Raw genomic sequence first — 288,358 nt, 5'->3', positions numbered from 1 at the left:
GAAAAAGTCTTCTAACAAAGAATATGAGGAAATAGAGCGGGGACTTTCTAGATGATTAGGAAGACCAGGAAAGCAAGAAGGATAGCCATCTCCCTAATGGACTTAAGGAACTGAATGGAGAGAAACCACCAGCAGAAAACTCGTTCATGAATTCTTTTACACACAGTTGCCCTGGAATCCCCAAATTACTGTTACATAAATGACCTGAAAGGTTGTTTTGGGCTGAAGTGATCTCCTAGATGTAGTGGAGCATTGTGGGAAAAGAAATGGCTTTGAATCCAGGCTGAACTGGGTTTCTGCTGTTGCCTGATCCTATATTGATAACCTTGTGCATATTATTTAACCTCTCTGAGATACAGCGTTTTGTTTTGTTTTGTTTTTAGTAGAAGGTAGGTAATAATAGCATCCTAAAATTATTATGGTTAAGAACAAATACAAACACATTTTATGTAGTTTATTGCGGAAAATACTCAGAAAAAAAAAATCTAACATCGAAGACTATTCCCTCCCTTATCTCTTCTACTGATTCATTTTTTCCTTCCTTTTTTAACAGGATTTTCTCCTCTTGCTCTTTCTTTTTTCTTTCTTTCTTTCTTTTTTTTTATTTATGATAGTCACAGATAGAGAGAGAGAGAGAGGCAGAGACATAGGCAGAGGGAGAAGCAGGCTCCATGCACCGGGACCCCGACGTGGGATTCGATCACCCCTGGGCCAAAGGCAGGTGCTAAACCGCTGCGCCACCCAGGGATCCCATCCTCCTGCTCTTTCATTGTCAATCTCAGTTAACATCAACTTATGCTATGTCTTCAATAATTAAATATGTTATGACGCCTCACTCAGAATGTTTTTCCTAAGCTCTGACTCTGCATGTAAACTGCTAACTAAATTTCCATCTCTACATGTATGTCCTGGAGACATATCAGATTCAACATGTCCCAAGGTAACAGCATCAGATTACCTCTTAATCTCTTTCTTCTCCTCCAATAATCACTAGCTCAATTAATGGCTATTTATTCTGAATGAGTGATCCAGAGTTTGGCTCCCTTACTTGTCATTTCCGATCTGGTTAAAGATTATATTCTTTTGAATATTTGGAACCTAGATCCATTGCCAATCATGGAATTTAAGTCTATATCATCACCTGTACTAATCTTTTAGAGACTTTTTCCTCCAAACCTCTTTCTTCTAATAAATTACCAAAATTTGTCCTGGGTTCTGTAGAAGTCAAACATTTTACAACTGGATACAATTAAGCTATGCAAAACAGAAAAATCAGTAGAAGAATCCAGGTAAACTAGAGTTAGAAAGAAATGGTATGTGATGAGAGTAGGTTGCAGTACAACCAGAACTACGTGTCGATTTTAAGTTCTTTTATCTCTTGTCAAGTAAGAAATATAATTATATATAAAGCATTTATAGTGGAACAAATATATGTGACATAATGAACAAAAATCAAGAAAAAAAATGTTCTGTTAACAATACTTACTCCCTCACATATCCTCCCTCTGTCAGCTTTGAAAGTCGTGAAGGAGCAGCTAGCCCATGCAGCTTGTGCTTCCTGAATACTGTCTCCTTTCATTCTGGCTTGTATTGCCACAACTTGTTAGAAAACACTTCTTTACAAAACGCTGTATTTAATATCATTACTGGTTTTAAATCCTTAAATCCATTTATCTTCTTGTATCAATTCTCACCTTACATAGATTTTCTGTGGCATTGGGCATTTTAGCATTTTTTTTTTTTTTTTAATGATAGTCACACAGAGAGAGAGAGAGAGGCAGAGACACAGGCAGAGGGAGAAGCAGGCTCCATGCAGGGAGCCCGATGCAGGACTTGATCCCGGATCTCCAGGATCGCGCCCTGGACCAAAGGCAGGCGCCAAACCGCTGCGCCACCCAGGGATCCCTTTAGCATATTTCTTAATATGTTAAAGTGTTATGAAGAATCCAACTTTTGTCTTGTGTTTTAAATTACTCTTTAAGAATAAGGGGATCCCTGGGTGGCGCAGCGGTTTAGCGCCTGCCTTTGGCCCAGAGCGCGATCCTGGAGACCCGGGATCGAATCCCACGTCGGGCTCCCGGTGCATGGAGCCTGCTTCTCCCTCTGCCTGTGTCTCTGCCTCTCTCTCTCTCTCTCTCTCTCTCTCTGTGTGACTATCATAAATTAAAAAAAAAAAAAGAATGTAAGAATAACATTATTGGGGGGATCCCTGAGTGGCTCAGCGGCGCCTGCCTTTGGCCCAGGGTGTGATCTTGGAGTCCCGAGATCGAGTCCCACGTCAGGCTCCTTGTGTGGAGCCTGCTTTTCCCGCCGCCTGTGTCTCTGCCTCTCTCTCTCTCTCATGAATAAATAAATAAATAAAATCTTTAGAGAAAAAAAAAAAAAGAATAACATTATTGGGACACCTGGATGGCTCAGTGGTTGAACATCTGCCTTCAGCTCAGATCATGATCCCAGGGTCCTGGAATCAAGGAACTTGATGCTCCCAACAGAGAGCCTGCTTCTCCCTCTGCCTATGTCTCTGGCTCTCTCTCTGTGTGCATGAAAAAATAAATAAAATCTTTTAAAAAAAAGAATAACATTATTATATCTAGAAAATGACTTTCACAAAGTGGAATGCTGATAAACATATATTATCCTAAAAGAATTCTTCAGTATTCATTTTTGATTGTTAATTAGAAGTACATCAGTGAGGTCATAGTTGGTGACTAGGTAATACACAGCTTGTGAGTAAATTCATATTTCTATGGTAACCGTTGTTTATAACCTTAACTGGGTCACTCATTATACCAAATGTGCTTTCCTTCAATAACGTATATAGTCTTATAAGACAAATGCCCTCAAAATTCTTAAAATTTTCATTATTGTCAAAAAATAACATGTGCTCCTTTAGTAAATAAACTTCCACTGAAATTTGATTTATGATAAGTTATAAAATAATTTGTAAGGCAACCACCAGAGACCCAAACTTGTACTAAGTAGAAGTGAGATCTTCTAAAAACTGTGAAGTTTCCCAAATGGGGAGACTCCCAAATGTCCGTTTTAGACATGGCCATGGAAGAAATGGAGGAGGACAGACAACGTAATTTATTCTAGAGGAAGAACTAAGAACCATGAAGACAATGAAAAGACGTATCTAGAGAACAGAATGGGGTGTTGCCATATTGGATGACTAATCTGACAAGCCAGATTCCTTCAAAACTTGTCGAACAAGATGATGTTTGTGTTACAGACCAGTGTGGTTTCCTTTTCAATTACTTTCTATTTTTTTTTAAGATTTTATTTATTTATTAATGAGAGACACAGAGAGAGAGAGAGAGAGAGGGAGGCAGAGACACAGGCAGAGGGAGAAGCAGGCTCCATGCAGGGAGCCTCACGTGGGACTCGATCCCGGGTCTCCAGGATCACACCCTGGGCTGAAGGCGGCGCTAAACCGCTGAGCCACCTGGGCTGCCCTTCAATTACTTTCTAAAACATAAAGTTGAATTATACCTTTTAAATTCTTTTACTGCTTTATAAACTGAATGTATATTTTATGTTTATTGTGTTGGATGAATCTAAATCTAATGTAAGCCAATATAAGTATTTCCCTAGTGACTACTTTTGTCCTAAAGGAGACACATGACTACATTGACTTAATCAGACTGAAGAGAAGGCTGGTCATCATGAGTTGGGAGAAAGGTTCTTTATCTTATGGAGGATGTGAACAGGGAAGTACTTTGGTGTGGATTTTGCTGACAGTCATCCTAAAACCACAAGGAAGAACTAATCTTAGAATGAGGCTGATACTGTAGACAGAACAAAAGAGAGAAGGAATTCAGAGCCTCAAACTATTGAGGTGATCCATCTACCAGTCTGCATGCTGTTACATGAGCTGATGGACTTCTTCTATATTCTGTAGACTGGGTCATGACTTCTACTACTTGTAAGAGATGATATAATTTAGACATGATTTTAGATCAATCCTTCAATATTCCCTCTTCTGACCAACTGTTTTTTTAAAGCTACTTCATTTCTTTTTATTGTACCTTTTTCCTCAGTAGTCTGGGCTAGAATCTCAGAGTAAGTCTTGGCTTGTCCCCTTCTTAAATCCTATTTTACTGAGTAAGGCCACCCAGCATTGCTTCCCCCTAAACATCCCTACAATGACTTTATCCAAAAGTAACACCTGTGGGGATGCCTGGGGGGCTCAGCGGTTGAGCATCTGTCTTGGGCTCAGGTCGTGATCCCGGGATTCTGGATCGAGTCCCATATCGGACTCCTTGCACAAAGCCTGCTTCTCCCTCTGCCTGTGTCTCTGCCTCTCTCTGTGTCTCTCATGAATAAATAAATAAAATATTTAATTTAAAAAAACAAAAGTAACCCCTGTTATTTAATATAGGATCCTTTGGTCGTGTGGAGATTACAGAAAATCTTAGATACGCAGCTTGTTTTATGTTTGTCCATCTTTAGGAGTAACATCATGCTGCCCAGATAATGTCGCCAGTCTGATCTTTTAACATCTCTAATATAATATCCTATTTACAGTTTCTATTTATTTCCAGCCACTTGACCAAGGCAGTGTTAGTGGAAATAGAGTTAATGAATCTTCAAATAAAATGTATCTTTACAGATGATGTGAAATAGCACAATCTTGAGAGTCAGTTATATTATAGGACCTAAGTTCCACTGAACAAAACTATTTATCCTGCTGCTACAATTCTTCCTGAATACTTCTATTTGTGGCAAATAATAAAGATTTTTCAATTTTTTTGTGATTGTTTACCTTTTGGCTATATAGTGGATTTCTAAAAGTTCAAACCATGTCCTATCTTTTTTTGCATTACTTATATAACACTAGTGCCCACATTACATATCAGTTGAATAATCAGAATATTGAATAATAATGAAGACTAAGAACAATCTATGTGTTAGTTTTCTTTGGCTGAGCAACAAATTGCCACAAATTTAGTAGTGTAAAATACCACTTATAATATCACATTTCCTGTTTTATAGAAGTCTAGCATGGTGTTTTTAAATTTTCTTCTAGGGGTTTCAGCTAAAATCAAGACATCAAGAGGCCAAGGCTGTTCTCTCAACTCTTGGGACCCCAGCCCCAAGGCTCTGGGTCCTTGTATCAGCGCAGTGTTTTGGGTAGAATGTATTTCCATCTCACACTTTGTACAAGGTCCCTTCTACCATCAAGTATATCTAATCTTTCCTTTGCTTCAAAAATCTACTTTCTCTTCTGCTTTTAAGGGCTTATGTGATTACACTGGGCCCACCAGGTTACCCAGGATAATTTATCTTACTCAACTGAATAATAACCATAGTTATATTTGTAGAATATCTTTTTCAGGTTTCATAACATATTCACTGACACAACATCGGAGGACAAATTTCATGGGGGCCAAGATTCTGACAATCATGGAAGATATAAGGCATATGTTTTCAAGCACAGGAGAAGATAAAATGTATTACACTGTGATTGCAAATGTGTTAACATATAAGTGGTCAGAATCAGGAAACATCATTCCAAAATACTAAAACTGATATTGATTAATTGTTTTTCTATTTATTAAGAAGTTCTTTACTCTTACATAATTTATATAATAAAATAGAAAAAATCAAAACCAACAGAAGTTTTCTAGGGTTAAATGCAAATACATTTTTATTAGGAGCAAAGCTTAAAATTCTAACACTATTATCAAAAGTTGAAATTTTTCTGTGATTCAGAAAAGCTTAGTGGGTTATTTTTTATGTTATTGGGTAATGATAAATAATCTATCTGTCAGAATGACCCAATAAATCAAATATCTAATTTGTATGGCTGAGGCAGAATTTTTTTAAAAAAACATTGCAGTGCTAATGGAAGGAATGCAGCCATATATTAACTCAGCATATGTATCCTAAAAAGAGGATGAGAAACATTGTGATATGTTCAAAGATGTCTATGAGTCAGAACAGGTGATTCTCATTATAAGTTTACCATTATGAACAAATTTTACAACAGAGCAAGAATTCATGTTGGGTAAAAGTTCTGTGTAACAACTATTGTGTAAAAACATTGACTTATTTTTATCAGCTTTCAACTCTCAGTTCTTTCAAATTTTAGTCTTGTTAGCTACTAATAACTTATGGACAATAATGGATAATAACCATTATGTCAACCCAGAAATTAATCTAAGAATCTTCAAGTAAAATATACCTTTAGAGATTATGTGAAATAGCACAGTAAAGCAGGGTAAAATACTAAATTGTTTTTGACATAGTATAGATTAACAGTTGTCCAAATGGAAGTACACTCGAAGGACTGCTTTCATTTTGCCTAGTAAATCATGAATTATTTTGAGGGTTATTAATTTAAGTTGGATCACACTCAATAAAAATGTAGCTGTTTCTTCACTGTAAATAAACTCTGAAAATACACATGAATAAGCAAACAGCCCTTGGGATGTGTGTGACAGTATGTATGTGAACAGATTTTTAAATAACTTATTTTTTAAACAAATTTAAATTTCTTCAACATTGTTTTCTCCTTTCCTCCCCACCTCTAAATATCCAAATACTCAGTGGTTTTGTGTAAAAACCCTCCTTTCCGGTGGCTAAGGATAAAAAGGCTGCATTGGATCATGGTCAATGGGATGAATTCCCCAAGCTGTTTGGAGCTGTGAGAAACTGAGAGATTTGACAGCGAGTGATAGTTTGTGATGAAACTAGAGATAATCAAAAGGTTTTTTACACATTATTTACACATTGTTTCTATCAATTCAATGGCACTCAAAAAAGCCTGTTTTATGACAATCCAGTTCTCTGATTCTACAAATAAAATTAAAAACAAACATATTTCTATGCAATGTAGAAAAAATTGTGCAAAATTCATTTTTGATTTTAATGTATCAAGATTTAAAATATTATAGAATACTCTTTATTTTTATTGTATTTCTAGGTGAATCACTTCCTGTTCTATATGAAATAATTGCTTGTTCCATTTTATAGAATGTTCATCTGTATTTTTAGAATAAAAATAGATAAAATAGGTAAAAATAGATAAAATTCATAAGAAAGAAACAAAATTGGTGTCACTCAGGTAGTATTTTAGTTTTTTAGCTGTAAGATTTATCTTTACGCAATTTATGTCTATCAACTTAATCTTTTCTCATTTTAAATCTCCAGTGGGGAGACTGGCAATATGAAAAGCCAATACTCAGGCTAAAAATGTGCTGTTGAGAGCTCATTTGAAGACACTGAAAGAAAAACAAGAAAGCATATGGGAAGTAAAAAATACTAGTTCTTTAGGCAGCAATGTGGTTAAATATTTGAATAATCACCTACAATTAAGAAAAATATTAAAATCAGGTAATGAGATAAAATAGAGAATAATGCCATCTTGTCAATAAGTTAAAGAAACATTTTTTACCAAGTAAAAGTAATAGTCACCTTTGTCATTATGTCTATTCTTCAGTTTTTCCATGTATTTCTTCTTCAGTTTTGGATCTATCTTTCCCTGGATACATATGCAGTTTATAACAGAAGAGTATACCGTTCATTTGTATCAACTTTTTCTTTTTCCTTGTCATCTTTATATAGATAGGTGGATAAACATGCACTAAAACCTTCCATATGCTAAATGCTGGAAATAGAGAGATCTGAAATCTAGTGGCCAAGTTGGAAACTGGAGTCCAACAAATAGTAAATATGTGAAGAAGTGGAAGTATGAAGATCACTTAGTTCATAGGGAGTTCATAGGGAGCCTCTTACTGCTTGGGATGGGTGGCAGCATGTGTGTGTCAAGAATAAATACATTAACTAATGTGACTAAATGTATAGATGAGGAAAAATATCAGACAATAAATACGTGATTCATTTGAGAATTCATGAACTGAAATATCTACAAAAGGTTTTAAGAATGACCCATTGGGTAGAAGGAATACACTTATAACTTAATCTTTTTTCTCACAAATGCGTATAATGTGCTATCTTGACCCAGACCATCATTTAATGTAGTTTAAGTGCTGACATAAAAATGACTGAGCACAAACAGTGTGTTATGTGTCCAGTTTCCTGCCCAAATAGGTAGCTCTAAATATATTTGTACACTGATGGAAGTCTTGCATCCTACCGCCTTTCCCAATTACGTTGTTAGATGAAGAGAGGGTAGAATGCTTAACTGTCTTTGAGTCAAGGGAAAGTAGTATGGACTACTTCTCACGGACTTCAGTATACTTAGGTTTCAGTTTACACTTTAAAATATAAAGTATAAAAAATAAATTCTTTGTAGATCCTAGAGTAACTAAGGACCAGTTCTTCTTGGGCTCTTGGTTAACAGTCTGGAAATCACAAATTTCTGAGAGCACACCAAGCAGCAGGCAAGGAGACATAAGAAAGGTAGAGTCTGCTTGGATCCATAGGAATAGGGCCAGGAAGCTACAATAAATAATACATTGAGGATTTAATAGCGGAAGTGAACAATTAAACACAGAGTAAATGTAAAACTAGAATGATGTGTTCTGGCGAAATGCATGTTAAGGGTCTTGCAACTATATTTCTGGACTGTGGCAAGACAATTAATGAGGGAGGCAGGAAAGTCGGCAAGTAATGCATTATAATTATCAATCAATAAGTGCAATGAATACATTGATCAAAGTCTAAACATCTCCTGAGTTAAGTAAGGGGCATAATGGAGCTATAATTACTAGTACAGGTGGAATCCCAGAACAATTTCTTCAAGGTCAATCATAACATTGAAACGAGAAAATCTTGGGCAAATGGCCCAATTAGAGACATTTATAAGTTTGAGATAAAGGAAGCTGAAAGACAGCTGAGTCAGTAAAAGATAAGAATTTTCCATGCTTAGTACTTACTGAGGTTCTGATTAGCCAATGTTTTAAATTGAGATTCAGAAACATCAAGGGGAAAAAGCCATACTGTTGTTTATTAAGGTAAAAATGTACCTCATATAGGAGTGTGTGTGTGTGTGTGTGTGTGTGTTTGCACATTTGTGTATGTGTGTTGAGGAATACACACACACACACATGATAAGTCATTTATCCCTTGAAGGGATCACTACCGACAAAACAATTTACTTGCTAAAATTGAAAGGAACATGAATGTATGCAAATATTACTTTAACTTTTATTTATCAGGAACTTAAAAAGAAAAATTATTATGCATTTTGAAATTTGTATTATCCCTTGTTTTAAGATTTTTCCTACATACATCTCTTTGGTGTGTCAGTATTATTGATTAGATTAGATTTGGTTTCCTTCAGGATGCCTCAAACCAATTTAGTTGGCTAGCCTTAAGTGTTCTAGCTGACAGATTACTCTTCTTCTTGTCAGTTAAAGGGAATTGCAATGATTTTTTTGAACTCCGTAAAAAGTGTCATTAAGGATTTCCTCCATGCTAGGCATGACTATTGCCTTCAACCCTGCTTTGACATTTCATTTATTCAAGGGTGTCCTTGTTGCCTTTCCCTCATCTAAACTCAATAATTATGGTGCCATGCTATTTAGCCTTGGAAATAAATTTCCAGAACAATTCCATGTAGTTCAAACCTCACTATACTGTCAATTCATTTGCTCCAATAGTAATAAAATCATTTATACTATAGAAAATGTATAGCCTTATGATCCCCAATATAATACTTTTACCAAAAAGTTAAAATATCCTCTCTTAAAAAAAAAAAACCTTCTAATTAAGCTTCTCAGAGTGACGCAGCTCTTGAAATTTTCCTGTCAGTATTTATTAAAAATACTTACTGGAAATGGGATACATGAGTGAGAATTTTAATTCTATATCAATACTGACAAACTGTGCAATAATCAGAAGTATTAAATATGGATTAACATATGTCCCTTAAACATTTCTGTTTCATTCTCCAAACACTATATATTTTGTTAAAGCTTATGACCTCAGATTATACTATTTTATTATTTATTTATTACTTTTAGATACCAAATCAACTATTTCTCCTCACACATTAAATGACTGGATTCCTTTCCACCACTTCTGGGATCATTCCTGAGAACTTCAACATCACAAGGGAAGCCTGATACAGGACTCGATCCCAGGACCCTGGGATCAGGACCTGAGCCAAAGGCAGATGCTCAACTACTGAGCCAACAAGGTACCCCTACTCTTTCTATACAATAGCCAGAATGGCCTTCTAATGTACAGCAGATCATGTAACTCTACTACATACAACTCTCCTGTGATCTTGTAAGCATTCCAAGTGAAATTCCATATCTTTATCATGGCTTACAAGCCTCTCATGACTTGGTCTTTTCTTTTACAACTATAACTACCCTGTCTCCTAAATATAATCCAGCCACGTTGGTCTTCTTTTTGTTTCCTGTTCTAGCCAAATTTGAGACACTCTACTTTTGAACAGATCTTTCTCAGTTCTGCCTTCTTAAGTCAAATGCCAATCAAATCAGGTAACTGTTTAAGAAGTAGATAGGGCTACATAAGCTAAGGTAACCAGGGATTGCTTCTGTGTCACTTAGTTTCATTGACTTGTACCTACCTGATATTGTCTTACTCACCAATTTACTTTCTCCCTGTCTCTTTCTTCCCAACTGGAATATATGCTTCAGGAGAAAAAGGCCATTGTCAATATTGCTGATTGCTGAAGCCTCATATAACTTAGAATACCTAGTACATAGGATGGGTACAGTATGTATTTAATCAATGAACCAAATAAATTAACATAATTGTGACTATTTTCTCATTCTAGGATCAAGTTAAGGTTTTGTTCTAGAGTTTCAAGACTTTTAACACCAATTTATCTTTATAATTTATTTTAATTTGATAAGCTCAATAGAAGTAAATGAATAGATCCAGATTCCTAGAATTTCCTAAAAAAAGCAACCAAGAAAATGCAGAAATACCAAATGATGAATGCCACGTCTACCAAGCTGACTCTTCTCATTCAAATTTCAGATATGGCTGATGTTTCCTGAATTTCTTAACAGTTGTGTATCTTTGTCCTTGCCAGAAGTACTCTATGGCATTAAGCCTCAGCATCTATTTGCCATGGTGGCCCTTATACCTTTTATCATAAATGGCAGTTCTTCTTCTAATATCTGGCTCTCCTTTCCTTACCTGGGGCTTCTCAACTCATTCAGCCTGTAGCTACTTTATCTTCTTTGAACTGACTCTAATGCTCAGTTTCTCATCCTAGCACCACTGACATGTAAGGTAGACAATCATCCCTTATGGGAGGGGCCTTTCCTCTGTATTCTAAAATGTTTAGCAGCATCTCTGGTCTCTTCCCATTAGATGCCAATAGCACCCTCCCCAGCTGGGGCAACTAAAAATGTTTCCAGTTATGTCTAACTTTCCTTGGGGCAAAATCACTACCCACACCCCCAAATGAGAGACATTGTTCTAGTGGACAACTCACACAAGGAGAATTTGTAGAAAATAACTCTTCCCTTGACTTCCGTGGACTGATTCTTTCTTATTTCCTATCTACCTGCCTGCCCCTTCTTTGTTTTCTAAGGGAAATGATGTCCTAGAGTTCCTCAGTGTTCAAACTTATGTTTTTCTCTTTTCATCCTATATAACTCCTAGGAAATCTGGTCATTCATAACTTCAATATTAACTTCAAAGCTGCTTTCTCAGGAAAGATCCCAAAAGCCCCAATACCCAGGGCGTGTGTCTTTGTTACACACTCTTAGAAGAGGCTGTTGCTTCCCTTCAGAGCACTTAACTCAAATTGTAAGTCTTATGTAATACAGTCATAACTGTAATACTATTTTTATTAATATATTTCTCTCACATAAGACTATAAGCTCCCTGAGTGCTGGAGCAATTATATATTTTGTTTGCCATGTATTTCAGGAGAGCTTAAAGATACTAAATTGAGACCTAAGAACAAGATGGGTTTCCCCATGTTAGACATAAAACATACTCTTAAGTAGTCATATTAACTAAGATTATTTCTGACAAAACTCAGTTATTTTCAGTAAACCCAGTGAGTTCCAAGTATGCACGGACAGATATTCAAGTATGCTAATGGCCGGCATTGTGAGCACAGCTCATACTCTGACAACATGCTTACCTACTGAGAAATATTTATTATGGCTCAAGCTGTATTACTTGAGCTTTTTACCTTATCTTAATATAAGCTGAATTCAGCACTGCACAGCCTCCAAATGAACTTGTAAGGTGAAAGCAAATCTAAAGGATAGTCCTGAACCTTCCTTAATGCCTTATCTTACTACAAAGAAACCAATATGCCTCAAATATAATTGCTAAACATGACAATTATTTTCATGTGAGGTGTTACTAGCTACATACCATTACCATCAGAAAGAAGAATGGAAATGAAACTTAACCAGAGATCAAAATTATTTCATCCATTTAATAAATACTAATTGAGGGCTGGTTATTTGTCAGGCACTCTATTAGGCTCTGGGATACAACAATGAGCAAATTTAAAAAATTAAAATTAAAAATATTTATTCTCAAGGACTGTCTCCACCAATAACTCATAGTGAAGTTATATAGCTGAGTGACCTTTTTTGTTGTTCTGTTCTTCAGTTTTCTCACTTATAACATAAACATTAATATTCCTAACTTGCATTGCTCTTGGAAATGCTGAATCTTATAAAAATTAAATATAAATTTTATGTAAAATTATATTTCATAATTGTAGTGCTCAGAAGAAAAGATGTATAAAATAGTAGTACTTTTTTCTTTGTTTAATTTTTGGATGATTTCTAAGTTCTGTTCCAAATCTACACTTGAGAATCTGAGCTATGTACTAAATGTGGGAAAATGCCATGATCCTAACTCTCTTCTGTACTATTACCATAAATAAATTTAGACTGAAAATATAAGACCTTCCTCAAAGTATTTGACATAATTATGATTTTATTCATATCTAATATAAACAAAAGTAATAATCGTTTTGCAACTAAAGATTTTATTTATTTGATTATTTTTAGAATAGTAAGATTTAAAATTCAGTCATAGGGATGGCTGCACTTCTGGTATAGAGGGGTAAACTTCTAAAAATGATTCTCTTACAACTATGTACAGGCATCTATCTCATAAAAGCAGCACTCACTCCAAGGTCTTGTAAGTACAGGGTTCTGCACTTGACAGCACCAAGATCTCCCCTAAATTTTGCAACCTCAGGTGTCTTGTTGTCCCATCTACTCTTTTTTTAAAAAGCTCTTTGATATACAATGTTATATTAGTATATACTAATTATGCTATATCCTATATTACCTAATCCACTCATTTATTTTACTCACTTTTATTTTTTGTTTTATTTTTCAAGTTTTTATTTAAATTCCAGTTAATGGGACGCATAGGTGTCTCAGCGGTTGCCTTTGCCTCAGGATGTGACCTCGGAGTCATGATCAAGTCCCACACTAGGCTCCCTACATGGAGCCTGCTTCTCCCTCTGCCTGTGTCTCTGCCTCTCTCTCTGTGTATCTCTCAGGAATAAGTAAATAAAATCTTTAAAAATAAAAATAAAAAATAAATTCCAGTTAGTGAAAACACAGTGTACTATTAGTTTCACGTGTAGAATTTAGTGATTCATCACTTGCATATAATACCCAGTGCTCATCACATGTGCCCTCCTTAATACCCATCAACCTTACTCTTAATATTTCTACTCAGCTTGGTGTTTATTAGTCCATGCAATCAAGCAGGAAGTACATGTGAAAGTCACAAAGATTGGAGAGGGAGAATAAAACTATTATTTGTCAATGATTAGTTATGTATGTATACATGCCTAAGAAATTATTAGAAATAATAAATGAATTATATAAGGTTGACAATTGCAAGGGCAACATAATAAATGGTTGTGCTTTTACCTAATAGCAGTAAGCTAATGAAAAATGTCATAAATGTATCATTTACATTGCCCTCACAAAATACAAAATGTATAACAAGTATGAGGCAGATACACTGAAGATGGGGAAACATTGCTGAGAGAAATTAAAGAAGACAAATAAATGGAAAATATGTCACCTTCATGACTACATGATTTAATGTTGTTAGGTTAGCAGTACTTTCTGAATTAATCTATAGTTTCAACAAAATTACAATCAAAATCTCAGCAGGAGTTTTTGAAAAAAAATAATGATCATATTCAAAAATTAATAGAAAAATAAAAAGGGCCTAAGTAGTGTAAATAATCTTTAAAAAGCTGAGTAAATTTGTAGGACTATATTACTTTATTTCAAGACTTTCTCAGAATATACAAAAATTGGGAGACCTATATATATGTAAAAATAGATAAATCAATGTGCTTTATACCTCAATAAACAAAAAAACAGAAAAACAATTAGAAAATAGGAAAAACAGCTGTCAGAATAAATACAAATTAAAAATAAGAGGCTTCATTTTCCCTGTTGTAAATTAAGGAAGAGATTTCTCACCGCTCTTTTTTCTTAGAGCATTCACTTTAGAAAACTTGTAATTATAACTTCTTTCTCAGTCTCTTTGAAATGTATGTAAATCATTTCAAAAGCTAAATAAGCCTCTCACCAGCTTAGCAACCTGGGAATATCTTCCTCAAAGACCTGGGAACCAACTCTTTGAAATGTCATCATCAAAGAAGATAACACCCTAGTTTCTGTGGGAGGAAGGAGCCTCACTAGGGCTAAGGCCTTGCGCCAAAAGTACCTTCTGTCTTAAAGATAGGAGATATGAAAGAAACAGGTGAATTATACTGATACTTTCATTAGGTCAAGAATTATTGCTCATACATGGCTGTAAACTGCAATTTACTGAGTTCTTCTACATGCACAGTGGTAAAATTTAAACTTCCTTCCAAATCCCACCTGTCTTAACCTCCATCCTTTCTGAAGTAAATTAATTATAGAATAGAGTATGTGAGGGTCTTTCAGGTGAGACTGTAAAACCAAGGTCTTGTCTGCCGTGTGTGGATATTAAACATCCCCTGGCACTCTTTTACAAAAATAGAGTTAATCCTGGTGTGACCTTGATCAAATGTCTTTTTTTCTCTTCCATTTGTGGATTGTAGCAGGATTTAATAGCAGGTCATTAAATTCCGTTATCATGCCACCGTTATTTTCACACAAGTTAGTAAGTCTTAAAGAAAATCTAGGTATCAATCACAATTAGAAAAATGAATACATTATACTGGTTTCTTATGCAGCATTTAATAAAGTGCTACAATGTTATATATATGCTATATATATGTTACATATGTACATATTTGTATATTTATACCCTATGTAATATATATGTATAATTATGATAGCTAGAGAGGTAAGAAATGTATCAAATACCCACTTAACTATAATCTCTCCATAAATGGAAGTTGTTCATTCAATAAATAGTTTTATATTTAATAAAAATAATAATTAGCTATGCAGATTCGATTTAGTCCAATATATAAGGTTAATACATATAATAGAATAATATCCATATTTTGAAGGAAGATGAAACACCACCCAACAAAGTAATTGAATATCCTTTTTGTGAGTTGGGAAGATAGAACATCTCAAATATTAAATGATCTACGATCAGCAAATCTGTGATTTTAGGCAATAGACAATTTTAATTTTCCCAAATTTCAAAAAATATAAGTAGAGACTATCTGCTTTAAACAGAACAATCAAATCTTAAAGTGTATGCCTCTGATGCATGAAAGATGATCTACAAAGCTACATTTTTTTAATGGTCAGTAAATCAATAAAGTTTTCAAGTTTTCAGGAGTTCATCCGTTCATTTGTCAAATCACATTACATTCTTACTTAATTTAGTAGACATGGTACTGTGCATAATTACAAACTGTATCCATAAAAGATAGAAAGTATAATTTGGAAATAATAGCATCGCTGAACCACATGGTTTTAGTTTTTATTTAAAGCCATCACTAGAAATTGGAAGTTTGCAACAACTTGATGAAGAATTACAAATTTTTTTTCATGAAGTTACTTCATTAGTATTTATTCTACAATGTTTATTGCACACTTTTTTGGATTAAAAAGTTTCAACTTGGTTATAAAATGTAAACACCCTCATGTTGATTAAGCATTCTTGTAGTATAGGCAATATATCATGCATTCAGTAGAATTTACTTTTTCTTACTTGAAATATTGTTATTCATTATTCTTAATTTCCTTACAATTTCCTTTTTCTCACTACAATTATAATAAGGTGTTCAAAAGAAGCATAGAGATGAGTTATGGATTTCCACTGGCAGTTTTACAAGGACCTTTGCAAGTGGTAATAGAGTGCAGACTCAAACTTTATTCTGTTAAAATCTTTATAATTTATATTAAAGATCAAACTGAAACTATTTTGTGTTAAATAAGTTGTTTAATAAATGACATTTGGTCAAAGGCAGCAAACCTCTGATCCAACCTTTTACGGTATGCTGAAGAGTCATATAATTATAGGCTCACGATTTGGGATTAGATAGAAAAAAAGAACGATGCATCATGGCTTTTGGCTTCCTATCACCTGCTGCATTCAGCTCAGCAAGTTTGCAGGAACTAAAATCTATGTTCCATTTTATAAAGAAACCTTTTCTATGTCTCACTAAAGTATCCTTTTTACACCAAATCTTCATATACATTATTATAAATTTTAGGGTGGCTTGAAAGAAAAGATACATATAGTAACTGCTTGGTGATTTCATTCAAGAAAGGAAAGCCTAGGTGATACAATAGGAGGTACATAACCTTTGAACTTTCTTCCCCCAGATACCCATGTAACCTGTTTCTGCCATCAAACTGTTGTTCCTAAACTACCATCATCCCTGTAAAGCTTTGTCTAATGTTTTTATTTAAATTCGGAGCACACCACCCACCAATTCATACTCTTTGTCCTGCCTTTTTCCCCTCATTTGTCACCATTTGATAAACTAAATGTTTTTAAATGTTCTTCTCCATTAAAATATATACTCCATGAAGGCAGGGTTTCACAGATACATGGTGGATGAGTCTATCCTCTTTCCTGCTTGATCTGTCATGACCAAAAGACTGGTTCTAGAGTCTCCAATTATAAATCACTATTATTATAATAATGATTTGTCTATTGCTTCTCGCAGCATCAATTAATTTTTGCTGCAACCTAACACACATGTGGTTAAGAATGTCTTCTTGGAGAATCAGCTCCTTCTATTATTATGTAAAGCCTCTATATATTCTGGACGCTTTTCCATTTTCTGCAGACTTCTTTGTCTGAAATTGTAATAGCTACTCAAACTATCCTTTGATTAGTGTGAACATGATATTTCTCTACCCTTTAACATATCTGGTCTTTATATTTAATGCAGGTTTCTTGTAGAAAACATAGTTAAAGTCTTTTTTTAATCAGTTCTGAAAATCTGTTTTTGAATCAGTATAGTTAGAGCCCTCAGATTTACAGCAATTATTGATCTAGTTGAATTAATATTTTATCCTTTTGGCAATGTTTTCCATTCATTGCATATATTGGTTATTTCGTTTTTCACTTCATTTCTGGTGGTCTTTTGGTTTAGTTGAGCTTTTAGTTTGATGCCATATTATCTCCTCTTTCAACACATCGATTGTACTTAATGACTGGACTCCCTATATCTTACAATATATATTTTTTACTAATCTGATCCCACTTTCTAATAACACTAGTCTGCTTCACATATAATATGGGTAGTTTATAAGGGAATATCCTCAATTTCTCACTTCCATACGTATGGCCTTGCTGTCACTCATTTCATTTATCCATTCAATACCATAATACATTGTTAATACAATTACTTTAAACTAATATCTATCCTTTAGATCAGTTAAGAAAAGGACAAATAAAAGATATTATTTTAGCTTGATTTATTCCTCCTCCACCACTCTTTCCTTATTTGATCTTAACTTCTTACCTATCATTATCCTCCCTAAATTCTTTTTTTTTTAAGACTTTATTCATGAGAGACAGAGATACACACACACACACACACACACACACGAGAGAGAGAGAGAGAGAGAGAGAGACAGGCAGAGGGAGAAGCAGGCTCCATGCAGGGAGCCTGATGTGGGACTCGATACCAGGTCTCCAGGATCACACCCTGGGCCGAAGGCAGGCGCTAAACCGCTGAGCCACTCAGAGATCCCCTAGATTCTTTTTTTTAAGTATGTCCTACGAAACGGTCTGCTGGCTGGCAATGAGTTCCCTCGGTTTTTGTTCATCTGCAAAATTCCTTACTTCTCTTTCACTTATGAAGAATAATTTTTCTAGATATAGAATCCTTGCTTGATAATTTTTCATTCAACATAGTAAATATGCACTACCTTATTTTCTCAACTGCAGTTTGTAAAGAGAAATCTACTGTAACTCTCATCCTTGTTATTTCATGGGGAAAATGCATTTTCCCCTCTGGCTTTGTTCAGGATATTTTTCTTTGCCTTTGTTTTTTCTGCAATCTTAATATGATATGCTTAGATACAATTATTTCAAATTATATTGTTGATTTTCCCTGTGAATTAAGTTCTTTAGCTTGAGAAGAATTGTTGATTTTAAGGTTGTTTTATTTTGTTTGCTTGTTACTTTCCTTGTTTTAAATATGGGAGTGACATCTATTAAGCTCTTTTCATTTCAGAGCTGAAATGTATCTTTTTTAATAGCCGTAAAGAGGGTGAATAGTATTATGTTCACATTTCCCATATCACAGAAACAAGAACTTACATCTCACTCACAGACCATGAGCATTCTACAATGAGGTAAACCTCACAATATAATATGCTACATTTTATTTTATTTTTTTTAGGATTTTTAATTTATTCATTAGAGAAAGAGAGAGAGAGAGAGAGAGCGTGCGCATGAACAGGGGTAATAGGAAGAGGGAGAAAAGAAGCAGACTCCCTGCTGAGCTGGGAGCCTGCTTTTGGGCTCAATCCCAGGAACTGGATATCATGACCTGAACCCAAGGCAGACGCTTACAACCTGAGCCACCTAGGCACCCCATGTGCAACACTTTAAATTGAGTACTTTTTTTTTAAAGAATACTAAAGTGTTCATTTAAATACTTTTTTATGGAGTTCATGGTATATTTTTATAGAAAAAAATAAAATATGCTGAAATGACAATTTTATAAGTAGATATATTTAGGATTCTATAAAAAATAGTATAATCCAGAAACATATACCTAAACACTGGGGGAAAATTCTACTTTGTATTTACTATTCATGTATCCATCCACATAACAACACTTATTGTACGGTGAACAAACATGTACTTTTGTACTCAAAACAATTTTGTATTATAAAACTAATTAAAATTCTGCCTGGTATCAGGCAATATTCTAGATACCGGTGATTCAAAGAAGTAGGGAAAACACTTTACCTCCTATTTTAAAAATATTTACAGCTTAGTAGGGAGGATATAAATAAGTAATTACATGGGTAATTATTTTTTAAAAGATTTTATTTATTTATTTGAGAGAGAAAGAGAGAGAGCATGAGCAGGAGGAAGGGCAGAGGCAGAGGGAGAAGTGGACTCCCCTGCTGAGCAGGGAGCCTGATTCAGGCCTCAATTCCAGGACCCTGAGATCATGACCTGAGAAGAAGACAGACACTTAACTGACTGAACCACCCAGATGCCTTTTAAGTAGATAATTTTAAGTAGATAATTTAAAAACAAAAACTCTCTGTGCCCCCCACTCTACCTCCAGGTAGCACACACTTAATAAATATTTGCTATTGTGGTGTTTAGTAATGACATTTATTCTAATAATTTGAATATAAAGCCAGTGCCTCTCCACATCTGCCTTCAGCTCAGGTCATGACCACACATTGGACTCCCTGCTCAGTGGGGAGTCTGCTTCTCCCTCTCTCCCTGCTTGTGCTCTCTCTCTCTCTTTCTAATAAATGAATACATTCTTTTTTAAAAAAGCCCAATGCCCCTCCATATTATTTAAAAGATCATCTCACTACCAATGTTATGAATATGCCAAGAAGTTGCAAGACATGAATTTGCCAAGGAACTTGCAAGCTACATGTGTCCCTGTAGGTTGATGGTCATGAACCACTTAGTGTTGTGGAGTGTGGCACCAAACAACTGCAGTTGCAGTTGCAACAAACAACTGAGTGTGTCTCATGCTTATGCTAAACCCTAGACTCATGCATACTGTGAAATTGTAGTTTGAAATGCAATCCAACAGATATTTATTGGGAACCAATTGTATTACTTTGAAATATTTGTTGATAATTTTAAATTAAAATGTAGGTATTTACTATGAAATATTAGAAACATTTTTAGACGTCTGGATAGGATCTGCTATTGAGTCACTGCTTCCATTAAATTACTCCTTTTCCACCCTCATAAGAGACACACTAACATAGACATAGATACACATTTTTACTCTACAATATGTGTGTTTGCATATTCTTATATGCTGTTTCATATATGGTAAAGTAAATCTTCACTAAGGTATTTATTATGTAAAATGGTACATTGCCAAAATTGAAAAGTGAAAATTGAATAAGATTGGTGTTCTTTCCAAAATCATCTCAAAATATTAGAAATAAAGTTTTGCTGAAATGGTAGTTTTATCTAATTAAGATAATCACATTTTACTTAATTAAAAATATCCAAAGGCTAATTTAGTGTTTCTGCTTTTTACTGAATTATACAAAGCTTTAATTTTGATTTCATTCACCAACATGTTCAGTGCTAGAAGAAATTTTAAACAAAACAATTTTCCAAGGGCTAACATCATTTTACCATTTGTAACTCTTTAATTTGATTTGGAAATGTGCAGTTTAAAATGTTAACACTCCAAAACACATACTATGTTTGCTATTTGGAGAAAGTCTGCAAGCTGAAAATGACCAATGACTGAAAATTAACCTTTTTTAAAAATTTTTCATTTTTTTAAATTTTGGAAACTGATGAAAGATTATAATTGTTGTTTTATAAATGATAGTCCATCATATTTCATAGCCATTTTTAGAGGTGAAGGAAGTCTTGTTTGGTTTATCTTCAGCAAGTATTTGCTAGACAAAACAAAAACAGAATCCTAGTTCTATGTCTTACTTATTCACCCCTGTGGTGCCTCTGGTATAAGCAGAATATCTCTCATAGGTGCTTAAAAAAATTAATAACTCCACCTTGTTACTCCCACAGAATAAAGTAGCTTTATTAATGCTTAAGATAAAGAAGATAGTAGTAATAAATTTTTCACTACTTTTGTAATTTTCTAGTACTCTTTCCAGATGCCCGGATATTCTTCTGCAAAAGGGACAGAGAGTCAAAACCTGGGGTGATAGGGTCAACTTCCTTAATAAAGAATTTGGGGTTTCTTTATATGCTTTGGTTTTCATTATTTTAATGAGTTATGGAATTTTGTAGCCCATTGGCATGATGGCAGAGTGGAAAAGTCATCTGTTGTTGGTGACAAAACAACTTCAGCTTGTAAAAGAAAAATATACCCTCAACGATGCAAAAAAGGCAATTTAAGAGCAAATAGTTTGCTGAGCTTTAATGGGAGGAGGAAAAGATGGTGCCCATATACATTTTAATTACACAGAGATGTTCTCTTCTAGATTACTGTTAAAAATATTAATACTTTGACTTGGCTGCAAGTACATGTTTTCAAACTAGGACAGATATTAAGAGGTATTTGGGTTAGAGATTAATAATCAGACATCAAATGGCAGTATATTTAGGATTGTTGAATTGCATGGAGTCCAAAGCATTTATTGCTGTAAAAGAAACAGTCTTTCAAGTGACCTTTTAATTATTTTATTTTCTGCCATAGGGAAACTGAAGGAGATAATAGTAAGTGGAAATTTACAGTCAGTTATTACCCAACAGAATTGATTCACACTTCTCCAAATGGTCCTATAGCCTAATAAGATATGGATTTGTAGGCAGGAGATTTTTCTACATGGAGAATGTTCAGATAAACCAAGCCATCATTAATCTGAGCTTCCTGTGAAACAGGACAACTTGGTGGATGCCCAGTCACAGCAGGTGTATCTGGAAATCAGACTGCCCCACAATAATCTGCCACCTGGGTGTCTTGGAGATGGTGCACATGAGGCTCTTGGTATAAAGCTTAGTAGAAACTGATCACAGAAGAGCTTAGCTGCTTTTTAAAAAAATCAAATGTTTGCTTTATGAACAAATATTGAAGTTTTAAGGTGAGATTTAATAGCTTGACAAAGAATGAAACACATCCAAATGATACCATAGGAATGAGAAAAAAAAATTCATTCTCCTGTGGTTTTGTTTTTTTGTTTTTTTGTTTTTTGGGGTTTTTTGCCTCAAACTCCTAACATATTTGTGTAGGAAGCATATATTCTTTGTGGCCTATCATCCTCTAATATCTGAGGACAAAGTAACTTCTATATATACAAATTAGACAATGTGGGAGAATATAACAATAGTGTCAGGCACTGATTGACAGGGACTAAATAATTCAGAAATGAGTTTCTTTTCTTTAGTCTCCTTATAAAGTGCTTTTGGCATGTGATTGATAGATATTGTGTTCTATCTAAGGTAAAAGTTCCAGTTAAAACTTGCATGTAAACTCTTATCTTTTGCTTCATATCCAAAACATACACAAAAAGAGAAGCAAATGAAGTCTCAAGGTTATAGTGGTTCAGACACAAAAGGACAGATTCAGTATCCTACAAGGTGCGTACGCCTTAAACCCAATTCAAGCATGTTCATTGTGTGAAAGACAAGAAGGCTATAGAATGTTTTGTTTTGTTTTGTTTTTAACTGTAAGTCGTGCTAAGGCTGTTTGGAATTGCATGCGAAAGTCAGAATCCTGGTTGAGTTTAAAGTTTTAAAAACCATTTATATTTCACCCATGAACATTTTCACTTTGCTTAATTGGGGTCTGATTGCCGTTGCTAAGATTAGAAATACTATATCACTGGTACTTACTGGCATATACCATGAACTTTCAAGTAGTCCCTATTTGTGTTACTTACAAACCTTCATCTTAATCTTTTTTGGGGCCTCTTTTACACCATATCACATCCATGTATATTCAGTAAACAATATTACTTAATAATAATGTAATTGCTCATCTAGAATTAAAATATTGTTATTATCTATGTGTTCTGCATTGGTAGGTAACATTATCATAAAAAGTAGGAAAGTGTTACCTGATAGAGTGTATAAGTGCTATTTAAAATTTTTTCAAAAAATAAAAAATAAAAATAAAATAATAAAATAAATAAAATAAAATAAAATAAAATAAAATAAAATAAAATAAAATAAAATAAATAAAATAAAATTTTTTCAACTAACTCTAGGAAGTGAACAAAGGGTTGCAGAAGGGGACGTGGGCCCCTGGGTTGGGGTAACTGGGTGACAGGCACTGAGGAGTACACTTGATGGGATGAACACTGGGTGTTATACTATATGTTGGGAAATCAAGTTTCAATAAAAACAAATTAAAAAAAAAAAGGAGTTCCTGGCTTTGATCTTTTAAAAATGATAATAATAAAAAAAAGTTTTTCAAATCTCTAAGAATGAACACACAGATGATATCCTGCAGACAATTAATTCTAATTATTATTATATACTTCATATTATTATTTTTAATATTATATTGCATAAAATAATTGCTATCAAAACTATTAAATTCTTCCAAATAATGGCTGAGCTCCTCTTTTTTTCTTTAAAAATTATTTATTTATGTGAGCGAGAGAGAGAGAGTGCAAGCTAGGTAAGATAGGGGGGCAAGGAGAAGAAGGGGGAAAGAATCTCAGCAGACTGCCTGCTTAGCTCAGAGCCAGATGCTGGGCTCAACTTCATGACCCTGAGATCATGACCTGAGCTAAAACCAAGAGTCAGTCATTTAACTGACAGAGCCAGCCAAGTGCCTGTGAACTCCACTTTAAGCAGGATATGAAATATACAAATGATGATACTGCTGGGTATTAATATGAATGCACATGATTAAGTCATAACTTTTTTCTACCTGGATCTTTTACCTACATGTTATAGCCGTGCCACTCATTTAACTTTATACTATATATATATAAATTAAAAATAATCTTTCTTTCTTTGCTTGTGACTACCTTTCTGCTCACCTCTATCTTTCATATTGAAGTTGCTTCCCAATCTCTGATGATTATTAGGTAATAAATTAATGACTAATCACTAGTTATAGAATGTATGTATTATTACCAACAAGACCTTAATTTATATTTTTAAAAAATTTATATATTTTTTATATTTTTAAATTTTTATTTTTATTTTTTAAAAAATTATATTTTTAAATTTATATTTTTAAATATATTTTTAATTTCTATTTTTTATAAATTTATATTTTTTAATTTATATTTTTTAGAAAACTGAAGGAAATTCATAAACATGTGTACATGAGTTCTGGCTTATGTATGGCATATCTCAGTGCATTTGGCTTGCTTTATGGTGGGAACAACCCTTGCAAAGGCTTCTTCTGTTACCGGTATCTTTGGGATAGGACTCTGATGTCTCCATCAGGGCTATACCCCCACACCTCACTTCCATTTTAGGGTCTTCTATTTCTACTGAAATTCTAGGCTGCCACCGTCCTCACTCAGTGGACTTACACTAAAGGAGACAAGAAATGGTGGAGAAACTCTTCTGCTTTTCTAAACACCAAAAGGATTCAGAAGCCTGCAACACTGGTACGTTTAGTGTGAAAATTGAAGCTTTTTGAACATCTTCTCTAAATTAAAAGATAAGATGTTACTCCTCACATCCCTACCTGAGGAAGAAGTATGGCACTTGGTGGGACCCACTGATTACAAAAGTAGCATGGAAATACTGCTTAAGTTGTTTGTAAGTCATTTAGAGGGTGTATTGATTAATTTTATGTGTCAACTTGATTGGTCACTGGGGCCCATGTTAAATTTATTTCTGGGTGTGTCTGTGAGGGTGTTTCTAGATAAGTTTAGAATTTAAATCAATGGACTCAGTAAAGAAAATCTACCAATATGGGTAAGGATCAGTCCATTGAGGGCCTAAATAGAACAGCAGAAAGAAGGAATTCAACTCTTTTTTCCCCTGCCTCCATGCTCAAAATGGGATGTCCCACCTCATCTTTTCCAGCTCTCAGACTGAGATTTTACACCATTGTATACCCTGGTTCTCAGGACTTTGGATCCTGACTGAATCCCACCACTGACTTTTCCTGGATCTCCAGCTTGCATATGTCAAATCATGGGACTTGATGACATTGAGCCATTTCCTCATAATAAATCTCCATATATATTGTTCTGTTTCTCTGGAGAACTTCAAATAATACACAAGGTGACTAATTCTTAATGTTGCTCAGAGAAAGAAGGTGCTCTACCATAGGTCTGAGTTACAATGTAAGTTGTTCTACTTCTTAGACCCTATTACCAAATCCAAATAATTCTAGAGATACCGCCATTGTTAAAGATCTCTGATAAGCACCTATAAGAAAGTTACAGACCAGACACGTAAGGTTGTGAAGTTTGGCCATGCTACTCAGTGTCAAAGGAATACCCCACCTTTAGCACACATATACCTCTTACTGTGCTATTTCATGAAGACTGAATTCTCAAGCACAGAACTTCAGATGATTATTCATGATGATCTGTGCATTATCAGATTTTCAGATCCACCAAGCATAATGTCAAACAAACACACTGGTATTCCACTGTTACATGGAAATGGTTTATTTGGAATGGATCAGGAAAAATTGAGAAAACTTATGTAAATTGCATGAGCAGGTGGCTCACATATTTGTTACTCCTGTCATCAGGTCTGTTATACTAGTGCTTCTCCCTCTATTCACATTTATGGCCAACTGACAGAAGAGAAAATAAGCAAATAATTTGGATCTGTTTCACACGGTGGTTGGTATGTTATGTTGGTGGTAGTCAGCATTGGATGCCTATCAATTTACAGTCCTCTCAAAAGTAACTAACAGTTGTGGAGGGAAATTCTCCCTGTGGGAAGAGCTGCAAGTAGTACACAGGTTTCTCCGTTGATAGCAATGAAGAATCAGTCAGAGTATGGATGTGCATTAATTTCTGTGCAGTAGAGGATGGTTTGGCTGATGGTAAGAGGGCTGGAAGAAAAAGGACTGGGGAATTGAGAACAAAGTAGTATGAGAAGGAGCCCTGTGCACATCCCTATGAAGGAGGATACGAAGTATATAGAACTTTTATAAATAACCACCAGAGAGCATCCAACCAAGAGGAGGCCTTCAACTATTTGGTGGGTAGGATGACTTGATTTTGGATATTACCCAGCCTCAGCCCTTGGCCATTATCCACTGCTTGATTCCATATAAGGTGGCATGGTAACAGCTCTGCATGGGTCCAATATGATGGCTCTACTTCATCAGGGCCAATATAACTATTGGTAGTCCTGGACAGCAGCAGAGAACAAATCTGACTCCTCAATGTGGCATCATTTCTTCATGAAACCTATCTAATATGCATCAACTATTTGATGGAAATTCAGTTAAATTGGTCCCGGTCTACTTGTTCTTGTGGGGGAGGCAGCAATTTTTCGTTACTAGAATTAATACTTGTTCTGAATACAGAGTCGCTTCTCTGTTCACAGAATGGCAGCTCTAGGAACCTAATATTCCACATATATCACCTCAGAACAAGAAACTCTATGGAAGATGGCAATGGGATTCACTGGTCTTATGTGCATTATTAGCCACACATAGTCAATCTGAAGTCTCAGCTAAAACTGCCAACACAGGAGAAATAGTTTGTGGGTTTGGAACACTATCCTCCATCATGAGGTGTATGCACTTATGTAATGACTGATTTAAAGTACTATTTCCCCAATTTCTCCAATATATTGATATGGGAACCAAAGGGAACCAAAGACATAGATCTGACCCCTATCACTTCACATTCTGGAATTTAATTGTGGAATTTATGCTTCTCAGTCCATAAATTTAAATTCTGTCAGTTAGAAGTTCTGGTTTCCATGGACAGAAAGCTTCTTTCTGTTGGGTTCCACTGAACTGAGAGCCATGACTACCATCTGATAACTTTAGCACCTCCTTGGCAAAGGACCAGAAGGTAGGTAAAGGAGTTACAAAACTGCCAGGGATAACCGATTGTGATCACCATGACCCTCCAGGGTTGCTGCCACACAGGAATAGAAAGGAATGTGTCTGTAACCAAATGCATTTACTGATGCTTCTGTGCCTGGTGACAGCCATCGTGTATCTTAGCAACTATGCCCCAACTAGGATAAGACCGATAAGGACACAAATCCCTCAGAGTTTATGATTTTGATTACACAACCAGACAAGCAAGCCAGACCAGCTAAAGTGCTGTCCGGGTTGAAGGAAATTGAATTTTGGAGGCTGAAGAGGGACATACTGCTCATCACTGATAGCCTAGGAGCAGGTGTGTGGCACTTCTTAGTTCTTTTTAGGAGATGGCAGTTTGCTACCATCTTGAGGGACTTTAGTCCCCACCCTCATACCCTACTTCGGGGGTGAGGGGGAAGAAACATTTTTATTCTAGGAAAGATCTAGGTATTATAAGATAGTGCAAACTGGTTTGAGTGGCCCACAGGTAGACTATATTAAATTAAAAGATCTCTGAAATTCCCTTGATTTGAGGGTGGGGATTCTCTGGAAAAATTTGCTGTTGTTTCCATACTTTTGTTGCCACTGCTGCTATAAGAAGTCAAGAGTTAAAGAGGTGGGGGGGAGGCCAGATAAAGCCAATGGGGCAGTGGCTGCTGATCCCTCAGGTGGCTCACAGGCAGGTACTAACAGGGTCCTAAGTCCTGCCATGCCACATAACGGTTGGTGGATTTCTTCTCCCTTTCTCCTGCTACAGGTTTGGTTCAGTGAAGCAGTAGCTTTATAGAGCCTCAATGAGACCAACTAGTAAGCCTGAGCAATCAGCTTATCAAAAATCACTCTTCCGCTTTCCTGGGAGCACACTCTACCACAGAGCATTAACACCTGAGCTTTCGCCTCAGGCTCTGATTTCTAAGAGCTCTTGGCCATGAAAGTCTTCCCTCATTCTCACCCTGCCCTTCAGATTTGTTCAAAGATCGGTATTATCATCACCTTTGTGAGAGCCTGTAATTGAGATTTGGAGACACTGAAGCAAAGGGAGAGTTTATTTTTAAAAACCTGTGTTAGCTCATGGGTTTAATTGTATACACAGAGGGTGAGAATATAACAGGTAAATACTTTTGCTAATTTTCTTACCTGAAAATTGTCAATTAATTAGAAATACAGTCTGATGGATATTCCATATAACCCTAATAGGGATAGTTTAACATTTTTTGTTTTCTCAACTCATTATGCTTTTTAAGAACCTGATTGTGTGGTCTACTTATCCACTAATTTTATTTTTCTCTAATTTTAAAAATAAATACTAAGTATCTATATTATGGACATATGGTTCTGAACCTCATAGGCAGGATTATAAAACATACAGTCTATGGAGAAAAATATAAATTTATAACTAAGTTAAAAGAAAAATAAATAGGGAATACAATGATAGGGGAGGGATGTGGATAAAATGATAGGGGGTGAAAATGTGACCCAAACAGTTTTAACATTCCCCCAGCATCAGTAAATTTTAGACAGCCTTCTTTCTGAGTCCAAATTCTTACCTTTTCTGTTCTTTCCTTTCCTTTTTTATTTTTTCTTTTTGCCTTTCTTTCTTTTCTTTCCTTTTCTCCATTTTTCTTTTTCTTTTTCACAAAATATAAGTCCATAATATTTAATAAACTTTATTTTTTAGAGAAATTTTAGATTCATAGCAATACTGAGAGGAAGGTAAAAAGATTCATCGTATCTGACCTGTCCTTGTGCATGCACAGCTGCCCCCATGTCAGCATCCCCCACCAGAGTGCTGCATTTGTTACAACGGGTGAACCTACATTGATACATCATTCTCACCCAATTTCCACAGTTTACACCTGGGTTTACTGGCAATGTTGTACATTCTATGAATTTGGACAAATGTATAATGACATGTATCCATCAATATGTTCTCACACTATCACTGCCCTAAAAATTCCTCTGTGCTCCACCTATTCACCCCTTCCTTCTACCTATCCTCTGACTATCATTTACCTTTTCACTCTCTCTATACTTTTGCCTTTTTTAGAATATCTTATGGTTGGAATCAAACAGTATATAACCTTTTCACATCGGTACTAAGTTCTTAGTATTATGCATTTAAGTTTCCTGTATGTCTTTTTATGACTTAACGGTTCATTTCTCTTTAGTACAGAATAGTATTCTATTGTCCAGATGTGCCAATTTATTGATCCATGCACCTACTGAAGGCCATCTTGATTATCTCCATATTTTGGCAATTATGAACAAACCTTCTATCACCATGTGTGTGCAGAATTTTGTGGAGACGTAAGTTTTCAGCTCTTATGGGCAAATGCCAAGGAGTACAATTGCTGGATTATATGGTAAGGGCATGTTTAGTTTTGAAAAATAAAGAAGGAAATAAACAGCCAAAGTTTCTTCCAAAGTAATTTACCATTTTGCATTTCCATCAACAATGAATGAAAAGTTTTTGTTGCTCCACACCCTCACCAGAATTTGTTGTTTTCAGTGCTCTGGATTTTGGCCATTCTAATAGGTATGTGATGGCATCTTATTGTTGTTTTGACTTACGTTTCTCTGATGGTATATATCTTTTCATGTATGTATTTGCTGTGTATCTTCCCTGGTGAAGTATCTGTTAAAGTCTGGCTTATTTTTCAATCGAGTTGCTTGTTTTCTTATTGTTGAGTTTTAAGAATTCTTTGCACATTTTAGATCACAGTCCTTTAATAGATGTCTTTTTGCATACACATTTCCCCAGTCTGTGGGTTTTCTTCTCATTGTCTTGATACTTCTTTTAATTTTAATGAAATCTAGTTTATTTCTTTCATGGATCATGCCTTTGGTGCTGTATCGGTAAAGTTATTGTCATACTCAAGGTCATCTTGGTTTTCTCCTACATTATCTTCTAAGAGTTTTTCTTTTTCTTCTAAGAGTTTTATAGTTTTGCATTTTACATTTATTTTTGTGACTCATTCTGAGTTAATTTTTGTGAAATTATGTATGTTTCTAGATTCATCTTTTTGCATGTGTATGTTGGTTGTTCCAGCGCCATTCATAGAAGAGACTATCTTTGCTCCATTTATTGTATTTGATTCTTTTTTAAAGATCAGTTGACCATATTTGTGAGACTCTCTTCCTGGACTCTTTATTCTGTTCCATTGATCTATTTGTCTTTCTTTTACCAATACCTCACGGTCTTCATTTCTTTAGTTTTTAGTAAGTCTTAGGGTTAGGTAGTGGCAGTCCTCTAACTTTGTACATCTTCAGTTTGTGTTGGCTCTTATGGTTTTTTGCATTTCTATATAAGTTTTAGAGTCAATTGTCAGTGTCCACAAAGTAATTTGTCAGGATTTTGGTTGGAACTGCATTGAACTTATAGATACAATTGGAAATAATTGACATATTAACAATATTGAATCTTCCCACTCATAAACTTGGAATATCTTATTTACTGAGGTTTTTTTTTTATTTTGTTCTTCAGAGTTTTGTAGTTTTTCTCATTTAGATATTGTACATATTTTTTTATTTATGCCTATGTATTTCAGTTTTGCGTATTCTGTGTTTTTAATTTCAAATTCTACTTGTTCATTGCAAGTATATAGGGAAGTGGCTGACTTCTTTTTTTTTTGAACATTTACTTTAGAAAACTTGTAATCGGGCAGCCCCGGTGGCGCAGAGGTTTAGCGCCGCCTGCAGCCCAGGGCGTGATCCTGGAGACCCTGGATCGAGTCCCGTGTCAGGCTCTCTGCATGGAGCCTGCTTCTCTCTCTGCCTGTGTCTCTGCCTCTCTTTCTCTCCCTGCATCTCTATGAATAAATAAGTAAATAAAATCTTCAAAAATAAAAAAAGAAAAAAAAGAAAACTTGTAATCATAAATGCTTTCTTTGCCCCTTTAGCATATAAATCCTTTTAAAGCCTCTCCAGTTTTACAGTCAATGGATTTATTTGTCAGGAACCTGAGAGCCATCCCTTTAACATGTCATCAGAGGAAGATAGGGCTGGAGCCTAATTTAGGTAGGATCTTGCTTCAAGTTATAAAATTACTTCCTGTCATGAAGATATGAAAAGTTTATTTTTCCCTTGGAGAAAGCCAGTTAATAATCACAAATGGCCTAAGATTTGCCTCACTTTCTCCAACTCTTACAAACTTTTCCTTTTGTTTCAGTGAAGTAGAATTCAGACTCAGTTATGGTCTTTCTCCCCTATATCAATATCTTTAAATATGGTCTTTGTTGCCTGCCTAGGCAGGTCTTCACTGCCTGCCTTTATTATTATTATTATTTGAAAGAAATCATACTGTTTAGGGTGAAGTTGTCAGGAAAACTTTTCCTGAGAAGGTGACATTTGATTAGAGGCATAAATAATGTGAAGGACTGACACTATAAAATATCAGGCAGTGTATTCTAGGTAGAGGGGAAAGCACATGTTCTCTGAGGCAAGAATGGATGTGGTATGTTTTAGGAACAACATAAATTCAGTGTAGCTAAAATAGGCTGAAAGAGGAATATTAAGTGAGGTGTAAAAGACCCAGGTTGTGGAGGACCTTGTAGGCCATTTAAAACACTTGACTACTCTTTATGAGATGAGCAGTCTTTTTCACTAGGGGAGTGACATGCTCTGATCTGTTTATAAAAGATCATTCTGGATGCTAAATGGAGAACAAACTGAAGGAAGGTCAAGAACATAAGCATACCGACCATCCAGGAAGTAGTCTGACCAATGTCACATGACAAAGGCTTGGGCCAGAATATTATTAGCAGCGAATGTGAAGAGATGTGGCCAAATTAGGCTACAGTTTAAATGTAAATGTAACAAGACTGAAAGACAGGATGTTAGATGAAAATACTAATAAACATTTGTAATATGTTTAAGAATAATGATTTAGAATTTCTATTAAGAAATCCTTAATTCATTTTTGAAAAAAATATTAATTTAAATCTGATTTCCAACCGTGGTGTATTTTGTTTATTTTGACTGGTAGTCTTCCTAACCAGATTCTACTAGGAGGAATAAAGTATGAAAAATTACATATTTTTATTTTGCTTTAAATATTATTTATGCTAACTAAAGTACTATAATAAATCTGCTAAGAGTGTAGATCTTAAAAGTATTCATCACTAGGAAAACATGGACATTAACTAGACTTTTGTGATCATTTTGTTAATATTTACACATATGGAATCATTACATTATACGTCTGAAGCTAATATAATGTTACATGTCAATTATACCTCAATAGAACAAAAACACCAAAAATATGCATTTGCCTGCATACCGCAAAATGAATTCCCTCACATAAACTTCCTGCCTAGCATACTTATTTGATAGAAATCTCAAGCTACAATGTCAGTGTGCTGTTAATATCTTCTCAGAAAAGCCTTAAGTAAATGTGACAGTTGATAGTGATTATTAACCTAGCATTGAACCAGTAATTAAACGATGAAGTCTGTGTGTGAAGGGGGGTGCACCACAAGCTTGCCTACTCTTGCGTGGTGATCCTTCTGATTCTGTGTTCCCTAATCTGACATTATTTAAGCTCATTATTATTCCCTGTCAGAGCTCAAGATTTAAATCATTACATAGAACATTTCTTTATACTCTATGTACCCATTTTGTTCCCAAGTCGATTTGTTGTATACCTCAGCTCTGATGTAAATGGATGGATGGATGGATGGGTGAATGAATGAATTAAAAAAAAAAAAGTAAAACAGGGGGACCTGGACGGCTCAGTCAGTTAGGCATCTGACTCTTGATTTCAACTCAGGTCATGATCTCATGGTTGTCAGATTGAGCACTCCATGCTCGGTATGGAACCTGCTTGAGATTCTCTCTCTCCCTCTAGTTCTTTCTGCCCTTCTCCCCCTCTCCCGCTCTCTCTGTCTCTCTCTCTCTCTCAAAAAAAACGAGTAAAACAAAAATCAAATTTAATTCAAGTCTCAACTACCTTTATTTATATGGTTTGCCTAATTCTCTAAATGGATTGGAAATGTAAAAGAAAACGTGATTTTTGCTTTTGAGGTCTTCCATGATTATTAAAGGCTTCCTATTTTCACCATGATCAATATGTTTTGTCTTGGCTAATTTAAAGTATGCATGTGATGAGGAGCGAGGGAAGACTCAAGAGGAGATTCATTAAGTACATTCTACATACCATGTGCTCTCACTACTTTATTCTCATCAGCCTATTTGGTCCTCACACCAATCCTACTCACTTGTCTTTTAATGAAAAACAACAGAGGCACAAAATATTCATGTTGCTCTATCAAAATTACAAGGTTTTGTATTTTATGATTCTGTCTCAGAAGTGACTTTAAATGATGAGTGACTTCTCTACTAAATGGTGCATGAGAAGGCCAGCATTTTCTGCATAAGGAGAAATTGGACACAGATTATAAGATTACTATGAATAGTTTTGATATCAGCTCATTAAAAAGGATACCTATCTAAAAGTACAGCAAGTGTATCTTTCTAAATAATCATAAGTGATTAAGTAACTAAGAAACATTGTACTCCTGATTTACATCATTAACTTCTTCTGAAAACCTACAAGAATAAAAATTATCACTTAATGACCCAGTAAAGATTTATGGAGTATCTCCAAAGGCCAGACCTGACCTTGGAACTTAAGGATTTATTATGCCCCTCACAGGTAAAGTTGTTACATTTTGCAAATAAAAATATAGGATGCTGGTGAAATTTGAATTCCAGATAAGGATCATATATGTATTTTTTATCTGATGTTCAAATTTAACTGGACATCTTATATTTTGTCTGGTCCTACTCCTACAACCTAAGGTAGAATTGAGAAAAATAGAATATAATGAAATGAACATAAAATCCAAAAGGTGAGAAAGAGTTCAGTACACAAAGGTGGAAAAGAAAGGCCTTCTGGGAAGAAGTAAAATCATGAACAATGACACTGTGACAGGAGGCATAGAGTCTAAAAGCACTGAATGAAATCCAGGGGCAGATGTGGAGGGGGTATGGGGTGTGTTTTACAATGAAGGTATGGAGCAGAGTCAGGGCCTGACTGTGGAAATCTATGGGAAACAGTGCAGTAGGGAACCTCCCAAAGATTCCTGCCTCTTGGTATTCACAACATTGAGTTGTTCTCTTTTAATTTAATTTAATCAATTTAATTCTCTTTTAATAAACAAAATACGTGAAAGTGATAGCATGTCACTTCTGAGATTAGGCTACAAAAAATTGACTTCTACCTCTTTGGGTCTCTCTCTTCTCCCCCACATTTAGCAAATAAAAATAGGGGATGCCCATCTATGAATTATTCAATTTAGTATCTCAGAATTTTAACATAGTTACTAGCACTGGCCATAGAGACTAAATCAAAAATATTTTCAGTGATACACAATGAAAATTTTAAAGTGAGTTTTTAAGATTTTTGCCTATTTAAAAACTTGTACTTTCCATGTTACTTTATTATATACTGTTTCTGCTATCAGAATTTAACTGTTAAATTGTGATATAAAAATCTAAGATAGTATCCTTTTAATTCACCCTATCAGTCTTCAAAAGAGTGTCCTGATGGTATAAAGAGATGTTTCTCACCATTATCTTTTCAATTCTTTATTCTCCCCGTCTTCCTTTGCTGGGACTCCATTTATGCAGCTGTTGACTGTTGACTATTTGCCATGTCACAGGTGTGAGGATTCGTACTTGAACATATCCTGTAGGGTATATAGTTCAATACACTCTAGTTGGATATTGTGTAGAGTGTTTTTGAAAATTCTGATTACATTATTTCCTCTAGAGTGAGTATAGTCTATTTTGTTTTGAACAGGAATAGATAGAACAGGAACTGAGCTCACTTAAAGTTAAGTACAGTTTTTCTAAGATTCTTGCTCTGAATGATCCCTATAGTTACATTTATCCTATCAAATTTTCTCACTGCGAACTAGGATATTCTAGATTCTTTTTTGGGGGATGGGGAGGGGAGGAAGATTCTATTTCTAATTTTTTGTCTTCCCAGCACTATAAGATTGATGAAAACTCTTTGTGTTTTAGAAACTTTTTACCTATTTGTTCTCTCTTAGCCCTCTGCAGCTTAAGAAATTGGCATATGCATCCAGGGGAAAGCTGGAATGTCAGATTTACTTTTCTACATCTCCATTCTCTAAGGGATTTTGGACCTCTAAGTTTGGAGCTTCTTGGCATCTCCAAATTCAAAATTTTGTTTCTGTAGCATTGTGAGAGTGCCAGAAACTCTGACAGCTCGTCTGCTCTGTGCTGTGATCTTCTGACATGTTTCCAAGAGCCCTATCTTATGCCATGCCATGTGGATCAGAGACAAACTAAGCAACTGGCCATTTCCTAAATCCCTTAGAAAATCTTGAAAACAAAATCTGAAAATCAAATAAAGTCAATTTTAAACCACTAGATTCTGTGATGGTTTGTTACAGAATAGTAAAAATAAATAAATGAATGAATGAAAGAATGAATGAATGAACAAATAAACAGAACAAAACAAAAAGTATGACAGTGTTAATTCACTCAACATCTATTACCAACATTCTTCTGGCTTCCTTTTTCCTACTGAAGTTAGTAAAATAAATACTAACAACATCCCTTCCAACTAGGGGATTTGCAATATATAACAATTTCCCATGAGATACAGGTGCAAGTCTTCAAATATGCAGCATCTTCCCAGTAAGAGGAAGGAGGAAAAGAAGGAAAGAAGGAAAGAAGGAAGGAAGGAAGGAAGGAAGGAAGCAAGAAAAGAAAGGGAAAAGAAAAAGAAAAAAAGAAAGAAAGAAAGAAAGAAAGAAAGAAAGAAAGAAAGAAAGAGAAAGAAAGAAAGAAGAAAGAAAGAAAGAAAGAAAGAAAGAAAGAAAGAAAGAAAGAAAGAAAGAAAGAAAGAAGAGGAAGAGGATGAAAAGGAGAAAGAGAAAAGTCTTATCATGAAGAAACTTTCTTTTTTCCTCTTAAATGTATTTTCTTCCTTCCTGGAACATGCACATGAATAGCAGAACTCTTGCTTCCATTAACTGTGAAACATAGTGGTAGAAGTCTACCTACTGTGGGTGACAGAAACAGAGAGAGCTTGATCACTGAGGCCATAGCTGAACAGCAGCATCACCTCTGTGCACCAGACCAAAAATATAGATGTAAGATAGATATATTCTAAATGAAACTAAAACTGTCCTAAGATATCATTACATCACTATTTTCATATAATTAATTTGTATAATATATATAGGTATATATTTGTATATTTGTGTATATATATAATGTATATGTATGTATATGTATATGTATATATATGTATAATATATATAGGTATATATTTGTATATTTGTATAATTTGTATAATATATATAGGTATATATATACCTATATATATACCACCTTCTGGAAATGGTAATTTTATAGATGCCTACAACCTTTTAGAAGCTTATTAAAATGAATCATTGCAAACGTGTTTCAAATATTAAAGTTTTTCTTCAAAGAGTTGTGCATGTTTTCTTCACATAAGGAGTAACCCAAAATAAAAACACTGGTTGACAATTTGTAAATACTGTATTTAAAATTATACACTGGCAACGTATCCTGTGCCTTGTAGGCTATAGATACTCTTTCAGAAACCTAATATGTAACTATTTGAACTTAATAGCCTTATGAAGTAGTAACCTAATTTACTCTCTGAAACCATAACACTCAATCTTAAAGAATTTTGAGGCACAAATAGTCATCGTTAAATTCCTTTAGGCAACATAAATACTACTATGAAACAGGAAGAGGAAATCAATTTCTAAGATTAGAATCAGAGATTCATTGAAATATTCATTATGTACATGAGATATTCTTGTGGTCCACAAGAGTACCAGATTGAATGATAGAGAAGATACTGAGGCCAAAAACATGCTACACTGGGAACATGATTTTGTAAGTGGCAAATCCCTGTACTTAAAATCAACCTCTGTCTAACATCAGGTCACATGCCAGAAAACCCCTGTCATAACATTTTCTTTTTCCAGAACTTTTTAATGTAATCTTATATTCGTGGGAAAATTACCGTGTATCCCATGGACTGGTAAAATCATCTTTATATTATCTATCAATAATTTATAGTAAATTTGCTGAATATGCATAATCCACCAACTAGGAGATGTGTATATAGTATAAAATGGGACAAAACATTTCTATCATATTCTCTGTAGTAGTGATAAAATTATTTCTTAAATAATTTTTTGTTTATTAAATTTTATTCCATTTAGCATGCCTAGAATAGAAATGAAATTAACATTATAAAGAGATAGAACTGAGAAGACAGACCTCAGTGCAATATAATTTATAATTTCCTTCCTCTAGAACTAAAAGAAAGAAAGAAAGAAGAAAGAAAGAAAGAGAAAGAAAGAAAGAAAGAAAAAAGAAAGAAAGAAAGAAAGAAAGAAAAAGAAAGAAAGGAAAGAAAGAGAGAGAGAAAGAAAGAGAGAAAGAAAGAGAGAAAGAGAAAGAAAGAAAAAAGAAAGAAAGAAGAAAGAAAGAAGAAAGAAAGAAAGAAAGAAAGAAAGAAAGAAAGAAAGAAAGAAAGAAAGAAAGAAAGAAAAAATTACTGTGCTGGATCTTGACCAGGCCCAATATAATAAAGGAAGTGCTTTGTCTTTTTCTTGATGAAAGTTGGTGGAAACATGCATATAAAATAAAAGAAAGAAAAAAATTATAGGTGTTTTTAACAAATGATGCTGGAACAACTAGCTGTCCAAATGCAAAAAAAAAAAAAATATATATATATATATATATATATATATATATATATATATATGCAGACCTTATACTCTAAAAATTAATTCAAAATGGATCAGAAACCCAAAAATAAAATGTAAAACTATAAAACTCCCAGAAGGTAACATAGGAGAAAAATCTACATAATTTTGGGTGTGGCAATGGTATTTTGGATGCAACACCAAAGGTATGATCCAAGAAATAAATAATTGATAAGCTGGACTTCATTAAAATTAAAATTTCGGCTCTGAAAAAGACCATGTCAAGAATATTAAGAAGTATAAGACAATATTTCTCCACTGACTGGGAGAAAATATTTGCAAAAAGACACATCTGATAAAAAGATTATCATCCAAAATATACAAAGACTTTTGAATTTCAACAATAAGAAAACAGCCCCATTAAAAAGGAGCCAGAGATCTTAATAGACACCTCACCAAAGAAGTTATGCAGATGGAAAATATGCACATGAAGAGATTTTCCATATTATATGTCATTAGGGAAACACAAATTAAAATGAGATACAACTGCACAACTATTAGAATGGCCAAAAGGCAGAACATGGACAATGTCAAATACAGACGAGGAGGTGGAACAACAGAAGCTATCATTGCTGGTGTGAATGCCAAGTAATACAGACACTTTGCAAGATAGGCTGGAAGTTTCTTACAAAATAAACATGCATTATATGATCCGGCAACTAGACTCCTTAATATTTACCCAAATGAATTAAAAAGTATATCCACCCAAAAGCCTGCACACAACTATTTATAACAGATTTATTCATAATTGCCAAAACTTGGAAATAACCAAGAGGCCCCTCAGTAGGTGAATGGATAAACTGTGGTCCATCCAGACAATAGAATATTATCCCCTACTAAAGAGAAAGGAGATATCAAGCTGTGCAAAGATATGGAGGAAACTTGAATGCATAGTACTAAGTGAAAGAAACAATGAGGTTTGCTGGAGAGAGCAGCTTTGTTGAATAATAATGAAAATAATTGAGTTCACACAAAGTAGACCATCTATTTTGAATAATTGTTTAATTTTCAGGTCCTCATTTATGCAAGAAACAAATTTGAAAATTATATATATATATATGTATATATATGTGCATGATTACAACTATATGACAATATGGAAATGACAAAACTATGGCAACAGCATAAACATCTGTGGTTGTAGAGAAGAGTAGTGGGATGAATGGCAGATCACAGGGGATTTCTAGGGCAGTGAAAATACTCTGCATGATACTAAAATTAAGGATACTTGTCATTTATATGTTTGTCCAAAAGCTCACAGAATGTACAACATCAATAATGAGCCTTAATGTAAACTATGGACTTTGGATGATAAATTGTACGTCAAGGGAGATTCATCACTAGTCACAAGTGTACCACTCTGGTGGGGAGTGTCGGTAACAGGGGAGCCTGGGCATGGGTGGGGGCAAGGGGTGTATGGGAAATCTCTGTACCTTCCTCTGAATTTTGCTATGAAGCTAAAACAGTTCTAAAAAACTAAACTTAATAAAAATCAAATTTTAAAGACTCCCTATTGTAACTGAGTCTCTAAACTATGGGTCAGAAGTGTGTTTTCTTCAATACAGGTAATTTTTATTAAAAGTTTTATACTAATTATCAGTCAAGGTTCAAGCAGAAAAGCAGAACCTAAGAGAAGAAAGGGAAAAAGAGAGAGGGAGACAGAGAGAGACAAAGAGAGACAGACAGGTAAAGAGGGAGAGAGAGAAATAAAGACAGAGACAGAGATTGATTACAAAGAATTGGCTGACACATTTGTAGAGTCTGGCTCAGCAAGTCCTAAATCCATATCCTTAGTCCACAAAGCAAACAAGAAGGGAAGATTGCCAGCGGCCTGAATGGAACCCACAAGCATGGACTGGAGATATCATCCAGAGGCTGAAGGGTATCAATGAATTCCTCTCTCTCTCTCTTTTTTTTTTTTTTTTTTTTTTTTGAAGATTTTATTTACTTATTCATGAGAGACACACAGAGAGAGGAGAGAAAGAGAGAGGCAGAGACACAGGCAGAGGGAAAAGCAGGCTCCATGAGGGAGCCCGATGTGGGACTTGATCCTGGGACTCCAGAATCATGCCCTGGGCTGAAGGCAGGTGCTAAACCTCTAAGCCACCCCCTCCCCCACATCTCTTTTAAGTCTTTCTGACTAATTGTATTCCATCCACGATAATATCTTTCAAGTCTTTAATTATATCTACACAGTATGTAAAACTTGGGGGAATGTAGGTTAGCCTAGAGACATTTACACAGCTAACACAACCAAAAACATATGCTGCTTTTATATGTATATATATATTTCAGAGTAATCAGTTATCTAAATTTTTAATTAATTTAAGTACCGGCATTAATGATGAAGTTGGAAAACAATTCAGAGAGAAAAAAAAAAAACCTGACAGAGATTCACAGTTGGGAAAACAGGTATGCAAAATAAGGAGCCTGGAGGTCCATGAATTTTAAATTTGGCCATATTGTCACAGTACATAGGAGTAATGAAGATTGCTATGGCTATGTCTGAACTTTTTTCCTTAGTATGTTTTGTACTTCATACAGGTGTTAAAAATTCTAATTTTCTCTCCAAGGCAGATAATTATATTTCAAATTGGCAAAGAAATAAATTTTGCTAAGTGCACAGCAGAGGATACTAAAGGGGACGTCTGGAATGATTAGTGTTACATAGGTGATATCATTATGGAGGAATGAGAATAAAAGACATACAAATGTACATACGCATCTTTTGAATACAAAACACAAGAAAATATCTTTTAGTCTTCACACATGCTTACCTTCATCTTCTCCCAATTTCCCCTGTCAAATGCAACCCAACAAGGCCTGGAGAATTTGGGAGCTCTACTCTATTTTCCATATTCATAAAGCAACATGCAAGAGCAAGCAGGAGCAGATGTTTTGTTTTTTGGGTTTTTTTTTCTCAAGGAAGGACCAAAATGCATAAAATTTTAGTCTATAATACTAATTTTTCAGGTATATGAGCCTTAGTTGACAGTGTTCATGGTTATTATCACATAGCTGGGTCTCTGCTTTTCCTATTACTGAGAGCAATGAGAGTTCAGCATTAAACATCAGCTTGGTCTCAGTTTGACGAAGGGTACATTGCAAAGAGTGATTCCAGGAAACAGCTATGCTTACTCTTAACAAAGCTTTTTAGACTGCTCCTCTTTCTTTTTTTAATTATATTTTTGCTTTTGAAAGTAACATCCATATTTAGTGAAGTTCAGAAATGCTATCAATATGTATTTCTTGCATAAATGAGGACCTGAAAATTAAACAACTATTCAAAATAGATGGTCTACTTTGTGTGAATTCAATTATTTTCCATAATAATGAAAATAATAGTCAACAAAACTACTCTCCCCAGCAAACACCATTTCGTTTGATTTGGCCTGTGATTTTTATCCTAATTTTGTTGACTGAGTTCCCAAAATATGTTTCTGGATCCATCGAACATCACCTAAATGTCTGAGTACTTGGATATAAGCAAATAGACCATAAATGATAATGTTTGGTTGAACTCTACTCAGATTAGAGGGATGATTAGAAATGTATGAGTATTAAATAAAGAAGAAGAAAATAGAATAATAATGTCTAGGGGCTCCTGAGGGGCTCAGTCAGTTAAGCAGACACTTCTGGCTCAGGTCATGATCTCAGGGTCCTAGGATCAGTCCCCTGTCAGGCTCCCTGCTCATCAGGGAGTCTGCTTCTCCCTTTCTGCCCTGCCCACTGTGCTCTCTCTATCAAATAAATAAAATCTTCAAAAAGAATAATAGTGACTCTTTTCCACATAAAATTTTAATTATTTCCTACAAACAAAAGAGATAGCAGTTTAAAGTTTTAATTTATTTCCATTTACTCAGTTATTTGATGTCTGATACTTTAATATATTAATTCAGAGAGATGTGATTTCTACAAAATATGATTTCTAAAACATCTACTTAATATCAGTTATGTTTCAATTATACGTAAATATTATTTTTAGCTGATACGTGGGGAGATATTGTTGAAATTGAGGAAGGAAAGATAAGAGATAAAAAAAATAAAAGTATATACAGGGCAGCCTGGGTGGCTCAGTGGTTTAGCGCAAGCTTTGGCCCAGGGCGTGAACCTGGAGACTCAGAATCGAGTCCCATGTCAGGCTCCCTGCATGGAGCCTGCTTCTGTCTCTGCCCCTCTCTCTCTCTCTGACTCTCATGAATAAACAAATAAAATGTCTTTTTAAAAAAATAAATAAAAAAAATAAAAGTACATATACAGAGTAATTTGAACCAATACCTCTGCAGAGACATATAGAAAAGTTATTTAATATATTTTTCAATGTCTGCTTAATGTCACCAGAAAGATACAAAGATTATGAATACTTATTGGATCCAAAACTAGACAAAAAACAGACACCTAGAGGGATGTGTCTAATAGGCAGGGGTCTTTTTTTTTTTTTCAGTGTATTTGTTTGATCTGGAAAATTTTGTGTGAGTCTAAGACTTACGTGCATATTTGAAAATTTGTGGGATGGGGTAAATAAATCAGAGACCAGGCTCATCAACACAGACAGTGTCTGTAATAACACCCACTTACACACTGGGTTGAGAACACAAAGGCACACATTTTAAAAGTGAGAGTGAATTTAAAGAGTGCTGGTCCTTGTAGAAATGAAGTTTCAGCTTCAAATCATCTTAATATTTGAAATTGAATTAAAATTATCCCAAAGTCTATCATCTCAGCCACTTTCCAAATGAAAATGAAAATTCTCTCTGGAGGTGATAATGTAACAATAAACCTCAAATTATTTCACTGATTTTGCATAAATAATGTACAGGATTCACTCAAAATTAATTAGGCATGAAAAGAGACAGACTGCTTGAAGAAAGAACCACAAAGAGAACATGAGAGACAAACACACACACACACAGAGATAATAATTTAAAAAACAAAACAAGGGATACCTGGGTACCTCAGAAGTTGAGCATCTGCCTTTGGCTTAGGGCATGATTCCAGTCCCCAGATCGAGTCCCACAATGGGTTCCCCACAGGCAGCCTGCTTCTCCCTCTGCCAGTGTCTCTGCCTTTCTCTCTGTGTGTCTCTCATGAACAAATAAATAAATGAAAACCTTTTATTAAAAAATCCAGGTAAAAATAAATAAAAACAATAAAAAACAAAACAAAACAGACCTATAGGATTCCACATATTGTAGTCCATATCTGAAGCCCAGACTTTAAGTTAAATATCCTTAATATACTTAAAAAAATAAAATATGGGGGTGCTCAGTTGGTTAAGCATCTGACTTGATTTGGGCTCAGGTCATGTCCTCGGGATTGTAAGATGGAGACCCACATCAGACTCTGTGCTCAGTGGGGAGTCTGCTTGAGATCTTCCCTCTCTTTCCTTCTGCGCCTCCCCCCATGCACTCTCTCTCTCTCTTTAAAATAAATAAATCTTTAAAAATTAAATAAAAGACAAGACTTCAAAATGTGGTAGAATATAAGAGTCATAAAAAAGAAACAAAAAATATAGAACTTAAAGACACAATAATCAAAGTCAAGACCACAGTGTATGGTTCTGACAGATGACTAAACACAGCTAAAGAGAGAATCAATAAACTGGAAGATAATATCGGGGGGGGCGGAATCCAAACTGAACCCCAGAGAGATGAAAAGGGTGGATAATACAAAAGACAAATGAAGGGATTGTGGCATTTTGAGTGAAGATTTGTAGGTGGATGAGGGGTTCATCTATGTAAGTATATGGAAGAAGGATTTTTCAAGCAGAAGGAAAAGCAAATGAAAATTTCCTGAGATAATACTCAGGAGAAAGCCACAAAACGATCAGCCTGGATGAGTTTGGTGATGGAGTGTGCTTGTATTGAAACATGATTGAGAAAGTGGAGTCGTGTATATGTCCAATGCAAAGGAGTCAGGGAACTGAGGAGTTACAGAAGGAAAGGAGGTACAGAGAAAGGAGACAGAGATGTAAAGGCCAAAGAAGTAAAAGAACAACCAGGAGATTTCCATGTCCTGAGACCATGTAAGAAAGGTTTAAAGAGAAGGGAATGTTAAACTGATGTGTTAAGCTTTAGACATGACCATCGGCTTCCGGAATGTGGAGGTGATTTGTGGTGGTGACAATGACTGTTTGACAAGTGTGTAAGCCCTTTGGGAGTTTTTATGGGAGAATGAGAGAAGAGCACAGAGATACTGAAGATACATTTATGTGGCATTTTACTAGAAAGAACAGGAGAGAATTGGGTGGTGGCTGAAAGTAATAATGAAGTCAATAGATTTTTAAGGCAATATAAATACAATTGCATGCATATTCCTATAGGAAATATCCAGTAGAGTGGAAAATAATTTATTTGAAAAAGGGAGGGGTGCCTCAGTGGCTCAGTTGGTTAAGCATCTGCCTACACCTTAGGTCATGATCCCAGGTCCTAGGATGGAGCCTAGCATAAGGCTCCCTGCTCAGCAGAGAGTCTGCTTCTCCCTCTCCCTTTCCCCCTCTCACCTCCCCCACCCCACTCCTGCTCTTGTTCTCTCTCTCTCTCCCTCAAATAAATAAAATCTTTTAAAAAAAGAAATAAAAAGGGAAAAATTGCTTGACTAAAATCCTCAAGTACCTGAAAAGGGATAGAATCAATGACACAGAAGGGTGTATTGGCCTTGCTAGAAGTGAATTTTTTCAGGAGAAAATATAAATCATATTAGCACAATTGCAAGGAAGTGGGTAGATAATGTTGTTATGGGGTTTACGGAGGTTGTACTCCAATTGCTCCATTTTTCTCAATGAAATAGAAAGCTAAGTAATCAATGGAGGAAAAGATGAGGGGAGGGAGTTTTGGAGATTTAAAGAGAAAGGACACACCAGGGAGTAGTTTTCTCATATGAGTCTGAATAAACCAGGAAGACATTGTGTGATTGTCAGGGACACTGAAGACTGAATTGAAAATCAGGAGGATCCTGAGTTAAATAGGAACAGTCAGTTAATTGTGTCTCCTTTTGTTGCATTCAGCCACATAGTTTCTGGTGTTGATGCAGAGTGGGTGGACTTGGATCTGACTGGAGTCAAGGGTTAACCAAACAAAGACAAAACTAGTGATAGGATAAGAGAGGTGAGGTGGATATGCAAGAAAAATGCTTATTATAATTGGACTTTACGCTTCCTAAGGGAAGACATAGAGCACTGAAGACGGTGAGGAATACAAAATCAAGTCTATAAATTCTAACTTCTGGTGGGACCTATTTATTTATATCAGAACAAGGGAAAAGTTCTGAAGCGGAGTCTGATGGTGATTAGAAACAGGATGCCCTTGCAGTTACTGATAATAACAAGGTCTAAAACATGATTTGGGGTTGAGAGGTTGAGGCATGAGGAAGAACAGGATCGTTGAAGGAGAGTTTACATGCAAGAGAAGCCACAGAGTGTTGGAAGGGTCATACATGTTATGTGTAGGTCACCAAGAACCACAGCAGTAGTGTTGCAATAAGATAGTAAATTTCAGCTAGTGCACTTCACTGAAATTCATTTTTAATAGACGATACAGAGCTTATCATTATTTTATTTATCATTATATTTAAGATTAACTCCATTGTATTTCATTTCCTCTAAACCTTTAAATACAACCGAAGGAAAAGAAAGAGAAGGGAAGTGAAGGGAAAGGAAGGGAAGAGAAAGGAAAGGGAGCGGGGGGGGGGGGGGTCATAATTAAGTGGTAGCCTGATTGTCATGTTTTACCAAATCTGTTTATCAGTAGATGATATATTTTCATTTATTGGAGTTGTCTAAAACAGGTAAAAAACTAGAAAATTTCATATTAAAAAAAACAGTTAAAGTAATAATAATAGTAGTAGCAATTACTTGCAAAGATCTTCATTACTTGTTTACAATAAATTTATGAGGTAAATGTTGTAATTGTTTCAGTGTTGGGAAACTGAGGTACAGGGAGTTTAAATGGTTAATCAAGGCTAAAGAGCTAGTGAGTAAAAGAGCATATGTACTGACTCCTGAGATCTTATTCTGTACCCCATGACCAGTACAAAGTGCATATTAATAGACTTTACACAGACTATTATTCTCCTAGTGTGCTTTTCCATTTCAAATGTCTTTGATTTTTCAAATTCATTACATTCTTTCAAATGGTATCCTTTATTTGTCTGTCCTTAAATGAAATCATTTTATAGAATATATTATCAATTATGAAGGTGATGAATTGCTGCATTACTTTTCAAAGAGCTGTTTCAGCAAGCTGTCAAGTATAAAATTTCTTCAAAAAGCACTAAGGTCACGATTTGTCTTGTCACAGCCCTAACAAGGACTCTTCCTTTGCTAGTGATGCAATTAGTTGTCAGTTCTCATCAAATGTTGTTTCTTCATAATTAATTCAAGGCAAATACTGGGTTGCATGGAAGCTCATTTTAAACAGGATTCCAAGGGTCTTTTGAGACATATTAATTGAAGCGTAGATGGTCAAAAACTGTTCACTAGGTATTCTTCAACATATTTAAGTATCATCCACGAAGAATACTGTATTAGGGGAAGCATTTTAAAAATCTGTATAATTAGAGCCAAATATACTTACCAAAATAGTTGTTAATTGTGTTAAGAAGTAAGCACAAAACTTAAAGCACCCACATATTATCATTGGTTTTGTATTTATATTTTCCTGTGCATGAATTATTTCCGGGCATTTTTTTCATGTCTGCTTCCTTCTCATCATTTAGATATAGTGTTTAGTTCTCATTCTTAGGAAGATTTTCTTGCCTGCTTATCTAAAAGAGCATTCCTTTCTCCCATTATGTTTTATTGCAGGGCTGTGTTAATTTCATTCATCATGGACTCTTTCATTCGTTCTGAATGTTTGTGTTCCCCCCAAATTCATATGTTGAAATCCTAGTATTAGGAAGTAGGGCCTTTGGAAGGTGATTAGATTGTAGGAGCGGGGCCCTCATGGGTGAGATTATTGCCCTTAGAAGAAGAGATCCCAGAGAACTCCCTCACCTTTTCCACAATGAACCAGGGGGTGGGAGCAGGCTCTAAGCAGATACTGAATTTGTCAATGCCTTGAACATGGACTTTCCAGACTCTGGAATTGTAAGAAATAAATGTTTGTTGTTTAGGCCACCCAGACTATATTATTTTTTATGGGAGCCTGAAAGACATGTACAGTCAAAAATTATTCTTTTATATTCTTCCCAGGCCCCACTGAAAGAGGAAATTAGAAGGTATCATTGGGCATTATAGTTAAAAGTACTGAAGAGTGTCTAGCACAGCGTAGCTATTACAGAAACTGTGAACAACCCTTGGTTTGCTACATATTCCTATTTCATATTCCTATGAAATAATTAAAAAAAAATTCCCTGCTTTATGGTCTTTTGCAAAGAAAACTATTTTACAAATTTCAAGAACTGGCCAGTAGAAAATTCATTTTGAGTTCAGTCAGTATTGCTTTGTGAAATCTCCTGTTTGAAAACATCTCATATGGTTTAAAGAAAAATGTTTTCTTTTGCAAATTGATATATTCTGACTGCATTCTTCGTCTTGTTTTTAATATGCTTAGCTAAGCTTGAAAAATAGGCAAAGACAAATGCAGAGCCAGTTTTGTGAGCACTGAAGCTTATATCAATTCAGGGGTAAGGAGACTCTTAATAAAAAGCATAGAAAATTATAAGGGCAAAAACAGTGGTAAAATGAATAGATTGTGAAAGTAAATAACAACAAATTAAAATCAAAAGCTAGCAAATATTAAGCATCATAAAACTGAGAAAAAATGTGTTTTTGCTAATCAATCCATGGCACATTTCTATTACACTTTTCTTCTAATTGTTTTGGCTGAATATTCCTTGAACGACTCCTCATGTGACAATTTTGTAATATTTTCTACAGAGAGAATAGAAAGGTAATTAAATATTTTCTCTAGAAGATTTTAGAAAGTTTTTGTTATTATTTATAATTTCTAACTATTTCCCATTATTTATACATTCAAGTATATTTTAGAATTTTTGTCAAATTTGAGAAAACTGCTATCAGTGTCTTTTGCATGTAAGATGTAGGACATCAAGACATTTCACATTTTCCTCTATAGTTCTTAGTCTTAAACACTGTTTGAATTGATAAAAACCATTAACTCATTTGTCACTGATGTCTTGGCTTTAGTGTTCTATTGGGATTCTTCTGTTATCCTGGTCCATATCAGTATTTCATGTTGCATCGGCAAGAAATGTAAATATTTTTCCAACATGTTTATATGATTTATGTCACTTCATTAATTGGACTATCAAACAATGCAAAAGCCTATTAATTACTTGTATTCAAAACTTATCTCTTCCCTTATATGAGTTACTACTTTTGGTGTGATCTGAAATCATTTTTCATTCTAATTAGCTCCTCTGTGTCAGAATTATTTCAATTTATTATTATTGTTGTTTTGCATTGCATTAATTTTATCTACATTTTCTCACAAGTCTTTACTAAGTAAATTTAATATTCATGTGTATTTTCAATTCTGGAGTTTGTAGTTTCTTAATTATGTTATTGAAACTTTCCCAATGAGGTTTGTTCAAATTGTAGGTTTCTCAGACTATTTCCCTTTCTATGATGCTGGGTCCACTCCAGTGCATACCAAATAAGGAAGGGTATTCTGGAGAAGCATCATTATGCAAAGAGGCAGTAATCCTGACTAATTTTGGTTGAAGTATATAATTTTTATTTTTTAATTAAACAAAATGCATATGGCCACTTGAATACATTGACAGGGTCCCTTTGAGGGCATTGGAATTGAAAGGCCTGCGGGCTTAGAAGCTTCATCACCTCCATGGTCTATCTGCCTTGGGTCAAAAATAAAACTAAAAATATCATCTCCCTTAGTAAGTCTGTTTAATGAAAGGTGTTGGCTACTTTGATTTATCCTCTTTCCTGGATAAAATCCCCCCATTCTGCTTGTCACATTGTTTTTGCTTTAAATTTATTTATTTAAGCTAATAAAATCAATTAAGTTCATACCAGGTACTAGAAATATAGTAACTATTTTCTTTTACAAAATGATTTTCACTATCTATTCTAATTTGTTATGAACAAAAGCTCCCCTTATTAAAATTGTTTCTGTTATCCATATGCTATGGAGAATCTAACCATTTGAATTTATAGCTAAACACCAAAGACAATTAAGCTAGGAAAAATCTGGATGATGGTAATGAGAAGAGGGCCATCCAGATAGAACTGTTGTTGATACCAGAACACCTGCTAGAGCTGCTCTAATACAGCCCCAATGACAGCTTGCAGACTTTCTCCATCCTCCACACCCACACGCACATATAGCAGTGTTTTAGGCTTCCAGCCCCATCTCTTCACCCTTTTCCAAACTTAGGGCTTACAGGTGTGCTGAGCACTGAACTGTGGTCCAATCACAATATTCAGACTCGGGCCAAACCCTTTTGGACAGACAACTGGGGAGACAAAGGTGGAGATTAAAAGGCATAGGTCTTAAGTGCAATGATGGGAAGATCTCATATCCATGAAAGCTGAAGTTGGCCCAGCTGAACAGAGGCCTTAGTGTCCAGTGTTCTGGGACCTCACTCAATGCCTAGGGCATCTCTTGATCCACTGACCCATTGTTTCTCAGGCAACGCCCCTTAACCCAACCCTACCCTGATCTGACCTATGATTCCTAATTTTAAACTTTTTCATCCAAACACAAAACATGGGAGTGGGGGCAATGCTAATCTCCCTATATTTAACAAGGGAGATTGTTAAATATTGAAGGCCTAGAGACCAAAATCATTAGTGACTAAAACCCTGGATCCTCTAAAACAATAACAAAAACAAACAAACAAACAAAACCTGGATCCTCTTTCCTTGAGAGAAATGGGGTCTCTGTCTTTAAAAATGATTTATGAGGGCAGCCCCGGTGGCGCAGGGTTTAGCCCCGCCTGCAGCCCCGGGTGTGATCCTGGAGATCCAGGATCGAGAGTCCCACATCAGGCTTCCTGCATGGAGCCTGCTTCTCCCTCTGCCTGTGTGTCTGCCTCTCTCTTCGCTCTGAATGAATAAATAAATAAATCTTAAAAAAAATGATTTATGAGCAAGAGGAAACAATTCCACTCATTTTGGAATTTGGGGCACCACAGACCTATGGAGAAGGCTGAATTCTTTCAATGATAGAAATAGAACACTAATGAGAAAGAGTTGTTTCCATATTAACTGAGACTGAATGTTCTTACACAGTTATCCATTATATATATATATAAATATATGTATATTACATATGTGTGTATAGTATTTTATATATAAATATGATATACATATGTATGTTTATGAGTTCCAGGTGTCAAAAGTGAGTTATACACATCATATTAGAGACCAGAATTAAATAGAATATTACTCTTGCTTTCTAGTGGTTAATGTACCAGTGGAGACATAAATTTAAACAGAAAGAAGTCCAAATTCCAGAAAAGAAAAATCAATAATATCCAATGTCACAAAGATGTCAAAAAATAGGACTTAAAATTATCTAGGAAGTTCCACTTCAAAAGGTCAATAGGATTTCCCTGTATGATGGTGTGACTAAAGTCACAGTGCAATGGATAGAAAACTTAATGGCGGGTGTGTGTGAAATTTTGGAGATGAGAATTATAGCATAATACTCTCAGGAAGTTACTTCTGAAAGGAAAGAAAAGAATAGAGCTAACAGCGGGATAGGACAACAATGAATGTCTGAGGAAGACGCTATTAAGGTTGGAGTTGTTGAAGCAAGAAGGAAAGATAAATTAGAGATAAACATAAAGATTACAATTAATGGAACAAAGTGACAGGCAGTAAGTGGACTGGATCCAGAAGATGATGAGGCGATTAGTTTTAGATAGAGTTATGAGTTACTCTTCCTCTGGGAAAAAGGGAAAAAGAAAGAGGTATGGCTGAGTTGAGGTGCAGGTGAATGATCTGCACACAGAGAAGTACTTCAAACAAGAGGCTTGCATTGCCTATGTGTGCAAGCCTCTTTACTTCTTTTGTACTTTACTTCTTTTGCTACTACCCTCACCTCTCACCAAGGTTATTGCAATGGTCTCATGATCATTTTGCCTCATTTAACCTCATTTCCCTTCCCTCTTTTCTCAATGCTGTATCCAGAGTGATGTGACAATTAAGCCTGCCCACATTACTCCTCTGGACACAACTCTCCAAGTACTTGACATAAAAGCCAAAGTCTAAATAGTGACCTATTTGATCTGCCTATATTCTGCTCTGTACCAACGCCCTCACTTCCAAACTCTCTGAGCCATCTACTCTCTTCCCTGGGCTTTGTTACTCCAGTCACAGTGGCCTTTCTGAGGCCTGGTTGAAGCCACCAGGTAGGTGCTATCCACCATTACCCAGAATTTTGCCCTTAATTTTCCCTCTCCTTGGAAGGCTCTTCCCCAAGAATCACAGCTCAACTTCCTTATTCCTTCAGATGCCATATCTCACTGAGACCTCGTCAGGGTACTATTTCTAAAAAAATCTAAAGCATTCCTCCATTAACACTTTCTATGCTGGAATCATATTTTCAGTTTAGACTAGCCACTCCAATTATATAACATACTTGATTGCCTTGATTTCTTATGTGCCTTGCTTTCTCTCTGACTCCACCATGAGAGTAGGGATTTTTACTCCTTGTCCACTGCTCCATTCTCAGCTCCTAAATTGGTGACTGGCCTAGTAGGCATTCAATGCCTATTTGCTGCAACAAGTGTGATATATAATGGAGGACTTGAGCTCCTTGGGGACAAGTTAAAGGCTGTCCAAGAAGTAGTGATGGTCATTTTAGGGGCAGCCCCGGTGGCTCAGCGGTTTAGCGTCGCCTGCAGCTCAGGGCATGATCCTGGAGACCTGGGATCGAGTCCCACGTCAGGCTCCCTGCATGGAGCCTGCTTCTCCCTCTGCCTGTGTCTCTGCCTCTCTCTCTCTCTCTCTCCTCTCTGTGTATTCTCATGAATAAATAAATAAAATCTTTTAAAAAAAAAGAAGTAGTGATGGTCATTTTAGGCTAGAGATAGACATATTTTGGTTATAAATATGTATATTTGTATGATTTCTTTTCACCAAATTCAATATTCAGGAGTTGATAGTGAAGAACATACACACCTTGACAAATGTATATCAGAACTGTTCAACAGAAATATTTGCAAACCACAGATGTAAACCATATATCTAATGTTCTTTTTCTCTGGCTTTATTGAATGTGTTTGACAAAAAGTCTATATATATATATATATATATATATAAGGTGTAAAATATGATGATTTGATATATATATGCATTGTGAATTGATTACCACAACCAAATTAAGTAATGAGATTTTATATTCTTTTTTCATACTAAATGAGTGAACTCTGGTGCCTATTTCACACATCTAATGTATTTCAATCTAAATTAGTCACATTTCACATGACAATATGGCTAGCGGTTGCCATATTATACAGTATAAATCTAGTTAAAAATAGAGTTGGTAATAGCTTGGTTCTAATTGGAAGATTTGGAGGTAATTGAGTGTAAAAATAAGACACTTGTTGAAATTACATAACATAAAGTTGCATCCATATGAGAAAAAGTGGAAGATAAGTGGATTATGAATGGAATTTTGAATTATGTCAAAGAACAAATTCAGTGGGATTAAAATATAGAAGTCTGTGATCACAGATTATCTGAAGCATGAGTTGGAAACAGAAGTGGTTATGGACAGAAAGTACAACTGGGTAGCAACAGTGGGACAGGCAAATGAGAGGTGTTGTGAGCAAGAAGACTGTTGCCAAAATCCTCAAAGAATGTAGGTGGAGTTGAGTGACTCTCAGGTCAAAGAGGAGAGCAGCAGATTCCAGAGGATGACTGCTGGAATCCATGACACTCAAAATCGCAGACGTTAGCACAGGGTGAAATGATTAATCTTTTACAAGTGTTAATGTGAGGTTCTAGAGATGAGTAAGAAAATTCATCAATATGACAAGCAAGAGTCAAGAGAAAGAAAAGTGTGATAATGAGAAAAATAGAATAGAATAGAAGGCATCTGGAATAGTCAGGATAAGTCCTTGTTTTCCAATTAGAAAGGTAAAGCATATCTGTTCAATTAGAAGATGGGGCTCCTCAATTATATGTCAATAAGGATATTTCCTGGCTAGATGTGAAGGAGAATATTTCCTCAAATAAACGGGCATTGACACCTTACCTTAATCTTTTAACATCATATGGTTCTTCCCAAGAGCAGAGTGACTCTTGGGTAATGACTCAGATAGCCAAGATGAACTACTTATGTCTGACAAGCTTTATCGAGGCAATGCTTTCCTAGAATCCACAGTATTATTTATTATATTCGATGTCACTTTTCATATTACCTACTTCAGAAGTGTCTTTAAAGGGATAAAGGAGAAAATAAAGGAGACCCCAGCTGAGTCATGGGTCTCAAAACAGTGCATCTGAGGCTTTATAAGAGAATATTAATTTTTAAAACTTCTTAAATTTTTAAAAAAGAAAGGAGAGAAGTCAGTATTTAGGTTGGGATATTTTATTTTGCCTAACAAATACTGAACTAGTTTCAAAAATAATCTTAAATTATTCATTCAATCTGGTCATTATTCAATATTAGTGTATTTTAGCTGTTTCTCACGCACATTGCAAAGTTCTTTAGACAGTGATAAAAAAAGATGAAATTTCTCATGAGTCTCAAGTTAAAGCAGGATGCTGACAATTAACTAGGGAATTAAAATAGACTGTGGAGGAACTTTCCTGGCCTCCCCATCCCTGACTTATATCTGAGAGATTGGTAGAGATATAACATCATCCCAGCCAACCTCTTGCCATTATCTGAGTAACCAGGACTTCATAAAATTGACCAAATATGAGAACATAGAAGAGAACCATGTGACACATCGATCAGCAAAACTGCCTAATGTTACCTTCCAACAGGTTTTATTTTTTTCTAAAAAATTCACTTCCTGTGGTAATCCTCACATCATTATCTCTCAAAAATTTCAGATTCTCTCCTCTCTTTTCCATATACTTTTTTCAAAGTCCGGTAGTGCTCACATTCCTCTCTGCAAGAAAATTATAAGAGAAGTAGTTCCAAACTTGGCTGCACATTTGAATCACCTGGGAAGTTTTTAAAATGTCCTTTGCAAATAAATAAATAAATAAATAAATAAATAAATAAATAAATAAATGTAAAAAATATAAATATAAATATAAATAATAAAATAAAATAAAATGCCCAAGACAAACCCCAGACCAATCCATTCAGAACCTCGGGGTGGGTGGCATTCAGGCATCAGTTTTGTTTTGTTTATTTTTACAGCTCCCCAGTTGCTTCCAATGTGCAGGCAAGGTTGAGAGCCACTACCTTAGAGCATTCAACAAACCCAAACCTGGTCGTAATTCAAACCATGAGTTCCTGTGCCTCAAGTATGACTTCTATAAAGAGCTTAAATTCATAGCTCCCCCAAACAATCCAAGTCAAACGTGGTGGTGGAGTTCTGAATGCAAGTAAGTAAGGAAGACAGTCTTAACAGATTTGAGACCAGGTGGAATCAAAGTTGGTCTAATGGTTTGTGGTCTGGGCAGGTAGTGGAGAATGTAAGTGTAGTTAATCACATATAACCTGTATATGTTTGTGATAACTAAAGGCCACTGGAGTGTTTAACATGGATGTAACTGGGTAATTTTAGAAACTTATTTTTTAATAAGAATGCAATTAATTATACTATTTTTGAAATGAAAGCAATCAAAATCCATGTGATGCTGAGATAATCATTAACTCTGAGAAGTTTTCTAAATGATGATATTCAAATTAAGAGAATATCACATGATAATATGCTCTATTTGGGGAGAGATTACGAGTAGACCATGGAATAGAGAAGTCGTGCTCTTTTTTAACAGATACGTCTGTCTTGCAGTAGATTCTACATTCTTCTCACCATTGAATCTTCAAATCTCAGTAGTGTTCTGAATAGAATAATGTTTTTCTCAAAAGCATATTTGTGTGGGAGTTGTAATCAAAGGAAAATAAAAGTAATTATTATTATATAATTGACGAGGCCTGAGTGAGTACCTACCCTTCCATCAGTGTCTTACCAGAATTCAATAACACAAAACATTTTCCTCAAATTTCCTCACACTGTAATTTTATGTACTTTTCTTTATAATTCCTCAAGATGTCTTAGAATTTCCACCATTTTTTACATACCCTTTATGCCATTCTTACCAGTAGAATCGTAAAATAAAGGCATTCTTAAGCCTCTATCCATTGAGGATTTCCTCATCTGGGGCATAAATATAGTGCTATGAGTTTGGTTTTAACAAACAATGTATGTGTCATAACTTATAATTCTTTCTTGGCTTTGGTTTGACATAAAAAGAGAGGAAAAAGCACACTCAGAGCTCTTTTACTTTTTGTACCAGGCATGCAATGTTCTCCAAGAAGACAAATGACTGGATTACATTTTGGTTATTAAAGTGAGGTTTATTATGCTGTTCAACAAAAGTGCATTTAATAGCATTTTCATTATATTCAAATCATTTCCAGAGTTACACACTTAAAAAGTAAATGAAGTGTAGTTCTGTAGAGAATTACTCCTGTGTGAATTCAGGCAAAGTAAGAATAGTATATTATTCTTAATGGAAAATCCCAAATACATATTTGAGCTATAAATACATGTAAAGATGAATGATATGTTTTCCAAGCGTATTTTACTGTGAAGTTAAAGGTGGTTAAGGCAAAAATTCTTGAAGAAGTTTTAAAATCTCTTATGGAAAATGGGCACATGTTATTCAATCTCTGCAGCCTTATTGCAACCCATCGCTCAAGTGACAACCTTTGCTCCACGGAACATCAGATTTTTGTGTGTCTTCATGTCCATGTGCTGAGTAATCATATTTTTTCTGCTTCCCTTGGAAGACATGAGTCCTTTCTGCTACCAGAAAAAGCCCCAAATACATTTGTATGCATAATTTTTTTTTCTCATACCACCTGCCCTTATTCTCTTGGGTTAGGTGAAAGCTTTTTAAATAACTATATCCTAACAAGCCTGGCAACCAAACAATGTACAGAGTAGAGAGAAATAATGAGAAAGGTAATTATATTTGTTCTACTGCTTGCATAATATAAATTATGATATTTATCATTTAAAGGTGGTAATGATATGAGAGAGGAGTTAATCATGTATCCTGAAATAAAGGAATGATCAAAAGTTAATCTGAGGTTAACAAACTGCTTATATTCTTCCAGTTTTACAATTTAAAAATCATTTCATAATTAAGTAAAAGGACTACTGAGATAACTTTACTTTTTTATTTAATACCCACGGACAGAATTGTTGCTCTACAATATGTCAGTACCTTTTGCTTTGAATTAGAGCAGCACATTTTGTAAATAAATGTAAATTTATGGAATTATTTGATAATTTCCATTCTAGTTTTCTGCATTAGACGTGTAAACCTGTATTGATTTATAATCTGAAATAAATTAGGTCAGGCTAAATAGAAGTAAGCTTGTTGGTCAGAAAACAAACTAAAACAAATATTAAAAACATGACCTGCAGCACTATTCTATCAACAATGCCTCTACGATCAGTTGTTTAGAACTGTGAAACTGGCAAGCCTATTGAAAATATGTTTTCATGTGTGTCTCTTAAGATATCTCATTGCATTCTTTTATTTTGAAAAGAGACTCTATTATAGAATTGAGCTTATTGTATTTTGTGATAAATGCATATTTGGTCAAAGAATATTTATGATAGTACCTAAGTATTGGAATCCAGTATTTAATAAGCCCACTAGAATTAAATTGTATTTAAAAGTTCTCAGTCAAAAATGTACCAAATACATTGCTGAAATTAACTTCAGCTTTATGTTATTTTTTCTTTAATTCTTAAACCAATTTTAAAAATTTAATCAAATGTGCATATAAAAACTATATATTATATGGTATGAATTTTAAGTGATTGTAACTTAGGCCTACTTAAAAGCATATCTTTATCTTAGTATTCTTTAATAATATCAGTGTTACTTATCACTTACGTTTTATCCTTACAATTTTCTATATAGCAGTTTGATCGTATATAATTTGAACAATATGAGCAGCTACAATTTCAAATTAGCCATCATTCTAACCTAGTGAAAAACACCAATGAACTTTAACTTCTTTAAAAATAAATTTTAGTTTTATAGTAAAAGTATCAATATAATTTTAGATAACATTACTAATAAATTAGGTTTTAAGACTAGTATTTTATTTATTTCTGAGGAGAATGACGCTGGTAATATTGAAGACTTCTCCAGATTCAAATATGCTGAAATATGAATGCCTCATATGTGGTAATCTTATTATATTATAAATTTAAAAATTATTTTTTAAGATTAATTAGAGAGGCACCTGGGTGGCTCAACAGGTTAAGCCTGTGAATCTGGATTTTGGCTCAGGTCATGATCTCAGGGTCATGAGATTGAGCCCCACCCTCCATACCCCTCACCTGTTGGGCTCCCTGCTGGGTATGGAGTCTGCTTGGGATTCACTCTCTACTCTTCCCTCCACCTCAAGTAAATAAAGTCTTAAAAAAAAAAAAAAGATAGAAACGAGAAGAACTAAAGTTTCGAGTCCAGTTCTAAAGGTTTCAATGGAAAATACACTGAGAAATACCTTTCTAGGAAAGAAGTTTTATTGAGGTCCTTTTAAAAAGTCAGTCACTAAATATCTTATATTTTTATGACATTACAATTTTATATTATATAAAATGGAGCAATATCAAATTTCTGTTGCATATATAGCAGTCATGAAAGGAAAAAATCTCTAAAACAATAATTTATCCAAATATCTTGTAAATTTTTAAAAAAGGTTTACTATTAAAAAGATGTGGTGGAGTGTCTGGGTGGCTCAGTCAGTTAAGCGTCTCCCTTTGACTCAGGTCATGATCTTGGGGTCCTGGGATCCAGCCCCATGTTGGGCTCCCCACTCAGCAGGAAGTTTACTTCTCACTCTCCTCTGGCATCCCCCCTGCTCTTTCTCTCTCTCTCCCTCTCTCTCTTTCTCTCAAGTAAATTAACAAAATCTTAATAAATAATAAAAATAAAAAGATATGGCATATAAATGAAACTGATATCACACTATATGATAACTGATATACAAATAAAACCTTTAAATTTTTTTAAAAGATGTGCCAGCATATTAATACAAGATAAATATAATTACTGAAAAACGTAATGTGTAACAGTAGTTACATTTGCATTTTGAGAGCATCGGTCTTCTTCTCATTGTCCAGGGCAAAAAAACTCAGCATTGAAATCAGGAAATCAATGCCAATTTTTCCATCTCCATTCTCCCAATGCCCAATTTAGTCAATGGAACAAATATGGTACTTTTAAAAAGTGCAGCAACACTCCTAATTCGCCAGGGCTTAATACATCAACTGTGAAGCGCAGCACACCATTCCCTGATGGCATGAAAAACTTAACGCTCTTTAAAAAGTCCTGAACACTCATGGGAGGAATTTATGTACTTGGAATATTGAGTCGAATAAGATTTTAGTTATAGCATTTTATTGAGCTATGGCTTTTTTGGGTTTCATAACTGCAAGAACTAGAAAATAGGGGTGAGTTTTTCATGGTATCTCATTTAATGTTAAGAACCATGTTCATAACTATGGATCCTTTTCACATTTCATACTGTGCCCTGTGGGAGATGGAGTACAATTTTGTTTCAGTGAGTCAGTTGAAACTTCCCATGGAAAAATCTTCAACTCAGTAAAATGAAAGACTGAACAATTAACTCTCAAGTAAATATATAATATATGTGTGTATGTAATATATATGTATATGTGTATATATGTATGTATATATCTGAATCATTCTCTAATTAGAAGCCATGTGAGGCTCACTAATAGTGTAGGTAAAAATTCAACTCCATTTTTTTTCCTTTCTTTTCCTCTATTGGCCCTGGAGTCCCCACTCCCACCCCAGTTTCTGTTTTGAGATCCATCTTCTCTAGCAAGTAAGAATTAGTCTACTGTATTAATAGATGGAATTAAGCTTCTTTTCACTAAACCAGAATGTGTGGCCATCTACTTTATTGTTCAAATTAGTGTCCTTGGAAATTTAAAGCACCTAATATACTTGGCCAAGATCGTCTTAATCTTTACACTTCCGTCATGGTTATCAGTGGCCGCCTAATATTTCCTTAATATTTAGCTTGACTAAACTGGAGACAAGTTTCTAGCTGACTATAGGCCTCCTGACTTCCTTAGAACTTTTACTTTAGAAAACTTGTGATGTAGATTCTTTCTCTGCCGTTTTTAGACGTAAATCATCTACAACCTGGGAATTATCCCTTTGAAATGTAACATCTAAGAAGATAGGGTGCCTCCCTCCCCAGTCTGTGAGAGGGCAAAAACCGAACTTCCATAGTGACAATTAGCAAACACAGATGGCCTGATCACATTGAACATCTTCCCCACTACTGTCCTCCCATTAGCTACTTTCCCATTAGCTAAATTCAGCACTTTAAAACCCTTCTTTTCATCAAGTTGAGTTGAATCTCTCTTCCATTATAGTCTCTCCTCTATCTAGTCTTGACACTTTGTCTTGAATGAAGTCTTCCCTGACACTTTTAACATGTGTCCAGTGCAATTTTGCTTTTACATCAGTTATTAAGTTTTCCTTTCTCTATTTCTGTACTACCTACAAGTATATCAATCCCTAGATCTCTTAGTCTATTTCAATAGTTTGAGAAGCTTTGAACTAATAAGAACCATGATATGTAAATGAATGAATGAATGAATAGAAATGAAATGAAATGAAATAAAGGGAAAGGACAATTTTGCTCCAATATGTTTTTTGCAAAGCATGCAATATGTAAATAAGAAGTTCGTTAAGTTATGAGTACTAATTTAAAATTCTCACAGTCGAAAGGAGAGGTTAGAAGTTGTATGAGAGTGGCCCCCCAGGGCGAAATTTATTTGACATGCTCAAGCTGTTAAAAATCAGGATATTTCATTTAAGTTTTCGCATTTCTAGCATCTTAAGCAAACTGCATGATCTCTCAAACCTAGGTATCTATTCCCGCATGACAGAGGAAGTGGGATAATAACAGCCTTCATTTAGAGGTAACGACACTTCTTAAAAGATGTGCCTCAAACTTATTTTTCTTTATTCTGGAAGCTGCATTAAGCATATATGTTCAGTTCTGCCAAAGACTTAAAGTGCTAGCTGGATTCTGACAAAATATTTTGAGTTTCTGGTTCCTAACAAACTTGCACTTTATGTTCCCTGCTTTTATAATTTGTCAACAAAACTGATAGACCACTCAAATTTAATATAGAAATTAGAGTGGTTTTCCATTTTTTTACATTTTCCTCATATAACAAAGCATATTTACTAGCACAGTTTGGAACTATCTTATTAGTATAAAGAAACTTATGTTTTGTACATTTCAATTATTCTTTTATTGTTTTGAGATAAAAGTGATAAAGTCTGATTCTGGGCTTAATATCCATTGTAAAATGAGTAATAAACAATTGATAAACAAGATTAGTTACAACTGTTATGTGTGTGTATTTTGTTTCATTTTAATGAGAGAGGACATAAACGAGCATGATTTCAGCTGACTTTCGTTTCGTTCTGTTTTCACAGAACACTAGCTTTGAGTCAATGTTCCTCTCATCACTAGTTGAGTAAATTTAGACAAATCACTTTAGTCAATTCAGACCTGTTTCCTCATAGTAAAATAAAGAGGTGGAAGGACACACTTTCTAAACTCCTTCAAACTCTATAATTATGTGATGTGAGGATAATTGCTATGGCGCATGTTTATGTATTATGTCAAGCATGAGTAGTAATGGGAGGCAAAAACTAGGTTCACTGCCTGCTGTACTTCTAGAATTTCAGTATGAAATGTGATGCTTACTGTAGATTGTTTTTAATCATAGAATTTCTATTTATAGATTTCTGTCGAGTTAAAGAAGTTTCCTTTTTTGACGTGTAATTGATATATAATATCACATTGCATGAATTATTTCTTTTATAACTGGGAGTTTATACATTCTGAACCCTTCATTCATTTTTTCCACCCCCCACCTCTGGCAATCACCAATCTATTCTCTATATCTGTGTTTTTTGTTTTCATTTTTTATGTTCCACAGAAGAGTGATATCATTCAATATTTGTCTTTCTTAGCTGACTTACTTCACTTAGCATAATGTCCTCAACATCCATCCATGCCATGTATGGTGAGATTTCATTCTTTTTAATGGCTGAATAATATTCCATTGTAAATATATACCATATTTTCTCTGTCCATTCATCTGTAAATGAACATTTAGGTTGTTTCCATATTTGGGTGTTTAAATAATGCTGGAATGAACATAGAGGTGCATATGTTTTTTGAGTTAGTGTTATTTTCTTCTTTCCCATAAGTGGGATTAGTAGATCATTTGAGGGAACTCCATACTGGTTTTCATACTGGCTGCACCAATTTACATCCCCACCAACAATGCACAAGGGTTCCTCTTTTCTCCATATCCTTGCCAACATTTGTCACTTCCTGTCTTTTTGATAATAGCCATTCTGCCAAATATAAGGCAATATCCCCTTGTGTTTTTGATCTGCATTTCCCTCACGATCAGGGATGTTGAGCATCTTTTCGTGTGCAGTTGTTCATCTGTATGTCTTCTTTGGAAAGATGCCTAGTCAGATCCTCTGCCCATTTTCAAGTTGGATTGCTTGTTGTTAGTGTTTTTATACGAAGTTATAGGAGTTCTTTATATATTTTGGATACTTATGCCTTATTAGATATATGCTTTGCAAACATTTTCTCATTCAGTAGTTTTCTTTTTCATGCTGTTAATGATTTCCCTTGCTGTGCAGAAGCTTTTTAGTCTGATATGGTCTCATTTGTTTATTTTGGCTTTTGTTGCTTTTACGTTTGGTGCCAAATCTAAAAAATTCATCAAAAAACCTGATGTCCAGGAACTTACCATCTATGTTTTCTCTAGGAGTTTTAGATTTTAGGTCTTCCATTCAAGTCTTTCATCTATTTTGAATTAATTTTTGTGTATGGTATAAGATAGTGGGCCAGTTTTATTTTCTATGTGGCTGTCCAGTGGTCCCAACACTATTTATTGAAGAGACTGTTTTTTCCCCATTGTATAGTCTTGGCTTCTTTGTTATACATTAATTAAAAATATAAGTGTGGGTTTATTTCTGGGCTCTCTATTCTGTTCCACTGATCTATGTGTCTGTTTTTATACCAATACCATACTGTTTTGATTACTATATCTTTGTGATGTAGTTTGAAATCAGGGAGCATGATGCCTACAGCTTTGTTTTTCTTTCTCAAGATTGTTTTGGCCCTTCAGGCTCTTCAGTGGTTCATAAAATTTTAGGATTATTTGTTGCATTTCCATGAGGAAATGCCATTGGAATTTTCATAGGGGTTATATTGGATCTACAGAGAAATTTCTATTTCATATTTCCAAGTGTTTATTACGAACATATATTCAGTATTATTAAATGATTTTTGCATTAATCAGGATAATACATTATTCTGTTAATGTGGCAAAAATACATATTTCCTAATGTCAAATAATTCTTAGATGCTTTAACTGGGATGAGTCCTTTGTGATCAGATTTTACAAACACAATATGCTGAATTAATTTTGTTAATATTCTATTTATAATTTTTATACTTATGTGTCTTATTGACCATAGAATATAATTTTTCTTTTACCAAGTGTCTTTGGCATAAAAGTTATACAAGATCTATAAGGTAGGTTGTAAATATGTATATATTTCTGTGTGTGTGTTTGTGTGTGTGTGTGTGTTTGTGTGTATTCATAACCTTGGGATCAATGGTTACAAGATTACATGTTGATCACATGTCCTTTGAAAGTCCAAATCATTCATTTTGTTGATAGAATTTGAATGATTTATTTGACTTACCCAATTTTTTCAATGATTATAAACCTATGTAGTTTTTTTATTCATTTCTGAATTAGTTTGTATACTTTTAATATTGTCATTAGAAAATTGTCTATTGCCCATAGTATTAAAGTTTTTACAGAACATTCTCATAAATTTAAAAATATTTGCTGATGTGTATTCTTATATCATCTTTTATTTGCATTTTTAATGCTCTACTTATAGTTTATTTAATATTTCACTGATTTCTATCATTGTGCATTGCTCAATTTCTTTTTTTTTTTTTTTTTTTCATTCTTTCTAGAAAGCAAGCTTCTTGCAGGGAAGGTCTTCTTCCCTGCTAGTCTAGACCATAGTTGTTCAGGGCTTCCTGTGCCTGTGTATCATGGCAGATCTCCTATTTGCAGAGAGGATCAGTAAAGCTCAGATACCTCAAAGATCATAAGTGCGCTGAATCTTTCTTCTCACATTTCTCAATAGTCTACCAACCATTTACTGGAGTAGTTATGAACTGGGAAAATACAAATGCACATATTATTGGAGGATTATTTGACTTGATTATGCATCTGAAACAACATTAACTTGGGACCAAAAATAACTCATTGATTCACCTGTCAGAATGGAAGCCAATTTTGATGTTGGGAATGAAATGGTGCTTTTACGTCATATGATTAGCGGTATTCCTAGGGGAACCACAATTTCACTGCATTAGCTCCTTAGTTCCTGAGCTTTCCAAAGGCTCTCCCTAGCAAAGAAATTGTATATCCATGGGGCATCAGAGATCTTAATCTTATTATAAGGATTAAAATGATCCCAAAGTAGTCACATTTTCTATCACATTTCCATTTTAACTGTCCATTTTTGTAAGTGCAAAAGATGGCAAGAGGTTAGAGAACAACCAAATTTCTAAACTTAATTAACTGGTGACTCCAACTGAAGTTATTGCTCCAGTTGCTATTTTACTAAAGCAAATAAACAGCTTTTGGTATCTGTTATGGCCAGTGATCTGGTGAATGTTTATTTCCCTCCCTCTTGATTAATAACCAAACACAATAGAAGTTGCTTGAGGTTTATACATGGCAAGTACAGCAATACACTTCTATTCATTGTGCTATCTCAGGCTTGCATCAACCTATGACTCTGTCTACAATTTAGTCCAAAAGAAACTTAATTGTCCTCTTCATCAGAATAACATCAAGCAAATTATTCTTTTGATGATAGCATGTTAATAGAAATTAGAGAACAGAAAGCATCAGGGCTTAGAAAACAGAAATGAATCCCGTGAAAATACTGGGGCTTGATAAACTTTCTGTGCAGAAAAGAGGTCTACAATAGTCTGGAATGTATCTGGATATTATGCTTACATCTTAAAGAAAGACATTGTACTATGTGACACTACTGCTTTATCTATCATCTTTCTTTCTTCTTTCTTTCTTTCACTTTCTTTACTTTGTTTCAAGTTTTTATTTAAATTCTAGTTAGTTGAGATACCTGGGTGGCTCAGTGGTTGAGCATCTTCCTTTGGCTCAGGGCGTGATCCTGGGGTCCTGGGATCGAGTCCCACATTGGGCTCCTCGCATGGAGCCTGCTTCTCCCTCTGCCTATGTCTCTGCCTTTCTCTCTCTGTGTATCTCATGAATAAATAAATAAAAATCTTAAAAAATAAATTCTAGTTAGTTAAATATATGGTAATATTACTTTCAGGAGTAGAGTTTAGTGATTTATCACTTCCATATAATATCCAGTGTTCATCACAACAAATGACACTACTCCTTTAAAAAGCAGGCTTATCTTGTTAGAGCTCTTTGGATTTAGGAAGAAACATACTTTAAAATTATTCAACATTATATTTATAAGTAGTGCAAAAAGCTATATTTTTAAATATTTTATTTATTTATTATTTGAGAGAGAAAGAAATTTCAAGCAGGGTGAGGAACAGAGGGAGATGGAGCAAGAGAGGGAAAGAATCTCAAGCAGACTCCTCACTGAATGCAGAGCTCAATGCGGGGCTCAATCCCATGACCCTCAGATTATGACTTGAGCTAAACTAAGAGTTGGATACTCAACTGACTGAGCCACCCAGGCACCCAGAAAGCTGTATTTTAATTGGAAGGCAGAACAAGAAAAATAATAAAAGCTCCTGGTTGGTTCAGACTAGAATATAAGCAGGTATAACATTTGGCCCTTATAATCAAATCAATAGAATTGGTTGTTGTGTGTATCAATGGACAGGATATTTTATGCAAATTTGATCGGGCATATGTATCTGAACCCCAGTGGCTGCACATAAAGTTTTAGAGCACAGCCATATCTATTCTCCAAAGAACTACTCTACTTTTGAGAAACATTGCTTGCTTTGCTATTAAATTCCCAAAATGATTAAATGCCAAATTATGAAACTCCAGGTGTCCTTGCAAACAAACCTGCTCAGCATCAATTGGTTGTCATTTGATTCACTTAGATACAAATTTGGGTGTGTGGAGGAGCATTCCTGCCTGATCCTGGTCCCTTAGAAATAGCTTCTATAGCATAAATTATACGTAAATTTTAAAGCTAAATAAGTTTGTACTAGAACTCCCATCTTGCCTCCTTCTGCCTCAATACTACAATCTTTGAATCTCCAGAGGGCTTCCTGTGACTCATTTACTATAGTGGAAAATATGTGAAACCCTGGTTTTAGAGAAAGCCCTGTCTCATAGAGGGTACCAGCTTCAGGATGACACTAACAGTGTAACTACCTCATTGAGGCTCAGCCTTGACTAACACATCTAGTTACTCACTTTGCCTGGAAAGAGAGATGACCTAAGCATGAACCAAAAAGTGGCTTAAGATTTTGACTGGATGTTCAGGAACTTGAAACAAGATTACATTACTGGTAACAAGGAGTCTTGGGAGGGAGGAATGTCAAGGCACTCAGATATATGAGATTACATATCCACTGTGGATGCTCTCCAAAGGTCCCTACATGCCGGCCAGGCACTTCATAATCAGCCAGACAACATGACCAGATCTGTGGATGTTAGGCTTGTTCTTCAAATATCCCAAGTTTTAACTTCCCCTCACCATGTAGGGAGTGCAAATTCTCATTTCAAACCTGACAGAAGATGGATCGGTGGTTGTCAGCGTCTCAAGAGAATGTTACTGTATTTTACTCTTTGGGACTTAGACACAGGACTTAGTCAAGCTTTCTTACTTTGCCTCTAGTAGATGGATGTGCTCATCTTTTCTTTGTAAGGTATGGAGCCTTTCCTTCTGAGTCCCAGGTTTTGCAGAGGTTTTGGTTCTAACTCCCCATCTTGCAACCTAGAATCCCTGTCCATTTTCTTTACACTGTTTTGAGTTTTGAACCCCAGTAATCACTTCTGTATCTATCACCTGACACTTCTCCCCCCAAATCAGGATAACCTACGCGCCCTCATCAGCTTGATAGCCCACCCTTTTTGCTATCAGTAACGTTTTCTTGGCTGGTATGTCTAACTTCTCTTTCTTTCTAGTAAGCATAGCCATGCATAACAATATATGTTATTATATCTGCTTCATATTTCATTAGCATTCTTAGGAGTTTTACAGAATTGTTTGAATGCTGCCCTGTTGAGCTGTGAAATGACTCCTGCCTTTCCATTATAGCAGGATTTTTAATACTCATTTATATTTTATTTGCATTACTAAAGTTTACCTGTAGAATACATATAGCTACCTGGTAATGATGTATCTAGACCTAAGGTATAGTACATCTAATCATGGTGATTTTAATACAGAATTTAATGTGGTTTAATAATAAATTTTAAATTGTCAATTTGAATACATTTCCAAATCAGAAAACACTTTATTGTCAAATCTTATGACTATTAAAAAACAAAATGAAACGTGATTGCCTAGTTATATATTCTTTAAAATGGAATTGTCGATACTGGTTGGTATTTATGTAGAATTTGAGAAGTACTGGTCAGTGCATCTAACCTAGAATAACATTGTTATCTTGTCATATCACTGATACAAATTTTTCTTATAATTTCTTATAGTAGACTCACAGCTTTATTTACTATACTATAACTGCTGTGTAAAATCTGTACTACTCAAGAACATAAAATAGATGTAAACAAACACATATTAGGAAGACTAAATGAATGTCCCTGAGAGATTTTTTTCTTAAAATGCTGTTTCCTTGAACTATCTTGAAAACAAGATTCTTAACACATTAACCATGATCGGGTAGTTAAAAAGCACTAATAGCAAAGGGCAAATAAAGTGACTTTTCTTTTCTAACTAAATATTAAGTTAGCTCAACTTCAACATTGCTTGAGTTGCAACATGCATTATAGAATACAGAGCTAATTGCTTTAGTGTTTCAACCCTCCAAGCAGTGCAGATGTTATGCAAATGGTTTAGTGCTCATTTTCAGAAAGTAAACAATTGTGGTAAATTTTGCAAGGGTATTTTCTTTTTTTTTTTTTGCATTAGCATTAAACTTTCCAAAATTGTTGTTAGCTGCAATGTTAGTGCTCAGATAAATTGAAATTTTTTGTGGGGCAAAAACCTGTCAGATGTGAAAGTGTAATGGATTTTTTTCCTATATATATATAACTCTATTGCATTAGAAAGCAATGTGGAGTTAAATAGAACAATTAGTATTAAGTTGGTCCCATAATTTGATGAAACATAATTGCTATCCATGGACAATAATAATTTGTCAGGTGTGTCTATAAAAGAAAAATAAGTTAATTTCTCAGATGAAATCTATACTTAGGGTTTAATTTTTTCATAATTCTATACTGATTTTGTGTCAACAAAGATAAATTTATAAAACATCATTAATAATAAATTATTGTAAAGATGACTTTGAAATTCAGTAGCTAATTAATTTATAAGTATATCATCACTGTAGCATAGAAATCTGAGTTTTAACAATTTGTAAGATTCTTAATATTTGAAGGTAGAGTGTAGAAACTTCATTGTGAATTTGAGAAAGAATATGTATTTGTTTCCTACTGCTGCTATAACAAATTACCATAAATTTAAAGGCTTAAATTCATACAAAGTCCTAAATTTAAAATGTTAATAGGACAATGTTCCTTCTGAAAGCTCTAGGAGAGACTCTGTGCCTTCTCTTCTCCAGCTTTTACAAGCTGTCTGCTTTCCTTGGCTCCCAGCCCATCCCTCTGTCTTCAAAGCCAGCAGTACAACATCTTCAGGTCTATCTCTGTCACTCTCTCTCTGTCTCTTTCTTTCATTTTTGTTTCCATTGCCATATCTCTCTTTCTGACGTTGATTCTCCTGCCTCCCCTTTTCCCTTATAGGGATCTTTGTGATTACGTTGGTCCCATCCAGATAATCCAGAATAATTTCCCTATCTCAAGTGCTTTGACTTAATCACACTGCAAAGTCGCCTTTGCCATGTTTAGCCTCCAAAAGATATGTTCACCTGAACTTCAGAATTTGGCTTTATTTAAATTAAAAAAACCATTGTCACTGTAACTAAAGTTAAAAAAAAATGAGATCACCCTGGATTAGGCCCAATTAAGATTAAGTCCATAAACGTGACAGAAAAAAAAGTGACAGAAAAGATTTAAACATAGAGATACAGAGTAGAAGGCGATGGGGATAGGTTCTTTCTCACTTTCTCAGAGCCTTCAGAAGGAATCAATCTTTCCAACATCTTGGTTTCAACTTCTGGACTCCGTAACAATGACAGAATAAATTTCTGTTTAGTGATAATTGTTTATGGCAGCTGTGTGAAACAAATATACTACTTAAACTAACGTGATTACAGGAACTAAGGATTATACGATATGGGCATCCTGTAGGGGCATTATTCTATCTACCATGAAGTATAAATATCCTACTGATTTTGAGAAATTGTCCTCAAATTCTGACATTTTGTTTCTGTAGCATCACTGTCACAAGATGCTTGAAACAATGTCTTAATATACCTCTTTATGGGTGATAATGATGTGCTTGCTAGATATCCAAGCACAGAATGTTTATGTAAAATGTAAAAGTGTAAAAATGTTATTCCCAATGGAACAGCTTGCTAAAAGGCTGCTGATGAAAGAAGTTTGGTAAGGTTACATAAAGAGAGACATACTCTGAAAACTTGATATACAAGCCTATAAATTAGAAATATTTGCTATTCTAATTGTATTGTTCATTAATTGCAAGACCAATAAAATTCATAGAAAGTAGGTTATCAACTGAAATTCTCTGGAAGAAAAGACAAGCCTCAGAACAATCTCAGTGCTTTCCCTGTGAACTCAGATTGATTGAAACAGAGATCATACTTATTTAACTATTTCTCCTTTATTTGTTTTCCAGAAGATAATAGCTGCATCTAAAAGACCCCAAGTTTAATTTGGCAGTGAGTTATAGTTGAATCTCTCGAACGACTCCTCAGTGTTAGATTTTTGTTGTTGTTGTTGTTCACAATTACATTTTACTAATGATTTATTGTAATTATAAATTCCTGTTTAATCTCTGCATAAACCTGTTCCATACTAGACAAAGGTAGTTTTTAGTAGGTCAGATAGAATTGATTTGATCTACCATCAGTAAGAAAACTGCAGTTGTTATTTTATGCATTGAATTTGAATAACCCCAAATCAATGATGAAAAAATATAGAAATCCTTTGTGAAAAATGCTTATAGATTTATCCAGTTTGCTGACAGTTCGCCAAGGGTATTCCAAATTTAATCAGATATCTTTTTGCAACTGCCAGTTAAGTCTCTTTGTTGGATTTTAGAAATGATAACTGAAAGCTGGCTATTCCTATAGCTATCCATGTCCCTAGACTTACTTCTTCAAGCAGTAATGAAATACATACAAGCAAAATAAGGTATGTTTTCTCACTGTTTGCTATCATACAATGCAGGTAATTCAAATGAATAAATATGTTAGCACATTTAGGTATAAATATCATAGACAGACGTAGTCTGGGAATTAAGTGTTTAATATATCTTACTATAATCTCTTACTGCCTTAAATTTCCTTTCAGAAGAGACATGAATTATGTAGTTTTCTATGGATTCTATTTCTAGTTGCCTTTTAAAGGAATTTATGGGATTATGTTATAACTAATTGAACTTAATTGAATTATAAGAGGCTCACGATTTCTGAAAAATGCTATTATTTTTTGGTCAAGTGGTGATATATAACAAGCAAGAGAGTGAGAGAGTCTTCTGAGAACACTATATGATGTCTATACTTCAAACTACTTTTTGGAAGAGAAGTTATCATGAGTTGTAGAGCAAAATTGTAGGATATAAGAGTACTTTTAGAAATGAATAACCGAGACATTATTATTTTTCTGTGATTTACTACAGAAGTTTACCAGAGGTAAAGAGCTATTTAAGGTACTTTCAACTACCACTGGATATTGCAACACTTTATTAAAAATCACATAAAACAGATAACATTCATATTACTAGACTACAGTAACTATCTGCTAATGTTCTGACATGTTCATAAAAATAGTGAACTTCTAAGTAACCACAGCAATACATAATAATTGCTGTTAAATATCTTATAGAATCTGCATTATTATTCTAATACATGATGGCATAATTTTCCTTGATTGGGATTTAGTTTCTAATTACATACCAATTTCTTAAAAACACATCTAGATGTATACATCTTTTAAGCTAATGAAAGTAATCATCAAAAAAGTTTATCCATGCATAAGTTTATAGGATTTTATCCAATAAAATCAATAATGATGTGACAGTAGGTATGAATAACACACCTGGTGCATTTCTTTTCGGATGTAAAGTAAGAAAAGTGAGTTTTAATAAAATTTCTTATTTTATGGACACTTTTTTTAGAAACTTCCTTTTGATTGTCACAAATCTGGAAAATATGGAGAGTAAAAGAAATAGGGGAAAAGAAAGAGAAGAATAGAAAGAAGGAAAGATGAAGGATATAGAGTGATTAATAAGAAAAGCAAGAAAAAAATTATGTAATTCCTAAATTAAGAGTGAGTGGAGACTCCAATATATCCCATAGTATCCTCCATTATATGAACAAAAACAAACAACACAATCTGATCTCTCAGAAAGTACTCCTGGCTGCCATTGTATTTTCTATTCCTAGTTCCCTTTCCTTAAACTGATATTCCCAGTGTTGTTTAGAATTAGCAGCTTTGCATTGCCATCTTATACCAACTGAACAAGAAACTATGGAAGTAGGGCCCAGAATTATGTTTTTTCTTTCTTTTTCCCTTTTTTTTTTCTTCTTAGCACACCATCAAGGAGAGTCTCATGTACACTAAAAATCTAATCCAAACCATCTAATCTATGTCTTCCTTAACCTCTTTATATTCATCAGTTTCCATTTAAAGAATCCAAACACCTTAGAAGGCTGAATGGGACATGAGTAATATGTGTTTGTTCCCTCTCTCCTTCTCTTCTCTACAATAGGGCAAGTCATTACTGAACACATGACAAAATTAGAGTGCATTCCTATATTTGACATTCAACAAATTTAAGAATAAAAGCAAGTAAGCAAACATTAATGAAATGAAAAAATTCCCCGACTACATTTTCATATATTTAGTAATCCCAAAGTCGGGAATTCTGGGACTTCTTTCCAGTCTGTCCTCCCTTCACTACAATTCTATCTAAAGGACCAGGAATATTATCTTCCTTAAAACTAGGTCTAAAAAAGTCAGCATATGGAAGTCTCCTGTGTGTTTAAAAAATAAATATAAATGATTTGGGACTTTTCAAATCTCCCTTTTTAAATCTTTCCTACCAACTACCAACTTTCCCCAACCTTAACTCTCTAAACTTTCCAGCTCATTATTCCCCATGTGACTTTGCATTGTCCTGTCAATACCTTCCTCTTGCTGCATTTATACCCATGCATGATCCTATTCCCATTTGAACCTATAAAACTTCTACTCATTTTAAGTTCAATTTCACGATGTCCTCTTTGGTAATAAAATGTAACTACTATGTCCCATCTTTATTTTTGGTATCCTATTTTAGCCATGTCTTTCCTTCTGTGTTCTCTTTGATCATTTGCTCATCTTTATAATAAAGCCTTGAATATTTCATGTAATTTATTGAATACCACACTGAAAGTGAAGAACAGAATGGTTGTATGGGTACAGATGGTTGTCAGTGAATCAGTTGTTTACTCTCACGATTGCATGACTGACTGGAACTTGCAGCTTGCTGCCACTGCCCTGCAAGATGCGAGAGCATTGTACCTCATATCACTAGGCTAGAAAAAGATTAAAATGCCAAATTTAAAGTATGGTTTCAACTGAATAAGTATTGCTTCTACACCATTGTAAAAGTAAAAAAATCAACGTCGAATCATCATAAGTTAGAGACCATCTGTATACAAATATTGCTTTATTTTCTGTATTAATTTGCTAGGGCTATTCCAACAAAGTGCAAAAAAATAAATAAAAAATAAAAAACTGACGGGCTTACAACAAGGGAAATTAATTTTCTCTTAACCCTTGAGACTAGATGCCCAAGATCAAAATGTTGCCAATGTTGGTTTCTTCTGAGGGCTGTGAGGGAATGATCTGTTCAAGGGCTCTCCTCAGCTTACAGATGGCCACCTTCTTCCTCTGTCTTCACATATTCTCTGTATACGTGTCTATGTCCAAATTTGCTCTTCTTTTTTTTTTAATATATTTTTTAAATTTATTTATTCATGATAGTCACACGGAGAGAGAGAGAGAGGCAGAGAGAGACACAGGCAGAGGGAGAAGCAGGCTCCATGCACCGGGAGCCCGATGTGGGATTCGATCCCGGGTCTCCAGGATCGCGCCCTGGGCCAAAGGCTGGCGCCAAACTGCTGCGCCACCCAGGGATCCCCAAATTTGCTCTTCTTATAAGGACACTAGATATATTGGTTTAGGGCCCAGTCTAATGACTTCATTTTAACTTAATACCTTTTAAAGACCTTATCACTGAATAAGCTCGCATTCTGAGATACTGAGGATTAGTACTTCAAAATATGAATTTTAGGAGAGACGCAATTTAGTTCATATACTGTTCCTTCAATCATGGAGAATGATATAATACATAATAATATGTAAAGTGTAATATAGAGAGTAAGACCAATTATTTGGAGAGTTTAAGCGGTGGGGGGGGGGGCTTAATGGTTAAATCAAGGTCATAATATTTAACTTGCATGGTCTAAGTCAGTTGAAAACATCATATAGTTCTTTTTTTCTTTAATCATTTCCCTCTCTTCCAGTTCTCTCTATTGGCATAGTTTGAAGCCACAGGAAATGCATAGAATAACATCAAGTTTACACATTTGTTGTTAAATAAAATGCCTTCTTAAGAGCCACACTAGACCTTTAGTAAATTATTGCTGAGCTGTTGCACTGCAGGCACTGAGAAAAATTCAATCAATTTCTGCTATATTCAATTGCAAAAAACTAAAATATCATTCCTGAATAAGCTTGGTTGAAAGAAATCCCATCATATTTAATAGTGTTATTGTTTGGCATTATTTCCTACAGAGAATTGGTTTGGATAGAGATAATCTGAACAGAATTGTGAAGATTTTTCAGTCATATTCCTTGTCATCAGTTATTAAATGATCCGCCTTATGCTATGTTGTTTATGAAATACTAATAGCATTTAAATAATACCTAATACCTTTAAATAACTATCCATTCTCTAGATAGAAGACAGAATAGCATGGCATATTTTAACTACTAAGAGTGACTCATCCTAACAGATTCATGTAGAACATCTCTAACAAATGTAAAATAAACAGAAAACAGCAGGTGTTCTTTTGTCATTGAGAAATAAGACAAATCTTCAGCCTTAGTATAAATTTTTTATCTTCTGCATTATATGATATAAAACTTTCATCTTATAAAACTTTTTAAAATCATAAAAATAATCAGTTAATTAAACAAATTGACATAATCATTGAATTTTCAATTTAGGGAGATTATATTGTTGGAAAAAAATTCTACATCTTTTTCAAATTTAGAAACCAAGGATTGTAGAATTTGATTCCCTGTTCACTAATGAGATAGGTACTATGAAAAATCTAAAGAATTTTATATAATTCATCTTCCTTACAAGTTCATAACCTATGCAGAAAGGAAGATAAGTAGGTTACAAATTAAATAAGGCAAATATAATCATGGCAAAGTGAATAAATGCCATAAATAAAATATTTTAAATAATACACATTTGATTTGTAAGAACATGAATGACAAATGTAGGCAAAATTTTTGCTAAACAAACTTAAATCATTTCTATACTAATCTCCCAATTAAGGCATTAGGGTTAGTATATGGGAGAGTGTTTTTTGTTTTTTGTTTTTTTTTAAGATTTTACTTATTTATTCATGAGAGACACAGAGAGACAGGCAGAGACATAGGCAGAGGGAGAAGTAGGCTTCCTGCAGGGAGCCCAATGAGGGACTTGATCCCAGGACAGGGATCAGGCCCTGAGCCTAAGGCAGACGCTCAACCACTGAGCCAACCAGGAATCCAGAGAGAGTGTTTTTATATGCTGCCTGGGCTACAAAAAAAGAAAAGAAAAACCAAACGGGGAAATGTCAGGGATTTTGAAGTCTAATCTGATCTCACAGTTTAAAGTTATCAGATTATATGGCTTGTCAAAGATCAAAAGTTACTGTTTTGAGAACTCTCAGGATTGGAAGATATCATCCAGGTCATCTAGTTACGCCCATCTAGTTGCTAACAAGCTTCTCAGTGGCGAAACTAAAAATGGACCTTTTGGCTCCTAATTGAGCATTTGTGTTCATTTTTGTTTTTGTTTGGTGATATGGATATGGGTTACAAATAGTTGCTTCAATTTGGGGAGGACCAGATTGACTTCATCTAAAGTGCCTTTCATCTTTGTTTTAGAATTTATTTAAAAACCCCTGGAGAAAAAAAAAGACATAGGAACCCCTCACTGTCCTCTTTCGGTTGCCATAACAACTTGTTAAATTCATCCATAACTCAATCTCTGCTACAACAAATCTGCAAGCTCATACAAGGGCAAACATTTAAGTTGTGTAAATCCAAGAAAGAGGTTGTAAGGTGAGTTACAGTCATATCTCAGCTGTACTTCTGAAAGAATTGCATTTTTTAGTTGTGTTTGTACATTAGCATTTTCATAGGCACCTAATTTTTAAATAAAAATTTTAAAAAGTCAGGCTGCCTGGGTGGCTCAGTCAGTTAAGTGTCTGACTCTTAATGTAAGCTCAGGTCTTGATCTCAGGGTTGTAAGTTTATTCAAGCTTCACATTGGGCTCCATAAATAAACAAATAAGTAAAGTAATATGAAGTGAAAATCCTGAGAATAAAATGGCATAGAAAAACTAATAAAATAGAAAATTTAGTAAAGAAACTTACTGAGATAAAACTAGAGTAATATTGTGTGTCAACTATAATTTAAAAAAGAAATTTATTGAAGCAGTGTGTATCTAGAAAAAGTTTAACCATTCACAAGTTTTCATGAAAGTTTTGTTGGTTCTGAATGTTCTCAGTAGGATACTTGAACATTTTGTAATATTTTTGAAGTACCAGATAAACCTTGTTACAGAAGATTGAAAAGCCATAGGGCAGTGTGGGTACCATTGAACATCTTGTTGATAAAGTGGAAGGTGTTGGAAAGACTTTGTAGAGCTGAAGTGGGGGGGAGAAAAGGATAGAACAAAGAAAGAATTGAAAGACTGAATTTCAAAGCAACTTTGTGATGGTTTAGCAACTTATATAGAAAGGCTACCCTATGCTTTCCAATTAGTATAAATTGACTACACTGCAAAGCAGATATTCTAATTTGTTAAGATAGGGGACTTTGGAAATAAATGACATCTTTTCTGGTCATCTCAGAAGATGAAAAGAAAAAGCTACTGACACTTTCAGTGCCCAAAGATAGGCTCACCCTGTTGTTGGGTAGAGATTGTGTAGATGGAGGTCAACCTTTGTCATCATATGACTCCAAAAGCTGCAAGGCCCTTTAAATAATGTTGTAGAGTTCACAACCTGCTATATAGCATGCATGTTATAAAGCCTAAATGAGAAAGGAGGTCATTCAACATAGAAGAAATTTATAACATGAGAAGGAAAATCTTAAAGCTGTGTTCCTTGATAATAGCACCTCCAGAACGTATCGATTTAAAAATGATTTATTGATTTATCAGGATAATACTGAAGTGAATTTTTGGCCTCCTAATTCATGATTATTGCAACTTTCTGGACCAAATTGTCTTCACCACCTTTACAGAATTTTCTAAGTGGTTTTGGTCCAGGGTACAATGGGGATAATATTGATTCAATGAAGAAGTTACAAAAAAGTTTTGGCATCGAGGAGACACTTTAGGAAATAAAAGTATCAAAGTAAAGATCAGAGAATGAGAGAAACTATTTTTTTTCTTGTTTCTTAGTTTTCAAGTGTTGATGAACTATCTGACCACCCTACTCTGAGAAGTGAAATAGTAGGCATCTATATACATTTCATTTAAATAGGAAATGTGAATGTATATTTCCAATCTATACAAAACCTCAAAATTTTCCACAAACTGTTAGCATAAAATAATGAAGAATTTAGTCCTGATTATATTTAATTTGAAATTTATCATTGCTTGGAAGAAGAGGAAGATGGATAGCCATGAATACTGGATGACAATAATTTAGCTGAAATTTTAGGTAATGAATTAAAATCTCAATGAGAATAATCAGCATGAGAAGATGCATCACATTAAACAATCTGTAATGACAAAAAAAATTCTGTAATGACAAGTTGGTCTTAAGCTATTAGGATTCTTGGAATTATCAAGAATCTTGAGAAATACAGGTTTCTTGGATTTGGTAATTGATGAATTTCTGACTCTTATTGTTGCTCCTTTACTGGTGCTCACTGTGATCTGCCACCCATATGCATGGTGACTGATTTGACTCTCTTTTATCATCACCAAACCTCACTTAAGCAATTCAACCATCATTAAGTAGTAATTTTGCTTAGTGTTATTTGAATTCCTTATGTATCTTTATCATATCATTTTGATTTTTAATAACAGTAGAATTGGATGACTATCCATCACAGTTTAACTATTGTCCTAGTACAATTTTAATCACATCACATAAAACTGGTGTGATCTGTTATTAAGTGACAAAGTCATAGTATTTATAGCATATATTGTAGTTTTAAAAAAGTGAATATATTTTTTATAATATATACAGTATCATGCTATACAAAAAAATACCAGTTATTTAATTGATAAGTAATTGGGTAATTTGTATTTTACAACTCTTCTGTGGGTTTTGCACAACTATTTTACAGTGTTTTTAAGATCTGTGAAAAACTTTGAGGTTTTGCAAAGATTGAAAATATATTATCACATTTCCTATGTAAATGAATGGTATATGGATGCCCACTATCTAAAAATTCATTATCCAGTCAATTTTCAGGAACTGATTAATTCTGATAAGCGAGGAATACTTGAGCTACCAGTTGATCAAGAGTGAATTACAGATTTATAAAAGGAACAGTACTCATTGATCCTTATATATTGTAGTAGAGCAGTATTGAGTTTATTTATTCATGGATAGAAAGTCCAAACCTTGCCCAGTATCTCTGCCTCAGTCAGCAAATAGAGGTAAAATTATTGATCAGCATCCTTAGTGAAATTGAGAGATGAATTGTATTTATATATAATTGAATTAAATCAGTAGTTGTTTTTGTCTGATTTGTGTTACATTCTATTTTCTCTCTTTTTTTTTCTCTCTCTTTTAATTACAAAACTAGTAAGGGCAAATTTATTAATCTTCTTGGAAAGAAAAGTTATTTTGTTTTTTTTTTAATGTGGCATGGATTAACAAGTCCACTTACATGTCTAACAGAAAGAAAGATAATTGTTATAAAAATATAATAGGTTATCAAGATTAGTATTATTGAACTACCATCATACGCTGACACAGCTTTCATTTAAGTGCACAGAATAAATGAATAGATCTCTTCTGTAACTGAGATTCAGCTGGGCTTTTATTTGATCATCTCATTGCCTGTAATAAACTAGGGCTTATTCAAACGGAGTGAGCTAGCTCTTCTCTTTTTAAATCTGAATTAGGAAGCATTTTAATGGGTGAAATCATGGAGATTGCATCTAGGATGCGCTGGTTCCATTGGTGGGGAAAAAAAAATCTGATGCCAGTTGAGGACATAGATGAAGAGGAGCTGGATGACTTTGACAAATTAGCAATACCTTTTCCTTTTATTAAAAAATAGAAATTTGCATTTGCATCATAAAAACATTCATATTTAAAAATGATTCAGCCTTCACATAAATATTGATTTTTCAAATTTCATAATTATTTTATTAAAGAAGTAATAAAGAAACATACGAATCACAGTAAGCAAGAATACAGGTGATGCTTTATTAGGGCCAAGCCTCAAGAAATTATGGCCAATTTGTGATCCATTTATCATTCAACTCTTTACACTTAGTGGAGATGTCTATCTGTATCTATATCTATATCCATATCTGTATCTATCTATCTATCTATCTATCTATCTATCTATCTATCTATCTATTTATCTATTAAGCTAGCTAGCTAAATAAAATTGGTAATCATGAATGAGTAGCATTTCTTGCCAGAAATTTAACTTGTCCCAATAGGTGAATTGGTGACCACTGTCAAAGAAAAAAAAACAATATGCAGACCAGATATAGCAGAAAATTATCTTTAAAACTTAAAGATAAAATATCAACTGTATTCCTAAAGCATAGCCAACACCAGGTCTATATACTTATTTGTTTCATTGACAGGTCTCACTGATTCACTTACTGAGACAGTCAAATTCTGACAGGAAGTGCGACTCATACATGATTACCAATTTACAAATAATCACCGAATAATATCAGTGATAATACATTTAAAATTTCCAATTGAAATTTGTTGGACAAGTAATTCATTATAGAGTACAAATAATAATATCAATAACCTTTTCTTCTATTGTTCCTCATAGCCATTTTCCCTTAGCCAATAAAACTATTTGGGAAAAAAATTGTTAGTTCACAAATAAATAACTGAATTTATTTATTTATTTTTATTTTATTTTATTTTATTTTTTTATTTTTTTTTATTGAGAGGGAGAAGGAGGTTGGGGAGGAGTAGAAGGAGAGAGAGAATCCCAAGCAGGCTTCATGGCCAGCATGGAGCCCAATGAGAGGCTCAATCTCACAACCCTAAAATCATGATATTGATCAATATCAGAAGTCAGATTCTTAACTGACTAACCCGTCCGGGTGCCCCAAATAACCAATTTTAAAAAGGCCTAAAGATATTATCACATCTGTTGATATATAAAATGAGGAAGAAAAAATATTATTAGTTCTATATATGTATATGTTAATTCACTTATTTAATTATTCTTTCAATCATCCATTTGCATTTTCTGTCAGGGAATATTTGAGAAACTATACCATGTGTTATCCATTGTGCTATGTATTGTGATATAGTATATAATTATGCCATATACCTAAACTTTTAGAATTCCCAGACTTGGGCAACATATGTAAATAGACAATTTCAATATAAGTGCTAATATTGAGGTAAAGTCAGTGAAGAATCTACTCCATCTCTGTAGGTCATAAGTTTGACTTGAGTCCCACAGAGTTAAAATCAACGTGTAGTGGGCTGTGTTCCTCTCTGGAGGCTCTAGAATAGGATCTATTTTCTTGTTTATTCTTGTTGTTGGCAGTGAGGTCCCCAGTTCCTTGGTAACTGACATAATTTCTCAGCTTCTAGAAGCCAGCCACATTCCTTTGCTCATGGCTTTCTTCATATCAAAACCAACAGCAGAGTTCTTCTCATTGCCCATCTCATGCTTCTTCTAGCATCAGCACATCTCTCTGACCAACCATCTGTCTTTCTCCTACTTTTCTGGGCCATTGTGGTTACAATATTCGTAGATTATAGAGATTAGAGCATAGATGTCTTCTCTTAACTATGATTCTGACCATCATACTATTCCTGTGCATTTTCACTATGTATGCTTGTAGGAAGACATACTTCATCTACTAGTGTTCTAGTATAAAATCACACATTCTTCTAAAGGTTGAAAAACTTCTTATATTCAAATATTCTCTCATAAATTCATTGCAGATTATCTTCTCCTTAATATATGAAGTGATTCTGCTTCATTAATTATTTTGTGATTGCTTTTGTATTTTACGATTGCTTTCTCGGGTTCCCTCTCTATTTACCTCAAAGATTGATTGAGTTATATTTTAGAAATATAATCCTCAATTACTTTGCAAACTGTTCATATAAACTTTTATTTTTGCATTCTCTTAGAGTGAATTAGTTCATATAACCCAAATTAATACATATGTATTTTCCTCATCTACTTTTATAATTTCAGATTTTTTTGTTTTTTTCTTTTTTATCACTATTTTTGTTTTTATTAGCATTTGTGCAACATTGTGTAGATCCTGCCAAACAGAATGAAAATAATACTTCTTATCAACTATCAGCATTCTTTCAACTATACAACTATTTTATATTTTTAATGTGCAAGTTCTAGAAAATTACCCAAAAGCTATTCTTATGAAAGAAACATTTTGACAGCATTTAATCAATGCAATAATATAGCTAAACCATGTTTTCAGAATCTTTGCCACTTGGGGAAGGAATAATATGGTCACATCTGCAGGCTTGGAGACTTGAAAGCATATTATTAAGATGGTCCAGCTGAAAAGTAAGAAGGTCCCAGACACAAGAGCACAGAGAAAGAATCATATAATGTTTTAGAGATCAAAGCAGATGAGTCAGTGATTTAATTAATGAACCAAGAAGAAGAAAGGAGTCAAAGATGACTCTCCTGTTAGTGTCTGGCTAACTGATGGTGACTTCTCAAAAACAGGGTCAGAGGAAGGGCAGGCTTTTTTGGATTACATAAATTGAGTTTGGGACATATTCAGATTGTGGTGCTAATGAGAAACTCCAATTGAGATATGGATTTTAGAATTATTATAAATTCAATATATAAAAGCAATTAAGATTCTATTGGGAGAGTAAGCATAGGGTTAAGAGAGAACTTAGGGAATGCTAATATTTAAAGAATGGATAGAAAAAAGGAAAAAAAATAAAGAATGGACAGAAAAAAAGGGAATGCAGAATGGTATATGCAGAACAAACTCAGGGTGGTATGTTACATCGTAGGCAAAAGTATGAATAAATACCAATAGACAGTAACTTCTATCAAAAATTTCAGATAAGCCAAGTAATTTGAAAACTAGAATGTAACTATGGATGTTGATAAAGCTCAGGATCTATTAGGTTTTTATAATCCTGGGTAGATGGACTTAGAAAGCTTAAGTAACATGCCTGCAGTTATAGCACAATAAATCAGAGAACATAATTTTAGCCAAAGTTAATTTAACTGCTTGATCTTAAACATTATAGAAAAAAAAAAAACCTCAAGTGAATAAAAAGCTAAGGTAAAGGAATAGCAAATATTTATTGGTTCCTGTGGTGGAAAGATTTTTTTAAATTTGGTAGCTTTTGAAGGAAACTAAATTAGAGAAAAAACTTTTAATAAAAATGGGTAACGTATATAAAACAATAATAGCAACCTAAGAGGAAAACATAATACTTATAAATGATATACCTGTAAGTTTTAATTTAAAATGTTCCAAACTTCTACCAACTTTTAAAATCACCTAAAGTGACTCAAACACTAAATCTCATAAGAATACTGAAAACTATAAAACATTACAATAATCTAAAAGGAAGTACAAGACCTTTGGGGCTGAATTGAGAATTGCAATTGGCAGCTGACATGAGCCTTGCCAATTGGAGCAGATGGTATAGATATGATTTGGTTCTGTGCCACAATCTCCCCCTGGTAAGAGACTGGAATTTATGCCAACAGAAAACTTGGAAGCTGCCCTCCCACTGCATAGATATAAGATTTTCAGGGGACCAAAGCATACTTGCTCTTCTGTTGCTACCCTACTGCAAGTACCTCTCATTTATGCATAATGTAAAATTGTAAAAGCTAGAATAAAGGCAGAAACCCTGGGATTGATAAAGTATATCCTGTGAAGTGTTTATACAATATATTAAATTTTGTGGGAAAGATCAATAAATATGTCACTCTTAGTATCTGCTGAAGACTAAAGTTTTTTTCTGAAGTCTTTAGCATAGTAACAGAAAAAGATACCCTTTTTAGCATAGTAACAGAAAAAGATACCCTGGCTTATCGAGACTAGATACCCCAGTCAAGGAGAACTAAGGTACCTAAATATTTTTAGCACAGGAAATAGGCCTATGAATTCTGTCATTAATCTAACATAAACGAACCAAGAAGCATAGCCTTGCTTGCTTTTTTCCTCTCTACCGGGTTGGTGCTTGAGCTTTCTATTCAGAAAACAAATGCTATAAAGTCACTTATGTTAAAATGGTCTCCCTTACTCCATTGGCTTGAAGCACACAAAACCTTGCCAAATTGAAGCTTGAATAGGAAAACATAAGGCGTCAGTCCAGCAATGCTTTCTGATGCTATCTGAGAAGTATACCCAATGGACAGTGAGAAAACACAGGATAAGACATAACACTTTTTCTCTTTTTTTTTTTCTCTTGGAAACAGTGAATGTGCTAGGCAACTCTTCATTCTAATGTAAGTAAACCAAAGTTCCACATGAGACTTGAAGTGGGGAGCGGGGAATAAGGTGCAGGGCAATGAATAAGGAATAAAGTAGCTTTAAGATTCAGAGAAAGATTTTGCGTATAAAGATTAATTTTTTGAAGTCATATAATCAAACATCCTCTACACACAACATGATTCAGATCTTCCAACTGTTCTGCAACATTTTCATCTTTACTCCTGATTTTCATCATTATTGAGATCTCCAAATCCTAAATTCCTCTTCCTTCCTCTAATTTATTTTTTCCTCATTATTTCCTACATACTTCAGATTCCAGGGCCTCTTCCTTGACATTACTTTTGTGAATAATCTCAACTTTTCTTTCTCACTAGTTATAGCCACCTGGACTAAGCTCAGAGTTGAATAGACCCAATATCTGCATTCCCTAAGCCTATACTAGGTCTGCTGAGCTGTGCTAAAAAAACCTATATGATTGCAAAGAGTATAGCCTCCTCCCTAAACTGATGGACCTTTGATTTTATAGATATAGACATATATATATAAATATATATCTGATTAAATATATATCATTATAAATTATATATGCATATATAGAGTATAAAAATAAATCATATGCATCTATTTATAAATATATATTTATTATGTATATCATATATAAGTATGTAACCTTATGGATATGTTATATCTATGTATATACTTATTTTCCTAGTCTTTTTGTTATTGTCTTTGAAAAGGTACATTTATTTTTTTATTTAAATTCAATTTGCCAACATATAACACCCAATGCTCATCCCATCAAGTGCCATCCTTAGTGCCCATCACCTAGTTACCCCATCCCCCCACTCACCTCCTCTTCCGCAACCCTTTGTTTGTTTCCCAGAGTTAGGAATCTCTCATGGTTTGTCTCCCTCTCTAATTTTTCCCACTCGATTCATCCTTTCCCTTATTTCCTACTCTATTATACTCTTGCTTCTTCCACGGAGTGGAGTGTTTGGTTATATTTTCTCAACTCTCTTCAAACTTATCCTAATTTCCCTCACTCTCATCACAGGACCTTGCTTTGCAGATTAACCAGTGCTCATCAGATGAGAACATATTCCAGTCTTTAATCACCAAAATTGAAAACTATGTTGTCATTAGTCTTTATTTCTTCATGTTGTAGAGGAAAAAAAAATGTCTTTCCTGGCTAAACAGGGACACACAATAGAAGCAGCACCATATCTAAAAGGGGTTGGACATAGAGGGAGGCTATTAGTTGTCATGGCTGATGGATGAATGTTGCTGGCATCCACTGGGTAGAAATCAGTGGAAGAAGTTCTAAAATGTGGAACGAAGTCCTTTCATTGAAATGTCCCATCTCCTGCCATGACTTTCAAATATCTCTCTGGAGCTCAATAAGTGAAAAATTCACTTATAATATGAGTATAGAACATAACTCTGATTGAGAGATATCCCACCATTTTTGTGGGTGTATTACATACTGAGAGTTCCAGAAGTGCAGTTATGATAAACATGAAGAGAAATTTTGTTTTGTTCAAAATTGTACCAAAAATTATTTACCAGCTTGTCCTTTTGGAGGTGACATTCTGTTCTTAGAATACATATGGAGTATGTGGGAAAGTGATAAAGGCTATAGAAAAAATTAAATAAGGAGAGTATGGAATCCTAGAAATTTGACATTTAAGTGGGAGTCAGAATAGGCCTAAAAGAAAGTGACTTTTGAGCCAATATTTGAGGAGATGATGGAGTTATCTATTTATTAATTAAGGAATGCACAAGAAAGAATAGCCGCTAGTAGGAACCTCACACACTCACGACCTTGAATGCCTCAGGATTGATAGCTATAAAAGCTCTTGTTACTGGTACTGTTAATAGAATAACCTTGGTGTGAAAATAATGCATGTCCTAAAAAGAATCTTTACATTTAGATCATTCATCACAAGAAATTTGATTTCTCTGCAGATACTAAAATGCTTAGTCCGAGTATTGCAAGAAAATATAATAATGAAAAGTTAAAAATAACTAAATGTCCATTAAAAATAAAAAATTATGGAGTAATTACAGTGTTGTTTAATATACTTTAAAGAAATAAAATATAAATTTTACTTCTTTTATGGTTAACAGAAGTTGTTGGCTTACTGCAAAGAACATTAATAAAATATCTCTGTATAGGCTTTAAAGTGTAAATGATAAAGTAAAAATAACACCTTTTATTTATTTTTATTTATTTTTTTAGAGAGAGAGAGAGAGTAAGTGAGGGGAAGGGGCAAAGGGAGAGAATCCTAAACAGATCCCTGCCCAGTGTGAGCCCCATGAAGGGCTCTATCTCATGACCCTGAGATCATGACCATAGCCAAAATCAAGAGTCAGATGCTTAAATGACCAAATCATTCAGGCACCCCTAAGTATTCCTTTCATTTTAAGTGATTATATTTAATTGGGTATTTATAATTTGTATATTTGGTTTAACTTTATGTTTTATTTAATATAAGCTTAATATGTTAATGATATTTTTAAATATCATTAATGTATTTCAGTTCTTAAGTATGTAAGGCCTACAAATATCTGAGACCAAATATTTGCAGACATACTGTTGAAGTTTTCTTTAACTACTGAGATTATTCCTATTGTACCATTTTTTTTTAATTTTTTTTTTAATTTTTATTTATTTATGATAGTCACAGAGAGAGAGAGAGAGAGGCAGAGACACAGGCAGAGGGAGAAGCAGGCTCCATGCACCGGGAGCCTGATGTGGGATTCGATCCTGGGTCTCCAGGATCGCGCCCTGGGCCAAAGGCAGGCGCCAAACCGCTGCGCCACCCAGGGATCCCCCTATTGTACCATTTTTATTAAAAAATAAATGGATACCTACTCATACATTAAACAGCAAACTATTTGCAAATTACAGACATTGAGACTACCTAATACCTGTCACATTTATAAAGATTGCATTTCATTAATTTTGTTGAACTTTAATTAAATATATAATGATTCAATTTCATATTAGAGTTTTATATTTTTAATTGACCTTGAGTAGTGACATAAAAGAATGGGGAAAAGGAACCTCACTATAAAGTATTAGAAACAAGAAGTAGGAGTTCCATCTGCTTTGGAAAAGATTGCTTCTTACCCATTAGTTGAATGTTTGTAAGCATTGTGAAAATTTCTCAAAGGATGTCTGTATTCCTTAAAGTAGATGTCATTTGTGAAATCAAATATAAATATTCATAAATTAGTGTGTGGGTATATACAATATTGATTTTTTAACAAGGTCTCAAAGTAGAGCATTGTTAAAAGAATAGCAAAATGCAAAAGGAAGAAATGTTTCATTGTCTATTATCTAATGGCACAAAAAGAGAAGTCACCAATTTGAATACTCTTTTATTGCAGCTAAAGAATTTTTTTAGTAAAAAATAAATAAATAAGCTAAAAAGCTTCTGTGAATCTTAATAGCGACTCAAGGAGAAATTGTACATGTTGCCCAACAATCTTATATAAAGATGCTCCTTTAAATAAAAAAAAAATATATAGGAAGTTTATTTGTGATTGAGATGAAGCTGATTGCTCATTCAAATCAAAATTAATTTATTTCAGGATGAAAACACACCTTTCATTTATAGTAAGTGATAATTCTATTAAAATTGTTGGTAGAATACTAAATTGCTAAATAAAATGTCTCAATCTAGTGGTTTGGCCTCTTATAAACAAAGCTATGGACACAATTGATTAAATTGTTCAATTTTTACTTAAATATTTTACCATTAACTAAAATCACTCTAAGTTGGTAAGTTATATGTGCTATATCCTGTTGCATACATTTTCTTTAAAGTGGATTTTGAATTTTTTTGTTTCCAAAATATTTATATTTTTCCAAAGTTTTCCAACATCATATTTTACTTGCTTATGTACAGTATATACACAGTGTATATGTGTAGTGCCACTTAAACACTCACTTTTTGCAATAGTGCACTATACTTAAGAAAATTATAACTAGATAGGTTTTGTGTTAATTATTTTATTTTGGCACCTTACTATACCTTTTTAATCATCCATTTTTGCTTGAATACAATGAATTTAGTTATTTGTTTACTTAATCATTTTATTTATTTAGTGTATTATTTTGGTCAAAAACTTCTAGATATAAGAATAATTGATGGCATTTGATCATGTTATCTCCAAAAGTCAAGTGGCTTCAAAATGAAGGGAACCCTTGCGAGGACACTGGAGACAGTGTCTGAGTAATAGCGTAGTTCAAGCTTAACAGAACTGCTTGCTAAATTTAATGAATGTGTTGTCCCCATGTCAATAATAAGAAATCTAAGACATTGTGTATTTCCACAATGGTTCATTTGTGTTAGCTGAAACTGAGTTAAACAATGGTTAATTCACACTTGCTCTGACTTACTTCTCAATCATTATTTTTCACTGACTTAACTGGCTATTTATTTTAGCTGTAATTGAAGAATTAGTTGTCTAACTGACTAAACCCATTAAGAGTAGTACTTTTTTTTAAGCACGTAAATTTATTTATTTTCCCCCTTTTTAATTAACTTTATTTTAATTCCAGTATAGTTAGCATAAAGTGTTATATTAGTTTCAAGTGTACAATATAGTGATTCAACGCTTCTATACATCACCGTTCTTATCATGTAGGTGTATGCACTCTTAATCCCATTCACCTATTTCATCATCTCCCCACCCCCACTCCTCAGACCTCCCCTGGTAACCATCTGTTTGTTCTCTGTAGCTAAGAGTCTGTTTCTTGGTCTCTCTCTCTCTCTTTTTTTCTTTGCTCATTTGTTTTGTTTCTTAAATTCCACATATGAGTGAAATCATGTGATAATTGTCTTTTCTGACTTACTTATTTAGCTTAGCATTGTACTCTCTAGGTCATCCATGTTGTTGTAAATGGAAAGCTTTCATTATTTTTATGCCTTAATAATATTTTGTTATATAGCATATATATAGAGAAAGTGCATCTATATAAAGAAGATGCAATATATATATATATATATATATATATATATATATATATAGTTCTTTGTCCTCTTTATTTTTTAAGTTTTATTTTAATAAAAATATGTATATATTTAGATTTTGGTAATGACGTTCAGAAATTTAAAAGACATTTTGATGAATTCTAGTAATTTTAGATATAGTAAATGAATGTCAATTTGTAGAAGTTGCTTAAAGATATATATTCCAGCTCTGACGACCTGTTGAGAATATTTTGAAAAAAAGTTTTGATAAATTCTAATTATTTTGTAAATAACAAGTGAATATTTATATGTGGAAATGGTTTAAAAGTATATATTCAGTTCTCTGTAGCTATAATGCACTTAGTTTACAAATAAGACAGTACTCATATATTAATATTTACATATAATGTATGAAGTTTTATGTGAATTAATAAAATTTGATACTTCTGTAAAAATGCAATATGATTTTAGCTGCAATACAGAATTTGGAAATGAGGTTAGTATAAAATGATGAATTTTTTATTGACTATTCATGAAATAAATATCAATATCTTATATTATAAAAATGTAGTCCTAATAAACATTTTATCTAATCACTTCCTATTTGCACTACAGAGGATCTCTCTTTTGGATTATTTTCACAAATCAGTTGTAAAATGTTACACCCCTTCCGATGTAACCTTCTAAAGGAAAATATTCATTAATAGGAGCAAAGAGAATTTTATGAATAGATGCTAAAAGAAAGTTGCTTCAAAAGTAAAGCAGAATGCTAAAGGCCATAGAATGTCATTCAAGTATATTGTTAAATTTGCTTAATTCCAAAGAATTGATCAGAGTTGTATTTGTTTTGTAGATTCGTTATAGCACCCATGAATGGTTAAATAAAAGGAGGGGAAATCAGTGACATACTAATTTGGCACTACTTCATTCTGAAACAGAAAACTTTTGATAATTCAGTAAACTACCTTGATAATCTGCCATATTGTACACAATTGTTATGTCAATCTTAATTAAAAATGGACATAAGTCCTGCCAGAAGTGGTAGGTTCAAAATGATTATAGTATTTAAATGTTTTGAAGATGCATAATTGTAAGATGCTAACATAAAAACAGAATAGAGAAAAGAAAACAATAGAGAGCTCAGAAATAAAAGTACAAATATATATGGTTAAATAATCTTCAACAACAATGCCAAGAACACATTACAGAGAAAGGATAGTCTCTCCATAAAAAGATGTTGGAAAACTGGATATACATAAGCAAAAGAATGAATATGGAACAGTATCTAACACCATACACCAAAACAAACTCAAAGTAGATTAAAAACTTAAACATAAGACCTAAAAGCATAAAACTCCCATAAGAAAACAAGAGAAAAGCTTCATCACATTGATCTTGGCAACAATTTCCTAGATATGACACCTTAAAAGCACAGCAATAAAAGCAAAAGTAGACAAGTGGGATGACATCAAACTGAAAAGCTTCTGAACAGCAAAAGAAACAGTTGGCAAAGTGAAAAAGGTATGTACAGAGTGGGAGAAAGTATTTGCAAACTATGTATCTCACAATGGGTTAATATCTAAAATATATAAGGAACTCATACAACTCAATAGCAAAAACAAACTAAAAACAAATAACTTGATTAAAAAATGAGCAAAGGGCTTGACTAGATATTCTCCAAAGAAGACATACAAATAGCCAACAGGTATATGAAAAAATGCTCAACAACACTAATTATCAGGGAAATGCAAATCAAAAGCACAATGAAATATCATCTCATCTTGTCAGAATGTCTGTTATCAAAAAGCCAAAAGATAGCACTTTGGTGAAGATGTGGAGAAAAGGGGACCCTTGTGTGCTATTGGTAGGAATGTAAACTGCTAGAATTTCTATGGAAAACATTATAGAGTTTCCTCAAAAAATTGAGAAATAGAACTACCATATGATCCAGTAACTCCAATTCTGAGTATATATCCAAACAATTGAAATTATGATCTTGGAGAGATATCTGCACTCCTATATTTATTGTAGCATTGATCACAATAGTCAAGACGTGGAAACAACCAAAGTGTTCATCGATAGGTGAATAAATGAATAAAATGGGATATATATACAAATGTGATTGTTAGTTGTAGGGGCTAGGAGATGCAGAAAATGGGAGTTGCTTTTCAATATGTGTATATATTCTATTTCACAACTAGTAACTGTATAAACATGTGTTTCCAGAACAAATTATTTGGTAATATGCCATAAAGTTTAGAGCTTCAATTCAGTAGTTAAACTACTAGGAAGTTATCATAGCAATAAGTGATATGAAATGATATATGCACATGACTAATTATTACAGAATTATTTTTAATAATGAAAACCACAAGGTATAATTTCCACTAGAAAATTGTCAATTTGAGCTTGTAGAAGATTTAATGTAATGGAGAAATACAGTAGGAGATTATTTAAATAAATTAAATTAGAATATGTCCATTTTTTGATAAAAAGTTAAAATCTAACTTGCTTATCCCAATGCCTAGCACATAGTAGAACCTAATAATATCAAATAAGGTAAAAAGCCAGGCAAATAGGCAAATATTCATTTTTAATTAAATAATTGACATACAGTATTATATTAGTTTGAGGTGTACAATATAGTGATTTGACATGATTGCCATTTGGGACAAATGGATAGATCTAGACTTCCATTTGATTTGATACATTATGGAATGACCACCAGAATAAGTCTAGTTACCGTCTGTCATCATACAAAGTTGTTATAGTATCATTGACTATATTCCATATGCTATATATTACATTATCATGTCTTATTTATTTCATAACCAGATTGTACCTCTTAATTAAATCCTTCACCTATTTTAGCCCATTCCCTACCCAACTCCCCTCAAGTAATCATCAGTTTCTTTTTTTTTTATGTATCTATGAGTCTGCTTCTATTTTGTTTGTTTGTTTTTGGATTCCTTATGTAAGTAAAACCATACTGTGCTTTGTCTTTCTCTACCTGATTTATTTTATTAAGCATAATACCTTCTAGGTCCATCCATGTTGTCCTAAATGACAAGATTTCATTCTTTTTTATGGCTGAGTAATATTCCATCATATATATCTATCATGAATACTTTTGTATTTTCATATCTTTGCTATTATAAATAATGCTGCAATGAATATATGGCTTCATCTATCTTTTCAAATTAGTACTTTCATTTTTTTGATAAATACCCAGTATTGGAATTATTGAGTTAGATGGTAATTCTATTTTTAATTTTTTGAGGAAACTATACTATTTTCCACAAGGGCTGCACCAATTACATTCCCAGCAACAATGCAAGAGGATTCATTTTTTTCTATATCCTCAGCAACATTTGTTTCTTGTTTTTTTGATAATAGACATTCTGACAGGTGTGAAGTGATATATAACTGTAGTTTGATTTGCATTTCTCTGATGATTAGTCATATTAGTCACCTATTCATTTGCCTATTGACCATCTATATGTCTTCTTTAGAAAAGTGTATATTTAACTGCTCTGAGCATTTTTTAATTGGTCTTATTTACGTTCTTTGTATATTTTGGATATTTACCCTTTACCAGATATGTTATTTGAAAATACATTCTCCCATTCGATATTTGCCTTTTGTTTTGTTGATAATTTCTTTTGCTGTGCAAAAGCTTTTTATTTTGATGTAGTCTCAATGGTTTATTTTTGCTTTTGTTGCCTTGCCTGATAGGACATAGCTAGATTAATGTTTTTACACTTAATACCATAGAAATTACTGCCTATGTTTTCTTCTAGGAGTTTTATAGTTTCAGGTCTCACATTTAGATCTTTAATCCACTTTGAGCTTATTTTTGTATGTAGGGTAAGAAAGTGATCTAGTTTCATTTTTTCCCCATGTCACTGTCTCATTTTCCCAACACTGCTTCCTGAAGGAACTATCTTTTTCCTGTTGCATATTCTTGCCTCCTTTGTCACAGATTAATTGACCATATAAGCCCAAGTTTATTTCTGGGCTGTATTCTGTCGATTGATGTGTGTGTGTGTGTGTGTGTGTGTGTGTGTGTGTGTGTGTTTACAGTTCCATAATCTTTAATTACTATAGCTTTGTAATAGAATTTGAAATCTGAGTGTATGATACCTTCAGTTTGCTTCTTCTTTCTTAACATTGCTTTGGCTATTTAGGATCTTTTATGATTCTAGGCAAATTTTAGGATTATTTGTTCTAAAATGTAAAAAATGCTATTGACATTTTGATAGGGGTTGCATTAAATCTGTAGATTTCTTTGGATAGTATGGACATTTTAACAATTTTAACAATATTAATTCTTCCAATATATGAGCACAATATATTTTGTGTCATCTTCAATTTCTTTCATCAATGTTACTGGGTTAAATAAATTTTGGAGTACACATTTTTTTAGTGCCTTATAAGTTTATTTCTAGGTAAATTATTATTTCTGGTGGAATTGTAAATTGAATTGTTTTCTTAATTCCTCTCTCTAAGAGTTCATTATTAGTGTATGAAAATGCAACAGATTTCCACATGTGGATTTTGTATCCTGAAACTTTACTGAATTCACTTATTAGCTCTAACAGTTTTTTGGTGGAGATGAAAGAGCTTTCTATACATAGCATCATGTCACCTGCAAATAGTGACAATGTTACTCCTTCCTTTCCAGTTTGGATGCCCTTTTCTTTTTCTTGCCTAATTGCTTTGGCTACATTCTCCAATACTATGTTGAATAAAAGTGGTGAGACTGGACATCCTTGTCTTATTCTTGATCTTTATGAAAGTCTTTCAGTTTAACTGTTGAGTATGATGTTAGCTGTAGGTTTGTCAGATATGGCCTTTATTATGTTGAGGTATGTTTCCTTTCTACCCATTTTGTTGGAAGTTTTTATCATTAATGGATGTTAGATTTTGTCTGATGTTCTCTCTGCATTTATTGAAATGATCATATAGTTTTTATCTTTTCTTAATGTAGTCTAGCATGTTGAGTTGACTGAGCCTATGTTTGTTGACAGACTTAAAGGAATTGACTGTAACTTAAAAAAGTTACAGACATAGGAAAGGAGAAGCCAGTAGATGAATGTACTAGCTAAGAGTGTGTTGCATTATGGTCCTAAAACTCATGGGAACCCACCTATTTTAAATATTGCCTTAGGCTTTAAAAACTTTTAGAGAGTACCTTCAGTATTAGAAACCAAAAAGGATTTATATAATAAAACTGATGCCAGATAAGTACTTAATTTTTTTTGGTTTATAAATATGTTCTAATATCAATTGTCATACAATAATAATATCCAAACTTCATTAAAATGTTACATATATCAGAGAATTTTAGAATAAAAGAATTATCTTAGTGTATAAATGGTGCTATTTTTCCCTTTAAATAGGTATCCATTATAATTACTAATTTGAATCTGGAGAAAGTAAAACATAAAACACTCATTCAGAGTCAGTGATATAATTATCAATGGTGTCATAATAGCACCATTCTTGTTTTAATCTTATCAATTTAACAACTTACAAAAATAAGTTAAAGTTACTTTTGTATAAAATGGAAAATTATTATTTGATAATATTTAGATTTTCATAGTGCTTGATAATTCAGTTCACTTGTCTGTGTATAATAAGGTGATATTGAAGGTGGGTGTGAAATTATAGTTAATAGACAATAAACTGAGAAGAGAACATTTCATGACCAATTCAGTTTTAAGACCTGATTGTATAAAAAAATGACAAGGCAATTAGCATTATAGATTTAGTTCACAGTAAGAAATCCTGAATGGCTAATTCTTCTCACAATACTGAACAGTGTTGTAAAAATTAGATTACAGAAATTATAAGACACTCTATTGCCAGTATAAGTAAGATATAAGTAAGAAAAAAATTCTACAGGATTTAAAAGTTAACTGAGCTGGGATGCCTGGGTGGCTCAGTGGTTGAGCATCTGCCTTTGGCTCAAGTTGTGATCCTGGGTCCTGGGATTAAGTCCCACATCAGGCTTCCTGCAAGGAGCCCACTTGTCTCTCTGTCTATGTCTCTGCCCTCTTCCTGTGTCTCTCATGAATAAATAAATAAAATCTTAAAAAAGAAATAAAATAAAAGATAAATGAACAAAAAATCATAAAGTTATGCTATTTGACATATAACATATAAAGGAATACCTTGTAATAACAATATAAAGGAGAGCAGTAAGTCAAAGCTTATAGATAGGTCCATGGATTCTGTATACTTATTAAAGTTTAGTTGGTATCTATTTGAATTGGACTTATTAAATTTGGATGTTAAATGCAATCCCATTGAAGATCACAACATAATATTTTAAAAATATACACAGAAGGAATTTAGAAGCGAATCAAGAATTTGTTTAAAAAATTAAACACCCCAAAAAAATTAAACACAAAAGGAGGCATTAATAAAAAAGGCATTATTAGATGAAATGAGGGACCCCAAAAAACAACTATAAAATATGAAGAAAACAAATAGCAATTGGCAGAAATCAATTCTCCCTTATCAGTGATTGCTTAATGAAAATGGATTAAACTCTCCAACCAAAAGATAGTAACAAGAGAAAGGATATTAGATGATAGATAGATAGATAGATAGATAGATAGATAGATAGATAGATAGATAAAAGCATTGTTTTATCAAGACAATATAAAAATTAAAAACACATACACAAGATGGTTCTGGAAGGTAGGAAGCTGCAGGAATTTTCTCCCAACTAGATAACAATTGCACTAGCAGAATCTATCTGATGTAACTTTTTTGGAACTCTGGAGTGTATTGAAGGTTTGCAACTTTCAGGGGAAGGCTTGGAGGAAAAATTGCATTTCATTTCAGTCAATTTTAGCTCTGAGCACAGTTGTAGCTACCAATCCCCCATCCTGCAGCCTCCTGGCAGGCAACCATGCATGTGTTCCTGGATCAGCTTCACACACTTTGCAGGAGACAGGGTAGGTCAAAAGGACCCTGTCTTAAAACTGGTGAGTCTGTGTTTTCATTGGTGATTGCTGCTTCTGATCACAGAAATAAAAACGGAGGATAAAAAACAAAGAATAAGTAGCCATTTTTTTGCACCTGCCCCATTGTTACAAGCCCCTCCCCCTTCTGTTGAAGTGACTTCTAGGAAATTCAAAGGGTCAGTACTCAGTATCTGCCCTTTCATTTTTTTCCTTTTTCCCTTTTGAAAGCTAGATTTTAATGACTAGCACATTCAGAACAACTACATACACAGAAAAAATTAGAAAATGATTGCATGTGACCAGAGAAAACTATAGGCTCAGGAGAACCTGAGAATACCTACTGTTTAAACTCAGGCTGACTCTCAGCACAGAGACAGCCTATAATAACAAAATAAACAAATGTAAATTTTTAAAAATAACACAAAACTGCAGAGACAATGTGATTTCCAGAGAAACAACATTATTAGATTCAAATATCTAATGTTCAAAATATAATCCAAGAAATAAAATAAAACAGGAAAGTGTGACCCATTTAAAGGAAAAAATTAATTAACAAAAGAAATCCTTGAGAAAGACCTAATGGAAGATTTATTAGATAAAGTGCTCTCTTAAAGATGCTGAAAGAATTAAAGGAAGATGCAGAAAAAGTTAAGAAAATGATGTATAAATAGAACAGAAATATCAAGAAAGACATACAAAACCTAGGAAAAAAAGAATTTCTGGTGCTTAAAATATAGTAAGTGAAATGAAAATTCCAGTAGAGGGATTCAAAGGCAGATGTGAACAAGCAGAATAAAGAACCAGAGAACTTGAAGATAGGCAATAGAAATGATCAAGTCTGAAGGATAGAAAAAAGACAGATTGAAAAAAAGTAAATAGAACTAAAGGTAATTTTGGGATAGCATTAAACCAACCAACATATACGTTGTGGGAGTCCCAGAAAGAGAAGAAGCAGAGAAAGGGGCAGACAGGATGTTTGAAAAAAAAAATGGCTGAAAACTTCTCAAATTTGATGAAAGACAATAATAGAAATATCCAAGAGCTCAACCACTAAAATAAAATCAATATAAATACCCAAGAAGCTCAAAGAACTGCAGGTAAGATGAACTAAAAGGGACTCACATCAAGAAACATTGTAAATCAAATTTTGAAAGACAAAAACAAAAAGAGAAAGTTACCGGTAATAATAAAAAATAGTACAGTTGCCAAAGAAAACGATTTGGTAATGCCTCAAAAGCTGAAGATAGAATTACCACATTACCTTTCCATTCCACTATTAGAGATTTACAAAAATAAATAAATAAATAAAATAAAATTAGAATAGTCACAAATGTTTTGTATTTACAATGTTCACTTAATGATTTTTCAACCTTACAATGATACAAAATTGATACACACTCACTAGAAACTGTACTTTTAATGTTGAGTTTGGATCTTTTTGCAGGCTAGTAACATGTGGTCCATACTTTTTCATGATTTTGGGCAGTGGCAGGGAGCTGCAGCTCCCAATCACTCATGCAATCACAAAGGTAAGCAATTGATATAATTATAATTGTTCTGTACCCAGACAACATTTTTTTTTCAGTACGGTATAGTACGGTATTAAGCAAGTTACACAAGACATTCGACACTTTATTATAAAATAGGCTTTATGTTAGGTGATTTTGCCCAACTGTAGGCTAATTTAAGTATCCTGAGAATGTTTAAGGTAGGCATGGCTAAGCTATGATGTTTGGTAGGGTAGGTGTATTAAATGCATTTTTTACTTACAATAATTTTAACTTATGATGGGCTTATTTGGACATAACCCCATTGTAAATCAAAGATCTTTACTAGTACAATTTTAATTACACAATTATTTATAATTAAAAGGTAGAAACAATCTAAGTGTTTATCAGCAAATAATGGATAAACAAAACATGGCATATACATATAATTGAAAATAATGAGCCTGAAAAAAATAATGAAATTCTGACACATGCTACAACATGAATAGATGTTGAAACAATATGTTAAGCAAAATAAACAGATACTAAAGGAAAAATATTGTATGACTCCACTATATGAAATATCTATGCAAATCCACATTGACAATTAGAGCTTATCAGGTGCTGGGGGGAAGGATAGACAATAATTTTATAATGGCCATAGAATTTTTGTTTGGGTTGTTGATAGAGCTTAAAAGTAGTAATGTTTGGGATGCCTGAGTGGCTCAGCAGTTGAGTGCCTGCCTTTGACTCAGGGCGTGATCCCGGATTCCGAAGTTCGAGTCCCACGTCGAGCTGTTTGCATGGAGCCTGCTTCTCCCTCTGCCTATGTCTCTGCCTCTCTCCATGTGTCTCCAATGAATAAATAAATAAAATCTTAAAAAAAAAAGAAATAGTGATGTTTGTACAACATTGTGGATATGTATGATGATGCTGAATTGTATACTTAAAATGGTTAAAATGACAGATTTTGTGTTATATGGTTATATATTTTTGTGCCAATAAAAAAACGAAGTCTCCCAATCCACCAAAATATAAAATAAGCAAACAGAACAATAATAACAATAGACATGCTAATCAGGAATTAGATTTTTTAGAAAATTTTGACTCATAGAGATGAATTTATAAGAAGTTAATTAACAACAAAAAAGTAGTTAAGTTATTTCATCAAATGTAGTGTTTCATGTGAAACAAAAACAAAAATGATATTCTTTGAAATTCTGATTTTTCTGAAATGTGACTTTTAAAAGCATTAAAAATATAAAGTCATATAACTGATTAAATAATTTTATTAGATAATGAGCTCCTAAATGCAGGAATAATTTCATATTTTAAACACTATTAAGGACCTTAAGAACTTTCATTAATGTGTGTTATACTTATTGATATTTACTATATCATAAAAATAAATAAGTATTTTAAAAATATGGATTCATAAGCTAATTTTTAAAAATAGACATGTCAACATAAGCACTTTATGTAAAAATATTATTTGGATAAGTATATGTACATTATTATTTTACATGTGTGAAAATCTGTTCAATATCTGGCTTTAAAAAAAAGACACAGATTCTCTTCTTTGCCTTCTGCATTCTATTTGATAAGATACATTATTTTGCTTTAAAAATATGAAGGAAATCCAACCTCACACAGATATGTAGCCAGACAGGATCTAACTAATCCCTGAAAAAGTCTAAGAGACCCCAGGGCACTTCTACCCACACTTCAGAACCATAAATCTATCTGTAAACCAAGTTACCAAAAGATCCTCATCGTTTATATGACAGTTATATATGATGTTAACTATATAGATCCTAGTTAGAGTTATATTCGTTCTCCAGAGCTTAATATGAATGACACATTTGTTAGGAAACAATCTCAAATATACATATTTTAGGATAGCTAAGACTTTTCTGTTTTCCCACAAAACCTAGCTTATCTTTATCCTTACTATATCATAATCAATTTTACTTACTATTCTTCTCACTTATTAGACTACCAGCTCTTATGGGGCATCAGAAATGCTGTCCTTTCACTAGTTAGGGCCAAGTCACAAGCTAAGCCTACAATGAATAACTCTTTAATGAATGCATGAATGAAATGGAAGGAGTGGATGAAGGAAAATATTTGAAATTCTGTTAAAAGGGAATATAATATCTTCTTATAAGACTTGAAGACAATAGAAGTGTCCGTGTTCTGAGAGGATTTGAAAGGAGAAGAAGTGAGAAAATTGTATTCACTTACAGTGGTGAGTAATTTGACATCTTACAGACCTCTGGCTGTTATCCCAGACAGTTAAAAAACAGCGTTTTTTTTTCCCCCGCCCCCCCTTTTTTTTTTCAGTTTGCTAATGTCATTTTAATGATAGCATTGCTTTTATATTAATCTTAGTATTTAGGATCTGCAAAAACATTTTATAGAAACAATCTAACTTATTTAAAAACAACTCCCTAAATTGAGATACTATGGTAGAAGAAATAAGAAAGAAAAGAAAATGCCCACAACTGAATAATAAAAAAAATACACTCTCTAGCCACACAGACTAGTATGACTTCTTATACCTCCATCAAACCCCTGACAGGTTGATTCTATCGTTGCATTTTATTTATTTATTTATTTTTAATTTTCCTGTGGTTTTATGTTGATCTTAAAATTAGGTCTCTGAGTTTATGCCTACATGCCCGCATATAAGGGACATAGAAAAATGACATGTGGCCTGCAGAATACAGATACAGAATCTTGCCATTTCTGTTGAAGTTTTGCCTTTCTCCAGTTGATGTACTGTACCTAGAATTTGTCATTTCTCTCCCTACAGTACTGTATGAGGAAGGAAAACATAACCATCCGTGTTTTAAAAAATACAGAAATGGGGGTTAAATGAGTTATCCATATTCAGTCAGCTAACATAGAGGAAAAACTTCTGCATCTGGAGTCTTTTTCACTTCATTGCCCTCCTCTTTCCTCTTCCTCTCACCAACCCAACTTTATTAACCTGGATGTGTGTCTCCTCATCCCTATCATAGTTTGGATGAATGCATAGCTGACTTTGTGGATCTTCTTACATGATGAAGCATCTGGTGGTGGCCCTGGAGCTTCTGGCACTCTGGTGAGTTTGCCCCACAGCTCAGTGCAGATGGCCGAATTATTGATGGAAATGATGGCCTCCTGCGTGAATGGCTGCCACAGGGACAGCTTCTGCCCTTGTGTTTCTAGTACCAAGCCCCACTCTCTTACTCAGGGAGGAAGAGTGGCTATTTATGAGGCAGCCACTGGATGGGGCAACAGTGCATACTTTGTAAGAGGACATCGACTTAATTGCCAAATATAATAGAGATAAATTAAAAGTGTTTCCCCTAGTTCATATTTTGAAGCAAATTGCAAGGTTCAAATTCAGATTCTAAGTTAAGGTCTGAGTTTTCATTAACTAGCATACCTTCTCTACAATTTGTATTAATTGCATATACCTCTCTATTCACTTTAAACAGCATGCGTCACACACACACTACACAGTCCAAGGGCTAAACGTAATAATTAATTCATATAATAGGAAGTAGAATACCAAGTTATCATTGTCATTTATGATAAAAATCCTCTTTCTAATAGATCTTATTTGTTGGGCATTTCTGGTCTGAGTATGTATATGATCATTTTGCTTCAATGTGGCAATTTGAAAAAAAATGATAGTTTATGGCATTTTTCTCCTTGTTTCTGTTGCTTTGTGATTGTTGGAGTTACATTCATCAAACAGCACATTCATATGCAGCAACATAATTGTGGCCGTTTCGTGTCTATAATCACTTAAAGAGAATGAGTGGGGATTAGCCCTTAGCTGGAGTGTTTAAAGAGGGAAAGAGGGAGCTTTAGTGTTTAAAAACAGATGAGCCATTTTCTACCTCCAGATTTCTTGCAGGATTTGTGCCTAGTCTGATTTTCTTTAGATTGAGGAAAATGCTTCTATCTATGAAGAATTTAAATGAGTACATTATACAAATGTTATATTCAGGTGGAATGTAGTATTATATAGTAGTCTATTTAAGGGATTCAATGCCTGGAAATCCAGCACAATGAAAAGTTCCATTCCCTCAGACTTTTTTGTTTTATAGACAATGTGAAAAGATTGCTCTAAAAATGAATTCTACATATAAGAGGAGGCTCCCCCTTTTCAGGTATGTTTGTAAATATGCGGAAATAAGTGAAAATGATAATACCACAAACACGTCAGCATCGGATTTTAATTAGACGATGTTCTAATGAAGAAACATCAGTTAGTGATATTTCTCAATTTTTTTATTCTGTGTGTGTTTTTTTTTCTTTCATTAGAGAGGCAAGACTCTACTCTCTTTTCAATGTGAGGAGTGGGGCACACAGATATCAGAGTATCTAATTTGGAAAAAAAGAAGACGTCAATGTTGAATGATATTTTTTCCTTTTCTTTTTAAATTGTCCTTCTCACATGCTTATTGTCAAAAATGTCAGCTTTAAGATGAGGTATTTCAGGAGAAAATCCCTCTGCTTTCTGTTTTAAATTCTTTTTTTATGGTATAGGATTTATCAATGACAATATGCATAGTGAGCAAACAAGATATTCAGCTTTTCCATATATATCTCATTTTGCTCAAGTGTGTTATAAAAAGTGTTGGGAAAGAGGTGAAAATTGCATTCAGCAATCAAATGCTGTATTCAATGTGTCCACTATTCTACTATGACTGACTGGGTAAAGGAATGTCCTACCTGGTTCTTCATCTGCCTCATTTATGGCCACTGAGTAATTCTACAGGATGGCTCAGTAATAGCTTTGTGAGTCAAGATACTGCATTTCTAAAATAGGAACAAAATGACCCATCCAAATACATCACGGAAATTCGATGGGTATCAGGACATGAAGAGGGAAAACCAGAGAACTAAAGAGGTTTTAGGTAAATAATAATAATAATCATCATCACCATCATCATCATCATCATCATCCTATTTATATGTTGAATTATGTTCCCAGTCCTATACTAAAAGATTCATATCCCTTAACTTTACTCCCCATAATTCTGCAATAAAGGTTTATTTTTTTCAGCAGAGTGAGGAAATACAGCTTGCCTAAGATTACCCTGAAATAGGGGAGGGTCCAGAGTGCATTTATTATGACTATGAAATTGAATGTAAGGAAAGGTAGATATTTGATATTTGTTTATTACCCTAAAGTTTACCGAATGCCATCATACTACCATTTGATCCTTTCAGGAGCTCTATGATATACAAGTATTATTACCCCAGTTGTACAGATGAATATGTAAATATTTAAAACAACAATAATCACAAGCCTAATAAGGCACCAAGCCTAATGTAGGAAAGAGTTTAGTGTTCTACCAAGTCCAACCAGTTGGCTTGGAGCACTGATTGAACATAAAGAATATAGATATATAAGGAGAAGAAAGATATATATTCTGGAGGCCAATTCAGATGAGGATTCATGGATTTTTATATTTATTCTTGTTCTACAGGTTACTGGAAGAAATGTGCCTGGAGGGGAACATGGGAAGAAAAAAATATTTGAGGAAATAAAGGTGGCTTACAAAGGCTTTGTGTGTTGGCAGAGTTCCGGAAGAGCTAAATCCACCCACAGTTAAAAGAGGCTGAGAGTTTATGAGGAAAAGAGCCCTGGACCTGAAGGCAGCTGCTGTGGGTGTCAGGCCAGGCTCAGACACTCACAAGCTGAAGGATCTTGGGGGTCACATAACTTCTTGGGGACTTATTTTCCTCACTTGTAAAATGAGAGTGTTGAGTTATACAATGTCTAATGGACTTACCGACTAAAAAGTTTTGACCCTAGAGTTTAATTATATTTCAAGCCTCATTAGGAAGCTATTACCAATAGGGAGACAGCTCAATGGGCTCTCCAGAGAAGGAAGAAGCCCAGAATATCTCCTTTCTGCTCTCATGGTGCCTCCACCTGGACACCAACATCAACACAGGCAGGAATCATACTTGCCTGCTACTTTGTCCCTACCTGTCTTCCTTGCAATCCATTCAGGTAAAAAAAAAAAAAAGAAAAGAAAAAAAGAAAAAAGGAAAATTCTGAGGAAATAGGAAGATCAGAAAAAAAAGAAAAGAAAAGAAAAAATACAATGCAGAAGACTCTGATTTTGTAACTCCCAGTTAGAGGATCATCTGCAGGACTGCTTTAATACTAGACCATAGGTTTGAAGAAAGAAATAAGCAATGGCATATTCTTAAGGCAAATGAGCCACATTTTGGACACTCTGTGTTCTTCCCTAATTTTCGGATTATGCTAACTCCAGGAGACTTCCCAGCTCTCTATTCAATGTTGATCAGCTACCTCTGTGCTCTTAAATACAACAAAGAGAGCACACTCTGCTTCTGAGACTAGTTGTTAGTCACTTTGTTTCTTCTGAATATATCACAAAAAGCCAGGGGTAGCTTGTCTGGATCCCCCAAAAAAGACAATCCCTCTCCCCTTCCAAGATGCATCTAAATCCATCATTTTCCACGTAGACACTGTGGACATTGGTAGGGGAAATTTTGCCTCACCCCAACTATTTACATATTGAAATAGACATTATTTTAGCATAAATTGCTTTTTATGTCTCATTTATTTTTTTGTTGGAACATAATATTGATTTTTGTTTTTTAGTTTCTCTAAGTGTACAGGTGGGTTTACTTCTGTGAATTTCATTTCAGGGTATTAAATGACCATTACAAAGGACTTATTCTGGAAGAAATCACTGGGTCTTGTAGGAGTCAAGCTCACTGGTATAAAATAACTCAACATTATTAACTGGGTGGAAGGGACCCAGGCTGGGCAAGGGACCCCTACCATAGCTCTCAGTGTACCTCTCACAGCCTTGATTAGCCAGCTTCCTAGTTTCTATAGTTTCTAAGTTTAGCAGGTCATCTCATTTTTTTTTTTTTTTATTGTTCGTATACGGAATAGGAGCACATGGGTGAAAAAGTCTCAAATCAGTGTTGCTATCTCTCCAAACCCTGTAATAATCAGCTCAGCTAATATTTACTGAAAACATATATTGTGAGAAGCTAAATGCTCGATAGATACACATGATCACTATCTCAAGTATTAGAAAACAAATAACATGCTATAGAATTGCAGGAGAAACCATTCTTTTTTTAAAGATTGTATTTATTTATTCATCAGAGACACAGAGAGAGAGAGGCAGAAACACAGGCAGAGGGAGAAGCAGCCTCCATGCAGGGAGCCTGATGTGAGACTGGATCCTTGCGACTTGATCCTTGGGACGCCAGGATCATGCCCTGGGTTGAAGGCAGGCGCTAAACCGCTGAGCCACCCAGGGATCCCCAAGGAGAAACAATTCTTAACAGCAGTATTCAGAGTAGGTTTTATGAAAGAAATAACATTTAAATAGAGGCTTAAGGGTCAAATGAGGTTTTGATATAGTAGGAAAGCAAACAGTCTGAACAAAGTTAATTGCCATAAAAATGTGGCCATGTTCAGGGAATAATAAGCAGTTGATATGAGCACTGAAGTGTGCCTCCAGGTGGAGCTGACAGGCAGGATTGGTCATTCCTTGGGACATTTTGGATGCCATACTTAGGAATTTTAACCCATCCCCTTGGGCAATAAGGATATTCTTCAAGTTTTGGGGAGAAGGTGTTGGCATCATCCAGATTAGTTCAGGAAAATGACTAGCAGTAGTGTAAGGAATAAAAAAGGGGGGCAAACAAAAAAAGGGTGGGCAGGGAGACTCATGAAAAGTTTCTTCCATAATCCAGTGGAGAGTTGACATGGCTGGAATGAAGCCAGGCACTGATGCAAGAATGAGAAGGAGGACAGTGGATAGGAGAGAAAAGGGTAGTTCCTAACTATGGGTGTTGGGGACAAGGAAAATCTAGGAGAAGATGACTCCAGCCTCCTCATAGGGAGGAGGAGGATATTAATACCATCATAGGGATGGTATTAATAAGTAAAGGAGAGGGGTGCCTGGGTGGCTCATTTGGTTAAGGGTCCAACTCTTGATTTCAGCTCAGGTCATGATCTCAGGGTCTTGGGATCAAGTTCAGCATCGTGCTCCACTCTGGGGTATGGCATCTGCTTCAGATTCTCTCTCTCCCTCTGCCCTGCCCCTGTCTGGTCTCCAAAATAAATAGATAAATCTTTAAAACAAATAGGGAAAAGAGAGAACTTCACTCTGGAGGACTGAATGTTTTGAGAGAGGACAATGAATTTGGTTTGGAACACACTGAGTATCTCCCAAAGAAGCTTTAGTCTCAATTGAAGTGATATCAGCATTAAAAGCACATCTCCCTCCCCCACCCAGTCAATACTAACTTGTTTTTATGGCACAATCCTGGCTGGTATAAAAAGCCATTAAAAATATAAAGGAGGTTCTGTTGTGATTTACAGAAGAGGTAATTGGATCATAGAGGCATCAGTATTATCAGTGGACTTTATTAGCAAACGTAAAAAAAAAAGTTCTTGAATGAATGCTACCATTGAAAACATGTACTGTGTACATCATCTGCCAATAAAACACAGCTGTTCACAATACTTCATGTGTGATAGGACGTGACAGGATATGATACCATACAGGGCAATAAAATGAAGTTCACATCAGTAGAGCAGATACTAATATGCAGGCACATTCCCACATCACTTTTAAGAAGCCACTTAATGTACCCACTCCAATGATAACAATCTGGCATAAGGTCTTTGAGCAAGTGTTAATATCTGCCTTTTTTGCTGCTGTTCCTCAGAAGCAAACAGGTGCCCCTTACGCTGACAACCAAGACTTGTTTCTATGTGATAGCCTATTTTGAAATTCCATTAATTTGGGGGCTTTTATAAAACAAATGACCTCTCATCTCTTGATTGCACGGTCACTGGGAAATGTTCTGGCACTGTTCTGGGTATAGATAGTAGGGAAAGAAGGACCTCAGAACTGGAGAGACTCCCCTCCCCAGCATCCCATTCAATCAATTTGGATTGAATTAAACATCGGTGAAGCATTTTAAAGAAAAGATAAGGACATCCAGGTAAGACAGGACTTGGGAAAACCAAACAAAACTGATCACTATTTCTAGAGAAGGAAAGTGTTAATAAGAAAAAGAAGTTAACTGTAATAAATAATAAGCTATTGGGGTAGATGTGCATGAGTCTATTTTAGCCAGACATCTTTACACTTTTAAAAAAAGTTTTCAAAGAGGTCTCTCTTAAAAAGTCCGTGGTATATGGCCACCCTACTCACCTCAGATTGCTAGACCAATCTTGAGGTTGAACTTGAAATTTTCATTATGATTCCTTTATGAACCTGTAATGGACCAGTGCCAATAAAATACAGTTTTTTCTCTATCATCCAAGTATAGAACCCTCCCAGAACTTCCTGGGACAGCTCCCTTGGGAGTTCTGCACTTGGCATGTCATAGCACAAGCAAACTTTATCCTTTAGGATGACCTCCAGACCTGGTGACCTCAGTTGTGCATAGATCATTCTGTATCTGCTGTTTTTGGGCTGAGGAAATCTATTCCCTAGGGAGAAAAAATGAAGTTTAGGTCTGCACAGAACTGTCAAAGATTCTTTGGAGAGACGGCATGGAAATCAAAAGGAAGGAGAAATATTTACTTTTTACTTATACTTTTTGTACTATTTGAATTTTCTTGAATTCATTTGACTTTTAATGGTAGTCTTTTTTTTAAGTCACCTTACGCCTTCTAAAATTGTTACAGACTTGTGCACCTGCTCAGTGAAGACCCCCTACTGGAGGCCTATATGTTTCTGAGGAAAGCAGAAATATTATATATTTTTGAGTATCACAGGGGGTTACACAAGGTTCTAGTAGAGAAAAAATGTTTTAGAAAATAATATAATATGTACAACATACTACTAATACATGTTATATACATTATTTTATTCATTTTATTAACTTATTTAATTATGGAATATATATATGTTTTGTCTGTATCTATTATATCTAATATGCAATATATATATATGTATGCACATACATAATCAGAGTTCCTACTTCCTACTGCGTAATTTCTACACTGGATTTCCCTTTCTCTCCTGGTTGTCTTTCGTTTGGGTTTATCACTGAGAACAGTCATGCTGAAGTAAGTCCCCATGGTATGTAAAGTGAGATGTCTGAGTACAGACTTCATTTGCTGGAAAAGATTCCTTTGAGCACACGTTACAGATAAAGACAGCTGCTATAAATCATGTAGAATTAAGTAGTACATTTTAAATTTCTTAAAATGAAATTAATTAAAATTAAAACATATAGACATGTGAGTGAATAAATATAGAAAAACAATTTAAAACTCAACATCAAATTTTTATTGCTTAAAATCAGCTCCATGTTTAAGGTTGCTTTCGGTTACATTATCAATGATTGTACAAAATACATTATTAAGATTGAATCCAAAGAGCAAAGCTCCAGTATAAATGACTCCAATAATGTAAATCATAGAGATCACAGCCAAGAAATAAACTGCATACCCGTCTTCTTGGCTTCTGATATGAATCCTACAATTTTGGTGAAATAAATGGTCTTCCAAGTTTATTGACTTTCGATATATGCCCAATCATAGACAGTTTGTGATGAGATGAAGAGCACCTCAGTCTAGCATTAGCAAAAGAAGGGGAAGGATTTTAAAAGAAAAGTACAGAAACAAATTGAGTAGGATTTATTTAAATTGAATAAGTTGCATGTATTTAATACATTTTTAAATATTACATCAAGCAAGTAAATAATTGCACTTGTACTCTACCTACAGTTATTTAGAGATTCTGAATTCTTATGTCAGAAACACAGAACAGGTGAAAATAAAAATTGTTAAGGCATTAAGGTAGGCAAACTGATGATGGAGAGCACCCAAAAGCCATGGATCAAAAAGATAGAAGGCTATTTGTCTTTCAGGTAATGTTTAGATAAGCAGGTTCCGAGCAACAAAACCAGCCAGTGACACAGGCCAACAACGGCTCAGCCATATTTTCCACACAGCTTCCAATGCCACTCTGGACAGTCCTTTCAGACAACGGGAAGGGGAATAACAGAAGAGTAGAGGAAGGGATTTCCTCATATGCAGGACAGATGGACATTGCACAAGTAAGTCCTACTCACATTCCATGGAGAACTTGGGCTCCTGACTTTGTGCAATTCAAGGCAGGCTGAGAAATGTACCCTTTTCACATACTTACTACAAGAGAAAGATTAGTATTGATGGGGAGTTGCCAGTCTTAGCCACATAGGCACAGTGGATGTTTTCCATCTTTTCTCTGTATTATTATTATTTATTCAATAAAGATAAATAAACATTCAGTAATAATTGGGGACTATTTCCAAAATAACCCACCATGTGTTCCTTCGGATGTTGCCCGGAAACTCAAAATTCTTTAGGAGTTGAAGAGTTGGTTGTGACATGAAAGGAAATATCATATGACTTCAGTTGACACAAGCAATCCTTGTGTGAGAAAAAATATGAGTTACCATCCTGAGCAGACAGAGGGTGCATCTCATCTGGTGGCCAATACCAGATGTTTCACTAAGAGGAATAAACCTCCCATCATATACTTAATTTCACAATATTATACCATGGGGGGGAATATCTTCCTGACCCATCTGGTGAGCAGTTTCTGCCCTCAAGCATGAAGATTGATAGCTGGTGTAATTCTATCCTAGCTAGTGTACTGTAACTGCAGATGCCACTCTTCCTCATATGACTCTCTAATTATCTTTAGGATCATTTTCTCTCATTCACATCCGGTTGCCTAGAGTTATGCAGGTTAAAAATGTTGTTAATCCTTGAGTGTTATTCTATAAAAAACCTACTTATGAATGTTTAATGCATTGTCCTGTCTTGTTTCACTAGCTACAGGTCATCTGCTTTTTTGAAAAATAATGTTCTATTTATATTTTATACTGCCCCCAGGGATTTGAGAGGTGCATTGATAAAGTAATTTTTCTCAAAGTACATCATTGCCTCCATTTCTCCTATGCCAAATGTCTTTGTTTATTTTCCATGACAATTTATAGTCATGAACTAACTTCCTTGCTGCTAATTTCACTGTAAATTTCATTGTGTTACCAGATACCCTCTGGACTCAACTCTAACAGATCAATACACTGAATTTATATTTGGTACGGAGCTATTAGCACCAGTATCAGCAGGGTAATTAACTTCCTAAACAGAGATATCATTCCCCATCTTCATTATTAATAGTGTGTATATCTTGAAGAAATACTTCTATTTGCATCTAACACACATCAAAAGAACTTGTGGCTAAATTCCAATGTCCATGTGAATTCTAGACTTTAAGGACATAATTTCCTGGTAGGGGATAGTTTTTTAAGATCTATTAGGAAAGGAGTAAGTTGAAGAATATGGAAATTGCCAATCATGAAATGAGCTACACAGAGAAACAAAATATAGAAGTCATATGGAAGAAAGAGCTCAATATTAAATACTAAGTATTTGGATCATCCTTTCAGAAATAATGGAGTTAGTCCCTATTTAAATGACCATGAAATTCATTTGAAGGTCAGCGTTCACTTTAGTAAAGCAAAGGCCAATGACTTCCCACTGATGAAAATAATTTGTCCCTCATAATTTAAGAGGTAAGGAACTACCTTAGTTGAAAAATATGTTATATATAGCTTAATGACCATTGGAAAAATGTGCAATGTCTTTCATATATCTGCATTTGTTTATTTTTATGATGCTATTATATCTTAAAGTAGTTTAATATTTAGACGTAATTCCTTTACTGTCTGAGTAGCAAATGAACAGGCAATATTACCCATCCTCAATAACTGCAATTCTACTGGAGATAGGAAGAACAATATTCTAAAACAAAAGTTCTAACATATAAATATTTCGCCATTATCTATAGATGGGAGATCTGGGATTGAATAGGGCTCATAGAATAATTACCCTGAACTTTTAACACAATAATAAATGTTGGGAACTGAAAAGTGTGCAGTTGACAATATTAATTTAAGGAATACAATTCCATCCAAAAAGAAAAGAATCTCACTTATTCTTAGATAATATATGCCTAATGAATGGATCAGGGACATTTTATTTTAATAGTAAATATGAGGTCTTTGAAAAACATCCTCTTAAAATTCCTTTTAAAAAAAAACATTTCAGAAGCCCTGATTTAAAATGATAGTGCCATTTAAATCACTTTATGCTGACTTTATATAATTAATTCTGTTATTATTTGGCAATACTTTACTCTCTGTTTTTGGAATACATCCATCTTGTTAAACTGCTTATATATTCTTTTACTTAAATTGGGAGACAATCCATCCAACTTTGCCTAACCTTCACTTTGTTTAAAATCACTTCCTGCTTAATGGATTTTATTTTTCTTTATAAATGTCTTCAGCACATGTGTCACGTGCACCTAAAGAGATTGTTATCTGTCTAGTGACAGTGAGAATTCCTCAGGTGTCATGAAGACACAGAAATATAAGGCATTTAATAATTAGGTGTAACTTGATAAATGTGCAAGTCCTGTTTTTTTCTTATTGTCATTCGTATAACTATCTTGTAGTTTCTTATGTCATTATGGCCTACTTTTCAATATGACCATGTCTTAATATCCAGTGTGTCAAATCTAATCCTACGGTTTATTGTGGACAACCCCGGTTGGTCTGTTCTGTGCTTTTCCCTCCCTTCTGAGTGAATGGGAGTTATACTTATGCCCTGCTGGTGGCTTGAATCACCTCAATTTGTTCTGGCAATCAGAGGCAGCTGCTTCCTGTGAAAGGCGTGAGGACCACTGAACACCACATTAGGACTGACCTCAAGCTGAATGTAAAAGGCCCAGTCCTTTCTGCCGGGCCAGCAAAGCATGTGCAAACAGATTTGCTCAAGTGCAAAATGGTCCAATGATTTAAAGCAAGGGATGGTCTCTTTTCTCTGTCTCATTCTCTCTCTCTCTCTCTCTCTCTCTCAATTTCTTCATTTAAAAACGAAATAGGATAGTAGACAGGCTGGTATTATCTTAGCAACATCTGTTGCCTTTCACAAGGGTCTTAGCTAAGGACAACAAGTTTCAAAAGGGGACTGAATTCCTGTGGACAGGGGTAAAATAAAAGCTCTCCACTAATGGGAGTGTGGACATGTTTCCCCACACAGTTGAGGCCTTTTGTGCCTTCTATCCCAATAGGTGTGGAGAAACTTTTCTTCCATTTTTTTTTTCCTGATGAAACTGCCAGAAAAAAAATCTTTCCCAATTAGTGCTTAATGGACTTAAAGAACTGTAGAAAAGTTACATTTTCCCCTCCTTGTTTTTATTCTCAACACTCAAGCTCAGTTAATCAGAAGTGTGAAGGAATTTATGCTTTTCATTCTTTCACATCTGTTACTTCTGAGCTTTCTTATTAATTTTTATACCAAGTCCAGAAAGTTTAGAAAGCAATTATTAAGCTCTTTATTTTATTTTTATTTTTTGGCCAAAATGAGTATTTCACACTGATTACTTTTTCCTTTGAATTTGATGTGTTCATCTTACTCCGATTATCTTATGTTGGGCACTGAATTTAAATAATTTACATAAAAACAGCAACCTGATTTTTTTTTTTTTTGCAAGCTGTGTTTCACAAGCAAATTTGTTCACTCCAACCATGGCATCCTTTCATATAAATGAGATATGATACAACTGATAGATGTATAACTCCTGCAGATGTCTATTCCTTAAAACAAATAAACAAAGCAAACAGACAAAAGTCAATTCCAATATCTATACTTTTATTGACCTGGTATATGTTCTGGAACCCTTCATATTAATTTTGAAAAAAAATAGATATAGAAAGTCCTCAAGTTCAATTACACTTTATAATATAAAATTGCAGCCTAACTTGGTCAGAATTTTGGTATATAGAAGAGAAGTCAGAAACATGCATGCATAATCTTCCAATAACAAATACTGGAAGGTACATAAACAAATAAAACAAAAAAAAAAACTCTACATGGGCCAAACTTGTGTGGAGGCTGGGTATAATCAGAGGAGCACTTAGTTGGTACACCTTGGTTAAACAAATTAAAACATTATTGGTCTTGCTCTTTTTTGTATTAAGTCAGACAGGAGATAGGCAAATTTTCAAGGTCAGTTCAGGAACTGTTTTCCAGAAATTTAGAAATCTATATTTTGTTTTAATCTATAGAGGAATATTTGAATGGTTAAAGGTATCTAATAATTTTCTAAAAAGTCATGGAGCTATCGTTATTCATAAATATATTTAAAATAAGCTTACTTAGTTTTTTAATTAGCTCTTAGGTGGAAACTATTAGATATCTCATAGGATAAAGGAACTGAATTATCAATCAATATGGATTCTAACAGCAAATGGCTTGCTTGGCATGAGCTAGTCCACTGTCTTTTTAGAGCTCCAAAATATAGGCATTTTACCTAAAGCAAGTGACTCATTCAAATCTTATTCTCCTAAGAAAATGAGAATTGTGATTTATATTAGTATTTCAAGAAAATTTTAAGGTGTGATGGAGATTCATGTCAACAGACTTGTATAAAAAGACATTCAATACATATATAAATACATATATGTTATATAAAATATATATTTAATACAATATACAAAAATATGTATTTATATGTAATATATAATCAACAGAATTGTTTATAGTATACATTCAATTGAATATATTTATATATATAATTAAATTGAATATATTTACATATATTCAATTGACTATATTAAGTTGAATATGTTTAAATATTCAATATATATTAATATATATAAGTATATGCTTATGTACTTATATATATTAATATATAAGCATATACTTAATTATAAAAATTGAATGTATATTATTCTAAGTAAATATATATTAAATATAAATGTTTATATATAATGTACAATAATATACATTCAATTTTTATAATTAAAGTCAATACTGTCTGACCTATAAAAAATATCACATTAAGGGGCCCCTGGATCACTCAATTAGATAAGCCAACAACTCTGATTTTAGCTCAGGCCATTGTCCCAGGGTCATGAGATCCAGCCCTGCTCAGCAGGGAGTCTGCTTGAGATTCTCTCCCTCTCCCTCTGCCCCTCACCCTGCTTGTGCACTTTCTCTCGCTCTCAAATAAATTAAAAAACCCTTTTTAAAAATATCTTATTAAAAATGAGAAAGGCTACAACCAAATTATTTTTCCATTGCTTAGAAAAGCTATGAAATTTAAGCAAAAAAAAAAAATCCTTGGTATTTGAAATGCAAAATATCAAATAATTAAGTCTGACTATCTAGGATCTTTAAGAATCCTGCTTTGGATATTGCAGTATGGACCAATCAGCATGCTTTTATTACTGGGTTTTGATTCTTATTCCCATACCTGAAATGTATCATAAGAATATGAACCAATCTCTTTCCCTTTCTGAATTTCAGTTTCATCATTGATAAAATAAGGGAATATGCTTAAATGTCTTCAAAGGTGTCTTATGTAGGTCATTTCATGCATAAGGTATTGAGTCCAATTATCCTCAGTGACTAATGGTAATTTAGTGGCTTGCTAAGGCTCATTAACCCTTTCAGACCAGTATTTGCATCCACAGATATATTTGCAAGGAAGTCTTTAAGTTACTAAAACATTTTTTGTCACTATTAAATGTGAAAAGCGCTAGCTAATAAACATGGCATAATGAGTACACATTTCAACCACAACTTTTCTCACACGAACACATGAATGCATTAGGAAATGGTGTGCCTTAATTTGTCCACAAAATCTGTTTGTTTATGTTGGTCCTAATATAATTGTGTCAGTCTGAATCAAGCCTGTTCTTTTTTTGATCTTTTGCAGTAAGGGGCCCTCCCTTAATTCGGACTTTAGAGTGACCATTTTGTCAGTTGGGAATGAAATAAAGGAGAGATGCTTGTTCTATCCATTTTTAATCACTCAGACCTAAATGTGGAAAGTGGAACCATTTGCAGTTCACAAAGACAGTGACTGCTGCAGATTTCACCTTTGAGCATGAAGTAGTTGAAGTTCATAAAAAGACTATTGCTCTTCTTAACCATGAGAATCTTCTAGGGTGGTGGTTCTTCAATACTTATTAAGCATGCTTGCCTTCTTCAAAATTCACCTTTGAAGAAACTGGCTCATTTCATCTAATCTTTCTTCCTATAGTATATAATCTCTCATATTTTCTTCTCCTGGATTTTCCTTCTGACTGTGAGTTCAGCCTCAAAGTCACATAGCTCCATGCAGCTGCTAGAAGTAGGGTCATTCCTACATGCACATTTTATGTGTGTTAAGAGAGTACTAAATATAATTGAGTGGCACCAGCTATAAAGCCTACAGAACCCAGAGCACGCCAGCTCTCCAGATCTCCATGCAGGGAACAATCAGGTTAGTGTTGCTCAGAGGAGCTCAGTGGGCATGGATGGAGGAATAGTGTCCCAAATACAAGGGGAACAACTGAATGCATGCTTAGGGAGCCCTTTTTCTGTCTAGGTGAGCAGAGAAAATCAAATTTTATCTGAAAAAAAAAATCCCCCATTAAATCCCTTTGCTCTTTGGAGATTATATAAAGTTCTGTGACTATTCTCCTGATTTTCCTGCTGTATCCTACTGTCTTCATACTCATCATATCCTAGACTCAAGTGAAATGTCACACTGGTTTATGCTTTTAGGACTTTCCAATAGCAACTATTATCTTCCTTCTTCAAATCTGGTGCCTCACTGTGCACTGTTCTTTTACAGAGTTTAGTCTCTTCTCTCCCCTTTAATAATTATGTGCCTGGAATATTCTGTGGGGTCGTGGCCTTACTCCCCCTTGTGGTGTCTGCAATTTGTGGCATTAGACTTGGAGTGTAGCTAGCACTCAGTAAATATTTTTGAAATGAATTTATTGAGAAAATCCACAGTTTTCAAAAGATTCTATAGCTTGTCACTGAGTGATAGTGCAACGTTTAGCAGAAATTTGCATTGTTGCTTTTCCTCTAAAGGTTTTAGAAGGCTTTTATAGAACAACTGTAATTCAAGAGACAGCACAGGCCTAGCTATATTATTTCTGACAATTTTGATTGAGCTGCTTTTTAAAAAGTAATTTGTGTTCCAACTATTCTGAACCCAGAGATACAATTGCACATCAGTAGTATCATACACTATTTAAATAAGTAAGTGTTCCCTTGCTTTGGAATTTAATACCAAAACCAAATCAGTTGTTTATCTGTTTGAGTTTGTTCTTCAGAAAGAAAATGCAGAGACAGGTAGCAGGAAAAGTTCTATTTATACTTTCAAATAATAACCACTGACCCACAACAGCACAGGTATTCTCTCTCTCTCTCTCTTTTTTTCTTTTTCTTTTAGCACAAGTATTCTCAAGCCCTGAGAAGCCCCAATACCTGAAGAAAACTGGAAATAATAGCCAGGATTACCTCTTTTGCTTAGATAGGGGGAAACCTGAATTCCTCACTTTTGGGTTCCAGTTACACTATGTCATTTTGTTCTCATTTCCTTTCTGTGGGTTTCTTCTAAATGGTTTGCATGGGGAGTTACCTACTTGCAATCTCAAAGCCAATGCACAATCTTTGCAGTGCAAACTGAGAGTCTTAGAGAAATCTTCCCTGTAGATTTTCACTTGGTTCTCTCTGGACCTCAGATCACTGAGCATCCTGCACTCGAAAGGCTTCTGCAAGGCCTTCTGCAAGGCCTGATGCCCTCCTCTTCACATGGAGAAGCTTTTAAGGAATGACTTCCTTAGATCCCAATAGATATCTTTGCGTTTTCTAAATAATTCTGCGCTGATATAGTAGCTCTCTTGTCTCTGAATATCTTCAGGGCCCTTCAGCTGAATGATATACTGGGTGGCTCAGTGGTTGAGCATCTGCCTTTGGCTTAGGTCAAGATCCCAGGGTCCTGGGATGGTGTCCCACATCAGGCTCCCCGCCGGGAGCCTGCTTCTCCCTCTGCCTATGTCTCTGCCTCTCTCTCTGTGTCCCTTATGAATAAATAGATATAATTAAAAAAAAAAGTCTGAGTAATATACTCTGAAAGTATTCATTTGAACAGACAGGCTTTCTGGATAATGAGAAGGGAGGCAGGGCGAACACCCTAAGCAACAAAATTATTATATTAGCTCAGACTTTTGATTCTTCCAGTCCAGTATTCTGTGAGGGATACAGTCATCAGTTGGATGTGGTTGGGGGGTGATTCTATGATGCTAATTGTAGGCACACATTCCTTTTATTAGTTTTCATTTATGCTTCTTTGCTGATAACTGATGTCAAGAAATCTTTAAAGATGATTAGATAGATAGATAGATAGATAGATAGATAGATAGATAGATAGATAGAAATAGGTTTTCTAATTACATTCAAGAGATTTTCATACATTAGTGGCACAAATAGAGTTCAGGACAAGATATTTATCTCGATTTCTCGAACAATTTCCTAAACATTTTCTCATTTCCAGTCCAAGAAATGGCTTAAAAAGCCTGCCAAGCCTCCTTCTTCTACTGAAATTATGATAATGATTCTCCTTCATAAAATTCCATAAAATTCCTTACAATGCCCCATTGCCCTCATGGTACATTCCAAACATTTTCTCTCCCCATTCAAGACTTTGTCATGTGGCCACTTTTTTTGTGATCCCACACTTGACATTTATGCATACTTCATCACCATGTTTATCAAGGTATATGGAGATGCATGCACCTCCTTATTTTCACCATAGGTTGGAAGGTTCCTATGGTTAGGAAATACATCCTAAATTCATCTTTGTATCCCATCATCCAGAAGGTTGTCAGTTGATATTTAACTAATTAGCAAATGAGTATATTGAGCTAGAATCTCTCCTATTAAGATCTTTATTTTCTAGAAGATGGAAGCATACTTAATTAGATAAAATAAACTGAAGAACATAGACATCCGCAGGAAATGCTTAGCATTACAAAATTAAAAAATATTTTAGGGACACCTGGGTGGTCCAGTTGGTTAAGTGTCTGCCTTCAGCTCAGGTCATAATCTTTAGGTCCTGGGATTGAGCCCTGCATTGGGCTCCCTGCTCCCGCAAGGAGTCTGCTTCTCTTTCTCCCTTTGCCTGCTGTTCCCTTGCTTGTGCTTTCTTTCTCTCCAGAAAAAAAAAAACAAAAAAAAAAACACCTTTAAAAAATATAGTACCCATAAACTTATGGTAGAAAAAAAAGTAAATGGCCCACTTTTTGAGTTTGCCTTACATAGGTGCTTCTTATCTCCTGTCACTTCTGTTTTCCTACCATGACCCCTGAATTTCTAGAACTACTTAGTTCTCAATGGTTAGCTCTCTTCTGCTCTTAGCTGCAAGTCTTTGAGACTCACCTTTGGCTTTAGAGTAAGTTCAGGATGGAATGAATATGAATCTAACCTAATTAGCAATTGTATCAGAACTTTCTTATTTGTACCCAATCTGGTTTGAGAGCTAAAACATGTAGGGAAATACCATCCATACTGGTAAAAAGCATGACTGAGTTCTCCTACATTCTCTGATATTTCCTTTTCTAAAGCATAGTTCTCATACAGCTGATTAAAGGAGTTTTTATTTATTTATTTTTTTTAAGATTCATTTATTTTTTTGAGGGAGAGAGACAGAGACAGAGAGAGAGAGAATGGGGGGAGGAGGAGAGGAAGAGAGGAGCAGACTCCCTGCTGAGTGCAGAGCCCAACACAGGGCTGGATCCCAGGACCCCGGAGATCATGATCAGAGCCAAAATCAAGAATCAAATGCTTAGTCGACAGAGCCACCCAGGTACCCCAGGAGGGTTTTTCTTTAATAGAGAAGAATAAAGGATATTTATCAAATTTGTGCACAGCATTATATGACACTGAAGAAATAAAACCTTTGACTGAGGGGATTTGAAAAAATATTATTATATATAAGACTAGACATATTAGAACATAAATTTGAAAATTATATGGAAACATTATGAAATTTCATAAGTAAGCATATGCTATTATGACTTACATTTGTATTTCATGGAATCTTAAACATTTGGCAGCACCTTAGGATTTATCTAGTACAGTACATTTTTATTTGTGTTTCTCAGGAAACTAGGTTTTCTAATCAGCCAGAGTTTTAGGAAAAGAAGGGGAGAACAGAAAAATCTAAAAAAACAGTCTTGTCTCTAGACTTGACCATAGCCTAAATCTGTGGCACTCTTGTTTATGTCATTCCTAATGTTGGGCTTCATCCTGAGAATTAAAAAACACCTCTCAGGCACCTAGATGGCCCTGCAGATTTGTCCCTGGTCCATCACGCCAACTTAATCCATCTTGACTTTCCTCTTCCTACAGTACTCTAGGTTTCTCAAACACACCCAACTCCTGCCTTCTGCAGAGATTTCTCTTTGTGTATTCTGACCGGATTATTTTCCCTTCAGATCGTCACAAATGCAACTCATTGTCATCATCAGCTCTCAGCTTAAGGGCCATCTCTGCAGAGGTCATCTCTGATGTCCTAGGTAAGGGGGGGGGGTGCGTAGTTCTCATCTGAATCACTCCATTCTTAATCTTGTCCTCCAAAGAGGCACACATCCTAGAGGATGAATGTCTTGTGACTGTGAAAACCAGAATCAGTCTTCTGATTAATTGAACTCATTTTAGCCCCCTCTAGAATCCCTGTAAAGGTTATGATTTAAGGAAATTTTTTAAAAAGAAGGCAAATCATATAGAAACATGTGGTTCAAGATGGAAGCCAAATTTGTGATCAATATTTATAGGGAAGCACATGATAAGAAAAGGATAAATTGTGTGGGGGGGAAAAAAAAAACCCTTAAAAAATGGTCTCCAGAATTTTTTTTTCCCTTTCCTTCCTTTGATTAAAACAAATATGGTGCAGTACTTGTTTCCTCATACTAGCGCACAGATGAAGGAGCCAGGCAATCTCCTGAGCAGTTTACAAACAGCATGGTGTCCCCAGAGTTGTGTTAATTGCTGGATAAGAAACAAACATTGGCTTCTTCATTTAACAGATATTTACTATGGCCCAAATATGTGCCGTCTTGATCACACCGAATATCAATCCTTGTCTTCCTGAAGCTTTTAGCGCAGAACAATGCTAAGAATTGGTCCCATCCCAGCGATGCGTTCATTAGACAAAGCAAGGCGAATGCATGTAAGGCTATCAGAAAAATGTGAAGTTCTAGAATGTATGATATTAGCCAGAATAATTAATGATTTTATTTTATTTTATTTTTTTAAGATTTTATTTCTTTATTTGAGAGAGAGCCCTCGTCCCAAAGAGCAGGAGCAGGGGATGCAGGGCAGAGGCAGAAGGAGAACCCATGTGGGGCTGGATCCCTGGACCCTGAGGTCATGACCAGATCCCAAGGCAGATGCTTAACTGACTGGGCCACCCAGACGCCCCAATTAAGGATTTAATGCAGAAAAAACATGTCAAAGGCCTCCAAGATGAAGCCAAGTTTTAACGTCTGGGTACCTGGAGAATGATAGTGTCCCTGACAGAGCAGAGATGCCTGCGGAAACCCAAGGTGACATCCAAGAAGAAATAGGTCTGTTCTGGACATCCTGAGTTCGGGCAACGGCTTGACACTCGAGTGCAAGTGGCCTATGCTAGGCCATCCAAGCAGGCCTGGACTTGGGGAGATCTGGGGTCGGAGACAGACCTTTAAAAACGAAGCAACGTTAAATAAACAGCATGGCTAGGTATCTGGAACTTAACAGGAGCTCCCAAATTTCTTTTTGCTGTTAGCATTCTGAGCATGGCACGCAGTTGTAAATACTAACTACGTGAGAGGAAAAATCGCGAGCTAAAGGGGCAGGATGGCCTGGAGGGGAGGGAGCAAGTGTGTGCGCGAAAGGACAGGGGAGCAGAGATGCCGACGGGGACGAGCCCCCCCTCCCCCGCCCCCCGGACGTGGGACACTGGGAGTCGCTGCTAAGGATGCACCAGGGAAGCAGGGCAAGTTCCGCGGGCACAATCAGGAAAATGAAAACGAACGCACTTGGAGACGATCCGTTCGCCTCCGTACCCCTCGCGACACAGCGCCCGAGCAGCAGGTTCAATCCGGGGCCTGAGCACAGGAGAGGACCCTCCGCGCTGGGCGCGCTCTCGCCGAGCCGATCCCCTGCCCCGGCCCGCCCGGCGCCCCCGCCGCCCCCGCCCGCCCCGCGGCGCCCAACTTGTGCCCCCGCGAGCCCCGCGCGGGGAACGTGCCCCGCAAGCGCGGGAAGTAGGACTAGGGCGGTCCGCGGAGGCTGAGGGGGCACAACTAGCACGCAGGGAAGCGGTAAGTTCTGATTAGTTTTATGACTTTGCCTTCAAGCCTCAGGAGCTCCGCTGATCACGGTTCTGCGACAGGTCGGGGGGGGGGGGAGGGGAGGGCGCTGGGAAAGGCAAAAGAAAAAAAAAAAAAGATTCTCGAAACTCTCCCGCAGCTCCGCGCTTTCAGATGCAAATACCTGGCGGAGAGATGCGCGGGCTGCGGCCCCGCCCGCCGTCCGCGCTCCCCTCGGCTTCGCCGCCCTGGGCTCGGGCTGCGCGGATCCGTCAGGAGGGCGCGGGGGGCGGGGTGCGCGGGGGGCGGGGCGCGCGCGCGGGGGTGCGGGCGGGGGTGCGCGCGGGGGTGCGCGAGGCGGCGGAGCGCCCGGCCTCCCGGTAGCCCGCCCGGGTCCGCAGGAGGGGCCCGAGGCTCGGCGGCTGCCGGCCGCGCTCAGCGCCTCCGCGCCCCGCGCCCGCCCCGCGCCCGCCCGCCCTCGCGCCCTCCGTCCGGACGCGCGCCCCCGCTCGCTCGGGACCCGGCGCCTGAGCCGCGCGGGCGAGCCGGCCGGGCCCTCGGAGCGGGCGGAGGCGGCGGAGGCGGCGGAGGCGGCGGGCGGCGGCGGGGCCCGGGGCGCCCGCGGCCCGCGGCGAGGCCGTGCCTGGGGCGCGGAGCCCTCCCGGCCGGGCCGCCCGGGGCCTGAGCGCGCGCCCTCTCGGACGCCGAGGCCGGGTCGCGGGTCGCGGGCCGCGGGCGCCGGACGCCGCCGGGAGCGCAGCGAGGCCCCAGGTGAGCGCGCCCGGCCTCGGGAGCCGCGGGCGGGCGGGCGGGCGGGGGCTGCGCGCGGAGTTTGCCGGGGCGTCCCCAAGTTCCCGCCGCGGGGCCGGACAGACGGACGCGCGCGCCGGGTCGGGGGAGCGGGTCCCGGGCTGCGCGGGGGCAGGACCCCGCCCGCACCGCCCGGTCCGAGCCCGCGAGGGGGCTGCGCCTGCGGCTCCTGCACCTGTCGGGAAGGTGCGGCTCCCCGAGGGGCTTCGCTCCCCGCCCCCCCCGCCCCCCCCCCCCCCCCGCCCCCCGCAGTTGGTCTCGCGCCGCCGCGGTGCGTCCGGCTCGGCGCCCGCCCCCTCCGCCTGGCTTGCACCTGCCCCGGGCGGGTTCGCGTCGGGGAAGGGCGCCCGGTTCGGTTCCCGCGAGTGCGAGGGGGACGCGTCCGGGGCACCTGCTACGCGGCGGCTCGCGGTGTGCAGCCTCCGGGCGTGGATTCCCGAGGAAGGACCTGCTGCCGAATTGCCCTCGCGTTGTAGACCCTTAAACCCTCCGGATCTCTTAGCCGTGAGTTCGGGTGAGTAAAGATCGGCGGGGACTTGCCCCAGCGGAGGGCACTGGGGCCCCCGTGAAGACATCGTCGAGGACCGGGCGTCTCGAGGCTTTGGGGATCTGCAAACGGAACCGTGAATATGCTTAAAACGCTTTTTTTTTTTTTTAATGTTGCCGGGGATTATCTTCTGTTTATTAGATCATCGGAGTGAAATATCTCTAAGTAGGACTCGTCCTCCCTAATTCCTATAAGCAGACAGGTGTTCGGGTCATTTTCCATATTGAAGTAGATCAGCAGAACTTTATGGGAGAAAAATAGAAAAATGTGAGTGTACGGCCGGTACTAAGTGACAAGTATACATTAAAAAAAAAATCAGGCTCATATTTTAAAAGAGTTTAGGGACAGTAGCACCCCCCCCCTTTTTTTTTTAAAAGGAAAGTTCGCATTGATACACGGCCAGCAACATCTAAATAGTTTTAAGTGTCTTTATAAAGACAGGTCAGTTGTGGGTAGGGGGGTGCTAAGGAAAGAAGTGATTACATTGGAAGCTTTCAGTAACTCACCAGATATTACTTTCCCCCCCCCAAAAAATAGCTAGACTTTCTGTTTACCCAAGCTCTTGTTACTAGATGAAAAAGGAAAATACATTAAGAGTCCTTTTCTCCGTTTGGGGGGCTATCTGAAATAGTATGAATGAAAATGCAGAAGAATTGAGGCAAGTAGTGAAAGTGACAACTTTGTGAAGTCTGGCTTCTATGTTAGTGTTCAGTATGGGGTGGAGTGGCTGGAACAATTAGGTAGCATTCCGTGTTAATAGTCTTATCTGGTAAAGTCTGGATAGAACAATAAAATAATAATCAGTAGTGCGGACCATCACCCTGCTAGAAGCTATTAGGGTTTGCAGCTTTAATAAAAGGGCATTGTGAGCTTACAACGTGAGATACTATTGTGATTAAGGGCTGCAGTAGGTCATTAGAATTGTGTTAACAATCAGCTGACAGACTCACAACTCTTAAGTCTTTGTATATAATAGCAGAGAGTTTTTCCCTCTTTTTCTAATAGAAGGGTAATTGTTAAGCATCTGTATTACTGCAGTTTACCCTTGAATTGACTCTAGTTTTTAGTGTCCAATGAAAAGGAGAGGGTGGGAAGCATACTGAGTTTTGGCTACCGTTCAGCCTTCCTAGATCTAAAAATCAACCCACTGTGTCTCCTCAGGCGTGATTTCTTTGCCGGTCTACCCATCATCCAGCCTTTTAGTTGTTTTGATGGCAAAGCAGTTATAAACTTCTCAGAAGGTATACTGATATGAGGAAGTGAATACATCTTTGTATAGAGTCAAATACTTTCTTGTCAAATCTTTTAGAAATCTTTTATGAAGTACTAAGCACATAAATTGCTCAGTGTTGTGAATATTTATGCTTGAGGGATCTTAACCTTCCTTGATTTTATAAAGGCTTTGGATTTATTGTGTTAGTGGTTTGTAGCATATCAGCATATCGCGGTTCTCTCTCACACATTTTTTTTTTTTTTTAACTTGGCTGGAAGTCTTCAAAGCCTTAGTTTAAAACGGGAGTTTCAGAAACTTCTAAAATAACGCACATTAGCGTCTTTGCAAAGGGATTGTGATGGAAGCTTTTCTCCTTGGCATGAAGGAATCAGTTGCTTCTAAATGGGGTGCAAAGGGGAGCTGAGGACAAGGAAAAAAAGACATGTGATCAGAGTCCTGTGTGTGACCATCTCCTCAGCCTCTGACAAGCAGAGCAGATCTAGCTGTAACCAGCAATACTCGAGTGCCTCCTCTGGGGATTTGCTGGTTTTGCAGAAAGCTACCCCTGCAAACATTTCCCCCTTGCCGTTCTGCAAGATTCCTCACTGACAAAATTATCAGTGCAAATGACTATGCAGACATCTGTCCATATATTCATCTCAGATTATACTCTAGATTGTCATTCTGCTTGGAATTTCTTTTAGGTTCTTCTGCAGAATGTCTATTGAAACATAATTCCTTTTATTGAAGTCACATGAATCATACCAAGCTCAATGTAAAAGTGAAGGTAAATTAAAAATTAAAATTGACATAGCGGAGATATGTTGCAGAAGTACAAAGGTAAACCACCTCACATATTATTTTACTGTTATAATTGTACATACGTATGTATAGTACATGTATTATTTATAATACTATGTACGATACTGTGCAAATGGCTCAGATGGTTGTGGTTTGTCATTTTTGTTTTTAATTCACACCGGCTTCTTCTCATTAAGTATCAACTCTTGCTCCCCTTTCTTTTTCATTCCTTTTACTCGTGACAGAAGTTATTTGTGCTTAGTTGAAATTGGCTCTGTAATCCACGTAGAGAAGTTCTCCATTCCATGTCTGATAGCCAGATGCACACTACAGGCTGTGTGATTCATTTCCAGGGCCCCTGCCTGAATATTTAGGCCAGTTAACGGTAGGAGGTTGTGGTCTGTGGTTGTAATGTTATCTGGCCCGGGGAGCTAATGGATTTGATCACAGTTTCTTTACGTGAGAAGTCACACATCCGCAGAGGGTCCCCAGCCTCACTAATTAAAATGTAAAAAATTATGCCTTTTAACTAAAAGAGAAGAGGGCTGTTCGATCAGTATTAACATTACTGAAGCTACTACTAAACTTTCAATGGTATGTGGATAAAAGAGGTTAAATGGTAGTGTGTTTCATAGTAGAAGCTAAAGATGGCAATATTAAATCTAGAATGATTATAAGAAGTTAGGAGCAGACAGTCCTTTACAAATACAGGATTTGTAGCAACAACCACCACCACCACATAACCATACCTATACATCCTTATATCCTAGGATATTTCTTGAATTGGTGCCCTGTTTCTAAAACAATGAGCTATGGATTACATTCAGTGGAAATAGTTACTATTTATTAACTATTAACTATTACTATTTATTAATACTATTAAATATTACTATTTATTTTTAATTTTTTGCAGAGAGAGGTGATTTTAAAGCTGGATCCTCCTCTCAGTGCTTTTTGTGTGACATATAAATTACAATCGTAAACCACGGACCCCTTTACCCCCATCCTGACTGGGTGCTCCTGACCCCTTCTGGATAGGAATCCTGATGATCTACATGGAGAATTCAAACTCATGGTCATATAGAAATTTGAATAGGATTAAATTTACTTTCCTCGGCATTTGGAGAATATGATACATTCCAAAAATGATAGATTGAAATAAAGATCTTTAGTGTCCGAGTGAGAAATGTTTAACAGACATTTTAAGTTTTCTGTTGTAACCAGTCATGCCCAGGGCCATCCATAACTTGCTGTGTGACCTTGGGCATTTCACTGGAATTCTGTAGATTTGGGTTTTCTTAGCAAAGGAAGACTAGACTGCCTTACCTTGGGGTTTTCTAATGTCTGCTACAGTTCTGTGTTCCCACCACTCAAGGAATCTTCAAACATCAGGAGCAGCGGGTTTAGGGACTTCTTTACATTTCTTTTTGTTGTTGTTTTTTCTTTTTTCCAACATGAGCCCTCAGAAGTACCAAGTGATTACCTTCTTCAGCACTGACGTGACATTCTGTCCCATAAACTTTATCCTTAAAAGCTCTGCTCGTATGTGGTGGTTGGAAAAAAAAGAAAAAAAACAGTGTGGCCGCAGCTCTTGAAATACTCTTTGTCCTGGATTACTTTCTTTCTATTTGTGGAGTTATGACATCTGTTCATTCATGAATGGGAGATTAGAATACCTTTTCTCTCTTTTGCATTCCCCAGATGTATTAAGTGGTTCTACTTTAAAAATAAGTAAAAGTAACAATGGGTAGGTATTATCCTTGTTACAAAGCAGACTACTCTAACTTTGTGTACAGAGATAAATCACAGTGAGGACCTGAGTGGTGACAGGTGGCTGCTGTCCTGGGGAAAACAAGGACAAATGAAAGTCTTTAAAAAAAGGCATTGGATGAATCAGGAGGAGTCTTTTTGTTGAACTTAAATAATGCTATTAAATACTCAAGGAATATTTTTAAAAGGCATCCTTTGTCAGACTGTACAAAAGAACTAATATATAGAAGGTTGTTTTAGAGCCATGGTAATATTGTCATCGTGCCCTCTAACCACTGCTGTGAAATGGTATCATTTCCACTTTTGAACATGTATATTGTTCTCCTTTCATAAGGATCCATTAAAAATATGTTTCTTGTCAAAATGTAGTTCAACTTTAAAGCAGTCTTGGAAATGGCAGTTTCTTCCCAAAAGGCCAACAGCAAGAGTTTTGTTTGTTTGTTTTGTTTTTTTACTGTTACAACTGTGATTTTTTTTTTTTGTACTTTTATGTTTTATAGGTTAGTGAGCAAAACATCTTAGGGAATATCAGTTAGATTTAGAGATGTTTGGCCCTCATCCATTATGGATTTTTCAATTCTCATTGATTATATTCTGTCAAATATACTGGCTCCTCAAATGTCATTCTTACAATTGTTTTTCTAGAAAATGCAAATAACTGAATGTATTTTGGGGATATCATGTTCCACATTATTGTGAATTATACCTGTTTTTTAACGAGAGGCACAACTTCTTCAAATCTTTCAATTACCACTAGACAATAAACCATGTGTTAGTGTGGTATACATAAAGTATATTTCAAAACAGTCTCAGACCTGCATCTGATGCAACTCCAGACACAGAGAGCATAAGCATTTGTCCCTTGCCTGTCATTTAGAGAAACTGTGTTGAGAGTCTTTACCTGAGACAAGCCATCGGTTACTTATACTGGACTGCAAAGAATATATTCCACTTTAACTTTGCCACAAGATCTAAAATAGCAATATATTTCCTTTTAACATAATTGATCATCATATTTTATAGCTCAAGTTATTTCTAGAAGGCATTTAAAGAAGCAGTTTAGCATATATAAATTATTGGATAATTAGGCATGTGTTTAAAACTACTCATGGTTCTATATTAATGGAACTGGCTGAGTATGATACATTTCATGCTCCTGGTCATGTGCTTAGCATGTTGCTTTTAATTTAAATGGAACAGGCTCTACAACATTTATGCTCATACTGGTTAGCAGTTGACATGCTGATGCATAAAAAAATATTTTTTTGTTACTAAGGGATTTTTAGCCATTGTTTTTAGGTATGATCAAAACACTGTATTAAGAGTATGGTAGTCACTTGATCTGATTTTTAAAAGTGGTTTCACAGAGATGTGAAGTGGAGCAGAAAATCAAGAAAATTTTATAATAATGAATTTGTTGGGGTAAAATAATATCAGCTATTAAGGTTAAATGAATAATAGACTCTACTTGGAAATAATTCTTTGCCACTTAGCTGAACAAAAATAATTGGAACAAAAAAGTAGCATGGTAAAGTGATCTCAGGTCACATAAATGATGTTGATTTAGTAAATACTGTTTGATTTTCACCACCACCCGTTTCCTTTCCATTTTAAATTTCTTTTTTGAGGATTCATTCTGTATCCTCTTGATTAAGGTGTGTTGTGATCATGGTATTAGTTGTGGTTTTCATTTATCTTTAGTCTGGCAAAAAAAAAGGTTAAAAAATACAAGTTTTATTTTTTGATAGGGATTGCATTAAATGTGTAGATTGCTAGGGCAGTATAGACATTTTAATAATATCTGTTCTAATGCATGAGCTTGGAATATTTTTCCATTTCTTTTCGTCATCTTCAATTTCTTTCATCAGTGTTTTATAGTTTTCAGAATATAGGTCTTTCACTTCTTTGGTTAGTTTTATTTCAACTTGCTGATGGTTTTTGGTTCAGTTGTAAATGGGATTGATTCCTTACAAGTATTAACATTAAAATATCAGAGAACAATTTAAATCTTACTCAGATATATAATGTATATATCTTTAATTTTAGGTTATTAACCCAGTAGCAGTTGGTTATTAGCCCACTGTCTTTCAGACATCTGGTTGGCCACTATTCAGTTTTCTCCTCAGATAGAACCTATTGCTGTTTTTCTCCTCAAAGCTATAATGCTACACATTTGTAACTGTCTGGAAGTTGACATAGATCTGTAGAAGTTACCTAACCTGTGTACCAACACATCACATCATTGCTCTGCAGTGTCTTTTTTTTCTGAGCCAGCAACAGTGAACAGGTCAGTTCTCCAGACCTCCAGTGGGTCGCACTCTTCAGCTTTCCCACAGAGGATGCAATGACACATGACGCTGCTTGGATGCAGGGGTCTCTGCTTATTTCTGATGTGACTTTCCCCTTATTAATGCCTGCATGTAAAACTCAAGAGGCAGAAGGAAGGGAGAAGATAAACAGTATGGGAGCCTAGCAGGGAAGGTTGCAGGGCTTGGCTTCGGGGCACAGATGTGAGAGTCAGTATTTAACCCATTGTGAAAAAAAATGACATGTGTGATGGGTTGTGCTCAAATTCATTTATATGCAAAAAAAGTTGCTGTGCTGCCTTTATATGTGTGGATATTTGTGGGAAGATAGAAAGCCTACTTGCGTAGGAAATCTCAAGTTCCAAGTTCACATTTTGATTACTTCCTCTTTGAAGACCACAAATAACTAAAGGTTTTTTGTAATGCTTCAGGGCCCTTCATTTCTTTTATGATGCCTCAGTGTAGGTCAGGATGAGTTGGGTTGAACTGTTGTACTGGCCTTTACCTTGAAAACCAGATATTATGAAGGAAAGCATGGATTTGGGGAAGCCTGATGAAGGAGCACCTGCCCTGGGACTTTGCCCCTGCCATATCAGGTGTTCATTCCTGGCACAGTCAGTCACTGTCACAACTGTTGTTGAACACATATAAAAATCCCCTACGCCAATCACCGTCATTCACATGTGAGTTTTTGATTTTCTAAGAGCATTCTACAAAGGGTATAATACAATCTTTTATTTGCTACATAAAAGATAATTTTATCCTCCAATAATGTACACGAAGTCAGTTAAAGTATCCTTGTGCACTCTTAACCAGAACTTCAGGAAAGGCAAGGAAAATTTGACTCAAAAGCCTGGCAGGTACTTCAAATACTGCAGAGAAATATGATGGATTTTTTTTTCAAAGTGATTGTGACCCATAAACATGGAAGAGCTACCAAGGAATTTGTATAGGGGCTTACATGATTCATTTACCATATTAAAAAAAAAGTAATAAGCATAATGAAAGGAAACATTCTATAAATGTGTACCAAGAGTCAATTGTGTGTCTGCTTCTGTTCTAGATACTATGATACAAAGGGTGGACATTTCTGTCCATCAAGGTATATATTGATAATAGGTCTTTTAAAACCCTTGATTTAAATAGGAAAGTACAGAACTCTCTGGTTTCTTTCACAAATATTAACTCAGTGACTATAAAGTGACCCATTGCATGTTCTGTGTCTCACAATTTTTATATGTTCTGGCTGGTTTGATAACTTCACAATCTTGTGTGGAAGAGAAATGATCTTCAAGAGGCAAGAGTAATTTAAACGTCTCATGTTAATATTCATGCTAAATTTCATAAATGTGAAAAATGCTTCTTTTACATTCCTGTGACTTTCTTAAATCTCTCTACCCTTTAATTATTAACAATGTGCACCTTTTCACAGCTTAAAAAAGCCAACAAAACCAATTGTATATAATTGTCAAAAGCAGACAAGTTACATCTGTAAAAAAAAATAAGATTTTATAACTTAGCTCATCTCCCTCATTTTGCAAATGTGGAAAACAAAATCCCAGAACGATCCAAGGTCATACAGCAAATGGAGGAAGTTTTAGAGCAAACACCTCAGTGATCCTATTCCTGGTCCAGATTATTTTTCTTTTTCTTATTAGTAAACATTTTGAGTGAACTCAGATCTCTCCAATTCTGATGCCAGTCTTTGACTTAAAAAAATCACAAGAGGACATGCCTTTAGGAAAGAAAGTATTACATTTTTTTAAAGTAATTTGCTGCCATTGTTTATATTCATCTAGAATTTTGGGTTCATGATCCATATAGTTCTCTGGCACTGAGACTAGAGCTATCTAGAATGTTTTCATTCATTGCAAGAGTTGTCTAAGACATTTTCCTATAAATGACGTTAAAATGAGAACATCACAAACTTTCACATCACTAGTATCAAACTAAAAAATATAATATTCCCAACAGCTTTTTTTTTTTAATTAGGGCTTTTAGTTGTGTCAGGCACCATCCTTAATTTTTCCTGATTTGCTTATTTAATCCTACAAAGTAGAAGCAATTACCATCTTTATTTTGTATGTTAGAGGTTTAAGGCTTCATCTCTGGAATTATTCTTAGAATGTAAATCATGTGTCCAAGAATGCATGGCTAAGGACAGAGTCAGCATTTGAATCTTTATCTGATGCAGGTGCTTACAGTTTTTTTTCAGTGTATACTTTTGATAACTTCCCAAATTTTGAATTCCAGAAGTTCATTTGCTACTTAGTGTCTTAAAAGTTGGATGCATTTCATCATGTAACAATGTTATCAAGTCCACTGGAACCATAAAGTAGCTTAAGTAATATAATTTAACTATATCACATTTAAGAGAATCATCTTCAGGACCAAAGTATTTATCTCCTTGTTCTTATGAGAAAACACATTCTCTCGTGAGGAAGTAGAGCAGTGGAACTGAAATGCTCTTCGGCTACAGGTCTCACCTGCTAGACAGTCCTGTCACCACGACTCTAAGCCATCCATCTCCATCCACCAGAACTTGGTTTGCCACTGGTGTGAAGGGAACTTCATGATCTTGGCCCTCTGCATGCTAACAGCCATTCCTACAAAGGTCATCCACTGTGAGTTCTTGGCCATGATTCCTGGCTCATCATAGACTAGTCCATCCCAGTCTCTGTTTCCCAGTCTAAGCACCTACTTACCTTCTTTAACTACAGATAACCTGTCTTCTCAGATGGGTTAGCTGAGACCTCCCTGCAATGAACTTGCAACTAATGCAGGGGGACCTACATTGAAATACAAAGATATGACCCCAAGTTACTTCTTGTTTATAATTCTAAGTCTTAGAATAACTAAGCCTTCCAGAGTGCTATCTAAATGGACCAAATTCATTTTAGATGCTTAGATGAGAGGTTTAGATTTTAGCAGAAGGTGTTCATTGCACAGACAGCAGTAATATGCTCCAATAATAGTTTACTATTTTGGTGGTTCTCAGCATACATCAATTAGCTGTACATTGGATTCTTCTGGAATGCCCTTTAGAATTTCAGAACTTGATAGGGATATTTTTAACACGAATATGTTCATTTGAATAGAGCTCAAAGTCAATGCAACCCATTTCTTAATGGTCATTTTAACATATAGAATATGTTTCATTTTTCTTCTATTAGATAAGGCATTTTCCATAAGCAACTTTACTGTCAGAAATCATCTCATGAGTAACAGACACTCTTGTTATAGGACAGACAGGTAGAAGATGGGAAAGCTGATAATATAGAGACTGTATTTTCTACTTTGATAAGAAACTGTCTTTTGATTTCATATCCTTTGAACTGTTTTTTTCCTCCTCTCTCTCTCAAAAAATGCAAATGTTAACCCTCACCTTAATTATCGAATTGTTGATTTATTTGTAGGTAGTCAAGTGAATTTATAAACCAAAGTACAGCCTGGTGACTTAAGCAAGCCTTTTGCCATATTCCCATTCCTCTGTGTTTTGGGGTATGTTGGGAAGTTTGTCTTGTAACTGATTTTGTATCTCTTACATAATCAAGAATTCTGTATCTGAAATAAGTAGACTTTAGAATAAAAGTTGTTTTGCTTTTGTGCTTCTATTGAAGCATTCTGGATGCACGCTCACTGCGAACCAGTCTTATAAATACAGTGGGGTTTTCTTACCTCTCTAATGATCTGTTCAAGTCCATAAATATTTAGGGAAGAAGGCCCTACTATGCACAAGCCATGCTGTAAGACGTTCAATAAATATTTGTGCTATAACGTAACTGAACATGCTGCACAGCAGACATGACAATAGGTTTGAAGGGTGGAAAATGGAAACTACTGAGCTTGGCAGCTGATCACAATCAAATCAGAACACATCAAAACAGCTGGTGTTCTGTGACTCAGAATCAATCAACCAGTTTTGAATCACCTCATACTTCTTTATTTCTCTTTACAGTTTCACAGAAGAGATTTAAACCAGCATATGTCCTTCCCATTTGTTTAAATCCCTGCTTTGAGTTGCTTTGCTTTCATATTCTAATACCAATGAATGAGACTGACTGTAATATAAAAGAAAAAAAATAAAAGCTAGCATTAAAACGATTTTTAAAATGATGTTCCATTTGTATTAAGTAAACCCTATGTTCAAATAAAATGCCTAGAAGAAACACAAAATTTTAAGATTGTGTTAGGGAATGAGGATAATTCTGCATCAGTGGCATTTATGGGATTTATAAATGGGGCAACAGTTACTGTAAATGTGTAAGTTTCTAATTAATATTTTAATGATTATGCAAATAATGGCATCTTGGGAAAATCAATAGTAAGTTAGTAAATGAAAGTTAAAAGTTATTATGTGTTTTGGTTTCTGACACTGGCTCTTCTTTTTGTTCTGCTAGGTACCTATTACACCATTCTTTGGCGAAGGTTATTCAGCAGTGGTGACCCCTTGCAATCGAACACTCTACAAATTATTATCTCTGGACTCCCAGCTGACACCCTGCCGGAGGCAAGAGCTACTAAGCCAACTGGAACTGTGCCTTTTCTCTTGTCAAGGTTTTTTTCTTACACAGGAAAAAGAAAGAAAAAAAAAAAGATGAAGTTGGGCAAAGTGGAGTTCTGCCATTTTTTGCAGCTAATAGCGCTTTTCCTGTGTTTCTCTGGGATGAGTCAAGCAGAGCTCTCCAGGTCCAGATCAAAGCCCTATTTCCAATCAGGGAGGTCCCGGACCAAGCGCAGCTGGGTGTGGAATCAGTTCTTTGTGCTGGAGGAATACATGGGTTCAGACCCTCTCTATGTAGGAAAGGTAGGGCATTTGGCCTTTCAAAGTCACAAATGATGATTGTGAATGTCTGTGGTTGGATGGAGAGCTGCTATTTTTGCTTTGGGGATGGAAAGCATAAACTGTTACTCCGATGAAATAGACCATGAAGGTTTTGGCATTAGCCACTCTGAAATTAGAGTCCAGATTGTTATCCAGATGTTGAATCCATAACTTAGGGAGTGATGCTCCACTCTAGAAACAGAGGAGGAGTCTACAGATACAAGTTTATCATGATTGTGGCCTACTAATAAAACTTTTATTTCCACAATTAGAACAAGGTTATTCACTAATAAATGAAGAGTAGTAGGTGTGTATAACGCAGTTAATTCTTTTAAGCTTCTTTTTTGCGGGGGAGGGGAGAGTACTGTATAAATGATATACATACTAACTTCATGCTTATATATATCCTTTTTTGATACTTGCAGTTTTTAAACTGCAAAGTGAAATTATTGAGCCTGTTGTCCATCAATTATGAGCGGTTCTAACCCACTTTTCTAAGCGGTGGTCTTGTTTTGATGGATCTGTTGTTTTGTTTTTTAGATCTTCCTTTAAGTTAAAAAAAAAAATGAATGGGAACAGAAGTCAGTTTCTAATTGATATCAGACCACAAGTGGCCAGTTTGTGGCGCATGTTTGGTAGCCTAGGGGTAGCCAAATCGGGATTTTTTTTTTTTCACAGCTTCTTTCTGTCTAAATATTTGGGCAGGGGCTTTCCAGTCAAGTGCTTTCTGAACTGAAGGGCCCTTCAAGAGAGCATGTCCCTACCATCCTCATATCTTTAGAGACTGTTTCCAGTCTCTAATCTACTGGCAGGTTTGATTATGGTCATTTATTAGTAAAGATTTCCTGAATTTCTCAGTTTGGTGCTGAGTGCTGGTAAAGAGTTTCTAAGTAGTGCGTGCCGGCAGGATATCTATACATCTGCACTTCTGCTCTTCACTTTGCCAGTTTTATGCGTCTATTCCTGATAAAAATGAAGGACAGCAAACTGATGAATTTATCCATGAGTGAAATTTTCAACTTTGAATGACTGAGGAAGAATGTTTGCTATTTAAACCATGGGTCATTGTTTCATTTGAACACATCTTAAGTAAGTGAAAAATCTGTTTTTGTTGATGGGTATCTACATGAGTCAAGGTAAACTTTATTATTATTTTCCTTTGATGCTTCTATATTTTACAAATACTGACTGATACTGTATTATAAACAAAGAGGACTTGAACAAGTTAAGAGTTTCTGGGGATGTGGGTTAGGATTTTTTTGTGGCCCAGTGGTAGCATTTTTGTGCCTTAAGAGAGGACACGTAAGTACACAGGTACACAAGGAGTTTTTTCATATATGTTTTATGGCCATTCTTCCTTTATCAGTAGTACCATCTCTCTCTCAATCTGTCTCATTCATTTCCTTGTAAACAAAGTGAGAACGATAATCATCATGCAGTGTTATTGACGGAATTTGGCCCTTAATTTCATTCATTTCAATGCGTATTTAACAGATTCATCAAACTTTTTTCAGCAGATAGGTATGTAATATTCAGCTAACTCATAAAGAATCAGTAGTTATGAGGTGAAATCACACTTTTATGGGAATGTAAAGTTTTCTAAAGGCAACTGAAATATTCCCATTAATTTAGTCATAAATGGAGTTGCTGCAATGAGGTTGACATTTCAAAGTGAGCGTCATTTAAAATTTTAAAAACTGGGATGTCTGGGTGGCTCTGTGGTTGAGCATCTGCCTTTGGCTCGGGGCGTGATCCTGGGACCCTGAGATCAAGTTCCACACAGAGCTCCCCATGGGGAGCCTGCTTCTTCCTCTGCCTATGTCTCTGCCTCTCTCTCTGTGTGTTTCTCATGAATAAATAAATAAAATCTTTAAAAATTTTAAAATACCCTTATTTTTAATTTTAAAAATGTTGTATCATAATTGAAAACACTTCTATCAAAATAATCCCTGTAAGGCCATTTAGAATAACAAAAATACATACCCCTAGGTGACTTAAATTCCAAATGCATGTGAAGCTACTAGGCAATGCTATTGTTATTTTTCTAAGAGAAATTGTGTGGTCTCTTGATTAGTAAAAGAGATGTTCTGTGCTTCCCTTTCAATTAATCAGAAACTGTTGCTTGGTAGATTTTATGTGACAGGAAACAAGTTTGTGTTTATCCTTTGCAGGCTGTATATTGGGAGTTCAGTACTGCCACTCACAGTAAAAGAATGTCCAGGATGATAAGTCGGTTAAAAAGTAAAACAAACGAAACAACAAAGCCTTGATTGACGAAAACAGACAAGTCCAGGAAAAAGCCAGTAAAGTAATTTGAGATGGAGAGGGAATTTATAGACAAGACACAGAAGCCTTCAAAAAAACAATTTACATTTGCTTGGAAGGAGGTAGTGAGAACTTGAATACTTCAGATTGTATATGTGAGATGATGAAATGATTCTCCTTAGGTTGGCAGTCTCAGTAAACAGTTATTATAATGATTTTGACCTCAGTACATTTTCGATCATTTGGGATATGTAGAATAAATATATTTTCCTTATTTTTGTAAGTTGAGGAAGGTAATGACTGTGACCAGAAGTTTTCACAAGACATAGAAAGATGAAAAAGAAATTGTAGATGAAATATGAAAAATGGAGAGGCGGATGTTCATGAGAAAAAAAGAAGGAATACAATCATTATGTTTTACAGACATGTATTTAACCTATAGCTAATTAGACAGTTGGAGTCCTGGTCTTCCTGACAAAAATCCATTACTTAATTTGGAAAATATAAATAATGTCCGTGATAAACTTGATACCTTAATTTGATCACATAATGGATATGTACAGTGTGTGTCAAACTAACTTTAGTTCAATTGAAGACTTTGCCACTTCCTACTAGTTGTAGAATTTTGGTTAATTATCTAATATTGCTAATACTTAGCTTCCTCATCCGCAAAATGGGAAGAGTGATAACCTATAATTGAAGTCTCTTTCTGAGAATGAAATCAAAATATTTGGAACATATATATATTTAACCTAGACATTCTGTTTATCTACTACATATTGTTTATAAAATGATGGAATATGGATGATCTGTTGTGTTATATGTCCATTATTGTATTTGTGATCCTTCAGGTGAAAACAGGCATTATTTTATGTGCTAAAGACTATTTAAACATATTATAGATATTTAGGAGAATGGTCTGTGTTGGCTATGCTTAGAAATACAGCATATTTTTGTATTTGTATATGATTAGACTATGGCAAAAATGTGCTTAAGTGGATAATCCTATATTGAATTCACATGTCAGAGAAATCATCTATAATTTTTTAGAACTTCTAATTTGGAGATCACATTTATGGTTGGTGGGCAGCAAGATCAGTTAAATGTACAGTAAATAAGATTTGGTCCTTAGGACACTGAGTAAAATGAGGTCAGAAGATGGCTGTGACCTTGTTATTTTAACCATCTACTGGGTCTGACTAACATAAGTCAAGATCAAAGCAGAGCAGTCTGTTGAAGGGGACCAGCAGGTCTTCTAAAACCCTCACCAAGAGACCTTCACGGTACACATTTCTTGGTTGTGTTACAATCTCACATTTATCACCAGCATCTCACCTTGTTCTTGTGATGCAAACTAAACTGCAGAATCCAAATGTATAGACTTAAGGAAACCATCACAGACATTACTGTAGCAGGATTCTTTTTAATTGAGACATAATTGATATATAGCATTGTATTAGTTTTAGGCGTACAACATAGTGGTTCAATATTTGTATGTATCGTGAAATGTCCACTGCAGTAAGCCTCATTAACATTTGTCACCTCACACTTACATTTTTCCAGTTTTATTTTTTCTTATGATGAGAACCTTTTAAAGATCACTTCCCTTAGGAATTTTTAGATATGCAGTGGAATATTATGAACTATAGTCACCATGCTGCACAGAGTACCGTTTTAAAGAGTAATAGTGCACCGTTCCCTAAGAGTATTTCTTAGTTAGGTTATGCCCATTTTCCTGTCCTTTTACAGGAAAAATGAAGTGGAGAGTCTCTTCCTTCCCACTGTAACTTAATGCCACCTGAATTGGCTATGTGAAGTACACAGGAAGTAGCAGTTTCTAGCCATCTCATTGCATCACAGAGCGTGTTTCTAGATTAGTCTTTTCCTCACCTTGGCATCTTGGCATTTCTCACTTAATGTCCCCTAACCATCTCTCACACACACACACACACACACACACACACACAAAGTCGACAGAACCACTGGCTTCTGTTACAGGTATTAAGTGTTTTTCATCTCTCCTACTATAATGGGCTGCCAGCTGATCCCTGCGCTCTGGGCTGTTACTTTCACTGAAATGTGTGCTTCGTGCCTCTTCCACAGTCCGCTTCACTAGCTGTTAACATCACTCTTGCCTTTTCTGCTACTCCCCTTCCTTCCCTCATTCAGGGAGGATTTATACCTGTGTGTGCCCCACCCCCCCCATCGAAATCACATATACAGAAATGCAGTGCGGGATTCACTCTGCTTTAAATCTAAGCTTGCTGGAAAAAATAAATAAAAACTAAATTTAAGCTTGCTGGAAAGTGTTGGTGAGCGTTTTTAGTGCATTTAATTACACCTTGGCAATATCTCCTACCAAGAGATTCTCTGTCTCCTGAAAACTGAAGCTACATTCAGTGTTCCAGAGAAGATATTTTCATTTTTTAAAAAAGATTTTATTTATTTATGAGGAACAGAGAAAATGAGTAGTGGGAGGCAGGGAGGAAATGAGGGAGAGAGAGAGAGAGAGAGAGAGAGGGAAAGAGAGTAGAGAATCAGGTTCCCCGAGAGCAGGGAGCCCAATGGTGGAGCTTGATCCAGGACCCTGGGATTATGACCTGAGCTGAAGGCAGATGCTTAACTGACTGAGCCACCCAGGTGCCCTGAGAAATTTTCATCTTAAAAATAGGGTGTGTTTAAAACTTGAGTTCTGAATTAGATTCCTTTGCTGGGCAAATCTATACTAGATACACAAAAGAAAATAATCACAAATATTAATTACTTAAGAACATGTTCATCATGGTAGCAATTCCATTCCATGGAAGGGGAAAAATGCAAATGTGTCCTCCAACTATGTAGATTACTTAAAGTTGGCTTCAGTCTTAGAAGAAAGCAAAAGTTTGTTTTCCCTCTTTGTGTATGGAAAACCGATTTTCATGCTATCTTTATAACCAGAGTGAATTAAAAAGAACCTCGTTCTTTTTGTTTCTTTGCTGATAGAAATGTGGGACTCTGGTGGCTTTGGAAGGAATTTGGACATGTATCAGCTGTATGGGATACAAAGAAGTTTAGATTTTTAGAAATACTCTTTTTTGCAGTTATTTTTTCTCTTATAATATTCTAATTTAACTAAAGTATTCAATGTATTTTCTTCTCATGAAATCAATAATTCAGAGTCCTTGTTTATTTCCTTTAAACTACAATGGAAATAAAACACATCAGATTTTGCCACTAACATGAAAAAATTCCTACCATTAATACACTTTAATATTGCTCATTTTCTCTTCAAAGTTATCTTAGGTTAGAAATGAAGGTTCTAATTACCAAAGGCTTTATCAGGTGAAACTATACAGCTTAAATGGGGGAGAGGGAGCTTACAGTTATCAACCTAATTATAGTCAAACTAGATAGTCTAGATTAGCTCTAAATTTTCTGATTATGTTGATCAAAGTCATTTAAAGATGTTGTCATCTTTAACGTGTTTTTGTACATATTTTACTTGTCATACATTTGGAGGTGGGAGAAGCAAAAATTGAAATAATGCTCATTCTGTACCATTGTGTTTCCACATTGTATGCATGATGCACTTTTAAGTGCAAAAGATAAGAGATAACCTAAAATGATGATATCAGGCCTTTCTATAGTAAGTGCACTATAATTGTTTGACAAGCTTTATTTATATGCAGGCTCATTGATACAGAATCAGAGAAATTGCAGCAGTGTCTGAAACTCACCAAGATAAATGATAGAATTAGATAAATAGCAGGACAGTCACCAAGCCTTTGCTGGTTCAAGCATATATAGATAAGAACTATATTGGAAGAAATTTCATCCTAATCATTTCACATGATTTATATTGATTATCTGTCATAGTGATTATGATCAGTGGAGAGAAACTGCAGTTTGTATAAATATGCCTAATGTTACATCCCTCTAATACTCTTTGGCATGCTATAAAGCTGTCTTGTGTTCTCTCATTTTTTTTTCTCTCTCCCTTCTCCAATGCTATTCATGATAGTTTTGTGCCAGAAGAGTTAAAAACAAAAACAAAAACAGAAACTCTTCTCTTTCATAAAATTTAATCTGGTTGATAAGCCAAGCAGGTAACCAGATGGCATTGGAAAGCAGTAAATTCTACAGGTAATCTGCAGCTGTGGAGGTGGCAAAGACAGAGGAACTAATTCATGGATCCGTTAAACAAATGATTATATGAGGATACCTGGCATGCCTCTGTGATTTCATAATCCTTTTATACAATCTTCAAGTCAAAACAAAAAAAAATCACTTTCTTTGAAAGTAGGACAGAGTCTTTTAAAATTGTTTTGGGGGAAACTTTATATGGTAGAAAGATTAGTAAATAGAAACCTTAGGTTAAACTTACAAGTTTATTATTATGAGCAATGCTCTAAGGCATAATGGAATTTTATCCTCACACTGTAAAATGGAGATTAAGTAGGTAAACATTTAAGATATTTTAATATAATTTCAGACTTACAAAAAGTTGCTGTGTACTCTTCCCAAACCCAGCTTCTCCAAATGTTAGTATCATCCATGACTATCCTTGCTATTTAAACCAGGAAATTAACATTGGTGGAATACTACTTATTCATCACCAAATTGTATTCAACATTTCCCAGTTGTCACAATAAAGTACTTTTCCTTATAGGAACCCACCTGGTATCACATCCTGCATTTCTCTTGTTTCCTTAGTCTTTTCCAGTCATTCATTGTCATTCTTGATTATTTGGTAGCATATTTTACAGTCTGGCTTAGTTTCACGTTTCTTCCTAATGGAGACATTTTAAGTGATGTAGTTTTGCTAAGGATGCCACAGAAGGGATGTTGTGTACTTTTCAATGCATTTTGTCAAGAAGTACAGAAGTTGATATATTCCGTAGTAGTGATATTGACTTTGGTCGCTCAGTTAAGGTGGAATCTGCTAGATTCTTTTGCTAAAAAAAAATAAAAATAAAGTGAAAGTTTTGAAATCTTGAAGGGGATATAGAATTATCTAAGCTGTCACTGTGAATTGGAATAAATTCTACAACTCGTTTGAGGGGGACTTTATTGGACGATGCCATTGTCCATCTTTAGGGATGAGAGAGTGGTATGGTAATTGATCTTCTCAAAAGCACATCAATTTAGTTTGTTTCAGGGAAATTGATTTTTTTTTTCTTTTGAACCAGGCAATAATATTCTCTACAGTCCAGGATTTTAAGATGTTTGCTGATCTAGAGTTACAACAAGAGCTTTTTCCTCCAGTGTTGACAAAATATATAAAGAAGTCTTTTACGCTGGGAGGTGCGCCACAAATGCTTAAACCTTGTAATTGTAAATAACCATTGTTTTAGAAAATAATAGACACTCAGGATTTGCTTAAGTAGAAGTAGCTGAAGAGAGTGCAGTCGAACATTATAGATTTTAATATAGTCACAGGAGAATTGAAATCTAAACAATGGATATAGAATTATAGTAAGTGTTTGAAAAAATTTAGTAATGATGGTTTTTCCTAATGATCCCTTTTAGAGCCTATGAAATTTCTCTTTCATAGTCAATGCTGATTAAATCTTCCAAGTTAAAACTTCCAAGCTACCTTCCAAGTAGGCCATTCTCCTATGAGAAATGAGGTTATTGATACTTTTGGAAGTAAAGCATAAAGTAAGTGAACAATCATTAGAACTATAATTCAGAGAGTTAGAAAATAAATCTAGATGCTAATATCAATTTTGAGAAGTACATTTCTGGAAAAAATGTTAGTAAGTTTTAGTTCTACAAAAATATATGGCCTTCTTGCAAAGTATCAGATTATGTTATATTATTGCCAAGCTCTTATAACATATGTTTTTTGAAAACTTTACCTTTAAAATGACATACATGTATTCAAGAAAGAAAAATACATTAACGGGGCTCTCAAATCATTTGATAGTACTTACTAAAATTTGACAAGACTTAAAACTGAATATGGTTAGAATAATAAACAGTGCTAATAATGGAGAGATTAAATGATATTTAGCTAAGATACAGAAATACTTAAGATGAACTGTAGAACTGAAACTTTCAGAATAGAGTGTACAAAAAGAACAAACTGTTGAGAGTCTGGGAAGAAAGTATTTAGGACTTCCCATTTTTTAAAAAAATTGTCATCCTTTACAATTTCTCATTTTTGGTATATGAAATATACAATATACATAAGGAGTTTTATGTCATAAAAGTACCCTTTCACTCAAGTGGGATGATCAGTAGCCCATCTCAGAGGGGTTAGAAAAGAAAGAAAGGAGTTTTGTAACTAGCTGATTCCACACTGCAGTGGAATATTCCATTGAGCCGGTGTAGGCCCATAGAGCATTAGGTCAGCCTGGAGCATGATTATCTCCAAAGTCAGCTTAGCTTACTTTTGCATCCCATGGCTTACTATTTCAGTATAAGGGAAGGTCTGAGCACATCCCAATAAATGACATCTAGAGAAAAAGAAATGGCCAGGAAAATACTCAGGTTGGACTCAGCCAGCCTTAGGTCTTCTCAGGCCAAGAGTCTGGGAGTTATTTTTAGAACTGTCATTACAAAAGCAAAAGAGTGAGTGAGTGAATGAAAGAGAGAGCCCAAAAGAGTGTGTATACTGGGATGGGGGTAAGAGAACAAGATAGTACTGTGAGGCCATCTACTTTCTAGCCAAGTTAGAATCCTTGTCTTCCGTAAGATAAATGCAGAAGACTAATTTCTCAAGATGGGTCTATGTTACCAGAATGGTAATTACCAGAACCAAAATGATTAACATCATTCCAGCAAGTTTTGTGTGTAAACAGTGTGCAATTATCTGATAAGAATGCTTCCCTTAGAATATTTACTTATCTTCTTAGTTAAAATGCTGACATGTTTTAAGGTATTTAACTGAAAACACACAATCAAGATTTGGACAACACATACATAATGCTCAACAGATGTGAGTTTGAAAGATTTGTGATGATCACTAGTGAAATTAGTCAAACCCTACTTAAATTAGATTTTTTCTGATTTGTGAGTCATTTAAAGGTCCACATTGGAGCAGAATGTGTGTGGAGAGTAAAAGATTACACATTCTGCACTTGGTTTGAAATGAAGAAGAAATAAAAGTCAGCATTTTCTTTTTCATAACATATTTGAGAAACTCAGTTCTGTGTTTCACACCCACTCTATCCTTGACAGAGTTTATATAATTTTCTCAACTGAATCATAACAGAGCTGAATTTAGGCAGCTAACTAATTTTGCTTATTCAGGAGAAGTAGATACTGGTGAGTTCTAGTCCTTGGTATTCAATGTAATTATATATAAGAAAAGTGAAGCTATCAGTAGTTAAAAATGATTGCTGAAGAGTTAGGTGAGGAATATCACATGGCTCTGGCACATGGAGAGAGCTTACTTGTCATGCTAGTCACACATGGAGTCTAGGAAGAGATACAGAACCACATCTAAAATAAAGTAACTTGAATTGTACAGCAGATACACGACCTTGGAAACATGCTTTCTCCAAAGATGAGTATCAAATGATGGGATGGGATGGTATTGTAAAGCTTGACATTGAAATTAAAAATACAAGCTTCATGATAAAGGAGAAGTTATCTTTTTGGTTGATCATTATATCATTTGCAAATAGACCATTACCTGTGGCGTAACAGCTGTGTTCAGTGAATTTGGGAGAGCAGTTGTGGAGTGTAATGATCTGAAACAAGACTGTTTTCCCCATTGATTAGATCATTTGTTGGAAATGTGAGTACAGTTGATGGTGGGAAAATATATACAAATGAATGAGGACTTGGGGTTAGGGTCAGAAGGAGGTGTGGTGCACTTTATTTTAGATCCAATTAAGATTTCACAATGGAGGGCAGCCCAGGTGGCTAAGTGGTTTAGCACCACCTTCAGTCCAGGGCATGATCCCGGAGGCCTGGGATCAAGTCCTACATCAGGCTCCCTGTGTGGGGCCTGCTTCTCCCTCTGCCTGTGTCTCTGCCTCTCTCTCTCTCTCTCTCTCTCTCTCTCTCTCTTTCTCTGTGTCTCTCTTTAATAAATAAAATCTTTTTTTTTAGAGATTTCACAATGGAATTTATGATGAAAAACATAGGGAACTAATATTCAAATTATTAATCTCTTATAGTACATATATTTTTTAATGCTACTCCCTTCATGCTCTGTCTGGTTTCTGACTTATGTTTGATTCTTTTATAAACTCCAGTCATACTAACAAAGTCCAGTTTTTCACAGTACTCCATTTTTAACTTTCTACCCAGGGCTGAAGGACGTTTGGGGAATTGAAGCTTTAAGGAAGAAGGAGTTGAAGCTACTTTAGACAATAACCCTTTAATTATTTTTTTCAAGCAATGACCTCTCTTGGAATTTGGCAAAAACAGTTTTTGTTTTTGTTTGGTTATCAAATATGCATTATCACAAAGATTTTTTTTTTGCAAATCACATGGATCCTTGATGAAATGTAAATATTATATAAATATCAACTTCTTTATCAAAAATAAAAATAATATATTATTTTTTAAAGTTATTTATAGTATTAGAGCTGCCTGGGCTTTAAAGCTCATTCTACATAATCTCTTTCTGAATTCAGAGAGATTCTTATTCAATATCTTTAATAGGTGATCAAGTAACCTCTGTTACTCTGTAACCTCTGTTACTAACCTCTGTCTGTTAGTTGGGGCAAGAATGGTGGTGGAAACACATTTCAGTCATGTGATCTGGGTTTGAGTACTGGCTCCAGCACTTGAGAATGGTGTGACTTTGAGCAAATAACTTATTTTCCCATTCATTTACTAATAAAATAGGAACAACAATATTAGCCTCACAAGGCTATTGCAAGCATCAAAAGATAGAATTAATATGAAAATATGAAATAAAGTATAAAAGTGAGAGAGTGTATTTCCAAGAGTGAGTGAGCTTCATGAGGAAAGGGATCTTGTCCACGACAAACGTGGGCCCTGGACATACGTACTGGGTTGGTAGCTGTTAAGTGCACAGGAAACTCACGGAACTGTGATGCTCTGGGGTGTGGTGAGAAGATTTTTAGGACAACAAATACTAGTTTTAGGACAAGTCTTATTTTTAGGAACTTGAATTCTATTTGGCTGTTAAAATATTTTAAGGCAGGGGCGTCTGGGTAGCTCAGTCAGTTAAGCATCTGACTCTCAGTTTCTGCTCTGGTCATGATCTCAAAGGCCTGAGATAGAGCCCTGCATTGGACTCTACACTCAGTGGGGAGCCTGCTCCAGATTCTCCCTCTGCCCCTCCCTGAGCACACACACGCACTCCCTCTCTCTCCCCCAAATAAATGCTCTTAAAAAAAAACCAAAATATTTGAAGGCAGGTATTTTGCACCCCCCCATTTTAAATAATATTTTAAAAGATTAAGGAATTTATCTTAAACATTTCATTTATGACATGATTTCCAGAATTTCCCTCATACTTAGCTATGCTTATTTCTCAGTGTCTCAAAATATGATAATCAGGATTAAACTTCAGTAATTTATAACTGATCCAGTCAGTTCAAAACAAGAAAAACTGAGATTATTTCCCTCAGTATGAATTCTTCCGTTAACACAAGGCACGACTGCATAACTTATCATGGCTAGTCTCATTGTCATTAGCATTATTATCATCTCTTGAAGAAAATAATGCAAAGAATCAGGGTTTGAAACTAAATATATATGGTCATAAGATAGTGAATATGCAAAATGAATCTATCATAAAATTGAATATTAATGAGGAAAGCCAAAATTGATGTCTCCACATATTGTTTTCATCAGAAAAATGTTAAATGTGAGGAGTCGAGTAACTCCCCTTCCAGAGCACACTGAAAATTCCCTCACAGGCTGCCTGTATTGGCTTTCTCATACCCTTCCATTAGTTGTCTCTGCATTCTTCTTTGGTTTTATAAGTTAAAACAATCTTTTTCATACATTCCAGGCAGAAAGATAGCTTGTGGCATTGTTAACGTGCCCCACAGCTCTAGGGCCAGGACGTGGCATTTTCCCCATGTTACTGAATCGGATGCATCCAGGTGAGCACGATTTCCTCAGCGCTGTCATTGGGAGTGCCTAAAGCTACCACCAATTCTCAGACCATTACCAAGATACAGTCTCCTGGAAAGATGTGGGGCCCAAGAGACAAACCTCATCTGAATGATACTTCTTCCACCCTGATGACCCAGGATCATGGATTTTGTGACCTCTAGAATTCCTACAATGGCCTGATCCTGCTTTAAAATCTGTCATAAACCCATCAGGAGGAATAAATAAATAAAGAGAGAAGAGGTTGGGGGAAGGAGATAGGTTACTTTGGAGCTGTCTGGAGTGTTCAGTGCAACAGATAGGAATATTTCAGTTGGTTTTCTGATAAACTTGAAGAGGATGAAAGGAAACAGAGATTAGACCCCAAAAGTAAGGGCTTTTTACAAAAGTAGGATGCAAATATTTTGTTTAATTTTCTTGTGGAAAAACGGAAATTATGCAGCAATTTGTATGTTTTGTGATCATCTTTGGATATATTACCTAGTATGAGTGGTAGATTATGTGAGTGTATAGAGAGGAAGTTTAGCCTAATTGTTAAATACTATGTCAGATTCATAAATCAGGAAGATCTGAGTGTGAATCTCAGCATTAACATTTAACTAGCAATTAATTTATGTCAGTTTAATCTCTGTTAAAATGGGTTAATAAGCCATATGTATTACAGTTGTTAAAACTAAGATAAATGTAGTGCTTCATATTAGATACATGGAAAACATTCATTCAGGGTTACCTGTTACTGTTAATAATAGTGATACATATTTTTACTTTGCTTTCAATCTCTACTTTCTATAATTGACCTGAGTTAGGTGTTTTCTTTTTAGAGACTATATTTTTTTAAGACTATCTATAGACTAAGGCGAAAACAAAGATAACCTAAGCAGGATTCATCACATTATCATACTTTGTGACCACAGACAGACAAGTCCTTTAAATTACCTCTCCCTATTTCTTTATCACAAGGGGACAGTAGATGGAGTCAGAATCTCCAACGGGTGACATCTGTTAAAGTGCTTTGAAATATAGAAAGTATTAAGCTTTGAAGTTATTTCTGATGGGAAGAAGAGTTACTTGTTATATTTATAAAATATTAGGGTAGGAACAGAATTTGCAACTTCTATGCTTTTCTTGGTAATTATTGATAAATAATACTTTGATATGTACCATAAAAATGCTTTCAGGATTCGCTGCTGTTTTAAGTATTATACATTGATGATCAAATCAGATTTAAAATTACATAAAACAGCTTTTCAAGCCACACGTTTGCAGAAAGAGCAGAGCATCCATACTCACATACACAGAGGATTGCTATTCTCAAATACTTTCCAAATCTAGAAAGGTAATGACATCTTTGAGAGTTTCCAAGGAGGCATAAGATTCTAGTATCATTAGGATTCTACTGAATAACAGTGATACTTAATAGAACTGGGTAAATGATATTGCTTCTTAATCTCTGCCCTTTTTTCTTCAAGACTATACCTTAGTTCTGAACTTCATCTTTGTTTTGTCTGAAGTTTGGCTCAAACTATTACTTGGGTTTACCTATCCTATACTCGTTAGATTCTGAATTCAGAAACTTGAGTTTGACCAATTCATTTTAGCTCCAAAAATGGAACTCTTTTTCAACATCTCTGGCCTAAGTATTGAGAATTAATACTGCTTGCATAAAATTTTTGGAGTAGTAAAATTCTGACACTTTAAGAGAAAAAGGGTATTGAACATCTTGCTGTAATTTGAATATGTGTATAAACAGGTATTTTCCCCCTTCATATTATTAGATAAATAAAGAGAAACCAAATATTTTACAATCCTGATAGTTTTACCAATGTACAAGAGGTGGGACAGAGAATGTTCATATTGGGAAATACTGCCAGCTTCTAGGAATTGTCATTGCAAAGGAATCTGTTCGGGCAGGCAGGTGTTCTCAAATATAATTAAAGAAAACCTAGAGGGAAAAAGAAGGCCAGAGGTTATTTTTCCCTTTTTTATAAATTAAAAAAAAAGAAAGACAAGATGTTGAAATAAATCACCCAAAGAATATGTGATACAAAGGGAGAAGGGCGTCCTTAAATGCAGTTCTACAATATAAAGCTGAGGAAATGCTTCTGTAGCTCAGATAAGTATTTTTTTTCATGTACAAAAATAATCATGTCTGTTCACTACATCCAAATGAAAGCCATGTGAGGCTTAGGGCAAATTCTATACAATTTGACCATGAAAAACCTCAAGGTTTCTAGATAAAATGAATGCTAAACCCACCCAAAAGCTCATAGGATGCTTCTTGTATGATGTTTGCAGTGAGGCTAGCTTATAGGTGAAAAGAAACACTTCTCAGGCTGGAGCAAATTTATCCATTCAGATGGATAAATTTATATTTTATCCATCCAAATACAAACATGTAGTTGAGAGAATATGTATCCTGGCTTCACAAACTCTTCACTATAGCTTGACCCCATACCTTAGGGTGATTTTTTAACCTTTATCCCCTACCATATATGATATGAAAATTCTAATAAATCATACCCTGCTCCCATACACCACAGGAGTAACTATTCTTCAACTTAAAAATCAGTACATAAAACATGACACATGGGTGTAAAAATAAATGGACACAAGACTATTAAAGTGTCCCTTTTGTTGGATTCATAACAATGTCTGCTTAGAGAAACAAGTGTTTACTCATATTTGTTTTACTTTTGATTGTATCTCATTTGTCATCAGCCATTCAGTGATTTTAATTTGTTATTTTTCAGGGAGTCAGTGGCTTTTCCTTTGTATATACCTATGCTGATTTAAAATAAAAAGCTAGGGGATCCCTGGGTGGCTCAGTGGTTTAGTGCCTGTCTTTGGCTCAGGGCATGGTCCTGGAGTCCCGGAATCAAGTCCCACATCGGGCTCCCTGCATGGAGCCTGCTTCTCTCTCTGCTTGTGTCTCTGCTTCTCTCTCTCTCTGTGTGCCTCTCATGAATAAATAAATAAAATCTTAAATACAATACAATACAATACAATACAATACAATAAAATAAAATAAAAAGCTATAGCTAAGTGTTCATCATTTTTATCAAGCAATGGTGCTGGGCTGATTCAAAAGCACATTACATGAACTAATATAGACCTGCACAGAGAAAACTGGTTTAATTTGGTTCCCAAGCATATGTACCATCCTTTGTTGTTTTTTGTTTTCTGTTTTTTTGGTTTTGTTTGTTTTTTGGGGTTTTGGTATTTTTTGTTTTGTTTTGTTAATTCTACTCATCAGAATGAGAGTGAGCATCTTTTTCAATGTTGTATCCTCAGGGCCTCATCCTTAGGCAAGCTCTTGCTCTCAGGGTTAGAACTTGCCTAAAATTGAGCAAGGCTAGTATTTGCTAAAACTGAGAGTGAATTTGTCCTTAAATCCTGTGCCCTTACCTACCTGCCTTACTTGCTTCCTGCTAGGAACAGCCTTTTGGCAGAAAGGTGAATAAGAGGATTGCCTCTCTAAACCTTTAATGCTGATTCAGTTGCACTAACATGGTCTCCATTTAAGTCATATTGGGTCCTCACCAATACTTTTTGGAAGTCAGTGAAGCTACAAAGTTCAAGCATAGAACTGCTTGTGATGTGATAGAATGGGGAGAATTGACAGCCTCTTTCAGTGTTTTGGAAGGAACATCTGTGAAGCTTTAATTCTGTCTCACTGTTACATCTTTAACATTTTATCAGAGAATTGACACTGAATCCACAAATTTGACGATGGTACTTGGTACCCTTTACTTAGATTGGCCCTGTTCAATCATTCGCTTTTTTATGTATTTCAGATGTGCTGAATTTTATGGCAACTAGTTAGTAGATGATAAAAAAAAAATAATTGAGAAGAAAAACATTGATTTAAGTAAGAAAGGTTAATAGCATTTAAATTTTTCTCTAAAATAGTATGAATATAATCTGACTATACATATACATTGTATGTAAATATATGCAAATGTACATATGATAACTTTTTACTGTAAGCATTTTATGACTATTTGAATGTGGTTTCTTGGTACAAGTTTAGAGCTCTTTCACATGAGAAAAAATAATTTTGTGTTTACAAGTCAACCTTATAGACGTCTTAAAAGGCAATGTTACCAGAAAGAAGGAAATACAAAATATGTGCAATTCAAGCTCTTTTTAACTTTTACCTTTCCCACTTCCTTTTCTCTATCCCCTCTATTCCTCTTTTCCTTCACCTTCCTCTACCACATTTTAATATCTGACGCTTAAGAGGAAGAGCTACTGTCTTAAGCAGTGCAAAGGGCCCTCTTTCTATATTCTCTTGGTTGATTTTTATCTGTAAGTAGAAATGGAGTTTAAGGATGACAAAAGTTTTAAAGCAGAACAAGATTTTCTGTTCTGGGATGAGTGGTTATCATGTTCAATTAATTCTTATTATTTATGGTAATTATGTTCTACAAAATTACCATGAACACTGAATTAGAAAATACTGAACCAGTGCTCCTGGGGGAAATACAGGGTTAGGTTCTTGTGAGCCTCTGGTCACATTTTCATCCTGTGATAACTCGTAACTTTATGTGTGTTATGTTTATTTTATTTTTTTTTTAATTTTTATTTATTTATGATAGTCACAGAGAGAGAGAGAGGCAGAGACACAGGCAAAGGGAGAAGCAGGCTCCATGCACCGGGAGCCTGATGTGGGATTCGATCCCGGGTCTCCAGGATCGCGCCCTGGGCCAAAGACAGGCGCTAAACCGCTGCGCCACCCAGGGATCCCGTGTGTTATGTTTAAAGACATCTAAATATGTAGGTAGATGGATGATCAGTGATCTGTTAGCATTGAACACATGGCCAGTGGCAGTGTAACTCATGCCCCAACAAACTTAACTAGCGCACATATTTCTTTCTCTAAGGCATATTATGGAACCCCAGGTATCACTTCAGCAATACACGGGGTGGGGAGTGGTGTATTTTAAACAGCAAGGGCACCAACAAAAAACACTAAAATATGAACGTGGGGCATTACATTGACTTGAAAAGCACATTTGTTTGCAATAGAGAGCTGAAACAGAAGGCAGAGTGTTGACCTATTCAACCTTAGGTAGGCATGGATGAACAAGGAGACTCAAATTCTTTGCTGCTGCATATGTCCCATGAATGACCAAGAACAAATACATTTTAGGGAGTAGGAAAGTTCACAAATACGGATCTGGGATATTAAAGACCCACTGTATCTACTCTAGTAAAGAGAATATCCATGAGTCCTATTTTGAGTACAATGCATGAACAGTTTAATATTAAGTTATTAGGCAACAAATCCCCAGAAGTAAATAGGACAGAGGAAATGTAAATTGAAAATGATGAAGATAAATTAACAGTAAGATAATTATGAAATGAGTAGCCATAGTTGATATTCTGAAAACTCAGAATATCACTGAAAATACAGGATCCTTTCTGAAAATAGTTAATTGAATTGCACAAACATAGCAACCATGTTTCTTATAAAATGCTGACCTACAATCCATAAGTAATAATTGCATCCTAACTTTAGTTTATAAATACTAAATTTATTATTATAGTAAGTATAGTTAATATTATTACCTATAATAATACTAACCCCTAGTGGTGCAAAAGATTTCTCTGGACAATTTACAGAAATTTCTATGGAAATTATAAGCCATCTCTTAATGGCCACTCAAGAACGTTGATGAGCTGAAGAAAACAAGAACACTGACTTAGACTTGCAAAGAGTGCTCACAAATGTCTGATGTCATTTTTTATCGGTTTGGCCTTTTCAATGGATATCGTGAGCAGAATAAGTTATTATATATCAACAGGGATATCAGCTGAATTTGCAGATGGAGAAAGACACCAATGGAACCTACACCTAATAGGGGACAGAGGCAAAATCAAATAAATAAAAATAAAGAGTGTGATAGAAACTGATACATCATGTAGAGAAAAATACATAAGGGGATGGGAATAAAGAGTATCAATAGAGAGATCATAATATTTTAAAAGGGTGGTAAGCTTTATGAAAAGTATTTGTACAAAGTCCAAAGGGAGAGGCAGAATGAATCCAGTGGACACCCAGGAAGAATAAATTCCAGAGAAAACAGCAAGAGTAGAGACTCTTAGCTGAGAGTGGTTGGTATGTTTGAGGGAATAAAAATTACCAGTGTGGCTGGTTGGAGTGAGCAGCGTGTAATAGCAGAGAAGAAAGGGGAATCAGATTATCTGGCTGGCTCTATAATTCCTGTGAGGTGTTCTTTGGTGTAATGACAAAGGTCATTTCAAATATACTATGAGAAATGAAGTCCTAGGAAATCCATCTCTCTGTCTGCTGTACAGAGATTATCCTTGACTTGCCAGAATGGTTAGAACTTAATTTGTTATCAAGGTTTTTTTGTTTTTGTTTTTGTTTTTTTGTTATCAAGTTTTGGTAGCATCTTTTGACTCCTCCTTATTACTAAATCCATCCCCCTCCTTTTTTGGGGCACACTTGGTATTCTAATGTTGCTCTTGCTGTTTGCTTATGCTATCTTGTTATATCTAGTATCTCTATGAGCTACCACAAGTCTCTTCTGGGACAAAGTATTCAGTATATAGATAAGTAGAGAAATGGATAATAAGGAAATTGAACTTGTGTTCTTTTATGGTATTTGTAGCAACTGCAGTTTAATTAATGGCTTTTGGATTGATCTTCAGTTAACCAGAATTTGGTTAATTTATACTATAATAGGCCAATTGCAAAGCAACCCATGTAAACTATGATTTGACTGGATCCAGTATGTTGTATGTAATCTAATTCTTAAGAAACTAATTATTAGAGAACACTGAGTACATTCAGAACAAGCATATGTGTCATATATATGTCATTTAAAAATATACATAATTATATCGGATAATTCTCGGACCAAAGGGACTTGTATATAGTTCTCTATAGAAGTAGAATGAAAATTAGATTCTCTTCTTAAGGTATATTGCCAGTCTGGTAGAGAAGATTATATAGTGTCTTTAGTTAAATTTAGTTAAAATATGAATGGTTAAAGTGATAGCATGAAACTGATTGTCTCATTGTTGAGGCAAAATCTGGTCATTTAATAACCACATTCTTTACTCAAAATGGTTATTTGTAGAAAATTCAATAGTAAATTCTTAGCCAGCATTCCAAGATAACTATACCCAATGTAGTAGATACTATATATAGGGGGACAGGGAACAAATGACAAAATTTAATAAGAAAATATCTAATGGTGTTTAGGGAACTTAATATATATTTTTCTCATGGCATTAATTTCAGAGTTCATTGTATACATCATGGATGGGATACTTACCAGTTTTATTCTGATAGTAAGAAAACATGAAAATTACGATGGTGAAGTACTGTGATTTAGGAGATTTATTTCTAGGGTGTGTGGATGGGTCAGTCAGCTAAGCATCTGATTCTTGATTTCAGCTCAGGTCATGATCTCCGGGTCCTGAGATTGAGTCCTGCATTGGGCTCCACTCTGGACATGGAGCTAGCTTAAGATTCTCTCTCTCCTTCTGCCTCTTCCCACCCACTTCGTGTGTGCTCTCTCTCTATTTCTCTCTAAAAATTTTTTAAAATGGGAGATTCATTTCCTACACGAGGAACTAAAAGATTACAACAAAATTAACTTTTAAATATACAAAATAAAATCTGTAATCATAAAGAGGGCAACAAAAATTTTAAATACTGTATTTATAGTAAGATACTGAGCATTGACTTTAAAATACGTTATAAATAATTGTTGTGTTCATTGCAACTACATGTTTCTCCTCCACTGGCATGCAAAATCTTTGGTTCTCTAGGTCCACAGATATGACCTGGCATAAAGTAACTGGTGGTCGTTAATCTGAGTTAAAGCTGCCCATTAATATGGTTATAACATGAATAGGTAATGATGAAGTTTTCACTGTTGTGTTTAACACATATTCAGGTTTGTTTCTACAGTGAATTTACCTAATTGTGTAATGAAGATCGATGAGGAAATAATTTTCAAACTAAACATTCTGATATGACCTATGACATTTCAGGAGCATACCTAACATTGAAAAGAAAAGTGATAACCAGGAGAAAGATATAATTTTTATGGGTTCTAAAGCTTCATAAGAAAAAAATATGTATATACATACACAAAAATGCTTTTGGATATTATACAAAATTATGATTACATTGCTGTGCCAACATCCCCCAGTGTCTGGGTCTTGGGAATGACTTGTACAAGTACAGAGCCTTAAATCTTAAGGTGCATTAGCTTCAGAATAAATCCACCTTTGCATAGCAAACCATAAATCTCTACTGAAAATGTTTAATTGAATATATTAATATATGTCTGTGAAGGGATTGGTTTCTTGTTCGAAATGATGTTGTAAAAGGATTGCTTTAAGTGTTGATACCTCTCTGGGTCAGATAATTTCCTTGGTTTCCTGCCCATCAATGAAAACTTATTATTTCTGACATAAGACTGTCATATTTTGCTTTTGCTGACACAATTCAGGGCTCATTATCATAAGCAACATTTTTTAATAATGCAGGGCAAAAGTCATGCATAAAATACTTAGAAAATTTAATCAAAAATTTAATTTTAGTAGAGATTTGATGGGTGTGTATGCATGTATATATAAATATGTAGAAAGAAAGAACTTTTCTGGCAAAATATTTCATTGATGTTTCGAATTAAATTGTGACACATATGTTTAGGTGCCTTTAGGTCTTCTAAGAAGGATTACTGAAACTTGGATTTGGAGCGGCATTGCCAACTGCTCTGTGTTGCCATTTCTGTGGCTGCTGTGGCTGTTACGGCAGCTGCTACTGATGGCACAGGTGCTTTTGGCGTCAGTTCAATGTAATTTAACAAGAATTTATAGAGTTTTTGCCATTCCTTTTACCAGATATACAGGGGTATGCTTAAAAGTATGAAAATGGAGAGTAGTTTTCAAATATCAGTAACACATTTTAAGGAATCTGTAGTCTAAACTTCAAGAGATTTGGACTAAGCGATCAGAGTGTAGATAGGAGAACAAAAGTAAAGCTGCTTTAGTTTTGAATTCTGTGCCGTGCAAGACTGGATATGCTGTCTAGATATATAAAGGCAGGAACAACAGTGTAATAAGGCAGAGCTATAATTACCTGTTTATTGGACTGATTCTTCTCTTGGATGAACTCTTAGAGGCAGGATCTGTGTCTTTCATTTTTTGCATTCTCAGCACTGAGCAGATGGTCTGATGTAAGTATTTTTAAAATACATTACACAGATGAATATAGCTAAGAAACCACAGTTTCTAAGTAGACTGAGACTAATAGGACTGTGCACTCAGGAGATATATAGGTAATATATTTCCTGAATAAGTTGGTGAAATTCAAGGCAAAAGGAGTAAGCAGTTAGTGTGAAGAATGGAGAAGAATAAATCACATTCGCTTTTTAGCCGGATACATTCTGGCAAGACAAAAACACTGAAATTGTGCCTTAAAATTAAGCAGGAAGCAAGGCAGATAGATATTAGCTGTGAGGATTTTTGTTTTTTTTTCCAATATTTTTACTGAACTCTGTCCTTGTTTTGAACACGCTGAAAACAAGCTTGTATAAACAGGAGTTGATCCAGATTCATTAAGTGGACAGTGCATTAAAGTTGAAACATCTGGGCAGTGGCTGGTTAGGTGCAGAGGCTCGGCTAAAACAGGCACCCAGAATAATTGGTGGTTATTTCAATAAAGATTTATTAAGCCCCACTAATGCACACAGTCCCTGCCCCTCAAAAATCTTTGAACACAGTGGAAGTTTTAATTGCCTATAGCCATTTCTGCTATGTGCCAAATTCTATATCATTGGCTCAAGCCATTAGAGACCAAAAAACTTAAAAACAGGTAACCACTTGGGATCATCATCACTGAAGGGCTGGCTTTTAGGTACTTTATGGGATCCATTTATCCTACGTAACACCTATAGTATCTGAAATTAAAGGTGACGGGGGAGAGGAGAAAAAAAGAACGAAAAGGACAGAGAGACGGAAGGAAGAATGACAGAAGAAACCCTATGTGTCACATAATGTGTTAAGTTCGTATTGTGTAGCTGTAAGCCATATCATGTGGTATGAGCAGGTACATGTATAGATGCTCCAGTTCAGAACTCATAGGGGGCCATATGCTGTGTGCTCAACTAATACAAATGCTCAAGCTTCTAGTGGTTCACAGCCTCCTGCAGTCACCACCTCACTGACCAGCGAGACTTCTCACATCATGCCACTTGCCAGACGCTTGTGCAATCTGGAGAAGAGCAGAGTGAATGCTATTCGTGTGTGTCCTGAAATGGAAAGAACGAGAAGAAGAGCTATACCTGCTTTCACTGAGATGCAGTGAAAGTCTTAATGAGTCTAAGGTGGTTGGTCAGATGAGAATCAGTCTTCAGGAAGAATCTACTCAGGACCGTTTCATCCTATCCAGCTTTAGATTTCCAGATTTCACCTGTAGCTAAAGTAGTTTGCCTGTTGAAAACCAAACTTAAGGAATAAGGAAACACCAAAATAATAATAAATAGAACTCCATGGTCTGTAATGGTCCTGTAAGAAGTCATGTTGTTGTGGTATTTTTCAGGTGTGCATTAATTTACTCTTTGATCAAACCTTTGTACGTGGCCTGTACACTCATATAGCCGTATACTGGGGATATAGATATAAAAAGATTCTTGTCCTTTCTGTAGGTCACAGTAGTGTGAGGAAACTTACACATACCCTCAGTGTTGTCTGACAGTGGATTTTATAAATGTGCAAAGAAAGATTAAAGGCGAGAACACAAAAAATCAGCCTGAGGGAATCAGGGCAGAGTCTTTAAAGAGGAGATAATATTTCAGCTGAGCCTTAAAGGATGAGAGGGTGGTCCCTAAATAAATGGGATAAGGGAAAAAGATGTTCCTGTTCCAAAGGAGTAGCTTGTGCAAGACATGGCTTGGGGAGATAATATAATTTCTTTAGGGGTCTGCAAGTGATTCAGATGGCCAAAGAGGACCAAAGAACAGTGGCACCCACGAATCAAGAGCCACACCACGAAACATTAATGTACTCCATAAGGAATTTTTGTTTTCTTTTGTTTTCTTTTTGTTTTTCCTTGCCTTTTGGAAGGTTGGTTTTGAGCCAACTGGGTTTCAGAAAGGCCAACTCTGCTTCTATTAAAGGCTTTTCAGTTGAAGGAGGCAAGATGGAGGCAGAAGAGGGAAGGCATCAGTTCAGTGATGGTTAAATATTCCTGGCAAGAGATGGCAGGTACTGAACTATGGCAGAATGAGGATAAAAAGGATAAGATGAAGAGCAGTTATTGGGAAAGTGGAGTAGGCACGATGTTGAGTTATAAATGTGGAGCTGAGAATGTCTGGAAAGATACAGAAGAGAGGAGAGGTTGCCTGTCTTATCATGGTTGTGTCTACAGTGTCAGCACATAAGCACATAGTGAGTGTTATACAGTGAACAGTGTATCTGTGTTTCTGGCTCAAAACAGGAAATACCGGATTATGTTGCCATTTGACATTGTTGAATTTGAAGTTGCCTGGGGGATATCCACATGAAGATGTTCATTAATGAAACCTTCAAATCTTTAAACATAGACAATAGGTGAGAATAACAACTTCTTGAACCTCGCTGATGGTGAAGCATGTAGGATTGATGACTTAGTGAAGAAGAGCTAACTTTTCAGCTTGGTCATAAAAGGTTCCCTTGGGAGAGAAGGGTAAAAGCAAGTATTCTCTAATACACTGATTTTTACGTTCCTTTTTCTTCATCCTCTTTTCCTGTTCATCCAGGTAGTCAGAAATACTATTTTTAAAAAATACTGCATTAAGTATTCTTCATATGATTTGTAGTAAAGCCACTGTTACGGACTGTTTATGAAAGGTAATGGATTAGTTCAAACTGCATCCACTAAATTATGGAGTGCATACTTAAGTGAGTCACTGTGTGTAATGTAGTATATTATTTAGACACCTGGAACAGAAAATCTGTTTACAAAAGTGCATTCAGAACTATGAAGAAAAATGTTTAAGGATTTCATTAATGTTCTTGCTTTTAAGGCAACGATCTTATAAATTTGCAAAATGTCTCAACAAGAATCTAATCTGAAAACTAGGAATGAAACATCTTTTAATCTACTCAGATCTTTAGTCCTTATCATCTGCATTTGAAACATAAAGTATCTCTGAGTTTATGTATGAGTGTATATGTATATATATGCATATATTTATATTTGCATGTGGGTATTTCAGTATTACACATCTAATCAGCTTTTTGTATTCATATATGCATATGAATTGGTAAGATATTTTGATCCTGAGACTGTCCTTTCTATGTAGAGTTCGTAAATAGCACTAACATAACAAAAACTGCTATCTATTTAGTATTTTGTATTCAATAAGCCATATTTTTAACACATTATCTCACTTGAATCTTACAAAAACTCTTTGAGGTTGAGGGGAAGACGTTCCCCTAGTTAACTTCTTTATATGAGAAAGTCAAAGCTGAAATAAAGTTACATACATAGCTAATAAGTGATGGAGTCAAGCCTTGGCCCCAGGCATTCTGATCACAGACTATGTTCTCCTTTCCACTATTTGTCACTATCTATTTAGACTGATGCCAGACATTCCACTAGGATTCTTAGAGGCTATGTTAAATGATATAATATATAATAATAATTTAATGTTCACTCTGAGAGTCTTTCCAGCAAATCCTGTCATGAGTTTTATAATTTATTTAGAATATAACAGGATTAGTGGGAAAACAAATACAAATTGGCTAATCTGGATTCCCTCTGCCTTAATAGTTATATATATTCTCCTATCTTCCTTTTCTTCATCTGTTTCTCTTTGGCCTTTGTTTTAAATTGGTATCTCTGGCTTTTAATTAAGTGACATTTGACTAAATAACCTTCTCTGTTGAGCATACTAATTTGTTTATATGGTACTTGGATATTGAGTTTTGAAAACCACATTAACTATTTATTTTATGTTAGTCTGTTACATATTTTTCTGAAGTGCCCCTAAGGCTAAAAAATGGCTCTTAGAAATTCCAGCCACACTCGGTGGAGCCCCACATGGCTGCTGTAGCCAGTGTTTTCTAAAGCATGGTGAACATATGCAAGACCTCTTAGAGGATGTGGAAGAGAGACAAAAAGGAAAAGGAGGGTTTTCCTCCTGAGGACTGAATCAATGTGCCCTCTAGGGCTCAAAAGGAGGTCCGTGTCTGTTGAGTACAAGTGTGAAGAATCAAATGCCTAAACCTTGAAAGAGGTCCATTGTCATCCCCTCGCAGAAGCTTGTAGGTGAAAGAGGACACAGTATTCCACTCTAGGACTGGGTGTTAGTCATTTTTCCATTTTAATTCTCTTGCCTTACATTTTTCAAAAAATAGTACAGATTGGAGAATATGTGTATCTTCTTCCTAAGGTAATAATTATATGATTAATACAATATGATATTTTAGAATAATACTCTTTTCAGCTTTTTTATATTCCCATGTGGAAGCAGAATTGCATCATGATGTAGCTCTGGGCCCTCTAGAGCAGCAGACAGGAGAAGAGCACTCTTCACTCTGTCCACTGCCCCTCAGTTTCCAGGACACATCTCATCCATGCAACCTGATCTTGTTTGGCCTGCCTCAAAACTCAGCTCTTTACTAATGGCCATCCAAAAAAAAAAAAAAAAATCCTGCAACATTAAAAAAAATCATTTTTAAAGTTAATTGAGGCCATGAAGAGTGCCATATAGCATTCCTCTTAACAAATCCCCTTTAGGGATCCCTGGGTGACGCAGCGGTTTGGCGCCTGCCTTTGGCCCAGGGCGCGATCCTGGAGACCCGGGATCGAATCCCACATCGGGCTCCCGGTGCATGGAGCCTGTTCCTCCCTCTGCCTGTGTCTCTGCCGCGCGCTCTCTCTCTCTCTCTGTGACTATCATAAATAAATAAAAAATTTAAAAAAAAAAAAAAAAAAAAAAAAAAACAAATCCCCTTTATCTGACTTTCTGTCCTTGGCCATCCCATCTCTGAGACCCTGCCAAAAGGCTTTAATGGCTTTTCTTCTGCCTTCTTCCATGGATCATCCTGCTATGATTTCTTCTTCTCTTTCATTTGTAGTAAAGGAATTACTAATTATTCCTTATGACTTGAGTATTCGTGAGGAAGGGGTAGATGTCTTAGTCTCTTTCTTACCGACTTGTTAAGACATTTCTTCTATGTAAATATATGTATGGTAAATTTCACTGAATACACTTATTTCTGTTTCATTCCAAAACAAACATTTTCACTGGATTAAAAGCCCTTCTAAACAGTATTATCACCATCCATTCTATAGATTGGAACTCCAGAAATTAGATCAGAATTTTTGTTAGTGGTGGTAACTATAAATTGCTTAAACGTCAGATCACACTGTACTTGTCACAGAAGTGTACTGTCACTCAGTGTGATTGCAATGGAGACTTGATTTTGTAAAGAAAATAAAAATAAGATTATCTTGAAAGATGTTTCAGAGAAAACGCATGCTGCGGCAGTACTAAACAAAATGCTATCATTTATTGAAGCTGTTGTCATTATGTTTCTTTGAGCAACATATAATATTCAATGCTTCATGTGCTCTTTTCACTTTTACTTGGCTTTCCTTGATTTTCATGTTAGATAAATGTAAAATATGGATAATTTTGGCATGGAATCCGATGGATTTGATTGTAGAAAGCCTTAGGCAATGTATTCTTGCTTTGCAAAGCCTGTTGCATTTCAGAAGGGGAATGTAGAAGAATATGGGAAGTTAGAAGTAAGGGATAAAAACCAAAAAGCAGCACATTCTGCCTGTTGTAAGATGCTTTTTTTTTTCACATTTTGCCCTTAGAAATTGTGATGCCAGGTACAATTAATGACATCTTAAAATTGTAATATAAGTTCTTTTTTGTGTTGGAATATATGATTATCATGCACATTAGAATCATTGAGCTCATACCATTGGAGACATTGAATGCTAAGCTGATCTTTAGTCTGGAAAGTTGTAGGGAGCCATCCATAACCCTGAGCTCTGGAGAGTAATAAAATGAATGTGGTGTAGTAAGGTGAACATGGCAGCCATGTAATAATGTGTGTTAGAGATGTTGAGGGGAGAAGAGTTAAGAGTCCTCAAGCTTTTCATAAAGTTGAATTTCTGGACTGTTAACATATATGAGAAATAATGAAATCCAATTCAGGGTAGAGATGGATGGAGTAGGGACAAAATGACAGGATTGGCAGACTTTTGAGGGAGAATATTGGAAATCCACAACTGGGGGAGGGGGCAAAGGACATGGAGGGATCAGAAGCAAAAACTGGAAAATTCAGTCACTATAAAACCATGTTTTAACTCACTCATAGCTGGATTTTTCAATGAGAGAGTGCAAGACTCTAAAATCTCCCAGGTCATTCGTCTCTCATGGGAGAGGGTGAATGGGCACAGCGCAGTATAGGTAAGAATGGGTACAGTACAGACTCTGTGTTGTTGGTAAGACTCAGATCAAGTCTGGGACATTATTGAGTAAGCCTGGGCAAACATTTAATCCCGTTAAATCATAGCTTCTTCATGTATAGAATTAGGCCAGTAATGCCTACCACAGACGGTTGTTGAGAGAATTAAAGGTCCCTTTACCACAATGTCTGGCACATAATTACACTCAATAAATATTAGTTCTCACTATTAGCTATTTGGATAAGAGAACTATAAAACAATATGGGAAGCAGGGTGGATAAAAGGATTGCAAATATAAAGCAAAGAAATATAAGGTTACAGAAAAGAATAGAGGAGCAAGGTTCTTTAACAGAAGTAATGTGGGATTTTGAGTTAGAGTGGATGAAGCCTGCAAGAAAATTTTGTCATAACTATAACTTCATGGTTAAATTGGTCCCATTTCACATAGTTTTGCAGTCTAGACTCAGCTACTCGTAGTGATTAGCGTTTTATATTTGATGCCACAACACAGGCCGATTCCATTATGGGATTCTTTATTTATTTAAATCACAGGTAGTTAAAAAGAAGGAACTTCAGTTGGTATTCTTTTTCTTCTTTGGGTTCCACAGTGAAGGAAGTTTTTGTTAATAGAAGCAGCATAGAAGACAAGGAGGAAATAACCACCCACCATGATGCCCTCCAGGAAGGTTTCTCTTGTATTAGCATCCATCAATAGCCAGCTTCTACCAGGAAATCATTATCGTCACAGTACAGCTTTGTACTCTTTCAAACCGAAATATAATAATACATCTGAATCATGTGTCGTAATGTGACAGGATGAAGTACAGAGAAAATGTATAACGTTGTAAATCTCAGGGAAAGAAAGAGCAAATGGGTTTCCTTAGTGTGTATATTTGTAAGTGATACTAATTGAATTTGTGTGTTATCAGACAAATTATAAGTAAGTGCCATGAATATTTCCTTTTAAATAAGTGCACTTGTCCAAACAGTTGTGTTTAGGTGGCATGTTATTTTGACATACCCTTTAAAGATAGCTTGTGTATGTTCTTGACATAGATTTTTAAATTAAAAACTAATTCTGTTGAATTATTTTAACCAGATTGTGAGCCATTGTGCATATGCAAAACAGATCCTCCCAAGTGCCCAGAAATAAATAAGTGCCTTTTTCCCCACCATGAGCCACTATAAAACAGACATTTTGAAATTATAGAAAAGAATTAGGAATCTATGGGATTTTTCCGAGGATACGATAATCTGAACGTGTTCTAAAGTACTCTTTCCCAAGGCGGCATAACTACAGAGTTGTTATATGTGATTCTATAAATTAGTTTAAGCTAGGGCATTATCATAACCTAAAATGTAGCTCTCAACGTCTTATGCAGTTCCTAGGGTAAGACAGTGTAAGGAATCTGGATGGATGGCTCTGGTTCAACCCATATTTACTTGGAGGGGATATATAGTGTTTGAGGAATAAAAGGGAAACGTTTAAGACCACCTAGTTCAGTCCATTTTGTAGATAAATGAACCAAAGTCCCCAGGTGATACCAGTTGTTTAGGGGTTGTCCAACATGGGAGCAGTATCCATGGCACTAGCCCCAGGTTCCCTGGTTCTTGTTCTGTGCCACGGTGCTTAATACAGACGTGATTGGTCTCAATATGATTCTGATTCACTTTAGCAATTGTGATTATGCTGCCAAAGAACTTATTTTATTCATTTTAAATCCCAGTCCTGTGAATTCATGGAGAGCTGAGTAGAGCTCTAACATTTAATACCCTTTTGAGAAGAAGGGACAGAGTCCTACTATGAAATAAATGTGCTGTTCAGAAAGTACTCAGATAACATTACATTTTTTAAATTAGAACATCATCAGTTTAAAAGCTAAGAAGAATTGCAAAAATCATTCTTAAGCAGTGTAGTCACTTATCTTCCTTTGCCTGCAACTACCAGTGGGTATGTGGCCATCCCCCCCCTTCTCTCTCTCTCTCTCTCTCTCTCTCTCTCTCTCTCTCTGTGATACTCTTGGAGTCCTGCTGGTAATACCAGAACAACCTGTAAACAAAGATAGACAGCCATGAGGAGTCCTCCTGGGAAAACCAACGATGCCTTTCTGGGCTCTGCGAGATGAGAGCTATTTGAGGATGTCCCGCTCTTGCATCAACTAGCTAATGACTTTGCTTTACTGCATCCCTTCCACTTCACTCTCATGTTCCTTTTTCTCTCTTTTCTTCTTATAGCTTTACTAATTTTATTGCATTTGTTTATGGAAACTTTTACCCTTCTGGCATTAACACTGCAGTCAAGATTGTGAGGGGTAGGAAGCCAGGATTTTGCAGTCACTGTGGTTGTGTTGGGCACTAGCTAAGAAGGCTCAGAAGGAACCTTGTTTTTCTCATGTATTTCTGAGTGATATCTTGCTTTGGGGAAGAAAACATGGCTTAGCTCTTCTTAGGTCACCTGAGCCAGAATACAGTCTTTTTATTTCTTAAACCTGCTATATTTTAGATGAGGCAATTACATATCCCATGGAGAGTCCTGTCATGTGAAACAGGTTTATTTTTTCATTTAGGAAGCTTTTGTGTTTATTGAAATTTGGCCAGGGATTTTTTTTTTTTTGAGGTATGATTTTAAAATTTGCACCCTTTAAGCAAATTATTGGCTAAGCTCCATAGACATGCTTTTTTTTCTCTTTTTTATCTAGTTAATAAACCTGCTTTTTCCTGTTCTTCAAAGCAATAATATCAGTAAAATGGAAGAACATTTCCCTCACCTTCTTCTCTATTTCTTTCTCTTTTAGGCCAGTGATGCTTACACTGGGTGCATAATAGTATGACCTGGAGAGGTTTTTCTGTTTGTTTTGTTTTGTTTTGTTTTGTTTCTTAAAGGCCTAGGCCACTGGATTCATATTTTGACTGAACAATTCCGTACTAAGTCTGGACATCATACCACTTGAGTGAACATAAGACACTCACATCTGAGTGTGGAGAACAAGGATCTCGTATGAGTAGAAATGCATGCAGATTTAGCTCTGGGCTCACGGAGTTAAGAGCATTTTGCTTCTTCCTCTTCTCAAATGAAAACACCACAGTGAATCCTCCCCTCTCCTGTGACTGGTTCACTCACAGTGTGAAGTTTCTAGAAATCAAAGTGGTTGGGAGCATGGAAAAAAAAAAGAGTCTATCAGGTGCAGACTGAAAAAAAAACAAGCAGCACTCTGCCCAGGGTTATGTCTTTTATGAATCTTGCCACCCTGCTGCTGCTTCAGCTGCTGCGGCTTCTGATCTACAAGTACACACCTCTCACCAAATTATGTAAATGGGCTTCTCACTCTCCTGTGCCTCTGTGGGAGACTGTGGTATGCATGAGGACAGATGTCCGTGGAGAGCCAAGCTCTGCCACTCATTAGCTGCTGAGCTGGTTACCTGTGTGCATGCTGCAGGTCAGGTCTGCAGGAAACAGACTCTGAGACATGTTCCTGTAGGGTATTTATTACTGGCATTCTTGGATTTAACGCTTGGGAGGGTGGGAAGGAAGTAGGTTGGAGCAGATACACGTGTTGAACATGCAATCAGTTGCAACCTAGAACATGGCTCAGCTTTGGGGAGCCATGGATCTGAAAAGTTCTTCATAGTTTCCCTGAATTAGGGGAGAAGAGGGAATTTCAAATCACTCCCTCACCCACTGGTTTGGATGTCGGATGCCCCCAAGAAAGGAGACATACCAGCCACCAACGCTTCCAGTGTTTTGCAGGTTCAGGAAGTGAGTGGACCCCAGAGGCTTTCTTGACATCCCCTAGAGACAACCCTCCTGCCCCACTAATTTCCCTTTACCGCATGTAATCCATCCAGAGAGCAGCTCCTATGGAAACATGTTATACCTCTTCTCTAGGAGGAATTTATAGGAAAGTTAGTAGGATGAAGTGCAATCCCTGTGGTTGCAGCTGATTTTCAGATTACAATTGATACTCATTCTTTTTCTAACCACCAGGATGGATACAGAAATCTGTACTGTAAACTTTTCCTTCCTACCTTTGGTTAGAAAAGGGACAGTTCTCTTTTGAGTAAAATAGGTGAAGAAATCAAGGCAGAGAATTTTATTTAGTATTCGTTTGCTGATTAAATTACAAATACAGAGTAATTGAAAGTGCTGAATAATTTAAAGCAGGACATTATTGGTCTAAAGAGGTTTGCATGTGAGTGGTTATATGTGTTAGACCAGAAGTTTTCTATCCAGAATGCTGGTTGAAAATTCATATTCCTGGTTCCAACTCAAATAGATTTCTGTAGACTTAATATTGAGCCCAGAAGTTGGCATTTCTAACCAGCATCTCAGGTAATGCTGATACAGGAGACCTACATACTGAACTTCAATAAATAATAACGTTCATTAGCCAAATAGTAGGTTAAGATAGGTGCACTGTTCTGTAGTCTTTTTAATTTTTTTAATTATTTAAACATGTTTACAGAATATAGGTAGTGATATATTTACACTGTAAAGCCTCTTTTGGTATATCACATGCAGAAAGCATTCTCTATTATAAAGTAGTGGATCCTGTGTATTACACAGTCTGAAGATTTCTAAAAAGGAATTTTTTCTATCCTTAGTCAAGTACCTTCCTGGAAATCAAGTTTTGCCCTTCATCATCAAACCGTTTCTTAGTAATAGGTTTCTTGTTTCAACTTAAATATCATTTCTTTAAAAAGCACTTCCCTGAACCTCTGAACTCAGTTTGATTTTCCTGTCAGATGATTTCTTGGCATTCTGTGGGTGCTTTTTTTTTTTTCATGGTCATCAGAGTTGCAATTGTTTGCTCAACCTGGTCTACTGATAGCCTGCTGCGTTGACAGCCTTTCTCTCCGTGAGCTCATGAAAATGGGCAGCGTTTGACTCTGTGCTTCAGGCTACCCCTTGCTACCCTGCCCCTCTTGTCTTCATGAATAGACACCCATACACCTGGCCTATAGGAGATACTCCATACTCACTTTTAATAGATGATTAATAAATGTTGAGTTTCTAGATGGAGACAGAAACAGACTTGATCCAATCTCTGTTTTTCCAGAACAATCCAGCTTGGGCACAAGAGTGATGTCATCTGTATCTCTTCAGTTCAGGCACAAGAGCTAAGGGGCTACTTCTCACCTGGTACTTCTAATAACAGCTCAAGGGATACATGTGATTTTAACAAAGATGCCAGAAAGGATTAACTAGACAAACATTAAATACTCAGTGACAATATTTGAAAACAAGTTTACCAAATATCACAGATTACAAATAATGTATATACTTACTGTGATTTTAAAGTTTAACCAGCTGCCCCTCTTACTAAGATCTTATTAATAAGCATAAGGATGACCGGTTACAGTCTTATTCTCCTTTTGGACTAGCTCCTAGCTCCTTTCCTCTGTTCACCCGCCTACTTCCACATTATCTCTGAAATTCTGTGTTCCTCCGTATCTTGTACCTTCGTCCACGCACTGGCTCTATCAGATCACACTGGACATGTAGAATCCTTGTATCAGATCTGATAAGATAGTGTACAGTACTGTCTTTTTAAATTAAACAAGCATCAAAGTTTTCTTCCCCAAACGTAGACTCCAGAATTACGTTTCTGTTAACCATTATTGTTTGTATTTTTGAATGCACAAGGCAATACAATGCAGAAGACTTCAGGAGATATTTGGCAAACATGTCATGTTATTGCCCTCTGCAACGTGTACCTGAATGCCTTCTCCAAAATGCCACGTACAGAACATCTGTGCAAGTTTTAAAAATGGCCTCTTCAGTTGCCCTGTGCCTCCCTGATAGTATCCTCCGTCTTGCCTAATGTTAGGACAGGAAAAGGGTTTTGGACTGATTATTGCCTAGAAGCATTCAAAAGACCATTCACATAAGTTTTATCCACTGGCCCAGTGCTTTTCAACTGATCTACAGTGAAGGGCCAAGTTTTTGTTGTTTATTTGCAAGCTTATTGGGCTTTTCTAAGAACACAGAACATACTTTATTATAACCTCCTAATAGCTTTGTAACTATATTAAAAATGAATTACTTAGAAAATAGAGCCCTCATTTTTTCCCATTATTATTGGGCTTAACAGACATTAAATTGCTCTATTAAATGACTATGAAAATTGCTAAGCCTTTCCTCTCAATTTTCTGTACTTCCTTAGACTTAGACAGATGGCACCCAGTCCTTGGACTCCATATTGAGCAGCACTGTGTTAGCCTCCTGTAACATTTTGTGTACAACCAGCCCCCGTTTCAAAAGCAAGATTGAACATTATCCTCTTGAGCAAAAAGCTTGACATTTCCAGGGGTTTGCTTTTCATTTGCTTCTGGTTGACTACTCAGAGTTTAGAACTAAGTGAGCAAGTTACTACAGGGGAGCCCTGCAGTAGAGAACATGATGTGCTCATGATTATGCTGGAAGAGGAGGCTTTGGACAAGGAGGAGTTTTGATCAGTTACAATTTGACTCAAGGCAGATTTCCTTACGTTGTTTGAAAGTTCTGGATGTGGCCTGGAGACAGCATTTGGAGAAAGGATGCGATGAGCTCTGTGGAGATTTCTTTAGGGAGGCACATGTAGCTGTGTGGAATAGAGAATGCTTTTCTGAGTTATCACTGGGTCCTTAATGAAAAAGATGCAGCTCTTAGTGTGAAGTTCTGAGTAACCACGCCATAGGCATAAGTGTAGAACCTTTACCAATAAAAGCAAGATTCTCCCCTCTAAGGGATGCAGATAATTCTATTGTACTGCTATATGTGAACTTATAAATATGGATAGAGAGTTACATTTTACAAAATACTTCCAAATGCATCACTACATTTTAACCTCCCTCTAATGTGCAAGGCCGACTACACCTTTATGGATGCTAGTCTATAACAGATGAATGAACTATGATTTAAGAGTGATCAAGGCATCACAATAAAGGCAGAGTGGAGATTCAGTAGCCATGCTTCTGGCTCCTTTGCCATGGTGACCTAGCAGTTGAACCTCTCAACTACTAAGCAAGTATTAAGCCCCTAGAATGAATGTTCATGGCCACTGAATTAGTGTGGGACTTTTTCCAAAGAGAAAAACCTAAACCAAACCAAACAATCTGAGTAGTTCCTCCTTTTTACCTAATGTTGGCTAAAAAAAAAAAAAATGAGACTTTTTTTGACAGTTTTGACCTTATGTAAGCACTTCCTGGATTGTATCCCTTTCCTGTATTATTCTGTTTTGTAATTAGTACCTTTAGTTTTTAAACCATGCATCTTCATCAGAGATGCTTCACAAGTAAATTGTGTTCCATAACCCTGGACCACAATGATAATTATAAATTAGAAATACTTCAACCAGAAAGAATGACTCATACACTTGTTTTCATCTATAATATTTCTTCAACAACTTGATAATTACATGGTATCCAGTGGCATGTGGAAGATTTCTATTAAAAAGCATAATGAGAAAAGAAAACTTGCCTGGAATGTGTATATACAAGCAGTTTTATTTTTTACCAGTTATTGTTTAAATCTGCCCTCTACATTTAAAATTCTAACCTTGCTAAGTTTCATAAATCACATGAGTTCTAACAGTTAATGTATTTTTAAACTTTAAAAAAATGGGTATCGATAATAAGCCAATGGTAGGAAAGTCACCTTAGAAATCCTTTGTTAATATTTAGCATCAATCATTCTCAAATTGATTAACATGCTTCTCAGCCATCATTACTCCACTTTTGTACACAGATGTAGTAGTAGTATGAATTTTTATATTTTTGTAATAATGACTTTTGCATTTTTCTTATTCAAATGTTCATTATAAGGAAAATTGAATAGAAGCTTTAATTATTTCCATCTTCATCATAAGTAGGTCAGTGAGGATCAGAGACCTTTGTTGACTTTAGTGTTTTATTTTTTAGTGTCAAAGCTTTCATGATAAATATTATCTCTTTCCAAATAGTTTCATCTTACATCTAGATTTACTTGTTTTTTTGCCACATGAAAATTTAGTGTGTTAAATTACAAAGTACAATCCTGATGTTATAGTGCTTTACCTTAATGAGTTGTGTTCTGTATCACCTCAAGTAGTTGTCACAATTGTTCAGTGAAGTCCCAATACAGGTATTTTTTACTTCCATTTTGCAGAGGAAGTGCTGAAAGACAAGGTTATCTGTAAGATCAAATAACCAGCAGAATTAAGATATTCATAATGGGAAGAAAAATTGATCAACATATTGAATTGATTTTTTTTTTTTACCTTAGTCTTTGCTAAACTGAGATTTATTCACCATATTCAGACTCTTCTTTAGGAAGGTAGATTGACAGTATGAGACCAGGTCATTTGTATCAGGCCCTAGTTGATTATTAAATAGATGTAAGAAAATTATCAGAACTGCAGTGCATTGATCTGTTTTTAGTTTTGGTCTTTATAATCTTAATTAAAAACTAAATAGTAGATTAAAAAAAGTTAAGAACATTGAGAGTCTTCCATCCAAGGGCATCCAAAGGTCTATAAAACCCTCTACCAGCCCGTGTGTGTGTGTGTGTGTGTGTGTGTGTGTGTGTGTGTAGGGAAACAGGAATAGGAAAGCATGTCTGCCCCTACGGGGTTCTGTCCCCTGGGGAACAGAGATGTGTAAATGTGCAAGTACAAAACAATGTGCCGTATGGTACCATGGGCATACAAAATGAGCTATCTGGGCTCTGTCTAGGCAGGTCAGAGCATTAAGGGAAACAATCCAGAGATACAGGATGTTTTTTGTTTAGTTTGTTTTCTTTTTGCCTAATGCTATTAAAACGTAAAAGGATAGAAATTGAAGTACAAGCACTGCTCTTTTACAAAGTGGATTATAAATTTACTAAATTTGAGACAATGAACTGTTTATTGAGAATGTGGAAAATGGTGATAAAAAAAGAACCCAGCTCTCAAGGAGTTTATAAATTAAAGAAAGGATTGGATATGAAAACAACTAGACTCAATTTTCAATATAAAGCAGAATTAAATGCATCCTATCAGAGAAATGCAAACAGCATGCCATGGGGGAAAATGAGAAGATTGTTAAGACTTCAGTAAAAGGGAGCTGGGCTGGATGTGAGTTGATAGGCAAGATGATGGAAGACTTGTGTTGGAAGGGATGGTGCAACTTGCTACGCTTGGGCCACATGGTCCTCATCCAACATGCCCGGAGCGCAGAGTGCCTTCTGAGATGTGATGGAAAAGAGAGACTAAGGAGCTAGCATATGGCTGCATGGAGCTCCATGCTTAGAATTTGGGGTACATCCCTAAACCTTGGGGAACAATTAAAAGTACTTGATGAGAGGTGTGATATAATTCAATGTACATTTTAGGGAGATAATTTCTGACACACAAAATGGAGAATAAGTGGAGAGTTTTCTAATAGCTCTAAAGAAAGACTTTAAGATTCTAAATTAGTATTGTTCTGCAAGATTGAAAGGGAAGAGTTGCTCTATCAGAGATAATGGGGTAATGGGTAGCTGTTCTGTCAAGCAGAGGATGATGGAGCCACAGTGGGTTGCTAAACGTACTACATTTTAGGGCACATTTAAAGGGTGCTTGCCATTCCTGGCTTATGCAGCTTATGAAGATTCCAACACAGTGTGATATTTTCTTACATTGTTACCATACACAGTGCTGTCAGGGTGACATGGAGGAAACACGAACTGATTGTGTCTCCTTCTCTTCTGATTCTTTTGCATCATGAGCTAGACCCAGCTAAGAGATGTGTGTGTGCGCGCGCACATGCACGTGCATACATGTGCGTGCACTCCTCATTGTTTGTGTTTATTTGCAAGAGTAAAGATGATGATGATGATGATAGTGTAAATATTTACTTTGGAGTCACAACACATATTTTGAAGGGGACTTAGGAATCCATGCAGTAAAGGTGAGTTTTGTGTGGTGACATAAGGAATCAAGGTTTTGTTGTTCTTGTTTAGATTAATCACAGGACCATGTTTAGCAGGGTATTTATGAATGAAATAGATGGAACAGTTCAAGTTCTACTCTGTCCAAAATAAGAGTACAGATATTTGTTTTCCATTTATTTTTTTTTTCATTTGCCATATGGTGGAACCAAAGGATGCTTGTTTGCTTTTTACTGCGCATAAGTTTGTGTGTGGCCAATAGTGCTTCTCTGCTCTGTGGTAGTCATTGACAAGGACTGTGTGTACCTGCGTGTGCATGCAAGTGCACGAGAGCATCTGCACAGATGTGTTTTACTTAAAGTTGCCATTTGTTAGTTCTGCACTTGCAAGTTTTTCTGTGCTGAGCAGTTTTTTTTTTAAGTAGAGGAATATAATAGTTTTTCCCTAACAGCGTGGGTTTCACTCTGCCTATTAAGATTAGAGTATTAGTGCACAGTCTCCCAGATTAAATGTCTGAATGCATCTGATAATTAGGTATCCATCTTAAGCATCTCAAAGTTGGTCATCCACTTTTAACTACAGATGCTTACACTAACCTTGCAAGGACACTCAAAGCAATTTTCTGCTTGTGAATTCTGGCAGTGATTACAAGCCTAGTGATGGTCCTAGCTGGTAGAAAAGTGTCAGTGATAGGAAGGATGATGAAGTTCAGAGCTCCAGAGACAGAAGGGTGTGTGTGTGTGCGTGTGTGTGTGTGTGTGTGTGTGTGTGTTTGGGAGGGGTAGGAAGGAAGAAATCTGATTTCCAAATGATTAGAGAAACATGCAACTTGAACTTTTTTTTGCCTTTGAGCTCTTATGCTGTCAGTGATGGAGAACAGCTAACAATGCCACGTAATGTAAAACACAGTGTCAGAGCGCAGGGTGAAGGTCAACTCCGGAATTTAATGTGTGTTGTGTACTGAAAAGGAATGTGTCCTCTCTCCCTTACCTGGATACTACAGGAGCATTGTATCACCATGCCATGGAAACAGCAATTAGTTGACAGGAATTAGTTAAATGAATCATAAGGGCTGGTTCTATAAATGGTAGTCCCTAATGAGACTTAGAGATGTAGAAGGCCTTTGATTAAAGACACACCTGTATGTCACTTGAGTGTCCCTGTGGTCATTGGATCTTCCTCTGTTGTTTCACACCAAGGTCAATGGTGGCGTGTAGACTTTTCTAACAGCCAGAGGCATGGATGGGCTGCGGGAGGGGTGGGGGCTGGGGCTCATGGATGGGCTGAGAGTGGCTATGAGAAGTGTGTAGAGGGGTGGATGGGGGTACTTGAGCTGTCAGCAGCTTAAAACAGCTTATTTTCTTCCATCATCTGCATTTGTCTCAGGAGCCAAGTTCTTTGCTCTGTGTTGTTGAAGGTGGCCGAGTGTTTTGCTGCTCATAATGCCAAGAAAGAACCCTTCTGCTGAGTCATAAAGTGGGTTGATGGAAACCGCTCAAAGCACCGAGCTTCTTTATGACTTGGGGGATGATCAGGGGTGGACGGTCCTCTGCTGCAGCTTCTGATGGCCCCAGCTCATGGGACAGCAGCACCTCTCCAGAGGCAGGACCGTCTTGCAGACAGTGGAGATGGAGCTTTCCAGGAGTCCCCATGTTTCCTAATCCTGGTGCAGCCACAGAGCACTGGTCATGTGACCCTAGGCGAGGCACATAGCCTTTCTTTACCTTAGTTTCCTTATCTGTGAATGCGGATAATGAAGTCATTCAATGTGAGCACCAAATGAGTTACCATGTAGAGAACATTAAGAATAGTGCCTGACACATAGGAAGCGCTCAGCAATTCCAGCTGTAGTGGTTCCAGCTAGCTTTCTTCTTCAAGGGAGATACAGAGGCAACCGTAACCCTGAGAATGACTTAAGAAGATTAGGCAATTCGCCCTATTTCAAGAACTCTACTCTCCCAGATGGAGGGTGATAAACACGCGGTACGGTGATCCACTAGATAATTTCACACTGAACAAATCGAAATTATAACTTGTGCCAGTGGTCAATTTTTTGTATGATTTAGTCCTGATAAAAACTATAGAAACTAAGGGAGAAATCAGGTGCTTAAGTATCCTGGAGCAGAGTATCGACACAGCTGTGACAGTACACTGGAAGAATCACTTGCAGAAGTCACGGTGCCAAAAGCAGTACCCTCCACACCCAGCACAGAAGGTAGAAAATGCACGACATGCACATTTCCCTAAGTAGTTTTCCGTATTTTATGTCCTTAGCACCTCATCTTTTAAAGAATGCAAACATAGTTCTGTAGGACAATGAATGGCCTTTATTATTTGTTTTTTTTTTTTTTTTTTTTTTGCATTCATATTACTCGAAGTCCAGATGATAGTGGTTATAGGGGATGAAAGATTATGGAGATGACAGATTGAGTCCTGTGTTTTTCAGGTTATGAAGTTCAGGAAAATGTATAATTATGTCTGAGTTTCCTTAGGTTCCTCTGTTCAACATAATGTTCTGACATAGAGCAGGGACAGTCCCAGATACGAAATGCAAATCCGTGGGAGCTGGCCCTGCCGCCGATTGCTGGGGTTAATCATGCAAATCTAATGCAGTTCTTGGTATTTCAAGAAAGGTTTGAGTTGAAGTCTCAGGCACATACTGATTTAAAATTCCTACTTCAGAGAGCAGTGTAATTTTTCTCGGCTTCAAATTTTAAAATCTAGAACAGGATCCGGAGGCGGATTTGGTGACCGGACATCCATCCATACTTGTTAATCAGGACAGAGGGTGGGAGGGGCTGGTGTCCTTAAAGAATGTGGGAGTGTCTAAGCATATTAAATAGACACTTTATTAGATCTAAATTTGCACATGTCCTATAGCGAGTCCCTTTGCTTGGAGTAAGATCAAATCAACCGATTATACATGTTTACTGAATGCTCTGTTCCAAAGAAGATGGCTAAAACTGGCAAGGACAGACCAAATAAAAATTAACACCACCACGAGTTCCTAACTTTGGGAATGATAGAAAATACCTTTGGAAATGAGACTGTTTACAGGAAGAAATGAAATTGTCTTGCTCACCAGTGCAAGCTGACACATGCTCACAGCCTCTCGGCTGTGCACAATAAGCATCAGCTTATCTTTCCAAGAACAATAAAATTTCATGTGCTGCTGCCTGACATAAGAATTATTTTTACGTATCTCCATATCGCTGACTCTCTTGTAAGTTAATCTCATCTCACATGAATTTTTCACCAGCTTCACTCTGATGTTGATAAAGGAGATGGTTCCATCAAATACATCTTGTCAGGCGAAGGGGCAAGTTCCATTTTCATTATTGATGAGAACACTGGGGATATTCATGCTACCAAGAGGCTGGACCGGGAGGAACAGGCCTACTACACGCTCCGCGCCCAGGCGCTGGACAGGCTCACCAACAAGCCTGTAGAGCCCGAGTCCGAGTTCGTCATCAAGATTCAGGATATCAATGACAACGAACCCAAATTCTTGGATGGTCCGTACACGGCGGGGGTCCCCGAAATGTCTCCAGTGGGTGAGTAAAGAGCATGCTGCTTTGGCAGTCTCTGATTTTGGGGGGTTCGTTTTTATAACCAAATCATCATAGGTGCTGAAAAAAAATCACAGGAGTGTTGGTACAGCAGTTTCTAGTGAAGGTGAGGGGAAAGTTTGAGAGACATTAAAAGCCAGCATCCAAATCTAATGATTCCAATCATTACTTGATTTATATGGAAAAGTTGGAAAATTTTCCTTTCCCCCGGGGATTTGTATCTTCAGTACATTGCTCTTGTCTTAGTCTTTTTTCAGTGTGATATTTAATTTAATAAATGCTTAAGGGGCACCTGGGGGTTCAGTGATTGAGCATCTGCCTTTGGCCCAGGGCATGATTGGGGTCCTGGGATCAAGTCCCATGTCGGATTTCCTGCGTGGAGCCTGCTTCTCCCTCTGCCTGTGTCTCTGCCTCTCTCTCTCTCTCAAGAGTAAATAAATAAAATCTTAAAAAAAAAATAAAAGTACCCCTAGGAATTTAAAAAAGAAAATCCTTCCAGACACTGCCCTGTGAGAATCTTTTCTCTCTCCTGGTTAGTATTAATGATTTGCTCTTCTAAGAATCCTGTGGCCAAGGTTTCAGGCGGGCTGTCTAATGTTTAGATAAGCTGACCTGTTTGCTTGTAGAGTGTGCTTGAACACACAGATGTCCCTCCACACACCACCACTCGTGTTTTTTGTAATTTCTCCAGAAAGTTAGATGCGTGAAAATTTATATTGAATTGATAACAAAGTTGATACTCAGTTTGAGGTATAGAAAAGAATCATGAAGGCTGTTTTATTCAGAGGGGTTTTCACATTGTTCCATTGCTGGAAAAATAGAAAGTAGAGTGTGGTATATACTTTATGTATGTCAAATAATAAAAACTCAGTTGTAAAGTAGTCAGATACCTTTGAAATAATTTTCAGCTGGTATGTCATTTTAGATGATCTTACAAAACAGTAAAAAAAAAAATTGTGGTGCTTAAATAGACCAGTTGATTTATATATTTATTTCCTGTCATTTTTAGTTTTGAAGTAAGACACTTATTTAAAGAATAATTGAATTTGTTTTTTAACAGGCGAACATTTTACCCAGTGTGATTTGTTTTATATTAAATAAAGGTTGCTTCATCCATCCAGCCTTCAGTCAACAGATCTACTGTGTTAGGAAGTGGAATTGCAAAGATGTGTATTATGTGTGCCCTTTAGGGGAATCACAATTTAGTGACCCTAAATTTCCAACAGATGGGAGAATGAAAATTATATGGGGCACCGTTGCCCTGGCTGCTGAAGAAATAGAAACAGAAAATGAACCAGAAGAATAGATGCTTGTGGTCATGAAAAATTCTGAACCACAATGGAAGCATCTCACCATAGTTAGCTTACATGTGAGCACTTCTTTGACCAAACAGGCTTCTTCGCACTTTCTTGATACCTCCCACATCTTCAGTGCTGCTGGCTGTTGCTTAACAACAAGAACAACAGCTATGAAGACAGCAGCCACAACAAGATTTGCAGGTTTTAGAGAAAAGAGAAGGCACATTGTCCTCCACAAATAGTAATGTTTAGAAAAACGGGAAGCTTTGAGGTGTGTTTGAGCAATTCCATAATTTTCATGTGGGCAAGTTGGCTATGCTTCACTGGCTTGCTCCAGGTTTCCTTTGCTCCATAGGGTGTAGCCATATGAACTGGATTAATGTGAACTTTGTTCATTTAGAGGCTAAATAATGTGCTGTACTTTTGGTTTCAGTGATACCACTCTGATATGAAACAGCATGATTATTATGCACAAATACAAGTTATTTTTGTTATTCGTAGTTTATCAAAGGGTTTAATTCTAACCAAATAGTACAGTATATATAGCACAAGCATTCAGTGTTTAATATTCAGGGCTGTGTTTTTCGTTGAATGCTAACTGCAAAATTGAAAACACACTAATAAGCCCTTAGGATAATTCATTCATTTCCAGAAGACCATAGATAAGCATGGACAATTTAAAGTTATTTAAAAATATGTGTGCATGTGTGTTGTGTGTATGTGTATGTATAAAGTAAATTTCTTAGTGAACACTTTAGAAAAAAATCATATACAACCAAATTACTAAAGGAGTTTTGATTATTTTGTTTAAGGCACTTTCCTTTTCAATAAAGTAAGAAATCAGTACTTAAGTATGTCACGAGAGTGAATATTGCTGTAGAGATAGTGCATTGTAGGGAAACTAGAGAATATTGATGCCATTAATTCTAACATTTTAAAATACTCAAAATTTAATTTTAAAAATACTTTAAAATATGCATCATTCACTATACGGTCCTACCAGGTATCTGCAGGGTGCAATAAAGTCTGTCAATTTTTTTTAAATTAGAATTTAAAAATAGTGCTGTTTACATAGCTTTTTTTTATTATAAAGCTATATTATAGCTATATAATATGCACCCATTTTTAAAGAAGATGGGACTGGTAAGGAAAACCATAGTGTGGAAAAGACAATTGGTTTGTAACAAAATGGACATTGATGACTTATTTAAAGACTTAGAGAAATCTCTTTAGAAATATATTGAAATGATATGTTAGATTTAAAAACATTTTCAATAAATTATTAGAAACAAATTTAAAAAAAGAAACAAATTAAAACCTTAGAAGAATACAAAAAGAGACTTGTTCCATTCCTGTCAATAGGAGATAAATGATAAAATAGCATGCGCTTAAATTAAGTAAACACAAGTAACATTTTTAAGATTATGCTCCAAATGAAAATAAAAAGAACACATCACAATAAATGCTTTCCATATGGAATGAGTGAATACATGGTAAAATGAAGAAGCAGTGGGACATTCTATCTCATGAAATATAGAAAACAACTAATAATGCAATTTTTAAAGCTGCCATACTTTTTCTCCTGTGAGAAGGTGGTTTAAATTTTCATTTTATGCTTTTGCTTTTAAATCAATTCATATAAACAAATGAAAACTAAAACTATTACTTGAAGAGATGCTACGTAATATCCAGTTAAGTGGATCCATCAGATTTTTTTTTTTAATTCAATTAATGAAGTTTCATTTTCTGTTGGCTCTACTCAGCTGTAATAGTGAGATCCCCTCAGTGACTTGGGTGTCAAGATGCTGTTACTTGTCACACGGCCTTCTGGACAGTAATTGAGACTTATAGAGACTGCTCCTGATAAAAACTTGTTACCTGACCCTGATGGATGAGATGCCCAAAATTTGAGTCCCTTCCAATTCTGAGTATCCTCCTAATGTGCATCATCAATCTTATTTTTTTTTTGCTAACATATTTCTGTATCCCTTAAATCTTTCTGAGGGCTTAATTAGCATTTATCTTCATTCTGGGTTTGTCTTTTACAAAAAATATGTCAATTTTTCATATGCTTTGAAATAAGAAAAAAGAAAATAATTAAAAACAAATCTAATGTAGCGTGTTCAGCATTCTATGAGTCATTCTGTTTTGTGGCAGTTTGAAGTTTTTGATTCACTGGCTTTTGGATTGGCATGTAGGGACCTCAGTGGTACAAGTGACAGCCACGGATGCTGACGATCCTACATATGGCAACAGTGCCCGAGTGGTCTACAGCATTCTGCAAGGACAGCCATACTTCTCAGTGGAACCAAAGACAGGTAAACACTGATATTGACTCTTCTTATAATGTCATCATTTATACCTTGGCACAGAATTGATATTAGTTATTTTTATTCAATATAGTTGGCACTGAAAACAAACACTACATTGCTATTGTGCTTCTCTCCATATGTGTACTGTGCTATTAAACAGCATATTATTTATAGAAACATTAGCATCTTCTTCTAAGAATATTTTATTACAATTATCAGTATTTCTACCAAAATTAAAGTATGATATACTAATAAAGTATTTCAGCTGCTTTTTCCTGATTACATAAGAAAATGTTATTATTTATGTCAAGTTTTATATTCGTTTTGCTTTCTTTAACTAATTCACGTAGGAATCATATGTAGTTAAGTGTAAATCTCAAGCCAAACCCCCACCTGCCATACAGTAGAATAGGTAGGAGGTTCAGCTTATCCTGCCAGAGTCTGTTACATTTAAACTAATTTTCCTGAGTAAACCAATTAGGATGATGGTCTGCTAAATAAAAAACTAAATTAAGTGATTTTTTTTTAATTTTAGAAGAAAAAACATATTTTTTATGAGTTGTAAGACTTTCTGGATAGAATATGCGTTTGGTTGGCTAGATGTTCTATTTTACTTTTAAGCTGAAAGAGTTTAAGTAAGACGATAATTTGGAACACTGTTGTCTTGGTTATAAAATAACATTATTCTGCTTTTCTGGCTCTCTGTGGAGGGAAGAGAGGTGAGTGTGAAGATGGGTGGCCTATGTCGCTGATTTTCTTCACCACCATGAAATCCAAAATTTCTCCATATTGTAACAATTTTGTCTTTATCATGAAGAAAAGTATTCTTCAAACAGCCAAGTTCATGATTATTGGATAGTGCCTGGGACCTTAAATTATTATTTTAATGGTACTTATACTGTTTTCCATATTTATAAATGGTAATACTCATTTCAAATCACTGTGGAGGATAAATATTTTAAATGTCTTTTGAGAATGGTGGTTGTAATGTGCATGAACAGAAAAATAAATTCAATCCTAACTCACCATTAGAATTTTTACAGAAACTACTTTGCATATTTTATGTTAAAGTCAGGGTAGAGTCTGGAAGCCACCTGGAAAGTCTAACAGAGAAGAAACAGTTCTGATTAAGCAAGTCTTGAAGGAGAAGTAAACAAAAGTATTTGATTTATGATATGAATCCTATGAATGTAAAACTTGTGGTTGATTTAATGATAGATCTGAGAAGCCTAAATTCAGACACCCACCCATTCCCTTATATATCTACTTTTTAAGCCTCCAAAGACATTGACAAGTTTCTGACAATTTGCTCACAAATTATACATTCCTGCATTATATAACCTGTCCAGAAATAGCATGTACTAATCCCTAGGGTTAAATATTTTGCTGGTACTAATGATTGGCGTGTGATTTTAGCTTTGTGGCAAGATGATAGTCTTTATTTAAGTCCTGTGGAATTATGGCCTCTGATTGAGCAAGTGGACAATAGTCTATGTCATGGGATCACATTATTAGTATTTCAAATTAATTCTAATTTCAGAATCTCAAGGATTGTGTATTGTAGGAGATGAATTGGTTAGTTTTATTTTGTTTTGTTTAGAGTTTTTCATACTGTAATTATGGTAATCATTGGGACTTCTCTTTCTAGAGTCATTAGTGCAGAGTTATCCTGAGAATTTTTGTTCTCTGCTAATTTTTAATATGGATAGTGTGTTATTGCAAAGAAAATGTATTTTTTTCACAAAAAAATGGAAAGCTTTCAATCCTTAGGGGCATGGAAATGTGTAAATCAAGTTTGACTTATTCTTCATACTTGGTGTCAGCCTGACTTTTATCTGTGTGAGAAATACATGAATTTCTGAATCTTTAAATCTAAGAGTTTTTGAGAAGAAAGTAAAAGTTTTGATAGGAAAAGTACTGAAAATATGCTAAACCAAGATTTTGTAAAATAGGCACAGGGAATCACTGTTAGGTACATTTCTATAAGGTTAACTTATGATTTCTTTTTTCTTAATGTTAATAATACCCATTACCATTTATTAATCACACATCATGAACCTAACATGGCTAAAACCTCCAATCACATATTACACCTATGGCACCACTCACAGGCCAAAAGACCATAGGATAAGTGTATTTTCTATGTTCATTTCTCCATCCATAAAATAAGAATGTGAGTAGCTGCAAAAGCCAATGCTAACAACTTGTTGTTAATAAGCAAACAGAATGGCACTAGAAGCAGGATAAGGCAACATTAAAAGAGCTGCAAAGCTTCACACCACCTATCTCCATAATGACTACAAACTGTTGGGAGGCTTATGGATATTCTAAGGTGTTCATCTACTCTGTAACCTGCAAAGAAGCAGATCCCTGTTTCAGTATTTGATATATGGCAGGACTGGCTACATAATTTGCAGTTCAAAATGGAAATGCAGACCCTCTCTTCTAAAATTAATAGGATAGTATCAACAGGGCAAGAAACAAAGCATGGCACCTGTGTGCCTGCACAGGTCACATGGTCATGAAGCTGGTCCTGAAAAATGGATTGAATGATAAACACCTCTTGTCATTTAGAGTTCGTTCTTAAACATTAAAAGGTGTGACTACACAATACCTGCATCATATATTACATAACCACTTGTTACATCATAATTTTATATAAGTAATATCTCATAACAAAGCCCCCTCCCAAATATGCCCTTCAAATGCATTCCATTCTGTGGAGGAGGACCCTCATTCCTGTTGGGCTTGCTGGCTGAAGATGTCCTCTCACAGATTCCAAGAGTCCTTTCTTCAGGGATACTATATTTGATACCAACTCTGAAATTGTTTAGAGTTCCAGAAGCTTCCATGTTTGCTATTATTGGTTCTTCTCTGACTTTTTATGGTTCTGTTTTTTGTTTCACTTACAGGAAAACAGACCAAATATAAATAAGACTTAGACGTGAAATTTAGAAAGAATATAAACTAATAGAAAGAGAGTCACTATGTACATCTATATGTTTCAGATGCACACGACACGAAGCCCTGTAGCCCTGTGTTACATAGGTCATGTGGTTGCGTGGACATCTGAGACCAGTCCAAGATCTGAGTGATTGTTTGGTTCCCTAAACAGGGGTTGATTTCAGGACAAGCTCTTATCTGTTACATTTAGTATATATATATATATATATATATATATATATATATATGTATATTTAGTATATATATATGTGTGTATATATTTATATATATATGTATATGTGTATGTGTGTGTGTGTGTGTGTATATATATATATATATATATATATATATATATATAAATTCTTCAGAAGTTTCATGGTAAAAGAATATGCTTAAAAAAAATCAGTGGCTGTTAGGAAATTAAAGAATCATCTGAAAATAATTCCCAGACTAAATACCAGAGAGTTGTTGAGCAATAGTGATAATAAATTTATGTTTAAAGTGCACAGCACTTTTTTGTGACTGGGTATTATAAATAATGGAAAGTTCTGGGTTACTGTGTCAGGTGACATAATCTATTAAAAATTATCATTCAGGAAGTTTAAAATCTGAGCTAATCTACTTTCTAAGGACCTATAGGATATATTCTTCTTCTCATCGTAAGTGGCTTAAAATGACTGATATTGAGATTAAATAATGTTGTTGTCTTCCATGGAAATCTCACAGACCTGTAGGGACCTGGCTAAACAAGACTGGCCTTTATCACGTTAGAGATGTAGCATTAGCAATTTGCTGTATTTCTTTATAATATATAGCAAAGTGCAAATCAGATCCAGTGCATGAGAACTCTTTTCCAAATGTAGCCAGTTTTACTTAAAAGTAAAGAGCTAGCAAAAGTCATGGAACTGGAAATCTATTATTTTTGAATGTCCTTATTTAAATTCATTCTCTCCCAATTCTATTCTTGTCAAAAATATGTTTAATATTTGAGATATTTGGAAATTACCTTTGCCACCTGGTTACTTTGCAAACTTTGTGATGACTTTTACTTTGGAAAAGTGCTATTTATAAGATCACTTGTAAAGCAACAATTAGAGGTGTGAAAAATAAGTAACTTTGACTACCAGACTTCTTTCTTAATAATGTTGTATTTCCTTACAAAAATAATGTCACCAAGCAAAACCATGAGAGGATGAGGCTGCAGTGTTTTCCTTGCTGATTAGTTGAGATAGTAAGGCTCTCTCCATCATCATAAAGGTATAAAGATGAAAGCTCACTTGTACCTCTTGATATTGGAAGGAAAAATGAGATGCACAGACATTAAAAATAAAGAACCTGAACAAATAGGAAATGATTCTAAAGAAAACTCATTAATATTTTATCATTTAATGATAGTGATCAAAAGAGCCAATCCTCAATATATTTTTAAAAAGAAGTTACACAAAAGGATTATTAACATCAGAAACAAAAGAAAGGAAAAAGATGGAGAGATGTAAGTCCCAGAATTCTTAGACAAAGACTTAGATGTAAGTACCAGAATTCTTAGACAAAGACTGTTTATGCTCAGTAACATTATTACTGAGATCAGCACTCATTGTATTATACAGTTAACAGAAGTATTGAACAAATGTGAAATACACATGGAGTCATTATGACAGTAAGAATATTTATTAGACACTAGTCAATCAAACCAGACTGGTATGTGACTATTTCTTACAATTTTCATGTTGCCTTGATATTTCACATACTAACTATAAGCAGTGGGTAGATCACCAAAAGAATTCAGTGGGGAACTTTAACTGAGCCTGTGTTACTATGTGCTTGTATCAACACTGCCCGGTAAGAAAGAGTAGTCAATATTTTAAAACAAAAAAATTTGAGTAGTCCTAAATCAAAAAGGTATAATTTAAATACTTAAAATACTGATGTGTCGTTGATCTGGGTATGTGTGTGGGTGTGTTTGTGTTTGATAGCTAGTGCTTAGACTAAACAAAAATATGGTTACTTAAGACAGTATGAGTGTTGTTTAACTTGGAATCTTGGGAACTAATAACAAATTGCTTAAATTTTTCCTATGCTCTTGAAAGGCTTTTCTCATCTGTTTCCCACCCCTAGAATAGTTACCAAACTGTAGAGTATTATGAAGTTTAGGGCAGGCCTCATATAATTTCTCCTAGGCTCATACTTGATATAACATACACTGTAAATAAAATATAGCACATATTATATGCAACATATAGCACACCTTTATTACGTGTACATTGAATAATCATCCTTTAAACGATTTAAATTGGCAGCTATTAAAAGATTATAAATTTGGAGGATATGACATTTTTATGCTAAACATGAGGGAAAAAATAAATATGAAGAAAGAAAGAACTTTCATCCCAATTTAAATAGTTTTTTTTGCAATTATTTTATCCCCAAAGAGCCATCTTTTATCAAGCAACTTGGTTTTGCTACTGAGAAGTCCATGATATTAGAGTTTCTCTTCCTCAGGTCTGAATCAGTGAGGATTTAAAATTGACTTCCCCATAAAAAGTAGAATCTGTTTAATAAAATAGATTAGATATCTTTCCATCTCTGGTCTTAGGTGGACAGATAAGACAGTCTTTGTTGGAAAAGATGAAATTGCAAGAAATAATTAAGTAGAATTCTGAATTTATATTTAATTAGTAAAGATGACCTCATATTGCTAGTTCCAAGGTCTATATTGATCAATATTAAATACATTTTTATTTGATATCACCTCTATGTACATACACTAAGTGTAATAGGTATATATATATCATTTTATGTATTTACATATAACATTAAATTAAATTTCATCCCATAATTAAATATTATTGCCTAATATACCTAGGCAGTAATTAAATAATTATACAACTAATTCACTGCTCCACAATTATTCTGTCAAGTTTCCCCATTGAGCAAAATGGAACTCTGAAATCTATTTCTCATACACTGAAGCCCTAAGAGTGATCAATATTCAGTGCAATTGATTAGAAACAAACAACAAAACACATGAATGCTTTCAGTGTTCCTGATTTATATTAACATAGTCGTTCTCATCTTTTAATACTTTTAATACTTTTTCTCAGATCTTTCCATACGGCTTGAGATCATCCTACATCTCATAACCGCATCCACAAACATAACCATAGTTTGGAATGGTATTTTTCTTATTAAACATAAATCACTCCTATTTTTTTCTTTGTGGACTGTTTCAGCCATTTTGCCCAAAAAGAGGTAGTAGGAACCATAACTGAAAGGTTATAGTGATATCACATCACCTGGGAGTTAAGTTGTTGGAGAGGGTGAAAGAGAAGGAGAGTTCCATTGTCATGTACCTGACAGGTGACTGCGCATTATTCTAGGTGAGGAGTTCATGTTATTTATTTGTAAGTTGGTATTTCCAAACCGTATTTTCATAAAACTGAAAGATAATCCTCTCTATCCAATATTGAGAAGCCCTGCTTTTCCATATTACAGCATTCTATGTGTTTTGTAATCACATATGCAATTATTATGTCCCTTTGGTCTTGAATAGGCTTTAAGACTATTTAAAATAAAACAATAAATGGCAGGAACTCAGGAGTGACTTGCTACCTGTATCAGTGTTCTTCAATAGTATTAAATGCAATGATTCATGATGCGTTTTACTGGGATTTGAAATTTTACAGGAGTCATCAAGACCGCCCTTCCAAACATGGATAGAGAGGCTAAAGACCAGTATTTGCTTGTTATTCAGGCAAAGGATATGGTTGGTCAAAATGGAGGACTCTCAGGAACCACGTCAGTCACGGTGACCCTAACTGATGTCAATGATAACCCACCTCGCTTTCCTCGAAGTAAGCTGTTTTGTTTAATGCTGCAAGTTCCTCACTTTCATTGCCAACCTCTGGAACTGTCTTTTGAAAGGAAATTTTTCCAAATATTTCTCAAACAAGTGATTATCTTACTACATTTTCCCATAGTTTTGTTTTATCGGGGGATGGTTTTAATTCAGAAATGTAGAATAGTAAGGGTATTGAAAGTGAAAAGAGGCAGTCCTGTCTTTGTATTACTTCTGTCTTCAATATAATATGTTTTTTCTTTGGTTCTCATTCTTAATACCAGTTATTAAGTTTATTTATATATTCATCTTTTCATTCTAAGATGTTCTTTGTAAGTTATAAGGTTTTTTGCCAATTATAACATTCAGATGCATATCATGTATTCTGTACACTAAAAGTGTTGATTTATTTTTTTAAGATTTTATTTATTTATTTGAGAGAGAGAGAGTGAAAGAGCACAGCAGAGGGAAAGGCAGAGGGAGAGGAAGAAGCAGCCTCCCCACTGAGCAGAGAGCCCGAAGCAGGACTGTATCCTAGGACCCTAGGATCATGATATGAGCAGAAGGCAGACACAACCCACTGAGCCACCTAGGTGCCCCTAAAAGTATTGATTTGTTTTTAAAGCTAAAAATAGAAGAGCGCTAAACTTTTTTTCATTTTATATTCCACACTTTTTTTTTTTTTACTGCTTCATGCACATTAAACATTCCTTTAGCAGTTTTACCGTCTCTTTCTTGTGCAAACATTCACTGTTTCAAAAGAAGTCAATTCAAAGAACCAGAAAACCACATGCCCTCAATTTAGTTTCTGTGACCAAAATGGCTTTTGACTTAGATGACAAAAGGGGAAAATAATTCTAGGTAGAAATGCCTTGATTATAGAAAAGCATTTCATCTCACTCTCTTTTAGGTTTTTTTCTTTCTTCTTTATAAGTGTATGTGGTATTTCTTTATAGCGCTCAGGGAAATAAGGAAATTGTATAGACTCTGATGTCTCTAAAACATTTGTTCAATAGTCATGAGTAATTAAGCTCCCTTACAAAAACAGATCTTGGAAGTGAACAATGTCAAGGAAGCTTTCTCTGCAAATATGAAAGTCACTGTATTTTCCTGCAAATACTTCATCTTTGGATGTTTCATTTTTATTTTACATATTTTAATATGCAATATTTTATAATAGTTCTACTACAGACATTGTAATACCTCCTAACAAAATAAAGTGTGAAATTAAGTTTAGCATTCATAAAAAAAATGAACTTATCCTTAATTGTGCTCTTGATAGCTTACGATGGGAGAGCAGAGGAAGGTTGTAGAATAAGCAAAGCAATGATGTAATGATATTGGGCTCATAATAAAATTAACTATTTTTCTTTAAGCCTAGAGTGACAGGAGTTGATACCTTAGAATTTTTGTTATTTCAGTTGTCATGATTTGCTAAGGTATAGGACAGGTTTTCTAGCTTATTAGATACTCTCATACTTATTAAAGTGAGGGAAGCCAAGGATATGTCATGAGGTTTTTCATTTTTACAGGATTTCTTTTTACCATGTGTAGTTAATATTCTATCCTTAAAGTTTCTGGAGTTTACTAAGGATGCTTCTGGATGTCTGAAAAGGGTCACTCAAAAGTCATCAGCATATCTTGTCTTTATTTTTTTAATCAGTGACTGTTCACAAAATTTAGAAAATTGCTAATAATAATAATTCTGAGCTGAAAATGTGGTCCTTTCATATGGATACATTTTCCTTCTTCTGCTCCTTCAAAGAGAATCTTTTCTTTTCACAAAGAAGTGAAAAGACACTGCATTTAACAACCAGAAGGGAATGGAATAGGTGGAGGAAGCAGGAAAAAACAGATGATTAGAGAAAAATGATTCTGAGGAGTTTCCTAGTTTCGAAGGGATGATTCATGGTCATCTGCTTTCCAAGGCTTTTTTTTTTTTTTTTTTTTTCTTGCAGGATGGTGAAGAGGAATTTTTACAAAAGAAAGTTAAAAAGCTTCTCTTTCTATTTTCCTTTTCTTTCCTTCTGTTCAAACAGTATTGCCTCTGCTCTTGGGCTGTTGTCCCAGATCAGTTCTACATACAACCCACAGAGATAACTCCTATTCCTGATAAATTTATGAGCTCAAACAAGACAAATGTGGTCTTTCATCAACTCCCTTGTCCAGTTTTCTGAAACTTTCTTAGTAAAAGACACTGTTATGTAAATCCTAACGATAAGTAATCAGAACTGTTTAGTCTCATATTTGCCCATTTGAAGCCTAAGCTATACTGTTTTTGTTTTTTTAATATTTATATTAATTATATTTTAATTATTTAGATTTAATGGTTATATGTTAATCTCATGTATGATTAGTTTAAATTTATTTTAATATTGAAAATAGCTTATTTCTCACCATGACATACAGGAACGGAGGCTCTTATCATGCTTTCTTCAGGCTGTTTCTGTTGTCACATGTTAATTATTATTAGATAATTGCCAAGAAATTTCTTGAGTCTATATGAAACTTGTCATTTATCTCCTATTGCTATAGCATCTTTTTTAGTAAAATATAAAAAGACATTAAGCGGAGGTGATGCAAACCGCCAAATAGTTAAGTATTTAATGGTTAGCTTTCATGTAGTTTGTTCATTTCTTGTTGTGAATTTTACAGGGTCTTACCAGTATAACGTCCCAGAGTCATTGCCAGTGGCCTCCGTTGTGGCCCGAATCAAAGCGGCTGATGCTGATATAGGAGCTAATGCTGAAATGGAATACAAAATTGTGGATGGTGATGGATTAGGGATTTTCAAGATTTCTGTTGACAAAGATACACAGGAAGGAATCATTACTATACAAAAGGTAATATTTTCCTTATTTTTGTTTTCTTGAAGGTAGCACCAAACTAATGGCATTAGTGGCATTAGTGCCACTAATGTGGCAAAGCCACATTTGCTTTGATGAAAGAATGTATTAGTCAAAACAAATGACCATGTGGAGCTATTACTATTTTAACTGTAAGACAAAAAACTATGCATTTATTTTTAGGTGTCAGAATCATAGAAAATCTTGAATGACATTTATAGTAATGCCCTAACTAGTCTACTCTGAGTAAAGCCATAGCCCTTATCTGTAGTTCTGTGACAGCAAGGCACACTGACAGATGTACTGTTTTATTTTATTTATATATATATGTATTTTTTTACTTTTTATTTATTTATGATAGTCACAGAGAGAGAGAGAGGGAGAGAGGCAGAGACATAGGCAGAGGGAGAAGCAGGCTCCATGCACCGGGAGCCCGACGTGGGATTCGATCCCGGGTCTCCAGGATCGCACCCTGGGCCAAAGGCAGGCGCCAAACCGCTGCACCACCCAGGGATCCCTATATATATGTTTTTTATTGGAGTTCGATTTGCCAACATACAGTGTAACACCCAGTGCTCACCCCGTCAAGTGCCCCCCTCAGTGTCCATCACCCAATCACTCCATCCGCCCATCTGCCTCCCCAGATAAACTGTTTTAAATGACTTATGTGGAGAGATGTGTTTCTTTGTTGACTCTTCCAGGAAACCCTAAAATCAACTACACATCTTTGTTAGCAACTAGACAAACAGTCCATATATGTGAAAACAGTGCAAAGTTGGAAATAGAAACCAAAATGTTGAAAACTTACTACATTATCAATTATTCCCTTTCCAAGTTTATACTAGTTGAAGTGTTGGAAGAATTCATACAGAGCATGAAAAGTTGTAAAGCTTATCATAATCCCTTAAATATAAGTGTAAAGGAGATAGAAAATCACTATAATCCTAACTGAAGACTCTGTCATGGTATATTTAAATTAGCTCATACTACTGATTAGATATGGGGGATAATGAGTTATTTATTCCCTCTGCTTTGTATAGACGTTTTTGACAAATGTTAAATTAAAAACAAAAGAATTATTGCAGAATATAGTCTTATTTTCTCAACTATTTAAAAATACTAAAATATAGGATATGTGAAAATCCCCACCCCCTAAATAATGGAATTTTATGCCAGTCTGATAATCCAGGTGTATAACTTTCGTAATTAACACTCTTCAATAATTAACATGTGTCAATAAAGAAACTTATATTTTAATTGTTACAGGAAAACATATGTTTGATTTCAGGCCAATGGACAAAACATTTCTGCAATTATTTCCAGTGGACAGCTGCTATTTTAGCTCAGCTGGTGACAATCTGTGTAAAAAAGTTTTAATAACTAGGATAGGCCAACTGTTGGCAAAATGTTTTGTTTTGTTGTCTAAAATAAAAGGAATGCAATAAGGTACAGTGCTGCTCAAAGATTTCAAAGAGTCAACTGAAATCAATCTGTTCATATTCTAGAATTTTAAAATATATATTGATTTTTATTGAACATGTATGTGCATTTCATATATAAAGAAAGCACAAATTATTCAAACATGTACATAAAAATATATATGATATATTTAATTCAGTGATTAAAAATTATCCTCAATTTCTGAATATTACTTTTTAAAGTTTTAGGGAATTCATTGTTAATTCTGGTCACAGTCAAATAGCACACTTTTTTTTTTTAAGCTTAAAGCTTTGAAGTCATTTCTAGCTTCTCTTTTGCTCCCCCTTGATCCATAATAGCTCTTGGCTGTATGTTTTTTCTATTCTCCTTGGCATTATCTTAAGGATGGTTATCATTGCTCACTCTAAAACTGTTTTAATAGCTCTTGAGTTCACAACCTTTTTCTAGCTTCTCAGATCCACCCTTTCTTTAAATTGTTGTTCAAGATTCAAAAACACTTTATTAATCCAACTAGGTTGAAAGCAAGCTACCTTATACTAAGGGAAGAAGAGAGAGGGATACAAAAAATTGAAAGGAAGCAGTAAAATAATCATTAATGAGGTTATATACATAGAAATTCCAAAAGAATTCACTAAGGATTATTAAAATTAACAAGAATTTTCAGTCATGATAGTAGCTACAAAAGTAAGTTAAGCTTCACGATAGCTCATAAAACTGCTCTATGAACTTTCATCTTCAATCTAAGGACAGCGGCTTCATGAAAAGAATATCTATACTTGGCCCACTACCCCTAAAATCTTCCATCTTAAAGCAGTGTAGTCTGCTAACCTCCTAAGGGCAGTCTTTAAACCTAAATCCAAGTGATATTCCATCATGAACCCAATAGGATCTTGAGTCTCTATTTCAGAAGTGTTTTTGCTTAACATTAAAAAAAGATTAATTAGCCTCTTTAGAGTGGTTTTATTCAGAATGAAGGAGGTCTGTCCTTAAGATTTTCTGATTCCCTCTGTCAGAACTAACAACTGCATATGGTCCTCAAGGCAGGATTTTAATTTTCAGTTTTATTTATTACGATTTCAGTGAAGGGGGGGTTCTGGATTTCATTCCAGGTAAAATGCTACCAGAAGTTCCTCACAGCACGTGGAAATGTGTATGAGCAGGTAGAGAATAGTGGAATCATCTATGAAATCCAGAATGGATTTCTGAACCTGAGTCACAGAGCATTCTTACTAAAACCAAGAAATTCTAAAGAAAACCAAATGAAGCATTCTCCCATTGTTCTTAGAATAGTTTTAAATTTTCATTTAGATAAACAATAGAATGGACAGTCCATAAAAATGATCCATTTTTTGATGGGTTTTCTAGTCTCTCCAAACTATTGGAAAACATTTACAACCAGGCACTGCTAGGATGTTGACATATGTATTTGTTCTTATGATTGTGAATGCCTCTAAATATTATTTCACATTGGGATAACTGAGTTTCACTCTTTGTTTATATAGATATTTCTTTTGGAAATAGGTTATTTTGTACCTGTGGACCATGCTTGACTATCACGTGAACTTATTTTCTCTCTGTAGTATAATAAAACTTTAGTTCATTGCTTTGTCAGAAACAATGCGCTGTCATGGTTATAATGAGATTTATTCCAGTTTGAGCAAATTGTTATCATATTTGGAAACATTTACATGTCATGCTTTGCATTAAGTGAACCTAAAAGCAGAGAGAGAACGAGAAAACAATCTCTTTAAAGATATGTTAGAAAGAGAAAAATAAGTACAGAATTGTGAAAGATTACCTTCACTTATGCTATTATTGCTCCAATGTCTTATATAGAAAATGTTTATAAATATGCCCAAATAGCCAGAATCCCCAAGGCTAAAGGTTTTTGTAGATATTTTCACAGAATTAGAAACATGATTGTATAGTTTAAATACTGTTTTAAATTATGATGATAATACAGTGTTTCACAGTTAAAACAGAATACAAGCTGCTGCTTTGGCCATTTATGAATGATTTAATGATAACCCTTATACCCAGTTGCACAGGGCTTCCAAATTCACAGAGTGTAAACATAAATATTATCCCATGTGAGTGAAAACTGTCTTTCTTTACACCTAGAGTTTTTTCTGCTTACATTTTCGCATCATAATTTACAACATGGGAACTATAATTTCCTATTTTTCCTTTGAGATATGACAATCTGTCTTCTAATGTGCTTCAGTTTTCAATATAAGACCTCAGTAGGGATTAAATATGGGATTTTGCTTTTATAAAATACATTACTATACAGTTACAGTGCAGTAAAAAATGAGCATTTTCAGGATGTATTTCCTGTGAAGGATGAGTACACATTCATGTCTGGCATATGGATGGTGTTTGGAGGATCACATTTTCACGGTCAAAATAGTATATTTAAGCTTTTTTTCTGGCCAGCCCTATGTTATCTTCATAATCTCCTTATATTCATACCTTTAAAAATTCTGAATGAAGCCAAAGCCATCAAATAATAGAGCATTATTATAGAAGTATTGATAAGGAGGCCCGCATGCCTTCACTGGGGGGGGCAGGAAGAGTTAGACTATATACTTTCCTTTCAGCCTTCAACTCTGCCACAAGGATTTCTAAGCTCTGGGGTTTACTATCTTGTTATTGAAACGTGTCCTTTGTTTCCTACTTGCAATAAGGAGGAGCTAATTCCCAGAGTCAAGTGTCTATTTCAGCACTTCGTAAAATGCTGCTGATGTGTGGTGGAGGTATATCAAACTGACAACATTTCTAATTTATATGTCTTCTTATCATTATGTTTTTCTTTCAAAAGATTTTATTCAATTAATCCTGGTGCCGTGGAGGCACATTTCTTAAAGTGGAACGAAGACATTTCTCTTTGGACTGTGAAAAGGCATACATTTTGGATTATTTTGGTTTTAAAGGTGGCTGTGATAAGATTAATATGGTAACTGTAGTTAACTTCTGAATTTCTGATTATATTTTCCAATTTATTCAACCCATTATTACCGTGTATATTTAAGTAGATCCTTATATCATTTTCATCATTATGCTCATGTGTGCGTATATATAGGCAATCTACTTATTAAGATATAAACTTAGCCATGTTTGAATAGCCAAGATTAGAGAAGAATTTAGGGGCTTAAAAAGGAAATAAGAAATTGACACTCTTTGAAGGACGTTGATAGTAATATAAATGTCAACACATGATAGTCTTGATAAAAGAGGCAAAGGCCATGTTCACTTAGGAGTATTTCTGTTTGCTTTGATTTTGACAGTTATCAGAGCAGTGTTCTGCTTTGATATGTATATGCCAAAGACATTTTCCAGTGAGTCCATCACTTTTTTTTTTTTTTGCTTAGTACAAGTCACAGATAATGTACAATTTTTTTTCCTTACTTCTGTCTTTTTCCATGGTGTGTTGTTTCCTGAATTAGTTTCGATGGGTAGGCTTCCAAGAAAGACATATTTAAGAAAGAGATATTTAAGAAAGAGATAAGATTTAGTGATTGTATAAGAAAGTTGAAGAGAGAATTTAAGGACAAAACTTAATGTTTCCAGTGTGAGTAACTAGATGAATAATTGTGCCATTCCTTTCAAATGGGAGTGTACAGATGATTATTATGATTTAGAATACATGTGAAGTGCCTGTGGTATCTGGATAATAATGTCTAGGAGGTCATGAGTAAGGATTTGCAGCTCGAGGCAGAGGTCTAGAGTACAAACTTAGGTCTGGGAGGCATTACCATATGCATGATAATTAAAATTAAAAGGGGCACTTGAGAATATCCCTAACGCATGTATATAAAGTAAGGGAAAGGGGTGTCTGGCTGGCTCAGTCGGTGGAGTAGGCAATTCTTGATCTCATGGTCGTGAGTTCAAGCCCCACATTGGGCATTGAGGTTACTTTAAAAAATATAATAAAGTAAGGGAAAGAATGCTTTCAACATTACTTGGTAAAACTAAAAAGTTTAAGTTAGCAGGGTAGGAAAAGATTCTGAGAAGGGAAATTGTTTTATTTTTCCAGGACTGAGGTATTCTAAAAGACTTTATAAGTAACTGAACCACAAAGGAAATCTAAAATATAAATATATTCAGATAAAGAAAAGGAATTGCACGTATTATCAGTAGAGGAGGGAACTGATGGATTCCGGAATCTATTTTAGATAATAAAGATAAAATATAAACCAATAAGGAAATGCTTAGAAGAGCCAAGGGCCTGGAATTCAAAGAAATTCACATGTCTGGATATGACCTCTCTCTCACTATTTCATTTGGTCATTTCGAGGCTATTTTGGTTCATTTTCACTGTATCTGCTGCCATCATATCAAAATACGCTGCCACATGATGTCAAAAACTGAAGCCACCAACTTTTATTGTTTCTCTCCATAGCTGTATCAACTATTCATTGCTACTTAATGAATTACCCCCAAAATCTACTACTTTAAACAACAGTATTTCTTTACATCATGATTTTGTGAGTTAGCAATTTGATGGAAGTTCAGCCAGATGATTTTTCTGCTGACCTGAGGTAGGCTCACACTTGGGTCAGTGGCCAGCTCCTGATCAGCATGGTGGGTCTGCCTCTATGGAGGTGTCTGTCTGTCTGCTGGGACAAGGGGGGGTATAAATGTGTCTCATCTCCAGTAGGTAACTTGGCCTTGTTCCAAGAGTGGCAAGAATCGAAGCTACAAGGTCTCTTGAAGCTGACATCAAGAATTGGCATATCATTGTGCCACGTTATAGACATCAAAGCAAGACAGGCCAGCGAAGGTTTGAGAAGTGAGTGGAAAAAAACACACATGAAAAGAGAGGAGCTATAAAATACTGTGGATGCTGGGAAAGTAGAAAAAAAGGTTTTGAGTCCCAGCGGTGCTCCAGAGAAACTAAAAATTTAATCTTCGGGTCACACATACATGAAATGGCAAAAGAATCTCAGGTCTGCTGACTTACGCTGTAGTCTTCTCTCCTGTTTCTGCATTACTCACAAAATAATTATGTGGGTCAAAATAAGTTAATATTAGCTGCTCTTTGGTAAAGGCTCCTAGGAAAATAGAAGCTAAACTGCCTTTGGGTCATAATCTGCATTCAGGTTGCCTGAAAATGTGTGAGGCCCTTCCACAGGAAGTCACTGGGTCTAGTCATGCTGGGAAATAGCTCTGCTTGAGCTGTTATGTTACACTGGGAAAGAATATAGTCATTTGCAAGGCTTGTTTTCTATTTTCTGCTTATGAAACCAAAAAAAGCCTAAATTCACAGGGAGTATGTGGTACACAGAATAGTGTACCCCTGCTATGCATCTCAAAGATACCCATGTCCTAATCTCTGGAAACTATGAGTAGTTGACCCTGTATGACAAAAGGGGTTTTGCAGATATGATTAAGTTAACGGGGTGGAGATGGGGAGATTTTCATAGATTATCTCATTGGGCTCAGTGTAATTAATCATGAGGACCTTAGATGAGGGATGTGGGAACAGAACCAGAGGGAAGAAGTGATGTGTTTTGAAGATGGAAGAAGAAGCTGTGAGCCAAGAACTCGTGTGGCTTTTAGAAGCAGGAATGATTCTTCCCTGAAGCCTTGAGAAGGAACACACCCCTGCCAACACCTTGATTTAGACCTCTGAACTCCAAAATGGTATAAAACAATAAATTGATGTATTTTAAGACACTAAATTTGTGGTGTTTGCTACTGCAGCCACAGGACATTAATACAGAAGTCATAGTGGAACATTTCTGTTGAGTGGCATACAGACAACAGTACCTAAAAGAGAAAGCCAGACATTAATTAACTAGATATGGATAAGAATCTGGGGAGTTTCTGATTTAGGCATTCTGTGCTCTAGTTGAAATAATACGTGATGACAGTAGACATTTTGATGATAACAGCCCTCAATTTCTCTCTCACCATTGCAGCATAAACTACATCAGTTTTATATGGTTGATCCTACTTTCTTCCTTTGTCAACATCCTGAGATTCACTACTATTCTTTTTGCTTGTTTTAGATTACCTGATTCATGCTTCCAATTCATTCTGATGTTTTTTCTTAGTCTGTGGAAACAAAGACCCTGGAACCATCCTGTGTGATTATGAGCAAGAAACTCAATCTGAAAAAAAAAAAAAAAAAAAAAAGAAACTCAATCTGTCCTTGACTCAGTTTCCAGATTTGTCAGAATGATCTGTTAAGAACTGTGTTATCTGACAGTATTATCTTGTGAGAATCAATGAGTGTGAGCAGTTAATAAGGTAATATTGTAAAACTCATAGAATGAAAACCTGCATATGTTAAGGCCTATATAAATGTGTATTGTTAACAGGGAATTCATTTAGCAGTTTATGGTTCTCTTTGTAGATAGGTTCAACTAAAAATCTGAAACATATGTACATTTAGTTGATGGTCTTAGATTTTTTTTTTTAACTTAGGAAATGGAGATGTGTTGTATCTGCTTAATTGCTTCTGTTTGCTAGTATCTAGGTTAGGAGATGTTAATTTAATACTCATGGAAGCCAGAGGACACTTGTGTGGCTAGATAATGGAAATAATTATTCCTGATATTTATATCCTTACTTTATTCTTCATATGTTGACATACTTTACCATTTCAGGCTTTAAACATTTCTGCAGTTATTCATAATATCTTCGTTAGGGTCCCAATTTACCTAGAGAGCACTAGATACTTTCTGTGTATAAATAGTAGTCTATTTGCAAAATGTGAATATTTGTATGAAATACCTGATAAAGAGTTGCATTAAAGCATAATTTTTTGAAAAGTCAAAATAATGACTCTCATAGAAATATAAACTGGACATGGTGGTACCCAGAAGTCTTTCTTGTTTTGCTTATTCCAAATTTGCTTATACTTATTTTGCTCACTTTCAGATGATTTGTTTGTCCTTACATATTTTTAATGCATCAACATGGTGCATCCAAATATAGAATCATACACACACACACACACACACACACACAATTTGGAACACATTTTCTCTTTTCTCTCTATAAAAAACAGCTTATTGCCCAAATCCACATATAGGTTTCATGATGCACAAAAGATTTCAAGACAAATAAAATCTTCAGAAGATGCAGAAGTCACTTGCAACTGTCGGCAAAAATTGCACTGGACAAATTTAAACAGGGTAAGACAGACTTCAAGGATGTGGCCACAGGAGAAGGAGGCCAGAATTCAGTCTAAACTCAACTCAGGTGAGAGAGAGGGCAGGCGAGTTAAGTGCTGGAGTGTATTTGGGTGGTGGGTGGATAACAGGGCTTCTGTATGTGCTGATTGACTTTACCTAAAGGGAAAGTAAAATTTCTTGTAGCTTCACAACAGGAGGTAGTTTTATAGCTTGGAGCAAGGCTCAGACAGAGTTGGCTCTTACTCTTCACAGCAGCCCTTTCTTCCTTGGTGATGATATTTCAAAGAGATGACTCCCTGTTTCTTGAGGAAGACATTCTTGGGCTGTAAAAATGGCAAGAACCTTTTTTAAAAAAAATTTCCATCTCAAAGGGGCAGAGAATGGACTTACAAGTTTTCTAAAGTCACTGCTCTAAGAAATGAGAGTCCAGGGGCTGAGAGGGAAACATTAAGACTTTCTTAGGCATAACTCAGAGAAGGGACAAAACAAAGGAATAATGCAGTTGTACATAATAAAGGTGTGTTTTGCTTTTGAAAAGTTCTTGATGGGGGGATAATTTTAGAATTCTTCTTGTATTTAGGTGTACAAAGTTATTCTTGCGGAGAGACCTTTTTCAAGGTTGTAGATCACTTTTAAAATTCTGTACAGTAGATTTATTTTGAGTAAAATTATTGTAAAGGAAAAAATTGTGATTGAGGGTTCTTTTTCTATAGATACCTCATTTAAGCTCCTTTACTTAGGAGGAAAAGATTTCTATTGGTTTGATCAACATGTAGGGAAGATATTGAAAGCAGCAGAATATGCTTTGATCCAAAAGACAGCTGGAATCTCTAGAAAAAGAAGTGTCTTTAAAAATGACAAACAATCTTAGTGCTTTTGTACAAAATCCACATTAGACATAGACACTAAATATATAGACAGGCACGTGTGTGTATGTGCGCACACACTCTCTCTCTAATCAGCCCTGTTGGTACCATGCCATGTTTAGAAGAGCAGAATGAACAATTTCCAAAAGAAGAGTTTAACTTGGATCAATTCCTAAACATCAACACCAGCATTGCCCAAAAGTGCAAGATCTAAAAGGAGGCCATTGAGCTTAATGAGAGCACATTTGGCTATAGACCAGAAGCCAAGCTATATGGAGAAAGACAAATGCAGTGCAGTGAATCTATTAAATGGATTCAAGATTATGTTTTAACTTAGGTTTTACTATCGAAAAGGCTAAAAATGGCAGGGGGAGGGGAACAAACTATCCAGACCTCACTCTTTATGATAGTTTTTGTTTCATTTTGTTTTGTTTTAATTCAAGACACATATTGCAAACTGACTTTACTGAGGCCTAGGTGTCATGGGGAAACAGAGGAGGAAGGCATAGTCTTAAGTGTCATTTTATTTCCTCATTATCTTGCACGAAATAAAGGCACTAAGAATAATAGAATAGGAAGAAGCGAATATTTATACAGCAATTACTCAGTTTCAGTCAATGTTCTAGGTGTTTTAAATTTAGGAATACTTTACAGCAAACCTATAAGATTGGTGAGGTGGGCAGATTCCTAAATGTGATACTGGCATACAATAAGAGACCTTAATTGTTCTTCGAGCCTGATTTTTATACCAGGAAGGGAATAGGTGGTGGGTGGACATGGCCTTGTCTTCACGTAGTGTATCTTTGCCAACTACACAGGTTAACTTTGAACTGTCACTAGAACTCCCTGATGTTTGGTTCTCACATTGATGGATAATACCAGCCTTGCATTTTTTTAAATGCACATTCAAGATGTGTATAGAATTTCTTGTTCATAGTTAGCTTTTCGTATAAAGAAGATTTATTATTTGTTAGGTAAGGAAGTTAGGGGGACACTCATAAAGAAGGTGATAGTGGTTCTCCATGATATTTCAACTAGAGAAATGAAAGACAAAATTATGGGAAAGAAGGACCAGCAGGTGATGGTGATATCAACTGGAAGACACAAAATGTCCTACTTATCATGAATAGTTCATCTTAATTGCAGTAAGAGAGACGGCAGGAAGAAGGGTAAGCATCTAGTCTGGGAAAAGCTTATTACCTTGGGTTCCTTAGATCAGGGGTTGACAAACAACTCCCTGTCTATTTCTGTACAGCTCAGGGGCTAAGGGTGGTTTTGTATTTTGAAGTGATTGAGAAAAATGGAAGGAAGATGGGTGTTGTGTGAAACGTGAAAGTTGTAGAGAATTTATGTTTCATTGCCTGTAAATGAAGCATTATTGGCACTTGGCCACACTAATTCATTGACAGGTGGCAGAGAATATACAACATGAAAAGCCTAATTGTTTAGTATTATCTCCTTACAGGAAAAGGTTGTTCATCCCTGCCTTGATTATAATACTTATTTTTAAAGTTTTTTTAATTTTAATTCCAGGATCGCTAACATAGTGCTATATTAGTTTCAGGTGTGCAATATAGTGATTCAACAGCTCCACGTATTATTCAGTGATCATCAAGTTAAGTGTTCTCTTAATCCCCATCACCTGTTTCACCCATCCCCCACCCACGTCTGCTCTGCTAACCATCATTTTGTTCTCTATAGTTTTTTGGGATTTTTTTTCAACCCTGAAGTTCATCATCTCTGATGGCAAAATATGTAAACAGCCCTATTTTCTAGTCTAGGAAATAATATACCAAAAAAGCTGCTTCTCTCTCTCTCTCAGCATGTCTGACATACATGTCAATTGACAGATGAAAGCACAGCTTCTGCAGGTCCAGAATAGCTCTATGGTATCACTGGTTTGGGTCTGTTTGACTCCCATTTGAATCCAGGTTCTTATTCATCCCCCATATTGCTTGCTGTTGTGAGCCACAGTGTAATAAGGGTTTGGGTTAATTTCCAATTTTATATAGTCTCATTGTGATACATAGTCCCAATATTGGATAGAATCTGTTTAAACATTACCTTTAAAAAAATTAAAAAATAAACATTACCTTTATCTTCCTCCTTTTACTTCCTTTACTTTGTCTTACCTAAATTTTTTTCCAAATAAAACTCTGTTCATGAAATCTAGTAGTTATGGAACGTATTGCTTATATAGAAGTCAATAAGAAAGAGGAATAGGAATTAAAGTTCTACTGCAAAAGCTTTCTCTCAATGTGTTTAACAACCCTATCTGTCACACCACACCCCTCTTTGAAAACTCGATGTCTGCCTTATTCTGATTTGCTCTGAAAATCATTTTGTGTAGCAATTTCTTCTGTCTGTAATCTTGATTCATAGCCTTTCATATGAATTCTTTTATTGCTCTATTTTCATAATAGCTCTTAGGCAACCAATCATCGTGCGTGATACTGTGTTTCATTATGACTCAGTGGCATCCAGATGTCTATACCTCATGTTGTTGCCTTTTAGACACATTAAAAAAAAGTTGGTATAAAATAATTGCATTCATTTGTGCAGCAAATTTTGAATTTTTCTTTCATATGTCAGTCAAACTTTTACTTGAATACAGAAATACTTCTCATCCCTTTTGATAGACCTGAATGAATATCTAAAAAGTTGTAGTGGCTTTGAATTGATTTAAAAGGAGATGGTAAACAAGATTTTTAAGACACATTCTGTCATACATAAAGACACATAATATATAAAAATAAGATTTCTCTCATTATCTGTCAGTTTTATAAGTAATATAAGAACAAAGTGCACAAGGTTAATATCCAAGCTTTTTGTGAGTATGTTTAGAGTCTTTTAAGTGAATTTAGGTAAATAATTTCTTTTTTCTTCCTAATGATATCCACATTAAATATTGGACTACGTGTATGGTATAAGACAATGTTAAAGCAGAGGTCAGCCTTATTCCAAGAGGGTTTTCATGACAATTATCCAATGAGCCTTTTGAAAATATGTATGTTTGTACTTCATCCTGGATCTGCTGAATCAGAATCGTCTTAGAAGGGGCCATACGTGTGTCTGAAAACTCCTCTGGCAGGGCAGCCCAGGTGGCTCAGCGGTTTAGCGCCTGCCTTCGCCCGGGGCGTGATCCTGGAGACTGAAAACTCCTCTGGGTAGTTCTGATTCTCACATTTGGTTGAGAAGTATTGGGCTAGAAATATTTTTAGGTAACAGACAAAAAAGGTAGCATCATAAAAATATCACTGAATTTGGTGATATTTAATAAGGTTAATAAGGTGATGTGTAGGGCACTGGGCACTGCCTACCATGTGCCCCTGCATCTTCATCTGAAAGCTCAGAAAGAATTAAAACTGCATTTTCCTGTCGCTATTCTAAGAAATTTTTTGTGGTCAAGAAAACCAGTGTACCTGACTCTTCCTTCCCCCCACTCCCTACTTTTGGCCATCAGGATTCCTTAGGGCAAAGGTATAGTTTAATTTTAAGGCTCTGTGTCCTGGATATTTGTGGTCAAGTTTTTTTTTTTCTTTCTTTCTAATTCAACAAGAATTTATTGAGTCCCTTCTATGTGCTGAATTCATAATAGGCACTGGGAGTGCTAGCAATTAAGCAAACAGTCTGGAACTTACAATCTACTGGATGAGACAGATGTGAAGCCAGTAAACATTTCAGTAAATGCTCCCTGATCTCAGTATTGTAAACTTATTTTGAGTATTGATTTGTGTATTTTTCCCTCAGTATTAATCAGAGATGAGCCATAGAAACTTTTTTATATAATATATATCTGCAAATACACACACATCTATATTTGTATATTTCGTATCTACATGGGTTTATGTGCCTATGTTATGTTTTATATAAATAGTACATATATATACTGTTAAATATGCATACATATAATGTCTATGTACATAAACAGTGTATACATATATATATATAACTTTCTATTTATATAACTACAATATTATTGTGTTATTTTAGTCAGCCTCACACCTTTTGGGGTGGGTTGGAATAAATACATACCTGCATGTGTGCACACCCATGCCCATGAACACAATAGATGAAGCTGAATTACAATTCTCAACATTACATTTTAGCCCCTTTTCCCTAAGACTTTTATTGTTACATAACCATTAAGTTGAAATGATAATTAAGTATGTCACAAATCGTGCTTTACTTTTAATAGCATTTCAGTCCATGTCTTCACTTTAAAAAAGTATTTTTGTTTCATCTCATTGAAATGTAAGGAATATTTTGGGACAGTTTTTCAGTGGTGAGATTGAGATTGAAAGTCATAAAAATCTGTGACTCTGTATCCTTTGAAGAAAGAGAAGCATTTTATTGTCACAAACAACTTCAGCATATTGTGTATATAACTCTTTTTTTTTCACAGATGGTGCTTTCCTAGGACAACATTTAATTGCTCTTAGAACTTTTTTAAAGCTACCAAATGGTTTAAGTTGGGTCACTATTTTTGAGTAAAGTGTTGGCAGTGTTAATCACTCTTTGAAAGTTCCACAACTGAGATTTTGGACTATAACTCTCAACCATCAAATACAAACAGACACATGGTGCATAGGGGTAGAAGAATTATGGAGACAGAAATTCTGGGTGCTTCTTTGAGAATTGGCTGTATTTTCAGAGGGCAGAGACTCCACATCCCCCCTAAACTGTATGGTTGCCTTTGGAGGGCCTAAAGGCTCGGGATTGTAATGCAGTCCCTGAAATCACTAAAGATGACCTTTTAAATGAAAAATCCAGTGGAAAGTTATATTTTTCTTTCTTTTTAATGTACACCCCTGGATAGTACAGTTGAATTACATGGTTGAAGGATATTATATTGATGTCTCTTTTGGAAAGAGTTTTCAATCTTATCAGTTGTCTTTCAGATGATATTCTAAAGACTTGCATTTGCCCGTGCAATGCACAGCAGCACAGTGGATTAAGTTAGCTCAGAAGCACTTACCATTGTCTGTGAGCCAGAAAAGCAGCAAGGATTACGATTGGCATTATTATTTATTATTTGTGAATGCTGATGGTGCATTTTCGTGGCTGAGTCCTTTCTGTGCTTATTGACATGCATAAATGAAAAAAGCTCTGCTTAGCTAACTATTTAATTGGTAATTTAATTTCCCTAATAACTTCTTTTACAGGACCTGGATTTTGAAGCCAAAACAAGTTACACACTCCGGATAGAAGCTGCAAACAAAGATGCCGACCCTCGCTTTCTCAGCTTGGGGCCATTCAGCGACACGACAACGGTGAAGATAATTGTGGAAGATGTGGATGAGCCCCCCGTGTTTTCCTCACCTCTGTACCCCATGGAGGTGTCAGAAGCTACCCAAGTTGGGAATATCATTGGCACTGTAGCAGCTCATGACCCAGATTCTTCCAACAGCCCTGTGAGGTAAATCTCATTGCTCTCCTCTTCTGCGATTTTACAACAGTGCGCTTTATTCACAACTCATGTTTCTGTATTATGATGCTTTTGGTTCATAGCAAATGAAGACCATTTTTGTGTATGCATTGAGTCACAGCAGCAGAAGTAAAGCAGGATCAGAACAACTCAACATTTTACTGATCCAAAAATGTTTCACGTGATTATCCAAGGCCATTATTATGTAGCAATATTTTTAGGCATTCATTATCAGCCACAAGCTAGAGCTGCTGTTCCTATTGAACCAATTATCTTGAGCTCTTTCAAAGCAGACTGTGTTCAAAGATGAAGCGATGCATCTCCTCGTTGTAGGATATATGCGTATATTAGACAACTCATTTTATAAACAATTTAAATTAGGGATTAGCTTTTAAATAAATCATTTTCCCTGTTGGTCTGTTCTGATAGGATAGTTTAATTTATTGTTTCTACTTACAAAAAACTAAATAAGACTATCTATAAGGACTTTTTTTCAAGTGTTTTACCAATAGTCCTGTATCAAGACTAGGCACATGGTTTCTAAGCAATTGATCTCTTTATGACTAAAGAGTGATGATAGGTAAACATTTCAAAATACCACAACATTCAATTTCACACATTTTACTTCTGATTTACAACCTAAGGTCTACATGTATGTTTTTGTGTATGCATGTGTTAGTATGTGTGTGTGCATAGATAGGATACATTATGTCTTAAGTGAATATTTTACAGAGAAATTTCTTTGTGTTACACGTCTTTATTTGCATTCATAAGTGAAACTTTTCAGTGTGACACTTTGGATTTCAATTACAAAGTCTGATAAAATAGAAAATCAATGAACGTTTTATATTCAGATATATTCAGCCTACAAGCTAACCATAGCTTTTTAGTTTGAATCTCTCTCTGGCAATGCTAAATGCTTTTTTTTTTTATTTTTATTTTATTTTATTTTATTTATTTATGATAGTCACAGAGAGAGAGAGAGAGGCAGAGACACAGGCAGAGGGAGAAGCAGGCTCCATGCACCGGGAGCCCGATGCGGGATTCGATCCCGGGTCTCCAGGATCGCGCCCTGGGCCAAAGGCAGGCGCCAAACCGCTGCGCCACCCAGGGATCCCGCTAAATGCTTTTGAGCTAAGTTTGGACATTGACTACAAAGTATCATGAAAAATATCTGTAATTTAGACAATGATTCTTAGTTAAGAAAAGCATAATCTTTTACCTCCATAAAATAGTAAACTTAGGCTCTTTCCTTCTCTTTTGTCTGATGATAATACCATAGTCTAGTGAAGAATTGGCATAAAATAATTTTTAGTTCAAAAATGAAGTCATACTCATCATTTCCCTATCTACACAATAAATTCAGGCTATATGGATTGGCTGTACTATTTTTAACACAGTGATCACAAACTATTCCTAAGAATATAATCTTCTGTGCAATAGAACATTTGAAAGTCACAAATGTAGCAGATAGAATAAGTCTTCCCTTCCCCCTGTGGTTGTCCAGCCTTCATTGTCAAAACAGTTTCCTGGCCAGCTCAGCCCCATCCACCAAGTCTTGCAGACCTGCACACACTTGAATTTGGGTTTTGTTATAGCATCACATCTCTTACAGACACAGGTAACTCTCCTTCCCTTAAGAACAATCAGACACAACATGATTTTAGGCATAGATCAGCTACTCCTGAATAGTCTGATTCCTGCTTAAATCATTTAATTTTATGGGGAGAAAAAGAATGTCTTCATGAAGCATGGGATATAAAAAAAGAGATACTACTACATAACATAATTCAGTACTTGAATGACAGAAGTTAAGAAATCTTGTTTCTTCTTTTCTTCCTTTACCCATTTCCTTGTGTATCATCCTGTTAATGTCTCTCCACATAAATATTTCACTTTTTATAATATTTATTTGAAAAAATGCTGCATTATATAATAATTTGGGGAAGAAGGAAGAGGAGGACTAAGTGGGTATTGACTTCACTTAGAGATGAAATGACCTCCAGATCTTGGAGGTAAAGATCTCTGTGGCCTTCATCAATGAAAGAGACTGGCCAGGAATTTATTTTTACCTATTTTTATTTTTTTAAGGCTAATGAAGGTGACCTGAAAGTTGAGGTTAGTATTATATCTGTTTTTGAACACCTATATCTCACAATTAAAGAGGTATAACCTTTGTTCAAAGTGGACTAAAATGTTTTGGATGTCTGTGTACATATTTCTTTTGCTTTTGCAAAATTAATTTCTTGACTTACTATTTAATACTTGTATTCTTGAAATATTTTTATGCTATCTTTATAAGGTCACTCAGTCACTTGTAGCTGATTTTTTTTTCTGGACTTGTCTTTGATACATTTCTCTTCTCCTATTTATTTGTGGTCTCCTTTAAAAGGCCACATTCCTCATACTATAATTTGATGAGTAGGTGTGCACTCTTGTGCATTCTCTAGAAGACTGGTTCTCTTCTCAGCACTGTTATTTGCTTAGTGACCTAGGGGATGCCACTTAGCCTCCTAAGTTTCCATATGCCAGGTAAAAAGGAAAAGCAAATCCTACCCCTGCTTTATCCCAAGTTTTTTGAAGATTAAGGAATAAAGGGAAAGTAACTGATAATTTTAAACTGAGAATCATGACTTAAGTATTAGGAGGTATTATCATTATACATTGCTATTATTACAATTTATTGTGTTTCCATCCCATTTTTGTTGCAAGGTCAGTAAGTCAAAGAAGGAGACATACTTTACAAGCAACTGTATTGGCAATCTGTATTAAAATTTGTCTTGTAGTCACATATGTTCCAATATATAGATGATATTACATAGTTTAATGGGCATAAATATGTGTTAGTATTGCACACTCAAGTACTTATCAAAATGGAAGCCCTCCTTCAACAAATGTCAATGGATGGGCAGAGGGCATAGTCTGCTAAGATCCTAGGAAAAGTGAATTTCCAGATTGAGATAGAATCTGAAGAGTCTCAGGGTTGTGAGCTTTGTGCTCACACCTTTAGAAATACTGTGGTTCTTAGAGGAATGGAAAAGTAGTATTTGTTTCATTGTAGTTGCTTAAAATTAGGCCAATAGTATTTGAATTGTAAACCAGGACGCAAAGTTAGATAATTAGTATTTAAATTTATTGACATTTTTTTGTAGTATGATGCTAAAATCTAGCATATGCTATTTATATTTGGAATATTTACCAATATGTGGAGTGAGAAACTAGAATTCTAGAAAGAAATATATTTACTTTCCTCCAGCAAGCAAAATTGAGATCCTCTTCTTGCATGATCCCTGCCTTGCTCAGCACTTTTTATTTTTACCTACTTTTGACACCAGCCAAAGCTATGAGTAACTTCTTTGTGCATGTGCCCTTTCTTTAAAGGGACTGTGGTACCTACATCACCATGAAAGCATTGTGACCATCTAGAAGTAGAATAGCAGTAGGTAGAAAGATTTTTAAAAACTCAGAGCCCAGTGCTTATCCAGAATATAACACCATTATGAAATGTTATATATTTGTTATAGCTTGCCTAGCATACAGATGGGTTACCTCCCCTAGCATGTCATGTATACCTATTTTCCTCTTCCCATATAGAAACTAGAAGCTGGGATGCCTGGGTGCTCAGTGGTTGGGCATCTGCCTTTGGTTCAGGTTATGATCCCAGGGTCCTGTGATCAAGCCCCACATCAGGTTCCCCTCAGGGATCCTGCTTCTCCCTCTGCCTGTGTCTCTGCCTCTCTCTCTCTGTGTCTCTCATGAAAAAAGAAAAAAAAAATCTTTAGAAACTAGAACCAAAAGTGGAAATTAGATAATAGTTGACATTCCTTAGCCGGCGGGGGGGGGGGGGGGGGGGGGAAGAAGAAGAAGAAGAAGAGGCTTTTTTGAAAGCAAAAGTAGGTAATCCGAGTCCAGCATATTTCTGGCTCTTTATGTTTTTGTAGTTGTTTACTATTTCATATAGATTTTGGCCCCAAAAGCCAAATATCAGGGTTTGTCTGTTGAACTGAAGGACAGGTCATGTTCTACTTGTGATTTTAATCATCTTTCTGGATGGTAGAAACCTCACTTCTGTGTTTTTCATCAGTGAGATGGTGGACACTGTAAGAGCAGCTTCTAGTCTAGAGCACTCTTCATTCCTCATGTCAGCACTGGGGGACTGTGTAGTACGTCGACATACATTTATCAAGAATCTGCTTTGTGCACAGTGCTGGGGCAAGTAGTGACAGAAAAACCAAAGATGAATAAAACATTTCCTCTGACCCTCAAGGAACTTACTATCTGGTTGAAAACACAAGATCCCATAAAAGTTAAAACGAGAGAGGAAAGAAAGCTGTAACATGGCCAATTGTAAGATAAATTGTAATCACCCTGAGCTCACTGGACAGGAGGTTTTATTTGAAGGGGGGGATAGCATAAACAGGGCTTTGAGAGATGGCAGGATTTTGACAAACCAAGAAAAAATTATGCAAAGTCCGTTTATGTTTTATTTAGTTATGTCCTAAGAGTCTAGTGCTGTTTTATGAAATCAGCAGATTTACTTCTATAGGCAGTGCAAGCCCAAAGTCTCTATGCTAAAAATAGCCAATGGATTGAAACATGATATTATTACAAATAAGATCAGATGTGAAGAGGGTTTCATAAAAATTAATGGGGATTGTTTTCAGCATTTCTAGCAATTTAAATACAGAACTACATTTGTATTTATGCTCAAGGATACTACAATAATGATTCTTACCTGCAGGCTCTTTTGGCATTTCTGGTATTGTATGTTCTCAGATAAAAGGTGATAAAATAGTATCAGGTATTACATTATGTAGTGTGACTAGTATGAACACATTTGGGATGTTTGAATAATTCAGTGTGTAGTTTTTTAAGGAGCTTGTATGCATGCATATATTTGTACATATTATCTTAATCTCAATTATTTGTTACTATCTGATTTTTCTAAGAATCTTAGGAACATACAGAAAAATAGTGGTTCATGTGAACAGTAGCATAAATCAATTCCATCAGAAAAACATGAGCTATAATCCATTTCAGAATCCCACCCAATTTAATATAACTGTCACTAAAAATGAAAAATATGTGCATGCGTGTTCAGGTATGGTGAAAATTTTAAAAATGTGCTTTTTTGTTATAGTAATGTGCTTAATATCCAGAGATAATTTTCAAATGTGTTAAATAGGGAATTCCTCATCTATTTGATCCACTTTCCCATCTTACATTATATTGCTCTAGAATTAGAACTCTGCTCCAAACAAAGGTCTTCTGAGTTAGTTTTCTGGAAGACTCCAGGTAAAATGAATTTATTGAAGATTACATTCCTCTTGATTTGTCTCTTATAGTATTTTCCACAAGTATGATGAATAGAAGAATACAAAATCTGTTATGTTTTTGGTGTGAGTCTTTAGGAAGTATATGTGAGGTAGAAAGATTAAGGACCTATACTTATCTCGTTAGCATTCTTTAGTTGCAATAACAGAAATTGGCCTTGGTAACTGAAAAAAAAAAAGAATTTATTGAAATAACTGGGGACAGCTCACATAGCTAAAGGAAAAACTGAATAGCCAGTCCTCAGAAAAGAGAGGAGTGCAGTTTTTTTTTTTTTTTTTTTTTTTTTTTTTTTAATATGAGCAGCAAGAATGGGCAAATAGTCTTTTAAGGATGCGGCAGTGGGATGAACCCGTGCCAACCCTTTTCTTTTCTCGTGGCCCTCTGTTTAAGGTTCACGGTTTCTTGGAAAGTTTTTTGGCCTTAGGACGTGTGTCCCGTCTCTTACCCAGGAAGTTCTGGGCATCTTGATTGTGAGTACCATCAAGATTGCATGAGATTGGGAAGGTTTAAGGCTCCATAGGACTGTTGAGTTGCCATTATCAGAAGTGGGTGAGAATGCAGTGATATCTCTAAGTATGGAACTTGGTATCTTATTTTGAGGACATTTCTTGTTAAAGTCCTACAAAGCAAGCATCATCAGCCCTTCGTTATAGTAAATCTGTCCCCAGTCACACAATCAGAAAATGTGGTTCCTCAATTTTAGCAAAGTATGTATCAGAACCTGCAGTAACACACACACACACACACACACACACACACACACATTTCTTGAGAGATTAAGGTTTCAACTCAAATCATTCAGCTATTTCTATTGTTTCAACTTGTCCAGGTATATTTATCACATTATTGTTTGCCATTCTGGGAGTAGCACTGAGACATTTCTGTTAATCTAGCTCACTCACCCACACATCCTATTTTAGAGCATTGACATGCATATCAATAGCTGGGCAATAAGAATGATACTTGGGAAGAACGTTTTAATCAATCTCCATAGCTGATGGAATAGCAGCAATGATAACAAGTGTTTATTAAGGAATTCATTTTATAGCATATGTACAGAACACTGAGCACATATAGATGTATAACATGTGGTCCCAGCCCTCTTGTTTTCTAGCTGTAGAAGATAATCGTGTACAAAAACTTATTTTAAAAATCTAATATTAAATCTGAAAAGTAGAAATCATCTCGTAGGACTTTCTCATTCTGCAGCTAAAGAAACAGAAGAGTATAAAAATGGTGAATGGAAAGCCCAAATAAGTACAGTAGCTTAGTAGCAGGGTTGTGGCTATAAATTTTGTCCTTTAATTCCTACTGTGTGGTTTGTGGTCGTGAGCACAAAGTCCACAGATCCTACATACTGCAGGGTTTCTTAAAAAAGCATAGTTTGTAAATTGTGTTTGCTTTGGTTTTTGTTTTTAGTTTAAATTAAAGTAGAATAATTTTTTTAAGATGTAAGATCTAAGGAACACGGAGATCCAAATATGTGTCCTCCAACTGTTCACTACGTTAAACATTAAAGAATTTTAGTGACAGCCTATTTTCTTTATACAAACCAAGGAAGGCCAATTATGGATTATATGTGTTTGTTATATTTTTAAAACAGAATGGCTTTAATGAACTAAATTTCAGAGAATTTGCTTTGACTAAGAATTATTCTTTTTTTTTTTTCTTGGCAATATGCTTTAGGTACATCCTTGATTTCCCTGTACTAAGTGCCCTAATTTTTTATTTGATCCTAGGGAAATTAGAGTTACAGAAATATGCGGTGACTATCTGTGATAATATAGGACAATTGCTAAGATCAGACACATACAAAATTTTTGAACTCTCCCTTTCAATTCACTTTACTGATTAATAAATTTGAGCTGAGGGATTAAATGACTGATAGATCAAGCCTTATGCTAACATCTCAGGATCTCCTGACTTCGAATCCTGGGGACTTCTAGTCACATCACATTATACTATATTATTTTTTATGATATTTCCTGAAATTATTACTGGTGTGATAGAAGAGAAACATACTATGGGGACAACAGGGAAGGTGTGTGGATTGAGGGTGAAGAAAACTGTTGGATTGACAAAAATTTAAAAATCTTAGCTTTTAGGTTTAAACCTTTCTGCTCTCTGATACTATTCTTGGGCTTTCTCTCTAAAACCATTACCCATTTTCTTCAAAACAATGTATGGCAGGACCCTGTCCCATGAGCCTTCCTTTTCCTCACAAATAAATCAACCACATCCTGAACCATTTGCTGTTTTCAAGCGAAGCCCAAACCTCTGAGGCCTGAGGGTCTGTGATTTTAGGCAGGAGTGAGGTTCTCCAGGATGGCAATTAAGTCTCAGTAGTGAAGGCTCTAAGGGCATTCAAAGATGGGAAAGACGGGGATGAGTTAGAGAAGCCAAGACAGCCCCTCTGTGCCTGCTCCATGTCCGAGGCCTCAGAGACACCCTGAGTAAAAAGAGAAAAAAAAAAAAAAGGCTTTTTTTTTTCTTTGATGTAATTAGAAAGGCTTGCTGCTTTAATACTAGAGGACTATCTTCAAGGAATCCCAGGACTGCAATAACTGGAAAGGGAGAAAAGTGGAGTATAGGAGGACCAACATGGGGAAAGGCATAGAAATGGAGGCACATGTGATCTTCTTATTAATCAGTTAAAACATCAGTTTGACAGACAGTGTTAGATAGGAGAGTATTGGGGGAAAAGTGAAAAGAAGCTGCATTTGTAAGTGGCAGGTACTAAAAGCTCATTTATAGGTACTGTGGTAAATAATGGAAAGATGGCTCAGATGACATGGTTCTGAATCTTGGCTCCATCCACAATCAACTGTGAGACTTTAGTATCCAATACTGAAATACCACAATAATAGTACCTGTTTGCCCTAGTTAGAAATTGTGCTTGGCTAGTAGCAACAAAGCTTAACACTAATGACTTACTAATGAGAAGTCTGGAGTTGTGATGCACCCAAGGACTGATAATTTGGCAGTATAATGTCATCAAGGGCCTTGGCTTCTCATACCAAGCACTCATCACCTCATATTTACAAGATGGCTTTTGGATCTCTTCCCATTGTGTTCATGTCCCAGGTGAGATAGAGGGGAAGGGGCAGAAATCGAACACCAACTGAATTAACAGCTCTGTTATCATTTAAGGACTTTTTCATGATGCTTACTCAACTCTCTTCATCTCATTTGCTAAAACTTCAGTATAAGGACACGAATAGCACATCTACCTAGGAGACTAGCAAATGCTCAGCTGAACACATGGATGCCACTAACAGAAGCAGGGCTCTATTAATAAGAATTAATGGCAAATGAATAGGAGGTATGGAAATAGAAGTCTTCATCACACATGACCTTTCATAGTTGAGGATTCAGAAAAAAAAATGTAAACTATGCTTTAAATACTCAACTCTTTCTGAAATGGAAGAATCCTGAAGGAGGGATAGTTTGGGGGAAAGGCTGATGGATCTGCTTTTAGAAATATTGAGATTGAGTTTGAGCCGAGGATGCTGTGCAGGTATCTAGAGCAGTTTACAACTCCCAGGAAAAGGATTGGGGTTGGATATTAAGATTTTGAGCTGTCTGTCTAATAAATGGATAGGCCAGAAGCTTTAACTACTGTAGCAACAAAAATACAGAAATGATTTCTCTAAGTGGTTACTCCAACATATATTGACAAAGGCCAAGTTTTTTAGGCTGTGATTTGCAGAACCTAGAGGTATCATGATGAGTCCACACACTCCTAACAGCACCAGAAGATGCACTGAAGTTCACTTTAGTATGTGGTTAGAGAAACACTGATCCTTTCTACTCAGACTCTAGTTTATTCAGGCCATCAAACATCTCAGGGCTGAGGCCAGTGGGTCCAGACTTGCAAAGATAGTGCCCCTTCAAACTTCTTTAGAGTCTTCGTTTTCTTTTGGCTCAGTCAGCCTTCCTGAGAGACTTGTGGTATGCCTCACTCTGTAGAGTGCCCATATTTTCTTTATTTCTCTTGATTGAGGGACTGCTTTCCTCAAGTAACTTTATACAGTAGTGAGTGCCACATATATAAAATCTAGTTTTTTGTATGTCTAGAGGGACTGGTAGAAAATAGGAAACACCTTTAATCCTAGGTGATCCCAAGTCCCTGTGGTTAAGAAGCACAAGTGCCATTCAGAGTGCTCTAGACAGTGTCCTTGCCAAGATCTTCCAGCTCTTCTCAAGCCAACAGCTCATTCTCTCCCTACATCTGCCCTGACACCCTTCATCATAGCCTAAGAGATCAGGTTTTGGTTTTCTCTAAGTATGATGATAAGGAATAAAAAAATGCAAAATCTAGGTTAAGTGTGTGGTCATTGGGAGTTGCTGAGAAAGTGGATGCAAGAGTAAGAGAGAAAAACAAGTCACCAACCAATTCTTGATTTTTAGTTTCAACAACCAAGTGATTGGTGGTGTCATTTACCTGGAAGGGAAAGAGTAGGAGAGGTGGAGGCTTGGGAAACTGTAGGAATTATAACATCAGTTAGGACATGTTGCATTTCAGCTCATGATGTATATCCATGTGGTCAAATTAAGCAGGTAATTCAATATGGAAGTCTGATGGGCAAAGGATATTTTATGTAAATTTGAGAGTAATCAAAAATATCAAAGTTACTTAAGCCATGAACTGTGTGAATTGCAAAGGAAAAGCATTTTATATGAAGAAGAGAAGAGGACCTGCAGGAGAGTTTTCAGAGAGTTTAAGTAAGAAAAAGTCACAGAGAGGAAGGTGAACTAGCCAAGGTGATGGCAAAGGAGCAGTAAGAAGAAACACAAAAAATATGTGACACTAATAAAAGCAAATGGAGAATGTGTTTTAAAGAGGAATCAGTGATCAGTCATATTTGAGTGAGAGAGATAGTAAGAAGAAAACAAAGAGGAGGTGAATGATGGATTTGATCAGAAAGCCAACAATGAACTGGACACACAAGGAGGGAATTTGTTTTTGAAAGTAGAAAATATATTTGCTTTCAATTCAAATAAAGTACAGAGGAAAAATATCTTATTGCAAGGAAAAACATTTTTGAGGTCAGAACAGATGAGATGTGCAAAATAAGTGGAACGGTTTGATTTTGACATGAATGAAGACAGTTATAATAGAAGGATGGTAAGAAAGAGAATATGGAAAGAGCCAATATTTATTTTTCTCATATCCTACGTACTACACAGAGATCCTGGAAGTATGAGTACATTTTGTTTACACTGCCATTATCGTTTCAAACAATTTGATTTTCTTTTTCCTGCAAAGCTCTCAACTCTTCTGTGGAATGCGTCGTCAGACCTAGAATCTTCCATGTTGATATCAACCATCAAATATACAGTAATCACACTAATTCATTGAGGATTTTAGTCCCTGGAGCATTTTATTCTTTCCTAGAGTAACTCCTGGCATGATGATTGGTCACTGATTGAACTACACTGATGACTCATTAAACATGTTTCCTTTTACTTCCTTGGTCTTCTTGACTCCTGTGATGTTCTTCTGCCTTGATTTAGACGTATATTTTTATAAAATACTCTTGACTTGTCAGCTCTTATATATATGCTACTATTGAAAATCTGCTTCAAGAATCTCCCTGTCCACCACCTCCCACTCTAGGAATTCTGCAACCTGATAGGGATTTACAATCTACTGATGCTGTCAGAAGCTTCTCGATATCAATCTATGGTCCCTTGTTTATTTCCTTTGTTCTTCCTTAGCAACTTACATACTGTGGGCCTTCATTATTATTACTCTTGTGTGCATGCCTCTATCATCTATACCCCTGTCTCTCCTTCCATTGTCCATGACTGTTAAACCCAATCCTATGTTCTTTGTGCACCTTCAAACATATGGATGATAACAGAGCAAAACAGAAAAAGAGGATGACTGGTCTCATTAAATTGATGAATGTAATTTCAAAGTGGAAATCCACAATGCTTAGCCATTCTATTATACATTCTCTAGTCTGTGTGCATTTGTGTGTTTATATTTATATATATTTGTCATTTCTAAAAAATGACTTCTCCTTCTTTCTCAAACTATCTTCTCTTCTTTGCTCCCTCAGCTGATAACTTTGTTTCATTTGGCATCAAGAAAATAGAAACCGAAAGAGAAAGAAGTTCCTAATATTCTCAATACCCAAATACCTATTGCTGGATAAAGACAGTATTTGTTGGTTTATGATTAATTTTATAATTTTCTCATGCCTTCTCTTCCCTTGCTATATGTCTAGCATTTTGTAGTACAGCAGGCTAGAAGTAGATGATTCTAATAATAGTTGGAGAACTATGGAAACATTAAATATGTTATATTGGGTATGTGTTTGCTTGTCTATTCTTTTGTTTAATTATGTCTTTAAATGAGGTTCCTTCACTCAACTAGAACTACTGGGAGTAGGGGCATGGTGTTTGAAAACAGTAGTGGGAGGTGGGCAAATTTTGTGTATGGAACATATAAGAGTATAATGGAATAAGAATTCAGGTGGAACAGTCATTTTTCACTAATATTTGGATGACAGATATTTTAAGAAAATGCCTCTACACACCAAAATATTCATGTAATTTTAAGAGTTCTACCTTGAAATATATTTACGGAATCCTGTTCAAGATCTTGAGTGAGATTTTTTTTTTTTTTTTAAATGGAGGGATTAAGATCAGGCTTATTGTCAAGACAAATGATGTTACTAAGCGTATGTGAAAGGGCAAGATGTCTATAGATGGTTCATTTACAGGGACCTATAACCATGATAAAGACTACTAAATCTATAGTAAGTGATTTGGAGAATCCAAAATAATAATAAAATAAATTTGAAGTTTATTTTATTAGTTCAAATCCACTGCGAAGATAACTATACTAGGGTGTTTATTTTTTACTGACAGAAAAGCAAAAAGATTACTGACAAGCAGTTGTGAACCAAGTATATTATAACATTGGTGAAGTTTCAGACTAAGCATGTATTTATGCTAATACTATAACAGATTGTGGAGTCAGCAGGATTTGGTGGTTGGCTATGCAATTAATGAAATAAATTTAGCAAATTATAATCAAACATAAATATTGAAGTTTTTTTTCTTTCTTCTTTAATGTTCAATTAGGTATTCAATTGACAGAAACACAGACTTGGAGAGATACTTCAATATTGATGCCAACAGTGGAGTTATTACAACTGCCAAATCCTTGGATCGAGAGACAAATGCTATTCATAATATCACAGTTCTTGCAATGGAGAGCCGTAAGTTGTAAGGTTTAACATTATGTTAGGATGGAGGACATTGAGAGTAGAGAATGGGTTGTCATCTGGTAATTATTTCTGCTTGAGTTGTATTGGGTGCTTATTTAAATTAAGCAAAATCTTGAAAATCTCTAATTTTAACCTGTGAAATATATTTATATTCACTAATTTTATTTGCTGACACTCAAAAGTTATTGAAAAGAGATTACTGTAAAATAATGGGCCTGAAATACCTTCAGAGGGCTGCTTGTTGTTCTGTAGTGTTATTTTTTAGGCTGCATTTATTTTGATTTAGAGTTGGTCCAGTAGCTTACAAAGAGTATTAAATTGATCTATAACTAATACACTCAGATTCTCATTTTGACATTGAAGTAATTTTAGCCCCTGTTACGGAAAACATGTAAAGAACAATGCATAATTATGTTATAATAATTCTTTATAATGTCATAAAATATAAAAATATTATAAAATGTTATAAAATATAAAATGTTATATGTTATGCATATTATCTACATATATAGTATATGTGCATATGCAATGTATATGTACAGTCATACAAATCTGCACTCAAGCTTCAAAGAATGTTGAAATTCATGGTTTATTGTTCATTCTTTCAATGATTTTTCTCATCAGGGACTCAAATAACTACACACATGTACTACATTTGGATCAAATTTTCTGTTGCTCCCTTGAAGTCTAGTGTTATGTGTCTACATTCCATTCAAAGTTCAGTCACTTTCGTATTAGAATCATGATTTAGAGAGATCAACCATTTTGGTTGATTCTAATTGTTTTTAATAGGAGTTGCTTGAGTAAAATGGCAATGAAATAATAACTTTAGCCTCAGAGGAAATGATAAAACATTTTCCTCCTTATTAGAGAATCCATCTCAAGTTGGAAGAGGCTATGTGGCCATTACTATACTCGACATCAATGACAACGCCCCCGAATTTGCTATGGAGTATGAAACCACTGTGTGTGAAAATGCCCAGCCAGGGCAGGTAAGAGCTTTCAGCACACCAGGCTCCTAGCTTGTGATTTCTATAAAAATATCCAGCAGCAGTTGCCTTTGAAATTCTTCCAGCTTTAAGATAAAACATAATCAGCATGTCTCAGCAAAACTAACACTTTGATGTGTGGCATAAACTAATATTGAAGGAATTTTAAAATTCTGGTTTAATTGGGATGATGAAGTTTCTCAGGAAGAAAGGTAAACATTATAAAAGCCATGGTAAATGGTGGAGGGTTTTGACTCCTCCTTTAAGGAGAAATCTAGCATATGAGACTTGATTGGGCTGTTCCCATTTTACACAACAGGGCTTGCATACCTGGAACTTCTAAGAATTAAGTATAGTTTAATCTTGGTGTGATTTGTTCTACTCATCCATATTGTGCGGTATTCTGTGATGTGAACTGGGCTGGTGCCATCAGTTGGTACAGCTTATTTCTCAGATTCACAAAAGTAAATGCAAACATGAGTTTTCAAAGGGACATGATTTGTTTTTCAGAGCTCTTTTTAGATTAGGTTCATGTTAGTACATCTGGTCCTTCCTCCTAGGAAGATGATATTTATTATAAGATATAAAATTGCTCTGTCCTGTCACACAAAACATAGCAGAGCACAGCAACATGCTTTCATGCTTTAATTCTCCACCTCTAGGTTATCCAGAAGATCAGTGCTGTTGATAAAGATGAGCCATCGAATGGACACCAGTTTTATTTCAGCTTAACAACTGATGCAACAAATAACCACAACTTTTCATTGAAAGACAACAAAGGTAAGGTACTATTGTCACCAGTGGAGGCAGCAGGTACAGACTCTCTAAACAACTACTTTTTCTTGCTCAGGAATGCTGATTATGGAGATATGTATGCATGTACACACACATACACACACATACACACACATACTAGCAAGGACGTTAATTAAAGGGCAATGAGCCCCTCAGGTAATTTTTATCTATGGATTTGCTGTCATGAAGCAGCAGCTGCTACTTAAATCATTTCAGGCCTCAGTCCAAATAGGGAAGAAGCCAGATTCATCTCTCTCTGACTTTTCTTCTAGACCTTTGAGTCTTTGAGGTCCAGCTAAATGTATTAATAAGCCTATACTACATAGGTATGATTTGAGACATTAAGAAAATAATTGGTATTTCTAATTTGATTTCAACCTAAATCAACTTGACTTTTTAGTAGTAGTATCGGTTATTCTTTTATTTTTTAACATGAAAATAGAATTAATCTATGCACATAATTAAAAGACATATTCCTTATGTGAGGAAATATAAAAAGAACAAAAGAATTTGTCATCCTAAATCTCATTTTGAAGCTTCAAAAGTAAATAAGCAGTCTTACCAGTTCCATAAGTGTCATTATGAACAATTTTGACAAATACCTGTAAGTATATTCTGGTTTTGCTTAAATATATATATATATACACACACACACAGACATCCTTATATAATAATTACATTTTATAAATGTATATAGACTGACACATAGGCATATATAAATTATCATATATATAAATAACATATAGACAATTATATATATAATTATAGACATATAGACAGCATATAGGAAATTATAAGAACTTTTAAAGGAAGTAGGAGAACCTATCTTTTTTTTATTTTGAATTTATTCACAGGTGTTTTCATTCAAGGTATTTATTTTTGCAGAAGGGCATTTGCAACTGATATATATAGAGAGAGGAGTATTTCTTAACAATACAGGAAATATAATTCCTTCAGTTTGAATATGTGAATAAGATTCCAGGGGAAAAAATGTAGAAATAGATTTGCGAGTCAAACATTGGCTCATCTAAAAAGACTTACTCAGGAGGTGGACATTATACCATCTTCTTTAGTGCAGAAAATCCAACTTTGACCTTCAAAAATTCAGTCTGAAAATAGAATTTTTCCTGATCTCACTCTCTGCAAATGAGAACACTATCTTGTCCCTTTAGTAATATAAAAGGAAGAGCATTCTCTGTGTGGGTAATCCCAAACTCTCTGACTTAATCATATTTGGGACAGTTCTCAGCACTTAGATTCATCCAGCACAAATGCAGAGAGGGGTTTTATGACATTCCCAAGAAGAGTCTCAATATATCCCCCATGTGTCATCATCCAGTACCACCATGATAGTTGGACAGTACATGCACTAAAATGTATGGATTTATAGGACATCCCCACTGCCACATAATAGAAAGATTTCCCTGAGTCAAGCCCAGACCTCCCTAGCATCTATCTTGGAGGAAAACATGTTGCATAAGAGAAGATCAGCTCTTATCTTCCATCAGAGGAATTACATAGAGAACATGATGGATTTTGTGATCTCATTCCTGAGCATAGGGCTCTCTTCCACATACTGGGCACTTGTGCACGTGTGCCTCAATTCATTGTGTGTCTGTGTGTGCACACACTCCTTGAAGCCAAACAGGTTAGATTACAGTTCAACAACTCTGAAAAAAATTGTATGTATCAAATCATGAATACATATAATATCTTAATGATTGGGAGGTAAAGAAATAGACACGTGTGTGATACTATTAAGTGTATAGAAACATAGTGAAAACAATATCCTTCAACAACTTCATGTACATATTTTTAATGAACACCTCAAATTCATGTCTTAAAATAAAAGATTTGTTTACATAAAAATTTACCAGATGGAACCTGAAAATCGAACAATTTTCTTTCTGCTACATCTGTAATTTTGGGTTATGTGTTTTCTCCAGTCTCCTGTGAGCTTTCTGTTTTGTGCTATTTGGATGGAATAGATTTCAGCTTGCTCTTTCATTAGAGCATTGTTAATTCTTTTATGATAAACATTGGGTAAATATCTTTTTAATAGCTTCGAAAGGAGATACATATTAAAGTGCACTAGATGAAACTATGATCTCTTTTCCTCATTTATGTTTTTATGGCTGTAAATTTAAAGGATCACATAAATTCTCTAATTAGTTAATTAAGATGTTAGCTGGGTAAATTGCTGGTAGATAAAAAATTATTTCTGATATGGAAATCACAGTTATGTGATACAGACTCATTGATCACCGGTAAAAGTTTCATAATTAAATGTTAGATAGAATATTGAATATAAATTAAATACAAATGACCTATTTTATCACTGACAAATGTTTATGTACATGGGGTTTGGGTAAGGATATACACCAATTTGGATTTTAAAAACTACACAATACTTCCCCTTCTGCATATCTATGTATACTTAGTTCAAAAAAAGCTGGATTGTCTCATTTTGCTTGTTTCTATATTGGGTTTGGATTTGTCAAAGAGAGATAGATTGGGCTTTTTATTTGTACTATCTGATGACGCTGCAAAAATATTTAACCTGTTAATTTGAATCATCCTCTTTGTGAGTGTATGGTTTGAAATGTAGAAATAAAAGGGTATTCTCTGTGTAATTTTTACAAAGTTGCAATTAATAAGTGATGAATGACAATTTTCATATTCAGTTTTACTTTATAGCTCTTCCCTTTGGTCCTAACTGTAGTATGACGTAAATACATTAAAATGTATTAAAATGAACTCATTTTGGGTAATAGAGCTAACAAAAAATAGAACTAATAAGACACTAAACAGAATGACTTAAATCATATGAATTTGTGTGTGTGTTTTTCTTCTAGAAGTTTGTACCTCTTAATCCCCTTCACCTATTTCACCTAGCCCCCCACCCCCTTAAATCAGATGAAGTTTGGCCCAACTGAGTCCCTCAGAAATCTCGTGTTACACATTTGCTTTCTTTATCCTAGACAACACAGCTTCCATTCTCACCAGGAGAAATGGCTTCCGGAGACAAGAACAGTCTGTTTATTATCTGCCGATCTTTATCGTGGACAGTGGGTCGCCTTCCCTCAGCAGCACCAACACCCTCACCATCCGTGTCTGTGACTGCGATGCCGATGGGATAGCCCAGACTTGCAATGCGGAGGCCTATGTCCTCCCTGCCGGCCTCAGCACGGGAGCCCTGATCGCCATACTCGCCTGTGTCTTGACATTACTGGGTAGGTACTATTTTCAGGGCTTGTGCTGCAAGAGCCGTCACACCAACCATATACCGTGACTTTTTTCTTTTGCCATCAGCACCTTTCTGAGAACATATGCAAATATTCTGTTCAATGGTGTTTTGTTCCACAAGCAACCCGTGGTCGTTGGCCACACTTTCCAATGGCATATTTAAAATACAACTCAGAAATATATACATATATATATATGTATATATATATCAGTTTCATTTTTAAAGCAGTGGTGAAGTTAAATGACTGTTTAAAATTGATTTTTCTTCTCAAATTTACCACATCCCAGCTGTTTGTTTTAAAATACCCTACAGAGGAGATATATTAGCCCAGAATCTTTTCTGAGTTGTTTTGATAATGTGATTACTTTGGAAATGATGGCTTTATATCCCTCCTCTTTTCAGAGAAGAGTTAAGGTAGATTTTTAAGTTATTCACAGATTTGAAAAGATTTCAATTTCAGCAATTCAAGAGTTATAATTTCCCAAGAATTAACATATTTAATTATACTCTCCATGATTACTTTAGTGCATGGTTAAATAAGATTTATAACGTATATTAGAATTCCAGTTTTATAAGAGATTATGCAGTACCCTTTTAAAAATTGGGAGACATCCAAGATGGGCATTGGGTAAAGGGTTTATTCCTTAGCTGCATTGTCTTTCATAATACAGCTTCCTACAGCAAGGACAACAAGCATTTAATATTACATCTGAGACTGTTCTGTGAGTTTTCTTGGGGTCTAATATAATTTGTGAACCCATTTATAATATATTTTTGTTAGGGCAGAATTTGGCAATGTGAGTCATCATTGTGTAATGTTTGAAAACAAGATTTATGGAGTTAGGTAAACCTAGCTTTTATTATTGCTCCCAGCATACACTAGTTTTTCACCAGGGGAACATTACAAAGCTGGCTTCTTAATGTAGAAGGGGAAAATAATAGAACTAGACTGTAAGGTGGTTGTAAAAATTAAATGAGATAATCATGTTCTTACTATATACTGAACATACAATAACTTTTAAGTGTTATTGATGAAGTGAGCTCTCAACCTATTAACCATCTAAGACCTAGTTACTAATACCCTGTAAGTCATTCCATACAAATGAAATTACTGTCTTCAATAACTTCAGCTAACCAAATAAATCTAGAAAGAAGAAAAAAAAATTTTTTTTCAACTAGCTTCACATAGGTGGCAGAAAGTCTCAGAAATTCATTAGAAATAGTAATTCCCAGCTAAAGCCTGATTAAAGTAGAGCACAAAGGACTAGAGTAAATTTAGGAAAAGGTGGAACCAGTACAAAGGTAGTTAGTATATGGATGACTCTTTTTGAACTTAACTTCACCAGTTTATCACGGACAATTTAGATTACATCATACTTCAAAAGAGTAAGATAAAATTGTATTCTCCAGAATTTAATCATACCCAACAGCTAATTACCTTTTATTTGTTTTTTAATGCTATCTATCTAATGAAACCTATTTCATTGTTAGAATATACTTTTACCTTTGACCTAGGGCTTCCTTGAAAGTTAGGTTGCTTGATGGATGTAATTAGTTAAGAATCATTACCTAGCTGTCGCCAGAAATAAGTGAAATAGAGTTTTATTAGATTACATTCTTGCATATGATATGAGTGTATGTGTATGTATATGTGTGTATTTGTACATATATCTCAAGGTAAGATTATAACTTTTGTGGATTTCATAAAAATTTAGTAAAATTTGAGCGTTTTCCTTTAACAGATACCAAAGTAGGAATACCTGTTCCACTTTTTAAGATAAGGTGTTTATGTCATATATTTTACTCATTTCTTAAAGTTTCCCCAAGTCTATAAAAAATATAAGTCAAAACAGCCTATTTTACCGAAATTCATTTGGGAACCATTGGCTTTTATTTCTCCGTAAGGATGTGGCTCAGTAATCAGTAGGTTCAAATACTGGTATTTCTGTTTAGAATTGAATTTAGTCTTTTTTACTGAGTCTTTAGAAGCAGACAATTTGGACTTTTCATATTCTTTTGGTTCTGTCTCCTCAATCACAGACTCTGGGTTTTCACACAACATGTACCAAAGCCAACATGACTGAGTATTTGGGTGGGGGAGGTGTGGATGAGATGCACAGCCCAGCATGGATCATGACTTCTAGTGCACAAGTGACTCGTATTTTACACCTCAAGAAGCAAGGTGAATTTTATTTTGTGACACTAGATACCAGGATTTGGAACTCAACCTTTTTATACTTCTGAATAAATATTGCTAAGAAAAAAAAAAACAAAGTGAAGGGTAGAAATAGGGAAGAACTCCTTGACATCTAGTTCAGTCTAAGGATAAAATCTAAGCACCTGGGCTTTCCACCCTTAAAGAAAAGGTGCTTCTCTGTATGCCAAGTTTGTGTGCCAGTGATGTTTCAAATTAAAGCTATTTGTAAGATGAGAGAAAGGGATGCCTTGAAGTTTCCAGAGTATTCATCATAGAAGGCATCTTAGAAATCAGTTTTAACCTAAACTTTCAGAGGGGGAAAATGAAATACAGTTAGGTTCAAGGATTTTAGGAGTTCATATAACAAGCTAATGGCCATTAGGCCATCAGATCCTAGAACACCTTATGGTCAATCACTGCTTTTGGATGAAACTATAAAGGAAATATACCTTGAAAATATTTTTTCAAAAAATTGTTCACCTTCAGTCTTTCCTAAAAATTGGAAAGTCATGTTGTCTGAAGTTGGTTGTGTTGACTTCATGTTTGCGTCCTTCTAACTTGATGGGTAAACTCTTTCCTGAGCTTTCTCCCATCCCAACTTTGTTCTCACCCTTTCTAATTTATTTGTATCTGAATTCCTAAATGAAAGAGATGATCCAAAAATTAGAGCCTGAAGTTTCCTTTACTTACACAGAATACAACTTGAATGGGAGAGATTATGGTCATATTCACAGTTAATGAGAAAGTTATCAATCAGATGCAATTATTTTATAAGTGGAAACATTTCATCAATATGGGGCAAGATACTTTAACATTCTAATGTTTGCCTAAATATTTTGCCACAATACCAATTTTCAAAGATCTCATTCATTTACCGAGAGAGAGTGCACACAGAAACAGAGGGAGAGGCAAAGGGGGAAAGAGAATCTTAAGCAGGTCCTATGCTCAGTGTAGGGCCCAACGTGCATCTCCATCTCACAGCTCTGAGATCATGACCTGAGCCAAAATGAAGAGTCAGATGCTTAACAGACTGTGCCACCCAGGGGCCCCACCCCAACACCATTTTTGTTATGCATTGTTATCATAGTTATTCATAATTGTTGACGTATATGGTAATTTTTCAACCAAGCTGAAAGCACTTCAGAAAAAAACAAATTTGGGGGATTTGGGTGGCTCAATAGTTAAACGTCAGGTCATGATCTCCAAGTACTGGGATTGAGCCCCATAGGGCTCCCTCTGCCCCCCAGCCTTGTGCATGTGCACTCTCTCTCTCTCGATGAAATTAATACATATAATATTTTAAGAAAAAAAAGAAAAATTTATGAATGATTGGCACTGAATTATTACTGGATTTTGAAAAAATGAACAGAAAGAATTTCAGTTGTTTTAAAATACAGTTTCAGTATTAAATGTTGCACATCTATCCAGAGAATATTGTAGCTATTTTCTTTGTTAGACTGCACAGGTAGTTTCTTTGTTAGCCTTTGCATTTTCCTGAACACTAAAATTGTCACTGAATTTACTATGTTGTTTTGTTTTTCCATAGTTGGACCTTTAAGCCCAAGTAATTGAAGTCCTATAACGTCCCCTCTAGCTCCTCATGCTTTAGCCATGATTGGGACTAATTAGACTGGCCCAGCTTCAGGTTTAATAAGACATTTGTGGAAACCACTGTTTACTACATGGAATTGGAAAGCTTTTTCAGTGGGTCCAGGATGGCCAGCTTGACATTTAGCTGTCATGCATCTTTCACTTTTCTTTCTTGATCTACGGAGTGCTGAACCATATTTGCTCCTCTGTTACTGTGGCAACTCATGATTTTGTTCAACAGGAAAGTATTTTCCTAGTTTTGTAAGTCATAGTATTACCTAAGTAAAAAAAACAAAAACAAAAACAAAACCATACGTGTGTGTGTGTGTGTGTGTGTGTGTATGTGTGTGTGTGTATGATTGCGGAGAACAATATGATAGCACTATGTAAAAGATTGATCCCCCATCATAATCTATAATGATAGAACATACTTGATATAGCAGTCCTAGTGATAATAAAGGACAGAAGTGGCTAATTTATGGTGGCACCTGTGTTTGTCTTTCAAACAAGTGCAAGCATTGTAAAAAAAAAAAATGAATTACATTTAATTAGCTCATACTAATTATGAGCTAATCATATGTGAGCATGGTCTAATTTAATTCTCATAACACATTTCCGAGGCAGGTACTAGCAAATAGTATTACGCCCACTTTTTATATGAGAAAACTGTAAATTAGAGGAACATGCACAGAGTTATAAGGTGTCACAGCCAGGATCCAAACACAGCCAAGACTGCCTTGTGGATGTCCTTGATAAGGTATTTTTCCCTACATGTTTTCCAATATGACAGAGTTGTGTGTCTCTGGGAAATCCCTGTGGGCAAGATCTGTGGGTATCTCAGCCCAGGTACTGCCAAATTAGAGCTAGCAGAATCTTTGATCTGCTTTACAGAGCAGCTTTAACACTTCTTTGGTGAACTCTGAGTGTCTAATTTATAGGATCCTCCAATTACTTCCAACCTTGAGAAAACACATCAAGAATTGCATATGATAAATTTGAGATTATACTTCATCACAACCAAAATATATAGTGTACCGATTGTCTTTGTACACACAATATTCATGGTAGTTAGGTCAGTTTTATGTCTGTCTCGATACTCAAGTCATTCTAACTTTCACATTTAATGGAGAGGAATACTGTGATACCTTTTTTGGGGGGGTAAGCGGAAGCTCAGTTTGGGTTGTAATGTATGCTTCCCTGTTTTCGAGGCATGGAAAGCAGCCATCTCTTAGGTGCAGAGGATTTGCATATCTCTAGATAGGCTCCTTCATCATTCTAACGGACTGCTGGAGTTAGAAATTTGAATAGAATTATTAAATCCTGAACAATTTTCCTAGATCCCTAGCTCACCTCCTGATTTAGTCTCTACTTCCATGCTTTTTGAGGGGGAATCAATCAGCCTTGACTCTTCTCTTTCATCTCCCACAGCCAATCAGTCTCCCCAAAACTATGAATTTTACTTTGTTGATTCTTGAATCTATGCTTTTCTGTCCCTTGATGCTGCACCTGATTTTGCCCCGGGTCTACGGTCACCCTCCTGAATAACGACAGTCACCTGGCTCTACCAGGTCCAATCTACCTGCATCACAGGCAGAGTAAGCTTTTGCAAAGCAGATGTGACTATGACACACACTAGCTTAAAATAAGATTGCCATAGCTCCAAACTGTCCACAGATGAAAATCACAGGCTTTCTATGACCTAACTGCTCCCTCCCATTTCCACCTTCAGCCAAATTATGGAGCTGCTCTTTCTCAGACTCATCCTGCTTTGTCTTACCTGCTCTTACCTGCCTTGTCCCTTCTGTCTGGAACAACTTTCCCTCTTTTTGCTTTGGCAGAGTCCAGGTTGAGTATCGTTCCTGCATGCCCCATAGCACTTTGTATATCCCAGAGCATCCTTTATGGCTGTATCATTAGTTTGTCTCTTTGTCTATCTGCTCCAGTAGACTCTGCTTGCAGAGGCTGAGTATTATTTTATTATGTCTGTAGCACCTCATAAGATGCTGATATGCCATGTAGAGGGCATGTCCTATCTGCATGCTGAATGAGACCATGAATGATTTGAATGTACTCATTAGTGGAAAAGAATGTATTATTTTATTTTTGTCTTAGCCATAAGTAGTATCTCCATTGGACCCAGATTTTCCCATCTCTTAAGATTATATGATTTGGGAGCATTTTATCTGAAATCCAGCCTCTTTATTTTTTCTATAAAGTGGATATGGCACACACTTAAAATACTTAAATTACATTTTTGGGTTAATAGCCCTGGAGATCTATAAGGGCTCAAGAAAAAAAAATAAATCTGAATGTATGATTTTCCAAATCTATCTAAAGATAGAGTAAAAAAAAAAACTGCAGTAGAGATTTCAAGGATATTGCATTCGTTGTTAAAATTCAGCTTAAATTTTAGTTAAAAATGCTATAGTTGATATCTAATTTACCTCATTCACATGCTTGGGTTTTATCATATGTAAATCTTCATATTCTCTGTGACTAAATAATAGAGTGAGTTCATAAGTACAAGTTCAAATTCTAGCCTTCTGTTACTGAGGATCTGCATATATCTCTTATTCTACAGCACATAGATCCAGACAAAATGACAAGTTGAATTCTCTCATCCTTAGATCTTAGCTTAGATGTCACTTCCAATGACATCTGTCTTTGATCACCAGACTGCACTAGTACCCCTGTATTTTTCCTATCATTTCACTTTTTAAAACATAAATTATTGCTTTGCTTGAGACATTTCAGAAGCACCAAATGTACTTATATAAAAATCCAAATGGTTCTCATGGCCCACAAAGCAAGACATGTTCTGACACCTGCTCACCTCTTGAAGGTATCAGGCTGTCTAATCCTTCACTCATCCTGTAGGAAGAGCCACACAGCTGCCTTTCCATTAGTCTGAAAGATGCCACCCTGTTGCTGGAAGATTCTTCCTGAATCCCTTCACCTGGTGTGCTCACACTACCTTTATGACCAGCTTCAGTGTTACCTTCTCAGAGGGGATGTCTTACCTACCGATTAAACATTTTTCACAACCACAATTCTTTGTTTTTTTAATTGAAGTATACTTGACATACAATATCCTATTAATTTGAGGTGTACCTTATAGCAATTTGACATTTTCATATGAAATGATCCCCACTATAAATCTAGTTACTATATATCACCATACAAATTTGCTACAAAATTGACTATATTCCCTTACATTACATTCCCATGTTTTATTTTAGAACTGAAGAATTATATCACTTAGTCTCCTTCACCTATTTTGCCCACCTCCCCCTCACTCTCCACTCTGGTAGTACACAGTTTGTTTCCTATGAGTCTGTTTCAATTTGTTTTTTAGATTCTACATATAAGTGAAATCATTCAGTACTTGTTTTTCTCTGAGATATTTCACTTAGCATAATACATTCTAGACCCATCCATGTTGTTGCAAGTGACAAGATTTCATTATTTCTGTGGCTGAGTAGTATTCCATTGTGTGTAGACAGGTGTATATATACATATACATGTATATATATGGCGTACACACTGTATGGAGGTTACTCAAAACATATATCTCTTTGATTTGTTGCTTTCATTTTCTTTGGATAAACACTCAGAAGTGGAATTACTCGATCTTATGGTAGTTTTCACCTTTTGGGGAATCTCCATATTGTTTTCCACAGTTGGCTATACCAATTTACATTCCTACCAAGAGTGTGCAAGGTTTTCTTTTCCCTACATCCATGGCAACACAGTATTTTTCATATTTTTGACAATTGCCAATCTGACAGGTGTGAGATAATCTTACAGTTTGAATGGCATTTTCCTGGTGAAGAGTGATGTTAAGCATCTTTTCATGTTCCTGTTGGCTGTCTGTATGTATTCTTTGGAATAATTACTATTTAAGTTTTCTACCCATTTTAATGGGTTGTTTGCTCGTTTGTTTTTTATATTAAGGTGTGTAAGATCTTCATGTATTTTCCATTTTAACCTCTTATCAAATATATGATGAGCAAATATCTTCTCCCATTCAATAAGTTGCCTTTTCATCTGTTGACATTGTCCTTCACTGTGCAAAAACTTTGATATATTCTCAGTTGCTTCTATTAGCTTTCATTTCCCTTGCCTAAGGAGACTGGTCCAAAAAAAATATTGCTAAGATCAATGTCAAACAGCATACAATATTTTCTTCTGGGAGATTTATGATTTCAGTTCTTACATTTAAGTCTTTAATCTATTTTGAGTTTATTTTTGTTTATTATATAAGAAAGTGGTCAGGCTTTCCCAACACCATTTACTGAAAAGATGGTTTTTCCCTGTTGTATATTCATGCCAACTTTGTCATGAGTCTGTTTCAGTTTGTATACGCTTATTTCTGGGTTCTTTCTTCTATTCCATTGTTATGTGTTTTTTGTGCCAGTATCATACTGCTTTGATTAATATAGCTCTGTAGTATAGTTGAAACCAGGGAGCATGATACCTCTATCTTTGTTCTTTCTCAGGATTGCTTTTACTATTTGGGGTCTTTTGAGGTTTCACAAACATTTTAGGATTTCTTGTTGTAATTTTGTGAAAAATAACGTTGGTAACTTGAGGCAATTACATTGAATCTGTAATTTGCTTTGGATAGTATTTTTATTTTATTTTTAAGATTTTATTTATTTATTCATGAGAGACACACACACAGAGAGAGAGAGAGGCAGAGACACAGGCAGAGGGAGAAGCAAGCTCCTTGCAGGGAGCCCAATGTGGGACTCGATTCCGGGTCTGATCAAGCCCTGGGCTGAAGGTGGTGCTAAGCTGAGCCACCTGGGCTGCCCATATTCCTAGGTATTTTTTTTTGATGAAGTTGTAAATGTGATTACTTTCTTAATAGCTTGTTATTAGTGTATAGAAATGCAGCCTATTTCTACATGTTAATTTTGTTATCTGTGACTTTTACTGAATTCATTTATTCTGGTAGTTTTTGGTAGAGTCTGGGGTTTTCTGTATACAGAAACATGCTCTATACACACAAATACAGGACATGCTCTATAAATAGTGACAATTTAATTCTTTTCCAATTTAAATGCCTTTTTTTTTTTCTTGCCTAATTGCTGTGGCTAGGGATTCTTGTACCATATTGAATAAAAGTGGCAAGAGTGAGCATTCTTGTCTTGTTCCTGATTTTAGAGGAAAATCTTTTAGTTTTTCACCCTTGAGTATGATGTTAGCTGTATATTTGTCATCTATGACCTTTCCTATGTTGAGGTGTAGTTCTTTTGTACTTACTTTTTTGGGCTTTTATCACAAGTGGATCTTGAGCTCTGTCAGATGCTTTTTCTTCATCTACTGAGATGATCATATGATTTTTGGCCTTCATTTTTGTTAATGTGGTATGTAATGTTAATTAATTTGCAGATGTTGAACCATCTTTGGCATAAATTCCACATAATCATGGGGTATAGTTATTTTGTATGGTTTTTTTAAGGTTTATTTAAGAGAGAGAGGAAAAAAGAAAGAGCAAGCAGGGTGAGGGGCAGAAGGAAAGGAAGATAAGGAGGCTCCCCCCTGAGCTGGGAGCCCAACACAGGTCTTGATTCCAGGATCCGGAGATCATGACCTGAGCTGAAATCAAGAACTATAAACCAACTGAGCCACCCAGGTGCCCCATGCAGTATAGTTCCTTTAATGTATTGTTGAATTTGGTTTGCTAATACTTTGTTGAGAATTTTTGTACCTATCTTCTTCAGCAGTATCGGCCTGTAATTTTTTTTTCTTTTGATGCCTTTGGTTTTGGTATCCGGGTAATGCTGACCTTGTAAAAAGTATTTGGAAACATTCCTTCCTCTTTATTTTTTGGAGAGTTTTTAAATTACTGATCCAATGTCATTACTTGTAATTGGCCTATTCACATTTTCTATTTCTTCAAAATTCAATCTTGAAAGGTTGTGTTTCTAGGAATTTATCATTTTTTCTAGGTTGTCCAGTTTGTTGGTGTATAATTATAGTTGTCTATTATGACCCTTTATATTTCTGTAATATCAGTTTAACTTCTCTTTTTTAAGATTTTATTTATTTATTCATGAGAGACACAGAAAGAGAGGCAGAGACACAGGCAGAGGGAGGAGAAGCAGGCTTCATACAAGGAGCCCGATGTAGGACTCGATCCCGGAAATCCGGGATCAGGCCCTGAGCCAAAGGCAGATGAGCTATCCAGGCGTCCCTATCAGTGTGACTTCTATTTTTAATTTTATTTGTATAGATTCTCTTTTTCTCTTGAAACCTCTGGCTAGAGGTTAATGGTTTTATCTTTTCAAAAAAACAGCTCTTAGTTCCACATTGATCTTTTCTATTTTTTTAAATATTTTATTTATTTATTCATAGAGAGAAAGAGAGAGAGAGAGAGAGAGAGAGGCAAAGACACAGGCAGAGGGAGAAGCAGGCTCCATGCAGGGAGCCTGACGTGGGACTTGATCCGGGTCTCCAGGATCTCACCCCGGGCTGCAGGCGGCGCTAAACCGCTGTGCCACCGGAGCTGCCTGATCTTTTCTATTTTTTAAGTCTCTATTTAATGTATTTCCACTAAGATTATTTCTAATTTTTGAATTTGTTTATTTTCTCTTAGGTGTAAGGTTAAATGGCTTATTTGAGATTTTACTTGAGGTAGGCCTGTAGCACTATAAACTTTTCGTTTAGAACTGCTTTTGCTATATTCTATAGATTTTGAAAAGTTGTGTTTTCATTTGCATTTATCTCAAGGTATTTATTTCCACTTTGATTTCTTTATTGACACATTGTTTAGTAGCATGCGTAGTTCTCCACATTTTATTTTTCTAGTTATCTTCTTTAATGAATTTCTAGTTTCATATATAGTGGGTGAAAAGATACTTGATATAATTTCAATCTTTTTTAATTTATTGTAGTTAGTGGCTTAACATGTGATGTATTCTGGAGAATGTTCAGTATGCACTTAAAAAAAAGTCTGAAGATTTTAGATGAAATGTTCTCTATATATCTGTTAAGCCCATTTGGTCTAATGTGGTGTTTAAGGCCATTGTTTTTCTTATTGATTTTCAGTCTGATGATCCATTTCATTGATTCAGGTAGGGTATTCTATTTTGTATTACTGTCAGTTTTTCCCTTTATATCTGATAAAATTTGCTTTATATATTTACATGTTCATATGCTGGGTGCATAGACATTTACAAACGTTACATTGTCTTCTTGGAGTCACTTTCTTTGTTTTAAAGTGTATTTTAGCTGATATGAGTACTGCTACTCCAGCTTTATTTCCATTTCCATGGAATATTTTTTCCATCCTTTCACTTTCAATCTGCATGTGTCTTTAGAGCTAAGTGAGACTCTTAAAAGCAGCATATAGATGGGTCTTGTTTTATCCATCCAGCCACCCTATGCCTTTTGATTGGATCATTTTGTCCATTTACATTTAAAATGTATTAATAGGTATATACTTATTGCTATTGTCTTCTGCATGGTTTTGTAGTTCTCTTGATTTCTTGTAGTTTGATGATTTTGTTATTTTTGGGTTCCTTTCTTTTTTGTATATGTTGTAGGTTTTTGGTCTGTTAGGTTCTTTTGCAGGTTTGGTTTTGGTTACCATGAGGTACACTTATACCAACATTATAAATATTGCAGTCTGTTTTAAGCTGATAATCACTTAATTTCCAATGTATTCTACAAGTACTACATTTGTACTCCACACACATTTTTATGTTGCTGATACCATAATTTACATCTTTTTTGGGTTTTTACATTTTTCATACTAGATTTTTAAGCGGCTAGTCTACTGCCTTTTGTTATATATTTGCCTTTACTAGTGAAATATCTTTAATTATGGCCTTTTCCACTTACAGAGGACATTTTAACTTTTTTTGGAAGTTTGGTGTAGTGGTGATGAACTCCTTTATTTTTGCTTGTCTGAGAAGCTAGGGATCCTGGGCACAATGCTGGGGCTGCCTTAGTGGGATGCTGGAGCTAGAGTTAGACCATATGTGATCTAGAGGGGTCCCTGGGCATGCCATGCTTGGGATACCCTGGCCAAAGAGTTGAAGCTGGAGTGGGCATGGGCCAAGGGTGCCCAGGGCATGCTATATACCAACACCTGCAATTCTTCATCATGAAACCTGTGGGTTTCTTTTGTGTCAGTTATCACAGTTTGTAAACATATTTATTTGCTCTGCTCAAATTGAAGAGCACCTTGAAAGTACTGATCTTAATCTTTCTCTTTTTAAACCAGTGTATTCTCAGGGCCTAATATAGTGAATAAAGGAGGAGAAATATTTTGGAATGATTTGTGAATAGTATTTATCACATTCTGTTCATTTTCCTGTCTTTGCCACATACTTTAAGCTTCTCTAGAAGAGTTCTGCTGTCTCTATTACCATCCAATAAATTGAATAGCATAGATATCTAGATAACTAAATTAACAGGGAATTGTCAAAAATCACATGTGAGTACAAGGTGAAATTTGTTTCTTTTTGTGTATCCATTGTATGATTCAAATTTTATCAAGACCCAGAGAAATAGAAACTGTATTGCTTAAGATTTTATTGTAGAAGTTTATGATATATGACCTATTATTGTGTTTATTATCTGCATATATTTTAAAACTTTATAAATGTGTAAACTCAATCTTTATAAAGTTACCTTCAGATAGTTTCTGAGTTAAGTTCTATTATCTCCATTTTGGAGAAGGGGAAACTGAGCCAAAGCAAAGTAAAATATCCTGTCTAAGCTGACATATTCAGTAAATAGAAGCAAAGATTCAGTGCAATGTGGGTTTAGAGAAGGGATTTGAGATACACTCCAGGGGTTATGCTGTATAATAGTTGGTTCATTAAGGTAGATGAGCAAGAAATAAATATAAGGAGGAAGTGAAGTTAGAATGAAAGATGACCTGGAAGTTTCTGGTTTGGTATTCTTTTGAGAAAAGAATGCAAGTTTTAAAACAGATTAAACTTAATGGGTTTAAATCTGGAAATAGACATTAAGGCAAAAAGTTATTACAGTAAAATAAATGATAGTAACAGTTAAAATTATAATTGCCATATATTATTTACTATATTCTGAGCAGTCCATATGCTTTTATTATAAGTAAAATGATGAATAGTCATTTATGAATATGGCATGATTTATTCAGAGAGATATATGGGAGATTTATATGCCAGAGACCTCACCAATTGCCATTTATAGAAAGTAGTTGAATTCTTGGGTTTCATTGAGCTCATATAGAAAGACTGTTGCATGAAAAGAAGAAGCCAAGTACAGATTTTGAGGAAGATTTACCCTAAGTATTACCTAGACAAGAGCAGCCACCAGACCATGATTTAAGAGGAGACAGTGAAACTTTTTTTTTAATTGTAAGAATTCCTGTAATATTCTATTAATTCAAGAAAACTCACCCATATCATGTTCTGTCATTGAAGTTCTGTGTCAAATATAATAGATATGCCATGTAAACTCAGGGCTGACTAGTACTCATTGGATTGGGCAGATGTCAAGACCACACAATGGTCTTGACAGACTTTATTCTCAGAGGAGTAACAGAAAAACTCAGATTCTCTGGTTTGGGGGCAATAAAGATAAGACTATGGAAATGTGAAATAGGCTATTTTTACAAAAAAAAAAAAAAGTCAGTAAAATCAAGTGTAGTTGAAGATAAGTTATTGATTAGAAAATAATGACCTGTTTTTTGGTGAGAGTATGGAACTCTGATGTAGCTCGAGGCATGGCGAGAGTGGTGGGAATTTGGAAGTGACACTGAAAGAAGTTGAGATGTTTCTCTCTCATGGTTGTTTCTGATCTGAAGCCACCAAAGTTCAATTTCAAAATTAAAAGAAAATTAGTGAAACTAAATTAGTACCAAATGGAGAAAACGTAACAGATTTTAGTAAGATTTATGAAAATCAGCAGGATCAAAAGAGTGAAAAGTTAAAAAAAAAGTTATCGAAGGGCTAAGCTCTCCTTGCATGTGGATGTGAATAATCATTTATAATAAATTTGCTGAACTTGAATACAGACTGTACTAGCAGATTTTTAAGTTAGAATAAGTCATTTTCAGTTGTACCTTAATAGACACAGTAATAATTGTAGTATAATAGTTGTTTTGCTGTTCGATATGTCACTTGGCAATAAAATTTTATAGTAGTACACCTTAAGATCATACGCAATTAAGATTTTTCTAGTATTTTTTAATCTTTCAGTTCATCCAAAGAAATATAATTCACAAGTGCAAACCACATATGTAATTTTAAAATTTCAGGTAGCCTCATTAGCAAAGCTTTTAAAAAGAAACAATTGAAATAAATTCTAATAACATATTTAATCCAATATATGCTATTATAATTTTAACAAGTAATCAATAAAAATCTATTTTACTTTAACAATTGTCTTGAGGGCAGCCCGGGTGGCTCAGTGGTTTAGCGCAGCCTTCAGCCCAGGGCGTGATCCTGGAGACTCAGGATCGAATCCCATGTCGGGTTCCCTGCATGGAGCCTGCTTCTCCCTCTGCCTGTGTCTCTGCCTCTCTCTCTCTCTCTCTCTCTCTCTCTCTCTCTTTCTCTGTGTCTCTCATGAATAAACAAATAAAATCTTAAAAAAAAAATTGTCTTACATCACTAAAAGCACATCGCAATTCATGTTTCAAATAGGGATAGACACACTTCAAAAGCTCGATAGCCACATGTGGCTAGTGGCTACCATGTTGGGTAGTGAAGATTAGACCACCATTTCATTGAGTAATAAATTCTGATTATTCATAGAGACCATAGAGAAAGTAGTGTTTTGCGGTGATAGTGGCTTATCCTTCAAGTCTTACCTCCATGTCATTTCTTTTGTGAGACTCTTTCTGAGTATCCTGGCCAAAGCATACCTTCCCTTAAATATTTACATAGCATATGTTGTATTGCTAAATAATCTATTATATAAAAATTATTTTTTCTTATATAAAATATTAAACTTCATAATGGCAAGAGTTATCTGCATATCTCCAACTCCTACCTTATTTAACAAATATTTGTTGAGTGCATATTTACTGTCATGTATTGCTTTTTGTGCTCAAGACACATCCATAGGTAATAAAATCACCGACCACCAACCAGGATTACAGTTGTAGAAAGTCAATGCCCGGTAAAAAAATGTTGAATTAAAAGAAATTTTGACTTTAATTTTTGGTGAGTCTTTAAACAATAGGTTAAACTTAACAAAGTGATACTTAACAGGTATAAGGTCTTGCAATTTGATTTAAAGCAAGAACCTTTTATAGAGTTTTACGATGGAAAAAAAAATACTGGTTCGATGGTAGTTCACATGACTGAGTGGTTTTAAATGAACTTCACTCAAAATTGGAAATAAGGAAAATAGTTTTTCTTTAATATAAGTAGGCTTATCTAGCAGTGGCACCAATTTGTACCACATCTGCAGAACTCTGCCTAATTCCAGGAACGAAACTGAGCATTGAGAATTCAGACATTTTTAGGCTTAGAAAATCCAGTGCAAAGGATTCGGGATGACAATGAGGTGTTGAATTCAGCAGCTGAGAATACACTCTAAGTGCTTCTAGAGCAAACCTGGATGACTTTTAAAGTGTCTGCTGTCTTTAAGGAAATAAGACAACTGATGGTGGAAGTTTATTGGAGAGGGGAATTCTTATTTGTAGGGGCTAATAATGCTGTGTTAAGCTCTAGGAAGTGTTAGGTGGCACTGAAATACTTTCAAGACTATTATATAAAAATGGATAAGTATCTGTCACAGACTACAGGATGTTGAGAATATAAGGGTCCACTAATTTGTAGTATGCTATGTGTTTTACACATCTGTGTTTTTCTTTATTTTCTCTTTTCTTTCTTTCAGTTTGGGAGAAGGGTAGTCTTCTGGGCTACATACTTCTTTGCACCTGTATGTCTGTATTTCCTCACAGTGAATTGCATTATAATTTATACTATGTTTATCTCTTTTTGTTTGTTTTTTTTTGGAAATATATAGCTACCATGTTTGAGGTGCTTGTATTGAGGGATCCTCTCTTATGATTTTGCCAATAACCAGCACTATTGCCTATATAACTGGAATACTCAAAAATGTTGAATCGTAAGTTAAAGAACTGAATCCTAAAACCAGAAATTTAACAGTATGTTTTTGCTGCTCTAATTGCTTTCCTAACACCTTCTCTTTCCTCCTTCCTATCCTGAGTCCATTCAGATTTTTTTTTTTGAGAAACAAATATGATCATATCGTGAAATCCTTAAACCACATTGGTTATCTCCCATCGCTATCTTTACTCCCCAGTCTTGTGGGCTCCAACCTTTGCCCACTACTTGATTGTGCCAAGAATAATCTTCCATATCGCCTCTCCACCCTCATCCTAGCCTCAGCCTTCAGGAACATAAATCTTACATACATCTGCCTTGTGTGGACCTGTTTTTTTCTACTGTAGATCTCTAATAGATCACATTTCATTTCCCTCTTTTGGAATAATTCTCACAGTTCTACTTTTAAATTCAGTGTCTCATTATTTGATTACTATCTGTCTGCTAATTTCATTACAAGTTCCATAGGGAAGTGAGCTTTGCCTGCTTCTGTGTGCAACATTATATCATCATACCAAATGCATGTAATAAATGGTTGACACAGATTTTTCAAACATATGTATAAATTCATGAACAACCAACGTATTTTAAGTGCCATGTGTCTAGAATAAATCTCTTCTTTCTCCTCTCAGAAATATCATCCACATGACAGGAAAGACATATGAGAAAAGCCTCTTAAACTATATAATCTTGTGCTTACTTAAGCAGAAAATATTCTTTTTAATACAGGGATTATCTCCATAGACCCTGAAGAGCACTTAATACTTGTTCTACGTAAAGGTTAAATTTTATTTTTTATATGTGCTCATGTACTTAGAAATTAATATTCTCCTAAGTCATTGAAATGTTAAATTTTCTAACCTTCTAAAATACTTCATTTTTTATAGCTGCAGGCAAGATTGAGAAATAAAATAAACTCTATAAGATATTAATATCCTTAATAGGTACTGAACCTATGGGCTGGCACACCTATGGGTTCTCTCATGTTTCACTTTTACTGAGCACTATACTTGACTGTCAAAAAGTAAGTATACCAGTAGCACGAAAATACATTTACAACAGAACATAAGAAGGGATTGTTTTATATGTTAAAATAAAAATGACAAATAAAGCAGAAAAATACATAAAACAATCATTACATATTATATTTTAAGTGACAAGATTTATTGTAATTATATGAAGGAAAGAGAATTGAGAATTTTGAAATATTTTGGCTAAGTAATGATTTAAATTAAAATAGCATCTAATCATTACATAATTCTTACCCTCTTCATAGCCTCATTCACTTTAATGCCCATTCGTTTCTTACATTCTCTTGCACTTGGTTAGATATTTGCTCCCCCTCAATTCTGCTTCCAGTATGTGTGACAGATTTGTCATATTCCTACCTCCACCTATCCACTCATCATGATTCTAATACTCCCCTTTCCATTTTCTCTGACTTCTCAAGAAGTATTATTTGGACCCTTTTTCTTTCTTTTGAAGTTACTTTTATTTGGGGGGAAGGGAGAACTATGTAAAAAGTTTCAGAAGCTAATTTTATACATAAATCCAAAATGTTATTCATCCATATGTCTTAAAATTTACTGGCGTGTCCTTCTTTGAACTAGCAAATTGTCACTTGAGCTCTCAGCTTGTAGCTCAATTATCTTCTACAGAAGCACCAGGCTCATAGTGTTCTAGACAGTGCTAAGGCTTTGAGGCAAGTGGTAGACTTAATTGCTACCTATTGCATTTTATTTCGTTGAACATAGGCAGGTTGTTTCACATGCCAAGACAACCGTCAAACAGGAACATGCCCAGAGAACTCTTCTGAGGGCCAAATGATAGGTCCTGTTTGCAGACCTTCATTTTTCACCTTACTGCCTTTTCTCTCATTTAATCTGTAGGGCACATGCCTTGCAATATATTTGCTGCTACTCCTACTTGGCTTGTTACCTAATTTCATTGTTTTTCTTGGATCAGAGGAGAAATCTTGAGTTGAAGTTCATGGTTGGCCAGAGGATAACAATGAAAATTTCTCTTTGGCACACAAACAAGCACTTGGCACTCTGTTAACTCTACTTACATTATTCCCCTATTTCTGCAATTTATTCTGGGAACACGGTCTAAAATTATCATATGTGGCTAGGCTTCATCAGTTTGAGTTACTTGCCCAGGATCACACAGCTATTACGTGAAAAGGCTAGACTTTTGTCCAAGGCCATTTTGACAGCAAAGCTGTATATTTATTTTCAAGGTCCATGCCAGAATACCACACCAGAAAAGGCCTTAAGTAAGTGCTTGGATTTTTTTTGGCAGATTGATGTAGAGGATGGAGTAAGTCTACCCTAGTCATTGCTTTTAGTTACTCTGAATTAGAGTGATGTCCTTCTTGGCTTTATGTTTTTTTATTTTCAAGTGCATTCTTAATGCCAAAGTAAAACCTTAAAGATATTTTAAATATAAATATTTCAAGTGTCTTTCAAAAAAAAAATAGGCAGAGAGTAATGATTCCCTTGGGCCTTTTAGATGTTCAAGAAAAAAATTGGCTCATGTCATAGAAGGTAATTAAAGATAAATCTTTAGATATTTTGAATCCTAAAATTGAAGAATACTTTTTTTATAACTTAATTCAAGTGCCCATGAAATCTGATATGTTCCCAATTCAGCTAGCATTCAGTCACTTATAGCCTGAGTGGAGCAGAGTATTTCTTATGAGTGTGTACTTATTAAAAAATACAAAGAGTAAATTCAGATGGGTTCAACTCTAGCAATACCCAGTGTATCTGGTGTCCTCTGCTTTCCATGCAAACATGTGCTTTATTATTAATTAATTTTGACAAATCTTTTTTTTGGGGGGCGGGAGGAGGGACTCAGCTGAAAATCTTACAACCTATAATCTCTCTCCAGGTATAACGTGTAAAGACCAAGTTCAGTAATTCATACTGAACGTGAGACTCCGTTTTCTATAGAAACTGAGCTTTTAATCTTCGTATATGGCCTGATGTACTGGATTTTATTTAACACTGGAGTTTCTTAGACAAGGATGGGCATTTCTTCAAAGAACCTGACCAAATGCTGAAATCCATTTCCTTCTGAAATTGCAGTTGTTAGATTCGACCTGAAACATTTATGAATGTCATTTTGCCTTTCCAGCAATTAAGGAGTTCAAAAAAAAAAAAAAAACCCTTTGTGTTGCCTAGCTTTGAAATTATTATATTTATGCTGAACTGGCCCATCAATTTGCTCTAACAAATACTTTGGCCGCGAAGAGGGAGACATCAGTTCAAACAGGTGTGGGAAAGGCTTTCTTGATGTATAAAAGTATCCTATTTTAAAGGCATTTTAGCACATGAATTCCCATGCAGGTGGGTGGCCCATTCACTTCCCCTCAAAGCTGAGGAAATCTCTAAGATCATAGGCCTGATATCACTGGGATGAGGGGCAGTCGGTGGTGATTTACTGAAACTTTCCCTTTCCTGTCTCCTGATTTTAGTGCTGATCCTCCTGATTGTCACCATGAGAAGACGGAAAAAAGAGCCTCTCATTTTTGATGAGGAGAGAGACATCAGAGAAAATATCGTGAGATACGACGACGAAGGTGGGGGAGAGGAAGACACAGAAGCTTTTGACATGGCCGCGCTCAGAAATCTCAACGTCATCAGAGATACCAAGACCCGGAGGGATGTGACTCCAGAAATTCAGTTCTTGAGTCGACCAACTTTTAAAAGCATCCCAGATAATGTCATTTTTCGGGAATTTATTTGGGAACGACTGAAAGAAGCAGATGTCGATCCCTGTGCTCCCCCCTATGATTCCTTGCAGACGTACGCATTTGAAGGAAATGGCTCAGTGGCTGAATCACTCAGCTCCTTAGATTCCATCAGCTCAAACTCTGATCAGAATTATGACTACCTAAGTGACTGGGGGCCTCGCTTTAAACGACTTGCAGATATGTATGGAACCGGCCAGGAGAGTTTGTACTCATAGCCCTGGAACCCTCATTTGAAAATGTACTGAAGAAAAAGTCAAAGCAAAAAAAAATAAATAAATAACAAAAAAATAAAAAATAAACCCACTCCATACAGAAAACAAGAACTCGACTTACTAGAGAAAACGGTTGTAAATACTTCTCCATTTTTAACTGTTTCGGTTTCTGCCTTGGTGAAGCATATCTTCATTAGACTTATCCAAGGGACTGCACTGACCACAGACTCTGAGCATTTGAAGGCTTTTTGATAAAACGAAATGCTCAGTGGTTTGTGAATAGATAGCAACTCTCAGATACCTGCAAAGCACCTAACCTCTATGAGTAAGTAGTGCCCTGTGTTGTCCGTGAACCAAGCGTGCCCTGTACATACCTTCACGGTACCTGCCAGTGAGAAGAATAGAACACGATGTGCCGTTGAAAAGTCCTGGAACTTCCTGCATATCAAAACTTGGGACAAATTTAATTTCCAGTGATGCTTTTAGCTTGTTAGATTATAGAATCCAGCAGAATTTTATTGCTGTTGGTTAGCAAATATATTTCATTTAGCAATATATAAATTCTTAGAAAATCCTCCCCAATCCTCCAATACAAGCCAATAAAATTTGGTTTAAGGCAACATAAACCATTGTTTAGCCAATAAATTGTGAAGTGTTCCAAATAAGAAAAAGGTAAATCATTCTTAAAGTTTGCAGTCGTTTTGAGATGCTTGCATAGGTATGAAAAAAGTTGCTGTCTATTCATTGATTTGTATTATCTCTTCTGATTTATACAGGAGACTATCTTTTCTTTTTTTATTTGACACATGGTGTTATATTTATTTTGGAGTTCCAGTCTCCACTAAATTCAGGTCCATCTGACTGCCTCATAGCATTAAGCTCGTCAGAACATGCTGATTTTTCTCCAGTCTGAGCCACATGAAGGAAATGAAGCATGGAAATGGAGAAAAAAATAGTAGAGCAGTTGAGCCCTGTTGTAGTTCATATATCAGAGAGGAACACAGCTACAAGGACATAGAAGTTGTTCATCTGAGCCATTAGAATGTACCAAACAAACAGTGGAATAAAATCTTTGTAACTTAGAAAGATTTCAGAGAGAATTGAGATTTTTTGTTTTGATGCAAGATTTATTTATGCTCCAAAGACTTTTGAGAATTTGTTTTCCCCAGCCTCGTTTGCTGTAAACATACTGAGTAAAAGGCTGGGTTGTTTTTTTTGTTTTGTTTTGTTTTGTTTTGTTTACTATATCTTAAACAATGGAATGTTATAAATTTCAAAAAAAATCTTTAAATTTTAATGCAAATTTGTTCCTCAAGAATTAACCAGGTAAGGCAGGATTTCTGTACTGGTTTAGATGTGCCAAATGAGAAAAGCAGTGTCCAGTGATCACGTGTTTAAGTTTGAGATGGGATTCTCAGAATAAGAAACTTACGACTAAAATAATATTTCCACCAATCATTTTTTCTTAGAATAGTACCAGTTTAATGTGCATATATTTCAATAAGAATGATTTTTTTCTTTCAATTCTCCTTTGAGAAATAATTTATTGGGTTCCTGATAAATCTATAAGTAGTAGACTACTGTTAAAGGAGATTACATTTTAAAAGTGCTTCTTTCTGAAAGACAAACACTGGAATCAGAATATCAATATTTTGATTACATAAGGAGAAACTAGGATTTTGTAAACCTGTAGCTCCTCTTTAGAAATAAAGTACATGAAAGTGGCCCTTAGCTTAATCAAAATAAATAATTCAATAAATGATTATCTACAATCCTTTCATTTGAATAAAGTTCTGTAAACATTGTTTCAGGACTAGATAGATCTGCTTCTTGCTGGATTAATATGCATATATATGAAAAACTCGTAACAGTAAAAGGTTCTGTTCGTGACTGTAAGTCAATGTAAGTTTTTCAAATAAAAAAAAAAATACACCATACACTTACCCAATTCAATAAAAGCAGAGTGCGGTTCAGGAATTATATAGGTGTTAAATCAGCAAGGTGCTGAGAAAACAGTTTTGTAATAATCCCCTTGTTGTCTGCAGGAAGATAAAATAGTTCAGTACATTTGGATTATGATGTCAAAACTGCTGATTGTTGCACATATCACTAAATGGAGGTTTGAATGTATTTCAGAAAAGAAACATCACATCATTCACCTTGCTTTTTCTTGTTTTTAAGTATATATTTTTTCTTGTTTTTTTTTTTTTTTTTCATATTTGCCGGTCACAGATTGGGAAAGGAAAAGCTCAAATTTAAATAAAGATTTGAAATTCTTGCATATATCCACCTGCTCTTTTATGTGTGAACAATTACATCAATGCACCATTAAAACTGATTCATGGTATTTTTAAAAATGTTTAAGATGGCTGAAGGAATGTTCCCAATTTAGATGAAATTTATAGGAAATACTTTAGCTAAGCTTACCTGTGATGGGAGTAGATTGGTTATTTTAGTTTTTTTCTTCTGAAATTGAAAGCTAGATATGATTATCTCCATAGTACTTGAGAGAGACACTGAAATAGTTGATTGATAAAATCAATGCTAAACTTAGTTAGGAGATTCTCCAAAAACATTTATATAAACACCTGTTAGCTAGTTATTAAAATTCAGTGGTATACCAGAACCAGCTAGAAACAACTGCCAAGAACTAGTGACCTACATCTCTTCTCAACCCCTCTTCTAGAGATAGCATTTTGGTGGGTTGAAGTTAGCCCTGTGGTAATATCTAGATAACCATGGATATCAGCAAACACTACCTGTTCTTCCTGGAGAGCCATTGTTAAATGTTTACCAACATTTCACTTCTAAAAATTGCTTTATAAAGGAAAGCTCATGATTATAAAGATGGTATGAATAGAATATCAAATAATGACATGAAAGGAATTTATGCTCTATCACACTACTAAATATAGATCCCAGTGATACTCCCTGGTATGAAGTCCTTGGAGCTACCAGTAGAAAGTAAAGGATCTACTTCATTATGGGAAGTGATGGCTTAATAATTTCAAGGGCAGACAGTAGTCTCAGAAACCAATAAATTTAAATATTTTCCATTTGTCTATATGGGGGCACCATTAGAAATCCAAGGTGCACAAAGTAATGCATATTTTTAACACTTTAATTTCTTAAAAATGTTTGCATTTTACTTGTTACTGTCCTTGTCAAGGAAATGTGCCCAAGCCCCAATTCTGAATTATCACTGCATAATTTTGAGTCAGCATAAAAAATATGAAAATGAAATCGTATCAAGAAAGTGAGCTTTTGCTGATCAAGCCTAAATTATCATTCTGGTTCCACAGGTCAGTTTCTATGTTAAAGCAATAGTGTATTGCAGACCAAAACTAAGAGGACGACAAGAAAAGACTACCTCTGTGAAGGCAATGAGTAGCTCTTCCTATAAGCAATTAGATGAAGCTGGTAAATCTTTTCTTTTGACCAGAAGCTCTCACCTCAGACTGAGAGCTCACCGACAGGAAGTAATCCTGTTTAGGTAATGATAGCTGCCTTTTCACTCTGCCCTCTGAGAATGTTTTAAATTATTTTAACTTCATGCACAATTACATTTAATACACTAGATGATGAACAGGCACCGGCAATCATTCTCATGTAAGAAGTGTAGTTATATAAGGTGTGAGTGATATTTGTGTTATGGCCCACATGCCCAAAGAACTTACAAATAGACTTGCTACTTATATCCAAAAATAAAATCTGAGAGAGCTTAAAATAAGTTTAAATATATTGCAAGAGGCAAAAACAATCTAAATGTCTTAAAGTTTTTAAGCACGAGCTATAAATATCTTCAAATTTTCAATTTTAATTTGACATCGACTTAACAAACTTTTAATTAACCTAATTGTTTTAAAAACACTAAAGGTTTATTTACAGTTGATCTAATTAAAGTTGATAAGAAAGCTTCAGCGTTTCAACTCTTTCTGGTCAGGGATGGCTGGAGGCACAGTGTATATGACAATAGAGAAGGAAATTCATTTTCTGTTATACAGTTTTAAAAACTATTAATAATGTATATTATGTGTACATACAATGCTGTATGAAAGTTTGGCAGGCAAAGCTAATGCAGTGATGTCAGCTAATCATCAACATACCAAAAGATCAAAAAAGGAGTAATAACATTTACATTTTGAGTGTAATTGAAATTGTTTCAGAGGAGTGGGTTAAGCCCTCAAGAAAAATAGGAGTTTTTTGACTCTGATTTGGCAGCCATTGTGAAGTACAGTTCTAGGGGTAATTTTTCAAGCAAAAACAAGACAGCCAGTGTGTGTGGCATTCTGATACTTTTGCATTGTTATGTTAGCTTGTAAAGGCTCAGAGTTCAACTGTAAAAGGTCATGTATCTGTGCGCATGTGTGTGAGTGAGTGTGTGTGTGTGTGAGAGAAAGAGAGAGAGAGGGAGAGAGAGAGATGGGGGGCATCGGGAAGTATGTCTGAAACAACGTTAAAAAACTGGTCCAAAAGTACCTTATTAATGCCAATATATTATTGTCATTTGGCAAATTCTTGATAAGCCATAAGACTAGAATATCTGATATTGACTGAAGAGAGCAATATTTGCTTTAAAATTTAATTTAAAAAGAAGGATTTTGGTATGAAGGGTAAAGCATTTAGCTGAACTATCTAAATAATTGCTTCATTTTATCTTTATTGTGTAGATGTGATCTGTTAACAGAGACTGTGGAGTTTGAATTATTGATTACAAAATGTCACTGAGCTTTGGCCTTCAGTATTAGTGTGGTGTGCTACGAAGTAGCCCTGTTCTGTGGTTTATAAAATCTGGGTCAGAAGCCAGTTCTAGCACATTTTTGCTATGCCCTGGATGCCATTCTAATTCTCTGAACCTTTATATCTTCATGATTAAAATTGAGTTAATTACTATCCTGTCTGTTTCAGAGGCTTGTGAGCTGATTAAGTGAAAGTGCTGTGTAAACTGTAAAATGCTGTAAAAAATGTAAGGCTTTATTATGGAAAATTATGGAAATTATATAATAAGGTTGATTATATGTATTGTTATATGGTAAACACAGATAATGTCTGTTTTTGGAAACATGCATTAAGAAAAAAAAAAACATGCAATTAGTATCCTAAATTGGGAAAGAATTTTCAGAGACAATTGGCATAACTGAGTGAAGCCACTATGCAAAAACAATCATTTTTAGAAGGTCTTTAAAGGTTAGGGTCGAATTCAAAACAATTCGGTCATTAATATAAATTAAGGATATCAGTAGGGGCAAGGGATTACAGATAAAGAACAGGTATTTCCCACTCATGATGATGATTGAGTGGAAGATGGTCTTTAGTTGATCCCAGCCTCCTTATACAGGAGCAGAGGAGACCTGTTGTAAGATGATAATGAATGTAAGTTATGAGATCTTTAGACATCCAGAGGAAATAGTGTGTGGCTCTAGGGAGTTCAAAGGTCTTGTCAGTCATGAGTGGCATATGTATAATTAATAATTTATATGCTTCAAAGAACTAAAGTACAATAATATTGACTTAACATGAAAACTATCCTGTACTCTTGTTTTGATGACTTAAAAGTACTTCCAATATCTTACTGTAGCTTATTTTAGCCTTTTATAAATGAAGAAGCCATCAGAGATTAATAAGTAATATACATAGGATACTATTGCTTTGTCAGTGATAATCTACTCATAAAATGAGTGTTAATAAACTTTCTACTCAACTTTAGATATTAGTTATCTGATTATTTGAAGCTCGTATGGACAAGCATTTTAAAAAATACATTAATAGCTATGTAATTACTGAGAATGTTGAGAAGTGTAGCATACTCATACTCAAAGACAGTAACTCAAAGACATTAACATTTTTATTGCATTAATTCATGAAATAATGCTAATGGTTTTTATTTTTATAAGCCGTAAAAATAATATGCTTCACTACTGTTTCATGCTGTATTTTTTTGTGAGTAAACACTATTTTTTTAATATCAAGATCTGGCATATACAGTATGTTGAATGTGATCAATACTTCAAAAGTAATCAACTTTTTAAGACCAATCAGATAACTATATAGCAATTGCATTTTACCTGTAATGATTTTAAAGGCAAAAAATAAAGGGAAAAAGGAAAAAGAACTTACTACACAAATGTAATATGTATTATGTTTCAAATTGCATATAAATATTAAGCAATATATGAACATATGTATGCACACACACATACACAATCTGAGGCTAAATGCTAAAGTGAAGCAAATGGCTTTTAACATTTTTAAAAGATAATTATGGCTACTAGATGCAATCTCTACAATTAAATTATGTGGGAATGCTGAAAAATGCTACTGCACATTTGCAAAGCTGTTCTTTACAATAGATTCCAGAATTTTTTTTACAAAAGTTAGAGAAATTAGCAATTCATATAAGTAAAATATCCAACATAACTTTCGATGAAATTATCAGTGCATATTTATGAGGCTCTATTATAATTATATTAACCAGAATTGGATCTTTTTTTTCCTGTAATGTTTTTACTTACATAAGAGGCACTTGAATAGATTGACATAAAATAGTTTTTAAAATGCTAATTCAATTAACTACAAAAATCAATCCTGAAAGTGTAGTTCCATTTAGCCTTGTTGGAAATAAGACATCAAGTAAAACCTTGAGGTCTGAATGTATGTCAGAACCTGAAGAGATGACTTTTGTTCAACTCAAGCACTGGCTTTCAGGAAGCTAGTCTGCTAAAGTACTATTTGAGATTTTTTTTTTGAGCAGATAAAGGAAAGTACCACTTCATAACTATACAAGTGAATGGCTGTATACAAAGTGCACAAGAATATGAAAATATGAATCAGTTTGGGAAACTAGGAAAGATGATATGAGAGCTTAGTTTATTGCCGTGATTTCTTGATGTGTGCTTTGCTGTGTTTAAAAATATTAAGAAACTGTGAAAATTAATTTATTGCAGAATAAAATAATTTCCCAAATTCTTGATAAAACACCTGAGACTTGCAATGGCTAGTTCTTTAGTTCTCATTCTCAACCATGGTAGTAATACCAACTTGGTTTCCAATTTGTACTTCCTGACCCTTGGTACAGAAAATGAATTCCATTGTAATTAAAGTTCAATATCTTCTTCTAAGTGACTGAATTTTATATAAAATTATCTTAATAAAAATGTTCTATTGATATGTCATTTTGAGTTTCAGAAAAATCTGTGATTTCAATTTTCTCACATGCCTGTGAACTGCCCAAGGAAGGCATTGTTGTGCCTTTTCTAATGGAGACAAATTGAAACTCAGAACAATTATGACTTATCCAAGGAGACGAGTGGAATAAGCAGTAGAGAAGAAAAAAGAAAAAAATATTTTGCCCATTATATTTTCTATTATCGTAGACTTTCAAAGAAAATGGTGTTCCGGTTTGGGAGGATAAGAAGACAATTGAAACTCATTTCAAAATCAGGCTCTCCCATCTTAATTAAGCTTTAGTTTCCTTACAAAGAGTATAAGTCTTCTTTATTCTATTAAAAAAAAAAATCCTAATGGGGAAAATGACATTAAATTGTGCTTCAAAGTAGTGAGAAGACAAATATTTATATTTCAGTAATCTGACACTTAAACACCATGTTCCATTTCATCACCTGTTATGTGTCTGAGGGTGTCCATTGTCCTAAGAATGTACAATATCCTAGCAGTACGGCAAACTACGTATTCAGAGGGTCACCCTCTCGGCTGTTTCTCTACTTTTTACTGCATTGTATTCTCTTGATAGTGTAAGGAAAATCCTGGAAAGCCCTATAATTTTATTTAAAAAAAAAATTTTAAAAGCTGAATACCATCAAGATGAATTGTAAACAGACAGGAACATTGAAATTGCCCTGCGACAGCTATCAATGCCTCCAGACCTTGTGGAAGGCAGCATTAAGTATTAAGCCAGCATCCATTCAGGTGTGAACATCATTTGAGGCCAGCTGGGCCCATAGTTCGATTATTTTCAATCAAATATGAATGAACCATTAAAAACTACCCAATACAGGAGACAAACCATTGTGAAGGAGAAGTTTCACAGAAACCATCACCCCCCTCCAGGAAGTTCAGATACTGGAATTATCAAAAATGTGAAAAGAAAGAGCCATGTATAAAATGTTTAAGGAAATTACCATGAGGATAAGGCGTGAATGAAGACATCGCCAATGCTGGAGGTAGTGGCAAAGGAACCAAATTGTGCATTTCTAAGTGAAGGATAACATCCTAAAGGTAGAAAGTAGTTGGAGCATAGATGACATTCGATACTGCACAAGAGAGGCTCCACAGAAAGAAGACAGAACAGAAGAAATTACCTAGACTGTGGCATAGAGAGAGAAGAAAAGATGTGATTTCTAAAGCAGAAGGGATGAGGAGATGCGGAGGTCCAGCATGCATTTGCCAGCTGGGATCTCTGTCCCTCAGACTTCAGCACAATGTTCAGTTGCCTTTTTGGACTTTCATCTTTAAACGATGGTTTAACTTCACCGGAGGCCTCCTGTGCCTCTGACTTGACAGCAAGCTGTACACACTCTACACTTCATGGTTTGATTTATTCAGCTCAGTGATCCCTTTAACAAATATGGTCATAAATGAAGCCTCAATTCCAGTGAAAATAAATGGTGTGCATTCATTCAAACTTGAGAAACACCTATGAAGAGTGAGCAGGATGCCTAAGCAATTGGAACCAAAGCTGGATAATTACAAAGAAGGCTTTGTGTTTTTTCTCTCAAGGGTGTCTGGATGGTTTTGTCTTGTGGTGACTGGAAATCAAAGTGCAACTTTAAGTCTTTCCTCTGAGAGAGGAGTTTATTTAGATTGGACAGAAAAGGTGCAATATACTAAGGATATAAGTGACATAAATGAAGATGCTTGTTATTTCACTTCGAAGTACTCTTTCCCACCTGCCTCGGCCTCCAAAATATCCTTTCCTTGACATGTTCTACAGCCAGAAAACACAGCCAATTGAAGATTAAGCCATTCTTCAGCTCTCGGGCAATATATCAGTTATGAATTTGGCCCTGTACCACATCTAGGGGTTCATAGATGTATTTATTTATAAATTTCATAAAGATAATTGAGCCGCGCTTTGCCATTTCACATTTGGGGATAAAATAGATTTTCTTGGTGCTAGTTTCAGATAAAAATTGCTGTTGCTGTTGCTTTTTTTTTTTTTTTCTTTTGAGCATCAAGAGTGTCAGAGGTGAGTTGTGGTTTTACTAGAACTTGGTCTCGTAAGAAGTTAACAAGGGCCAGGGGTTTATGACAAACACAGATCTCATAACCTTTGTACTTGACGGCACTTATTTCCCTCAGCAGAGAGAATAAATTAGTAAAACTTAGTCTTTCATTTCCTGGTGGGGTAGTGGAATATATATATGCCTGTGATCATGTGGAAGAGACCAAAAAAAAGTCTCTTTGGTATAAGCCTAAAAATGGCTCATACTCACTTTCCCTCATCTGAAACTTAGGCTAATATCTAGCTTCTAAATTGAAGATAATTAGTAAAATAGTGTATAAAAATTAAAAATGAAAGTATTTCTTATTCTTAATATGCTTTATGCATGATTACTTTCATTATTCGTAATTATATCAGGGGAGGCCTAAATCACACAAGTGTTCCTTAAATATGAAGTCAGTTTTACTATTACTGCACATATATTTTCTGAGGACATGTATTATTATCAGCATATCACCTAGAAGGAAAGTGTAACTCAAAGAGGTTTGAGGAATTGGTCAATGTTCCAAAAACGTCAAGTGATGGACCAGAAACCTGAACTAAACTAAAAGCATTCTTTCTTAACACTATTATAATTGCCATAACTTGAAGCTTAATTGCATGATCCTATCATTTCACCTATTAAACATATATGGATTGCCCATTCAATAGATGGATTAAAACTTAATCATTTCCCTCTAGGTTAACAAGTGACCACAGGGTGAAAAAAATCCATGAAAACATGATCGCTTAGCTCTAAAGTGTTTAGATGAGAAAACATGTGAAATGGGTTCATAGTCACATTGAAGTAGGCAAAGCTTTGTTAACTTTTAAATATTAGTTCATGATAAAGGTATATATGTAGACCAAACAGGACTGCAACAGAAATCCTAATAGATACTTTGGGCACTTTGCAAACCTTAGAAGTAGAAGATTTAAGTATAATTGACAGGTTCTAAAATCTGAAGCTATTTCTTAAAAATGAATATTCAGTATTGAACACACTGACTGAAAAACAAATATTGTTACAATAATTGTCTTACTACATATGTTTGTAATTGAAATCCTCTCAGTCAATTAATATAGAAGCAAATAGGGAAAGATGGCTATAGTTCTTGGATCCATTCTAACACTTTTATGTAGAGGTTCAGAAAATGCTGGTTAAACGTAGAGTCTTGGTTGAAAGCTCTTATTCAAAATAGCCTTAATTCATGTCAAAATCCCTCCTCACTCTTCAGTCCAGCTTTCCCAAATCTAAACATTTATTCTTAATTTTAGAAGTGCTCATTTAGCTTCTATGGTAAAATAGGTGCTGGTCATACAATAGTTGAGTTAGACATAATTACTGCACATCTGCTAGAAAATTTTTTCGGAATGTGATTCCTGCATTACCTAAATCATTAAGGAAATTGATCCTTGTGACTTAATGATGTGCACTAAATTAAAATTTCTGGAAGTGAGAACCTTAGCATTTTGGGATATCATCTTCTCCTGAAATGATAAGAGCTACTATATGAGAGGACAAACTGGTACCTCTGTCAGATTCTCCACCATGGAGATCAGCCAATAAAGTTCTTTATATGTTAGTGCTAAAAATATGGATCCAATTGGTCTCTACACTAGATAAGAAAGGTGATTTTTTAATGATTTTATTTATTCATGAGACACACACACACACAGAGAGACAGAGACATAGGCAGAGGGAGAAGCAGGCTCCCTGCAAGGAGCCTGATGCAGGACTCAATCCCAGGACCCTGGGATCACGTCCTGAGCTGAAGGCAGATGCTCAACCACTGAGCTGCCCAGGAGTCCCTGAAAGGTGATTTTTTTGAAGCACTTCAAATTGTCTTTCAGAATTTGAATATCAAAATAAATTCTAATAATATGAATTATAAGCTACTAAATAAAATTTGTAAGTCCATGCTAATATAAATCAATGCAAAATTATGTATATAGCATTGTTTAAATATTCACACTTCCAAAAGCAATCTACAGATTCAAAGCAATCCCTACCAAAATACCAACAGCATTTTTCACAGAACTAGAATAGTTCTAAAATTTGTATGGAAGCCCACAAAAGCCAAAGCAATCTTGAGAAAGAACAAAATTGGAAGTATCACAATCCCAGATTTCAAGATATACTACAAACCTGTAGTAATCAAAACAGCATGATACTGACACAAAAATAGACACAGAGATCAATGCAACAGGATAGAGAGGCCAGAAATAAACCCATGTTTATATGGTCAATTGCTGTATGGCAAAAAAGGCAAGACAATATAATGGGGAAAAGATAGTCTTTTCACTAAATGGTGTTGGAAAATTGGACAGCTACCTGAAAAGGAAGGAAATTGGATCTCTTGCTTACACCATACACAGAAATAAACTTAAATGGATTAAAGACTTATATGTGAGACTGAAACCGTAAAACTCCCAAAAGAAAACATAGGCAGTAACCTTTTGGACATAGGTCTTAGTGACATATTTATGGATCTGTCTCCTCAGGTAAGGAAAACAAAAGCAAAAGTAAACTATCAGGACTACAACAAAATAAAAAGCTGCTGCACAGCCAAAAAAAAAAAAAAAAAGCCACTTAGTGAATGGGAGAAGATATTTACAAATAATATATGATATCCAAATACAGAGAGAACTTATGTAACTCAACACCAAAAAATCCACAAACAACCCTATTAAAAAATGGAAGAGGACACGAATAGATATTTTCCTAAAGGAAACATACAGATGGCTGACAGATGAAAAGTTGCTCAATATGACTCAACATCAGGAAAAGGAAAATTAATACCGCATTGAGATATTACCTCACACTGGTCAGAATATCTAATATCAAAAAGACAAGAAGTAGCAAGTATTGGTAAGGATGTAGAGAAAAGGGTTCCTGTGCACTCTTGTCGGCAATGTAAATTTGTGCAATCACTGAGGAAAACAGTATTATTGAGTTTCCTCAAATAATTGAAAATAGAAACACCTTATTGCCCAATAATTCCACTGCTGGGTATTTACCTAAAGAAAATAAAAACACTAATGCAAAAAGATGTATTTACCCTAGTGTTTACTACAGCATTTTTTGCAATTGCCAATATATGGAAGTAACACAAGTGTCTATCAACAGATAAATGGATAAAGAAGACATGTTGTGTGTGGGTGTAGGTGTGTGCAATTACCAAGCCATAAAAAAGAATGAAATTTTGCCATTTACAACAACATGGATGGACCTAGAGAGTAGTACGCTAGGTAAAATAAGACTAGAAAAGATAAGCACCATGTTATTTCATTTGCTTGTGGAATCTAAAAAACAAACACACTTCCAAAAAGTCTCTTAAATACAGGGAACTGATGGTTGCCAGAAGGCATATGAGGGGGGATAAGTGAGATAGATGAAAAGCATTAAGAGATAGAAACTGCCAGTTATAAAGTAAATAACTCACACAGATGAGAACTAAAGCAAAGGAAATATAGTCAATAATATTATAATAATATTGTATGGTGACTACACTTTATTGTGGTGAGCACTGAGTAATGCGTAGTTTCAAGTGTAAGGGGTATAGTATTGTTTAAATATTCACACTACCAAAAGCAATATTTTTTTAAGATTTTATTTATTTATTCATGAGAGACACACAGAGAGAGAGAGAGAGGCAGAGACACAGGCAGAGGGAGAAGCAGGCTCCATGCAGGAAGCCCAACTTGGGACTCGATCCTGGGTCTCCAGGATCACACCCTGGGCTGAAGGTGGCGCTAAACTGCTGAGCCACGCAGGCTGCCCACCAAAAGCAATCTTATAGAAGGATTAAGATTCACGTCATTCCGTGTGAATGTTAGCCATCTTTATGTCTTCTTTGGAAAAATGTTTATTTATGCCCTCTGCCCATTTCTTAACTGGCTTATTTATTTTTTGAATATTGGATTTGGTAAGTTTTCTATAGGTTTTAGATACTAATCCTTTACCAGATGTGTCATTTGCAAATATCTTCTTCTATTCTGTAAATGTATAGAATTACTGAATCAATATACTGTACACCTGAAACCAATATAACACTGTATGCTATTATACTTCAATAATAAAACAGAATAGGAATAAATAAATGTACTTCCTTGCAATCAAATGACAATCAATAAATATTGAAAGGATAATAAAGTGAGGAAGTTATCCATGAATATTAAAACTAGTGTCTTAATACTTGATCATACTATTTACATACTCTCCAGGTTTCTTCCCACAATTAATTTATTAATTACAAAGGGAAAATAATAGCTTTATGGTGGAGAAATCTGGCAGATATTACCTTAATCAGCTAATGATCTGATGACTAACATTAGGACAAACTATTGTCAAATGCCTCTCGATATTATTACCTGAGCAGCAGACAACATCCCTTCTGTGGTATTCCTGAGAGATATGTATGATGTGTTGCTAATCAGAAAATGCATGGTGCAGACCCAAACTGAGAAATAACCTCTGATATAGTGAATGAGTATTTTTCAAAAATGTTAAGATCAAAAAATTTTTAAAAGCTAAAGGATTTTCCTGATTAAAGGAAAATAAAGTGATATAAATGCAATGTACCTGCTTTCAAAGTTAGAAGGTATGCTTTTTTCAAACTATATTTTTATGAGACTATAACATGAAGGCCAACTTAGCCTCTGTCAAATGACAGTGTGAAATTACTCATATATTTTGTGTATAACAAATGAACTCTTTGAGTACAGCAGAAGTAGAATATTACATAGAGATCGCATTATCTTAGTGCCCAAGATAAATTAAAATAATAGGACAAAGCAGAGTATGAGACTTTCACATAGCAATGCTAATACATATAATTCAAGCTTGGAAGTAGTTTCTATGGTGATCACCAAGCTGCCAATAATCACGATGTTCTTTTTCCATATACCAGTACATTCTTTGTTATAAAATTCTAAGAGATGTTTCATAAGGTATTTCTATTCCACCAGCAGAATATGACTTGGCAATAGCTAATTTTCCAGAAATCCATTCGTTTTTCAAATAAGCATCTATATAGTTTGTAACAACAATTATCATTTTTCTATGATATGAATGACAGAGTCTGACTGGACTGGGACAGATTCACTTAGTAGAAATCTATATATTAAAATAAGAAATTTTATTTAGAAAATGCTTACTGTAGAATTATAACTGCTGTAACATGATGTGGTTTTTAAGTTGTCTATCATTCATTGTACTTAAGCAAATAATAAAAGGCCTAATGGTTTGAGCCATTGCTAAGTAGTCATTGAATTATTTGTTGTCAAAAACCCAAACTGGGACATCTGGGTGGCTCAGTCAGTTAAGCATCTGCCTTTGGCTCAGGTTATGTATCCAGGTTATGTATCCCATATCGGGCTCCCTGCTCAGCAGGGAGTCTGCTTTTCCCTTCTCCCTATGTCCGCACCCCTTCCTTGTGTTCCCTCTCTCTCTCTCTCTCAAATAAATAAAATCTTAAAAAAAAAAAAACTGATAGGGTTATGGTATGTGAGTGAAGCATTTTGTACATTAAAATATTTTAACAAATTTAAATTATTACATCTAAGCAGATGATAACATTGGCAAAGTATACTCTCACAAAGTGAAAGAAGACAGGAAGATCTCATAATTTATCTACTTTAATGGATGGCAAAGATACTATAGTTTTAGATGCAAATAATAATATTGTTAAATATTTTTCTCTGAAGAAGCTTAAATTATCTCTTAACCCTTGATTATACTATCAATGTGTATAACTTACTAGACAGCTTTATCATACCTTCATTCTTTCTGCCTTTGATAAGATTAAGATATCCAGGGAATTATCCTCACTTCCTGACAGCATCTAATTCATAGCAAAGCCTTGCTCTTTTGAACTCTCCCCCAGATCATCTAACACAAGCTCCAAGGTCTTTTTTAAACTTAAATTAAATTAGCCAACACATAGTACATCATTAGTTTCAGACGTAGCATTCAATGATTTATCAGATGCATATAACATCCACTGCTCATCACAGCACATGCCCTCCTTCAAGCCCATCACCCTATGATCCTCTGCACTGTTTCTTATATTCCACATAAAAGTGAAGCCATATGGGGTAGCCTGGGTGGCTCAGCGGTTTAGCACCTGCCTTCAGGCCCAGTGTGTGACCCTGGAGACCCGGGATTGAGTCCCACGTCGGGCTCCCTGCATGGAGCCTGCTTCTCCCTCTGCCTGTATCTCTGCCTCTCCCTCTATCTCTCATAAATAAATAAATAAAATCTTTAAAAAAAAAGAATGATGCTGTATGATAATTGTCTTTCTACAGTTGACTTATTTTACTCAGCATGATACCCTTCAGTTCCATCGATGTCAATGTAAATAGTGAGTATCCATCCTTTCTGATGGCTGAATAATATTCCATTGTATATATAGACCACATCTTTATCCATTCATCTGTTGATGGACCTCTCGGCTCCTTCCACAGTTTGGCTATTGTGAACATTGCTCTTATGAACATTGGAGTGCAATTACCCCTTCGTTTCACTACGTTTGTATCTTTGGGGTAAATACCTAGTAGTGTAATTACTGGGTCATAGGGTAGCTCTATTTTAAAAAATAAAAATAAAAATAATGCCTTTTCTAACATCTTACTAAGATACCCAGCCACTCTGCAGTGTGTGTTCATGTTTGCTGCAATGAGTAACTAAAGCCAACTTTGGTGACCTACAGGTGTATTCCTAGGGGTCTTTGGCAGTAGGGCATTGACAGCAGTTATATCACAACAGTAATGGAGAGATGAAGAAGTAGCTGGAAGAGAATGTAGTGTCAAGGAGGTTTTTTCACCGATTTGTATTTCACAAATACAGTATTTTTAGAAGCTGATACAAGGGAGATAATTTAAGTGATATTTCTGAGGTGAGAGAGGAAGGGTCTAGTGTCTAATGGTTGGCCTTAGAGAAAGAGATAGCCCATATCTAGTATTATGAAGGAGAATAGGGCATATTGCCTATTGGCTTGATGTGGTAGTGAGAACATGTGGACATTCTCTTCTAACTGCTTTGGTTGTTCTTGGTAAACTAAAGGGCAGTCATCGGCAGAAAGTGATTAGGGGAAAAGACATTTTGATGATTGAGAAGGAAAAAGGTAAGAAGCAGACTAACAGAGAGAAAAAAGAGTAAAAGAACTAGAGAAATTCAGTGGGACCTCAGGGAGCAATAAGAGCTCATAACCCTTGAACTTACTGATCACGATCAGAAATCAAGTAAAAGCATCCCTACATTTCCAAATCCCAACACATTCAATATAGTATTTAAACAATAGTGGATAAATAAATTTTTTATTTACTAGAGTTATCAAGCTGTTAACGCGTGCACGCACACACTTCTTAAGGTGGATTTTTCAAAAGCAGCTGTTACGAGGGACAGCATAGTAGCACTAGGTATAGCCTCTAGATGTAAATTCCTGGATCTGGGCCAATTATTTGAGTGATTCTGGGCAAGAGACTTGCCTCTCTGTGGCTCAAAATTTTCATCTATGCAGTAGGCTTAGCGATAGAATCTACTTTATATGGATGCTGAGAGAGTTAAATATGTTAATACTTATAAAGTACTTCAAACAGCAGGTACTCCATTTGCAAAATAAACAGAACCTTATCAAACTAAGTCTTACATTATTTTTTCCTCAGTTCCTTTAAAAAATGAAGTCAAATGGGCAAACCAGTAGAAGTACTCTATCCTCACGATCTATTTGCCATCATGATTCTTTTTTTTTAAAGATTTTATTTATTTATTCATGAGAGACACACAAAGATATGCAGAGACATAGGCAGAGAGAAAAGCAGGCTCTTGAGTGGAGTCTGATCTGGGACTCAAGCCTGGGAACCTGGGATCATGACCTGAGCTGAAGGCAGATGCTCAACCACTGAGCCACCCAGGCATCCCTTGACATGATTATTTCTGATGGTCATTTGGGACAATCTTAGTGGTCTGTATCCTGGTGGCAACTCAAATAACTTACAACATAGAACTCTGAAGCCATTCATGAATGAAAATACTCTTTCCATTGGCTCAGGTGTTCTTGCATCATTTTCTATTTTATGTCTAGAAAAGCATTAATAGAAACTTGTTTTATTTTTTAAATTTTTTAAAGATTTTTATTTATTTATTCATGAGAGGCACACAGAGAGAGAGGGAGAGACAGAAAAAGAGAGAGAGAGAAAGAGAGGCAGAGACACAGGCAGAGGGAGAAGCAGGCTGCATGCAGGAAGCCCGACGTGGGACTCGATCCCAGGTCTTCAGGATCACGTCCTGGGCTGAAGGCAGCGCTAAACTGCTGAGCCACCCGGGCTGCCCTAGAAACTTGTTTTAAAAATTAAAAGATAAAATTTGAGCTCCAGATAATGAAGCAATTGATTATAAATGCATCAACACATTACTAATTTGGCCAACTCTAAGGTGAAAAATGCATTCTTTCCTTCTTTATTTCTATTAGACAGAGAGAGAGAGAGCCTATGATGGTATTATCCAACAACTCTCTACACTTACCACCAAAACATAGCCCTTTAATAATAGATTATTTTATGTTGAATGAGTCCACTTAATGGACATGTTCTTAAGGATTATTCTGAGATATCAAAGTACAGCCCCTATGTGAAAGCTTAAATTACTATTCATTACTATCTGACTGCTCCATTTTTAATACTCAATTTTGAACTGTGGACACATTTATTTAATGATTTTTATGCTTAAATATTTGTTTTTATATGGTTAAAGATTGTTTAAAAAGACAGGTTCTAGGAAATCTAGGTCTACTGAATGAAAATTATTTCTCATGTCCAAAAAAAAAATCAAATAATCAGACTTCTAAAAGAAAAGATTTCTCTTAGAGATTTTATTGATCCCAGGTTTCGAAGCATCCACAAATTCTTGAAGTAAAACATTATGTGGTAATTTTATTAATGAAGTATTTGGAGCTAGCAATAATCTAAAGTTGTCCACATCCACCTATACTAGAACTGAAGCATTAAGACAAAGAATAGTGCCTCAGAACTGCCTAGAAGCTTCACAGGAAGAGCTGAAGTCTGCCCAGGAGAAATAAGTTTCCATTAAAATACGACAGGGCATTTAAGTGTACTGATCTTCTACTCTCTTTGGAGATATGTTCGATGGTAAGTATTAGTTATGGAGTTCTTTTCACTTTAAAAAATGCTGTTCAAAGCTTTTCCTTTTCTTCTCAAAGAATTTTGCCCTGCTTTACAGGCAATACCCACAGAGAAATGAAAGTTACTTTGTGTGATATTACACTGCATTTTACGTTCAAGGACACTGTAAGAATCTGTGAATTGTATAAAAATTAAAACATTCTTTTCTTCTAAGAACAAATAAAAGGTTGAACAATGTCTGTTTCTGTTCTTCTGTACCCATTCCTCTGCCAAGGCTAGAGATCATGGCAAATGTATTAAGAAAACAATATCTTAAACTTCTTGGTAATTATTCATTCATTTATTTTTGTATGTATAGTGTAAATATAGCTTAATTAGATAACAAGGCTGAAATATGGGAATAAAGAAAATATTTAATAACTTTAAACCCTCTGGGAGTCTGTGACCTAGGGGTACTGTCTTCAAGGAAAAAAAAATCTTTCTGAACTATGCAAAATTACCTTTCTGAAAAAACAAATTAAAAATAAGAAATATCACCTGAACAAAGAAATAAAAGGCAACTTATTTCAAATATTTAATATTGAGAATTAGTTTTATTTTTCTAGGCTACAGCTCATAAAAAAGTCAATGCATTGTTTTACTTATCAGACTATGTGAACCACTGGGATTTAGAAAGTTTTTTAATGTTGCAAATACCACTAGAATTACTCATGAAGGAAAAGTAGCTAGATGTCAAATATCCATCTCCTTAGGTGTGTATGTATATGTGTTTATGTGTATGTATAATGTATTATGCCATTACACTCAAATTGGATTCCTAGAGTTGATTCTGAATAACAAGCAATGGAATATTTTGCAAACCAAGAGATTATTCTCCCTTTGCAATAGCTAGTATAATTAAATTATTTATATTTCACAGAAAATAAAGCAAACTCACACTGAATGTGTTACTGAACCTGGTCACATGAGTGTAAAGAGTGTTATGTAAACAATTTTTTTAAAAGGTCTTTAAAGATACCTTACCATTTTTCTTATTCGTAAGAAAGACATTTATATAATGGCTTCCATGAAATTTATTTTACTTGATTAAGAATTTTTGATATCTTTAGGGACAAGCTTTTACATCACACTAAAAAGATCTTACATGAATACTTGCTTTTTCTAGTTGCTTCTGTGAATTAATACAAAAAAAAATCCTCTAGGGGAGCTTGGATGGCTCAGTCAGTTAAGATCTACCTTCAGCTCAGGCCATGATCCTAAGATCTTGAGATAGAGCCCCAGGTCTGGCTCCCTGCTCAGTGGGGAATCTGCTTCTCTGCCTCCCTCTGCCTCTCCCTCTGCCCCCATTTGTGCTCTTGCTTGCTCTATCTCAAATAAATAAAATATTTTTAAAAAATTTTAAAAAATTCCTCTATTTTTATTTCTCAAATCTGTTTTGAAGCTGTGGATATAGTTCACTTTTAAAGAGTTCCTTTCTTCATAAAATGCATACTGTTTCAAGTAGCATACTTACTATTTTTGTGCAGAGCAACAGGATGTAATTCAAGGATTCATATAATAGAACTATCTGAAAATGTATTAATATATTTCTTTTAATATTTCTGCAGGTATTCTTAGTCTTTAATCTTCGATTTCTAAATGTACTGTGTTTTTCAAGCCTTATAATTAAAACTAAGATAAAATCAAATGATTTAATTTTTAATTGTTTATCATTTGCAAGCAACAGCAACATTTTGATAATGTGTTCAGATAGCCCCAGTGTCATGATTCAAGAGTCTGTGCCACAACCTCTGAACAGCTCAGAAATAGGATGTAGTGTTGACAATTGCCTGTATTCATTGGAGAACTGCTAACTTAGATTTATTAAATTTAGTGCACTTTGGAAAATGTAAAATTGAACACAGGAGACTAAAGTATAAATTGTATTCTACAAGCAAATAAATACAGCTCTTTTGAGCCTCCAAAATAAACATAAAATACACAGAGGGATGAAGAGAGACAAGTTAGAACACAATAGCTGATTTTACAAGGCTGCCTGTCCCTTCAGCAACTAGAAAATATATGGTGGCTCACATGACCCATGATTCTTTTGCTCTGTGTTGTGCTCTTTCACCTTTTATATGAGATGTTCACACTCCAGGCAGTGAAGAGCTAAGTTTATGTGAAATAGGTTTGATATTTATGATATAAAATGTGCTAAAAAGGAACTAAGTTAGATGCATGATGCCAATTGTATTCTAAAACTTCCCTTGCATTTTGATGGTGATTATAAACAAATCATATAATCATGTAGAAGAAATACATAGCCTCCTGAAGAAGGATGACAAACTTCATAAAAAGTATAGTTCAGAAATATCCAGAGTCCATTACATAGAATGAAAAACTGAGTTTTCAGATTAGGGCTATATCTACCAAGTATATTTCAATTCTGGATGAAATATTTCAAATTCAATTGTCCATGCAGATGATTTAGCTCCCTAATAATCATAATAATGTAGTAACATTTAAATAGATATAGTGTAAAAATAAATGCATGGTAAATTTATTGAGTACTATTCTTATGGGCTTTTTTGTTTTTATCAAGATAACTGTTACAATTATCTGAAAAACCTAAAAAGGTTCTAGGTCACACCAAAATACACACATATAAATGGATGCACATGTTCCCACAGAACAAAGAAAAGCAGAATGTGTCAAAGTATGAACTCCTGATTCTATGCTCTTGGGGATTTTTATGAATGCATATAAAAGAGTAGAAGTCCTCATTTCAATTCAAAAAGGGTTTTTTTCAATGTACCTTTTGCATGGCTCCAAATTACTGTAGCAAAATTCTAATTGGTGAGTGGTTTTCAAGAGTCCTAGCTTGAAATGGCCTTAATTTAGAGCAAAAGAAGATAGAATGATATGTTTAAAATAAAAATTATTGCCTTTGCTCAACCTTATGACCAATGAATTTGTACTCTCATTGTACATATTTTTGCTGAGTTAAAAAATCTGAAGGTTAGTTTAACATGTTTGAAATACTCTACTAAATGGCAAACTCCTTTGGGGAAGAGAAGATGTCCTTTCTTATGTCCTCTTCCACTCAATAAGCATGAAGAATTACATGTAGCACACATGTAAAATTTATTGTTTTGAACAAGCAGACTAACAAAAAAAAGATAAGGCTATTAATATAGTTTGAATAAGCATTCTCAATCATTAAAGATTCATTCAATCCTGAGTATCAAAGTAGTGAATCCCAGATCTAGCATAAACATTACCATGTAAAATTAAAAAAAAAAAAAGCTAAACAAAACAAAATGAAACCTCTGTGGAGGAATCCTAACAATATACTAGATATATTTTATATTTATTTGTTATTTATTAATAAATTAATAAATGTTATTTATTCTGAAATTTGTAATCCTAGTAATTCTGCTGTGCTGGGTATAAAATCAAATGAGGACTTCCATTCCTGGTAATGGTGCGATAGCTTATAGTATAAAAATCACCCTTCAGATAACAGAACATTACAGAAAATATATGAAAAGTCATTATTTGAGGGTAAAAACAGGTGAAATGAAATTAAAGAGAATTCTTTAAATGTTTTTTTTTTTTTAAAGGAGCATACTCTTCTTATTCCTCTTCTTCATCTCCTTGCCTCTTTAAATGAAATATTTTTCAGTGCTTTCCAGCAATAGCTTCCCTTTTCTTGGAAGGTTCTGATTTTTCATATCTGTATGAAGATGGTTCAAATCTAAGTCTCCATCTCATTCTCTATCCTGAGATCTTGACACACAATTTGAACTCAGTTTCTAAAACCAGATGCCTTGATAAACTTCAAATTCAAAATATCTAAGAAAAAATATATTGTTGCATCAGACTTTGTGCACCAAGTTTATTATTCCTATTTGTCTCAGTTCAGTTAATAACATCATCATCTGTCCAGTCAAAGCAGAAATCCTTTCTTCACTTGCAATGCCTTATTTTACTTTACTTCATATGTAATCTGTCACCAAATCCTGTTTTACTCAAGAATGCTTTTAGTATTTCAAAGTCTAGACTGGGTCCTCATCATTTCATAGAAAAACCTCAAAATCTTCCTAAGTATTAGTCCCTTCTACTTATTAACGTCCATTACTATAATGATTGGTTATATATAAGGATGATGCCCTTTAGCAAGGGACCAAATTAATATATAAACCAGTACCTAAGTTACTGTTGCCACAGTATTGTTGGATGTCAAACAGCCACATAATCTTTCTAGCATTCAAATAGAAGTGTTTATTGGTAATAAATCTGGGGTCCGTGGAGTCTGGTTAGGCATCTCCCCTTGATCTTATGTGGGATCGTGGTCACATCTGAGGTTCAGCAGCCTGTCGACAATCTAGGCTGGCCTCGCCTGGGACAACCTGCTGGATTTAGCCTGGCAGCACCTCTCTCTTATCCTCCAATGTGCTTTCATGGTGATATTTGAAGCACAAGAACACAAGAGAGGAGACAGAAACACATATTCCTGAGGTTGTGTTCTGCAGTGCAGAACACATTCTACTGGCCAAAGAGACTCAGATGAGGGGAGCAAAATTCTCTGTCTTTATGAAAGCTTCAAAATCACATGATAGAGGTCTTTGAAGGGTAAAGAATTGGGGACATTAATGAAATCAATCATTTGGTACCTCTGACCTTTCCTGGAACTTTCCTCTAAACTAGGGCAGCCAGAAAAAAAACACATAAGACACTTAGCTAAAATTTGGATTTCAGATAAATAAAGAATAATGTTTTAATATAAAAATGCCCTAATGCCCTGTAGTATCAAGATTCTCCAAAAGCTAATTATAACAAAATTTGAGTAAACTGACTTGTTTGTATCCATTTCTACTTGATAACTTAGCAATAACATGGATCCCCAAACATTCTTATAATTCAAATACAACCAAAATACATTTAAAAAAAAAGTCTCCAAAAAGTAAGATACTATTGAGAAATCTCTCTCCCCCAATCTCTCTCTCTCTCTCTCTCAAGAATGTTTGGTTTTAAGATATTGGCTCACAAGACTGTGAAGGCTGCCGTGTTTAAATTTCTTAGGGCAGATCAACAGGTTGGAGATATAGGGAAGAGTTGATGTTGCCATTCAAGTCTGAAGGCCCTCTGCTGGAAGCAACCCGTCTTCCTCAAGGGAGCTCAGTCTGTTTGCTATTAAGGCCATCAACTGACTTGATGAGTTGCACTCACGTTAGGGAGGGCAATCTGTTTTACTCAAAGTCAAGTGTTAACCTCATCTCCCTTTAAAAGTATTAGTCATATACAAAAGACAAAATCTGGAAATCATTTCCCTAGAACAGTCTCTGCTGCTTCTCCAAAGCTGAAACCTGCCCCACTTACAAGTACTGACTTTCCTACTGGTGCAGCTGAATCCCCCACATTACAGAGCAGTAATTGGAACTAAATAATTTAACATTGACATTAGGCTGAACACCTCTAGTTAACACTTGTGAAGGAATCCACAAATAGTAGTCATTGTTTCACTGTGACTTTGGGCAAGTTCCGTAACAATTCAAAGTCAGTCCTTTCAAAGAACTTTTCTTATTCAAATACAAGCTGTGCAGAAGATGCATTGTAGAGTGTGCACAGACAACGCTTTCAAAATTAAAAGTATTAAGTGTGTGCAACGTTGTTATTAGGAGACAAAAACCAACAAACAAAAACTGGTCTGGGCAGGCAGTTAAGCAGGAAAGGAAGACTGTAGTCAAGGCTATTGAGATAGGGAGAGGATAGGGAGAGATGTCGGAACTCACCTGGAACAAAGGGCAAAAAGGATTTTAAGTAGATTTTAAGTGCCGGAATGAGGGTATCAAAGGCCATTTGTGTTTGCTAATTGGCCTTAGCAACTACTTAGGGAAAAGTAAACTCTTCCCTTTTTTCTTTACAGCAAGTGATTTTTATAACCTAGAGCAAACAAAGTACCTCGAAATTTAGGTTTCTATCCTCTGACATGCTGGAAGATAGGAATGATTACTTTTCAAAGGGATGGCCCAGATCCTTGGGGGAAAAAAAAATAAAATAAAATCCTGAATCGTAAAACTGGCAAGAGGTTTTTTAAAAATTTACATCTCAAAGGGGTGAAGAAAGGATTTACAGTTACAAATTTTCTAATGTAAATACTATAAGAGATGAGGCCTAGATTCACAAAGAAGCCTGTGGAAAGGTTAGTCAAGCTGAGAACCATAAGGCCATCTTGGTCACTGGCTACAACTTTCTAGGAATTTTAAGATAGAATTTTAGAAGTAGAGGGAAATACATTCTTACCTTGTAAGGTAAGAAACAGGTTCCCTAAGAGAGTGAGAACTGTTACGTCTCAGATAACAGGACTTCAAATTGGCAACAGTTAAACAACAAACAAAACCAGGAAAGGGAGTTTAGAAATTCAACTGTTAGTATCTGTTATTCCTGGGAGTTTTCTTATTGCTTGGTGCTTTTTATGATTAAATTTTCCTATTTAATGACCTTGTACCATTATTAGCATTAGTGTGTTAATGCACTTAAAATGCTTACAGCCCATAGTGGGCATATTAGCAGCCCTCAATAGCAATTATTTATTTATTCTGAAAAACTCTTTCTTTCCTCTGCAAAACATCGTGCAAGCAATGCTTGGGTTATATGCTGTTGACTTTCAAAAATAATGGATTTGCAAATTTAAAGGATTTTCCAAACTAGCATGTGGACAGGCTTCTACAATTCTTGCACTTGCCTTGAATGATACAGAATCTTCATAGAAGACAGATGAAAATGGCAGAGTAAGAGAAGAGTCAGTATTTCTAAATCCTATGATTCAGACTTTGATATCTTTATGATATTTTTATAATCACAGTTTGCATATGATTGTACTAAATAAGACATGGCCTAGGGCCGAAAAAATGTATCTGTTCAAAAACTGATATATATTGGAAGAAAGTCTCTGAATAATGTTAACATTTTTCATGTTAAAGAATTGATCAAAATAGACTTCTGAAACAGTGATTTGCAGCATTTACTAATCTATCATTTTTAAAGGATCAGTCTCACTTCAAACAAGCATTGGAGAACTATAAAATATTAGCTGGGACTTTGAATATCCTGTGTCTTTCCTGGTCTCTAAAAGTACTGTTTAGGAGAATAATGTTAAAATGGACAATTTGTAGAACAGAATACAATTCTGTAGAATAGGAGCAGAAGGGAAATGTCAGTTTTTTTTTTTTTTTTTTTTAGAATATTTCTTTTTTTTTTTTAATTTTTTTATTTATTTATGATAGTCACAGAGAGAGAGAGAGAGAGGCACAGAGACATAGGCAGAGGGAGAAGCAGGCTCCATGCACCGGGAGCCTGATGTGGGATTCGATCCCGGGTCTCCAGGATCGCGCCCTGGGCCAAAGGCAGGCGCCAAACCGCTGCGCCACCCAGGGATCCCAGGGAAATGTCAGTTTAAAGTATGAGTTGTGATCTGATTATAGAAGTGCTACAAATCAGACTGAATCTATTAACTGATGATGACTTCAAAAATAGCCACATGCCATTTCATTGCTGTGGTCAGCTATCAGTTGGAGGATTATTGGATTTCTCATTTAAAGCTATGTACGTGGATATTGTAAGAAATTCAAGAGTTCCTTAATAAAATCAAGTATTGACTTATGTTCTGAATATTTCTAAAGAATCTGAAATCTCTTAAATTTCAAATATCCGACAACTCATATGTGATTATTAGCTCTACATGACCTGCAGAACCAGCTTTTGCTGGACCGTGGGGTGAGGTAGGGGTAAGAGTACTGTAAGTTTTGACAGTCACTCTCCCCTTTTTTCTCCATGAACCAAGCATTTTGCTTTAAAATGTTATTCAATATTTTCTGTTACCATTTGACAAAACAGATGGAAGAAATGGTTCACTTAAAGTTTTTATTTTAAAGCAGCAAAAGAGAATCCCAGAGACTACAAAAATTCTAATAATGAAGTAATGACTATTGTTAATATTTGTGGCTATGCCTCATCACCATCTAGAGAAAAAAAAAAGATTCTGAATGCTACACTATGGTTCAAAGTATAAATATTTAAAGTTACTTGAAAACCACTCATTTTTACTTCCTTTTCCCCCATCAGTATTTATTTAATTTGAAACAAGGGCTGTTGGCACGTCTCACAACCTGTTAGAAAGTGGTGATTTTTCTGGGATCCCTGGGTGGCGCAGCGGTTTAGCGCCTGCCTTTGGCCCAGCGCGCTGATCCTGGAGACCCAGGATGCATTGAGCCTGCTTCTCCCTCTGCCTGTGTCTCTGCCTCTCTCTCTCTGTGACTATCATAAATAAATAAATAAAAATTTTAAAAAAAAGAAAAATAAAGTCTGACTTAAAAAAAAAAAAAGTGGTGATTTTTCTGTGTTATGTAGAAAACACTACCATTAACTCTGTTTTTTCATTGTATTTCAGTCCCATTGGCTATAAGCCAAGAAGGTGAAGGTAGTGTCAGTTCAGCTCAGTTCAGATTCCTTTTTGCAAATTCTCTATGCAGATACCTCTATGGCAGTACTGATAATAAACATGTGAGGGGAGAAACGTGCAGAAATGCTTTCATTTCTCACTGTCAGGAAAGATGAGATTTACTTCTGTAGGCTACACTTGCCTCACCTTACCCTGTTTAGAAAACAGGTCTATCCCCCTTCTTTTTGTTTGTTTTGATTTGTGACTTTCCTATTTATTTTTCTTTGAGATCATTCGATATCCTACTGTTCTATCCCATTTAGATATTGGTGTGATCCAAAACATTATCTGATTGGTTATAACTATTTTTATCATAGAAATTTATAAACTTTATCTATGTGATACTTGCCTTTACAAAAATAAAAATAAAAAAATGAAAAAATAAGCAAAGTGGACCCCAAGAAAACCATATAGGAACAAAATGAATAATCTTGAACAGCTTCACATTCAGTTGTAGGTTTATATATTTGTTGATGCATAGATGTTTACTATGCTTCATTATCTGTTTTTCCAATTATTCTTTTTTTTATGTTGTATTTATTTATTTATGAGAGACACAGAGAGAGAGAGGCAGAAACACAGGCAGAGGGAGAAGCAGGCTCCATGCAGGGATCCCAACGCGGGACTCAATCCCAAGACTCCAGGATCACGCCCTGGGCCGAAGGCAGGTGCTAAATTGCTGAGACACCCAGGAATCCCCCCTGTTATTCTTTTTTTGTCACAATCTCCAGGTAACTATGGTATTATTGACTTCTTTGGTATGACTACTGATTGAACAAGATTTTTTTTTAAGACTGAATAGATGCGCTGAAACTTTCATATATATATATATATATATATATATATATATATATATGGAAAAATCTTTTCAGAATTTAGGTAGAATACAGCTTGAGAGTGTAAGTGGATTACTGTCACCTTTTCTCTAAAATAAATTTTTAAAAAATAATTGTAAGGTTACTCTTAGAAGATGAATTTCTAACATTGAGTCAGCAGGTCCTTGAGGCAATGTTTCTCTAAATTGGATGGTCCCTGTGCAGTTTTGTGATTTTATATGGAAAAAAAGATTGAAACAAAAACTTACATTCATTTCACAAAATGAAATCAAAGGTTTATTATAACTTTTGTGGAAGCCCTATCACATTTATAATAATAATAATGATCATGCTATGTGGCCTGCTTTGTTGAGTTGGTCTCAGCTAATATTCAAGTAAAATAAAGTATTTTGTTAATTTACATCTTTTTTTGTGTGTCACTGTTTTTTTTTATTTTGTTAAACATGCATATTTCATCACTATTAGTGTATTATATTAAACCCTCAATCAATCAATTGGGTTACTAGTGAAAGAGTGGGTTACTACTAAAGTATAAATTCAGTGATTATTAGTAACATAAAGACTACAACTTAAATTTATTTTTTTAAATTTATTTATGATAGCCACACACAGAGAGAGACAGAGAGGCAGAGACACAGGCAGAGGGAGAATCAGGCTCCATGCACCGGTAGCCTGATGTGGGACTCGATCCCGGGTCTCCAGGATTGCGCCCTGGGCCAAAGGCAGGCACCAAACCGCTGCGCCACCCAGGGATCCCTACAACTTAAATTTATTAATGGAAATAATCAAGACCTGGTGCAAGTACAGAATGTAAATCTGTATGTTCTTGCACAGGTGATTCTGTGGAGGTGATAATTCACACAAGCAGCTATAAAAAATGGTAAGTACAACACAGAAATCACATTTTTTTGAACCATCAACTCATAGAGCTCTAGTTCCCACAGAAGTGCCATATATAAAACTTTATCCAAATAGCATGAGAAGAACTTTTAATACCTTAGCATTATTTACAGAATCTTGGATAAGTAGGTAGCTTTTTCCCCAGAATAAGCATAATAATATACGCTTACTGCATGGAATTACTTAACATCAAAAGTTAGAAGAGTAGACAAAATTATGAAGGTGCATTCAAAGTGGTATGTGTTATATCCAGAATGGAAACAAGAAATGCTATGGAGAAAAAATTTGTAAACTGGTAGAAATGAGTTATTAGCAAGATTATTTGTCAAAGGGCAGTACTCAGTGCACATCAAATTGATGTCATACAAGTGGAAGAGCACGCTCAGTCACATTTGTGAGCCAGGATGTATTTTTGTAATGCTTGGATAAAAGTAGTCATATATAGAGCATGAATTCACACTTGGCTCACACAGTACACATAGAGGAGAAAGGGGTGATCATTTTGGCTCTATGTAGACTCTATCCTATTTGTGAAGTAAATACAATTGTGCAAAATTTGACATAGGGTGGAATGTTTGGGATCAAAATTTTGGGGCAGTAAGAAGGAAAAGCATTGTCATATTAAAAGAGGATACTTCCAAATGTTGACCTGAGTTTATTCAGAAAGAATTCTTAGAAGTTAACAGCGACTCTACTGCTCTGAATTCAAAGTTAAAAGAATTACTGGAGATTTTAAATATAAACTGACATTAGCCACTGAGTGTTCTACTTAGACTGCTACAGAAGTAAATCTAGTCCTAGGAAAAAACTCTTTTGTTCTCTGAAGTACACTAACAAGAAAAGAGATGTCAAGGGTATTAATTGGGCCAAGAAGAGAGTGGGCCTCTTTCTTCACTATTTTGGATTACTTAGTTCATTACCCATAAGATATACAGAAAAGATTCACAATGCCAAGTTATATCCAAATTTTCTACTTTTTTTTTTCATTTTATAAACAGAACAACATTAAGTAGTGATTAATTAACTAAACCAGAGATGGTTTTAAGAGGTCTATGAGCAGAGAAACCCTGATCTGCAGGCATCCCCATGGATGTAAAATGATTCATTGCTCATGTCAAGGGGTTGTAGGCCCTCTCCTGTAACAAAAATGATTATAACATTTTGCTATTATTGTTTGGCTACTGAGAAGCTGGCTTTCTTTACAATATTAATAATTTTAAGTTGCAAACCCCTAGAATTTCTCAGTAACAGTGACATATAAGACAATCTATGTTTCATTCCTTTCACTTTTTATAATCTTTGAAATACTTCTCACTTAATTCTACCCATAATTTATAAAGGTTGTATGCTATACACTTTAATGCACAATTGCATCCTTGTTTGAGATTTCACCTAAGGCAGAATTTAAAAGATAGCAGGTCAATATAATGAGACTATTAAAATAATGACATCTTATTAAACACAAGCCAGGGATGGTCAAGCATAATGGGTACTTTAATGTTTGCAGTTCCTTTTAAATTCCTATTAATTTTATACGTTTTGCCATGGAGTTGTAAATTTTAAACTCTGTGGGCTTTGTCTTAATTCATTTGATCAAAATTTGGTTGATTTACAAACCTTCTCTGTATATCCCAATTTACTTTAGCTCTTTGGGATCATGGTGATATATTTACCCCTACATATTTTAACCCAGATATTTTGGATTCATAAAGACCATCATTATCTTTCAATTAATAAATGCATGTTATTAGTTAGTCTTACTGGTCATTATTCTTGCAGACACATTTAAAGTAATTTTAGGCAGTAATCAAACCATCTGATGTAAGAATTTTTTTTCTATTTTTCTTCTACTGTCAAATATACCACAAGTTGTTCCTAGGAGCAGTAATAGATTTTTTTATGAACCTTTCAAAGAATGGGATGCTACATCTCTCAAGCTGAACAGAGAAATCAAACTCACAGCGAGTAATGCTGTGTAACAAGTGGCACAAAGATTTTTCAACCAATAAATAAATAAATAAATAAATAAATAAGATTTTTCAACCATTTTACCTTTAATATAATAGCTTGAAGCAACCAACATGTAGAGATAGACTTTGCTAATGTTGAACATTGCAACTTCCCAGTCATGACTTACTTCTTTTCACACAGCTAGGCTTGCACAATTTGTCAGTCTAAATAAATTGAAGGACAACTTTGATCTAATTTTCTTATGAGCTTTCCAGTTATTGCTAATTCTTTTTCCTGCCAAAGTATTCAAATTGTAGAGTTTATTCCTGACAAATTATTTCCACCTTCTCAGTCATAAAGTTAAGATTCATTTTTATGAATCCAAAGGTGTAGATCATTGGGCAGATAACTCCCTAGAGTTCTATAGAACCGAAGGTTCTTACATATTATGGTTATGACTTTGGATTCCTACAACTTGTCTCTTTCTCCTAAAAAATGGTTACTTTTTCCAATAGAAATATCTTATGTTTGAAAGTACTTTTTTTTTTTACTGTTTTATTTATTTATTTTTTAAAGAAAGGCAGATGACACATACAGTGCTTCATTTGGATGTGTCTGAAGCCTTGGAAGCTTGACTACTTTCTCCTACAAATGGACCTTAAGAGCTTTTCTGAAAGTTCTAGCAAGGGAGCATGGCTATTGGTATACCCTCAACCAAGATCAGTCCTTCTCTATCGGGGGAAGGCTGTCCTCTTTGACCAAGGGCACATCATCCTATCTTCAGGAGGGGTGCGCGTGGAGCCATGAGGGAGGAAGGGGACTTGCCTAGTCAGCCAGAGCAGCTGAATCAACCCTGATGATTAATGGGATGATGGATGTCACAGCCAGATTGCCCTCACAACCTCAAGTTTTACACTTTTTACAGCTTTGAGATATAGTTGAACTGTAATATGCATTATTTAAAGTATAGAATATATTTTCACACACATATTTATCACCATAATCAAGAAAATGAAAATATTCATTAGCACCCAAAATTTCTCTGTACCCTTTTGTAATCTTGTTCTCTTGACCTTTTATGTTTCCACCACCTGCAGGCAACTACTGGTCTGCTTTAAGTCTCTGGAGATTAGTTTGAATTTCTAGAATTGTATGTGAATGGAATCAAATGTTTTCTTATCAAGCTTCTCTCATTAATAAAAATATTTAAATATCCATCCACATCATTATCTGTATCCATACTTTCTTCCTTTTTAATTCTGAGTATTATCTTATTGTATTAATATACCACAATCCTATGGGTGGACATTTAAGTTGATTCCAGTTTTTGGTTATTGCAAATGAAATCTGTTAGGAATACTTAACTAAATGTCTTTGTATGGACATATGCTTCCATCTTCTCTAGGAGTAGAATGACTATGTCATTTGGTAGGTGGATATTTAAATTCATAAGGATCTCCCAACTGTTTTACAACTAGTTTTACAATTTTACGTTGCCACAATTAGTGGTTCTCTGTATCTTTACCAATACTTGGTATGGCCAGTCTTTTCAGTTTTAGATATTTAAAGAGATGCATAGTAGGAATTCATTTTAGTTTTAATCTGCACTTATCTAAACACCAATGACCTTGGGCATTTTTCGTGTTTTGTTTCTGTTGCTGTTTTTTTTTTTTTTTTTTTTATCTCTTATCTTTTTAGGTGAAATGTCTGGGGAAATTGTATGGTTCACCTAATTTGTTCTTCATTGCCTGATGTGTAACATTATGAAAGCTCTTGTTTCATATCTATTGTCTGGTTTGGGAATTGCTTCAGGTAGGAGAGTAAGTCCAGTCCCATCTTGGCCAAAGTAGTTTTTATCTGCACCATTAAATGTTTAGCCTTCTTGCAATGAATCCATGTATATTTTACCTACATAGCAGTCATTTTATCATGCGGATTCATTTTTCCACCCTTGAGATAGAACTAAATACATTCATGTGGGGTTTCTACATTTATTCTGAATTTCTCTGCCACTAAGGATGTGGAATTTACTCTCTAATACTTCTGGAGTTGTTATAGTGAGCATTTTTACTGTTTCTGCACACATTTCCCCAGATTCCCTAGATGCCAGCTTTGGATCTATTCACAGAACTATCATTAGCCTTTGTTTCAAGTCACTGATTATCTTCTCTAACTACTACAGTTGAACAGTTTAGTGTTTTGTACAGTCGGATGTATTCCCATTTGGCCCAGGCAAATGATTGATAATTAATAATTAGCATCTGTGGCTAAATCTGCTTATAGAGTACCCCAATTTAAGGGAAAAAAAAAATATATATATATAGTGAATCCCAGATACCTATACTAGGGCTATTCCCCTTCTCATTATAATTTTCACACTGTTGAAATTATTTCACACTATAGGACTATATAAAAAGGGGAGCTGGGTGATTCTGATAAAATGAATCCATAGCTACAACCTCAAACTAGAGAAGCTATCATCACGAGTAACAAGGAGAGAGGAATATGGTTGAAAAAGAAAATCAACTAGAAGCTTCCTAATTATATGTTAAGATTCTAAATTTTATTTCCCATGATACTGATCAGCTACATATTAGGTCTGTTCTGGGCCTTAAACATTATCTCTCTGCCTTGGGTCTAGTTCCTGGATAATTAACTCATAATTTGTCTTTTATTTGGTCAAAGGGAATTTTTTTTTAATTCATCCTTTTGTTGAATGATTATTTTATCAGGCTCTCTTTTTCCATTAATTTGCTACCTCAGAGTTTATAAACAAAAATTAATTATAGAAATTCATTGTAAGGTAATAAACTTACCACATTAATATTTTCTCTTAATGAATCAAGTTTGTTTTGTTCAAACATATCACCTCTTCAGCTGTATCAGGGATACACTGAGAAAGTCTTATTTCATCAAGTTCTGTCATATTGATCATAGTCAAACACATATGAGGGAATAGCTGGCCAACATTGTGTCTCATCTATTTTTTGTGTTCTTACCATTTTTATCTCCCATCAAGAAATTATCTGATGCGAATGAGTCATACAAGAGGTCACAGAAGACCAAAATCTATCAGGTTATAAGATTAGAAAAATCTCAGAGAGAGTAGAAATAAATGAATAACTGTCATTTTTGTTTTGTCTTTATTTTTTTTCACGACTAAAGGTTGAGGAGAATACCACCTGGGCTTCCGGGTTTCATGCATAGCAAAGTTTTAGCCTTTTTGCTTAAAACAGAAAGGTCTAGCTTAGGTTAGAGAGTTACTTCCTGGCTGAAAGGACTCATCAGTGTGGTCCCCTCAAATCTGACTAATCAGTTCAAAGAAATACTTCAGTAATATGTTCAGATCATAAAATGTCTTCACCTCATAATGAATGTTTGGGGAATAACTACATTGTAAATTTTAACTTAATTAAAATCATATTTTTCTTTTTAAAAATATTTTATTTATTTATTCATGAGAGACACACACAGAGAGAGGCAGAGACATAGGCAGAGGGAGAAGCAGCCTCCATACAGGGAGCCCAATGTGGGACTCGATCCTAGGACCCTAGGATCACAACCTGAGCGAAAGGCAGACGCTCAACCACTGAGCCACACAGGCGTCCCTCCTATTTTTCTAAAAAGGGTGCACAACTACTTTACTATGATAGGTTTGGTGAATTTTGTTATGAAATATTTTATGTAATGCTCTGGTGGCTACATACTTTCAGTGACTTCTCAATAGGAGTTGAGTTCTCTTCTGCTAGGACTTGTTAGAGATGCAAATTCTTGCTTCAAATTGTCTCACTCTATACCTTGTTCCAGACCTAATATATCAGAAACTTGGAGCATAGCCCAACATATCTTTTAACAAGCCTTTCAGGTGATTCTGAGCAAGCCAAAGTTTGAGAACCACTGCTATATATAATCTTACTTTGTTCTCAACAGTTTTGAGACTGCCATAAAATGAAGCATCATGGGAAATGTCTACTATTTATATATTGATTTTATTCAAATATTAGCCTGTGAGTTTATTTAACTGATGACCTATACAAAACTCTTTGCATCAAAAAACAACAACAACAACAACAACAACAAACAACAAAAACCTCTTTGCATCAAATCAATTTAAAAATATGGTTGAAATAGACCTTCACACAGATGAAACTATCTGGTATCAAATGTAGTATAGACACCTAAGGATATAGCAAATACCACATCTTGTAAGATAAGTTTAGATAGTTGTTTCTGAAAAATTTAAGCAAAAGAATGAGCCAATAAACATATTTCTCTCCTAAAATTAATTCCTTTCTTTAATTTGCTTATCAACCTCTATTGAATGCACTTAAATATTGAGCTAGAAATAGCTGTAATAGTGAAAATTGTTCAATTTAAAAGGCATGTATTTGTTATCACACACACACACACACACACCCTAAATGAGAAAACATTTTTAAAAATGCTGCCCAGTGAAGGTGATAAAGCTAAATCATTCTATACAATTTTTATCTTAAGATAATATCTTATGTCAAAGATACCTTAACAAGTTATTGATCTTTGCTTTGCCTGTCACACATAGTTTACATTTATTCCTTTATTTAGAAAACAAGAATCTCAAAGAATCCAATTCAATATACTGTGATAAAATGGCAACGTTAGTACAGCTGATTCCAATACTTAGCAGCTTTCAATATACTGAAAAGTGATAGCAATAGAAATTGGAGCTGTGATCATTCCATCAGAGTCTCCCCTTAGTTACAGGGCTTGGGCATGAGCCTACAGAGACAGTAAGAGGCAAGTCATGTTTGAGGCTTCAGGTTAAGCCAGGTTTGAGGTTCAAGAATTCATAGATGTGAATCACTCATAGCAGCTGCTGAATCATTTCAGAAGCACTAAATACTATTCCAGTTTTCTATTTGAATGTGCCTCTGTATTCCTGTCTGTATAAATAACACGGGCAGTATAGGATGATCACTTCTGCTTTGCTGCAAGATAGAATTTTCATTAGCAATATACATTTGGGTTTTCCTTTTTATTCCATCACTCCACTCATTTTGGAGGATATTTGTTTGGAAGCTTACATTACAGGAACCTGGAGACATGCTGTGTTTTCCAAGGGCCAGAATCCTTAGAGCATGACCCAGAGTTAGGGCTGTTCATGCATATAACAAGGTGGCAGAGAGGATGTAGTACAAACAGAAGACAGAGGAAAGGAGTCCATTTTCAATCAGATAAACTTAGAATCTTTGTTCTGACACTCATTTCCTCTATTTTGTGGGACTATTAAGTTAACCTCTTAGTTTCATCATCTATAACTTAACCGCATAATACTCATTTTAAATAGTTACTTGAGATTTAATGTTCTTGTTGGTTTCCATCCTCACTCATTACCTCCTGTAGTGAGTTTATGCGGTTGTCAATAAAAGCAGTTTACTTGCAAGGCAATGATCAGTCCATTTTCATTAGTCATTGTTTTCCCTGAGACAATGATTTTAATTTCTCACTCTCATACTTTAGTGGTGCTTGCCTTCTGCAGTCTTAATAAGTTTTTGCTGTGTTCTGTAATGCTATTCTCATGAAACAAAGGCTAACTTTTACCACTCTACTATTAAATATTTAATAATGTTTGAACACTAACTTCTTAAGGATGTTTTAAATATTTCTGTAATACACCGGTACAAATCATAGAGGTTTAGACTTCTCTGGATACTGAGAAAAACAAGGAATTAAATCAACTCCAAGCTAAATAAAGTTACAAGGGAGATTTCATATGGTAAGGAGGGCAAACAACATATTTTCATCTATTTCCCTGGAGTAAGAAACTTTATCTGCTAATTGCTAGTTAATGACCATGAAGTGCATTGAAAATATGTAAGAGCCATATATAATGATTGAAACTTTATGACTCCTTCAAATACTATGATCATTTAACAACAGTTGAAAACTCTCTATGCTAATTGCTTCCCTTACTCATTTGTACTGCAGGGTGACCGCTCCTATTTGAAAAGAAAAAGAAAATTAACATTCTTCTAGCCCTCTTCTTATCCCTAGTGAAGACCCTCTGGTTTTCATGTTTGACTTTAGCTTAAATATTTCTTTAACTACCACACTTTTTTCTATTCCTTAAAGTGTGATGTATAAATAATGGCACTACATGGATTCTTTCTTCAGTCCCTTGTTTCAAAATTAACATCATCTAAATGTTGTCAAATGCTTAAGTCTCTAAAATCCCAATCCTGTATTTTTATTTTTAACCTTCTGTACTCTCGATTCTGGCCAATTGCCACATTTCCTATCTTCTCTCCCTCTAAAGGCACAAGTTCAATTCTCCTGTGTGTGGCTTGGCAGTACATTTCGTGTGCATTCTCCAAAGACTGCCATAGCAACATAAAAGGATAACTTATATGCTTATATAAACTTCCGTGGATTGGAAAAATAAATGCTTGGCATGACATCAATAGTTTGTCTCTATCTGTTAGTCCTCCACTCTGGAATAATATGAAAATTATGGATAGGTTGTCTCTTTTATCTTTTTTTCATGTATGGGAGTCCAAATTAGCTTCTATGATTCATGCTGACCTTCTAACATCACTTTGTAGTCATGGTCCCTTGGTGCTCCATTCTGTGGCTGAACCAAGCAGCAATCAATTTATTACTGAGAACACAACTTAGAAATGAAGAAAAGAGTGTGCTAACAGGATGTAAATGGTTGACTGTCATCTGGATTCATCTCTTTAGAATCTGAACAATAAACATATAGTATATTGAACTATACAATGATTTATAACTAGTTCTAGGCTTATGGCCCTGGGATAAAATTATCTATGTTCCACATTATCTATGTTCCACAGTCTCTGAGCTACCATTGTTTCATTTAATCTATTCATCATTACCACAGGAACTTATTAAGGACTATATATTATGCACATTTAAGCTTCCTTTAAAAGTAATTCAACACTGGAATTTATTTTTCATAAATTTCATAATTCTATAGTGTTACTTTGGTACTTAAAACTAACATTTTTAACTGCTCTGTGTAAAATCAAATGGCAAAATAAATATGGATTTACTATGTAAGGAACCTATAACTGGATGCCTTGGCATTGAAAAAATATTAGATTATCACTCAGCATAATTCCAGTAATTGACTTCAATCATGATAAATTTTTGTTTGAAATGAGAAAATCTGACAATCTCATGAGCCATGGTAGCCAGAGATCTAACGTACACCTGGGTTATGCCTGGGTGCTTTAGTCAGTTAAGTGTCCAACTCTGGGTTTTGGCTCATATCATGATCTCATAAGCTGTGAAATAAGCCTCTAGTGGGGCTCCGTGCTCAGTGGGGAGTCTGCTTAAAGGTTCTCTCTCCCTTTCTCACTCCCTCTGTCCCTACCCCTGCTCACTTTCTGTCTCTCTCTCTCTCAAAAAAAAAAAAAAATCTTAAAATACACCCGAATTCTGAGATCACAGCCCATGAGGAAAGAAGACATCTTTCACTTCCAAACAGTAAGAGACTTCTGTCATTTTCATTGCTTTAACTGTGCTAAAGAAGCAGCCCACCACCTCTTTGCACCCTGGAACCTTCAAAGCAGTGTTTCATTTGCTTGAAATCTGCTCCATAGGTCTTATGTACCTCGTTTCACCACATCTTATTCCTACTTAGCTTTCTCAAGTAAAATGCCATTCCCACAATGTGGTATTTCCTGACCCCAGACCACCATAGGCACACTCATAGCACTCCGGTCCTCCTCCTTCATGACCCCATCCATTTGTGACTACTCAATCGATAGCAATCATACCTGCCAGGAAGATGCCTGAAGGTAGAGATGGTATTTAATCCTAACACATAGAAACTCAATAGATGTTTTCAGAAGAAATGAAGAATAAATTACATATTAAAGACTTTATCATTTAAGGTATATGAAAACATTGGAGGTTTCAATTAGCTTGAAAATACAAGTTTATAATAACTTAGCTTATGACAAAGTAGCCCAAAATCAAAAGGAAGAATGAACTAGTAAATGTTTAAGGCAAACTGGTTTGTCAAAAAGATGAAACTTACTTTTGACTCTAGATGGATTAAAAACATAAATGTGACAAATATTACCATGCAGGTAGTGTGACTTGAAGAATATCATTATGTTCCACACGGGACTGCCTAAACAAGATAAAAAAAAAAAAAAAAAAAAAACAGCACCCTACAACATAAAGCTAACAATTAACGGATTTGATTATATCAAAACTAAAGAGTTCTGTTTAAAAGGATAGTATAGACAAGGTTAAAAGATCAAGAGCTGCTTCAAAGATGACATGTGCACACTTGCAAGGTAAAGTAATGTCTAACATTCAGAACATAGGAAAAAAAATAGTCCTGGAAGTTAGCAAGAAAAGAGACAAAACCTAAATTTATGAATGGGCAAACTCCAAATGATTCAAAATAATATAAAAGGTCATTGCTACAAATTTTCAATCAACAAATGCTTGCTAAAACATACAGATTCCAACCCATACTCTTCCGATTGTAAAAAAAAAAGATGGGTCAAGTATTGCTAGAAATGTGGGCAAGTAGAGGCCATAGACTGCTGGTAACCATGGGAATGGTATAGCCATTTTATACAGCAAACTGGTAATGCTTTGTCAAATTATTTTTCCGAACCTTTAACTTCTCTTGGTAGAATTATAAACCCATAACTTTGCCCACTGGTTTTGCATTGATTTTCACGCAATGGGAAAAGCCTATATGATTCACTATTAATTAAAGGCTTGATCATGTGACTTCATTTAGCCAATGTGAGCGGACTAGTTACAAGCAGAGGTTTAGAAAGGGTTGTATAGCTCATGTAATCAGCCAGGAGAAGAACTTGCCCCCTGTAGCCACAGCACCTCCAGCCTAATGGCCTCCATGAGAGAACAGCAAACATACTGGAACCCAACATACAGCCTAAATGCTGGGGGTTCACATGGACTCTTCTCTTCATTCACCAATCCCCAAGTTAGGCACATTCTTCCTTGATAAGACCTGGGATAACTGTTACTTTTTCTCTATTATCATGAATGATAGTTTAGTTTTGTACCTATTACATTACTATAATAGCATCTTTACTAATAATCTCATCTCCCATCTGTTTCCCCTTCCCCACACTCCATCCCAAACAATTCAACCTGAAATCTTCTCCTGTCATTATTTTTTTAATGTAGATTTGATCATGGCATGGCATTTTCCTGCTTAAGATCCTTCAAAGGATTCTTGTAATCCCTGCAATAAAATAAAACTCACCTCCTCAATATATGGTGCCCATTAGGTGGACAGCTCTAGCCATTTCTCTACCTCTCTCCCACTGCCTAGCCACATGCACCCTTGACTTCTGTGCTGGATGCCTTCTGCTATTACTCAGAATTATTCCCACACTTGTAATTAACCCTTCCTCTATAACTCACGGGCTAGAGACCACATTTTTCAGACACCATTGCCAGCAGTATTCCAATTTAGAAATTGTCAGTGTAGGGCATTGGTAAAAGATTGGGATGATGAAATAGAAGCAGAAAGCACCAGTGTTCCTCTGACATCAGCTGTTAGGTGTGTGACACTCAGCAGACAACATATAGAAATTTAAGAGTGACTAAAACAGATACAAATTTAATAGTGACAATGACGATGTCTCCTGTACACTGTCTCCTACTGCAGTGGCTGCATTCACTTGAAATCACTGGACTTAGTTTCTTGCAAATATTATGACATCCCAATTTTCTAAAATCACTAGAAGTCTTTTTTGTCCTCTTGGAAGCTCACTCAGCCCAAAAGTCTTGCAATTACCTAATATTTACATTAAATATTTTAGCTGAAAGCTCTAGTGTGTTTTCCGTTTCTATGTTTTATGACAGAAGCAATCTACAAATGAGTCAGGTGATCTCATCTCATACATTTCTGATTTTTGTCTCTGATTTTCTTTACCTCAGGTCCCCTACCATTACTGCATTGCTTAGTTTCTACTTATGTTTCAAAACTCAACTGGAAAGCCACTTTCCTTGGGAGACTTCTGAACAATCTCTTAATATATCTGATGAAGATATTCCCATTTCAACCTGATTTTATCTCTCATCATATGGAATTTTAGTTGTTTCTTAATTTGTGTCTACTCTACTTTTTTCTAAGCATCTGAAGAGCAGATACCGTGCCAAATGCAATAAATAATAATAGGTACATATTTGGTGATTAAAAGACAGTTCACAAACAAAAAAAATAAAAAATAAATAAAAGACAGTTCACAATGGAGGAATATCAACACATAACATGAGTCTTTCAAATTATGTCACAGAAATAGGACTGACTCAAAGATCAAAATAAGAGACAACCCAGCATAATGTTTTATATTATTTAAGTTGAAGTTACATACACCTGAAGATTGAAACACAGCTCTGCCACTTGTTGTCTGTGCTATGAATGAAAAATTACTTTACCCTGCTTTGTGGCTGTTTTCACAACTATAACACAACTATAACAATAACCACTAAATTATAGGATTTCCAAGAGAATTAAAAGATATATTTAACATAGTGTTTGCACAAAGCAAGTAATAATAGGGCTATTATTGCTGTTATTATCATCATTACTCTAGTTCCAGGAATCACTATTCAAATTTGGAAGCAAACACATTTTTAGATGAACTGCTAGATATCTTCAGCTCTCACTACATGCTATTTATAATTCAGGAATCAAAGACAATTCAACAATGTTCTTTGCAATCAAAACAGAGCATCTGAACTCATTATTTGGCTTTTGAAATAAAATAGATTTGGATTATGACGGATACATGTATATAAAAATACACATTTTCTGCAATTAAGAGTTAGAAAAAAATAGTAATGACTTGATATTAGGATTTATTCAAGTCATCAGTACCAAGCCTACCCCTTCTGGAATGAAATACACCTTACAAGTCATGTATTGAAATCTTGGAAAAAGAAATTAATTTAGACCCACATGAGATTTCAGAAAAACAGAACATAAGTCTTCCACTCTTCACCAACACACAAGTATCTGTTTCTCTTATGCTTATTATAGTCCAATATGGTAGATTATAGCATCTAGATTATAATTACATAAATAGCATCCATATTAACATATAATCATTTCTATTGCATATAGATTCGTAATATATGCTATGTATAATTATGTGGATGGCATTCAAATTTTAGGTAAGGGCAGTGTGAAATTTAAGCATTTTTATAGATGTCACACTTTTTTTCTAAGAGAAAATGCCATTTGCTCTCAAGCAAAGAAGTTACCCAATTTTGTGAAATACAGAGTATGAGTATTTTTTTTTTCAAGCACAATAGTATGTTTGAGATTCTTTGTGTAACAAAATGGTTTTCAAAATACTTCACGATTTTTTTTCTTTTTGTGACTCGTAGAGAACCATTTCTGAAGCATTTAATCTAAATGTCTTTACAAAGGAAAACTTCCATATGTTTTAGAAAAACAAGTCAAACTATGTAGAGACAAGATGCTTATTTTTTTTAGATTTTATTTATTAAAATAAAATAGTGACAGAGAAATAAAATAGTGAGAGAGAGAGAAAGAGATAGCATGTGGGGCATGGGGAGACAGGAAGGAGGGAGAGGGAGAAAGGGAGGGAGAGGGAAAGAAGAACAGAGAGAGAATTTGAGGCAGACTCCAGGCTGAGTGTGGAGCCCCATGCACACTGGATCCCACAACCCTGAGATCATGACCTGAGCTGAAACCAAGAGTCTGACGTCTAACTGACTGAACCACCCAGGTGCCCTGAGAAAAGATGTTTATAATAACCATGTCTGTACATTTATCATCCTTTTCTATTTCTAAGGGCTAAAATTGCCAATAAAGGCATTTATATAGTGGTTTTTCTGAAGGTGCTGGGCTGAATGTGTGTGTGTGTGTGTGTCTTTGTCTTGAAGCTATGTGATTTTTTGTACATATCATGCTTGTTAGAAGAATCATATTTTGTAGCACTTGTCTTTGATATGCTAGATCTGAGGTAGCACAGTCCATGATTCTCTAGAATAGATCTTCAACAATGAGGATAACATTGTTAATGCATTCAGTAGATATTATGTTTCACATATGTTACATAATTGAATCTTCACAACAAAACCATTAAGAAGGTATTATCCTCATTTAATAGATGAGTTAACTGGCTTATAGAGGGTGTTAAATTCTTTGATATCATAGAAGAGAGTTGCACTATTGACCCAGTCTGTCTGACACTGGGATTTAATTATGATGGATATACACTAACCACTGAATAATACTTTTTCAAAGTGTAATGTGTAGCTATAGTTGGCTCCAACCAGCTCAGGAGGGCTGATTGTGTGCATGACTTTTCAGCAATCTGTTCAGTGATGTCATGTGGATATCATGAAATAGGCCGTGGTAAGACTACTTTATCATGGATATAGGTAAATCAGAGCTTTTATACTTCAGAGAACCAGTTTACCTGCATACCACTGGCAATGAATATACTGTAATTATGCCATGAAATGGCCAAAAATATGAATTCATTCTTTAATATATCACAAAAATTCATTTTGCCTATAACTATTGGCTTTGCTAAATCTAGAGCCCCCACTGTGGTTTTTGTCAGGCCAACAAGTTGCTTTCTTTGGTGTTCCCGTGTTCAGCTTCCTGGACAAGAGATCTTTTCCCATAAGCCACCTTCATTCTTCTTGTAGAGCAGAGCTTTGTTTCCAGGAAACAGTGCACTGGTTGGAGATGGGTGTTTTTTTTAAAAACATCAAGGTAGATCTAATATGTTGCACAAAGTGGAGCGGCTCAGCCAGAGGTGAAGTGGAAAGATTCTCTAGTATTTGCTGATCATCTTGCTGCAGCCAGAAATCCACAGTTTTTTAAAGTCACTTAAATTAGGTGTTCATAATTGTAGAGTCTTAAAAGTATATTTACTAAGGATTCTAAATCAGTATTCTCCTATAAATTTTAATTGCTATAAAATCATTAGCAAGTGTGTGACTCTCATTGTGGATAACTGGATGAATGGATAGCTAGATACCATACTCTGGAAATTTTAGGACTTCCTCCTAAGGGTGCACTGTAACTGTAATCTTGAGGTGTTTATTAAAATGTTCCTTTTGCTTTTTAAATGATAATTACCATTGATTAAATATAATTCTTAAAACTTTAGTGCCTTTATGGTTTTTGCTGATTATGTGATGTATAATAACTCATGTTTTTATGAATGATGTGCTGGGCCTATACTTTAACAATTAATAGATTTTAGTGTATATGTGAATTGCAGTTCAAATATGAATCTTATATATTTCTAAGTCATTGTAAACCAATCTTCCTATCCAACTGTACTATATAAAACATTATTATGACTGATTTCTTTCTCTATTAGACAATGTAAAAAGAGTGGTCTCTGTTCTAAAAGATCTTTTTGCCTCCCCTGAGAGAATGAGTTAAAGTAGCTTCAGGCATATGTGAGAGAGGATCACTGTAACATCCTGATGGTTCAGTGTTTAAACGATAATGACAGTAAAGGGAATATATCTGGATTTATGCAGATAAGGAAAAATCCCAAGAGAGTTACTCAATTTTAATCATTTTGAGTAATATAAAAATGCTGCCAAGTTTTGATTTCTTTACAAAAAAAATTATATTTACAAAGTTTATGTCTGTTCCCTCAGTGTGTGGGAGGAAACTGAACTGGAAAATTTGAAAGTGAAAAAGGATACTGGTCTAACCTAGAAAGAAAAGCCAACTGAGGTGAAATATTAAGTGATGTTTAGGACAAGGTGTTGAATTATGGTAGATTTTTAACATAAGTTTTACTTATTTTTTTCTTTGCAAAAATTTTTTTACAGGCAGTTATCTCATTCATGGTGATATCTTCAGATAAACTTATCACCATAAAGTGTTCTAACAGTTCTATGGAAGGCTGAATAATGTTCTCCCAAAGATGCCCATGTCCAAATACCCAACATCTGTAAATGTGTTAGGTTACATGACAATGGGGAATTAAGGCAGCCAATAGATTTACAGTGGGTAACTAGCTAACCTTAAAATGAGATCATTCTAGATTATACTGATGGATCTAATATAATCACAAGGGTCCTTCAATGTGGAAGAGGGAGACAATGGTGTTCTCCAAGATAGAGTCATATCACTGGACTTTGCTAGCTTTGGAGACAGAGGATCAGGGCCATGTGCAAAGGAATGCGGGTTGCCTCTTGAGCCTGGAAAAGAATTGGATTTTCCCCTACCGCCTCCAGAAAGGAGTTTTGCCCTGTTCACAATTTGATTTTTGCCCAGTGAAACTCATTTTGAACTTCTAATCCCCAGAATTGCAAGATAATAATTTAGTCCTTTTTTAAGTCACTACGTTTGTGGTCATTTGCTAAAGTAACAGTGGGAAAGTAGGATGCTAGCACAAGGAAACATTCTGAAACGCTAGCTCGTCTTTCGTAACTTAATATGAAGACAGAGCTTCTTCAAAGAGGAAAAAAGCAGGAACCCAATTAAAAATACAGGGTTGGAGTGATAAGCAAGGCTGAACTGGTGCTAAGCCCCTTGGAGAAAAGGTCCCCAGATTCTTTCTGAGGGATGGTCAGCTCCAAAGTGAGAAACAGACCTTCGCATGTCAGCATATAAACCATATGGCCCAACGTGTGTGTTCCAACTTGAATAATATATAGACTCAGGGCACTTGGGTTGGCATCACAAAAATGGTTTCTATATTCAAAATAGACTCAATCTTTACTAACTGGATATATGCCAGCCCTTCTTTTAATATATAGAACTGCTTAGGAAAAGATTTTGTGTTTTGTGGTAGAGAGAAAGTAATAAAATATCAGCTATTAATATATGCCTGGTTTCTTAAATTTAATGACTAGAAAGCAGCTACTATGGGTTGAGTAATTCTTGTCAGCTGATTTGTTTATTGGTTTTGTCAAAATACTGATAAATGAAACAGAGCAAATGCAGTAAGTTTTCTCTGAAATCCTGTGGCTCTGACAGATTTGATGGATTTATAATTTTTGTGGTAAATCCTAAATGACCAAGCAATTAAAGCTATTCTGAAAAGATTCAAAACATTACAAGACTGGTTGAATTTCCTCAATTCATTCTAATTATTCATAAATTCAGTACACACACACACACACACACACACACACACAAGAAAGTCAATAATAAGTTATTTGACATCCATTCAGTATTCTTGTAGAGTAGAATAACCCCCTGAAGATCTCTGTGTTGTAATTTCTGGAACTTCTGAATATATCATCTTAAACAACAAAAACAGTTTTGCATACGTAACTAAGGTTACAGACTTCCAATAGGGAGACTCTCATGGGTAATCACAGAAGCCCTTAAAAAGAGAGGACTTTCTCTGGCTCAAGTCAGAGAAATGCAGCAAAGGAGAATTAGTGAGTTGTGAAGCATGAAAAGGTCCTGTCCTCCACTCCTGGAGGGAGCCGCTCCAAAATGAGTGGGGGGCAGTTTTTAGGAACAGACTAGCTTCTAGTGGGCAGCTATCAAGCATCATGGACCTCAGCAATGAATGAATCCTACAGAGCCTGTATGAACTAGTTAGCAGATTCTTTCCCACACATGCAAGGGAGGATGCTGGTCCTGGGGAGACCTTGATTTCAGGCTTGTGAGATACAAAACAGAGGACCCACCCAAGCTTACCAGGCTTCTGACCTACACAAGCTGTGAGGTAATATATTAGTGTTGTTTTCAAGCCTCGTCTTATGGGAAGTTGTTACAGCAGTGAAAGACAAAAAACAAAAACAAACAAACAAACAAAAACCCACCTTGCTTCAGGAAGCAGGCATTTTTGGGGGTCACCAGGACTCAGCAAAGTGCCTGGCCCCGGCATGAATCAGATGCCCTGGCTGGGGGGAAGGCTGGGAGTCATGGAGAGCAAGAGGATTATTGCTGCACTTATTTTCTTCTCAACTGGAGCATTGCCTCTGAATTCTCAGTCCCATTATAATAACTACAAAGCTAAAAATAAAATCAACTCAAAACTTCAGTTCAGTGTGGAATAGTGCCCTGTGTTTTTGATTCATCTATCATGCTACTATGCCACCTGGCTCATCCTGAACCCGGGCTGCAACGTGTAACTTTGATTTCACAATATTCTATTGCCATGAAATGTGTTAGAGGACATGTTGCAAAATCACTCTTTTGAACACCGCCAGTTTCTGACAATTTGTGTTCCAACTCAGACCTCACTGCTGAATTGCTCCCTTTGCAGGACTTTTCCTGAGATGTTAAATGACTTGTCTTTCATTTGAATAAACACTTTTTTGCGTGCAACTCGATTATAATGTTTCTTGTCAGATATCTGTAAAAAGACTTATTCGTTTACTTTTTTAAAAAAGATGTGTTATATCTGAAACATGTACAAGAGTATCACTAGCTTGCTAAATTCTGTGAAAAACACTGCTTCATTTGTCTTTTTGCTTCTAATTATTTCCTCTGAGTTTTCCATATTGCTTCACATATATTCCTCCCTGGTTTTCTCCCTCTGCCATGTTGCAGTTAGTGCACTCATGTAAATGAAATGGTTGCCTGTTCTTGGTATTAAATGGTACCCTCTCCTAAGAATTTAAAGGCCTCTGAGTAGCATATCAGAAAGGTTAACAGCAAATGAAATGATGCATTTCGGTGACACTGTGGACTTCATTAAAATTTAGTATTCGTTATTGGTCTTTTCTAAGATTACAAGTTTCATTGAATCATTTGATTCTGCCCATGGAGTTTCACTAATAATTCAAAAACTTTGTTTCAAATATCTCTTGTCAGCATCTTTAAGCATCATGCTAATAATGATCCAGTACCACCCAAATATCAAAGAAAAGAACCTCTGACAGAGGAAGGGCTTATCCTTCCTCAGGACGAATCTGTCTCCTTTCAGCATGGCTTTCTGACTGGATGAGTGGTCTCCATCTATATCCAGGAAACCTGCACTCTGAGTATGTTTTCTCTACTAATAGGTCTTTAAGTACTTATATGATGTAGTGTTTATGTCATGGTCCATAAATATTATTTATCAAAAAATTGAAGTATAGAAAAATAAAAATGAACAATAAAAACAATGGATCATCCCTTTGCCTAGAGATAATTACCACCATCATTTCAGTATATTTGTCTCCAGTGATCATACAAAACTAAAATTTTACTATGTATATAGATTTTCAATCTCTTCATTTATTTTGCCTTATACAATGCATGTTTTCTATTTTCAGTAGTTAACATTAAAATTTAAATGTGAATTGGCTCTCATATGGATGTAATACAATTTATTTAGCCATTACTCAATTCAGTTGTCAAAGTTGTGCAATTGTAAATAACATTGAAGTCTAGGATGCTTGTACAAAATTTTTTCCTACCCTTGAGAGGTTGCTAGATAGCTATAAAGCCTTTGAAAGTTCATGATACATACAAGTAATTGTTTCCCAACTCCAGGAGATAGTGTTCCATTGCTGCCTCTCCATGATTTAATACTATCTTCCAATCCTGCTAATTATAGAGGTAAAGAATAGCATTTCATTATTTTCATTTGCATTGCTTTGATTTCTAGTAAGACCATATGTTTTCAATCTCTGATTCATTATCTTTAAAAGAGTTGATAATATCTCTCTTGTTTACCTGACAGATTTATTTAAATGCTTAAATTAATCTTCTCTATTATAAGCCTTCATGATATCATGTGCCTCTCCAGCATGGTAATATTTGCAAATATTACTACAGTACAGTATTTCACTGGTGCATTCACTTAATGTCTGTCTTTCACACTAAGCTATATCCCTATATGCTTTGAAGCATGGACCATGATAGTTTTTGCCCCACTCAGAGTCGGTCTAAGTTTTATGGGTTCCCCAAGCAGAATGAGCTTGGAATCTCACAGAGGCTTAATAACCCTTAATAAAAACTCAGTGGAAGAGGTAAAGCAACCATGAGACCACACATGTCCTCATAGGCAGAGGAAAGACCGTGGATTTTGTTTAAGAAACCCATTGAGTGAGTGATGCTAAGCATCACCTTACATCTTTATTTCTACTACAAAATAAACTGTTAACAAATATAGTAGTATTTGAAGAACATATGTCTTCATCCTCAAAATAAGTCACAGACATTTTCACAGGATACAGACAGACAATTGGTATCTAAGCAATAATAGGTGAGTGAACTTTATATATGATATTAAAAGTACAAGATGCTCACAGATACAGAAAAAAGCATTCGACGGAGTATAAAATCCATTCATGATAAAAAAAAATAAACCTTCAACTAAGCAAGTCTAGAGGCAACATACCTCAACATAATAAAGGTCATATGTGCAAAGACTCAGTGAACATCATTCTTAATGGGGAAAACTGAGAGCTTTCCCCCTAAGGTTAGGAACAAGACAAGGATGTCTAGTCTTACCACTTTTATTGCAGTCCTAGCCACAGCAATGAGACAACAAAAAGAAATAAAAGACATCCAGACTGATGAGGAAGAAGTAAAGCTTTGACTATTTGCACATGACATGATACAACATAGAGAAAACCCTAAAAGACTCGACCAAAAAACTACTAGAATTGCTAAATGAAGTCAATAAAGTCTCAGGATACACAAATCAATGTTCAAAAATCTGCTATACTCCTTTACAAAAATAATGAAGCAATGGATATTAAGAGAACAATCCAATTTAAAATTGCACAAAAATAATAAATATCTAGGAATAAACTTAAAGTAAAAGACCTGTACTCTGAAAACTATAAAACTATATGTTTTAAATATAAATGTTTAAATACTATATATGTATATATGAAAAAAATTGAAAGGCATTCCATGCTCATGGATCAGAACAAATATTGTGGAAATGTCTGTACTATGCAATGTAATCTACAGATTTAATGCAAGCCCTCTCAAAATACCAACAATATTTTTCACAAGACTAGAACAAACAGCCCTAAAATTTGTATGGAACCACAAAAGATGCTGAATAGTCAAAGTAATCTTGGAAAACAAAAACAAAACTGGAAGTATCACAATTCTAGATATCAAGATATACCACAAAGCTGTAAGTAATCAAAACAGTATGGTATTGGCACAAAGACAGACACATAGATAAATGGAACAGCATATAAAACCCAGAAATAAGCCCACAATTCTATGGTCAATTAATCTTTGACAAAGGAGGAAGGAGTATACAATGGGGAAATGCTGGTCTCTTCAACAAACGGTGTTGGGGAAAATGGACTGCAACATGCAAAAGACTGAAATTGGACCATTTTATTTCATGATACACAAAAATAAACTCAAAATGAATTAAAGATCTAAATGTTAGACTTGAAACCATAAAAATCTTAGAAGAGAACATAAGCAGTAATTTCTCTGTCATCAGCTGTAGCAACACTTTTCTAGATATGTCCCCTTAGGCAAGCAGAACAAAAGTGAAAATAAACTACTGGGACTACGTCAAAATTAAAGCTTCTGCAATTACCCTACAATCCAATAATTGTATTACTGGGTATTTACCCAGAAAATATTAAAATGTTAATTCAAAGGGACACATGCATCCTTTGTTTAATGCAGCATTATTTACAATATCCTAATTATGAAAGGAGCCCAAGTGTCCATTGACAGATGAATGGATAAAGAATATGTGATGTGTGTATATATCACACAATGGAATATTATTGAACCAAAAAGAAAGGAATGAAATATTGCCATTTGCAATAACATAGATTGATGGAGAGTATTATGCTAAGTGAAATACGTCAGTCAGATAAAGATAAATAGCATATGATTTCACTCATATGTGTAATTTAAGAAGCAAAACAAAATAAAGGGGAAAAAA

At 35.3% G+C, this 288,358-nt stretch overlaps 1 protein-coding gene across 3 annotated transcripts; it reads left to right on the top strand.

Moving 5' to 3' along the window:
- Positions 1-119,671: 119,671 nt before the first annotated feature.
- CDH7 (cadherin 7) lies at positions 119,672-245,160 on the top strand. Of its 3 annotated transcripts, none has more exons than XM_038525835.1 (12): positions 119,672-119,738; positions 130,815-131,221; positions 172,118-172,412; positions 175,924-176,043; positions 182,664-182,831; positions 185,471-185,658; positions 200,278-200,531; positions 212,973-213,109; positions 213,989-214,110; positions 214,770-214,887; positions 217,884-218,135; positions 237,498-245,160. In XM_038525835.1, the coding sequence occupies exons 2-12, from the start codon at positions 131,012-131,014 to the stop codon at positions 237,989-237,991; spliced, it is 2,358 nt and encodes a 785-aa protein (XP_038381763.1). In that variant the 5' UTR covers positions 119,672-119,738; positions 130,815-131,011; the 3' UTR covers positions 237,992-245,160. The 3 variants fall into 3 exon arrangements, with proteins under 3 accessions (XP_038381763.1, XP_038381762.1, XP_038381764.1); XM_038525834.1 differs by lacking the exon at positions 119,672-119,738 and adding an exon at positions 120,154-120,291; XM_038525836.1 differs by lacking the exons at positions 119,672-119,738; positions 130,815-131,221; positions 172,118-172,412; ... (2 more) ...; positions 185,471-185,658; positions 213,989-214,110 and having other exon boundaries at positions 200,395-200,531.
- Positions 245,161-288,358: the final 43,198 nt, after the last annotated feature.

This window comes from Canis lupus, chromosome 1 (genome assembly GCF_011100685.1).
Source record: "Canis lupus familiaris isolate Mischka breed German Shepherd chromosome 1, alternate assembly UU_Cfam_GSD_1.0, whole genome shotgun sequence".
NCBI classification, from domain to species: Eukaryota; Metazoa; Chordata; class Mammalia; order Carnivora; family Canidae; genus Canis; species Canis lupus.
The sequence above is the reverse complement of the archived record's forward strand: the minus strand, read 5'-3'. Positions and strand labels throughout refer to the sequence as shown.

What these genes read in the sequence shown, in the direction of transcription:
- CDH7 (XM_038525835.1), top strand. Translation starts at nt 131,012, where the DNA reads ATGAAGTTGGGCAAAGTGGAGTTCTGCCATTTTTTGCAGCTAATAGCG. An exon ending in TCTTCCAACAGCCCTGTGAG is followed by an intron (nt 200,532 to 212,972) that starts GTAAATCTCATT and finishes ATGTTCAATTAG; the next exon opens with GTATTCAATTGACAGAAACA. An exon ending in CTGTGTCTTGACATTACTGG is followed by an intron (nt 218,136 to 237,497) that starts GTAGGTACTATT and finishes TCCTGATTTTAG; the next exon opens with TGCTGATCCTCCTGATTGTC.